Source organism: Strix aluco, chromosome 4, assembly GCF_031877795.1.
Source record: "Strix aluco isolate bStrAlu1 chromosome 4, bStrAlu1.hap1, whole genome shotgun sequence".
Classification (NCBI taxonomy): domain Eukaryota; kingdom Metazoa; phylum Chordata; class Aves; order Strigiformes; family Strigidae; genus Strix; species Strix aluco.
The window spans coordinates 112,366,121-112,639,173 of record NC_133934.1 but is presented as its reverse complement, the minus strand read 5'-3'; the positions used below and the strand labels follow the sequence as shown (position 1 = coordinate 112,639,173).

Below are 273,053 nucleotides of genomic sequence, written 5' to 3'. Positions count from 1 at the left end.
GGAAGTAAGCATAAATATTTAGCTTTTTTTAAAAAAAAAAATTGAATGGAGATACAACAGATCTTTAACGTGTACATCATTGTTGTGGTTTGAGCGCAGAGGGTAACTGAGCACCATGCAGTCACTCACTCCCCTGTTACCAAAAACCCCACCACACACACAAACCCAGGACAGTCATAGACCTCAGTCTTGCAGGCTGAAAATTCTGTGTATTCAAACCTTCAGCTGACTTTTAGAGAGGAATTTGGATATATATACTTTATCAAGAGCAGAGAATTTCCCAAGAGTTGAGGGGAAGTGTAAGGTAGAATCTGTCATTGTCTACAAAGCTATCTTCCCTTCTCTCTCTCTTATCCAGTAACTGGGAGATGTTCTTGCCTGCTGTAACTTATATAAAACCAACCCAGCTGTGCTATAGTGAGATAAATCTTTCTTATTCAATTTATTTTATCTGTGATCACTCACTTCCTACTGCTTTTGTGTGTTCATATTAATAGTAACAGATAATAGAGATTTCATTATGGGCACTGTCTCAGATCATATGGTCCACTCTACTGCTTCATCTCTGCTTACCTGCCAGTTGTTAAATTGCTTGAATTAGAGATTTCTTTTTAAACTCTCCAGAAGCAATCCCCTCCTCAAGTGAGCCCACAGACTGTAGCATATACTTAATACAGCTGTAAATAAATAGCAAATAACAAATAATAATGATCAGTAAGAGGAAGAGAGTATCAATTCTACTCTTAAGTCAAGAGAGTGTCCAATTTCTTTCAAATTTTAGTGAGGCATTCCAGAGTACAATTTACAGATGGAGTATTTATAAAATTATGTCTATATTTTCTGTTCCCATTACATGTATGTATTTCACTAGGTACAGGCAAAGTGAAACCTTTCTTTTTTTTCATTCCGAGGCAGATAATATATAAATAATGGGAGGAAGTTGGAGACACTGAATATATCAGCAGATATATCTGATTCTATATATAAGAACCAGATATCCACTAGATGAAATGAGCTGTAAGTCGTATAGAATGCTTGATGTGCTAATCAGTGGAAGTGAACTGGTGTTACCTTTGAAAGACTTGCTAATATATTGGAGGTTTTGCCTTAGAAATGCCATTGCCCAATAGATGAATGTTTTCATAAGAGAATCATCACCATGGATGTTAATTAGCAATATGATCACAACCTCTTCTGAGATGCAGGAGATGACTGAATTATTATCCCACAGGGATAGTCGCCACAGGTCTAGACACATTCATGGAAAAATGTATGATGGTTTGCTGTGATATCACTTACATTGTATTTTTTTGGTCAGTAGACTTCAGTTTTTACGGTGCCCAAACCCTGTACCCTTCCTAAACACTGAATCCATGCAGTATTATTTTACTATGATACACTATTTTATTATTATATTTTATTTTACTTATTGAAAAATAATTATTTGGTTCATAAGGAGCAGTTAAAAAGTCTATGGCCTCTTGTTTATATTTCTAGTCCAGCTGTGGTTTGTTGTCTAAATATCTGACAATATATCTGCCATATTGTACAAGTATAGTCTTCTGTTAAATATTATAACAGACAGAAAAGTCTTTGTATGCATTTCATTTTAAGAAATATATGTCTTGTATATATGGCAAGGAACTCTACAGAGAAAAGTGCTCTCTATCATCTCCTTTATTTCCATATGTTCCCAATCCTCATTTTCTCAAGAACTTGAAAACTTGCTATGAACTTGAATTACTGAGAACATAAACTCCAGGAGAGGTCAATGAAATTATTTTACCATGTTGGAATTTTTTTAAAAAAAGAACAGAACTGTATTAATGCATCATAAACATTCCTGTTTCTCCTCCCATGGGGACTGACAGAAAGAAACTGCAGATGACCACAGCTGAGTGGAACTGACTAGGCCCTGGTGACACTCTTCCTACTGAATAGTTGAATAAAAAATAATTACTAGCTAGTGCTTATCTGGGTTTTGGCTAGCAAACCACAGAAACACTTCAGCTCTCACTACAAATTGATAAAATTAGGAATGACATTTATTAGGTGGGTTAGGTGATGACCTATTCTCAGTAATGGTTTGGGAAACAATAAAAGCTATAGCTACCCAGCTATTGGATGAAAGAGGCCACATGCTCTTCATTTTTCTATGTTTTCTATTGCTGGTGTAACAGCTCAACATGAAAAGATTGTCAGAGCTAAGAGTTATGATTGGCCTTAGCTTACAAGCTGCAACTCTGACAACTCATGTCAACTGCAGAGTGACATAAAATGGGACTGTAACTCATTAGCAGGTTATGTTCTTATCTGAGATATTTCCAAGCATGTAAGGACATCACTGATATGAATGATATGAGCCCAGACAAGAAGTTTTATTTTGTTTTATGGCTACCATTTTTGGCACAGCCTGAGAACTAAGTTGTGACTGACCCTCCACCACTGAAAAAATGAGTTGCAGTAGCTGTCATAGCTCTTTAACTAATAATTATTCATGTACCCTATGGAACAGCACAGAGGTGGATCTTCAGGATTTGCTTACCAGAATGTTATTCTATCTTTTCCAAGTTTATGAGCACATTTACTCTCTTGTTACGTAGACTTCTTGTTGCTTTCTGACACCTCAGTTACTTACAAACAGGATTTCCTTGTTAGAAATGTCTGTAAAAAGAATATTTACTTTTCTCAAGATTTCAAGTGAGGAATCATCTGTTCAAATTATTTGCAAATGGATCCTTTATACACATATCTTATTGGTACTATTTTATAGCAAATACATAGATTCTATAACCTTAATACTATAAAAGTATACTTGTCTTGTTCCCCTGGGGCTTCTGTAATTCATTATAGCGGTTGACATCTAGTAATTTGTAATTTCCTTTTAAAGGATTTGGATGATTTAGACTTTTTGCCAAGGTCTGTAGTGGCAGGACAAGGGGCAGAGGTTTTAAACTGAAGGAGGGTAGATTTAGACTGGACAAGTTGCCCAGAGAAGTGGATGCCCCATCACTGGAAGTGTTCAAGGTCAGGTTGGATGGGGCTTTAAGCAACCTGACCTAGTGAAAGATGTCCCTGCCCATGGCAGGGGGGTTGCACTAGATGACCTTTAAAGGTTCCTTCCAACCCAAACCGTTCTATGATTCTATTATTTTATCAATTGAATGAGCAGTTGTTAAACTATGGTCTTTGGGCAACGTGACATTCCTAGTAGCCTGCACAGTGTAGTATACTGAAATCTGGAGGAGCTTTGACTGAAAAACTAGTCAGAAAATTAAGCCCAATAACAAGATTGTCCTCACTGAAAGATTTTGTTTACTTTTTTTCCCTGGTGTATCAGATAGTAAGTATTTCATCCATTTATTCAGTAATCAGAAGAATGAAAAAATAAATATGTGAAGTACATCATAGAATATGCAATATGTCCCTATAAGATTCCCAAAATAAAACTTAATATAAAGTTAGTACATTAGGTTTGTGGCAGTGTTACTGTGTCTTCTATCTTTAATCAGCTGGGTGGGTGGTGGCTGACAAGTCAAACCCAGTAACTAGCTGACACACAAAATGTCACAGTTCAAAGAAAAGCTTTGGCATGATTCTCATTTACTATAACATATCAGCTTTACACTTCTCTGGCAATGAAACACAGTCTTAAAATTAGGATGAATTACAGCTGCATCCCTGCTTTGATTTCTTAACATTGTTCTTTGGGAAGGCTGCCCAAATGTGAAAGAGTCAGACCTGTCCTGTTTGTATAACTTTTTGCATAGAGATTGCCAATAATAATTTGACAAAATACATTGCACCATTGTACATAAGAAACAGGAATAGCAAGTGGGGTTTTTAATCACAGTTATTTAAGGATCCATATCTGAGCCTCTTATTTGCAAGAAATAAAAAATCACTGATGAATTTTAAAAGGGCCCAGAGGTTGCACATTCATTAACATTTTGACTCAAAACATAGTGTGGTTCTGAAGCGAATCCCCTGATCTTCTCCAGTTTCCGTGTATTGGTTCAGTTTGCAGAGTCATTATGGTGCATCCAAATAAAGATTTATTTTGGAGGAAAGTAAACTAGAAAACCACTCTGGGCACTCACAAAACATGTTTCAATACCTAATGGAGACATGAGTCTCAATGATGACTAGCTCATACCACCCTGAAGTTCTCCAAGTGCTCCAGCATATATCAAGCAGTCCAGCTGATCAACAGTCACAGCCGCAAGGCACCCCACTCTTCATGTCTGGTATTTCATTTGAAAGAAAAGCCAGTGTCACTGCCATCACAGTCTCCTCCTGGATTTGTTTCCATGGCTCCACACCTTCATCAGTCCCTTCAATGGGACCTTTGGGTGTTGATCAAACTTAGAGTGGGGGCAGAGTTTGGCAACCAGCATCATGGCATCAGCCAGAAATGGGCAGGAACAGAAATAAAGCTGCTTTTCGATTTGAGACTGTAAGGACACAGGACAGTGACGTACTACTGTCTTCTGCATGAGACAGACAAAAGGATGGCATGGAGTTTCCTAGGGTGGAGGATCCTGTGGACAAGAAAGCCACAGTTCTGTGGCACAGCTTCTATTCAGACAACTTTGAACAAAATGTGTGGTGAGAACATTTCATCTAGTAACTCAGCACCAATGGCATCATAATACTAAACTACTGCTTTTGCACTGAAGTATTTGCTAATGTAGAGTTAGCCAGGGAGTCTGGTGTTTGAAATTGCTTTGATACCTGTGCTATGGTAAAAATCTCAGCCTTAGTCAGATGAAATCTCTCAGTGACACCAAGAAGGAATATTTCTATGTGCATTTAGATATACAATACTGTTAGGTTAGAGTCATTCTAATTTAAATAAATTTAATATGTAAGTTGAAAATTCTGTTTCTTTTATCACTGACTTTACTAAATACAAGAAAATGTTGAAGAATATAGATAAAGATAGCTACAAACTCACTAGGGAAAAAAAGACACCTACAATAGCACGTCTTAGGATGAGTTGCTGCATTAGAAGACCTGAGATAGATCTACTGAGAAAACCCTAGTAGTTGCAGAACAATTACTCTAGAAGGGAAATAACTTTGAAATACTTCATCTTTCCTGGAGAAGAAATCTGTGATAGATGTTAAATAATTGTGAAATATTCAGTGACATATTGAGATGTAACAGATGCTATGGAATCATGTCATAGTCAAACATACTAATTTTGTAAGTGTCATATATTTGTTAGCATTCCTATTCCTGGCTAAGGACAATCTTGAGAGATATTAATATGAAATTCCAGTGATAAAAGAGTACAAATAACAAGTCATTTGAAGTTCTACTTACCCACTCTGACGGGGAAGCAGCACACAGACACACTGTCTCACAAGGCATCAGAAAATGAATTACATGAAATTCTGACTTTTGACAGCATTGTTTTGGAAGAGGGAAGCCCTGTTCTAGAACTGATATGCTATGCCCAAAGAGAGCAGTCCCAAATATCCTAGATTTTCAGTCTCCACTTGGAAGATAGGATTTCTTCAAAAGAAAGATGAAAAGCAGAGTACTGAAACTTAAGGTAAATGCCAAAAAATTGTAACTGTGTACAGGACAGACCTAAGATCCACCTCTTCCTATGTCCAGTCTCTGACAGTTGACAGTAGTGATGATTAACCCTATGGCAGTAGGGATGTAGGAGAGTGGTGCTTCCCTAGCACGCTCTGTGTTTCCAGCAGTCAGAGGTTTACAACTCCCTCCTGTTATGTTCCATACTATAGAAGTGGTCCTGTCTCGAATCACACTTGCTCCTTTCTCTGTTTTTTCCAGTCCTACTATGGTCTTTTTGAGATGATCAGAACTGTGCTCACTGCTGAAGTTGTGGAAATAACCGTGGCTTTATACAGCAGAGTAATAATGTTTCCCATTTTATATTCTATAGCTTTCATAATAATAATTTGAAGATTCAGTAGTGAAATGGTTGTACAGTTAATTCAGAAATGATGTTAGGAAGCATTTAGATTTCTCTTTAGTTTTGCCATGATCTTCATTCATATGTTATATAACCTTACTATCATAAATAAAAATACATATGTATATCATAAATAAGAAAAAAAAAAGAAGTCCGATTATTTGCAATATTTAAGCACCTAAATAAATAGGTAGATGGTTCCTGTAATCTGCAAAACAGTTGAGGCAGCTAAATTCTAGCTTCTACTGGAATCTAATAGTTCATGCACTAACTACTTACATAGCTTTAAAAATCCTGCAGGAATCAGCCTGCATTTTTAGGTGTTTAAAATTAAACACTTCATATGAATAAATAAGAAGAATTTTTAAAATTGGACACATATAATAGACAGTCTCACTCCCGCAGTTCACTAACATGAGGTAGATCTTCAGACTGGTACTTGACCACTGGTGTATTTATACACTGCAGGGCAATGTCATGCAAAATGCTGCCTAGAAGCAAGGTTTGGGTCCTCTACTCTGCTGTGCTGACACGGCTGTGCTGCTCCGAATGGTGGAGCAGTCCCCCTCAGCTTCTGCTGAGAACCTTCTGCAATGCTCTCCTGTGCTTGATCTGCCTTATTAGGCAAGTAGCATTCAGATCTTTATGCAGTGCCACAACCTGGGTGTATTATGATCAGACAGAGATTACTTCATAGAGAGATTTTCTCTGTTCACAGTGATCCATGAGAACAGCTGCAGATTTCTAAACTTAGCAAATCACCTAAATTTACTGAAGCTTAAGAAAAGTGAGTCATCCAGTTTTATTAAAAAATCATTTAATACTGGAACTTATTAGATGGCTTTGACAAAGACTGGTCAGAAACTATGTTTACAATGTTTTCATGATCATAATATTTTGTTCCTAACTGTGAAAACTCACAATCTACAAGTTGGTATGATGTATTAATATCTAGATCAGGAAAAGACCAATTCGTAGACATACAGAACTGAGGACGGTAAGTTAAGGGTGAGAAATCATGTCAGATCTCTAGTTGAGAGCTGGTCATGGCAAAAAGAACAGTAGGATCATAAAGAACATATTTGTAGCTCTCTGATTTGTACCAGCTCTCTATTGCTGTGATTCATCATTGCAATTCTCTATGGCAGTTCTCTAACTATAGTATGGAACAAAAAAATTTAGAAATGGTGTACATAGGCCAAGGGACATAAAGAAGTTCAAACACCTTTGTCCTACTGAAATCATAAAAACTTTAGAAATGCCCTAAGGGGTCAGGTCTGTGGTCCATCTAGTTCAATAGCCTGTCTCCAGCTGTGCCCATGGGAAACACTACTTAGAAAGAGCACACAGGCCTGGACACTACCTGCGGTTTAGTCCCCTCATACTGCCCCATCATCCACAGTCACCGGATTAAGAAAGTTGGAAGGCACACTGCTAGTCTTAAAGTCTTATGAGGGAAAAAAAACCCATTTATTTTACAAAAACTGCTAAACACAGGCTAAGCTAAACTTGAAATGGCTTGAACCCTTCCAAGCATCGTTGAAAAAACAAAACCTAGACTCTGTCACAAGAAAATGTAAACAGTCAAAGGCTTTCAAAGTATATTTATGATCCTTTATAGAGATATGTCATTCACTGTTCTTTTACACATGCTCCATTTTTCTAGGAAGCATACAAATGAGATTAGGTTTTAACTGCTAATTAATAGCGTTCCACAGCCTTCTGACAACAGAGGAAATTCTTCAGTGACAGCTTTGCTCTGCCTTACACCTATTTTCTTTTAAATGACTTTTATCGTGCTTTCAGCAAAACTATAGCTCTTAACAGGGACCTTGGTATCAAAGATGGAAAGATCCAAAGATGGACTTGAACACAGAAGAAGAGGCAGAAAATCCTTCAGTTATACTTTACTTGAAAACCTCTACTTATTTGGGCTGAAAAGAAGAAAATTATTTTTTCTCGATGACATATCCCTGTATTTCACAAAGATGTGCCCAATGTGGTTTGTGTACTGCATCAAGAGTTTAAATGTTGTAAAAAATTACCTGTCCACTTCATTATTTGCAAGTCTTCATTAATATACAAACTAACACAATCTTTAAAGAATAACTTATTAATAAATAACGATTACAAAATGAGTCTTCCAGAAAACAATTCAGAAAAGATTCCTCATAAACTCATAAGTGAGGGTATTTTTAGTCACTTGAATCTCTTTAGTGTATGCTGTGTTGCTTTTATACAGTAATTTCAAAATCCAAATGTTGATAAATACTGACTCAAATACCTCACAGAGGCTGTCATATCAGAAAAACATTAATATAGTAGACTTGTAATTTTATAGGAAAATCATATCAAGTTTTTTTAACAAGATCTGATTTTCAGAAATGTGTTGATTGACATTTAGTACCATCCTGTGATTTCTTATTGACTGGGTATTGTATTACCAACTCATGCATTGTCTGCAATTCTTATTTATATTTAGGCCATTTTATGTCATTCTCACACTGCAAAGGGATGTTAGAATGAGTGTCAATGTAGTTTGTACTCTTTTGAACATCCATTTAGAATGAACAAATGAAGAACAGAAGCATGTTTATTTTTAAGTAACTTTGTATGTGTTTAAAGTTGTGGGCTTCTCTGAGAGCTTGTACAGAGTATCTCAGATGCCAGGAAATATTACATCTTCCCAAGTGAAAGGCAATAATTGAAGTACCTATCTTCCATCTCTCACTTTAGAGGTTTTCTTCACTCTTTCTGCTACACAATGGTTATGGACGTGACATCCTGTTATTACATGAAAAAGTAGAGATTTCCCGGAGATAAAATCTCAGTTAATGCAAAGACCTTTTGAGCATATATCCCTGGGAAGTCTACCTAAAAATTCTTCTGAAGGAGAATCTGAAGCCAAGACACGTTAAACAGATTGTATTTCGGTGTTTTCCAGAGGTAGCCTGAATCTTCATATTCTAACATGAATGACTTCAAATTCCTTTCTACTTTCTTTTCTATTTACTTTTCAACAGCATGAATTTGGTTTACACTAGTTTAAGCAAAATTCAGACTTCTGTTGATTGAGTTGTTATACACAAAGAGAAGCTTAAATATGTTACTGTCTTTAAACAGTTCTGCTGATTGTGTAGCAGAAATGCTGAAAGAGACTTGTTAAGGACTCTCTTTTGAAGAATAGAACTGAAAAGGGTCCAGAAACAGACTAGACCAAGCCTGTCAGTGTCACATCAGGCTGACCAGAGCATCTCAGGAGAATTGAGAAAACCTTGGAAAATGACACTAGAAATGCACTTACAGCACTGAGGGAGACACACAAACAAATGAAAATGTGGTTTTCATACAAGAGCTGTTATATAAACATAAAACATTTTTTTTTGATATATTTTTAGTACATAGGCATGATTGTAATAGCAATATTAATTGTGTCTGCTGACTTGTAATCCATTTCACCCAATGCAAATCCAACACTGACAGGACTACATAGACAATAGTGAAGGTGAAAGTGGTTTTTTTAAAAATATCTATGAAAATTAGTGACATGCCTCACTGAAGTTACATACAGCACATTATACCTTAGGGCTTGACTCGGGACATAAAGATACACATGAGCTAATTTATATCAGTGCAAAGTAGCTGAAGCTAAGCTGCTTTCAATATCTGAGCTAGTTCATCTACTGTTAACTGTCGATGTCTCTATATTGTGCTCCACAGGGGAGAAATACCCTTGGACATTTTTCAATATCCCATCCATAGTCAGTGGGATCAGAGGTGTCAGTGAAGAATTTATTTTGTCGGCAGACTCTTGAATTCTGATGATAGTGCATGAAAACAGTAATCTAGTTACACGTCAACTTCTGTTGGAAGTTTTGTTGGAGGATTTGCAACTATGCGAAGCATCTTTTTACTTACAACTTATAGTTGATTCAAAAATCATTGCTGCCCAATAAACAAGAAACACCACAATATCATTTTATAGTCACTTTTCAGAGCATAGCAGTTAATCTAACTCTACAGTTACACTGTTACTGTATATTACAAAATATATGTGATGTACACTTACCTGCAATATAGGGCCAAGGTTATCTTAAACTTTGTATTTTTATGACATTTAAAGCCTCCATGTTGGAAACTGCATGTAATCCAGTGTAAAATATTTTACTTCCTTTAAACACACTTGATCACTATTTCAGGAATATGTACTGCAGCAGGATCTATCCTTGCACAGGATCCCAGTAGGCAAAGTACTCCACAAACACGTCTAAATGGGTCTCTGCCTCTAAGAACAGGCTACAAAGTTCATCTTTCTTCCTTCTGAGATAATGTCCTTACTCAACTGTTTTCTGACCAATTTTACTTATCTCCAGCTACGCAAATACTGCATTTTTTGCATGTTCTGCAAAACCTGTTAGTGCCCCTTCCTGAATCAACCAACAGAAAACCTAAATATTGCACCTCTGTGAAATAGTCTCTGGTATTATCATAAAAATCACACGGGCAACAGTAGGTTGGCAAGCTATGTTTGATGTTTCTCCTCCCTGTGCCACATAATATATGTGCATAATTGCTCAAGTGCCATCTGGTTGCAACTTAAGATGTGTTGCTCATTGATAATGAAAGCGCTGATTTGGTCCCACACATGAAATAGAAGTGTGTTTAATGTAAGACTGCATGATTTTGTAGTACCCTCATATAAAAAAAGAGCAATAGTTTGTCAAAATCTTTTAAGAAGTGTGCATTTAATAATAATTTTCCTAAATGAAATTAAAATAAGGCTGAAAATTACCTGATTGTTTTGTGATTGAAAAATTTGATTTTTGCTATGAGCATGGAGCGGCAGTGTGGAGCCTTCAGCCCATTTTATCACATACTACTAGGGCTTCCCTGGCACAGAGAAAATGGCAGGGAAGAGCGAGGGTCAAAGATGGCTGGGGCTCAGGCCAGTGGCTGCTGCAGAAAATGGCAAAACTCCCTTTGACACAACTGTGTATTGCATTGCCCTTGTCCCTCAAAACAGGGGAGTGGTGTCAGAGCAATTGGAAAAAATCCCAGGAAGAAGTGAAAACTGAGTAAGGACGTGGTAACATTATTCAGATGCACAAAAGACTTGCAGATATGAAAAAAAAAATTAAATAATCCTTTTCTTCATGTCCATTGACAGTACAAAAACTAATGTGATTTAACTGCAGCAAGTGAGATTTACTTTAAAGCAGGAAAAAACTATTTAATGATCAGGGAGTGACTGGCAGGGGTCTATTGCCTGGAGCAGTTGTCAAACATCCATTAAGAGAGGGGGGGTCTAAGAACAGGATGAACATATACCTGCCAAGAAAAGCTTAGGTATAGTCCATTCTGCCATGGAGCAGAGAGATGAAAGAACAACCTCTGAGATACTTCCAGCCCCTGCTGTGGTCCTCTGTATTCTGTGTGAAGACTTCTCATCTTCCATGCCTTTATACCAACATTTGTGCATAACTTGTCATTCAAAGGAGCAATGCCCTTAGCGGTTCTTCCCTTTGACCTGTATTTGAGATGAGAAAACAGTGAAACATTATATATTTTGTTTTTTAAAATCAGTTTTAAAATTTGCTTGTCAAGCTGATAATGTCCATTTTAAACACAGATTACTGTCATTTTAAATGTGCACAAAAGTGATAAGGGAGGTGACTAGAAGCTTATTATTAATTTGCTGCTTTTATCTTTGGGAAATTAACATTCTGGCAAGGAATTTAATTGGACTTTTTTGTTAATTCTCACAGTGATGCTTTGGCTTTTCCTTTTGGGACTGGAGAGAAAAACCAGCATCTGGTGTTTGAGGATGCTAGGGATTTACACCATATTATGTGTAATATCTCTACTGTAAATAAACAAAATGAATAATTAAGTGAATAATGAGGTGTCCTGAATGAAGACTTCTCTGACTGTATCTATGGAGTGTTTTTACTCCTGTCATTTGTTCTCTGCTGGGCATCTTGGTCATTGTGCTGCCCATATGGATATTAGCAATGTATTTTTTCAAGCAGAAGCCAGAAATAATATTAATGAAGTTTGTCAGATATGCAAAGGGACTTTTGCTCCTCAGTACTGTGTCTGTCTGTATGAGACGGTAAAACGTAAGAATAATAGAATTTGTGTCATGGTCCTGAGGACGCTGACAGGCCTGACTGCCCCTGCCCGGCTTTCCCCAGGGCCTCCCCCACCCTGCCCACAGCCCGGGACCCCATGTCAGCCACCCCCGGGGAAGTCAGCCCCTGCAGCAGGGCGGGTCTCCATCTCCCCACAGCCCTGCCCTGCCTGACCCTGGGCCCTGCAAAGTTGGGGTCACCTGCAGGCCCATGCCCCAGCCCAGTCTCGGCTGGTCCTTGTCCCCAGGGAGGTGCCTGATGCCCATGGCCAGGGCTGCCCCCAGTGCCCCCCAGCCTACCTGGCCGCCCTGGGATGGGCCTCAGCTGCTAGGCCCTGCCCTGCTGCCCCAGGGAGCCACCAGACCGTGCTGCCTCAACAGGTTGTGAGGTGGTTTCTTTTGAGTTCAGAAGAAATGTAGAAGAGCTACATTGGAACTGTTGTACGATCTGTCCTGATACAAACCTGAGTTCTGTGAATTGTTGGGGTATTTTTGCTTTCTTGCCATGGGGACAGACCCAAGGGTTTGTTCACCTCCTGGATGCAGACAGTCTCCTGCACCAGGTCACCATGTGCAGTGCTGGGCGGTCACACAGCCCTGCTGTGCCACCTGAAACCATGCCAGGCCTCCTCTCGGGCAGAGAAATTCAAGTCCCCATCTTCACATTCTTAGGACTCCTGAGGTAATGCTGCCATACCCTCATCAGCTCCTCCCAAAACACCAAGACTTGGCAGCACGTTGGACATAGATGCTGTCTTCTGTACATAACAATTTTGCGATGGATAGTGGTAGGAAATATTCAAATTGTTGCTATGTTGGTGGCATGAAGGGCAGCTCTTCCCACAGTCCGTGCATCAACTAAGGACAGAGTGAGAGGCAGGAGGCGCTTGGTTCAGACACAAACCTGCCTCAGCCATTGCCAAACAATTGCTTATTTTATCTATTCCTTGCATTTTTTAAAAAATAAATTGGAGGTAATCCGATTTGCTGATTTCACTTTCTTCTGTAAAAGGTGACAACACGAGTGACTACTCAGTACCGCTGTAAATGTGTGACATTAAACAAAGTGAAGGCATGATTATTTTTTTCCTTTGAGCACTTTATTAACATGCTTGTGATTAGCACTGAACAAGCTGAGATCTGGATTTCTGCTGCTGTGCTGAAGCAACAGGAGACACTTTCCTCAGCCATATTTCAAGTGAACTTTCTGAAATCTACAATGGTGCAAAAGCCACAGGAGTCCACAGAAAAACATCCCCATCTCCTGACCGTTCTTCTTTAGGTAAATTACTGGGAACGCCTGACACTCGGGCAACTGGAAGGTGTGGCTGGAATTAATATTATCTCAATTTCAGCTTTCCACCTTGAACGTAGCTGCATATAAGTAGAATGCAAAGTGATTTTTATGTATATGTGATATGATAATTAAACTTAGCACTTTCTCAGTATTTGCTATTTAGAACTGTAAAGGAAAGCTAAATGAATTGCCAAGGAGACAGAGTGAAAATTAATGATGGGGATAGGACTCAGAAGGGCTGTTGACATCTGGGCTCAGTGCTCTGCTGAACACCCCATCATTGTTTAAAATCTGTTAATATCACCTTAGGTGAGCATCCTCAGCTTTTTCTTGACAACTCTATTGGCTGCTAGCTATGCTTTTGTGCCTTCATTTCCAGCCCAGTGCCAGACGTGCTCTTCTCCTCTCAGGGAGAAGGCTGAGCCAAATTGTCAGATGACTGTTGCAGATGTTCCACCTCCTTGATCTGTCCCCAGGAGCCTGTGCCCACTGCCAGTGGCCAAGGTACCTGGTTACAGGTGTGCAGTCCCCCAACTTCCTATCAGCTGCTTAGGGAGGATAAACTTTAACACCTATGCCAGAAAACATCCGAAGTTGTAACAAATAATGTCACTGTCAGCGACAGAAAAATGCATAAATCTCACTCTGAACCACAACTGTACAAAAACAAGTCAAAAAGCGCTGGTGCTCTGCCACATCATCACTAAGATTTGATGAAATGACAGTTCTTGAAAAAAAAAAAATTCTTATGTCTGCCTTAAAACACTCATAACAACTCATATTCCCAGTAACATGGTATGAAACCCTTAGACATCACAACTACACAAAGTATGGTTTGTCCGATGTTAAACCACCAGCAAGGACAAACTATTTTTAGAGCTGTCATATATTATTGCACCTGAGCTTTATCTGTCTTCTGATTAAAAGAGGTTTTCCTTCAGAGAAGTTCACCTGAATTTTATACTCATTTGCTAAGTCTTACATTCCTATTCAATTTATTTTAAAGCAGATTCTTTGGGGAAAATTATAAAGCTAATTTGAATTGATTCTTTGGAGATTCAGGCTTAAATGAAGTGCCATAAAATTGGCAGTCAAAGTTAAAAAATAGAATTGAATTTTATACTTGTATTACTCAATGGACACAGGCACCTTGCACTTTACTGCTGCTGAGTGTTTTGATGTAGTATATTTCAGACGATTTGAACACACCTAAGCATTAAACTTCACTGAAGTTTTGGTTACTAAGTAACCACAGAGTTTTCCTTGTTCAAATATATTTTATCAGAGTATAAATTTATGACTGGCAGGTTCACAAAGTTAGACATTCTCTCCGGTTTTTTAAAACTAATTCTATAAAGTTCTAGTAGTATTAATCCTAATTTTGGGTAAGTAAAATCAAGTCCTGTATCTGTAGGACATCTGGAAGATGGTACTTTAGCATCTAGTTGTGGACTTGTCAGAGTAATGTTCCCCTTTCTCCATTTCCAAGTCCACCTGCTAACATTTGAGTAAAAATACTGAGCTGGTTTCGGTGTTCAGCAGTTTGGGCTTCCAAATTAAAACATTTAGTAAAAGGTCTGACGTTTGGGTGGCAGATGTGTGGCTTTTTTCTGAAACCAGCATATTCTTTCAGATTTTAGGATCCCATATTACAGGCTATCTAAAATCATTAACATTTTCAGACAACTTAGGCCACTATGGTAATGCATTATCAAATGAGTAAACATTTGGTCTTACAGGTTTTCTGTCACCAGGTTAATTCTGAGGGTTTTTTCCCATAAAGCCTGTAGACATACCTAGAAAAATGAGACATTTTGCTTAACAGAATTTATGTTTTTCTGTTACTGTTTGATGCATTTACAGCTTGGGAAATTCACACAAATAATGGCCGAAGAGCTGGTTGTTCAATTTCCTGTCACATAAATTACTGGGTAGATGTTCATTACTCCATCCCAGCACTGTGCTTCCAACATAATCGGAAGCAGAAGTGAGGATATGAAAAGGCATGCTGGAGAAAACTCCAGTCTGCTCTATTATTTGCTCCACACACATGGTCCTATATTAGAAATGGCTGTTATTTTGTATGAGTAAATAGATCAAGAAATACTTAAAAAAAGAAAAAAAATACTGCTTTGTTTCAGTAATCTTTAAGTGAAAACAATTTTAGTGACAGAAGCCTTCATTCCCAGGATTATTACCTGAAGTGTTTTGCTTTCCAAAAAGTATTAGTCAGGAACAGACATGCTTATTTACTTTGGCTCCCATTGTAAGTGTTGGACACCTGAAGTTAGACACCAAAGTTGATATTTAAATATGGAAATTAAAAACTCCCAATCTTTCACACATGCTAAGGTGCTACAACCCTCAACAATCTCAGTGGGAGCTGTGGATGCTCAGCATTTTGAAAATTTTGCTGTTTAAAGTGAGGTGCTAAGTGAAGGAGATGGATATCTGACTGCCTTGATAGCGCTCGAATGCTCCCTGGAACTGGATGGAAGTGAGGGGGATGCGATGCTGCTCTTGTTTGCTGTGATGCTGAGCTGACGGAAACCCACGGACTGCTGCCCCCTGTGCCTCCGGCTTTCTGAAAGCAGAGCTTGGCACCTGCTATCCAGAAAACTTTCTTCTACCCCCTTTTTGCTTAAGACATTGAGCAGAATTTGCCAAGATGCTGCCAGTTACAAGCATATCTAGTTGTTGGGCTCTGGGAAGTGGCACGTGGTGCGTTACCTCATTTGTAGGGCAGAATTTTGATAGACTGAGCCAATCTCTGGATCAGTGGAAATCCTTTACCATCTGTAATGATTACAAAAAGAATAATGCTTGCCCAAAGACAGATACCTGTCCTCAGTTTATATGAATGGCTGAGAATCTGAAATTTTCCTTTATTAAAAATAGGATTGTTTCTGAGTGCTGCATGCGTTAAGAATGTAACAATGTGAAGGATAAAGAAAAAAATAAGAAAAGTAAATTTTATCCAGTTGTCTTTGCATTGCATTTCTGTTCTTACTCCACCAGAAGCCTGAGTCTCTCCTCTCCATGCAGAGCAGCGCTTTGGGAACTAGTGCTGACCCATGCTTCAACCCTGAGCCAGGCACATCCCTGTCTTTCTTTGAAGTGAGCATGTGAAAAGACACCAGCACTGTCCTGTCCTTAAAGCTTTGTCTTATTCATATGCTATAATATTAAACTAAAGCAGGACAACTTTTTTCAATAGATAAACTCAGCTTTCTGGCCCAAAATGGAGCACAGGGTTTGGAAAACAGCCTCCCTCTTACCCCTGTCTCCCTGCAAAGTACATCCTTCCCTCAAACCTGGCTTTCCATTCCATGATTTTCAGTGGCTTTTTAGGCTGAGCAAGCCCATGAAGCTCTTCCAGTTTTGTGGGGAAACCTGTTGCTCCCTGGGTCCCCACAGCTCTGGGTCTGACCCCTGCTGCCAGCACCCCGATGTCCCCAAGGGCCCTCCTTGTGGCCCCATCTTATGCCCCCAAGCTGAGGAGGCTTCCCAGCAAACTCTTCTACCAACATGTGTAAGATGTGCAATGATTTGTTAAGAATCCTTTTTGGTTCCTGTTAAATTCAGGGTAAATTACAAGTTTCCTCATTCTACCCATTGATCTCACTGACGAATTCTTTCTTTTCCTGGAGAAGGAAGATGACTGGCAGTTTTGGTTGTTACTCGGTTGTAAATAACAATGTAAACTGTTATTTACATGATACTTATCTGCTGAAGATTAATAAAGGCCTTTTAAGAACCCTCACAGGTTTAGGGGGATTATTAAAATATATGGTAAAAGGATGGATCTATACCTGATTCTAAAGGGGCAAACTGATTTCAGCTAAGGTCTATAGAAAGTATACAAAGAGAAGGAAAGACATTTCATATTTTTTAGAAATAAGTTGCATAAGAACAGGAACTCATTGTAAACAATTTAAATAGTTTAAGCTTTTTTTCTAATTAGACTTTTATAATTTCAGTGAATTGTCCCTTTTGCATAACTGTGTCTGAGTCTCCTTTCTGATCTGAACACTGTTCCTCAAACAGGGGGTCTTGTGTCTTATTTGTCTCGGGATGAAAATTCATAGTTTTCCCAGATTTATATCAGAGTTAGGTATAACCATGTCTATCTTCTAATCATTGTTTTAAAAAGTCCCAATTGTATTTGCGTATTTATTTGATCTTGTCACCAGAAATAGTAAAAACAGGTCTGTTTATTAGCTGGTGGAACTAAACCTTAGATGATATAAGCTCAAACAACAAAAGAGCTCACATATCTATTTAGCCTCATCCAGTCCTATGCTTTGTTACAGATTAAAATAGATAAGTTTTCTCTGTGAAGCAACAGCAGATGCAATTTACATTCTTTTAGCCAGCACAATCATTTTCTTCAGAAAACCTTTTGGAAATGTTCTTTTAAAAGGTTCTGACTTTTTTTGTTCTCATGTCTCTTAGGGGCAATATGAAAGAAATAAGGGAGGAAATTTAAGTGCAGGAGGAGAAAAAGGAAGAAACTCAGGAGAAACAGAAAAATGGAAATGGAAAAAATCTAACAAACCTTTTCATAGGAACCTGAGCAAGTACACATTGTTTACTTCAAAACTACCTATAGAAATAGTAGCATAAATGAAAATATTTGCCATCATTACCAGTTCCGCTTAGGCAGTCTTACCGTAATTATTTTACGCCATGTATAATGCTGAGGTATCACATCATAGAGATAAGTACTTTAGATATGCCAATAGATAGATAGGCTTTTGATACTAAATCACAGAGTATTCAAGGTGAGAAACAGTACAATGGAAAGGGAATTGCCTTTATTTGAGGACTGGGAGCACGTCTCTATAGCAGAGCTGAGGGCAAAGCAGTGCATGCATTGCACAGCGCTGTGTTCTTGCTGCCCACGCTGCCCGTGAGCAAAGCGGAGAGACTGGGTGCTGCTGGCACCAGTGTGCTACCCAGCAGCTGCGGTGTCCCACACCTTTGCAAGAGCATTGGCAGCTCATACTCTGTGCAGACAGGGCACTTTTGCTCTCTGATGCTTTCCAGGTATAATTACAATGGGACATCAATATCCAGTTCCAGCCACAGCTACCTTCTCTCTTTTTTAATTATCTGGTGACCTTGATGACTCCAGTTATTTTATTATTTTGTGTAGCTATCAAACAGAAAAGTAAAATCTGACAAATACATCTGAAGAACCAGAAAATGTAGACAAAAGCCACATTTGTAAAATCACTACAGATAATTATCTATCACAGCATTTACAAAACAAGACTTAAAAGCAAGGAAATTAATACTTAAAGACTGTGCAAGCCTCAGAGTAAATCTTGTAGGTCAATATACATAACAAACATAAAAGCACTGTCATGTCAAGTAACAAATTCCCTTTTTCTCATCACATAGCAAGACCTCTGACTTGAGCTGCCCTCCAAAATAGTCTGACTTGTTCTTTGGTTGTTGACCACATTAAATCCAGCACATCGGTTTTGACTTTTAGAATTAGTTTGACATTTTATTACTAATGATAGTAAGCAGAAAACATTATCAATGGACTTCAACTTAAGTTACTTAACTTATATTGTCCTACCTGACAATGAAGACATGCATCTTTAAATAGCCAAGTGTATTCCAAGATGCAGAACATTTTTAGTTCCAGAAGTCTGTTCCCTTTCTTAGGGCTAGTACAAGTAGCTGAACAAACTGATCTCCAAGGAAGCCTGAGTCACTTCAATGGTTTTACAGTAAAGATAAGTTACAGCTGCTTCTAATCTGATACATCCTCTGAAAAGCTGAGGAGATGAAAGACATGATCCACTAGACTAAGGTAAGTGCTCCAAGGAATGTGAAAGTAAAAAAAATTATGTTTCTGTGACAAAATGCTACACACGTCATATTTGCTTAATTAGCAATAATAGCTTAAAGATTAGATTGATTTTATTAGATATAATTATTAGATACAAAACTAGAACGATAAAGAAATATCAGCATGTTTAATATGCTTCATTCACAGAACTAAGTGTAAGCCATGTTTGGGCATGTTTGAAAACTTGCCCTGCCTTCTGTATTTATAATATATGGAGGATCCAGGGTGCCATCACTAATACAGGTGCCATCCCCCTTAAATTGCCTGGTCACTGCACCATGTAATAGAGGGCAGAAATGGACCGTGATCTGTCTGCTCGTATATGTCAGCAAGGAATTATCTATAATGATCCTTTGCCTGTTTATCATTTTGTAGAAGATTTTGCATTACTTTCTTCAACTCTTATGCATGCCCACTCCACAGTCACGTTTGCCCTGTGTTTAGTTGGCATGTGTTGAAAACAGTCATTAGCACACACTGAAGACTATCAAACGGGATGTTTGCAGCTGTCATTTCACAGGATTATCTTTTGCTGTTACCTCCCATTAGGCCTAATTATGTCTGTTGTCACCCGGCAGTTGGAGGATTGTGTAGCAGGGGCCAAATGCAAGACTCTCTTCACCAGACAGTATTTAGGGGTAGGAAACTCAAGGGAAATTAATGCAGAGGACATGAAAAGAGCAAAGAAGCACAGAGAAGGAATAACAGAGTTTTGTTCATAGCTGAGTGATGTTTGATAACCCCAGCATAATTTGGCTTTTTGATGAAGCTAATGCTTCATTCAATTCAATTTCATTTTAAAATTATCTACAAATTCAAAATGATCTGACTACATCATCTGGTCTGACTCCTACATGGCAAATATGGCTACGAGCAACTCCACGTGGCTATGGCACTGCAGCCTGCAGCTGGGGAAGCCTGAGGCATTTCCTCAAATTCCCACTGAGGTGGCCAGGAGGTTTCCCTGAATGAGGGAAATGAAGTGCCTGTGATCAGACTATGCTCTCCAAAGCACGGGGATGTGCTGGAAGAAATACCCTGTATCTGAAGGCTTGTCAAAAATACAACCCACAGCACATGCTGTATTTCACAGCTGAGAGCCAGATGGATGCTGGATACCCTTCACCCAGTCCCCTTTCTCCACCTTTGTTTTGTCTCCGATGTTTAAGGCAGAGAGAAAAGAGTGAGTAAATAACCATACGTAGGCTGGGAGAAGTGTAGGATATTACACTTAAGGAGTAAAAATGCTCACAGGCACTTGATGACTTGCTGCACTGAGAACTACTCACAAGTTGCTGCTCCTAAAGTCCAGCCATATGTGTTAGGAAAGCTAGTGTGAAGTTGTAATGCGCAAGTAGATAGTTAGACAGGCACATTAATATTTCATGGAAAATTGTTAGACTCAGATAAATATGAAAGAGCCTTTTATTCAGATCTAAATTTGCCTTTTCTCAGGCATTGAATTCAGTAGATGAGGGGTTCAATATTTGATGCTTGAGTGTAGGTATCCATATGAATTGATGCTTCTCAGTTAGATAGTGGGTATTGCTTTAAAATAAGTCCTCAATCTAATGAAGTCAGTGTCACACAGGACATGCCGCAGGTAGGAGAGCGATAAGACAAGTATGGCTCTGCATAACATATACTTTTTTGTATTGTACTCTTCAGCTCTTCAGATTTTGTCTGCAAGAGAAGTTTGGGGCAATCGGTCACTTACAGGACAGTTCTTACAGGAAGACAGAAATTTGTTGACACTAATAATCCTCCTTAAGACAGAGCTTTGTACCACTGCTCCCTCGTCTCCCCCTCCTCATCTGCCAAAATGGCAGCGAGCATCAGTGTAGGTTCCTGCAGGGAGCTGTTTTGGCTGGAGCCTGGCAGCACAGATGGAAGACAAGCTGCAGCCCCCAGTCATCCTTGGCTGAACAACCATGCTGGGTCATCTAACGGAACCTCAGCAGCCAGCAAGAGCACCAGTTTGCTCTGAACCATGGCTCCCCCAGTTTCCTTGGGCTCACAACAACAGGCACATTACACCCTCTCAGACAAATTCTCTGCTGCCCATTTCAGGCTTGTGGCAAGTCTCATGGCTTTCTTCTCCTCTTTTTCCTCCCACACATTGAGCCATGAAAAAGCCTCTCCCCCTTGCACCCACCACTCAGCTTCCAGGTACTGGCCCTCTATACAAAGCATGGGTCATTAAGCTAATGTCCTGGGACTCCAGCTGATGATAGTGCCTGCTCCTAAGAAGCCTGTGGTCATAACTGTCAGGGCAGGCCCATGGCATAGTCACAGCAGGTGCCCAGGCACTGCAGATGCCACCAGCCCACCGACATCTCCCCCTTAATGCACATGGTTAGGTGAAGGCAGCTGGAAAGGAAAAGCCATGGGAGAAGGGGCAGCAACAGGAAAGGCAGGGCTGCTGTAGAATAAGGGGGGATGAGGGGAATGTGGGCACTGTGGGAAGGCTTTTAATATGGGAAGCTTGTGACAAGGAGGGGACCAGCTGGAGAGAAGAGCAGCAAGGACAGGGAGAAGAAAGTCTGTTCAGAATAGGGGACATTTGAGTGCAGGGAAGGCCTCTGCCGCAGCGGCTGCATTTCTTTCTTCCCCTATAGGGTTTTTTCTCCCCTCCTCTCTGTTTTGTACATCTCTCCCCACCATATCCAGCCCTGCAGTCTCCTTGCCCGTGCTAGAAAAAGGAGGAATCTGTGATAATAATACAAGAGTGTCTTGTGACTATGACGCAATGGTAGATGGCTCTGACAGCAAAATTATGTTGAAGACAGTGGAATTGAGCCTTTTTTATCCCACAGCTGAGAATCTGACTCCTATTTTCAAAAGATTAATTCTTTTCAGGTTTACAGAAGTCAGCCAATGTCTACTTCTTGCTGTTGCTTTTTCTTGTCAAAGCACTTTACATTTCTGCACTTACAACAATCTTTTTATTGGGAACAGTGAAAGAGTTTTATAAGAATAATGGTCTTGTGTGTGATGCTCAATCAATCTAATTTGCAAGCCTCTTCAAAGTTTGCCAAGCTCTACAGCTTAAAAATCGACACTTCAGCTTCTCACAGCAAGTGTGAGATGCTGCCTAAATTTCTGGGCAGTTGGAGCATTTGCTGTCCTCAGGCAACGTCAATTTGTCCATTACCACAATGAGCCCAAATTGCTCTCTGTGGTTTGATTCAGTTCCAGGGGCAAATTATAAGATTTAGGCACAACTGAGAAAATATAGGTGGGAATTTCAGAAGTTCCTCCAGCACATACAAGCTCAGCTCCCCTTAAAACTCACTAGCACTTGTGCTCCAGGTCAGTCAGTAACAATGTCTGCTCACATAACACTTTATTATACCTCTACTAAGGTGTGTTAGGAGAGCCCAGCAGGCATACTTCTTATTTCTGAATTGACTGCAAGTTAGTGAATAGATGTGATTCCCTCTACTCTCCTGAAAAGCCATGCAGGTAATTTCACCTGCAGACATGCAGATGAATATTTACATGGTGCAGTCAAACTACTTACATCTGCTACATTATTTCTTTTGGTTATTTTTCTGACATTGTCAGAAAGGCCTTTACATTTATTGACCAAAGCACCTCAAACAATAATTCTGTGGATAAAATGAATATGGACAATGAGCTTGAGTGATTTGTGACCATGTTCCCAGTCAGACTAATGAGAGTGCACATTCCTGCCATATGGCCATTGCTCATGCAGGTATATATTCTTCAGAGGTACTACAATGTGGTTTTTGCATCAAAAAAACCCCCCAACATTTTGTCATAAAACACATTAAGAGGAGCAATTCCTTAAAGTTTATGCAATGAAAAAAGAATTTTTAAAATGGTATTAAACCAAAAAGAAAAGTATGTATTAAAAAAAGACAAAATATGGTTTGCTACTGTGGAGCAGAGGGCTGGAGTACTGAATTTCAACCTAATGAATTCTAAAATAGAGGCTTCTCTGTATTTCTGTGCTATGAGAAATAATCATATCAGACAACACATTTTAGAGCTTCTGTTCTCTTTTTCTTGTGACACTGCAGCTTAGAAAACAGATCAGGTCTTAATCCCCTTTTACTTAGCCAGTTTGTTTACTCTTTTACATTTTTGCATTTAGTAACATTGCACTTCTGTTTGTATCTGTTTTCTGTCAATGTTACTTCTAGGCTTTGATGTATCAATACAATAATATTTCCCTGTTCAATTAGAAAATACTGTCAGGACATACTTATTTGTGTTTAAACACATATCAGTAGAAAGAATTAAAAAAGAAAGCCGTTAAAACATGGCTGTTGATCTCTGATGATGCGAAACATCTTTTAGCTCAATTGTATCTCAGATTTGTCCCTTTAACATTGCTTTTACAAGAACAGGAAAGAATACTATTCAAAATGCATTAAAGAATAGGGAAACAGCTGATATATTCTCTTATTATTCAAAAGATGTCTCAAGTATAAAACAAAAGATGAAGAATGAGTGAATATTTGAAAAGCACAGAAACACAGAATCTATCTTTTTATTTAAAATGGTCCCATATGTTGAGGTGCAGTGGGAGTCCCAGATACTGTCCACTTATGAAAATCAGACCAGACCAGTTTAACCTAAATACCCAGAAGTGGATTTGGTACTTTCACACCTTTGAAAGCTCAGCAGTAAAGTTCAACCAGTGCCCCAGAAGGTGCCATAGGGGAGCAGCACTAATTAAGGCTTTAGCATCCTGTGTTTTCGCTTTTCCTTGTTCTTGTCTTTGGGGGTAAGACTGAGATTTAGTGCATTGATCACATTTCATCCCTTGGCTAGAGCACCACATGTTGCATGCCAACATCTGCGGGTCCCTGCTCTGTGGGGGGATGGGAAATGAAGCTGTAGGTAGCCATGTAATAAGCACTGAGCTGCAGAACATGCCGCATAGCCTGGGATCCCCAAGAAAGCTCCCCAACACTCCTTGCCCCAGGAAGGCTTGCCATGAACTCCTCTTTCTAATCCCACTCATGGATGTGCACTGTAGGGAAAGGTGTGGGGAAGACACACCCCAAGGCAGAGCCTGACAGTGATGGCAGTGATGCTGAGCATATGAAGAGTGACCTGGATGCCCTGCAGAAGCTGTGCCCATGTTTTTAGGGCTGAAAAGATTGAAACAGCTGTGGAGTCCTGTCTTGTAGTACCCATGCACTGGCCCTCAATGGATGATGCTAAAGCAAACATGCTCCTGTCGGTCCATTACTCACCTGTAAAGCAGCTTCCTTTTTTATTTAGTTCCCTGGGCAAACTGATCTCTTCTGCTCTGATATGGTCCAAAATATTATGTATAGGTAAACACAAGCCTGAACTCCCTTCTGTGATGGGATCACTCACCTTTGCGTTCCTCTGCTCTGTGAAACAGGGTCAGTAACACCTTCCCTCCCTAGACACTGTGCTAGTGTTTCTGAAGTGCCTCACACACAGGTGATTTTGTAAGGAAAGGTTTTAGAGTGACCATGGAACATGTCTGTTAAGGAGTGTAGATCAGGTTTTGCATATCAAATACCAGTCTATGCAATCATGCATTGAACTGTTTCTGTTCAACTCTTTATGGTGTTTCTGCAGCTCTAGAAATAGCCTGAGTCAAGACGCCAGCACCTTGTATACCCCGTGCTCCCAAGGCTGTTCTGCTGAACTACAGCTGTATCTGCTCTGAGGTCCATGTGAGCCCCACATGCAGATACAAGCTGCAGATCCAACACTTCCTCCTCCTTCACATATTTCTTTCCATGCAAAGAAAACTGGGCATGTAGGAGGCCAGAGTGGGTTGTGGAAAACCACTGCAGTAACCCAGAGACCAGATGGCAGGGCTCACTGCAAAGTATTCATGCCCACAGAACAGAGGCTACCTTGGCACTGAAGTGTCCTTAAGAGCCAATATTTAGAAAGCGAGTTTTTTGCTTAGTTTCTGTATAAACAGTGAGCTTCTCACACCATTACTGCACTTTGTGCAATGACACTTGCACTAAGGGAATTTAGTAATAACTCCCCATCTCTAAGGGAGGAGCTCTAGTCATTCCCCTCCTTGAACACCATCTAACCCTCTTTTTCCTTCCTTGAACCCTCATCCCAGTTTAATTTCTTTGTCAAAATTAGAAGAGTTATTTTTGTGCAATATTCTTCCATGCTACTTCTTCAAGTAAAGGGCCTAGCCCTGGGTTCACGGGGAAGTTCATGTGTGTCAGGCTTAACAGCCTGGGGCTGTGGCTGTGGCACATGGCCCAAACACCTTGAGCAGGTTGCTATAACTAGATTTTTTCATGTGACCAAGATACCCAGGTTTGGAAAATAACCACTGGAGCATGCAAAGTAGGTCATTCCATACACTTTGTGTATGCAGCGATGAGCACATGCTAACTGTAGTAAAAGAGATCTTCATACACTATTACTAAACCCAGCAGGAATTTATGAACCAAATGCTTTGTCTTCAAAAGGCTAAGCGGATGAGTGCTCTCTCTGGCTACCTTTACACTTTCTTATCAGCTTGGAGTTGAACACACCCTTTCCCCACAGCCCACTTGCATTTGCCATTTCTGCATGTTTGGTTTTTCATTGCAGTATGTTTGTAAGCATCTAAACCTGTGCTGGTGTGGAGAACCTGGCTAGTGCACAAGTCCCAGCCCTAAGCATGATACAGGTGCCAGCAACACCCAGCTGGCTTGACCCAGCTCATCCACACCTTCCAAATCTGCTTTCAGAGGCAACTAGAAACACCTACCCTGTTTGTGAGTTGTTGGATGCGTAAGGGCTCCTGCTGATATACTGCCTCCTTAGTAGGGCACTCAGGGCTGAGCTTTGGTTAAGGTGGCTGTGAGCACCTCTGGTGTGAGAAGCTGGGCAGTCTGGTACTCTGATTCTCTTCATGATACTACCTGCAGCAAGAACAGCTGCTGGCTTGTGGCAAAGAGGCCAGAAGGTACTGCCATGCAATGTCTTGGCTGTATTAGAGTATGTGAAGTACCCTGGATGTTCCCCAGGTCCTTTGAACTGAGGCAAAGCAGTATATATTTTATTTTCTTTTTTGTACATACATAGCACTAGGCTCCTCTGGGCAGACTGTAACAGGTTACTGATACACGTATGATGCTGCTAACATAGTTTGCAAAGTTATATTAAGTGAAAGCACCATGTGTTTGACAATTGTAAACACTGGGTGGAATGGTGTTGTCACGTCCCGCTCAGATGAGGGAGACAAGTGACTCAGTGTTGCAGACTTGCAAATGCATCTTTTGCAATTGTGGTGGGTTTCTTCTCTCTATGCCGGGTTTTGCCAATTTGAAGGTAGTTGTGTTGCCTAGGGCAATAGCAGAGTCCTGACACGGGAATGGCTTGTACTTTGAACCTTATTCAGAAAAATTGCTCTGAGCTGACCTCTCAGTTGGGCACCTCTGTGCTACAGGGTACCTGCTTATAAGGAAAGGGCCATCTCTGTACTGAGAGGCTAAAGTGGACAGGGCATTTGTCAGACACCATGCTGGAAATTTGGGGCATGACACATGCCAGCTGCATGTCTCTGTGTGCAGAGACAAGAGGTATGGGAGATGGGAGCCAGCCTGACAAAATACTGCATGCACCAGCTGCCAGAGTGTGTGGCATTGATGGGCTTGGGCCCCGTGGTCCAGTGAACCTGAGTCTGAACTTCGACCATTTTTATAGCCAGGAAAGATGTAACCTGTGGTGTTCCTGGGCAGAGCTATTTGCAGATTAAAATTGGTAATCTTGGATTCTAATAATGCAGTACCTTTAAGGTTAATGTAGCAAATCTAAGCAGTGAAGATCTTTCAGGTGACACTTGCATAATGATTCCTCTTTAAAAATAAAGTATGGATTAGAAAGAACATATTAGTTCAAACATTTTGCAGCTATTTAGGACTTGACATCATAATTCTCCTGAATTAATGAGGGTTGTCTGTAATATTCTGGCAAACCCTTCCTTCCCTGTTCCTTGTTTCTCAGCTCCATTGTACCTTGTCATGTTTTTAGTCTATGCTAAGAGGCTAATCGAAAGCCAGATAAAATAGACTGAAAGATCTCTGCTGATTTCAGAGGTCTCTGGAGCAGACTGTAATACTATTAATCTCTTAGAATAGGGACCCAATTTTGAAGGCATTTATACTGATGGAATAACTGCTTGCTTCAGGAAGTTATTCTGCATTTCCATCATTTAAACTCTTCCCCTTTTATTCACCTGTGCATCACCAGGCAACATGACCGTGCTTTATAAATAAGAGCAAGTAACAGACAGTGATTGTATCCTCATGCCCTCTTACAAGGATTTTATTTTCTATTAAGTTCTAAGCAGTTCTGGATGGGTAAAAGCTTTATGCTTCAGATTTACTTTTTATTTGTGTTACTTAAATTTTTCATCTATACAAAGTCATTGTCCCTCTACAGTCCTTCCCAATCCCCTCTTGCCCCTAGCTGCTCCTCGGCATTTTAGTCAATAGGAGCTTCATTGGTGCAAGCACATAAAGAATTATCCCAAGAGCAAGTGTGTTATGAGAAAGGAAATAATAGGAAATAAGAGAAGATAAAAACAAAGGAAGGAACCAAGTATACACGGAGCAAAACAAGGACAACAGATAAGTACCGGCGCGAGGAGGGAAGATCTGTTAAACTTACATTCAACTCAGTGAAAAGAGAATGGGGCCAAGACATGTACTCTGTCTGCAATTAGCATATAGTGCTTTGGGACAGTGATTTCCAGTCTTCTCTTTCCCATTTTGTTTAATTTTTAATTCAAATTGTGTACTAAAAATAGGAAGTATTTTGGAGCTGAAAAGATGTGAATAGCATAGGGATAAAAAACAGAAACTGCAAGAGGAATGCTGCTGCTGTTCTGCTGGGATTTCTAGCTTTGCGTCTCAGTCAGTTATAGTTACAAAATGCAGATTTGCCTTATCTGGGTCATTTTGGCTGAGAGAACACATGGTAGTCCCTTTGTGAAATAAATAATAAGCCAGAGTGAGTGGTCGTCTGTCTAACTGTTTCTGTAGCTACTGCTGTTCCCTTTTTTTGTGAAGATGTTTGTATAGCTTATTATTAATAGCAAAAAGCTTTTAATTTTGTGGAAGTTTTATAAAAAATGCTGGAGTCTCCAGTTTTCAATTAGTATCACTACAGCATGGCTTGTTTGTCCAGAACTGGAAGGTCAAGAGACTTTTATCTCGATAAAATGATGAAACCTTATGCTTATGCATTAGCCTCCTCTCCAGAGAAGACTGGAGAATTTTTTGCCTGAAGTCGCAGTTCAGCCACTGCTCTGAAGAGATCCCTTAAAAAAGCAGAGATAACTCTTCCCTAGGCTAAGCAAGAAAATCAGCTGAAAAATCTGAAAGCAGCCTCATCTAATTCTTAAATAGTTGTGCTTCACAAGACTTAGAAGTCCTCCAGCATGAGTATATGTATGTGGTGTAGGAAGCGCTTTTTCTAACAGCCATTTGAGGTGATGCTGCCACCTCTGGCTTTGGGTGTGTCATCTGTTGAGACTAGCAGCTTCTGCTTTCCGTAAAACAGCAGATTTGGGGTGATAAAGACACAAACCAGGAAACTGTCAGAACTTCAGCCTTTTTTTTAGGTCCAAGTTACCCAACATTTTGTGAATTATAATATTTGTAACACCATCTCACATCTTTGCCTAAATTTCTGTGGACTTCTGTTTTGCATGATGAAATGCATTTGTCTATGTCACATATTAAATCTTATATCCAGGGAGGCTGAAAAAGTATTGATTATCCTGAATTCTGCAAAGCCCCATCATTCTTTCCAGAGAATGGGAACTGTAGAGCTTTTTTAAGGTTCTCCAACCATCCTTCCATCTGGAAGGATTGTTACACCCTAACAAAGCATCTTCTCCCTTAGAAAATACTGGCTCATTTAATTAGAGAAAAGGGTATTTTAGAAAAAAATGTTCCATATGTTTCCTTTTCTGCCATTTTTAAATCTAATGATCAATTTCAGTTCAGGGTAACCAAGGAAAACTGAAGGGATCTAAGTGCTTAAAACAAGATTGGACTGTACTTTTCTGATTTACAATGACATTGGTAGAAATTGGTTACCAAGAGATACCACCAAATATACCACCTGATGCCTGCTTCTGGATCCTACTTAGCTTTGTAAAATCTGTCCCCCTGAATGTTAAGACTGAGTGGAGTACTTGAAAGCCCTCCATTGCACTGCCAGCCAAGGAATTAGCTTTCTTCTCCCAGAAAGCTTAGAAGAGGTTTGTTTGGGGTTTGGGTTGTTTTTTTTTTTCATTTTTCTTTTATCAAACTTTTCCAGTTTCTAATATGCTTTGGAGATGACAGTTGTTTTGGAGTTACAATCAACTGTAAGCATCCAGGGTCGGATGAGGATTAATTCACTTTTTAAGAGAAGGATTTCAGGTCAGAGGTGAGCCAGGTTATATTCCAGAAGCAGTGAATTACGCCCAGTCCCAGTGCGATGGACCGGTGGCATCTGAGCTGCAGTTTCTACATTACAAACATTTTGTGATTATATGTGTATAGAAAGGGGTACTACAGATAGGTAACCTTATCTTACTCTGAAATTTATATATGTCTTTATACGTGAATTGATTTCCAAACCTGAGAGTCTCTCTTGTTTTCTGTCACTGTTGGACCAGAGATACTGGGAACAACTGAAAGCAAAATACTGGTGTGTTACGTATGGCTGGAACTGAGCAGTCAGGCACAAACCGAGCTTCAAAGCTGTTCCAATTGCATCCTGATTCCCCAGAAACCGCTCCATGGAGGTGTATGTTTTGACCAATACAGCATGTTGTCATTGCGGAAGAGGAAGGCAGGGCTAGGTGTGCTGCATCTGCTCTTCTTGGCATCCTGGCAGCATGATTTCTCCTTCAGTAAAGTGTGTTGGAAAGCTGAAATAAACCTTTCAGGAGCATGGCTCATGACACAGTGTTGGGGCAGTGGGGACATGGCCCATATAAGTGAGGGAAGCCTGGGATGAAGAGAAGACTCTTGAAATAATTCCTCAATCAAGTTTTAAGTTTAGCCCAAGTGGGGAAAAAATAACTTGCTGTGTAGGATCACCTGAAGTGACTGTGCCTTGCAAAGCAAGAAGTAACTCCCTGATATCCTGGTGACACATCAGGACAACAATCCTTTAACATTTACAGAGTGTTTTTTATCTTCAAAGCTTCACGAACATTAGCTAATTAATCCTCACAAAGCCTGAGGGAGTTACGTATGTATTGTTACAAGCTATGGGCCAACAAAGGACTTCACAGTTGTCACCATGCCTCACGCTGTGGCTACTGCTGGCATCAGTCAGGGCAGAAATTAAGATCTTCTTACTAAAAAGCACTCTTCTTTCCTCCCTTAGCAAGTGGCAGTTCAATGAGACTCTCCACAGTGATGTAGAAACTGTGATTCAAAAGGAAGCTGGGCAACTCCTATCCACCACAGTGTAATATAGCCAGTCGCAGCTATTGCCTTTTACCTAGCAGGCTGTGAGCTACAGCCCAGGGAGCTGAGGCGTAGAGCCTCCAGGGGTGTTGCACAGTCAAAATTCCAGCAAGATAGTACCAGATTTTACACTGCTGGAGCCAGGCTACAGCCCTGAAGTTTCATCTTTGCACCTCAGGGAAATGCAGAGGTAGATCCATGCTAGAGACGCACAGAGAAACTGAGCAGTGTCGTGGTAGCTCTGTAGAAACTGCAGCTCTGTCTGGCCTCTCTTGCTGGTTCTTCTAGAGCCATGGTACCAGGGGTGAAGCAACAGCCTTGGAGCATCTTGCTGCCACGATAGAAAGAAAACATGCTCCTCCTTAGCATAGATAAGGGCCATCTGTGCATGGCTGAAGTGAGATAATGTTTAGGTGCCTCCCAGGATACTAAAGACTGCTCTTTCTTTGATGTCTTGTGCTGTTCAAGCTCATGGCAGTGCTTCCCTTGAACTTGCTGTGTTTTATAGCCCTCCCCACCTGCATGAACTGAAATAGAATGCAATGGTTTGTATAAATAATGCGGCTCAGGGAGGGCGCATGTAACAGTATACAAGCTGATATGAGCCAGTTGATGCTTGGACATTACAGGTGTCTGTGCAGTGTACCAGGAGGTTTGACATCTATGTTGCTACATCTGTCAGTCAACAAACCCTATGCTGCTCACCTTTAGAGAGTGAGTTACATGTGGAGAACTGTTCTCTCTGTAGTCACCGGGACTGAGACAGAGCACTGGGATTGTAGAGACCTGCATGGGAACTGCTGTGGTAGACATGGCTTATGGAACAGAGCTAGATGTGGCTGCAAGGCATCAGTTTTCCACTTGACTGAAAGTCAGACTATGCACCCTGAAAGATGTTTGTTTTAGCCTGTTGTTAAAGACTTTCAGCGGTGACTCCACTGCTGCCTCAGTGAATCTCTTCCAGTGCATCTCTATCCTGTTTATGGTTTTCCTAATATCTAACCTAAATCTCTCAAATTGTCACTGTTGCAATTGCATTCTTGTCTGTTACTTCTCTGCAATTACTTCCTGTCCAATCCATCATGGGCATGGAAATTACTTTATTTTCTTTCTCTGTGCAGCAGCCTGGTTGCACTTAAAGGGTGCTGTTGTGTCCCAGCTCAGACTTCCCTTTAGCTTAAACAACTCCAGTTCATCCAGCTTGTACTTGCAGACTGTGATTTCTAGACAGCTGATCTCTTTTGATCCTGCCATCTGTTATGTCCCTGGTTGTTCTGGGTCCTCCTTGGGACATACTGGAGATGTGACCTCAGCAGTGCTGAACCAATAAGCAGGAATTACCTCATGTGGTTTTAAGGTTACCCAGTGAGAGATCTCTGCTTTCTGGGTGTGTCAGTGTTTACTGGGTGCCTGGGATGGGGACAGACCCATGTGTCAAGGAAGGACAGCATTTCCCAGTGATCCAGAAAATATTTCAATGATATATTTCCATCCTATTTTCTCTTCTTCCCTTTATCATTATATCAAGGGCAGTAGTAACGGAAACTTGCCTCTGTTAAGAAATCTCTTCTCTTGTATCTTCCTAGTTTAGGATTGCTAAAATACAGCAGCACTAGTGATGATATCATAGCTGTATTAGAAAATTCATTCCAAAATTAACATACTCAAGACTCCACCAAGTGAAGCAAACTTACTGTGAGTCATGATAAACTGTAGAAAAAAAGGGAGTTCAGGATATTTAGCAGAAAGACCAAAGGTCACATGAGAAAGGCGCAAAGGTCAGTATGAGAATAATTATAACATCTTAACTTTTGCTCCCGCAGAAAGTAAATAATATAATTCTAATTGAAAGTTAAATACAGGTATCCTTTTGGAGAAAGACAAAACAAATCAAATAGCAAGACACAGGTACACAGAAGTATGTAATTTGTTACCAATATCCTGAACCTGACCAAGAATTATTACACTGATAAGTGGCTGCAGCTTGATCAAGTAAAATCAAAGGCATATTTTGACTGGGAAATGTAGAAAGGGGGAAATAAACATCACTGTAAGAGATAGGTGATGGTGTTTTATCAAAAGCGAGGTGTTTTTTGGTGACCAGAAAATGTGGTACTTTGGAAAAAGTAAAGGGAATCTGAACAATAGGGCAGTGACCTCCAAGTTTCAGGTACTTCTGCCGCTTTCCCGATGCTTGCCAAAGAGGCTGATGACCACTCCTCCCTACATCTGTCACTATGTGTTGCAGGAAATGAACGTAACAAAACTCACTGTAAGACCTTATGAAAAGGGAGGGTGATTTTATTTTAAACAAATCTATTTCCAGTCCCTCACACTCATGCTCTCAGATTGCTCATGTATGCACACACATGCATTTCTCACATGTGTTCACACCCACTCAAGAGCTGTCTTCTGTCTGTGCCCAGGGAGGCAGGGAAAAGGGATGCTGAGCCTTGAGCCCTCACCATGTCTCTTGGCTTTCTCTTTTCTGGCAATGATGAACTCCCTTTTGCATAGTACTTGTATACTTTCTAGGAGTTGAGAAATTACTGTGATGTAATACATCGGCCTCAGATCTTGCTCAGTCCTTGTTCCAAGGATGTAAATTAAGGTTGCTGCCCTTTGTTTCCCCATTTTAAGATTATAATCCTCTTTCCTGTTGAGACAAAAGGAGGACAAAGGCAAAAGAGTTGTGGTATATCCTTGCTCCCATCGTGTTGTTACCAAAGCACAAGACATCTGCTGGTGAATCATCTCTGATGGGGCCTTATTGCAGAATAGCCAACTGGTCTTAATGGGATCACACTCCCCAGCATTTACAGCTCAATTTTTGCCAACCACATCCTTGGTAATCAACATGAGATATTCCTTTAAACCTTGCTCTTGTTTCTTATGGTGCTTTGGCACACGGGCATTTCTATTCATATGTCAGCTAGATTAATCTTAATATATACATCACAAATGTCCACATAGTTGATAGCCTGCAGCCAGGACCTTGCAACTTGAGAGATGTTTCTCCAGACTCCCAGAAGCTCCTAACCCAGCAGAGGCTGCCAGATGGAGAGAGCAGCCTGATACAGCCCAAACACACCTCGCATCCCAGTGAGGAGGGGAATCATTGCTGCCACAGCACTTGCTGTTGGTCTCATAACTGGATAAGATTGGATAAGAAAAGCATATGTTTATTTTATTTAGGTAAAGCAAGGGCCAAAAATGTAGGCTGGCAACAGTGAAAGCTGTTACTAAAGAAAAGAGCTGTAAGAAAGAAAAAAGCAATTCTGCATTATCAGTTAAGATCTTCCTAAATTGTTTCACCATTTCCTAGCCCAGGAGATCTGCCTCCTCACCATCCCACCCAGCCCCAGGACGGGTGCTTCCCCCAGCTTTCTTAGGGCCACAGCTTTCCCCTCCCTGCTGCTGAGGACACCTCTCCCCAGGAGGGCAGATGAAGAGCCATCCTTCTTTTCTCTTCCTCTGAGTCAGGCTATTTTGTGCCTTTTCTCCTGGCTGCCAGGCTTCTCATGTTAAGAATACAGTGGTAAAACTTTATAAATTGCAGCCCTTGGAAAAAAAAGACATTTTACAATTACTTTATTAGAGTTATCTATCCATCCTACACTGAGCTTTTCTTACAGATCAGAAATGATGTGGCTGTTTGCTAGATTAAGCATCCATCTCTGTGTACCTATACAGTTAGTTTTAGGGTGACACTCTTAGTCAGGTCCATCAGGAGGAAAAGGATAATACACTATTAAAGTTGCAATTACTGTATTAGGTCCAAAATATAAATCCATATACCAGCTGTTATAACCTAGCTAAAGAGGGGGTAGGAATCTGGCAAATTATTTTTTGTGAAGTTTTATATAGCTACTCATAACAGTGAAATTAAATGAATGCGTGTGTATGTGTGTACAGCTAGATTTATAGACTCTCCTTAAAATGTAAGTATTTCAGGTCCTGATGAAGTAGCACAGAAACAGAAGCCAGGATTGTTTCACCGGCATAGCTGGCTTCAGCTCTCATGTATTCGGATATGCCTCACGCAGCCATTTCTTGGGGCAGTTGTGAAAATTTGGGGATTTGAGCCTTGGAGCACCATGAAGCAGGAAGGAAGCTAACACTGTAAAAAGCATTTCCTTTGGCAAGTACTACCCCCTTCCCCATGCCAGGACTCCTCAGTGAACCAGAGCCTTCAGGGCACCAGTGCTAGCTACAACACAAAGCCCTGCTTAATATCTGGGTTTTTTTCATGTATTTTTTCTCCTCCATTAGATTTCTTTGGCTAGATCTCTAGCCAGGGCAAGGTAATATAGCTTTGCTGGTTTGGAGTACCTGAGGATGTAACCCTCAGTCAACAGAATTGAAGTGCCTTGTTCAGCTGCCAGTATGTTATTCAAGCTACTGGACAATGTATACCTGGAATTATGCACAATAAGCAAAATAAATTATAAATACACCAAGCTTCATTATTTGGGGTGGTGGAGAGGGAAAGGAGAGATTTCAGCCAGTGTCCAGTCTGGCCAGGCTCCACAGCAGGGCAGGTGCTGCAGAGAATCCAGCCTGGGCTCTGCAGGGCTTGTGAGCTCTGGCTCAGGCACCACTGCCTCTGTGCCTCATCCAGCCTCCCAGAGTCATTGTATCTGCACCGACACCCTCTCCGAGGGGACCGCTGCCCTGCAATGGCCCTGCACAACCACCCTGCAGGTCTTGAGGTCTGCTTGGGCTCGGCAAGACCAGCAGCAGCGAGTCCCATTCTGAAGGACTTTTCCTTGCTCCTATCATGTGGCCCTGCTGAGTCTGGATGGCTTCACCTCCAGCATTGCCCCGTGCACGACTGCTTTACTTTAATATAAGGAGTTCTCCTTCATATTTCACTTTTTTACTGTTTTCAATCCTCCCAGCTTTGCCTTTCTCTGAGCAGAGCAGCCCCCACTCCTCCAGACTCCCTGTGCAGGACAGGCAGACCTTTGGGCCTGGCTGGAGTCCTTCCCCATCTGTTCAAGTCTGAATTCCTCTTCATGTGTCACCTGCTACCTGAACAGTATGGACATCTACAGGGGACCCTCCTCAGTGTCTGCAATGGCACAGACACTTCTCTGAGGATGAGAAATAATATTTCTGAGTCCATTTACAAAAGTCTAGGAGTGCATATAATCATCTTCTAGAAGTACTCACCCTGCAACTGAGTACCCTGTGATTTTATCTTCTTTAATTAATTTTCAGCTTTCCACCTTACCACAACAGTTTTGTCACCAGCCTTTACTTTTTCAGACAAATTCAGCCTATTTCTCTTTTTCAAAGTCATCTAGGTATTTCTGCATGATATTCTGACCCTTTGCTGCACTGGCAACACTTCCTAAATTTGTAACATCAAAACATTTTCTTAATAGAAATATATATTCAAATACATATTAATTTAACTTCCTTTTTTGTAAGTGCCTCTGACAAAGTTATGTACAAGAGCAGTCCATGAACATTACTTTCAGTGCTTCCCTGTGCAGAAACCTCTGTCAGCATGGTCCTTCCTTCTTCAGTAAAACCTGTGGCCCTGTTGCACTGACCAGATCATTGCCTGCTCCATGATTGTGCTGTGCATTGCACATGCTGATTTAAATGGTAATTTCCCACATAACGCTATTGCAAATGCTTAGCCAAAGTCCAGATAGTTATAATTTTTTTTTTTCTTTCTCCAGAAGAATATATTTTTCGGTAAGCTCAGGTTACATTTTATCCCATCTATTCTCATGTCCTCAACTTTTACTTTATTCAGAAATTGACCTAACAAGTTGCACAGAACTGGTCTCAGGCAAAGGGACATGTGATTGTCCAGATTGCTTTTGATTTTCTTTCTGTAGGTGCTACCAGTGCTGTTATCCAGGGAGCCAGTGCCCCTTGACAGCATCATTTGGTGTCCTGGTTACTGTGCTGCATCGCTCAGAATCAGGGAGGGACATCACCTACTCTCTTTCTCTCTTTCCCTGCCTGAACACACTACCTTACACTTCCAGGTAAGGACCTTCTTGCCTGTTGTCCATCCAGCTTTCTGCCATTAAATTCAGTATTGCTGTCATTACAGAAAAACAAAGCAAAGTATTCATTTAAATTTGGAACCATACTTGAAATACCTTTAATCTTCATATCATTCCCATTTCAGAGCAGTTCCCTTTTTCCTTGTTCTCCTTTTACTTATATAGCTGAGGAGCCAGGTGTTACTTTAATTTCCTTTGCAATGCTTCACTTTCAACATTTTCCACTGTATTTCTACACTTTCTGACCTCCAAGTCAGTTTTCACTGCTGATCTGTCTCTTTTTTCATTTCTTGTAAGTGCTTTGATTACTTAGACTTTGAGTAATTAACTTTGCTTTGTTTTAAAAGGGACATGGGGTCTTGTGGCAAGAGGTACATCCCTTGTGTTGGGGTGTGTGACCTGGTGAGGGGCTGAAGTAGTCCTTGTCTTTCTGTTGTGTTGGCCTTGGGAATGGGTTTGTTCTCACTGCCTGGAGCGGACACAGGGAAAATTCAGAGTGTCTCAGAGATTTTTGCCAGGATATATATATAGGATAATTTATATATTTCAGGACAGCTCTGGCAATCTGGGATGTCTGATCTCCCTATGAGTAACAGCCATTTTGAAGTGATTATTCATCCTGTTAGATCTGAAGCATTTCACTAGAAGTTGTTTTTTCCCCCAACTTACTTGAAGGTTTCTTTGATTTAAATGTCAAGCCCTTCCTAAATTGAAGTCCTTGAGTTATTTGGTCAACTTATTTCCACTAGTTGTTTCCTGGTAGTTAGTTCAATAAATAGTAACAGGTCTATTTTTGTTTATTCTTTGATTTAATTTTAACTGAGCCAGCCCATGCCCGCTCACTGCAAAATTCTTGTCTATGATTAGCTCTTGTGTGATGCATTCCCTGCTGACCAAAACCAGCTCTTAACTGCCGCTCTGCATATTGATTCAGTGGCTCTTTGATGAAGAAATCTCAGTGTCCTGATCCACAAGTATTTACACCGTAATATTGCTGGCAGTGTTTGTTCTGCAATTGAGGCAAGGGACATGATATTTCTGTGAGAGCATTACACAGAATGATAACATTTTCTGATGCTGTTCCTGGGGGCCATTAGAGATGCAGTAGAACCGGCCTTTACTGTCCTTCCTCACATTATTTTAGCCTGAACAGATTGCCTTCTATCCATGTTGCCTTTTCTCTTTCCTTTATGAACTACCGCATCATGGCACTACAACGTTAATCTGCCATGATTATCTCTATTTCCACCTTTCCTGAACAGCATGTACCTTCCAAGGATTTGTGAAACACAAGCAAATCGAGTCATTTTTAGGACAGCGTTTTCCTTAGGCCTTTCAAATCTTTTAATTTGCACTAGTAAAGACTAAGTAGCACTTTCTCTAACTTTTCTTAACCTTATCTTCTGCCTTAGGCCAACAGGGAATAGAGGCACATACTTCCACCTGTGCACTGAATCATGCAGATTTTCAGTTACACTCTTTCTTTTGATTCTTGCACTGAAGCTTACTGTGAGATCCCAATAAAAATAACAATATGTTAACCATTTTTTCTCTTTCTTGCTCTCTCTCTCTTTTTTTAAAGCTTGGTTTCTAGATTAAAAAAAAAAAAAAAAAAAAAGGCAGTAAAATCTTCTCTTGGAAACCTGTTTGCCCTGTATGAGGAACAGGTATTTCAGGGTCTTTACTGGGAATACCTGAGCTGAACAGATACTACGCTAATGTTCACCGCCCTTCTGGAGGAAAGGAGTGCTCTTAGCACGTTTACCACATATCATCCCTGCCTGAGGCATGCCAGAGACACCAGCCTCCTTGGTTTTTCCTCATCCTTTATTGTGTACTACGCTATCCATCCATATGAGTCACTCATAAACCTAACCTAATCATGACAAATATGTGAAGAACTAATTTGCAGTTCATAAGATGAACTGAAGTGGATTGAATAACGAAGGCACTGATGCCACTAACTTGTTTTGATTTGTATGTGTTTAGACACATTTTGAAGTCAACAGGGAAGTATATACAACTTGCTGAGCTCAAATATTTCCTGGTTTATTATCTTCCCCTTTCTAATAATCAAATTCATTTGCAAGTAACCACAAGCAAGAAACCCAATAACAAAAGATTTATACCACATTGGCAGATGAAACGGTCATTTGATTTCCAATGGGTGTCTGTTGCCAGGTAGATCCTCAACAGTGTTTCTCATTTTCAGATCTACCTATTTATGCAATCTTTATGATTTACCATGTCACAGAGAAGAATCCATTACAGTTCCTGCAAGTAAGCTAGATGCTACATTAGATAACCAAGTTTCCTAGAGCTATTAGCCATATACATTCCAGATAAATTGTTTTCCTTGTGTTATGAAATCAAAGTAAACCTGCTAAAACAATAACACTATATATCAATATCCTAAATTTCCTATTAAGTTCCATTTTCCTGCAGCTCCTCCAGCTGGAGGAAGACTGGGTTGAACCGCTCAAGAAAGTAACATTTCTAACATCCTAATGCAAAATAGTGCAGGGCCATAGTGTGAAAGTGAAGTTCGTGTGTCATGAAGAAAGTAATGTTTTATTGAATCAAGAACTTGATGTAAATTGTGCTTTTCAGTTGTGGAAGCCTGTTAGTTATTGCAGCAGCACATTTTGTGTAAGTTCCTTCCTGATTTATGATGATTCACATTGATAGACTTCTAGTCTATGACACTGCCATCACAAATGATAATTTATAACAGCTTCAGCTCTGCTCTTTCAGTGCTGGTTTTCAAGGACTAGAACCAAGATCTATTCACCAGAAGTAAATCTGGAAGGAAGTTCACTTACTATGAATATTAATTAATGTTTATATACTATGGTTTATTTTGTTAAGCACTGATTTAATTCAGAACATTCAAAATAGTGCTGTATGGGTGAAAGGAATCAGCAGCCATGTGCTCAATTCATTTCAGAGATAAACCTGGTTCCATTCATTTTCTTTTATAGTGAAACCTGAAAACAAGCTTTAGTAAATGTGGCAGAATGGAGAGTGCATAAGCCAGTGACAAGTGGTGCTTCTCTGTTCTCTATAATTATGCAATAAAGAGACGATGTTCAGCTTCACCTTGAAGTCCTTCTCCTGCATTGCTCTTCCTACACAATGGAGTGAACCTCTTCACTTTGCTACTTTCCTTTTATTCAGACTAATCATCTCTTTGTGGAGATAGTAGTGGAAATGATTGAGACTAAGGGGTATAGTATCATCTTGATGATGAAGAGCATTCATGGAAGCTGAGTGCATGACTCCCCAGAAGAAAGAGAGAAGAATACATAGCAGAACAATATTTTTCTTTGTCTGTAAGAAAAACAGCAATGGCCAAGTCATTACGGATCACTAGCATGCTTGTATTTTTCATGTTGTAGCATATAAAGGTAATCTCTTGTTTTACATTTTGTTAATACAAAGCCTGCAGTCTTGTGATCCCTGAAAAACTTCTGGTTTATGAGGTTATGCACTCTAAAGCACTCACATCAGTTCATGTTATGAGTAACAACCCCACTGGTGGAGTGGTAGCCCCAACAAGTCTCTTCTGGTACCAGCTCTTCTCTCCCTGGAAGTATAACCGCAAAGGCCAGTACTCCTCATTGAAGTGGGATGAGTGCGAGTGGGTGATGCTGCTACTCCCCTGCACCAGCTGACTGTGTCGCCTTTGTGGCCAGGTTGCACTCCCCAAACAATGTAGCTGCTGCTTTCCGAGCATTCACTATGGAGTGGTGTGGCAATGCTGCTTTATAGCCTCCCTCTCTGCTCCTCGTCCCCCATCTACCAGCAGGCACGACTGGCTCTCCCTCTCCTCAGGCTGCTCCACAGAGCCACCTCCGTTCTGGATCAGCACAAAAATTCTGCACTCACACAACACAAACAGGCTTTCAGTCTAGCCATGGTCCTCCTTCACAAGCCAACCCCAAGTACAGCTGTCTGTTCAGCACCAGACAGGGGTTCCCAAGGCATGCCAGTTAGCAGAGCCTGGTGGGTCTTCTTCATAAGAGGGTGAAGCAGCTGCAGTCCCCGATAGCTGGTGGCCACTGTGCTGGGATGCCTCTCTTCCCACCAGCCCACATGCAGAGCACAGCCCCTCCTCCGACACCCCTTTGCAACTGGTTTTTCAAAGGGCCTCCTGCTTGCTGCTGCTCTGTGAAGCTGGTGTTGCTGGCTGCCCTCACCCAGCAGGCACACCAGCCTAGCGAGACCTTTCCTTGCAATTTCCATGCATGGTACATGTTAGATAAGCCTTAAATAGATTGCACCTACTTCAGTAAGTAGCTCGAAAGTGTAGCATACCACAGCAAAGAAGAAAACCCCTTATTCCACTAAATTAGGTGATAGGCATAATATGAGCTTCATTCCTCCTTCATCTACACCCAGATTTCCTCACTGAAGTCAATTGGAGCTGCACTTTTAGGATTAAGAAAATAATTTGACCCAGTTAGGTGTCACAGAACAGACTTCAGTGCATCGCACAGACTGAAGAGAGAGCAGAATGTTGCCCATTGTATTTACTATCATGTTTGTTTTGGGAGCTAAATTATTCCTCCTAATTCTGCTAGCAGTGTAATACGCTGTCTCAGTAATGGAAAGCACATGAAAGCAAGCAGATGGTGAAAGCAGAAAAAAACCCCAGCATGTCCTGATAATGTAGTAAGCAAGTTCATTTTTTTGGCATTAGGCTTTCATAACCAAGGCATGGTGATAACAAGTACAGACACATTTTTAGAGCGCAGTTCATCAAAAAATATAGCCAGTTTCACTGCAGGGCAATGGAAGATTACTTTTTGAGACTTCTATATAGATAAAAGCTAGATGCGAATGTTGTTGAATTAGATCCATCATTTATTATTGCCAGAAGATGAGTGACAGAACAGATACTGGTCAGAGTGATTCCATCACAGCTCCTGTGATCTCTCATATCATTACAAATGTAGAGTCTTTCACCCATTGATTTGCAAATATGCAGCCATACTGCATTCCAGAAATTCCACAGACACTTTGATATAGGTTGTTATCACAGTAGGCGATATTGGAAATTCCAAATATTTTATTTTGCTTTATAAGTATTTTGAAGTTCAAGGTTGTTGCTTCTTGGATATTTGTGTGTGTTTGTGTCTCTGCATTACATGAAGCTCCCAGCCAGTGTCTCCTTGTTTATCCTATTCATATGCCCCATCCTTCAAGAGCGGAAAGCAGAACAGCCTTAGTGGGAAACTCTCCCATTTGTTTAGCAAGTCTGAGAAAACAGAGACAACCTTGAATCACTGGCTGAACAAAAGGATCTGAAATGTGGTTTCTGGGGAGGACACTATCCAGCCTGGTGATTTCCAAACTACAATTTTAAGTCTCTCAGGACAAAACATGGGCAGAAACGAGGCCAGATTCACTGCTTATCATTTTAAGATTCTTCAAAGAAGGGATAAATTAATTTTTGTTATAATTTTCATTTGAAGCAATGAAGCCATATCTTCATGTAGCTGCAACACAGACCTTCCTTCATCTTCCAGGAGTTTCAGTTTCAGACTGAACAAGGGAGGAGGAGCCATGAAAGGCTGCAGTCCTGAGAGCAAATGCCAGTGTACAACTGAGGGAATACACTCAGATCTGAACACACCAATCTCTTCTGTAGGGAAAAGGAGTGAGAAGAGACAGCCCCATTTCCCATTAAAGCATATAATTGCTTACAATGCTCTTTTTTCACCATGCAGTAATGCAGCATGCTAAGTAATGCAAGGGTTTGGGTTTTTTGTAACATTTCATATGCATCTGATTCATTCCTGACTTGAAGAAACAAAAGCAAAAGAGTGTTTTTGATTGCTTGATCCCTCTGTGGACCCTGTGCTTGCTGCTTCCTGAGGAAAGTTGTCTCCCTTTATCTTTTTCAGTAATGGCTTGCTGATTTAATGTCCCAGGAGATAGTTTTTTTCTCTCGGATTGCTTTTAGTATCTCTGGGAGGTGGTGGGTGGCATCATTCAGATTTCTTGACATCCCTGTGCCCTTTGTTTCATTACCTGGGCAGGACTTGTAGCAGGAAGGAAATAGGATCAACATCACATCCCCAGGTCCCAGCTGTTTTCCCACTCCTCTGCCTGTGCCACCGTCTTTTCCTGATGCCACCTATCTTTGCAGCTCTTGGGGACATGGTACAGCAGCCAGGTTACCTGGGGCCCCCTTTGCTGCCGGGTCCACACAGCTCTGGCAGCCTGAGCTGGGGTGAAGCCTAAGCCTTTCTCCCAGCAGAGCCTCAGGCAGAGACTGACCTGGGGACAGGCCCCAAAATGGCCAGATCAGCCCCAAAAGCCAGGCTGGGAGTGGGGCAGTGAGAGGCTCGGCTAAGCTGCTGGCTGAAGCGACTGGCAGGTCACTGGCAGTGGGTTGTATCGGTGTATCGATTTCATCTGCTGCTCGGCCTTTCTGTAACCCGTGAATCTCTTTTAGGACAAGAGTCTGAGGTCCCTCCTGCAGTGAAATAAGACCTTGATCCCAAAGTGCTTAGACTGAGGTCAGCAAGTCTGTTTCCAAAGCAAAGCCCTGCTCTCGTGAGTAAATCTTCCTCTTAATTTTTGCTTCACAATCCCGCAGCAAATGGTTTTAAATGCAGTGTCTGTATGTAACTGCTCTTTTTGGTGCGTTTCCCGTAATGAGCCATAACATATGTGTTGTGTCTTTACACACCTCGGAACAATGCTGTGCAAGCATTAGGAAATTTTTCTAGCAACTAGCAAATGTGCTGCTTTTCACAGCTCACCCAAGCACTTGTGGCTGATAAGCCTGGCCACCGAGGCACCGTTATCTGTATTTCTAGGATCAGAGGAAAAGCGAAAAAAGGTGGGAGGCATATCTGAGTATTTTAAACAGCTAATTCTGATGGAAACAAGTTGTGCAGAGGACAATTCTTGGACAGGGAGGCCTGAGGAGGTGTGTTTGAGGAGCCATAACACTGTCCAGAAAAGAAAGTTCAGTAAGAAGTGCAGAGCCCCAAACTCTGCTCCTTCCCAACTCTGTGCTTCCTTGAGTGATTTGTTCAGTTTCTTCCTCTGGCAAACACAATGCCAGTATGTCCGTAGTAATGCTCAGACATTCTAATTCACAGTAAGTGAATTAAATCCACAGTAGCACCATGTGTACCTCACATGTGTGTATAACAGTGCAGGAGCAATATTTGTCCCAGTGATGTCTTGTCTTCATTAAGGGAGTGAAGTGCAGTATGCACATGGTGAAGAGCCGTTACACACCACAGCATGAGCAGCACCTCCAGAGCTGGGCAGCTGGCGTTCTCTCCCTAAGTCTGACTGCCCACACGCTCCTGAACTACCCCTGCTAGAAATGACCTAGCCCTGGGGCTCAGAAAAATCTTTCTGAAGAATAAGATTTTTGCTGTGTTTCTGATTTTTACCTGAAGCAACCCAGCCTACACTAGCTAACAGGCATTTTTCAGAAGGAACTTTAGGCCGAGTCCCTCATATTTTGGTAACAGAGCTGCACTGTTATTCAACGCATTGCATTTTCCAGAAATAGACATTTCCAGGAAAATATAGCTGTATGGTTTTGCCCAGTGGTGCTTCTCAGATCTTTGGTTACAAGCAAAAGATCTTTCTGTAGTCCATGCTCCCAGTGAGGATGAGTCCCTGAGACATGGTGTTCCTTCAGGAGAAGCAAGAGGGGAAACCATGCCTGGTGGTGGAGGACTGCCTGGCCGGAAAGCATGCTTGCTGGGCAAAATATCATGTGCATCTTTGTTGGAAGATCATCTAAGTCCAATTCCAGCTTTGGCAGGCACACAGCATGGTCATGAATTACACCAAACCCCCAACCATGCCTGGTGCTAGCACCAACTCCACAGCCCTGCTCCGCTCCCAGCTGGACCATGTCACCCTGTGCAGAGATTTTTGTCTGGACCAAAGTCAGGAAATTCCCAGTTATAGTTCCCACACAACCATAAAACCAGGTATTCAGAACAAATACTATAAATTAAAACTCTGAAGTTAGCTCCACAAGTGTTTCTCAGCAGGCACACAAGGGCCCCCATGGTCTGGTGGGTTGGGAGGTGCTGCCTTCAACCTCCACGCCTGCCCCTGCAAAACCCAAGCACAGTTGATGGAGGGGTTTGGGGGTAAAACCTTTCAGTGGCTGATGCAAGGCATCAGATGTTCTGGGGTAGTTGTGGAGTTTCTGGTGATCTGAGGCTATAATCCTGGTATTGAAGAAGATGGTGACCCATGCTGTATGTCAGAGCTGGTGAGCAGCAGTTGTTTGCTGAACTTTGCAGTGCCAGGGGCTAACTGGTATCCTCACACAATGCTGTATCTTCTGCTCTATTTACCGCACTTAAGTGGCCTTCATCACTTTGGTAGCTGAGGGCTTCACACTTGTTAACATGTTTATCTGTGCAGTAGGGGAGAACTGTTATCCCCATTTCACAGGGAGGGACTGAACCAGCAAGAGGCCAAACATACACCCCAAGGTCTCAGAGAGTCTGCAGCAGAGTCCAGACATCCCATGTCTGAGAGTCATAACATCATTTTCCTGTAGAGACAGAATAGGATACAGAACCAAAATTTAATGGGTTAATAAGTGCCAGCACCTGCTGGCTGATATCCACAGTCTGTGACTTCCCATCTCCCTCAGCATTGGTATTTTCCTCTGTTATTTCAAATATTTTATCATAGCATTATCTTGTCTAGACTAAACAATGGTCCCACTTGCTCTTGAGAGTTGTACTCTGCAAGGGAAAATGTTGACAGATGTTATTATTCCCAGTGTTTGGACCCAGACACAAAGGGGTGGATGCACAGAGTCAGGACCCCTCCACCCCACTGCCAGCCCCAGCCTGCATTCTGTGTGCAGCCTCAAAGTGCGAGAGCCACCAACCAGCCACAGAGACCCTTCCCACCCGTGTTGGAGCTGTGCTCCTTCCCCCAGCACAAGGACACCGCTATCTTTGTAGTGTGGAGGAGCTGTGTGGCCTTGGTGGCATCACTCCAGATAGATGTTAATCGAAGATAAGAAAGAAAACTGGCCCCCATGTTCCAAGATGATCCACTGTAGAGAAAGAATGAAGCTGTGATGCTCCTGGATATGCCATCTCTTAAAACAGGCAGTGGTTCGGATCTCCGGCTCCATTTCAGTCCTGTCCCTTTATAAAAATGCAGGTGCTACTGAAAGAACTATCCATGTCTGCTTTGGGATGTGAAGAATGTGTCACTTGCCTCATTGCCTTAAAAGCAATAAATCTCTCTTTATCTTGATGGTCACTTAGTAATGAAAACCAGTGGCCACATCAGTCATCTGAAAGAGGCTAAATGACAACCTGCTCCACACTCTATACAAATCAGGCAGATAGCTCCAAAGCCCTTATCGGTTCCACGTGGCTGGATATATACAGAGTGGCCAAAACAGGCCAGAATACAGCGCTTTGTCATCCTGGCACCTCCTACCCCTCCTGCTGCCAGCCAAACAAGGACACATGGGGATTTCTGAGTTTCCACTGTGATTAGACACAGCGCCCTGTAACAGTTTATGGACAAACAGCAACTGTATTTAATCATTCCTTAAAATTTGGTAAATGTCCCACCCAGCTATCTCAAAGCATTTCACAAGCCTGGTCCTTCTCTTGATTCGGGTATTCATTGCATTGGGTAAGACCCTTTCACAGGGATTTGCTTGTGTTTCCATTTTCCACCTGCAAATTGGGAAGAAGGCTATTCAGCCACCTTTGCAAAGGGCTTTGGGAACTCTGCAGGGAGAATGCTATTTAGGTACCAGATATCTGTAGCAGCGTGTCACATCGAATTCAGCTGAGGAATGGCTGGCTCTGTTGTTGCAACACTTACTTGTTGAGGATTCAACTCCCAGATGTATTAAGACTCCATGTGTGACTTAGTCTTTTTGCACCTTCATGCCTCACCTGTAAAATGGAAACAGTAATGTTTCTTTGATTGCATGAACGTTGGGAAGTAGTACATTAACGGTACTGAGACCATCACCACACAAATACCTGCCATGGATAATTCTGCAATAGCTGCAGACACAGCATGCATTTGCATTTTTATTCAATGAACTATCAGAGGAACCAGACTATTAACACCCCAATTCTAGGAGGAAATGCCTGGAGACCCAGACATCCAAGTGTCACTGAACTTCATGGGGTGCGATGTCCAAACCTGGGTTTGAATGTAGATTGCACAGCTAATCCCTACTTAATTTGTAATAGCCCACACCTCAACATGAACTCCAGCCACTGACTTACTAGAAATCTGAATCTGGATTCAGCTGCCCATTTTGTAGCTTGGGTCTATGTCTCGAAATTACCCCATTGTCTGCTTCAATCTACTCTGAAGCTGAAGATTTATTTCTACAGGAGGGAGGAAAACATAGTATGTTGCCAAACTACTTCCAGTCTTTTCCAGAATTACAAGTCAGGGGATGGTGGGTAAGTCTTGTGATTTCCATCCTACAATCTAAACCAGATGGGCTACCCTTGCAGCAGAAACATTTAAGCAAGGAAAGCTAAAAATTGGCAAAAAAAGTTCTGTTTTCCGATTAACTGCATTATTATGACTTACACTATTTAATGAGATGCACATAAAGCTAGTTTACAAGATAACTTGATCATTGACTTTTATTCATCCCAATAAAATGTGGAGGTTTTGTTTTCTCAGGGACAAGGAGGTGACCATAGAACAGTATAGTGGTTGTGCTTATTAGAAACAGAAAGCTCTCAGCCTGCAGAAGGAAAGACTCTCTCACTAAAGCTCATGTTATATTAAGCCAAATACATGAACAATTAAACGTGATCCAGCAAAGCCATGTTACTAATATCAGCCCAGGTGAGATTAATAGAACAGAGCACAAACTTTGGAAAGGGTTTTTTAAAATGCCTAAGAAGTATCGAACGTGTAGCTGGCATATTGGATGAATAGGATGGTAGTAAAAATCTCTTTCCTGTCCATTTATTCTTTACACACAGAAAAGACAAGACAGTATTAGAAGCAGAGAAAAAAAAAAAAAGAGACCCAATGAATCAGATGCCATTCATCTCAGAACTTGAAAGCTAGTGAAATAATCAAGATGCTGGAAAAAAAATCTGCCATAATTAAAATGGCTGACTGGTGAGTGCCCTGATGAAGGCCAGTGTATAATCTGTCAGGAGCCTTGCTAAAAACATTGCTGGAAGGAGCCAGATCTACATAACTGGGAAATGCAAAGCCTGAAGATGTTACAGGGGAATTTCAAAATGCAGGCTTGCAGGACGAACGATTAGCCTCAGCAGCACACAGCAAGTTAGCACACCACCAGAGCAGACCTGAAGCTGCTCCTCCACAGCCCTGGGCACTGGTAGAGCTAAAATTGCCATCACCCACCCAAGCCAAGTCTTGGGAAACTGCCAGACACAGCCATCACTCCAGGTGCAGCCCCAAGTTTTGACAAATCCCGAAGTAATGGAGATTAAGAGATTAATGGTCTGATTTTCACTCTTTTGGCTTTATGCATGTCCCACTCTATCCAGGTCTGAGGCACTGTGGTAGCCCAAAGCCTCTGTGACGGATTTGGGGATGGGGCAGACAGATTTGCAGAGCTGGCAAAGAACTCTGGGAGGTCTGTTGGGGCAGCTGCAGAAACCACTTGCAGAAGCATGGTAACACTTTCTGTCTGCTCCTCAACCACAAAGAAATGGGATGATCTATATTTTTAATCCATTTCCATGCTAAATAAAGTTGATTTGCTTGAACCACCTGAAAAACTGACCTGGACTTTTTGCTCTGCTGTCACACAAGGTGTGATGGTGGCTCAGCAGTGTCACTTCAGAGGGGGAGCAGAGCTACACCAAGGAGCAAAATCCTTAAAATTCCTAAGTGAGATGCAGGAAAGTGCATCTGCCAGTGCTCAGCAGCACGGTGGGAGAGCAGCACGGAGGGGCAACCTGAGAAGGGCAGGAAGAAGTGGGAGAATAGGGAGAGGGGGAAAAGGCCTGGGGAGCAGATGCTGATGCGAATGAGGAGGCAGAGTGAGCATCCCTTTGCCCTAGACTAGACCTAGAACAGCCAGAAAAACTGAGTGAATCTTACCGGCATGCTTGCAACCAAAGTAACACCTGTAACTACTGTGTAAATTCCAGGTTGTTTAATCAAAGAATTGAAAAGAAAAGGAAAACTAGTTTTACTAAACTTCGCAGACTACCATGCTTCCAAGTGATCCTCTCAGACAGACAGGTAGGACTAAGTTTGGCAGTACCAGAACAGCTTCATAAATGTTTTCTGGTAGTTTTACATTATTCTAAAATCTGCCTCTGAATAGTCATCAATCTTTTTTCCAGTGGCAATAAAACAGATGCTGTCTTGGATCCTAGTTGCATGAGGTTAACACAAAACCTTATTTTTTGCTTTCAGTCTTTCAGCATTTCTGCCACTGAAGATCCTTTTCTACAGCTTCATGTTGAAAAATCTTTGCAGCAGATTTGGCATTGCCTGTAATAATTTATGAATGTGATGTGTTGACATGTTTATTGTGTGCATACATTGAGCTACTTCAATAGCTGAATTGTCAAGACGTGTACCCAGGAGAGAGAAGATGGATCCAGGCATACATTTTTGAGGAAACACTTGGGAAACAAAGTGAGCGCCCTTCACTGTGATGTTCTGGCTGGGCCCCTCCTAGGCTCGCTGGAGAGATGTCCCTGGGAGGAATGTGGGCGCCTGGAAAACAAGACATGAAAGACCCCAGAGAATTTAGAGGACCATTTAAACAGAGGTTTTTGAGAGCAAGACTCCAGAAGGGGTCAAAAGTGCTCAGATCTGTAGATGTTTAATTTAGTAGATGTTGGCAAGACTACAAGATAAAGTGGACGTGAAATATTTTTTTAACCAACATGCTTTATTTCAATGGTTAAATGGCTCTTCTGTTTTAAAAGCATTGTTTGGGTCATGCAGGAAGGCTGAAGGTCTCTGTCTTTGCATATGTGTGTGAGCTTGGAGAATGCATGGGGTACATAAGCTGGAGCTTGCTGTGATCGCGTGAGAATCAGATTATCCCATCCATGGAAAGGTAAAAGCTCAAGGCCTGGCATAAGCAGAGGGTAAGTCAGAAAGACCACTGACAGCCAGAGATAGAGCAGTAACCATAACAACACCATCATCTTTCTTATAAGTCCTCGCACGTAATTCTACTAATGACTTTTATTAAACATTTAAGCCTTAGCATTCAAGTGATTCATATTTGTTACAAAAAACCGTCCCATTAACACAAAGTACAAGCTGAAACAAAGTTAATGAGCCTTAATACTTGCAGGATAATTCAAAGTTTAAGGGTGATATTAGCAAAAATAAAATAAGGAAGAGTAGAAAAAATCCGTTTTCATTGTCCACCAGAGAACCCGAGTTTTATCCTTTTGGTTCATAAAATCAAATCTATTGCTCAAGTGACTCTTACACTGTTATTAAAGTAGTACAAGAACACATATATGTGCATAATTAAGTACCCCTCTGTGACCATAAAAGGTCTGTCTGGCTGTCCATGGGGAATGCGAGTGGGCCTTGATTCATAAGCATGAAAGAGGGAATGTCATTACCGTAATCCCCCTGTATTTCACTACTTTGTCTGGGGCTCAGCCTTACATGGTAGGGTGGTCGGGTGTACAGCACTGGAAACAAGAGTGTTTCAGTGCAGGGTCTGGGCTGTATTCCCTGTACATCTAAGAGGCAATAGTAAATTGACCTGGAACTGCATAGGTTAGTATTTGTCCTATGAAAATTTTAAGTATAACTCAAGTCAGGCACGTAAAACACTGAGGCACCAGGTATATCTGAAAAGTGAGATGAATATTTTTTTATTTGCCTTCTGGTTTTGCACTGTCAGGTACAAATGGCAAATGGGTAAGTGGAAGAAAGTCACTGACATCTTCCTGCCCTTGAAAACATGTGATCTGGCTTAAAGCACTGGCATTTTAATCTTTGTGTTCAAATGAAGAGACTAAACATGTTCAAGAAACAAAAAGGGTAAAGAGCACAGCTCTGAAATGCCATTTTGGAAGTGATGAGAGAGAAGCTGTATGGTGACCACTTTCATATTCACGTAGCTCCCATTACACACAATACCTGGCCTGGGAACTCCCCAGCCATCCCATCCTCGAGAAACAATTTGGGGAGTGAAAAAAGGGAATGGGTAACAACATAACACAATGGAGTTGCGGAGCAGGGCACGCAGGGGAGCATTGTGCAAATCTCCTGCAACACCTCCTAACTCTGCTCCCTCATAAATAATCACATGGGGCTACAGCAAGTCCTTGAAGAGACATGAGGGGTTTTACAGCAGGACCTACAGCTACTTTGTAGATGCAGTCACGCTCCTTTTGAGCTGCCTTGCCCATGGGACTGGAGCCGTTCCCAAGAGGGATCCCTGTGGCAAAGTGCTTCACATCTGCCTGTCCCCAGAGCAAGCACCACGTTGTGTCGGCAGCAGAGAGGAGGCAGCAGGGACATTTTTTCTTGAGATAGGAGAAGAGCCACCCCAGGGCTGCTCTGGGGCTGTAAGGTCTTGGGCCAAGGGGCCAGAAATAACCCCGGAGCTTGACAGCTGGAGAGCCCATATTTACAGACTCTCCAAGAAAACAAGGCTTAATGAAGAACTCAAAGGAGCCTAGACAAAATGGGCTGACATGGACATACGAAAATGTTCTACAGGATAAATCATAAATCCTCCCCCATTTGGAGAGGTAAGAATTTCAACTCCATTAATTTCATCTGGCAGATACAGATAACAAAGCAGCCCTCTAGATGGGAGAGTTAACAGTGCTAAGATTGATATGGAGATTTGAGATGCACTTGTAGACATAGGAAAAATGCATCTCTGAGAAAGTTTCCACTATTAATATTTTTCCCTTGTAAATGTGGGTCTTCTAAAACACTCTTTTCTTTAGGAAGGATCTAAATGAAAAGGAGGTGGGAAGTAGAGCTACAAAGCATGTAAGAAAGCCTCAAATACATGAGTGGGAGGAAGGAGGAAGAAATGAAAGAATAATGAAGCTTGCATCACTGGGAGCAAACAACAGAAAAAGGGAAATGCACGCACTTGTGGCTAAATTTTCCAGGAACTTAGGCTGAGGTTTAAAACTGCTGTGGTTAGCATAGATACAGGCACAGAGTAATTCAGATGACCTGATCAAAGGACAAAGAAACACTACTATGGATTTCATTAGGAAAATTACCTGGCTTAGAGTTAACGGGTAAGCACAGGAAAATCTGCCTTCTTCATAGTGTTGATACAGAGTAGCCCTGCAATGAGTAATCAACACAGGTAGTGCCTATGATGATTATGCGATTTGGGGATTCCCTCAATGAGGCCGGGATTTTGCCCTTCATGGAGACTCCTGTTGGCATCTGTGGGATTTCCCTATGTGGTGATGTTGCAAACAGGTTTTTATATTTTAAAAATTAATAGATGTTTTGTTATTAACATGGTGCTCGGGGTCCCCAGCTCTAGCTGCATCGATAGTTGAGCCCAAATGCTCAGCTACTCTTGGGGTGTTTACATTGAAACTACATCAGGTGTTTCTACTTCAAGAGCATCTCTAGTGGCTTCCACGCCAATGGCTACCCATCTGAACTAGGAAACAAGCCTGGAAAAGGATCCCGGGGTTGGATTTATTCCATGCCTTCTGATTTTTTGTCAGTGCTTTGCTGTAAGAGCACTTACAGCGAGCAGGGCTGATCTCCTGCTGCAGTCTCAGGCATGTTGCAGAGCAGTCAGTAGAAAACTTTCAACTGAACAGAACGAGGGACCTGTGTGTCTTACGTGGGATGGGAACGCCTCCATCTCCATGTCACCAAAACCAACTATAAAAGGAAAACTGTAACTTTGCTCAGGAAACCCCAGGGTTTTATATTCACTTTAGAATAAACTGAGCCTGTCCATCCATTGAAGATGCGAGCATCAGGGAATCAACAGGAGGTTATGGCCATCTGCACAGGACGAGCAGTGCCCAGGGATATAGCTAGGACCAAGGTGGGGGCAGGGAGAAGTTTCATGCCAGCAATTTTACAAATGAAAGGACAGAGCACCTACTTCAACCTATGCTGGCTTTTCAAAATCCATCCTGAGACAGCAAGAAAAAAGGGCAGAGGAATGACATTTCTATTCCCTTCAACCAGTAAAACTGTATTTGATACAGAAAAACATTACTTCTTTTTTTTCAAATCTTATAATCAAAATTCAGAGTTGCTATATTGTTGACCTCTGAAGGCTGCAAATTACTGGTGCAGAATCTGGGTTTCTTTGCGTCACTCCCACACCAAAATGCATTGGGTCTGGTGTTGGGAGCCCTGTACAGTTGAGCAGTGGAGTTTGGGTAGGCAGGGAAAAGGGTTGGCAGGACACAGCTCTCGTTCTGCCCTCTGTCCAGCCTCAGTGTCAAGGAAAGGATGTATCCCTCAGGGGAAGAAAAATCTCATCCCATCCCAAACCAGTCATTCCCACATTATGGCAAAAAAAATATAAAGGGACAAATCTAGGCTTTTCCTATAATCACTACAGCAGTCACACATACCTTGAATTGTCACTCTATAGGGTTGGCTGGAGAAAGGTAAATTTACAATGAATAATTAAATGCCCTTTACAGGCTTGACAGTTCCCCGGGCATGCGGCAGTGCTGGTGGCGCCAGCTCCGTGACCCTGCCAGCCTTTGCGCTCACAGGCAGGTCCCAGTTCAGCCCAAAGCTCCCTCTTCCCTGCTTTTATGGGAGCAAGGCGGGAGAGGCAGCGGGAGGAGGCTGGGATGAGGGTTGCAAAGGGGTAGAGGAGTGAGGAGGAGGCAGGGTGCACCCCTGGTACTGCAAGGACTCCTGGCAAGGGGGAGTTTTCTCTGTTTTCAACTGTAAAGAATCCAGTATAACGACGTGCCAGGCCTCGGTTGGAGCTCCCGGCTGGTGAGACGGTAACGAAAATAACAGTTCCGCGGGTCTCAGTTTTCAACACGTGGAAGCCCGGCTGCAGGGGCACGAAGGTCGCTCACAGCTGCAACGGGAAGGCCACGGAAGGCAGCCGAGGCGTGCGGGCACGCACCGGCGGGTCGTGCCGCTCTCGGGCGGCGGGAGGGGCGGGCAGGGCGGGCGCCCCCGTGGGACAGCGGGCCCGAGCGGGGTTTCCCCAGCGCGGAGAAGAGCAGAAAGCGCGGGAGCGGCCACCCGCGCCTGCCCCCAGCCCCGGGGCAGCTGCGTCCCCACGCACCCGCAGGAAAACACCCCTCGGGGAGCAGCACCCCCGGCCCGCCCTCCGCGCTCCCCCCCGCTCCCGAAGTTTCCTTCGGGGAGGCCCAGCCCGGGCGCCCGCCGCCGGCTCCGGGGGGCGGCCCGGCGGGGCGGGGCGGGGCGGGCGGGCGGCGCTAGGGCCCGGCGGGGCGCGGCGCCGCCGCCGGGGGGGGTGGGTGGGGTGGGGGGCGGCAGGCGGCGGCGCGGGCAGCGGCTGCTCCCGCCGCGGGGCGCGGAGCGGGGCCGGCCGCGGGGAGCACCCACCCCCGCGGCGGCGGCGGCGGCGGCGGCGGGAGCCCAGGGCCGCGGCGAGGAGGTAACAGCGGCGGCGATGGCGTTTCGCGGTGTCATTGGGAGCGTGTGCGTGGGTGCGGGTGGTGGGTAGGTGGGTGCCAGCCAGCCAGCCCCCGCCCCGGCAGCCGCCGCGCCCCGTCCCTCCCGGGGCAGGGAGCCCCGGCCAAACTTTTGGGGCCGCTGGGCCGTCGGCTGCCGCGGGCGGGCGGGCGGGCGGGCGGCGGCGCCCCGGGGAGTTAGTCGGGGCTGCCCCGCACCGCCCGCCCCCGTCCCGCCGCCGTGCAGCCCCGCCGGGCGCGCAGCCCCGCCGCGCTGGGGACGCGGAGGGCGGCGCGGAGGCGGCAGCCCGGCGGCGGCAGCCCGGCGGCGGGGCAGGGCCGCATCCCGGGCGGGCTGTGCCCCGGGAGCGCCGGCCCCGGGTCCGCGGGGGCGCCCGGCCGCGGCGGGAGGCGGGGAGGGAGGCGGCTGGAGCCCCGGCCGGGCCCCCGCGGGCGCTGGCGGGGCAGCCCCCCGCCGTCTCCCTTTTGTGCCTGCGTGCCGCCGGTTGTTCGATCCGCGCCCGGGAAGGAGCCGCTCCGCACCTCAGGGCTCCGGCTGTGTCTGCACACACGCCTGAAGGGCATCCTCTGGTAGGGCTGCTCTGCCGGAGCCGCCGGGAAACGTGGTTTCTTAATTTTCACACCAGCTCCTCTTTGCTTGCTGTTCCTCAGTGCTGACTCTTAACTTATCTGGAGTTACGGTGAATTAATTTCTTCACGATATATGCGTGTGTCCCTGCGCCCTGCAGAAGGGTTTCCTTATTAACCTGCCGACTACGCTGCGGTCGGTTGTTATTTATATTATCAAAAGCGTCTGTGAAAATCTGTTTGCACGGCTACGGCACGACTGCGCTTACAACCCAGTTTACTGAAACTTTAATTGCAGCAGGCGATGTTTTACTGTGGAGCCATTTACGTCAGAGCAGACCGGTGCTCCGGTGGGATAACGGCGTCTCTTAGACGATCGTTTTTCACGCAGGGAGGGCTCGTGCTGTTTCATGGGATGAATCAGAAACCAAAATGAGCAAACAATGAAAATGAGTTTGTGTGGTATTGAAAAACCCAAAGTGGTATAAAGTCTGTTATGGGCACGGTAAATCAGGCAGCAAACCCCCAGTTTTCTCCAGCGTAGCCCACGTATCACCCGGTAAACAACATAAACTGATCACTTTGCAGCTGAAAATATAAGGCCTTGGAGCCCTGGCTGCCTAAGCGTTACGTGTCATTAAAGTAGCTCTCGTGGAGGAGAGGGACTGTCCCAGGAGCTGTAAAATCTATAAACACTTTTCTGATTGGTTTAAAAATTTAGACACAGGAAGCGGATGGTATCTAATAACAGACAAGTGGAGACACTGTTGTCATGGAAACTGAGAAGACTACCCCCCCTCCCATTTATTTGAAAAAAAAAAAAGAAAAAGAAAAAAGTCTGCATATCATCAGAAATGCCTGCATACCGCCTTGGCTGCTGTTGCCTTTCCCACAGCATCTGTTGAAACCTGAGAATGTGCCTGTCAAATCAAGGTCATTTTACAATAAAACCTTATTCCGCTGTCTTCCCTTTTCCCTCTCTGGACGTTATCCCGCACTTTCCACCCAAGGAGGAGTTTGGGCGACGGAGCCCGCCTGCCCGTGCCTAGGGGCTGCCCTCCATATGGTGGGTGTCCTGCCCCAGCCAGGCCTGCAGCTGGGCAGCGGCTGCTGCTGGGGGGCACGAGGAAAGGCTCCAAGCAGGGAGATCGCGGGGGTTAAAACCCAAAAGTAGTGAGGGATTACTTTTTTTTTTTAATCAAATGACCAGGCCATGTTCCTTTTTGTGGGAGTCTGTGAACCTGGTAGAGAAAGCTGGGATTGATTAGATCTCCCTCTGTTCCTCCTTATTTCAAAGTTATATTGTAATGTAATGATTTTGACTTGAATATTAAGGCCATTTCACAACTCTGCCTCACCTGCAAAAAAAAAAAAAAAGAGGCAAATAGCTATGGGAAACCCTGTGCAATTGCTTTTAATAAAAAAAAAAATCACCATTTGGTTATAGCGTGCTATTTGAGGACAAAAGCAGAGATATGAGAATAAAATATACTTCATTACTGATGAATGCAGCATGAGAAAAATCAGACTATTATTGTGGTAAATTGAAGTTTTACTTTGCTGGACTATTGGAAGTTTATTGTGTGTGAAGGGAGAGAGCTATTTTGCTTTTGGAGCAGGAGAGAAGTATTTCATAGTAAACTCAAGAAAGGTTTTAGTGTGTTTGCTTATTTTCTTGGGCAGCAGTCACTGATTTCAGAAGTTTGTGATGGAGAGATGTCTTTGAGTATTCACTGCATTTTCTTGGAAACATTTCATTTTGTTGCTCCCTTTAATCTTCATTTTGCAGTGGCCAAGCTGAGAAAAAGCACTTGAATGCTTCACCCACTGTATAAATCATCACTTTGAAACCTTAAATGACTGGTTTGACCTCTGTGCCTCTTTTCTTGTGTATTTTACTTTTTGCATTATTATTTCTTAAGAAAACCGGAGGCTAGTGAGCAGGTCTTGTGGATCAGAAGGTAAATCCTGTAGGGTGCTGAGGTGAAGGTGCTCAGTGCCATTTCCATCCACACCTTTGGATCTTGCCATCTGAAAAAACCAGGGCCTGGCTTTAAAATCTGGCTCTGGGCAGAGCAGCCTAAAGGGATGGTAGAGCCAGAGGGAGCAGCGCCTGCTCCTGCTCGAGGAGGCCCCGGTGGCTGCTGGGCTGGGACCACAGCGGGGTGCAGGAGCTGGGACCCCCTCCCTGTGGTGGGGAAAGGCTTAGGGAGTCGGGCAGATGTGTGTTTAATCCAGCTGACATCTGATTAGCTATATGCTGCTTTTAATTGGTGTGGAGTTCAAATGGAGAAAGTTTGGCTCGGTAGCGAAAGCGTGCTTGCTTCTAGAAGTGAATTTCCTGTTGTCAGGAGCACCCTTATCTGCAGGAAGGTTTGCCGGCAGGAAGTGTGTCAGTTACTTGTTTTTACATAGTGAAGGAAATGAGCTGCATTAGGTACTTTCTAGATTTACCCTTCATCGTCCTCCGTGTCTGTGCTACTCTATTTCTCTCTAATAGTTTTAGTTTGAGGAAGTTTTATGATGTAAGTCATTCCCAAGGGAAATGCAAGAAGTTAAATGCTTGTGTTGTCCAGCCATTTTTTTGCTATTATAAAAAAACACCCCACCAACCTCTCAGGGCCACTTTTTCAAAAGTATCCAATTTGCAATTTATACCTTTTGAGCCTCATTAATGATACTCAGATAGGCTTTTTTTTTCTTCCCCCGCCTTAGAATGAAAGATCAAAAAATGCACCAGTTATTTTACTAATAGGAGCAGTCCTTACACTTCTGAACTGCCTTTCATCATGGATCATAAATCACTTTACAGAAATTAATTTTTTAATATCCACAGAAGTTGTATGAGCATAGGAAGCCCAAACGTAGCATTTCACATGGACAGCCCAAAGTTGCAAGGCAAATTAGGAGCAGAGCTTGGAGTCAAATTAATTGCCCCTTAATTAGCAATTGCTAATGCATTAAAACTTTGAAAATGTGTCTGCCTTTCCAGAGTGCGCTCATGCTAATGCGCAGTGCAGCGTGTATGTACTTGGGATGTGGGGTTGGGGGAGAGAATATAAGCAGTGGTTCCAGAAAATACCAGTCATTTACTGGTCCCTGTCCAGCCTGGTGTGGCTGGGATGCCAGGTTGAAGGCTTGTAGGATTAGGCATGGCTTTGGACGAAGGTCCAGACTAAAGCTGAGGTCTGGGGTTTAGATCTTTGTGTTCTAGTAAGCAGGGAGGTTCAGGGAAATAAACATTATTTCTCTGATGTCGGCTCACAACGGAGTACTTATGGTGTTAAGCTGAACTTTCACAGAGCGTTTTGAGGGGGAGACATGGAAAAGTTACATAAACTTGTAAGAAGCTGCCTGGCACGCTGAGCAGCTTCAAGTAGTGATTTTTGGCATAGGAGATGTCTTGGTGTTAAGAGCTGTTCCTGGCAGAAGAGGCTGCCAGGGCTGTCCAGAAGCCTAAGCTCGGCTGGAATGGGACCATCCTGGCTGATGCTGGAATTTGCCAGTTCATGACTTCAGATGTAACAGTGCAGCACAACTTTGGCCACAATTTTGAAATATTTCTAATGAAACTGCATTTGGCTTGTTACCTGCTCTCATGGCCAATCCAAAGTAAAACTGTAACAAAATAAAGAAGGAAGGGAAAAAAAAAAAAAGGTCTCCAACAAAACGGCATTTCATTTAAATGTAAAACTTATGGCCTGTGTTTTTTCAGAAGCGATCAGCTGGTTCTGGGAAACCAGCCTGAAGCTCTGGAAGGCAAGGTAGTTTTTGGGAACTGACTCTCTCCTAGGCACTGGAAATCCTGCTCCATTTAAAGTGGCTGAAGTTGAACTGCCAAGCATCAGGGCAACTCAAACCCTCTTTAACTTCACTGTAACAGTTGAGGTGCCTTTAGGAGCCTTGGGACTTATAATTGATCTGGACTGAAGCTGGTTGTCTAGCCTAAAGTTTGCACCTTGGCTGCCTGCATAGCCAATGAAGGAGTGAGGCTCCCTGCGCCGCTTGAGGCTGGGCACAAAGCATTGGGATAGCCCTGCTCTGGAGGTGGGTGGTGAGAGGGGCCTGGGGAATGGCTAAAACTTGCCACAGCTGGACACATGACTTTCAGGTGGTTCAGGTCATGTAGGGCCACCCTCACATTAGCCCAGGTGCTGGTGGTCACTTGCTTGTCGGGGGTCAGTTTTCCCCCACCTCTCTTGGGGAGGAACAGAAGTGACATGTTACGCTCTTTCAAAATTCTCCCAAAAGCTCATCTATTCAGTAATGTCTGCAAAAATTGGACATGCTAAGTCTGCTGGAGGTGAAACCTCCGTTTATTATGCTGGACAGTATCTTGTCGCTCTTTCCTTTTATTTCTCCGTCTGTAGTCTGAGTCTCTTTGCAGGAGATGGTCCTTCTCTGTGACAGCACTGACTGCAAGACAGACAGATGGCAAGCCTGTGACCTGTGGTCAGGGTTGGTAGGTGCCACTGAATGGAAAGATCTTCCTAGCTGTGTGACACTTGTAAATTCCTGCTAATGTAGGAAAAAACCATCAATGCTAGCCAATACAATAAAATTCCCAACACTGGATGTTTTTATCTTTTACTGAAAATAGGTTAAAAACAAATAAAGATAGGTATTATTTAAAGACTGGGATGGTTTTGGCCCACACTGACTTCTTCCTCTGCCCACCTCCCATGTGCTGGGTTGTGGTGGGACCCTGTATGTGAATTCTGTTTGCTCCGGCTGAGTGCAAGGTTCCCTGGCAGGAGCCTAATTGCAAACTGCTTACCTGCCACCTATTTGCTGAAATGGCCCACTCACAATGTCTGGGCGTACTTACTTTTGTTGCAAGGAAAACACACCAGACTTCCTAACAGACGGGGTTTTACGTACAAGGCAATCCAAGCTAGATTCTGGAAAGCATTTCACAGAATGCCAGCTTTATTGGAAATTGCTTCTTAATACTGTACAGCAAAGCTGTTGCTCTTTTTAGTGTAGTTCTTTGCAAGACCTGCACCCACCCCGCTGAACCGAGCAGCAGCCTCATGTCTCCTGTGACCCTGCCTCCTGTCTTGCTCGTCAGGCTCCCCTCTCCAAGCCCTGGCAGCTCTGTGGCTTCCCAGTACAGAGCTTCTTTTTGTTTTTTCTCTTGGGCTTTGTAGAGAGGCCAACCTTTTCCCTGGATAAAGTCGGCTTCTGGCACAGCAAGCAGATGTGAACTCCCCAGCCCGACCCATCCTTGCAGAGCTGCTCTTGGTGTTACTCCCCTCAGTAAGATCTTCTCATTGCCAATTTAATTGCTGGCTGTGCTTGCCGTGGAAAGCAGCAGAGGCATTAGAGGGGTTATGAGAGGTTATTAGAGATGGGAGGAAGCTGAAGGTCTGACCCATCCAGATTTAACTAGATTAAATTTCATTTTACCCCCAACTCCAACTTGTTTTGATCTGGATTTTACAGTAGATAATTTGTAGAAGCTACTCAATTAATATGTTAATTTTAACACCAGATTTTGTAAAGCTTTTTTGTTGGAGGTGGAGAAGGGATCCAAATGTTTTGATCCTATTTTTATCATTTTCTTCACTGAGTTTTTCTCACTCTGTGCTTTGCAGAGAGGAGCGAAATTTTAATAATTCACTAATATACTTTCACTTCATTAACATTTTATCATTCTGGCATTGTGCATATGGTGAACTTCTTAGTGCTCTCATTAAGGGCCTGATCTTGTCCCCATACTCTCACATCCCTCCAGGTGTGGAAAACCCTAAATGTAGGCACTGTTCTGCATTTTGGAAAGAGCTTTTCTCTTTTTCCAATAGATATAAACTGAACAAAGCATGCAGGTTTTTTTGGGGGGGATTGTTTGTTTGGTGTTTTTTTTAATTACAAAATGGAAACATTTATACAAAGATAGCAGCAATGGAACCACTAAGCGCCAAGCCTCCAGCCATTACAAAACTTAACGGTGTGGTCTAGAGAGCGTGAAGACACCAGATGTTGGGGTATCTTTTGCATCATTTTACACTGTGGTATGTTTGGTTTAAGCAGAGGTTTATACTGGTATTAAAATGGTTATGAAACTTTCAGGTGCCTTACCTGGGTTAGCACAGTGCTTGGTATTAGCACTGTGCTAATGGCACAAATAACATGTAACACTTCATGTAATCTTGGTGATTAAGTACATAAATTTGCAGGTCTGTGCCCACACTGTGTTAAACAGGTGCTTTTTAATTGTGTCCTAATCTGAAATTGGGTGTTGAACTTCCCTGGAGACTCTCCTTCTTTTTTTTTTTTTTTTTAACATAAAATAAACCTCTTGAATTAGTACATGATTTGTTTCTGCTAATTAATACTGTTAGCACACCAAATTACTTCAGGTGTATTCAGATGACATAAGAAGCTAATCATGGCTGAGAAGTGGACAGTGGGTAGGTACAGGAGGCTTGAGAGTGGAAGGGAAACTTCTGGGTTGTGAGCAGTGGAGAACTAAGGGCCAGGTAAGAATTTTGGAAGGTTATGTGTATTGAAAAGAGTGTGGCTATTGGGAGATTGAAGGACAAAAGATCACAGTAGTAAATACAGGAGATGTTGAGGGACCTGACTGAGGGTTTTTACTTGTCATATAGAATATATTTGCTTTTAGAGTCACCAGGACAGAAACTCATCTCTTGTAAATTGGTGTCCTGGTTTCAGCTGGGATAGAGCTAATTTTTTCTTATTAGTAGCTAGAATAGTGCTGTGTTTTGGATTCAACATGGGATTTGGTATGAGAAGAATGTTGATAATACACTGATGTTTTCAGTTGTTGCTAAGAAATCAAGGAGTTTTCAACTTCCCATGTCCTGCCCATGCGCAGGTGGACAAGAAGCCAGGAGGGAGCATAGCCAGAGCAACAGACCCAAACTGGCCAATGGAATATTCCATATCATACAGCATCATGCTCAGTATATAGAGGAGGGTTGGTTGGGAAGCTCTTGCTCTCTCTTCCAGGATTGTGGTTTTGGGATTTTCTGCCCTCTGGGATCACTAGCAGGAAAGGGGCTGGGCATCGGTCAGTGGCTGGTGAGCAATCACATAGTGCATTACTTGTTTGTAGATTCTGTTATTACTATTATTTTTTTTATCATTATTATTTTAATTTTATTTCAATCATTAAACTGTTTTTATTTCAACCTACAAGTCTCCTTACCTTTACCCCTCCAATTATGTCTCCCATTCACCGGGGCGGTGGAAGGTGAGCGAGTGGCTGCGTGGTGTTCGGCTGCCAGCCGTGTTTAAACCATGATAGTTGGTATAATGCCATTGGAGTTAGTGGAATTACACTGACTTACACCAGCTGATGGTCTGTCTGGTGGTATTACAAGAACAATGAAGATATGAAGGATGTGGGAACTGGAAGAGGTTATAGGCTTGAGCAACAGGGAGAGTGAAAGTTTATTCTGAAGTGATAGAGAGGCTGGGCAAGTAAAGAAAGATCAGAAGGTCCATTGCAGCTATATTGGGTTTGATTTGATGACAAGACACCCAGCCAAGAGATGTCAGCAAGGCAGGCTGAGAGATGGGCTTGGCTGGAGAGGAGAATTGGTGACAGAAAGTACGTTTCTCATTGGCACGGTAGTGATTGGTGTGTGAGTGAATAAGATCACGCACGGGGTGCGGGGCGGGGAGCAGACCAAAGCCAAGGCCACAGCAGGAGCTAGGGAGGAGGGTGTGGAGATACAGAGCAGTTGTTAGACAAGGAGGGCCAGAACATAGTGTCTCACAAATCCAAGGCGGGACAGAAGTCCTTCAGTCTGGAAAGAGGAATAGAAAAAACAAACATTATTTAGGGTTGGGAAGAGAAAGGGAATGACATTGACTTTAGAGACTTGAGCTGTAAATAATCTCTACTACAATTAGTAAACTTTGAAAAGCTGGGCTATAAATGATCTATGTCTTAACTGGTGCGTCTAATTTTTTTCCCCCTGCCTTCTGTTGGTGCAAAGTAGTCTCAAGTAATGGTGCAGCAGACCTTAATGTTCTGGGGATGGTTACGGCAGGATCGTTAATTGACGCTGTGCTGTACGGTGCTGCTGTGGCTGCTCTGTGCAGAGCTTTGCACCTCCCTATTCCGGGGGGTGAAGTGGCCGTGTCAGCCTTGGTTTACCCTGGGGGCCTCCAGCTGGGTGCAGTTGGGGTCCCAGGGGAGATGTTGCAGTTAGGTTATTGCTTAGGAAATTCAAACAGGTGCCGGGAAGTCACTGGGTTTTGCTTAAATATACCGGCATTGTAGCTGCGGTTACCATACCCCAGTTACTAGGCCCCATGTGGGGGAGCGGAAGAGTGTTGAACCACCCATGGGCATGGGAGGAGCAGGGGGGAGGCGGCAGATGGGTTCCCCTCTGGTCTGTGATGTCTGGTAGGAGCAGGGCTGGGGTGTGATGAAGAAGGTCTGAGGAAAAAATTGCAGCTTCAGCTTGTTTTGTGACCAAGCAGCAGATCTCACTCTGGACCTACTTTGCCATGCAGTAACTTTGTGCAAGGAGAAAGAGAACACAGATGGGAAAAAATGAGGTAAAATGTAGGAAAAATGAGGAAAAATGTAGAAATTAGGCATGTGTGTTAGGATGGTCACCCTTGTTCACAAGCAGGTCTCATTACAGGAGCAGCTGCAACCTGTTTACAGTCCTGGGGGCCCACTGCAATGACTGCAAACAGCTTGACTAGAAATAAGACTGGCTTAATTGTACCAAGACAAGAAAATTTTAAAAAACCCAGCATCCAAAGTGGAAAGGAAAATGCATTTTAAAAATCCTTTTTCGTTTTGTAAGCCAGGGTGCCATTTCTGATGGGTGGGGACATTCCCATTCCCTGTTCATGACTCTGGTGATCTCCCTGTCCGGCACCTCAGAGGCAGCCAGCCTGAGTTGAAAAGTCAGTGTCTTTAGAAACAGAAAACATTTTGGCTTTCAAGTGGAATGATTTTTTTCTTTTATAGTTGTATCGAAAGCATGTGATGCTGCTGTTGCAGCAGTTTGAGGAAAAAAAGCCAAGCATCTGGAAGCTAAAATAGTTGTGAGATGACTCCTGGGGAAAGCAAGGAAAGATGTAGAGGGCTCAGAGGCACAGTGATGGGATGCGAAGCCTGTCACCACAGGTCGCTCAGGTGGGTTATCTCCAGAAAGCAGTAGTTACCCTTGGCAATGGCTGTTGGTGGTTGCAGAGCAAAGGGGTTCGCACCCGCTCCTGGTCCTGTGCAGCTGCTGGGGTGTTGAGGGCTTGTGTGAGCTCAGGTGACGGCCTTGCTCTGGTTCTGCATGTGCTGGCAGTGAGGCTGTGCACTCTCAGAAATCACCCACGCTGATTAAAGACCGTGGCTGTAGGATCAGGGGTTTGTGCCTGTACTGTCAGACTGAAGAGTTGTACAGAAGTGTTGAAGAGATACAACAGATGGGGGAAGGGCCAGGCACAAGTATATAGCCCTCGAGCCCCTTATTGAGGGGATAATTTCACAGTGCTAGTAGCAAAGGCTTTTTTACTGGAAAAGCTGTGTTATCTTTTATCAGGGGGCTGCATGAAAGAACCTTTGCTATGCTGATGATACTAATAGTATCGGTCTTGCCCACTTGCCCTTTCTTCCTGAGAGGGATATGTCCCAAGCTGGTGGACTCTGCCCACTCCCCATGTGGGCTGCGCTTGGTTTATTCAAGCCAGGCTTCCTCCCTTCTTGCTTTTTTGTGTGAAATGCTTTCTGCTCAAATGAGGATGCCTGTTTACGGTGTGATGTGGGCAATTCAGGAATTGCTTTGAAATCTGGAGCAGGATTTTTTTTTTTCTCATAGTAAATTTCATTCTGAGTTTGTGTTCAGTCTTGCTTACTACTATTAGCTACTGCTAACTGTGTGGGGGTAAAAGCTGGGACCACAGAGAAGCAGGGATCCCAAGCACCCTGCTCTGTCATAGACATAGCATGGAAATAAGGTTTTCTTTCTGACCCCAAAAACCTGCAGCCTAAGTAAGTTATTTGGAGCAAAAAATACTCCAATATAGTAGTCTTTACACCAATATAATTATTTGTCCTGCTTTCATATTTCACATGCTTTGTTTAAGTTCCTGTCACCTGCTAATAACATATGAACATTGGGGAAATTTGGAGGGTATGGACAGTATTATTGGCATTTCTTGAGTGGCTGCTACTGGCCTGCTTATGTTCAGTAGATTTCTTACTGTCAAAAACACTTCCAGCATGTGAATGAATGGGCAGGAAACCACCTAAATATTGCCTAGTACAGACAGAAACTGCCTTCCCACCTCTTGCTCATTCAGAACAACAACGACAGTCAAGCAGCAGGATTCAGCTCAGGGACTGTTGGGAAGAGCTTGTTTTATTTCAGAATTTGTTTTGATGGAGACTCTCAGGTACTAGTGCTAGGAATGAAACTTCTGTTTCCAAACGCAAGGGACAAGAGGTTCGGCCTGGGTGCAACATCTTGTAGGTGAGGAAGCACCTTGACTTCTACAAGTGTTGAAGCAAGCAGCATGACACTTTGGAAAATTTAGCCAGTCGTCCTTTCTGATGCCAACATGAGCATGAATGCTGGCAAAAATTGAAGCTGGTCTCTTTCATGCCAAAATCTATTGACTCTGATTGTCTTAGCTGATTTCAGTGAAGATTTTGCCTGAACAAATAGCTCCGTATTTAATCATATAGGTGGTTGATGTCTGAAGTCCACCTTCGTGTATTCATGGGAAGCCCCCATGGGATGCAGTGACAGTTGTGTCTGATTTTATGGATGGAAAATTTGATGCTCCTTTGCCATCATTGACATAATGATGGTGATAATGGTTTATTAATTTGTATTCCAGTGGTAGATAAAGAGTGTTAATATTTGGCTCTTCCCCAGACATCCTTGCTCTCTCAAGTGTGTCCTCCATTGTTACCAAAAGTGATTTATGTGAGTATTCCCACTCTGGCAGTGAGAGTTATGCACATACAGCTCTTTGGAACCAGCAGATGAGAAGACCTCTTTATACACAGATATGCTGCAACATAGATTTATATTGCTGTAATGGTGAAATCTATATCTTGTTATGAGCAACACGCAATCCATTACTTGCTTGTGCAAAATTCAACATTTTACCAGCCAGTGAAGTGAGGAGCAGAGGGCCAACCCCAGCCTCCTGGGTGCAATGTCTTGGCCTTTACTGACTTGCAGACCCTTAAGCCCATAGACTGATCTCAAAGTCTTGTGACTATGGGAGCAAGTGAAGATGGGTTGTCAACACATTTGTCTTGTGGTGATAAACTCTGACGTCTAATGACTGAACCCAGGTAGAAGCTTTTCCCTGAGTTAGCATACTCATCAGGTCTCTGTCTTGGCCACTGTGCTTTACAGAACTGCAAGAAGCTAGTTGTCTTTAAATTTAATTGGCTAAACCTGTTAAGGAGGAGACAGACAGGCAGACAGATGTGGACACCAAGATGATTGAAGCCTTTCCTAATAGCCAACAAAGCTAGCCTTCTTCCCCTAAAATGCCTAAGTAACAGCCTAAAGAGCTGTTTTGTGAGCTGCAGAAGGAGGAAACAAATGCATGTAATGAGTTTATTACAATGCGTTAATTAGCACTGCCAATAGTTATCCTTCATTATTAAAGCAACTTCCTTTAAGATAAAATAATGAACCATACATTTTCATGTATCTTTGTCAGTCAGAAGCTCAAGAAGAGACTCCTGTTCCACTTCTGTCTTGTGGTATGAAGTAACGCAACTCCACTGAAGTCAGAGGTAGATAGCTGGGGAGAAGGCAGCTTCCTTTTTTACTAGAGAGCTTTAATGCAACATTGTTTTATTTCTGCACATTAAAGTTAATAATACAGCAAGTGTATTTTGAAGTTAAGTCTTTCTAGGATCTCGATATGTTAAATAACTGCGAACAAACTTTATAGTCACTCTGTAGGCCCTCATGATATATCATTTTGAGCTGCCTTCTATCTATTACGTTTTATCTGCCTGCAAAATCCATTTCTAATTCTGGCCATATCTCCTTTGCGATCACTTGCCAGAAATCTATTCCCAGGATTCTCCTTATTTTAGTGAAATATCTCTGCTTCAGCACCTTTCCCAAGGTGGCTGATCTAATCACGGCACTATCAGTTATCACTTCTCATTTCCTTTGCTAGCTCTGTCAAATGCAATGCACAGCCTAACAAAGTGACATTCAAATACTCTCAGTGACCAAGGCTATTTCCCTCTCTTTTCCTCTGCAAAACTGAAATTGTATGGGGCTTCTTAAACATATGCCCTTCGCTCTAGGAATGTGACTTGTAAAGCGCACTGTGAGAAGAGTTAATATTAAGCAGATGAAATAGCTGCCTCTTTATTTATCACAGATAGGTTCCATTTATAGTGACCATCTGGATATTAAACCCCACATCCATGACCTCTTCTTTTCAGGTAGAGGAGAGCAGTGCTTCATTCCTGCCACCTGGCAAGAGAGCCCTACCTTGCCATCAGAGAAATAAAATTTGTCATCTCCCTGTTCCTAACCTCCATTCTTGTCTGTTTATATATACATGTTTCTCTTTTAAATATGAGTGTGACTGTATGAAAAGGTCAGCATATACCAAACAGGGTGCTTGTGTTTCTCAAGTAAGGAGTCACCTGCATAGCGGAATCCTCTGTTAGGGTTAAATGTGGTTTCTATGGACACAGGTTCAGCAATAGCATCTTTTTTTTGGCCTCCATTTTTTTTTTTCCTTGGGTGACAAACCTCTTAGTGTTATCTTAGATTGCTATCACAGACTAATACTTGTTTTAATAAGTGTGTGGCTGACTACTCCATCCGCTCTGGAAGATAAAGTTATCCACGTGTGTCCTCACAGCCCTTTCTGCTTTGCACCATTTAACACATGCTGTCATGAGCCCTGCTTTGCTGCAGTCTCATTTCTCCATTGGTTTTTGCGAGGGCTGAAGCCTAAATCTATCTTTTTCAGAGAAAGCAGGGAGCAGGCTTTCACCCGACTGGCTAGGAGTGTTGGGAGAGCCCTCTCCATGCACCTGTCCCAGCTCCAGACACGAAGTGCAACCTTGCATGGTGCTGGGAGTTGACCCTGAGCAGCACGGCTCTGGATTTCTTCTGAAATCGTACAACCTGTTTTTTGTTTTTGCCCCTTCCCTCCCCCTGCCTGCTGCCCACCGCCTGAATCAAATAAACCTGTCTTGCAGTCTGCACAGCAGATCAACATGCATATTTTCCCTGTAGCCTGTTACGGGTTGCAGAGTTGAGTTTATTTGTTTCAGAGTGAGGGGGAAAAATTAGGAAAACAAGTTTTAAGCTGACAAAAAGAACCAGTCTGATTTGTTGTTTATGGCCCAAGGTACAACCAAACCAGGTGCTGTGCATTTCAGTTCTTTGGCACATATTTTGATGAGCTGTGTCACAGCCTGGCAGCTTCCGGGGCAAGGTGTTTGCAGTCCCTCCTGGCTGTCCCTTGGATGCTGTCCCTCTGGTTGGCTGCAGAGGTGCAAACCGGGGAGTATCTGCCCTTACAGGGGATGGCAGAGAAAGCTTCTGTGTGTCCTTAAATGGTAATTTCCAATATGGCTAAATAACAAGGATGGTGTCTAATGGCTTAAAAAGCTGCTCGTTGCTGCATTTTTTCCTAGCTATTTCTTCACTGTAGGAAGGTAGAGAAATCTGTGTTAAAATAATAATTAAATGCTGACAGTACTAAATTTCTACCCAGCGTGAGTTGGCAGCAGTTGCAAACCAAAACATTAGGTCATTAAAGAAAAAAAAAACCTGATTAAATACCTCTGTATGTTTTTCTGATTAGCTATTCTTAAAAAGAGCATGTGGCTGTAATAGAAGGGTGTACTTGACAGCAGCAATTGCTTTTTTGGGGAAAGGTAAAATACTCAAGTTTTAATATGTATATATGTGTGTTTGAAAGGATTTCTTGCTGATCTTAGCTATGGGGATTTATATCTTACTAATCATCCATTTTAAAAAGCCACCATGAAATCTCCCTGCTAGGAAATATGTGAAATCCCCTCAATATTATGTTTCTGGAAAGAACAGTTAACAGTGACTAATGCGCTCGGGGTTTTGTTTTGGTCTCTTTTTTCCTCTTCTCTGTCTAGACGGAGCTGATTTCGCACTTGAGAGTTGAACAGCGGTGGTGGACCTTACTGTAGCATTGATGGTATTGAAGCACTACGAGACTTGGGCTGGCTGCAGTGCGCATCCTGCAGACACGCAGATAAAAGGGTTTCTGCCCCAAAGAGCTTGCTGTGATGGGGAGGTATGTGAAGTCAGGTGAGGATTTGGAAGGTGGAAAGGGAGTGGTGTTGGGAACAGAAACCCCCATTTACCCCATGCCATGCTTGTGGCCAGAAGTCCACTGCTCTCAGAGGCAGGCTGAAGCTGGCTCTCTTTACTATATTTTATTAAAGCACTGTTGACTGAGGAGACTGTAACGTAAAAATTGTCAAAAGGTGCATTTATAGCCTGCTACTTTTTACCACCAGTTTCTTCCTTCGATGCACTCTACTATATATTTGCTCCAGTGTGCTCCATAGCAATGTTCTAGGGCTGATACCTACAGTACACATATGTCTGGAGCTCCTTCCAGGTCCTCTTTTAAGGGATGTTGCCGGAGCTAGTGAGGAGGTGAAGATCTGGTGCTGGTGGGGACTTGTGCCACTGCAGGAGAGTTGTGGCTGCCATCGACCCTGTGGGAAGCCCTGGAGCTTGAGAGTGGTCGGTGGGCTGCTGAGCATCCCCTCTCCGAGTGTCATGAGCATCTCTGAAAGCTGTATGACCTCTGTGGCCAAAACACACTTCCCAAGCGCATGCTGGGTGTGGCCGCTGTGGCTCCTGCTCCCTTTGTATCAGAGCAACTCATGGTCTGTGGTGTGCGTATTATGGTGCCAGCCCTGCGAGGCACAGCAGGGTCATCCTTCCTCCTCCCCTTCTTGTGGCCCTTCTTTCCACACTTACATTTGAGAAACTGAGGAACAGAGCGGTTGAGAGGGATTTTGTAAATTATTTCAAACTATTTGTTGTTTGAAGATGTGGTGTAGGGTAATAAAACATTTTGTTGTAGTAATATATTCCTGTCTGCACCCCAAAGTTGCATATGAACAGTGGTCTCACAAACATAATTTCTGCTACCTGAAAGACAGGGAAAAGGTTTGTCTGAAGGAGTTTGAAGGAGGCTCAGCATCATGTGCTTAGAGATTTACTCAGCACTTTTAGTGGACTCTTTTAAGGGCAACTGGGATATTCATTTTTCCCCTAGGAGCTGTATAAGTTACATACAGGTTTTTTTCTTCACTATGCATTCCAGAAAGCAATTTCTGAGGAAGATAAGTTCAAGTTTAATCTCCAGATTATCTGTTGTTTCTTTTTCCCCCAAGATAAAGCATCTGAATAATCAGCTAACCCTAATTCAGGCAGAGCTGGGAACTATGTATGGGCATATGTGTAAAGATCCAGATTTGAGGAGCACTGCTTTAGGTTGCTGTATAGCCTGAGTGTTCCAGTGAGCCTGGCCACTGCTCAGGAGTTGGGTCCTAAGCCCTCTGGAATCACCCCGCATTTGAAAAGCAAAGCAAAAGGCATATTTCTGCGAATGTTAGAGTGGTGATTTTTTTGCAATTAAATGCAGTGACCAAGAGCAAGAGAAAATTTTGGCCTTTATTTCTCTCTTGTACGAGGATGTGCCAAGCAAAGAACAGATGGGGTCAGGGGGCTGCCTGCATTTGAGTCTTGGGCTGTCTCCATCCTGGCCCTGGCCAGAGACAGAGTGGCCTGCTCTCACTTACGTTGAAGCTCCCGCCTCAGTCATGGTCCTGCAGGGTGGCATGTGCGACATGCCCTGGCTGAGAGATCCCTCTGCAGTGTGCTGTGGGGCAGCTAAAGTCCCTCTGCATGGGGACCCTTCCTCATGAGAACTGGCCACCACTATACCTTGGTGGCAGAAAGTGACTCTGAGAACCTGGCCCTCATAACTCCGAGTTCATTGGGTCCTTGTAGTACTAGCACTGGGTTGAGACAAACTGTTTCTCTGCTGACATTAATGTACTTGACCCTGTAGAGTGCAAGGTAGCCAAGCAGTTACAGGCCATTAATCTCCAGTTGCTCTTGTTGGGTGTTATATTCATTAATCCAGGGCCAAACAGTGGTTTAGTTGTCAGCATAGACCATGATAAGATTTTTTTTAGCTCCTGGTTAGTGCCAAGTTAGTATCTAGTTAGTAGTTTTTGCAACTGTGTGGACAGGTGCCCTTGAATTTCACTGGTTGCTACACCAATGCTAGGGCTCAGCACTGATTCATCCACTAAATGTGCTTTCAGAACCAGCCCCTTTTCCTGTGCTTGGATGGCTGGTTAAGTGAAAGCTGGCTGCTGCTCAGGTACCTGTAATAGGGGCTGCCCGCTTTCAGGTCTCCTATGTAGTCCACCACATAGCCCAAGATACCCAAGAGGCAGCCCACAGAATGGCTGGGCTGCTTTTTCACCCTGTGACCTCTTTGGGCACAAATAGGATAGGGAAGGTTGTGTTATTTCACTACACATTCACACACTGATTTTATTGCCTCGTTTTGCAGAGGAGGAGCGCTCCTGGTACCCTGTGGCAGAAATTCCCCTTATTCTTGGAAACCTCTCAAGGGTTACTCATCAGAACAATAACTGCTAAAAAATAACAGTGCTGAGCACCAAGACTTATGGAGTGCTTTGGTATGCCAGGCTGTGATGATTGTGTATAGAGGAGTGTCCTTTTGTAGGTTGAATTGCTATAAAAGGCTTCAATAGCCTTTCTCTGGCAAACTGCTGGTACCCATAGTCAGGAATTTGTCTGAGCAAGTTTTGCAAGCTCAGTGCTCTGTACACATATTGATCTGCAGCTGCTCCTGAGGTGAAAACTGTTTATGTATTAATACATTAAGTTTTGCTTGCACCCTTCTGTATGGAAGTCTTGTTTTGAAAGTAGAAGAAAACCAAGAAGAAAGAATATTGAGATGTTTTAACACAGCAAAAAGCATTTCCTTCCTACACAGTGCCATTTCAGAGAGGGAACAGCCTCTCCTCCAGTTCTGTTTTGGTCTTGGTCTCTCTCTTCTGAGATTTAAACATATGCTTATATCAGTTCCTCAGCTGGTGTGTATCTGTTGACATAATGCACTTTCTGTGTTTACACCTGATGTTTTTGGTGTGGGTCTTTAAACTTAGTAGATTCCTCAGGTTTTAAACATGTTCCTTAACAAAGCTGTGACATGGGGGCTTTAGGTTTTTTTGTTTTCATGAGAAGAACATTGACATAATTACCAACAGGAAAAGAAAAAAGACTAGGAAGTTGCTTTTTATCCTGATGTCTGTAGAATTTCTTAATGTCCCATGAAGCAACTGCTCTTATTCAGCAGATGGGGACCGTGATGCTCCAGGTGGCTGGATATCACCTAGCAGCTTGTGGCACACCTGGAGCAAAATCCAGATGTGCTGGGTGTCTGTAAATTGTTGTCACTGCAAGGTTTACCTTTCTCTCAGGAAGCTGTCGCAGCTGGAGACAGGTCCACACTGGTGAGGCACACAGCATGCTCTGGCTTTGCAGCTGGTGCCGCTTCAGATCTGGCGCAAAGCAGGGATTTCCCAAAGTGCATAGGTAAAGCTGGAGCACAAATCCATTGAAAATCCATGTGTGTCCAGGTAAGCCACTGAGATCACTCGCAAACTGTCACTCTCCTCAGCAGAAACAGAATGGAGCATGTTTGGGAACTGTTGGGGCTGCTGTGCCTGACTGTAGGAGGCTTTGCTTTCAGATTTTATTTGTTCGTGGGATGTTGTCCTAGCTGAAATAGCATTGAAGGAGATAGAGTAACAACTTTAACCTCTGTTCAGGCCATCTGCAGAAAAGTTGTTAATTATCGGAGACTGAGATAAAATCTTGGTCCTAATGAAGGATCTCAATGACTTTTGAGGATCTTGACCTCATCACCTCTGTTAGATACTCTGAAAGAGACTGGCAGGCCACAGGAACATAGTTCTCTAATTTTTGTTCTCTTGATTGCTCCTGTTGTCCTGATTTTGTTTTTTGTTTTCCCCTAAATCTAAGCATTATTGTGTTTTTCATCCTGTGTCACGCGCATACATTCTTCCACTAATGAAGGAAAGGAAATGGTCATGCTCAGATTTCGGTCTTCAAAAAACAAGAGCATCTTGATTTTGTTTGTTTTTGAACAGACCACAAGGGATAAAGTTGAACTTGTCTGAGCATAAATGGATACTATCATACTGGAAGTTTACTAAGTTGAAGTGATTTAAAAATAAGTGGGTTTTTTCCTATAAAAATTAAAAGCATCAAATAAGCTGAAGTGATTTTTCATGCAGTGCTTGGGATTTTTTTTTTCCCAGTTCTTCAGTTCTGTGTTACAGAAGAGCCGGTTTTTGAAACTATGTTGAATGGAAATAAGGAGTGCCTAAATTGTGTAGTTTCGGTATAAGACTTTAAGTAAGTTCAGCTGTTACTAGGACCACTCTTAAATAAGTCCTTTAGGCTGATGTAGGTGACTTCCTGCCATAAATACCATGCAGTTTCTATTTTATGTGGTTTGATTTGATTACAAACTTTCCACTCATTCATCTGCCTTACTGTGATTTCTTTGTGTGTTGTTTAAAGGAACATCCATCGCAGTTTTTTTGCAGGCCAATACAATATTAACTTGGTGGTTGAGACCTGCCCTCATGCCACAGTTGTTCCGCTCTTAGGGTAAGGCAATCATGGAGGATTCCCATCCCAAGGGTGTGTCTTCTGCTACTGCAACTTGGGGACTGCAGTCAAACAGGGTGATTTCACCTGGCTGGGTCCATGGGGGTGCACTGACTTTGGTTACAGTACTGGGGACTCTGCGATTGGCAGTTGTGGTAATGAGAATAAGTTCTAGGTGTTTTGTCAAAGCTGACAGTGAGTTGCCTGCTGCTTGCTTTTTGTTTGGCAATTCATTGTAAAGCCGTAGCTACAAGTTTCACTTTCCACAGTCATGTTCCTTTTTTTTGCCTCTCCCAGGCAAGATAAGCAGAAATCGTTGGAGCCTGCTCCTATCTGTGGCTCATATCTATCATCATGCTGTAGACAGACATCCTCTCCTCTTTGAAAATATGCAAGATTTCCAGTTAATTGTGTGGAAAGAGGGGAGGGGGCGGGATTTTTTCCTACCGTCATCTTGTTACTCTCTCATGTACAGCTCCTCATTGTTTTGCATTAACTGTTCATACCTGAAGATTTCTGAGAAGAGGATTGATACTGTGAACCCTTAAAGAACAAGATTAGACAAGGTGGAACTGGCTTTGATTGCTGCTTTGGTCTATGATGCTGTACTCTTTTCACTGCAGCACAGATGAAAGTGTATGTTTATTCCTAAAATAAATGATAATCTGATGCTCACCTGAGTTTAGCTATTTACCTGGAGGAAAAAAGTTTCCTTAGAAATGAGAAGACTATTCAAAAATCTGTGTTGGGCATTTTAATTGCAGCATGCAATGAATCCTTTGAAGTTTTATTACCTATTATATCCTTGATTCAGAAGTTGCCTTTTGCAGTAGCTTAAGGTTTTTTATTTGCCTGAGAATATTAACATTTCTGTTTCAAGCTTTGAAAGAACAAACTTTTTGAGCATGGTTATGAACATTAGGTTAATGCATAATCCCCACTCAGAGGTTCTCCTAGATTTCCATGTGCTTGTTTAGAGGCTGTTCAAAGGTGCTTAGCTTTAATTGCCATTATGTGAGCACATAGAAATAAGGACCCAAGAGTCTTATCAATTATTCTGTTCACAAATTCATTTTTAGATCGTCTCAGAGTTGTTCTAAGTTGAATTTACACTGAAGTTACTGGGAGGTGTAAAGGTTTTCATAGAAATGGGGAAAAGGTTCTTTTGTCTCCTTATTTAAATGCTCAGCGGTTATACCTTTTTTGGTCTTAATGTAATTGCTGAGGATTAGTTTTGTTTTCTGTGACATTGTTTTTTGCAGGTATTTTACCTGCCTTGCATATGCATGTGCAAACTTTTAGCTGCCCACATAGAAATAATAATACAGGTCTGTTTGGAAATGGCATGAATGACCAAGTTTCTGTGGCTTTCAATCAGCTATAAGATCTTAAATACTTGAGCTGGAATGGAAAAAGGACCTTGCCTCTTAACAGCCTTTGAAAATGCTACTTGGAGGGCCAGAACTGGGGCAACAGAACTGAAAGGTGGCTGGACCTGCATTTTCCACCATTCAAGAGAAGCCTTTCTGTAGTCACAGTTCCCATTTCATCATCTTATCTAAAGAACGGTGAAGTCCACAAGGGAATTTAGAGTGAGTCATTGTCGAGTGAGAAACTGGAAGTGTGTTTCTAGAATGCAGGAAAGGACTGGTGTGTGGGGAAGAAGAGCTATTTGGTGCAGCCTGCCCAGTACCAGAAGGTCACAATATGACTGAGGAGAAGAAAAATCAACCGTCTTGTGAATTACACTGCAAAACAGAGTAGAAAAAATATTTTTACATGGTTGTATTACAGAATCAAGAATTGACTTCTAGAGATCATACAGAAATACCCTTTACTTAATGCTGTGGGTTACCCAAATTATGAACAGCTTTCTGGCACTGAAGATACTAACACCAGCATCAATAGCAATAAAACACAACAGGCTAAAATCTGTTGCATTAGAACAGTTCAAGTGGTCTCTGACCATGCTTGTCCCACCCATGTGCATCAGCTGTACATGGGGTACTCCAGAAGTCGGGCTACACGGATCTGCGGTCGCTTAGCTAACGAGAGCCAATAGTCCCCTTATATGTATATTGAAATAAATAATGTGTGCTGGCGAGGAGTACAGAAACACTGTTCTGAGCCCTGCCACAACCAGATGTTAAGAGCACGAGAAATGCCCCAGTCAATTAAAATGAGTTTGTTGAGCCCAGTGCACTGCCATCAGCTGGGTGGTGGGAGGTGCCGCCCGGGATCCTGCAGCCCTGTCCCCACTGGTGACCCCAGCCCTGGTGGTGGGTGTTCATGGTCCCCCCCAGCCCAGTACCAGCAGTAGCGTCCCTGCTGCTGCCTGGGGCCACTTGCACTGCACCTGATGCCAATCTTGGAGAAATAAATAATGCACGTGTGGTGTGGTTATCCTCATCAGGTTCCTTGGCCTTCCTTGCAGGCCTGAGTTTCTTGTCCTTGAAGTTACCAGGTTCTGCCCAGCTCCTTATTTGTACCTGCCTAAAGCCTTGTCCGTTACTGTATCCTCGGCATGGCATTCACCCTGCTGGCACAGTCTGCTGCCTTAATCTCCAATTCCGATTCGGCTCTTAGGTAGTTTTCCATTTTGCCTTTTCATCTTTTTTTTTTTTTTTAAGAACTTTTTTAAACTCAGGGATAACTAACCATTTTATGTTTCTTTTTTTTACATTCAATATTTTTGGTTTAGTTAAAATTCTCCCCCTTCCTGACAAAACACCCTGTGCGTCTTCTTTGGAAGAAGGTTGGTCAGTTTTTCAATAAAAAATTTCAGTTAGAATAAAGCTTTTCATTTGCAAAAAACCTTAAGGTTCTGTTTTTTGGTTTGCAAGCCTGGTACACGTTTCCAGGGTATCATAAAAAGAGTCACCACCAGATTTTCAGAGTTCTCCAGGAAAAGCAGGTGCAGTTTGTCATGAATCCTAGTTAATTTATTCCCCATTCCATGAATGTTATCCCCTACCAGTCCAAAGGCTGTCATTACACTGCTGTCATCAACCATCTGTTTAGCATGTAAAACTCCTCGGGGCAGGGATCATATCTTTGCTTTGTACTGTGTAAAGCTGAGCCCATAGCTGACACTTGAGAAACAATTAATGATAATGCAGCTCAGTAGGGTACTTGGATACCAAGCTAATAAGAGTGGTATAAATGCCTGGCTGGATGGGATTAGAGGGAACTTCTGTGTCCCAGTGGTGAGTCTCCAGCAGGTGAAGGGAAATAGTCTTAAAACATCATCTGACAAGGAACAGTGGAAAAAATAGATGGCATTTCTGAAGGATGTGAAAGAGTCAGGGATGCAAGAGAATCACAATTTGGGCATGTATCTGTGCTTTGCTTTATTATTATATTATGAGGTTTTACCAACTAAATATTTTTCTCCACTATAGCATAGGGGATCACTTCAGAGGATTAATCTTATTAGTGCCTGCATTTTCCTTTGCACGGTCTTCTGCACGCATTATAAGTCGATGCTTTATCGTATTTTCCTTTGTATCTTAATGATCCCTGTGTGTCGGGGGGAGAGGGAGAGAGAGGGAAGCGCAGTAGATTTTCATCTTATGTTAATCCATCAAAATCAAGTTAGTTGCGAGTGATGGAGGAGGCGCGTGTGTGCGTGCAGACGTCAGCGCCCAGCCGAAAGCTTGCCAGTTGCCCAGCAACCTTCCTGGAGGAAGATGGATGTCCTGCCACCCGCTCCGCTTTTAGCTGAGCCGCAATATATTCCTGGTACCTCATCCTCCGCACACACAGGGGATGGGCGCGCGGGTTCAGCTGGTGGGGGACGTCGAGTCTCTCAATAGTTGGCTCTCGGGGCAGGGCTGGATAAAATGTGTCTCATGCTATCCTTGTTAAAACTGTTAATTCGGTTGACTACATCACGTCGGTTTGGGAGCAGGTGCTGCGAGCTTGTTCACATCGCTGGCGTTGCTCTTCCCCTCCCTCAGGCTCTTAAAGCCATATTGCCAGCATCATTTCTCCCTCCTTTTTAGAAAGGCCCTTATCTCTAATAACAAGTAAAAACACGGGCTGTAGGAGCTCAGCAAATGTGGTGTGTGGCACTGACCTCTTGCTCTTTGGTAGTTTCTTTAGTTCCTGAATCGGTGGCAGCTGGGGCAGGGTGAGGTCTGACCTCCACTTCGGCTGTGCTTCCCTGTTCTGTGGTTGTCTGGCATTAGGACTCCCGGCCATGCATGCAGTGGGACAGGCACTGTTGGGATGCAGCCTGAGAAACCTCTGGAGAAATCAAAGGGCTCTTTCTGTTGGACAGTGTTGTGTAATGCCAATGTTTTGAAGCCAAATAAGACCTGATGATGTCTCTTTAATTTTATGGAATATTTAATTATTATAGGATGCATTTATTCACTGTTTGGATTTCTTTAGAAGATGTACCAATCTTGCAATCTAGGATGAATTTTAAATTCTTGCACATTTACAACAGTTGGAGCTAAATCATACTGAAAAGCTCACACAAAATCCTACCTGTGTAATCACAGATATCTTTCATGGTCTGGCTCTGGTGCCTTTATTTATGTTGACAAGCTCTTTACTTAGGGCTTGATTCAGGAAAGCAGTTATGAATCTACTTGACTTTAAATCTTTTAATAGTCCCGTTGAAGCTAATGAACCTCTTGACTGGTTTAAACTCGAACATGTGCTTTGCTGAATCTGGACCTGTGTGAGCAGTGTCAGTGAGCCAGCAGGACCTGGGAGCCCAGGGAAGACAGTAAGGGCTGTGTTGACTTGGGTGCCATTGGACAGGTTCTTTAACCACTGCAAATTAGGTTATAGAAACGCGAAAGGTGTTTCAGGGAAAGCACCAGCTGCCCTAAGGAGAAAAAAAATTTGCAGCTACATGATGCAGCCAGCCCCTTAAACTGACATAAATCTGCTCCAGCCCAAGAAACATTGCTCCGGTTTCCCCTGTGTTTCTCCCTCCATCGCCCCACCAGGAGCAGCTGTTTGTGGTCACGCAGCTGCTTTGAGGCTCTTCCTTGCACCCCTGTCCTGGGGGTGAGGCAGTCCATGTGCCCGTGACCTTAGGGGAGCAGGCACTGCCTCTGAGAGATGGTATTTGTACTAGCAGGCAGGGAAAACGTGCAGCAGCAGTGAGCTGCATGTGGAACGTTCAGCATGCCTCTTGCTTACTCTGTGCTTATATATGTGGCAATTACATGCCGTTTCGAATGCACTTTCTGGTGGCAAGCTATTTATCAACTGACTATTGAACTTGTTATTTCCTAAAGCATATGGTGTGTGGCTCCTGATTGAAAAGCTGCTGTTCTGTCTCCTCGTTCTTCCACCTTACATGGATTCTTTCCTATTCGTTTTGTTAAAGTCCTTCAACTCTAGATTGATAACTTCCATCACCTGGATAGTGGAGCTTTGTTCAATGACAGTGCTGTTGTTTTTGTCTGTGCTCTTTCTAAAATGGCTGTACACAGGGTGGCAGAGAGAAGTACCTGGAAGCAGAGCATCAGATGTCTGAAATTCAAAAGGAGGAATGTTTTCAGAATGCTGATGTGCTTATTTGTTGGGAAATGAATAAGGACCATGAAAAACTAACATTGTGTATACCAGATGGGAGCCTGGATGGGAGCGAAAGGCTACATACTAAGGTTTTAATTGAATGTATCATGGGTTGTTGGTGAGAAACATTTCTTACAATAGAAAGTGTGATCAGTGAACAAGTGGTCTTGCTCCTGTCCCAGTCCAAGCAAAGCTGTTGCCGTATTCACTCTTAATTATGAGAGATTGCTGTCTTTCTGGTCCTCTCTTTAGCTGAGTCCAGCAGGGATGAGTCCCACTCCTTTTGACAGAGGTAGTGGTTTGATGCTCATGGGTTCCCATTTCAGGGAAAGGTCAAAGAAAGACTTTCCTTCTCATGGTTAGATCAACTTTTTTTTTTCCCCCCCTCACTGAGGAGTCAGATGGGAATGTGCTGTAAGCTGCATACTGGGGAGAGTGTCGGTCGGGGTCTGTGCAGGGGAGTCTGCTCATCCTTAACAGTGCTGATAGTAATGAGTACATCATTCATTTGAATTGTAAAGATTCCTGATGAGCCTGGTTCTGACCTGTGATCCTGCCATTACTCAGTGCTGTGTTCACACAAACCGAAAAGGACCATTTTCCACCTTAAAATATTTACAGTGTAAGAAACTACTGTGTAGTACGAGCAGCTATAGATTAGAGCCTTTATTACAGATGGAGGAAGAGTCTCAGCCGTGCTTTTTGTCCTGTGCAGTGGGACTCACCTGGCAGGTGTGGTGTTGATGCCCTACATGCTGCAAGCAGCCACCCCTCTGTAGTCCACAGATAGAAACAAGCTCTTGGGGTGCAAATCAGCTAGCGGAATGAGTGCTTCTGACCAGGTGATTGCCTCCATGAATGCTGCTCTGCCTCTCTTCTGGAGCTGAGGCGACCAGTGCAGCTGTAGGCAGAGGTCAGCACTTTGCAGCATCCTAGATTACCTGATACGGATCACAGATGTAACACCAAAACAGGCCCACAGCGTCATTTCACTTAACTGGGGTATGTGCAGAGCTTGATTCTGCTTGATGCTGGGCATTTCTACTTTACCTTAGGACAAGGAGGAATTGAGGTCACCCTCTGCCATCCAGTGTGGTGTCCTAGGGAAGCATGGAGGAAGGGTAGAGAAGCTAGGTAGCTGATCACAAAGAGCTACTAAAGCAGCGACAAGAATATCTTCTCTTATTTGAGACCATTTAATCTTTCTGAGTGAGTAATATAATATTTATAATATTATAGTAGCTGTAATAACTTACTTAAAAATTAAAAATATTTAATGGGTGAAGTGGAATAAGTGTGTTTAATGCTTCTCACTGAACTGCTGCTGTACCTCCTGCTAGAAGAGTTTTATCTAAATGCATAATTTTCTCCCATTTTAACAACACTGACTAGAGCAAACACACTGGCTCTGTATTCCCTTCTGGATGCACATCAGGCTGATGGTATTTATAAAGCTCCCTGTCTGGTATGTGTCCTAGCTATCTGGAGCACCACCTCCTGCTGCCAGCTGAATTATCCCAAGGCAGAGGAGGGCATTTCAGCAAAATGCATTGATCTGTCAGGTCCCTTTTTGGGATGCAATATTAGGTCTTTTGTGATAGGTGAATTTTGTGTAGTATTTCATGTATTATTAGATAAGATTTCCTTAATTCCTAGGGGGTTAGCACCAGACAGCCCGGCTCTCAGGAAAGTTCTGTTTCCTGCACTGCTTTCCCAACGCAATAGAAAGTTCGGCTGTGCTTGAAGATCCAAACTGCTGACCACAGCCCTCAGTTGGGCACTGTTGGAGATACTGTAGACAGCTTGGACCCATTCTGCAGCGGAGTTGGTAAACAGGAGAAGGCAGTGATCTGGATTTGATATAGTTGGGTGGTACAAAGCTTACAGGACACACATCTTGTGTTGCTGAAGAGGTGCGCCAAGGCATTTTGTACAAGTAGTGGCAGTCTTCATAGCACTGAAGGCTTTATGCCTGGGTAGGTTGCATGGCTATTGCTAATTGAGAGCTTATAAAACACAAAAAACTGCAGCAAGGTCATCATCTGCTAGAATGGGGTGGAGATTCCTACCCAAAGTTGATAGAAGTATTTATTGCTCATAAAGATTGCTGTGGGATAGTTGTCTTGGTGTGAAATGTAGGCCTGGCTACAGACTGGTTTGACTGAGGGGGATGTGTTGCAGAGCAAGGGAGAGCCTTCCTTAAAATGAAGGGACCTGTTTAGTGTGAGCAAACTCTTGAGAGCGCTGTCCTCCCACCAAACTCATCTTTGCCTTCTCAAATCTTTGTCTGGTCGGTCTTAGCGAATCAACCCAGCTGTGCATGTGTCGCATTTAAGGTGATGAATTGATTTGGTAAGAGATGAATCCCCTTGCGTTCTAGCCGGTTCTCAGAGATTAGAGGGGCTAGGGGTGGCTGGACTTATCCCTTAATAGGTATGCCAGTTGGGGCCATAACTATAGGTCTGACCCAGACGCCCGAACAGCCTGTATGCTGTAGGTCCGGTGGCATTCAAGAGAAGCAGTCAGGTTCACGAATAGTATGTTTTATTCTTATGCAACACCTACAGATTCTTTTAGATTGCCTATGATAAATGCCCAAACTGCAGGTTGACTGTATAGCACTACAGACAAAAAAGACTGCAATCACACACTTAATTCCTGGGTAATCACTCAGCATAGCTGAGGGCACTAATCTTACTAAAAGGCATCCCTTGTGGGGGGAACGGCAAGAAGTGCAAACCCATCGATCTGTCCCTCCAATTTGATACCAGATTCTCATCCTTCCAAGTTAGGTAAGTACTACCCAAGTTTGTATCTAAGTGTGTATGTGTGAGTGGGTGGGGCTGTGGTCAAGCCACTGTTTCTTGAGTAATGACACAGCACATTCCTTGGTGCAATGTGTGCGCAGTTGTTGTGGGAAAAGAGGAAGAACGGGAGATAATGTCCACAGAGTTGTGCAAAACATTCCTTGAGAAAAGCGGAAGAGCAGGAGATAAGTCTGTATAGTTGTGTCAAATATTCCTTGAGAAGAGTGGAAGAACAGGACCACGCGGCCTCCACCTCGGTTCGCATTCCTCCTTGGTGCCATGGCAACACAAATCACCGGATCTTCACCCCGTCCTGTGTTTGTTCTGGGCACCATGTGTTAAGGAAATGTGTGTTTTGCAGTTTTTTTGCTATTTTGCATTTCCCACACTTCCAACACTTCCACCCCGTGACTACAGTCCCACCCACTCACGCATACACACTTAGATAAATACTACCCTAGGTTTGTATCTAACTTGAAAGGATGAGAATCCAGTACCAAATCGGAGAGACAGATCGATGGGTTTGTGCTCCTCACCCCCTCCCTCCCCAGAAGGGACACCTTTTGGTAAGATCTGTGCCCTCGGGTATGCTGAGTGATTACCCAGGAGTTAAGTGTGTGATTGCAGTCTTTTTCGTCTGTAGTGCTATACAGCCAACCTCCAGTTTGGGCATTTATCGCAGACAATTCAAAGAATCTGTAGACGTTGCATAAGAATAAACCGTACTGCTCATGAATCTGACTGCTTCTCTTGAATGCCACCGGACCTACAGCACATGGGCTTTTCGTGCATCTGGTGTCAAGCCTATAGTCACAGCCATAATTGATATACCTATTCAGAGATAAGTACAGCCGCCCCTAGGACCAGCAAGAATGCAAGGGGATTCATCTCTTACCAAATTAATTTGTCACCTTAAATGCAACGTTAAAGCGTGGTGAAGGCTAGATAGAGCTATGTGTCGTATTCACAGCATGGGCAGTGCAGTTTGTACAACATGGTGAAGTGAGATAGAGTTTAAACGTTATCTGGTGACTGGGGCTGGATAACTTGTAATCAAAAATCCTAAAAGAAGTTGATGCAGAAGGTCCTTGGTCTGCTTCTGTTAATTTCTTACACCTCTTGGAAATTCACGACGAGTGAATGTGCGCAAGAGGAAGATCCTGAGTAACTGCAGGCAGCTTAGCCTGACATCAATCCCAGGCAAAAGAATAGAAGAACTGATAGAGGATTTAGAGAATTAAAGGTAGGGAATATAATTAATGCCATTCAACATTCTTTATTGGAGAATATGTCTTGTCAAACAAACCTGATTTATCTGATGAGATTGCAAGTTTGGGGGATAAGATAACTGTGTAGATATAATATACTTAAACTTCTCTAAGGCGTTTGATTTTATTCCACATGACATTATGATTAAAATATTAGTACTATATACTTTCACTGAAGCACATGTTAAATGTATTAAGAACCTGGTAACTGACAGAGCTCAAAAAGTAGTTGTCAATAGGGAATCATCACTGAATGGGAACATTTTTAATGCAACTCTGCAGGGATCAGTCAGAGCCCCCATGCTATTCATCATTTTTGGCAGTGATCTGGAAGTAAATATAAAATTATTTCTGATAAAAGTTGTGGGTGACACAAAGATTGATGAAGTGAGAACTAGGGCAGTAGGATACAGTGCTCTTTGTCGCTTGGTTAATTGTTCCTATTGAAACAAAATTACAAAATTCCTTTAATTAAATGAGAAAGTTTTCGTGCATCTGGAGAGGAGTGCAGCACAGAGCTGTTGCCTAGCCTGGAAAGCAGAAGGTTTATGAGAACCCTTTCAGTCTGCTGGCCTCTCTGGAGAAATGGAGCATCCCTAGGGAAGAGGCTGTTTGCCTGCAGGATTCCTCAGCCTCTGTGTGACAGTGGTGGTGGTCCATAGCTCAGCAGTGCTGCTGTTTAAGGAGCCTCCCTGAGGATGATGCTGATAAGAAACAGCTCTTCATCCATGGTGCTGTGGAAGGCCTAAGAAAAATCAAGTTTGGGACTGGTTGAACTTCTGTGTTCAGCTGTGTATGTGTGAGATCTTGAGTACATTTACTCATTAACCTTTGTCCACTGGAGGTATTTGAAGACACCCCTGTGCCTGTATCACAGAAACACAGGAACCAGACTTATCAGTAGATAGTCTGAATATGGGGCAGAGTCCATCCTGGTGGGACTGGCTTGTAATTCTCTGTTAGCACGTCCAGACTTAAACTAGACAACAGCATCAAAGGGCATACATACAGCAGTGAAATGAAAACATAGAGGTATTGCACGCCTGTATCATGGCTATAGTACGTTAGTGGTTTAGCGTGTAACAGAGGCTCTTCTTAAAGTGCATAAGCTCCTTGCATCCACGGTTACTTGCCCTCCACAGGTGCACATGTGTGCATGCTATGACATGCCAAGGCTTTTCCACTTGGTGAGACCGAGAGAGAAGTTGTGAACCTGGGTGCTGTGCAGTGCACCCCATAGGGGTGTAAGGTACCACATTATGAAGACAGCCATACCAGTGGCAAGGGCCTTCAGCAGGGCCAGAGATAAATGCACAAGAATAAGATTCTGGAAACGTCTTCAGGTTTGTTACATTAGAGATTTGAAAAGGCAGAGGAAGTAACAACTCTTCTGCTACACCTTTTGACTTTGGCTGAGACAGATCTGCTTGTGCATGTAGCGCCGGGACCTCCCTTATTTTCAAAACCTGAATATAACATTGCAGAATTACAGAGTCATAATTTAGACTGGAAGGGAGTTCTGGTGGTGATCTGGTCCAACAGCCTGCTCAGGGCCAACAAGAGCCCGTTGCTTCCAGGTGGAGATTTCACAGCTTCTCTGGGTGGTCTGCTCAAACACTTGACTACCCTTTTTTGTATTTTTTTTTTTTTTCATGATCCAACTGGAATTTTCTATGTTCAGCTTGTTTCTGTTGTCTTGCCCTGTTCCTTTAGACCTCCAAGGGAAATCCGGCTCAGCCTCTTACACCCTCCCATTAGGTAGTTGTAGACGGTCATAAGCTCTCCCCAGAGCCTTGTCTTGTGTAGGCTGAAGAAGCCCTGCTTTGTCAGCCTCTCCATGTTTGTCCTGTCCTCCAGCACTCTGACCTTCTTAGTGCCCCTCCACAGGAGGCTCCAGTATGTTGCTGTTTCTGCACCCAGTGGTCTAAGGTGGTCTCACAGGTGCTGAGCAGAAGCAAATGGTCATTTTTGTCAACCTGCTGTTATGCTTTAAGAGGAGAGAAATGAAGGAAAAAAATTGACTTTATTGCTGTAAAGCTTAGCTTTTCTCAGCAGGATCCCAGCATGTGGCTGTTTTAAAACAGAAGGAAAGTGAGGTTCAGTCAAACCAGAACAGAGTGAACCTTGGGGCTAACAAACCAGCAGCGAAGTGCCCCCTGGCGAGGTCCACCTCAGAGTCAGCTGTGGCTCAGCCAGGCCTCTGGGATCCTCAGGTGCATAATTACTTTGCACCAGAGGTACAGTGAAGATAGAAATGCCTGTGATGATAGGAACTTCAGGTCCAAGTAACAAAGTGCATCAGGTCATGGTCTGTCCTTCTCTGTACTGCACCGCTGCTTAATGTCTGATGCACGCAGTTTCTCCATCACCATTTGAAGAACTGGGAGCCATTCATAAACAGACCAAATTTTAGTGTAGCTTTCCAGCCACAAGTTTCCCTAAGCTAAAAGTAAACAGTGTATCTTGCTAAATAAATGATTAGACGTCAATGATTTTCTGCCTTCTAGAGCAGAGTTATTTGGAAGCATGAAAGGAAATTGCTGCAGCAGTATAAAACCACTGCCCTTTGCACTTGCATCTTTCCCACAGAGTAATCCTTCATTCATTGTTTACTTAATGAGAAAAGAAAGAGGTTAATTTATAAAACCAAATAAAAAACAGACAGAAGACTTTATTTGTGGAACAAAAAACTGAATTAAATGAATAGTCTGTCCATTAATGCTGCTAATTGTGCCCTGTTCCACTGAGGAAAATACAGAGGTCTGCTAGTATTTTGCTCTTGCTGGTGGAATCCACAGGCCCTCTCCAGTGAGGGTCCAAGCCAGCACTCTGGGGCAAGAGTTTCCTAAAAACTTTTCTTGCTTGGTGAATTAATTTCAGCTCCCAGTCTGTGACAGGCTCAACTTCTCAGGGGTTTCTTAAATTTAATGGATAGGTGTAGGAATAATTGGCAGAGCTGATCTTGCTGGTGAAATACTGCTGTCTGAATCATTTGCAAATTCTCGTGAACATCCGCAGAGAGCTGCTGCAAGGAAGAGAAAGAGGGACTCCTTAATTCATTTTCCCTGCTCCTGAGAAGTCTGTTATACCCATGTTATAATTTAGCAGTTTCTAGGGTATTTCTGTTGACTAAAGGAAGTTGCAGAGGTTGGAATGAAACCCAAGTGGGGGACAAGTTTTGCATTTCACCCGAGTCTCCCATGGTAGCCGTTTGTCTTTGCTAGTTGGTGCAAGTCTGAAATCTCCACCACTGTGATTGGGTAGAGAAAGTTAATGGGGAGGGGAGCAGGGTAGCTGTGTCATGATCTAGGTGGGGGTGGGTTATATCTGCATGGATGATGGCTACTTGATGTTGAGGCCAGCTGGAGGCTAAATCTTCCTCTCTTTCCTGAGTAAGCCTGCAGAGGAGCCAGGGGGGCAGGGGAGACCTGGGCAAGGGTGGGTCTGTAATGGCTTGGAAAGTTCATGAAGGATGTCTAGGAGTAGTTCATGAAGACACCTAGGAATAACATTTGATTCCCATTGGGAAGCTGGGGATTACTGTGAAGTGTAGATGAGGAAAAACACATCTGGAAAAAAAAAATTAAAGTTGTTTTGCTGGAATTCTCTATGATGGTTTAGATTTTGTGTTGGAAAAGGCACTTTCCTCTGGACTGTGACTAAAACTAAAGGAAATACATAAAGAAGGTTAATCTGTTTACTGAACTTTACCAGCTACCCTGTGAATATTGAGGCTTCATGGTCTGTTTTTACCTGATGGGGCATGAGGGCTTGTAAATCCCAGCCGCTGACCTGCTGAAAGGATCCTGGGAGAGTTTGTTGTTCACTAACTTCTCATCGCTTTTGTCAGCCAGTCCTAAACCTTGATTTTCAGATTGTGATAGCAAGAGTAAAATGCTAATTGTGAAAACAGTAAAAATTTAAACCAAACTGGTACCACAGAGCATGTGCAGATTTTAATGCAAATTCCTTCCTGTCAGGCAGATTCATCACTCTTGAATTTAATCTACAATTTGTTTTATTTCTGAATTGATAAAATTCTACTTCTTAACTTTGAACAAGACTTGTTTCTATATATATGTATTTTATGTGCATATATAATATATATGTATAAAGTATATGTGTTTATAAAATGAATCTGTATGTATTATGAGTATATATATGAAAAAATATGTAGTTGTTGCTCTGACATAGTTTACTGGCACACAGAATTATATGCAGTCTTTGGAAAGTAGATTTTTTGAAATGCAGCCGTCTCTTTGTTAAGTATTCAAAGAACATTGTAATTATTGCTGTGAATATCTTTTAAATGCTCAGTGGAAAAAGTTGCAAACACTTTCGTTAGAACATGTATTTGTTTGTAACCTGTTCAATACATCACCTGTTCTATGCCAGCTGGCTTCCTTTCAAAAATGTACTATTGAGAAGATTTTTTTTTTTTATCATTGTGATATATTTTTACGCTATTGTCACACTTTAATGAAGAACCGACCCCTCCATAGTATCTTCTTGAAATATTTGAGAAACATAAGACTGTGCTTTTTCTGGATATATTGGCAAAATTGTTCTTGGCTTCAGTTTGGGCATGCAAGTGATTTTTTTCCTCCCAAATCAAAGTAACGTAGTCGTGCTTGCCAATGGTTACATTAACACGACAGTGTTGTTCATTTTGTCTAGAAGGTACGTAAGCTGTAATGTCTTCATGTCTGAAACATGTAATGTCTTTAATGGCTTTAAACTCCAACGGGGGAGGTTTAGACTGGACATTAGGAAAACATTTTTCACAGAAAGAGTGGTTAGACAGTGGAATAGGCTGCCCAGGGAGGTGGTAGAGTCACCATCCCTGGATGTGTTTAAGGGTCGTTTAGATGAGATGCTGGGGGATATGGTGTAGGGGAGAACTTTGTAGAGTAGGGCTGATGGTTGGACTCGATGATCCCAAGGGTCTTTTCCAACCTGAATGATTCTATGATTCTATGAAACTGTGGCTCTGGAATGGGTTTGGGTCCTGGGTATGGACTGCTGGGCAGGTGTTGTCTGTGGCTGATGACAGCTCACAGAGTGAGCTTTGGGTTGAAGAGATGCCTCCAAGCACTGTGTGCTTGCTGACTTCTCTTTGTCTTCCCATGGAGCAACCTGTGGTTGTGGTTCTTCATTTGATGACGCTGCAAGCTGCTTGTGCCGCACTTGAGGTTTTGAACATTTCAGGACACTTGTCATTTTCAATGTTCGTGTTTAAACACAAGGCTGCAAGTTGGGAGGGAAGAGTCATTTTACAGTATAACCACCTTCTGTATGTGAACATCATTTCGAAAAAAGGTCAAGGGTTGTGTTGGTAAAGCTGAACGCTCTCCTGGTCAGCAGTAGCCTCAGCTTCTGCAGCCTGCCCCCCTGCCTGCCTAGCCCCTTCCTGCTGAGACATGGGCCACCACGTGGGGTGACTGGGCGAGACCTTATTCTAGTGAAGCCCAAATCAAAGTTAGGATCTGTAAGAAATCTCCACTGGTTCCCCAGCCTGTGGGCTGGGGCAGTCAGCTGCTTTGTCCACTCAGTTTTGGTTCTTAGCTTTTATGGTTCATTTCTGAGAGCAAGGACAATGCATTTTTTAGTGGAAGCTGAGATTCTTCTCTGTATTGTCCTTCCTGCAGAAGCCCTCCAGGGCTGGAGGCTCTCCAGCGCCAGAGGTTGTTTGACTGGTAGCTCTTCCCCTTTTTCTGGTTTTCCCTGCTCACTTAAAAAGTGAAGCTGGCCCCTCTTGGAAAATGACCTTTTCCGTGTTAAAAAGACATAGCTGTGCTTTCATGCTTGTGTCCTTCATGGTTGTTCAGAGCAACCTCTGAACAGGGACGAGGAACACACCTCTGTGGGGGGCTCAGGCACGTCCCTTCTCCTGAGCTCTCCCTGGACTGTGTTGTAGTCTCGAGAGGGAGGCCATGGTGTTTTACAGATGCATTTAAAAATGGCTCAATTTTTTTGTAGGCTATTCTGCTTATATTTGGGAGAAAACCGTAGTAGATCAAAGTAGCTAAAATTGCCTGCCTGTAGTTAGCGTGGCAGGGGCTGTGGGCAGGATATCCTCGGCCCCCGCTGGCCGGGCTGCGTCATCCTGCCACAGCGAGCAGCCGGAGTGAGAAGAGAAACCCGAGATACACAACATGTAAATACTCCATAAATACTAGGAATTTGGCAAGGAGGCAGCAGCGGCTTCCTCTCTCCCTGAAGATACTGCCATATGCCCAGAGATGAATCCGGTTATTTCAGCAGCGTTGGCAAAACTTAATTTTGACTTCCTGCTGCTCCTAGGCTGGCATGAGCACCGACCCTGTCTTTGCAGGGCCGGCGGACTGCAGGGTAAGGGAGGACCAGAGAGAGCAGGGAAAAGCACTGCTGTGGGAGTGCCAGGACTCTGGTGATGGTAGCCAGGGTGTGGGGCAGGCAAGGTGGTGCATAAAGCAGCAGGCTTGAGTGAAGGGTAGTGCATCCTCACACACGCTGCTCCCCCGACCAGGTTTTGGGGTGCAGGGTCGGGGCTGATGGCGGGGAGGTGAGCGAGTGCTGGCGGCGGGATGTGTGCCCAGGCGCCTCCTGCTCTCATCCTGCGCCGCCTCCTTTGGGTTTTGAGATCTGATGGGATCATGGCATGAGATGGAATAGCCGCAGGCAAATCATTGTTATGACAGATATATTACTGCAATAAAATTATAAATTTATGGCAGTCAGAGATCTAGGCATGTGCCCATAACTTTTCCTCACTTCTGTGTGTTGTCCCAGTCAGGTGGTATGTAAACTAAACTGAGCCGTAGAAGAAGGAGGTGATATTGGGTTCACTGCGCCCTCCTGCTTAGCGCCTTGGGCCCTGGCACTGAGCCCCGGAGCGTGGCACTGCGAAGGGCTGCTGGAGCGCCGAAACACAATGGGGGCTTTTGTGTGGGTTTGGATAGTGGGAAACAAGCTACTTCTACAAGCACCTCTTCTGAAAGACGTTATTTATTGGCCCGTGGCAAACCTCAGGCTCATGCTCTTCAATGGCAGCACTTTTCTAGCCCCACGTTACTGCTACAAATGTAAGGTGCAAGCCATGGGTTTTGTTTTGGGGCTTTTTTGTGGTTTTTAAATTTTTTTTTTATTTTCTCCTTCATGAGGGGAGGAGCTATTTCAAAGGGTGGAAATGTCAGGGGTAAAAAATTCATCCAGCTCCTGGCTCCACTCTTCTGTACATAGCCCTTCTCTCTCCACACCATCTGTCTGTTGAAATTAATGCTTTCATAACCTCTGCAGGGTATCGCTGCTATTTATTTATTCCAATGTTTAAGTTTCTTTTTGACTTCTGGGATTAAGCTGGAGTGCCCAGATGTCCTTGTGGACTATGAAAATCCCCAAGCTGGAGCGTCACAGGCTCTTGAAAAGGAGGAGAATGTGGGAGATGGTGGTTTCTCCTGTGTTTTACTTGGCTTGCCTTCCTAGCTACAGCTCCCAGGGCAGGGGAGGGGATCGAGGCCCTAGTCCCTGTGGTGTCACCCAAAGCAGAGGCAATACACAGTCTGTGATGCCCTGGGTTCCTGATGGATCCCACCTTGTTGCTCTTCTGCTCTTGGCAGCCCTTCTCTGCCTGCTGCTTTCTGGAGTTCAAGCACAGTCTCCCTGGAGTAACCCTGGAGCTGCAAGTCTTCTGATTTACATGTTTGGGTTTTTTTTCTTCAGAGGTAACCAGAGCCTGAGACCACTCCACAACAGTACATCTTTAACAGCAGAAGAATTAAAAGTATCATAACCCAAATATCAACAGGCCCTGCATTTCTCATCTTGCTCTGCAACTGGGAGCATCTCCTGTGTTGGGCTCGGGGTTGTCTGGATCCCGCCTGCATCTGCAGTGCGTCCCAGGAAACCTCTTCCTTTCTACTTTCCATAGTTTGTTGTATCCTGTTTTCTATCTGGGGGCGGGGGGGTTGTTTGGGCTTTTTGGCTCCAGTCTAGTACATGACACAGCACTGCTGCCTGTTTTGTTCTGCTTCTGGTCTCTGCATCTCGGAAACCTTGTGGCACTTCCAGCTGATACCACCAAAGTGTCTCACTCTAAATCCATGGCTGCGATCTTCCTACAAACCACCACCCTCCTTTGCCTTCTAAGGTCTTCCCTCGGCCATGCCAGCCCATGGTGGATACCACGTTTGTCTACAGACCTGTGTGCTCGTTAGCCAGTGATTGTCACACTAATCACTTTGTGATAACTACAAGGTATCCAGCGGGGTTCACACAGACAGATTCCTCTGCTTATCCCACACCTTTGTCTGTCCTGGCATCCTCTGGATGTCCACTCGGCTGCCGGGGAGCTTACCTCCTACCGTCGGTTTACATACTTGGAAATGGTGCTTTCGTTCCCATGTGTGTGGATAGAGTATGTCCTTTTTATTTTGCATCCTGGAGCCTTTAATTACTCTCAACAAGTCCCTTTCACACTTTGAAAATCCTGTAGCAATTTCAGTTTGAATTGCTTTCTCTGAGGTTTCTGTTTAGATGAGTGCACCTGCTCTGGGGTCCCACTGGTGATTGGGCTGTAATAGTTATGATCCTTTAAATGCACTTAAGGTACCATGAGCTTTAAGAATTGATAACGATGCAATCTGGCATCTCAGCACCAGTTTCATCTTGTCTCCGAGCTGAGCATTTGGTTTTAATTGTATTGTTTTGACATTCGTGAAGATTACAAATATTCGCACATTGTAGAACTTGGACGTATTTAATTAAATGCTGCCCTGCGCTCACGTACCCATCCCACAGTCTGAATCCTGGGCTGCTCCTCAGTTCCTGCTCTGCCAAACCCCTGCTGAGCTCAATGGGAGTTTTGCCAGAACAAGGCCCTAAAAAAGAAGTGTGGCTCATCTGAGCAGTTGTGCTCATTTGTGCACCAGCCTAGGCTAATGTTAAAAGGGTATTAAATAAAAAATACTAAAGAACCTACTTGTCTTGTCCTTGCCCAGAGCAAACCTTTATCCTGGGACTGGTCCAGCAGGTTAAAGATGGAGTTTCCTCTGGTTCATGTATTACCTAGGATTTTGTATTGTGGATACCATGAATAGATCAAAGCTTTTAAAGTTCTCTGCTGCCTTAATTCCCCTCTAAGGAGAGGGGAAAAAAAAAAAAAAGATAAAGACATCTCTCTCAGGCATGTCTCAATACAGTAGCAAGAGGTGTGTAGCCTGTAGCCTGCTGCTGCACAGAGAATATAAAATTTCCAAAATTACAAGTTGCAAGTGTGATAATGAACTGAAAGTAAATATGGTTCAGTTTGCTATGAATCATTCTTTGGGAGTTTAATTGGACTCAGATGAGCTGGCATTGTTGCGGAGCAAGTTGTTTCAGAATTAGACAGGCATCGTTACTCAGCAGACCAGAGCTGCAGCATCTGAGTGGCACTAGGGAAACCTTGCCCTCAGAGAGGCTTCCCAGGACGGATCAAGGAAGGTCTCCAGGCGGGGAAGGAGCCAGCAGCTCCCGCCAGCCCCTGAGATCCAGGAATTCGCCTGCTGGTACCAGAGGCTATCTCAGCTCTTTGTATTGCTATTAGATGAACACTGTGAGTTAAGGTTGTTGCCGTGAGATGGAAGGCTTTATTTCACCCTAAAAGCCCTCTGAACTCTTCTGTCAGTGAAAAGGGGGCATGAAATGATAGTAATTGGAACCGCTATGATGGGACATTACAGCAAATGAAAATAAGCATTTTGTGCTCTTCCTTCCGGCAGGAATTTAAGATCCCAATGCAGAACCATCAATAGCTCAGACAATGTGTTGCGTCTGGGTGGGGTCAATACTTTCCTTAGGAAAACATATGCAGTTTGGCTCCATGAGAAAGAGAGAGAGCTGGGATGGTACCCTAACTTGGTGTTTGACTACCGTAGCTTGACTACACTGGGGATGTACAGAGAACTTGAACATAGGAACTGTCCTGTAATGGGGAGAGATAGAAATTGTGTATTGCCCTCTTTAAAGCCATGATCATGATTGTGGGATGAGGTTCTTAACCTGCTGCAAGGAGATTTATAGAAGCGATTCTCATTAATGCCAGTGGGAATTACTCAGAACACTTGTATAGACAAGTGCATCACAATAAGAAATGTGCCTCGGCAGTTCACTGTTAGTATTTGAAGACAGTACAGACAAAGTCTCCTCTGAGTCAATTAGGCAAAAACTAGTTATAAATTTGGGGAAGAAAAACCAAAACCCCTTATTTTAGTCTTCTGAGAGCTTATAGGAAGGTGAACCATTCATACTTACAGGTCCTCAAAAATAGGGAATTTCTTATATATGTGGCATGTTAACTATTTCCATGATTATAACTGGAGATGCTTAACTACTGTCTGCTGGTTACTGATGGGCAACAGCCCAGCTTTGTTTTTAGGCGCCGCTGACCATCTCTGATGACCCACTCAGTCCCAGGTCTTCGGTCCCGTCTGTTGCTCGCCATGGGACAGGAAATGTTGGTCCCATTCTGCTTGCAGTTACATCCTGTGATAAAAAAGGATGGGGAGACTGCAGGCAGCAGAAGAAAGGCATAAGCAAAATCAGAATTTGTGATTTTAGTCTAGTGAAATATCTCAAAGAGCTTACTTCTTTTGAAGTGGCCATTGAAGTAGGTAGAAAGCACTGTGTATTTATGTGAGGTACAGAGAGAGGCAGACATTGACCTCTACTTGATGTTTCCGAGTTAGTCATTATTCCTCTGTTCGGTTTGTATCAGTAACAAGCTTTCAAGTTCGTTTCTTCAAATTTAGGCTTTCTGGTTTTTTGGCTAAAGGTAGCATGAAGTTTGAATCTTAAAATCTGAGTTCCAGCAGCAAGTGCTATTTTAGGTATGGGTCCTGTCCTGCATTGTACCAAGTATGGCTCCACAGCCTTCACCTCTGGTTCACCTACCTCCCGTGGACAGCAGGGCCTGGGCTGTATCTCTTAGCAGCGTGTTGCTGCAGTGCTTGTCCAGTCCCCCTAAGACCTGCAGCTAATTGCTGCCATGATGTTTCAGCTGATTTTCTTCATTATTCTTAGCATTATTTACATAATTTTTCATGAAAGCCCATTTCACTTAAATGAAAGAAAGTAAAATTTACTATTCCTGACTGATGTCAACAGCTTTGGAACAATGCAGGACATGGTGATTGCGTCCCAGCAACGTCACTGGCTTGCAAGAAGGTTCATCAAAGCAGTTGAATCTTGCCTCTTGCCCTACAGATGATAAATGCCAAAGCTAACCTTTATAACAGCACATTGCAGGTGATGGTCCACCCTGAAGCCCAGGGTTCCCTGCTGAGAATGTCCTTGCTCATGGCTGCACAAGTTGAATGTAATCAGTTTTCATATTCCCAGCAAATAACTGGTGAGGTAGAAGTTGGTGTTATGGATGGTGCAAACCTTCTTCAGGATTATTTTGAAAAGTTGAGGGTCTTGGAGATCATCAGCTGCTAGATTAGTAACACCGAGGATGGCGGTATATGCCCTCAGGGTATACTTCAAGTCATAAGGGGAGCGTGGAGCTAGAGGACAGCTACAGAGAAAGTGCATTTCAGTTTTTCAGCTGAGTGGTGGCCAAATCCTGGCCCAGTATGTATACATCTTACCACCCCTGTATGGGGCAGGTACCGTGATAGAGGGTTTGGCATTACAATGGTATGTGCTGTTTTAATACTTCAAGAGAGACAGCAGAATACCTAAATAAACCCTGTCTGATGCTTAGATAAGGATTTCATCCTGCTATGTCTGTAGGCAGATACCAGAGTTTATAATTCACTGTCCAAGGAACTGATCGTTTCTTTCACTCTTTCGCATTCCAACTTACAGTATTTTAACTGCATAGAAATTACTGGAAGGAAATAAAGAACATAGTCACATAATAGTTGCACAGAATGAAGTCAGCAGATAATAAGGCATTGGGAACCATGGACCTAGGAAGGTCTAGTTACTTGCTTAACCTAAATTTTGTATTGGACATTAAAAAGCAGAAATTCTTGAGTGTTCACTGCTTTCCCATCGTTAAAAAATAATCAAACGTGAGTCCAAGTGAAGGTACGTGTCTCCCCTGCCCTGCTATGTGACAACAGTTATGGGGTGTTTTACAAAAAATTCCCAGAAGACCCTACCACTGTTATAATCTCTGCTGTTTGACAACTGTTAGCACCAGCCAGGCCCAGCCAGGAGCACTGGGCTCCTAAGGTCAGGGCAACTTTTAGACTACTGTGCTAGGTAAACCTGACTGAAGCTGAGCCTAACTGCGGGATGGGTATGGCCTCAGGAGCGTAGCTGAAGTGTGGTTTCCTCCCGAATGCAGGCGTGGGTTGGTGGTGGCAGCTGGGGACAGCTGTAAGCACCAGGAAGGGAACTCAGGCGAGGGCAGCTGGGTTGTTCGAAAGGGAAAAAGATATTTTTATTCCAGCAGCTAAAACCCTTTTGCATTTTGGTTTCTCTTAGCAGCTATTTATCCAAAACATTTGGGAGAGAAGCTGTCTCTTTATTAAATATTTAACACCCTTGCCTTCAGCTGTGGGCTGAGAAAGCTCCCAATCCACATGTGAGTCACCAAGAACTCCTCCGACAAAACCAGAGGAAGTCCAGATTGGAGATCGCTACAGGAAAAAAAAATGTTTGCTGATTTGGAAAAATCCCAGAATGTTTCACATCTTTCATATATCATAAAATGAGCACAGCAGTCACTGTCATTACATGGATGAGGACTTGCAGAGTCCCAGATTTTAAGTGGAGAAGATCTCAATATGCTAGATAGATTCACACCCTGTACAGCACAGACAAGTATTGCACCCAACGACTGGTCTTTTGTTAAACGCTGTTTGGATTCATGTACTGACATGTTGGAGATGACAAGACATAGATCACTTTCCCTTAGTAGTTTGTTCCATTGCTAATTTATTGCTATTTTTAATCTCAGTCTACTTAGTTTTCATCTCCAGCCATCAGTTGACATGCATCTCTCTGCAAAGCAAGTAGATCCATGTTTTGAAGGTGCCCTGCTCTCTCAAGATGACAGCATGGGACTTGTCTCAGAGAGCAGGAATGCAGGCTCCTGCAAAAACAGTGTATGGTAACAAATTGTGATAAAGTGAATAACAAAAAAGGTTACTGCTAAAGTTTAAGCTATCCTAACACTACTGGTGGTGAGTAGTATTGCGCACTGTGCTTACATGCGCTATGGCATGTTTCTCCCTTTGGCCAAATTACTTTTTCAACATCCAAATGAATTATTTGCTGTAGAGATAGGTGGCAATCTGTCCCTTAGCCAGTTACAGAGACATGTCTAGAAGGGGTTTTACACTTCTTTCCACTGTGGACCACTTAAAAATTTTTCCTGGTGATGGGGGTTCCTTGTATAGCAAACATATACCTACTGATAAGAGGTTTACTCCTCCTCATTACTACTTGCACATACCTTAAATGGGGTTCACAATATTTTTGCTGATAGAAAATCGTTAGTCTGTGACACAGGTAGTTTCTGTGCACTCTGAGATCAATTCTACAGGGAAGACATAGATGTAAACCACTTTTTTAGGCTATATGCTCTGAGTACTTTTAAAAACAACTGGTGGGCCTGATTCTGATTTCAAAGTAGTGTTTATATGTCAACTTGTGGTAAGGTTATTCCTGATTTAAGACTATGAAAGTAAGATCCTTTTTTTCCCAGATGTTGAGCTTAGAAATACAAGCCTTACAGCCTTCTCTGCCTGCTCCAGCATGGTGCTTATTGGAAGCTGAGAAGTAACATCAGTAATGTCTATTAATGACACATCACCAGGTTAGCAGCACTAACTGGCCAACGTATTATGCTACAAGTCACTTGGCCCCTTTGCTCCTTTGATCTGCCCTGCCTTGTGCAGGTCGGACCTGAACAACTGTGTTTTGTATGTGCCTGGCTTTGGGTAGCCAAGGTTAATGGATATGACTCTTTTTTCCGTAGTTGGCCCGTGCTGTCCCCCACTTTGTGGGAGGCAAGAATGAGATTGCTGAAAGTCAGTTTGAACATTAAGTACTGAAAGCAGTCAGATACCCCTTTGATGGGCATTCTGCAAATACCTGGAGACAAGACAGCCTGGGGACAGTTTGTACCACCATTATGGAAAATGTTAAGACCCTTTTTAAAACTTGTTGCTCAGATGTGCTGCAACACGTACCTGGATGAACACGTGCATAAGGGCTCCTCACCAGGAAGAGGTGGCATGGCTATCCACCTGCGCATGAGCTGGCTGATACAGCTGCCAACCTTATTCCCTACCCATTGCTCAAATTGCCTAATATTCCAATTGCCAGCATCTTTGATGAAAGGCAGGTTCATATATCAGGTTGTTGAGCATTAGGGATTAGATTTGCAGTGTAATCTTCCAGTAACATTCCTCTTGATCCAGAGACCGTGCTTTATAAAAGAGCTGTTTTCTCTCTGACATTGTGATGGCCTGCTAAGGGATGACTATCTTCTACCTTCATTTGGAGATAGTAAGGCTGCGACTGACCTGATGTTCATGAAGGTCACAGCTGCACCGGGCAAAATTAGTTCTGTGCAGGACAGTTAAGTAGATTAGATTTTCTCAGTTGTAGCTGATTTGCTTTCATCTGGGTTCCTCTTGCAAAGCCATTTAAAGTCCATTTCTCTCTGCCCCCCACTGCCTGTCTCTGGGAAAAGACTGAAAGGGGGAGATTTCTGCCTGGGCTTCGATTCTGCTTCAAGCCCTGTTCTCACATCTTTCCAGGAAGGTGTCTGGACAGAGGCTGGGCTGGACTTGGTAGTTGTTCTGAAGCCTCAGACTGTATTTCATCTTGTCACAAAAGTTGTAGGGCCAGTAGGGGTGGTCTTCCCCTGTGCCAGTTGACTGTAGCTTTGCAGTGTCTGCTTTGGATCCAGGACCCCGTGGGGACCCTTTGGCAGATTCCTGGTCATGTCACTGCAGCTGTGGCTGAGCCCCTTTCCAGTCCAGATTTTTTCTTCTTGTGGCTGAATGTCCCTCCAGATTTTGGAGCCTGATGGAGCCAGTTAATTTGGGTCAAGAGACAGGCAAAGCCTGTGACTTCTAATCAGGGAAAAAGCTTATGCTGAAGTCATTTGAGCACCAGATTTGGCTGGTTAAGTCTGGTCACTAGGAAATGTGTAAGATAGCTGTCTGTATGGGCAAAACATAGCATATGGCTGTGCACGAGGAGGCCGTTCATTGTGAGCATGGTGAGACACAAGAGGGAGAGTGATTTCCACCCAGGTGCATTTCACTTCAGTGACTTTGCCAGCAGGATGTTAATGATGGTGAAGCTTTGCCTGTTGCCCTGGGTTGCAAAGCAACCGCTGATGGAAAAAGCCTCTCATTTTCCAGGCGTCCTCCTGGCTTCACTCTCTTTCATTGTATGTTGTGGTGAAACCTGAAGTCTGCAGCAATTGCTGCCTGATGAGTTTGGGAAGTGATACTGGAGGTTGTGGCAGACAACTGATGGAGAGAGGTCTATGTGATAACTGGTGATGGACTCTGTGATCCCAGTTCAGCTCTGCAGTGTGAATGGGGAAGATTCATAGGGAGATTTGCTCAAGGGCCTGAACAGGGGTGTATGGCCTGTGAAGGCCGCCTTCCCAAAGTCACCTTCGGCTTGTATCAAAAATCTATGCTGCCTGGGACTATGAAAAGGGCATATGGCTATAACTGAAGTAAAAGAGAGCTGCTGTATGATATGTTCCCTCCTCCCCAAAACTGTAGCTGATGCAGAGTTAAAAGCAGATGAGCCTTAGCTGCTCCCAAAGCTCTGTGTCTCTCCTCTCTGGATAGCAGAGCTGCCCTGGAGCAGCGCTGGCACCACCGCTGGGTCCTGCGCAGCAGGGTCTGGCACACCCGGGGGAGCCAGGATGGCCACAGAGAGCAGGTCTGTGTCCCTGTCCCCGGGCCCCTGCGTGTTGTGGTCTCCCCATGCCAGGCAGGTCCCCTTGCCTTGGTCGTGCTGGTCAGCTGGAACGCAGAGTCTGTCTGACTCCAGGATCATGGCATGCTGCAGACCATCCCATAACTGATGCTGCGATGTCCTGGGGTAGAAACTGTTACAAAGGAGAAGCACCAGATCACTTGATTATAAGTGCAGCCAAATCAAGATTTTTGGGTTCCATTTTCTTTTCTAAAAGCTTTGGTAACTATCATTTTCCCGTACTGCACTGAAAACATGCAATGACCCTGGTTTGTCTTTGGCATTTTCTATTACATCTTATTGACATCTCCCTTTATATTGTGACAGTATATCCTGTACTGGCTTACAGGTATAAATGTTGCTTCGGGGTTTGGGCTTTTTAGTCAACACACATTTGGGAAAGGTGCTAGCGACTGTCAAGGGGTCAGTGTGCAGCATGTGAACGTGCAGTCATTGGAAACATCAGCATCCTTTGAGTCTGTGTTTCAGAACAGGTCTGAGGTGTGAGGATTTTGGGTTTTCCACCCAGACAGCATTACATTAGGGGTATGAAGTATTTGACAGTTTTTACCTTTACTCTTAATGTCAAAATGTGTCACATCTGGTATTAATTGCTGGAAAATTATGGCTCTAATTTACCAATTTGATTGTCTGGGAAAATTGAAAAGAGTGTAACATAATAAATGAATGCCTATTAATCTTTTAAATTTGTCTGTTTACCACCAACTACTATCTGCTAAAATGGCTTGTTATGCAGTGCTGTAAACAGCTTTTCTGAAATACTGGTATTCACAGAGAGGAATTACTACCTGGGAGGGCCGTGGCTGATGCATTCCAGACTCGCTAAGGTGAGGATGGGGCCCAGAGAAGTCCTGGGACCAGTGGTGGCTGAGATCCACCTGAGGCAGGGTCTCCTCCAGGCTGTCCTCTCCTCTGGGGGAGGAAGGAGGCTGCTATTCGATAATAACCCTGGGGGTGTGACGGCATGGAGTCCCCATTCCCGCATGCATGCTGGTCCCATCCCCTGCTGTCCTGGGTGCAGGGACGGAGGAGCAGCCCGTGGGGGACATGGCCTTTGCTTTTCTCCTTCCCTCACCTGGGGCTGTCTTCTGTGTGTGGGTTTCTTAGTCCAGGGCACAGGCTGTCATATTGTTGATGCACATCACAAATAAGCTTATTTGCCCACTGTAATTGTTTTAATAATTATTAATGAACATTCATTATTTCCAACCAGAGCACTCCAAAGGCCGTAATTTTTTCAGACTTGCAACAGAGAAGCATAGGCAAAAGAAGTTGGGTTGTTCTTCCTGGGGTTGCAAATGAAAAAGTTTGTCTCTCAGGCAACATGTGGATCAAACCCAAACCGCTGATAAACTTCGGCAAGGCACTGTCACTGTCCTGACAACCCCAGCTCTAATGAGACGTGTCGCCGCTGCCTTTCCAACTGAAATGTGGACAAAGCAAAGGAAGCCGGTGGCCGTGCACTGTTATTTGGGTAGCGTGTGTGAATGGTGACAAGCCTGGTAGCTTTTCTATCAAAAGACACCTGTGTGTTTGTGAAAATACATTTTTGGAGGATCAAATACCAGGTGCTTATTTTAGTATCAGAAAGCCCTGAAACATGCCAACTCTGGAATAAGCTGATTCTGAAAACTGACATATTCTGTATGATTATTCCAGTACATGCCATCTGTCAGTAGCATATCCAAATATTTATGTATTTTGATTATTCTAACTGTTATGAGGAAACTGAAGCTCATAAACAATTGCATTTTCAGCCATCATTTTATTACTTTTCCATGGTTTGATAATAACGTTTTGGATGTGCCTGTTCAGGCTCTGACACAGGGGACAGAGTGACAGTGTGGCTATGCAGGTGACACCCTTCACACAAAAAGCCTGTGGCCGGGGGACGCCTGAGCCCATGTCCCCTCCAGGTCTGCACCAGCTCTCACTCACTTCATCCCCTTGGGCTTCAGACCGCGCTGTGCTTTCATTCAACTGCATCCTGCCTTGTCAAGTGACTATGCTTAGATTGGCAAATGATATAATATGACTAATTATGTTTAATGCAGATAATGTCTTATAATCAAAATAAAGAGTGGATTGCAAACAGATCCTTAAAGGGCACCAGGCACAGAATTGACACCGTATTTATTACCAATAACATCGCTGAAGTGCTAACAGCTGCTCGGCTCCAGCAAGTGCAGCCCCTTTGCAGAGTTTTCCAGAAGAAGGGCTAAGTGCATCGGAAGCACGTTATTGCTGATAATAGTAATTAGTTCAGTAGAGCTTGAAATGTTTTGTAAAATACTATTATCCTGATTTTGCAACTCTGCAAACCCCAGCACGGAGAAACAGCCTCCTGGGCTCAAAGGAGTTGCTGCTGGCTGTGGGGATGGCCCTGGCCCTGGGTGCAGGGCTGCTGCCCCTCTCCTTGGACCACGTTGCTCTCTCCAGCTGACTCCAGAAGTAGAAGGGGTGTCCCCTCCGTACGTCCACCTTCATTTTCGCAAGCGTTAGCAAAGAGACTTCAGTAGATGGAGAAATGCACTGATGTGAAAGCAGATTTGGGTGTTACATTTTTGAAAAGCCATTGTTAAGCTAAAAAAGGAAACCGCAAGCTGTAAAGGTTGACGAAGCTCCTCTGTAAGGGACTCTTATTTTGCTGTGTACATTTGTTTTCTCTTGCTTACTAAAGGGATAAAGTGCAATCTAGGTTTCAGAGAGAGATGGCTGATTAATCTGTCTGCCAGGTACATATGGAAATAAATTAGCAAATGGTGCATCTGGGATTAAACTACTGCAGAGATGATAAATTATTGCCATCTTCCATGGCTGTATTACTGAAGCTTCACTGGGTTCCCAGTACTCAGTTACTTGCTATTCACACGGTATCACCGTGGCTGTGGAATGGAAAGCCTCTACATTTGAAGCAATTTTCTATGATATGCTAGTTTGAGAACAGATCTGGCCAGACCTATAAGGATATGCAGTATACTTAGATTAAGTATAAGTGAAGAGATTTGATTCGGTCCTTCTGCTCTGCATGAAATTCTGCTGGTTTCTGAGGGCACGAGTGCTCAGGAAGGGGAAAGGCAAGATGTGCAAGAGGTTTTTCCACTATCTGCAGTCACGTCCCACCCTTTATCCCAAATAGCAGAGAGTTATCTATGATAGCACAAAGTTGTGAGAGCCTGGAGGTAAGCATCCTCTGGCCTGAACCTCTCCCACACCCTCGGTTTGACTCAGATGTAGCTCCAGATTGCACAACTCCAGCTTATCTCTGAGATCAAGACTGAGATGAAACACCACAGGGGCAGACAGTATTTGCATTGAATCCTGATACAGGCTTCTCAGCTGTGTCTCTGCTTCTGCTGCATTTTTCATGCCCATTTAAACTGATGTATAGCTGATGGGCTGGCAGCTGAGTCATGCTGGTGATGCCTACAACACGACATGCAAGTGGAGTAAGTGTAACAGCAGGCACATGGTATGCCACATTTCTGGAGGAAGAAAGGGTCATGCAGATGTTCTCATCAAGGCTTCTGCATTATAATACTTAGCAAGATTATGACTGTGTCCGCAGTGCTTGTTGGGAGCTCTCTGTGGATCATCTATCATTTTCTTTCCCATCCATGTACCTGGGTTTCATTTCAAAAGAAACAGGGACAACTGCAGAGATGGTACAAAAAACAGCAGCAGTACTTGTTCAGCCAGGAGAGGTGGTTCCTTACCTACACAAAGAGAATCTATGATAGCAGTGCAGAGTAACAAAAGTTCTTGTTCTGGTTTCCTTAATTCCTGAGGCCTTCACTTGGGTGCTTAACATTTGCTCTGGGGTCGCTCTTCCCTAGAAGGGAGTTGAGGGAATAAAGCAACTCTGCAAATGGTCACAAAGAAGTTGAGGAGGAGGCAGGTGGGAACAGTGTTGGACACAGAGATAAATCAAAGATGAGTTTTGCTTAATGTGCCTTGGGTTTAAATGCTTGTATTTTAGTTTGAGAGCATATCAAAAGAGTAGCTCGGCTTGTCCTAGGGCAGGTCTGCATTGTGTAGCAGCTGTGGTGCGGAGGGGCTGGATCCTGTGGCACGCTGGTGAGCTGTGGGAGTGGGGGCAATGTTGCTGGAAAAACTGCAGCCAGGCTTTCGCAGGGAGTCTGCAGCCTGGCATGGAGAGCTGGTGTCTCCACATCGACCTCCCTGGTCCTGCATGGGCCTGCCAGGTCTCCTGAAATCAGTCGCTGCGCAGGGAACTCTGCTGAGGATGAATGCTGCCGACTGACCCAGGGGTGCTGGGTGGAGGTGTGCGGGATGGAACGCTTGCAGAACTGGGAACTGCCAGGCACTGATGGCCCGTCAGCTCCCGTCGGTGGCGATGGCGATGGCGAGCGGACGCGAGCCTGTTAAAGGGCACGGACAGCCATGCGACGGGTCCACTGTGTCTTCAGGCTTGGCAGTCGGCAAGAGCTGGGCTTGGGGGACAGTTATTGGGTGACTGTGCCCTCTGGTTTTATTCTCTGAGTCACTTGTCATAGTCCGTGAGTCAAGCACAATTGGGATATATGAGTTCATAATTGAATAATACTAATGAGAACAACGCATTGAGTTACAAGATGCATGGGTAGATGCTAGGCTGTAAATTTCAGCTAGCAAGGACTAGCTCTGTTCAATTAATCCAAACACAGACATATTTACTAGAAATAAATATATCTTCCAATGACTTTATTTGCAAATTTTGGTTAACAACAACAGTTTGCTGGTAATATAATCATGTCAAGCAGCAAGTGGGACTTACTGTCGTTCTTGGCCTTTCCCTTGAAGTGTTTGGAGCAGAATGCGGAGTGAGTCAAAGGAAGCACCAGCTGATGGATGAACAGATTGCGGCACAGTCATCTATTCAACTGCGCACTTCCAGGGAAACCCCTGCAAATTAGATGTGTGGTTTTTAAATGTACAGAGAAAACTAAAGAAATTACATTATGAATGAAAAATTAGATGGAAATGTCTATTCCTGTCTCATAAACAGTTCAGGAATAACTCCCTCTAAAATATTCTGCTTTAAGCACACATTTAATTTGTGCTCTGGGAGCAAAATAAAGTTGCTAAGATAAAACATTCTAATAATGATTTATGTAAATTTATTTGAACAAAGCAATGATGTAGTTGCCTGTAGCAAATTGTTTGGAATGTGAAATGGTATTTACGAGCTGCTTCTCTCTATATGAATACAATAGATGATAGGAGATGCTACATAAAGAAAACATAATTGTATGTTCAAAATGGACTCTGATGCCATGTTTAGTAAGCAGGAAAGCCAGTTGAACAGATTGCTGAGTGTCTGATAAAATAATCTCCAGCTTGATTCTTCCTAGGCTATTTATAGCATGTGTTTAATTTAAAATTTAGATATGTGCCACAGATGACCGTAACAATCATACCAGGGCCAGGTATGATAATACAAGTTGTTTGCCTCATGTTGCACATATACAAAAACCTCAAGTTGCTTTGTAAGCAAAAAATCAGGCTCCATATCCTCAAAATATGGATGCAAAGAGGAAAACAATTGTAGTCCCCAGCTGCTACAGGCATATGGGGCCAAATTTATCCTGTCTGTTGAAGGTTATGGAGTTCCGCCAGGGATGACTTTGATCCCGTATGTCTAGCAAAGTGGAACCAATATGTCAATATAAGACATCCTGCTACTTCTGATGTTCTCCCAATAAAACAACATCATTCAAAGTGGCTTGAATTTCCCAAGTGCCTGAGTCACAAATGTGATCAAGGAGGATATTTCAAAAGCATTCTGATTCTTGCTATGTTGATGTTAAAGCAGTGAACAGCAAATTGTCTTTTTTGTCAATGAAGGCTTAAGCCTAGGAGTTGCTGGTATAAGTGAGTGTCCATCAGCCCTAGGCAGAGAAGACCAAGGGCCATTTGAAGCACTTTAACCAAATACTTCAGGATAGAGTGCTGTTTCTGCATTCAGGTAACACAAAGCACGTTTCACTTGAAAAGCTTTTTTCAAATCAGGAATGAGAATGCCATGTAGAAATAATAGGGTTATTTACTGTATTTGCTTTGTGGCATACTAAGTCATCTCTAGATACCTGGTGATGGGCTGAACCACAGAGTTTGCATTCAGCTCCAGCCATTTACAAGTTTAAGAGACATTTGAATCCCTTGCTTTGAGCAGGACTGGTTTCCTAGTCCCCAGCAGCTACTCTCTTGGGGACATAAGGTGCTTGTAAAGTAAATTCAGGTGATCACCATGTGAAGATACGCACAGCTGGCCATTGTACAAGAGTTGAAATGTCTGTGTGCAAAATTGTGCCTGTGGGAATCCTAGAGGGATTCAAGTAAATAGTGCTCTGTCATCTGGTTAGGGTTCAGGCAACATTTTTGCAGAGTTAAGTTCTTCCGGGTTTATTCTGGACTAGCACTAAGTGCCCAGTGTAAGAATGCTATGGCTGCTGCTCAGGACTTCACTGGTGTCGATAGAAGGGTCTGTCCAGCACCAGACTGGCATATTAAAGGCAATAATGAACAGAAAGTAACTCTCTTTGGTTCCATGCTTACAGCTGTTCTTTTGGGCCCTGCATGTGTGTCTGAGTGAGGCTAGGAAAATCATATAAACGCTGGCGTGACGAGCCTGCAAGTGAGAATCTCTGACCAAGCTGGTGTTTATTTCCAGCGATGCTACATTGGGCTGTATGAAAGGCAGATCTTGGTAAACACAGTTCCTTAGCATAACTGACAAAATTTTACATAAAATGATCCTGGGAGTCGATTGTAGAGTTTAAAATTTAGCTGCTGACATTTGTAATCAAATTACTTTGTGCCCATTCAGTATATAGTGCCTTGTCAAGAGGATTTTGAATGGCTGTGGACAGAGACACTCCAGTCTCTGTTTATAAAGCACGTAGGCGCTGTTACCCCAGAGTGAAGAGGTATAAAGGTACAGTAGACTCGCCACCCAAGCAGCAACTGGAAGATATCTATTTTGCTCTATTTATTCCTTTTTGACCACTCTCCTCTGCCTTGGGCTTTCTCATCTGCACACTCTGCATTACTTATGGACTGCCAGGCCAAATTGCCAAAGACATCTGAGAAAGCCTGACAGGTTCACTCTCGAATCTTGATCAGCGCTGGTGTGATCTCCAAATCAGAATTAACTGCGCAGTCCGTAGCCTGTGGAAATTGGGGTGAAGCCATATGCGCCTTTCTTTTTGCTCTTTGGGAAGCCATTCCTTTACCACAGGAGCTCAAAACCAGGGAGATCACCAAGTCACTTACTGAGATGGCACATCTTCCTTCAGAAATGTGTAGGACTCGGTTAATTTTAATAGCTCGCCTGTTTAATGTGCTGGGTTATAGCTAACACTGTCTATTACATGTAATGAACTAAATTGGGACATCTCTGTCGCTTGAGGGTGCTACAACTGCAAGGAGGGTTTTAGAAAAAGCTCTTCATCTGTCAGTGGCGACCACAGCTCAGGCGTTTTCAGCTGAGATAAAAGCTTTGTTTGGTTAACAGGATTGAATTTTCCTCAAAGAAATAATTGAAACAATAGGAGAATCACCCAAACCTGTGCTGAGCATTAGCAGATGAGCTGTTTTGAAATCGATCCATTTGGAAAGGAAATAATGTGCAGATTGGTCAAGGTAATGATGGTATTGGATGATAAAGTAGATGCAGGGGTGGAGAAAGCTTGTAAGGGATATAGTGTCACCTAAAAGCTTTGCAGAAGTGCTTTTATTACCCTGAATCAGCTTGGCTTTGCACTGACACTTAGCTGTTTGCAAAAGAATTATACCTGCTTCTGAGATAAATACATCTGACAGTGAACTCTTAACCCCTCTTTTGCAGGCCCCTTCTGGGTAGTAGCCGTGGAGAACTAGATGCCTTCAATTTTTTTGAATACAGAGTTAGACAAAATGGGGTGCAAAACTATGGTACATAATTTTCTAGTGAGCAGAACGCTTCAGGAAAATTACAGTCATTATTGAATGTAATGAAACCTGACAAATTAGAGTTTCATAGGCCCTCCTTGAGATTAGCGTGATCCATTAAACATGCTCTCTGACTGCTAAATGGCATTGTCCTATTTCACCATAAGAACTTGAGAAATCCTGAGGTAGCTCTGGCTAACAGCTGATTGAAAGCACCCAATCAAGAGCTCCTTAAAGTAAGAGGAGAAATTATCCTGATTATTTCCAAGAAGGTACTCTCTGAGTAGGCTGTAAATTGTGTTAGAAGCATTTGGGTATTGCAGGGAAGACCAAATTTGACACTGAAGTGGCCACAAAGTAATGTACGAAGTGGAGTGATCAAGGGAAGAACATTTTGTTGATTGTGGTGGGAAAATTGAGTTACTCTCAGTTGTATAGCTATTCAGAATATGTACATTAAAGTGAATGATACTTAGTTTAAAAGAAGAGCAAGCAAATATGAAGAGCAGAAAAAGCCCCTTTCCCAAATCCTTCTTGCCTCATGATTTATATTTTAAGAATGTTTTCACAGGGAATAGCATGTCACGCTGGTCATGAATACGTTATCCATTATGCTAAGACATCGCAGTGATGCAAACTAAATCAATACAATAGTATTCCTTAAAATGATTGCTTTTTCCTTGACTGATTGTGCATTAAAAGCAACCTTTAAATGATGGCCATTAGCACCTGAGACCTGGCCACTGGTGCTGACTGAGCTGACATGAGATAAATTGCAAAGGATCTATGTGATAGTTAGAGTTGCTATAACCCTTCTGAATTTCACAATGGAGCCTTCAAACTGGGAGTCAGTGAGAGCACGTGTAAGTCGCCAGTACGGGATAGAGGGTCTTTATCCTGTGGAAGAGGTAGCACATGGATATATGCTAGTGCCCAGTCCTTCAGGGCACTAAGACCACCTTAGTTTTTATAGGTATAGCCACAGACTGTAGGTGAGCATGGTAGCATTCCAGCAACAGATTAACCTTTCCCTCAGTAAACTGTCTAAAAATCCAACTCCCGTTTCTAAAAACAGTGTATAGCATATGTGCACTGGAGTGATAGAACTGCAATTTAGTTTTGTTTGTTCCGTCTCTTGGTCTCACCCATCAGCTGTCCACGTCCCAGTTTGGGAGGTGCTGCACACTACTAGGCACAGTCTGCAGTATCTTTCTGAAGCTTCCAGTGCAATGATGCATGACACTGAAATGCAATAAAAATTAAAATCTGGAATAATGGCAGGCATTAACAGATATTTCTGTAGTTCTGAGGCAAAGATTTAAATGAAATTCTAAATGTCAAATTAAAAGAGCCACCTGACTACAATTTAATGCTAGGAGCTGTCTAGTCTGGTAATGTCATCTCATTTCATGACATCCTCAATGCTGATCCAGAAGATTGATTATTGGTATTTTTCCAGGATCACTTATTAAAAATGGCTCAGTAAGTGGTGCTTTGGGTGGTGTTTCAGCCAGAGCAATGGGCACTGGTATAGTGGTAGAGTGCCATCATGGCATATAAAGAAGAGTTGAAGCAAGAAGCATTGAAAGGTTGGAAAGGAAAACAAGCACTTGAAATACAAGTAAGATTCCCATAATCTTACCTCTCCTAGAAGAAGAAGTCTGTCAGCGTGGCTGATGTGGTGCAGAGCAGAACGTGATGAACATGAACGCAATCCCAGAGAAGTTGTTTATTTCCCCCTAATCTAACTGCTTATAAGCATTTACGGTGCCCATCCTTGTAATATCTGAGCTATATTTGACATTGTTGTTCAGGACTGGCAGCTCATGTCTGCTATCTGGAGCAGATCTTTAAGGAAGATCTCTTTTGGCTATGATGTAGCTTATACATAAAAATATTTACGGTAGCTGCTTACATCTGTCCTCTTCTGAAAGATAGAGCACTTGAGTGCACACTGTATGCCTGCTACCTTCTTATCTCCCTGACATTCATTATAAACTGAGAAGCTAAGTTTTTTAAAAGCTATTTAGATATTTTGTGCTGTAACTTTCTCTAATAGATATATTCCTATTGATTGCAATGAAACACACAAAGTAGAACAGAACGGATCAATTGAAAAGTAAAGTTAAGACAGCAAGTACACTTCTTTTCCACTTACCTTAATGGAAACAGTTACGGCTGGATCTATCCCAGGTGTAATGTTGCTGAAGTCAATGGAGTTGTATCAGCGATGAATTTGGCTCCTAGTGTTTTGTTTTGACCTTTTCAGAAGGTTGCTCTGCAGGAGTGAAACTATTAAACACAGCCAGCAATACCTTAAGTCGAAATATAGAAAAGGCAAAGCTAGAGTGCATAGCACCTTTTTCATTAAGGAAGAGGCCTGACTTTTATAGAGTGAGGGCGAAAGAATTGATTCCAGATAAGTGCTAAACTTAGTTTCAGGTTTCCTTGGTGAATAACAATCCCAAGTTGGCCTCAGAGTTGGACATCTCCACATTCACACTTGGCTCTCTGGAAGGGACTGCATGGTCTTTCTGTACATCTGTGCATCAGGATGGTTTTGAGTTAGATGTCAGTTCCTACAGATACACTATTCATCCAGTCGCCTAAGATCCCTGTAAACCAACTGAACATACTAACAGTTCTAGTGTCCTGAAACTGCCTGGCAGTGCTCTGTGTGATGATCTTTATTTAGCAAGTATTTTTGGATTTCATTAGTCAACACAGATCCTTCTCATGCTGCAATTGTCTCAGGAAGGCAGAGAATAGCGCCGTGACTTGGGAGTATTTTCAGCCTCAAGCCATTCTGGTTTACACCTTTGGGTGCACTAATCCAGGCTAAGAGACAGCAGCGAGTTGTATGGCAACTGACAGGCAGCAGTGCAACTGAGCATGGGCCCTCAGTATTGGCACCATCTCAATCCCGCAGCAATGCCCTTTCGTTCTCCACAGAAATTTCCAACGATCTCTGAAAGCAGTAACAGTGAGCCATCCACGACGGGGGCAGAGGCTTTGCTGACAAGGAGGGAGACAGTCAGAAAAGCTCCGTTTCTTCCTCAGATAGCTGAATTTGGAAGGATAGCAGAAGTCCAGAGAGGTATATCAGAGGTGTGCCCCGGGAGGTCCCCTGGCCTGCAGCAGGGCTCAGGGCATATGGTGCTCCCCACCTGTGTTTAAGATATTGTTGGCACCAACCTGACGTTTGCAGACTGCCAGTCTGCTCATGCAGGGTGCTGCTGTCCTCAGCCCTAAGGTGGACTGTGGGCTTTTGGGGGCAATGTCTGATCTCGCCTGGCTCAAACAGACCAATGCCTCCCCTTCCCCTTAGTTACCTGTATAGTAAATAAACTGTAACAACTCCTGATTTTCCTGGTGGGAGAGGGAGGAGGGGTAGGTCTAAAGATTCCTTGAGTCACTTGCACCTACTTACCATCCTGCACATGTAGGTAAGGTGAGAGGATTTCAATGCTGACAACTTAGAATAAGGCTGTTCATGTTAATGGGAAGTTTTATTTATGATATTGCTCACTGTTTTCCATGCTAAATTTTGTTGTTTTTTTTAAAAGTCAAAACAACCTCAGATTCCTCATTTGCCCTAATCCTTGCACCTTGTAATTCCTTGAGGCTTGAGTCCCTGTCGCAGCAGAGGTTTCAGAGCAGGAGGCCACAGAGCAGTCTCCCACAGCAAGGGCTTTCTTACTTTTGTAGAGTCTGCTGCACTATGTTTACTAGTTTCTTCTGAAGTGTTATCATAAATAATTAAAGCTAAATTGTGCTTGTTAAATAAGTGAGGAACGCACATGTTCAGATGCATTATCTATGCTTTAATTGCACTCATTTGTTGAGGCCTTCCTCCTGCAAGGAGGCAGGAGCCTTCTGCCTGAGCAGAGGGCTGCGGCAGCTGCAGGATCTGGGCTGAAGTACTGGGCCTTTGCTTGTTTGCCCAAGAATTTTTAAAACACATTTTTAGCATAGTGTTGAACGTCATCAGTTGTGGCGAGATGATGTTCCTGGAGGCAGGTGATGTCCTTTTGCTATGGGCTTCAAAAATGTGGAGAAACTATTTCATGAGGTGAAATCTCTACAGAGGGAGTTTCTTCCATCCAGGCTGCCGTTCAGCATGTACAGGACAGCAGGGGAATCCAGCGTCTCTCGCATTTACAGCCACACAGGTTCGTGCTGAGCGCTTTGCAGTGCACGCTGCCCATGCCTGCCCCTATTAGCCTCCCTGGGGCTGGGCTGCAGGGCTCCCCGATGCATTTCCCATGCCACTTCCTGCACATGGGTCTCTGGTTGGTTTAATTTCTCCTTAAATCTTCTCGGGTGCTTTTAGTCCGTCTGTGCTTACATAACACATACACGCCAATGCACATGCTGCATATGACCTAATAGGTCCCCGTAAGTTGCCACTGCACAGCTGTAGGCTGTAGCATCCCTTGCACAAAGCAGTCCAACTAATTGCTGCATGGAGTCTCACAGCCATCCTGATTAGTGATTTAGAACTTCTGGATTCAGTAACTCTATCTTCATTAGGAAGATCTGTTTTTATAATAATTGTCTCTAAAGAGGACCTGAGGGATTATTAAGAGATGGCATTCATTATCAGTAAAAGTACTATGAAGAAATTTCCTAGACGAATGTTGATGTTCCGAACAATGTTAATTTTTTTCCACAAGAAAACAGAATTTTATTTAAAAAGCATAATTATCTTAATAACTATCTTGAATGCTAAATTGGATTTTAAGGCTTAGTCTGTGATTTAAGGCTTGGTCAGTGATTTCTAGTTGGTTGACACCTGCAGAGCTGAGCAGCTGGGAGAGGCTAAGGCTGGTTATTTGGGGAAAAATACCAAACAAAAACCAACAGAAAAAAAGGGTGAGGAGGAAGAGAAGTAGTAGTGTCATTGGCAAAGAAAGGCTTTGGTAAGATCTGATATTTAGGAAGTAGGCTGAGGTGGAGAGAAGTGAACTCAGGCAGCAGAAACCAACTTTGGAGCTTGAGGGCTGAATGCTGGGAGAACATAGCAGATGGAGAACAAAGGGTTTTTTGGGATTTTTTAAATTTTTTTTTTTAACTAGGAGGGTTACAAGGGAGGCTAGTAGCTAGAAGATCTGCTAGAAGACCATGTGATGACTCAGCAATTAGCAAGAGAACTAGCTGGTAGCAGGAGTGAGGCTGGTAGGTGGAGGTGCAGTAAGGCTGTCCTGGCTTAGGAAGAGATGGGCAGACCAAGATGATGAGCAGAAGGAATGGTGGGTGCTGAATTTCTGTAGGTTTTCTGACTTTACAGAAACCAGATTTGGTGCAGATCAAAAGCAAGAGCTATACTGATAGAAGGCAGCTGTAAGATCAGAGTCAGATGTCCGTCTCTACAGTCACCAAAGGAACATAGGTATTGCTTAGATACTTCTTACAGCATCTAAAATGTTTTTTATTGAAAGACTTTTGTCTTTATAGAGGACATGGGTATAGAGCAAGAGGGAATGAATAGATTTGCTTTTTTTCCTATACCTCAACTTTGCCTTCTTGATGTTTACTTTGGCTATTGTGGCTTCTGTGGCTTTTAAAATTAGTGTTTATTTCTTAAACAGAGTGCCAGTGAATGGTCCAGAATCTCATGTCCGAGGCTTCAGAAAATAATGTTTTAGTGAAAAGGAGTAGGAAAGTGAATTGACATAAGTTTTTGAATGATTGTTTGTATCTGCATCTACAAGAAAGGAAATTAATATTTCTTATGGCAGCTGAGAGATGGTCATGAGGAAAAGGAAGCCATTATTAATTAATCATCAATTATTATTTTAATATTTATGTAACACTGTGTGACTGGTGCCCCACAGGGAAAGAGGATCATCTCTCTGCTTGAGGAGCCTACATTCTAAATTTAACCATGGTGAGGGCTGCTCATGGCAGATGATGTGTTTTCATCATTCCCTGCTCTGCTTCAGCTCTTCAGTTGAATCCCATTTTAATTCCCCGTCCCCAACAGAGCCTGAGCTAAGCAGGAATGGCGAGATCAGAGTCTAAAAGAGCACAATCAATGCAGTAAACAGAGAGGCAAGATTAGAGGTCTGATCTCAGAGTTACATCTTGCAATCCTTACCCAGAATTGCAATAATGTAAATAAAACCTTTCCAAGAATAAAGAATGCAGGATTTGGTGCCAGTTTGGAAAGACCTGCCCTTCCTCGGCCCTCAGACTGACATCCAAGTAAAGTTTTCTGTTTTTTTGTCAGAGTCTTTAAATTGACACACTTAATGGTGAGATCTGGCCTGCATGGGACTGGTGACAGCAATACGGGGATGTTTCTCTTATGGATGTTTGCCCTGACCTTACCTCTTGCTGAAGTCCCATTCTTATTTCTGTGCTTTGAAGCAATTGTTTCTAGATGCTGTGCCTGTACCTGACTATGCTCATCTGGAAGCAGTCAGCAGGGTGATGAACTCTGATAGATGTATTCTGATAAAACCCATATATTTAGTTCCTAGTAATTAGCTGATAAATCACAAGGGTTGTATTGTAAGGAGGTAGTTCTGCGAAGTGTCAAACTGAACCTTTTGATTCAAAGAATATGTATATGTTGCAGCCCACTTGAAGTGGATTTGAAAGGGCAACTGAAAATATGTAATACTGAGAGAAACCAACGTTTATGTAAAGTATCTATGATTGTCAAAGCATGGTGTAGTGGCTACAACAGAAAATGGGAGTCAGTCTAAGGTCTATTTTTGGCTCCAGCATATCTTTACTGAAGTCAAATTAATTGAAGCTAAATACAGAGATCTCTCCTTATATAGGATTTTTGATCCACTTTCAGAATTCTGTAACAGGGTTGTGCTATTTTGTTTTTCTAGAAGATGATCTAAAATCATGGAAGGAAGTAGCTATATTTTGTATTAATGCAATATGCAAGATTTTTCCCTAGCATCTGAGTTAGCATCAGACATATGACTTCTGTGCTGTGAGGGATGAGTCTGTGGAAATCTATAGCTATTGCCAGATGCCAGTCTTGATCAGAAATCTGTTGGCTTTACTGAAACTTGCACAGATATTTTCCCATCAGGTGGCCTATTTAAATAGAAGAAATACTGTATAACAGTCTTACAGAGGTTTCTGGGCAGAGAATCCTTCTTTTGCAGTGTAGAAACCCAGAACAAAAAGACAACTTTTCATTTATTAGTACATTTTCCTTTCTTTAAATAAAAATTAATATTTTGAATGTGACTTATGCTTGTTAAGAAAGATTCTTTAAAAAACCAAACCAAAACAATCTGTTGTCTCCAGGGGCATGCCTGTCTAGTGCTCTGTAAAGGTACCTGAGTGCTGTCTGAAGGTATCCCAGTGAACGCCAGAGGAGGTCTCTCGAAGAAGTTCAGCCACCTGGACTGTGAGTTTATCTTGATTCTAGCATGGGGGCATTGTTTACAGGACATGCTGTAGTTTGACTGTCCCTACACCATACTGCGCAGGGGGTAACAGATATATCCTTAGAGATTGCCACATAAGAAGACATTGTGATTCCCCTTTGTTTCAACTAGCTTCCAAATCTAGATGATTGCTCATATGTGCTCCCAAGAGTGGAGGCTTGCTAATAGTTGTGGAGAAGAGACAGTCTAAGCGTACAGGAAATGTACTCTGCAGAGACATGATTTGGCAGTGGTTTCATCCTCTGGACTGGCTCAGGTCTCCATCACACTGAGCGTGCTCTCTCTCAGTCCACACAGAGCTGGGCCCGTCCCTTTTAGGGATCAGTACCTCCTAGGAGTAGGACCTAAACCAGTACTTGCAATGAACAGTCCTGAAATAATTCAGAGAAGAAACTGCATAACAGGGTGTGTTACCATCTCATCTATCTGAATTAGAAATTAAAAGTAGAAGAGAGGAGGAGGAGGGAAATAAAAATCAGAGGAGAGGGAGACACCAGTTCGGTTGTCTGCATTGCTGTCTCCTGCCAGCTGTGGAACAGGACAGGTGCAAGACTTAGCAGCCACAGGCAGTTTGGCCATACTGTTTTTTGTAATGTCTGAGAGCCAAATATACCCAGGATCACACTCATTTCTGTGCAGGATGTTGCCCTTGGGCAAGGCAAGCATCTTGTAAGATGAATATCCCGCTATATCTGCCCTCTCCTCTCAGAGGCACACTGTTTCGGTGGGGAGAGACAGGCAAACCTTTAGGCAGGATTTTAAGATGAAAGTACCTGAAGGCTGTAGCAATACTAACTTCACTGAAAGTCAATTAAAAGTCAGTGAGACTTGGGCTTCTAAATCTTTCCAGCACTCTTCTTACAAGTTACCATCAGTACTTGAAAATCTAATCTGTTGGCTATGCCTCCATTGCACCATCCATCTGAAGATCTCTAATCAAAGCTGTAAATATCTATAAATCTCTAATACTGTATGAATTCTCTATATTGACTTGAGTTTTGGGATGTTTACTGTATGAGTATATTGATTTAGATTAATAGGAAAAATAACCCAGTCAGTAATAAAAGCTGATGATAAATCACTTTTCCAGGAGTGCAGTTTGGGTGGGTGACAGGCTGTGTGAGGATGGAAGGATCCTGCAGGCAAAGGCCAGCAAGTTGGTGTGAGCGGCTTGTGTGGCCAGTCTTTCACTCACTGTGGCAAGGGAGAGTCCAAGGGAGACTTGCTTAGGGGAGAGCAGAGTCTCCTCAGGAGTTTGTGAATGAGTTGGATATAGCCATGTTACCATCGGGTGACACAAGATACACCTGCCTGCTCTTCTTTATCTGGCTGTTAAGTAACAGCTTGGATTTAAAGGGACTGTTGTTACCGCTGTCACAAGCCTCTGACAGAAGTCCAGCGGAGTCCTCGCAGTTTGTTAGATAAGCAGGGTTCGTGCTCAGGGTGCTGCTTCTCAGGGCTGCCTCTCACGGTGGGAGCACCTGCAGGATTGTGCCCTGGGAAAGAGGGTGATGCCTCACATCCGAGGAAGGTGCAATCAGAACAGCAGATGTATCTCTAACTGCAGCACGCTTCACCGATATCCCATGCTCATGGAGGAAAACACCTGTAGGTTATCCCATCCAGCAGCTGGTATGGATCTGTACCATTTTGCCTGAAGCCATTCTGTAGACTGCAGGGAAAAATATTAGTGATCTGCGGGAAAAGCCAGGCTGTCTGACGTGGATGTATCGTTAGGCTTAGCCACAAGACTGGGAGCAGTAGAATTTGTAACCAGAGTATGTTTTTTCTGGTCAAGCTCCTTAGGATATTAACTCACATTGTTCTAACTCAGTCTCTTGTCCTTGTGGTTTATAAAGCAAAAGAGCTTTTTTTTCCCTGTTAATTTCCTGAAGCACAGTGTATTGCTTTCTTGTTTTAAATAAAGCTCCTGCTCTATTTTTGAATAACATAATGAGTGAAAAATGACTTTATCCATCCTGGTGGCAGGACAGCAATTTGTTATGCTGCCAGCTGGAGGACCTGGATCAGAAACAAATTTGGGTTCCCAGGCTCTGGGCCAGAAGAGCTGAGACATATTTTTGAGGTGATGTACTTGGACTCTAGGGGGAGATTGTTGACTGAACTGAGCTGCTTTCAAAAACATCCTGCCAGCTGAGCTGCAAAACACTGCTTGTCTTTGCCTCAAAATGGACAGGTCTCCTGCCCCACACTGTGCGTGGTGGTTAGGAAGTGCTCCCAGTAGCTGGAAGAGCAGGTGAAGAATTCAGCATACTTTGAGTGGAAAATAAGTTTCTGCATGTATGTTCACTCTTGGTTATTATTATTGCATCGATCCAAGCACAAGGAGGTAATGTATAATGATGAGTGCAGGTTGTTGGAGGGTGTGTTGCCCTTCTCACATGGGGCCAGAGCTGAAACTTGAGTACAAGATGATGCAAGGCCATTGCTTCCTATATTACCACCTTGGACTCGACCTAGCCCCATGCCACTCTTTGAAAGTACTCTGTCCCTTCCCTATAGCCCTTCTCACCACACTCCATGGTCCTTCCTCATCTCCCAGGTCATTTCCACCTTGGCCGTGCTCCTGCTGTCTTAGGCAGGTGCCAGGTGTAAGCCAGAGGCTGTGACTTGCACTGGAGCCCCCCTGAGAAGTTTGGTAACTCTGAAGCTGCAGCTTTTTTAGAGGACTGAACCTGCATGGAGCCTGATTCATTACAGCTTGTTTCTGTGTGAGGCAGCATCTTCCAGCTGTTGTCCTCTCCATGGATAAAGATATCGTCAGCTGGAATGATCTGCTTCCACATTTTGTATGGACATACTAAGTGCTTGGAAAAGCTCCAGGTACTTCAAGTGAGACTATAAAGGGAAAACCACAGAGTGAGACAACAAGGGAGAGCATGTGGTAAGGACCATTTTATTGAAAAAAATACCCTTTTCTCCTATCTGGGTAGACACAATATAATTATGACTGTATGATTAGATGGTCATTGATAGGTATGTTTATGTATTATGTTTTATTGTTTATGTATACCTGTAGTCACTTCAATGAATGAAATAGAATTAAGTGTACTAGTAGCACTGCCTGAGCAGTAAAAAGGCACTATAAAATCAAGAGAAGTCTACATAGACATGAGCCCATGTCCTAGATATACAATAATTATCATAATGTGAGAAATGGGGGTTTCAGTAAAGCTACCAGGTGACAGGTTTAAAGCAAAGGAAGAACTTTTTTCACAGTAATTAAAACATGGAACTCCTTGCTACAGGCTGTTGTTGATACTGAAGCTTACATGAACTTTTTTTAGACAAGTCAATAGAAGAAAAGTATCTTGGGCTCATAGCATAACACAGCATCTAATTGCATCTTGAGCTGAAGCTTTTAAGCAGCAGGACTCTGTAAACAGAAGAATACTGTAGGGCATCACTGTGCGTTTGCCCTGCCCTTCCTTAGGATATGGCTGGAACCAGGATGTGGGCAAGAGGAGCTTTGGTCTGACTGTCTTCTTCAGCTCTTACAGTAAAGGCTAAATGGAGTAATGTGACAGGGGCATAAAAGGAGTCATAAAGGTAGAGGGTTGGATGCTTATTTAGTTAGCACTGGCGTAAATCTGCGGGTGCCATCAAATAGTGCATGAGAGCCACAGTGCACAGGGGTACCTGAGAGCAGCTTCAGCCCACCTCCCTAAGACTCTGTAGGCACTGGTATTGCACTTCCCACTCCATAAGGCAAGCACAGGCATAAATTTGTCTCGCCACTTTCAAGATCTTGTTCCATTTGCCTGACCTATGAAAGAAAAAACACTGCTCAAGTAGAACTTGTTCACTTTGGAAAGGACACCCTCTGGGTACTTGACAACTAAAATCCCAGTCTTGAAGAGACTTGTGCACATACTTGCCATGGCGTGCATGCACACACACACCTCCCTGCACACACGTGCTTGCTCACTCACGCAGATCAGCTGCTTAACCGGGGCTGTTCTGCAAGTCCGGAGGGGTTTGTAGATGCCAAGTCAAAGTGTATATGTGTGTTAGGAGAGCCATCAACAAAATCCAGTAAAAGTACACAGTCCTTGTCCAAATTCAGTGTTGCACACCTAAGTGGCTAAATTTGCCTTATTGTCCTCTAGTTTTCCTGTTGTCTCTTGAAAACTTTGCTGATAAGCATTTGAGGTGAGTTGACCCTGGCTGGACACCAGGTCCCCACCAAAGCTGCTCTATCACTCCCTTCCTCAGCTGGACAGGGAAGAGAAAGTATAACGAAAGGCTCATGGGTTGAGATAAGGACAGGGAGATCACTCAACAATTACCATCACGGGCAAAACAGACTCAACTCGGGGAAATTAATTTAATTTATTACCAATCAAATCAGAGTAGGATAATGAGAAATAAAAAACAAATCCTAAAACAACTTCCTTCCACCTCTCCCTTCTTTCTAGGATCAACTTTACTTCTGATTTTCTCTACCTCCTCCCCCCAGTGGCACAGGGGGGCAGGGGATAGGGGTTGTGGTCAGTTCGTCACACACCTCCAGCGTGGGTCCCCCATGGAGTCGCAAGTCCTGCCAGCAAACCTGCTCCAGCATGGGCTTCTCTCTCCACAGGTCCAGCCAGGAGCCTGCTCCAGCATGGGCTTTCCACAGGTTCACAGCTTCCTTCGGGCATCCCCCTGCTCCATTGTGGGGTCCTCCCCAGGCTGCAGGTAGAGATCTGCTCCACTGTGGACCTCCATGAGCTGCAGGAGATAGCCTGCCTCACCATGGGCTTCACCATGGGCTGCAGGGGAATCTCTGCTCTGTCACCTGGAGCACCTCCTCCCCCTCCTCCTTCACTGACCTCGGTGTTTACAGAGTTGTTTCTCTCACATATTCTCACTCCTCTCTACCGGCTACTGTTCCCCAACAGTTTTTTTCTTTCTTCTTAAATATGTTATCACAGAGGCCCTACCACTGTCACTGGTTGGCTCAGCCTTGGCCAGTGGCACTATTGGACATAGAGGAAGCTTCTAGCAGCTTCTCACAGAAGCCACCCCTGTAGCCTCCCTACTACTAAAGTCTTGCCACGCAAACCCAATACAGCATTTTGATGCAGAGACAGTTGCTCTTTCTTTGCTTGCTCAGTACCTTATACCACAGGCCCTTGGTAAATATCTAGGGGGCATGTGCTGGGATTACTTTCCCAGAGCAGCTCATGTGCCAGGGACCCCTTCCCACGCTGGATTTGTGGGGAGTCTCCAGACAGAGAGTGTCTTTAGGCCCAGTTGCAGTCCCATGTTTTACGTGTGAGTGCAGCATGTCTCTGTCTCCCTAAATCTGATGGGTGTATATGAGAATCCAGAGTCAACCATGGCTGTGTACAAGGATTGTGCAACACCAGCACAGAAGAGCAAGTAGTAAGTTACTGATGGCACTGCTTGTTCAAGCCCATCTGTTTTGCCTTCTCCACTACTGCAGTAGTTGTGACAATAGAGAGAAATAAGTAAAAGTAAGGGTAATAAATGTATTATTCTCTGGCCTTATCTGGCCAGCGCTTAGGGACCTTCTCATTCTGTGAAGCTGCACTCTCCCACTGACTACCCTGTAGCTACTGGAGTGTGTAAGTGTTAGCTTTCTTTGGATTAGGACCTGCGTGTGGTCGTAGATGAATAGAGAAGCCTTTGAGTTGAGTATAGGAGTTTTTTGCTTTGCGAACATCTGAATTTGCTGTTTTCTGGTAAGAAATAGCAACACTTTGTTGCAATGATTACCAAAGCGCAGAGGAGCCCAACCTTCCTGACAGATGCATACATACTGGGGTCTCGAGAGCCATGAGATTATGGGGTTTGGAGAGCTGAGGGGGAGGAGGAGTTGCAGAAGCAGTTTTCCAGTAGAGGTAACAGCTGTGCATGGCTGTGGATTGGACTGAGTTTGCCCTGGTACCCAGCATGATCCAGCTGCCTTCATTTTAGCAACATCAGCTGGCCCCAGGGTGGTGGTGAGGATTACCCTGTTGACAGGCGCTGGCTGTGTGCCCTACCCATGGCATAGAGTCTTGCGTGAATTTGCTGAAACCGGTGTCTCAGGAGCGCCCCGGTGACTGCTTAGGTCAGAGCCATGCATGGCACCCTCAACAAGTGTAGTGGCATTCACCAGTCAAGAGATTCATTGGCAGTTGTAGCCAAGTGTTGGCTTTGCTGCACAGAGTTAAAAGCTGTACCGTCAGTTTGTTTGCTCATCCTCCCCCAGATCTGGCATTCCTCTGATTTTGCAGCCAACTGTAGGTTGTTTTTATTTGGACCAAATCATGCCTGGGGCAAAACTGACATCACTGCTGGGCCTCATTAGGGAAATGAGGAGCAGAGTGTGGGGAGTCGGCTGCAGGAAGCGCCTCTGTTTCCCACCACTGAACTGGGAGGTGAACTCCGCTTGCCAGACAGGTTAGTGGGGTCCAGCATGTGATGGGGTTTCAAAGCAGCCCTTTGCCAACACCCTTCAGCTATGAGAGGCTCAGGAATCTTGTCAGGTGGAGAGCTTTTGATAAGTTAAGACTTGCATGCTATGTGGTGTAGGCTGCTCCGTTGCTGTCTTGGTGTTTGTCAGGGCATTTGGATTTTTTTTTAATCATCATTTTAAAGAGCAGTACTAGCAGGGCAACAGGGTTTCTGTGAGTCTCTGGTAAATTCAGAATTGTGGATGTAAATAAATGAAGACTAGCCACATGGTTGTTGGTAGGTGGTAAAGTACTTTTCTTCAAGCAGTGCAGAAGTTCTTACTCTGCTTAGCTACAGTGTTTCCAGCTTGGAAGAAACAGAGTGATTACTGAAAATTGCAATGATTATTTCATTTGTGAATTTCCTTTGCTAGCGCCTTTTTTCCTTTGTGTTTAGATATCACTGTGATGTTGCCTTACATCTCCCACACTTTACCTTGTTTCATATCTTACACAGTGACTGGACTTCAGCAATGTAATTCCTGGATTTCCCTTTTATCTAGTTGTTTCTGACCTTTGGAGTTGAGTTGCGTAACTAAAGGTGTGAGTAATGTTTTTCCACTGAAGATCAGACACATGTCATATAAGACTGTGTCTTTAATGTCACTTTGTAGTTGCTGGTTCAACATGCCACAAGTTACTAAACTTAACTTGTAAATATTGTGAGCAATTTATCTTCCAAAGAAAAGTACCATTTGAAGAAAGCCAGTGCCTGTTCCAGCCACCAACCACCCCAGCAGCAAACAGCACTGCTCACGCTGCAAACATTGAACTGTAACCTGGCTCCTATTTCATGCTAAATAGGATAACAAAAGTCTCCTTAGAAATAGGATGTTTCTAAACATATGTCCTGGTTTTGGCTGGGATAGAGTTAATTTTCTTCCTAGTAGCTGTTACAGTGCTGTGCTTTGGATTTAGTATGAGAATAATGTTGATAACACACTGATGTTTTAGTTGTTGCTAAGTAGAGTTTATCCTAAGTCAAGGACTTTTCAATTTCCCATGCTCTGCCAGCCAGGAGGTGCACAAGAAGCTGGGAGAGAGCATGGCCAGGACAGCTGACCTGAATTAGCCAAAGAAATAGCCCATACCATAGGATATGCTCAGTATATAAACTGGGCAGTCAGTTGGGAGGGACAGATTGCTGCTCGGGGATTGTCTGGGCACCACTCTGCAGGTGGTGAGCAATTACATTGTGCATCACTTGTCTTTCTTGGGTTTTATTTCTCTCTCATTATATCCCTTTTCATTACTATTATTATTTTTATTTTTTTAATTTTTATTTTAGTTAGTATATGTTCTCATCTCAACCGATGAGTTTTACTTTTTTTTAAATTCTCCTTCCCATCCCACCAGGGGTTGGGGGATGGAGGAGTGAGCGAGTGGCTGCTTGGTGCTTAGCTGCCGGCTGGGGTTAAACTGTGATGACATATCAAAAGCTTGTTTGATCCAGCACCTAAAAAAATGTGTGTTTTTTAAAGTCGTCTGTTTTTATTTTGGCACAAAATCGTTGATGTTCATAGAAGTATCTATAAGCACAGGCTCTGGAGATGGGCTGCTTCTCATTAAACATGCATGTGCTGTGGTCTTCTTACTTCTTTAGACCTGGCCTTCATTTTGAGGTCAGACTTTAATTTCTGAAGAATATAATTTAAAGCTATTTATAGCACTTTGTGATTACCTGCAACTACTAATGAAAAAGACTTGGCAACAGAGAAATAAATATGTAGCAGCTGCTTTAACTCCACGAGAGGTAGTAAAAAAGAAGGCCTGAACAGCGGAGCGAGTTTAACAAGGGGCAGAAGCAAGTGAAGTGTCTGATTGCAAAAAGTTTTACAGACAGAAGCCCACCACACAGGAGGCTCCTGATCCCTGTATTTAAAGTTTGCTTTGCTGTTTGTCTTGAGTGGGGTCAGTGTTGTAGTGAATAATTTATAGGCAGCATGAATGAGCTCATTAGTCACCTTTTCAGAGCTTAAATGAGTTTTGCAGTTGTCATTACATGGGCCTTCTGTTCAACAGCATGGCAAAAGGATGGCTCCTCGGCTGCTGGCTGGCTTGTGGCAGGACAGCCTGTCTCCTTCCAGCCTTGACTGGCCTTTGTCTTCTACTGAAGCCCCCACTCTGCTGCCCAGTGCTGGTCTAATCTGCAGGGGTTTCTCCAGTGGTAGTTTGGGTTGGGGGTTTTTTGTTATATATGACGTTTGGTTTGATATTGGGTTGATTTCATGTTGTATTTCTTTTTTCCATTATGGAAAAAAATACTGAAGGTTATGTGACAAGTGATGTGGAATAAGTAAAACCCTCTACCTGCATACAAGCAGTAAAAGTGACTTTTCTCCTCAAACATGCTTCAAAATTTTGTTATAGGCATAGCATTTTTTTGTCCTTGAAATGCTTATGGAAGTGCTAAACTCTGCTGGAACTACCTGAACCTTAGAGGGAGGCATAACTATCAGTGTTTACAGGACTGCAGATTTAAAGAAAAAAAATTGCCAAGATTGTTTCCTAGTGTTTTGGCTGCCAAGGCCCACTCCATTCTTGTGGCATCCCTGTGAGAAACCTGTGGAATGACAAATTTGCCTGCAAAAAATCTGTGAGGTGTCAGATGCACCGTACCTCCCAGATGACCGCAGCTGTTAACTGAAGTTACCTGTTGCCCAAAAGACTGGAGCAGTGCCAAAAGTCCCAGCATAAATTAATGCCCCAGTGGATGAGTCAGCCATAATCATAATGAACTTCTGTCACCATGGAGAAGCCAAAAGCTACTTGCAGGGAAACCCACCTCACAGGACATGAATGTGGCAGCCAGAGGGTGGTTCTCTGGCCATAGCTGGCAACAGAAGTTGCTGCTGGGTTGCAGGTAATTTAGTTGTGCTTTTTTTTTTCCTGTGCCAGCTTTCCTCCTTCCTTCCCAAATCTTGTTTATCTGTTCTGTCTGGCGGCTACTCTCTGGTTCAGCCTTGGAGCCTGCCCTGCCTGTGGCTGTGGAGGGGGGCACAGGACAGCGCAGAAGCCTTCTGCAGGTGCTACTGAGTCGTTTTAGTCCTTCCACTGCGGTTTTTCATTGCTTTACATTTCTTGCTCCCTGATGTGTTTGGTAGGCTGATAGGTAGTACTAAAACCACACCAAGGATAGAAGTCTGCTTAATCATTTTATGACACTTTGTTTGTTTCCCAAAACCTGCATCCTCTCAGCATGCCTTTGCAGACACAACTGTAGGGTCAGCCTTGCTTGTGCTTCATCACTACATCACCTCAGACAGGCTCTCGTAGCTGTCTCTGCATTGCCGCAATCTGGGAATCTGGACCCGCATCTTACAGGATTTCCTCTGGGAACAGTGTTCAAGAAATGTATGGAAGAGTAGCACCGAGTGGTGAGTAGAGGAAAGCACCCTGGAATATCCTGTGCTACAAAGAGCTGGAAATCAAGCTGGGACCCAGTACCATTGTGGCTAGGAAACCCACCTGAGGCAAACAAACGGTCAGAGGAGAATAATCGCCTACTAGCTTACAGCTCTAGTGATACCAAATTGTGTTTAGTGTCAGGTCCTGAGGTCCTCAGCTGATGAGATGTGAACACAGACTTCACTACCTGTGAGGCCCTGTTGCAACTTAATTTTTTGTGCGTAGATACACAAATAAAGAACAGACTCCTGAAGTCTGTGACGAAATGAATAGCTTACATTCAGGAAAGCTGAGGCAGGACTTGAGATGTTGTCCTGAAAGAATTTTGTCTTAGTTTTAGAAATACAATTTGGCAATACCGTTTGGGAACTTTATAAAAAGAACTTGGTTCTCCATTGTAGTTTTCCCCCAAACTTCTGATCTTTACTTCTGTGTAGTGTTGGCTGCTGCTTTTCCTCCACCTTGCTTTTAAGAACAAAAATTCAGTTGATTTCTGGTTCTGCTGATTACTTGTATGTTTGACTTCAGCTGCCAAATGGTGAATACTAATGTTGAGATAATTCAGGCCACATTTTGCAGCATTACACCTGTACTACAGATAGCAAGGTCTGGGCACCAAACCCCAGAAAACAGTTCTTTCTTTTTTCAGCCTCTTCAAACGCTGCAACAGTACCAGAAATACTGGCTTGTATTGAAATGAATGTACCAGCTGTGTTAGGTTAGGTGTGATTTCAGACCAATATAGCCATTATAGCTAAAGACTCCAGTAAAGATATGTTTATCCCAGCAACGTTTTGCTTCCCACTGGCTGGGCTACTAAAATAAGCTGCACTGGCAGAAGCTTCCGTTTACCACTACAAGCCTCGTTTGTGCTTGGGGTGCTAGTATGTTGGTGTAATTACAGTGGAAAAGCATCTCTCATATGGACTTCTGTCCTGGCTTCGGCTGGGATAAAGTTATTTTTTTTTTTAGTAGCTGGTACAGTGCTGTGTTTTGGATTTAGTGTGAGAATAATGCTGATAACACACTGATGTTTCAGTTGTTGCTAAGTAGTGCTTATCCTAAATGGAGGATTTTTTCAGTTTTCCATGATCTGCTAGCAAGGAGGTGTACAAGAAGCTGGGAGGGAGCATGGCCAGGACAGCTGACCCAACCTAGTCAAAGAGATATTCTATACCATAGAACATCATGCTCAGCATATAAACTGGGGGCACTTGGCTGGGAGGGATGGATTGCTGCTCGGGGTCTGTCTGGGCATTGGTCAGCAGGTGGTGAGCAACTGCATTGTGCATCGCTTTTTTTTCCTCCTTTGGTTTTATTTCTCTTTTTGTTATATGCCTTTTCATTACTATTCTTACTATTAGTTATTATATTTCATTTTATTTTAGTTACTAAACTGCCCTTATCTCAACCCATGAGTTTTACTTCTTTTTCTGATTTACCTCCCCATCCCACTGGGGGGGCGGAGGAGTGAGCAAGTGGCTGCATGGTGCTTGGTTGCCGGCTGGGCCTAAACCACGACAACCTGTTTTAACAAATGTATGTAGGACAAACTAGCATGCATGATACTCTCCTCCCACTGCACTCATGTACAGAAACACACTTGTCAGCTGTATATAATTTTAGCGCTAAGTATACTCATTTGCTTAGAAGCTGCAAGTAAGTGTTACTACAAGAACATCGTAAATGTGCATACATTATTTTATAAAGGAATTATTTCATTAAAACTCTGGATTTTTATTGTAAGAAATTCATTACATTTTAGCCTGTAAAACAGAAATGCTGTAGACACTTTTGTTTGCTTGCACTTCTGACAAAGCTTCATGGTGCTTCTTTTCTCACCTATTCAGTTCTGTTTCTGTTGGGTTTTGCCAGCTGGGGCAAATGAGAACTTGAAGAATAATTAAATGAAAGGTTGGAAAAATGCTTTGTAAATCTGATTCCATGGTCCCAAGTGAATAAGCAAAAGATAGAGATCTCTCATCTGTAAGCTGGGCCTTCATTGCGTGTGCAGCTTATATCTTTAGCTAGTGCGTGGGGTGGGAGAAGAAAGGGGGAGCGCATGCTTGTAGAAGACATGGGGCAGGAAGGCAGGATACAACTGCGCTCAGAGCAGCTGCAAGGCAAGAGCTGCTCTTTTTTTATGGGAGCAAGGCACTGTTTGTCAGCAGGTTAGGTGTGTAACCTCTGGCCGCGGCAGAGACTCTGGCTGTTCAGGTGGGAATTCAGATACGGCTGTTTCTCTGCCCCAAAACTGGGCATAGTGCAAACAACAACGGCAGGTTGCTCTGCCGTGGTTAAAAATAAAGAAGTGTTGATACTGCTGGTTCTGTATGAGGGACTGGAGAAGAATGCTGGGAACGGGAGTTGTGAAAGAGGAAATGAGCAAACACATACTATATTCATGATTTAGTTCTTAGTAGTACCCGAAGGTGGTCCACGTGCTTCTGCTTTGTACAAGATTAAATCCATTGCCTCAGAGAAAACAGAAGTTTAGAAATGGCAAGATTGATTGGGGGACACTGGTCATTCTGCGTGGGGGAAGAACGGGAACAAAGCAAGATGGCCAGTGTAAAGTGTTAGAGCCTGGGATGCATCGCACTGGGGAGATCTGATCACTGATCACAAGGGGCAGCAGCCCTGTCCGCTTCAGTCTATGAAAGGTACCTTGCACCCTTTCAGAATTGGGAGGGTTTTGTGTACAGCTGCATGTCAAATTATAAATTCTAATGAGCAAGCTTAGTTGGCAAACTTGCAGCAGACTTCAGGGAAGAAATTTGACTCTGATGTAGAAAGAATAAACGTTGATAAGGATGCCAGTCAATGAGAACATGACAATTGGACATCAGGTTAGGAATGGGGTCTTAAAAGTGAGGATAAGAAGTGCAGGTCTATTGAATGGTGAGACTGGTGAGGTCAGAGGGCAGAAAGCAGAAATATTAGCAAGGTTATGTGCCATGGTCGTAATACTAGCAAAGGAAGATGTTTCTAGCAGAGATGGAGATGGAGGGGGGAAGATGAGCTTTGGAGGATTGGTAAAGAGCCTGTGACCCTTGCTGTGCTCATGTGCTCGATGGCTTGTGGGAGGTTATCAGGGATTCCAGTCTAGAGGAGGATAAGAGATAAAGGAGTATAGGGAGATGGCTGGAAATCCTCATTAGATACTGCAACATCTGCAGCTGGTATTCTGAAATTTGAGTGGAAAGATTAGACTGTTGTATATTAGCCCACAAGGCTAAAGTGCAGCTCTACAATGTTGGTACTTCTAATCAGCCTTCGGTACGGCAAATACTTTGGTCTTGATGTACAAACAGTTTTCATCTGTCAGTGTTGCAAATCTTTTCCTAAATGAGTTAGTATTATTGCTGTCTTAGAAATGGGGAAATCAACAGCCTAATAAATTTGGTGGCTTGCCTAAGATTACAGTGAGTTACTTGATGGCTGTATGTCAGATGTTCTGACGCTGCTGTAGTCTCTAAGCCAGCAGTTAATGATCTTTCAGTGGTGCTGTATGAGACTGTATTCTCCTTTCTTAGTCATATTAAGTATTCCAGCAAAGAGTCAGAAGAAGCTGGGGGACAGTCTTCCCAAGAGGGAAGATACCGGTGTTTACCTTGCTGCTGGTATTTTACTGCTCTGCAAGTCAGCAGCTGCAGTTGCTGTTGAGCTCAGGGGTGAGTGGGAGCCAGCGAGAGGCCGCTGCCCCTCAGGGGGTGCTTCAGTAGGGAGCACCGTGCCAGCCCTCTGACCCGGCCTGTGGTCTGTCCCCCTGCTCTCCTAGGCTTCTGCGTCACCCGCTGCTGGCTCCTGTGCTTGATCATGCTGGCTTTTCTGCCTACATGGCAAATGTCTCGCAGTGGTCCTTCACTGTAAACCTTAGTGTGCACTCTGGGGAAATTCCTGCCCACCATGGAAAAGATATAAAACTCTGGAACTGGTCTTATTCCACCAGTATTGACGGGGAACTGATTTTGAACAGAGCTGAGCAGTGTACCTGAACAGGATGTGTACATAAGATATTCAAGGTGTAATATTCTTTGCATGCTACCCTCCATCTCCAGAGGCATCCCCCTTCTGACTTCAGAAATACTTCTCATTAGCTGAATTCTTCTTGGTAGTCTGTTCTAAGACACTTGACTTTTACAAGTGATGATAAATGCAATAAATCTTGCTTGCTGATAAAGACACATGTTGATTCACTCAGAAAAACGTCTAAAGCATTTGGAGTAAGTTCAGGTGGGTGGAGTTATGACTTGGTAATTTAGTTTGGCTTTGAAACCAAACGGCCATGAGATAAGAACTGTGTAAACTAATGGTCTGCTGACTGTTGGAGTGTTCGCGCTGGTGGAGTCACAGGGCTGGGTTACCAGTGGGTAGGGGTGATACTCTGCTGCCTGATAGGTATTCTACCCATTCTTCAATCCAGCTGCTGGCATGTCTTCTTGAAAATATGCAAGAATGTGAAAAAGGAGTTCACTGGGTAGGAGAGGGAAAGCTATGGGCAAAAGAAGGTCTTAGCAAGTTATGACAGGAATTTCTAGTCTGAGAGAATCAACGAAGCGCTTTTCAGCCCTGCACTTTGAGAATGAGGTAGATGCCACTCTTGTCTAAAAACATGAATTTCGCAAGTGTCAGAGAGATTAAAAGAGGTAACCTATGCCTTGAGAAATGACTTAAGTACAGACACAGATACGCAGGAGGATACAGTGGTGATCCTGGTTAAGCAGGGTAATATTAACTGTGTGGGCCAGCACAGAATTCCTGCAAGGTCTTGAGACAGCTGTCCTAACTTTTCTAAATAAAATGGCTAAAATGCTTTTTTTCTTGGCTTAGGGATAATTTCTGTGTCCAGAGCTGCATTGGAAACAATTTACCAATATACCTGTATTTCTAACTGGTGTTGTTTATACATTTCTGCAGTAGATCTTTTCTGTACTGAAAGGAAAATTAATTTTGAAGTACGCTAAATCTGCAAGCCTTGTTTACCCAGAGCAGAAAATCCTTGATTTTTGTGGATCAGCTACAAAACAATTTCATGTACTTGTTTTGCGAGTGAACAGCCATACCTTAATTCTGTGCTGCGAATCACTGAAGCTGCTTGAGATCAAGCACGTTGCATATGAGAGACTGCACGGCTAACTAGTGCTGTCTAGACTGGGCAACTTCTTTTTAATTTTTAAATCAAGTTAGTTCCCTCCAATTAATTTAACTGATGGTAAGCTTTTTTTACTCAAGTTAATACTAGTTGTGTCAAGGTATGGTAGCAGAGGAGAAAATGCACCATTCTTCCTTATTAAACCAGGCCTTATTTTAAAGCAAATTTCCTTAGATTGAAGAAATAAACGGGGTTTTTTTTCCTTAGCAGTTACTGCAGATTTCTGTAACGCGGTTCTATCCAGCCCAAGTGAAGGCAGACCCTCGGCGGAGGCCCCAGTTCCGCGGTGCAGCGGGCGGGCAGCGGAGGCCCCTGGCATTGTCCCGCTGGCGGCCGCCCGCGGGCGCGCTGCCCCGGCCCTGCCGCCTCCCTGGCGGGTCCGGCTCCTCACACCGCAGCAGGGCAGCGGTGCTGGAGACCGGCTGGCGGACGCTCCCGGTACCGGAGGCTCGAGTCGTGTGTCGGTGGTGGGCGTGCAGGCTTTCCCCTCCCCGGCAGGGATTCATCGCCTGCTGGGAGGCGTGCGGGACCGAGCCTGTGGTTCGGTGTTGAAAGATGTCTCCCCTGCCCCTGCTGAGGGCGGAGGCAGAAGCAAGGCTCCGGTGTGTTCATCTTGGGACTTCTGGTGCTTGGCGGTGCCTTCAGCGGCCACCGCGCAGCCAACTGCGGTTCAGCCGGGCTCGGTCGGGCCGGGCCGCCCGTCACGCCGCGGGCAGGGGGGAGAGACTCGTACAAGTGGGAGCGCCGCTGCCACCGGCGGGGACCGGCCGCGCTGTCGCTTCTCTCCGCCGCGGGGACTTCTCCCCGGGCGCTTCCCGCCGCCCTCCCCACCCGGGGAACCCGCCCGCCCCCGGCACACGCCGCCGGCCCGGCGCGACCCCGGCGCCGCTAGGCCCGCGGCGCCCGCCTCGGAGGCGACCCCGCGCCGCGCCGCCGGGCGGGGGCTGCCGGGCCGGGCCGGGGCGGGGCGGGCGCCCCCGCGGGAGGACCCGTCCGAGCAGCTGGCGGCGGCGGGCGCCCCGCGGGGGTGGCGGCGGGCCGGGGTCCCCGCGGCCTGCCGTGAGGAGCGCCGCCCGCGCCGCCGCCCTCCCCCACCGCCGGCGGCCCTCCCTTCCGCGGCTTCTCCTGTCTCGGCTGGCCCAGCCCACGTTTTCCCTCTCTCCCCTCCCTCCCTGGTCATGTGTCGCCTTTTTTGTTTGCAGTGGAAACAATTTCTCGCTCTTCGGCTCGCACCGAGGCGGACCGCTGCCCGTCGGGAGCGCGGGGCGGGCGGGGGGCGGGCGGCGGCCGGGCCCCATGCTGGCGGCGGGGCCCCCAGCGCCGGGACCCCCGCGGCACCCTCGGCGCTCGGGCTGAGGCGGGGGGCGCGCGATGCCCGGCTCCGTCAGATGAAAGTTTGCGCCACAGCCATGGAGGGACCGCGGTGAAACCACCGCCCCCCCCCCCCGCCAGGTAAGTTGTTGTTGCTGTTGTTGTTGGCGGGGATTGCGCAAGGCGCCGGCGGGCCCGCCTGGGGGGCGGCGCGGTCCCGCCCGGCCCGGCCCGGCTCGGCCCGGCCCGGCCCCGCGGCCGTTCCGCGCCACAACTTGGCCAGGAGTTGGTGCGCGGCCGCGGCGTGCGCGCCGCCGAACCCGGCCGGCCGCGCCGCGGGGCCGAGCCGCGGGGCCGCCTCCGGCCCGAGGTGGTCCCGCCGGGGGCTTCCGGGAGCCGCTTGGGCAAGGACTTTTGAATACGCGCACACAGCCGCGCGCACACAGCCGCGCGGGTGTATCAGAAAGAGGCGGAAGGAAGCGCCGCGCGGTGCGCAGGGCGGGCGGCCGGCCGGCGGCGGGGCGGGCGCGGGGCGAAGTTGCCCTCCCGGCGCGGCGGGGCCGGCGAGGGCCGGTGACATCTGGCCGGCATTGGAGGTATGCGCGCCGCCGGCCGCCCGCCCGCGCCCGCCCAGCCGGAGCAGTCCCAGTCTCCTAGCAACGGCATTGATTGGCTGCGGCGGCGGCCAATGGGCGCCCGTCCCCCGCCTTCTCCCCCCCCCCCCCCCCCCCCCCCCCCCCGGCGCGACAAGTACGGTGGGAGCGCTGCGCGGGGGGGCCGCCCGGTGTGCCCCCTCCCCCCGCCGGGGCCGCCGCTCCCGCCGGGCGGCGGGTGAGGCGGGCGGGCGCGGGGGCCCCGTCGGGCGGGCGGCTGGCTGTGCGGATATCTGGTGGGGCACCCGCAATTGGCAGCGGATTAAAAATGTTCGCCCAACTGCGGGCTCTCATGTGACCGGCGCTCCTTTGTCTGGCGACGGGGCGCCGCGGCAGCCGCCACGGGCCTCGTTAACACCGCCTCACCCCCCGGGCGCAGCCACAGCCGGGCCCCGCCGCCGGGGGGGCAGCTCCGGGCACCCCTCCCGCCCGCCCGCGGCGGCCCCGCTGGGACCCGCGCTCCGCCGGGCCTCCCCGCAGGCGGCGGTGGCCGGCCCGAGGGGGCTCCGCGGGGGCCGCGGCCGCCCCGTTACCCGCGGCATCCGTGAGGACCGCTTCCTGGAGAGGGGGAAAAAGAAAGAAAGAAAGAAAGAAAGAAAAAGGGATAGTATGATATGGCCCTCTGGGAGGATACTGGCAAATAAGCAAATTAAACAGAAAGAGAGCAGCATGTTGTCATAGCAACAGTGCAATTAAATTACTTTACTGTCAGCCATCAGATAATTTTCCTGTTTAGAAGCTCATGGGACATAACTTCCATTTGGAGTCAAAGTTGAGTGTGTGGTGTAGGTAGGCGATGCCGGTGCCCCTGGACGCTGGTGATACTCATATTTACCTTCAGGCTGTGCTGGACGCTGTTTTGAAAGCTAGGAAGTGGGACCTACGTAAGTTTGGCCTCCCGGTGTTTATATCTGCCTCGGTATTTTTTCCTCTTCCAGATTCTTGTGTAAAACCACACATGTTCGCTGAGCCTGTTGGGTGATGGTGTGTGTTAACGGGCTTCTGTGCATAAAAGTTCTGTATGTTCCTTTTTTAGCAATGGCTGCTTTGGTATAAAGTGTTTATAGGAAGACTGAGGAACTCTCCTCTTTCATTTTTGCCCTTTTGTAACAGCTAAAATAAAGTCCATTATTTCTCTTTCCCAAAATATGACTATCTTGCTCTTTTTTCCCTGTAGATCGGCGATACGTTTTGTTGTTACCTGTAGTTTTTTTGCCCTTCATTTACAGTGTCAACTGTGTGACTGCATGACTTCAGGGAACTGCTGAAGATATGTTTTAGATACAGTGAATCATTTTGCTCCTGTTCAATGTTTGTGCAAGAAGTTTCATCATTTTTAAATCCATTATTAACTCTTTCCAATTTTTATTTCACTTCTGTTCACATCTCCAGACCTAAATCCTGGCTGGCAGTTTTACTGTGTGGAGAAGCGAAGGGAGCCTGTCTCCTGCTTCTGAAGTAGAATTGTTGGGCTCCTGTCTGCTTCTCTTGAGTTGGGCCGGTGCCCAACTTCACCTAGCTTCTGAAAGTCTCAGGTCCTCCCAAATATTACTGCTCGCAGCTGTCCCTCCAGGGCCTGCTGGTGCAGTACCCTCGGCAGCTCATCCCCCCTCTCCCAGGCCACTGTTGAGCATCACAGCAGTCTTTCTGACTCTGTTTTCTACCATGTTTGAAATACGGTTCAGCTTATGTTAAAATCTTCTCTGTTTACATACATTCTTAAAGTGCTCTATTCCTCTGGTGCTTGTTTCCCTGTGTCTTGGCCCTGGTCCCAAAACTACCGTGCATTGCTTTCCCTCCTCCCTTCTCCCTCCCTTGCTGGTTTTGAAGTTCTGCTGTCATTTCTGAGTTTTGTTGCAACTGCCACTGTAGTCAGATTGGATCCTTGTCTGCCTTAGCCTTTAACCAGAGTGACTTTAATCACGGTGCTGTTGTATTGTCCTCAAAAGTGAAACAGCTGAACTTAATCTGAAGCAACTGGCCTTAAGCCCCTTTATTTTTTTATTTTGTAATTTTTTTTTTAGTTCACATGCTTATTAAAGTGATGCAATGGAAGTATTCAATGATTTGATACACATATTCATCGTTAAAGGGACATGTCTTTAGGATTTCCTGTATGGGGCTTCATGTACAAGCAAAATTGAGGTGTATTGAGATTATCATCTTATTCCATCGACTGAAATTTCTTCCCTTGTCCTGACTTTAGATTATTTTATTCAACAGTTGTGGATGAGTGTTTATGTGAGTCTGTCATTTTTAATGCAGATGGCAAAAGGCCGAGTGACCAGTTAGGGAAAAGCTGTCAAAATGCTATGCGGTATCTTTTTATGAGCTAACTTTTCTCTCTGTTTCTTTCTCCCCTTCCTTTGGATTTGCTCTCCCAGCAGTTGCTGTCTAAATGGGTCCAGTCATGCCTCCCAGTAAGAAGCCAGAGGGCTCAGGAGTTAGCGTTCCCAGCGGATTGAGCCAACGTTACCAAGATAGTGATTTATCAAAGGCACTTCATGATGATGAGGACCTAGATTTCTCTTTGCCTGCCATCAGATTAGATAAAGGGGCCATGGAAGATGAAGAACTAACTAATTTGAACTGGTTACACGAGAGCAAGAACTTGCTGAAAAGCTTTGGGGACTCGGTGTTAAGGAGCGTTAGCCCTGTTCAGGACATTGGTGATGACACGCCGCCGTCTCCTGCCCACTCTGACATGCCCTATGATGCCAAGCAGAACCCCAACTGCAAACCTCCTTATTCCTTTAGCTGCCTCATATTTATGGCCATTGAGGACTCGCCAACCAAAAGACTGCCTGTAAAGGATATATACAACTGGATCTTGGAACACTTCCCGTATTTTGCAAATGCACCCACTGGATGGAAAAATTCTGTGAGACATAATCTATCCTTGAATAAGTGTTTTAAGAAAGTGGACAAAGACAGAAGTCAGGTAAGTTTGGAACTATGGAAACCTATCTGGCTCTGAAAATACTCACCTGCTAATCCCGGAAAGTGTCAGTAACAGTGAAATGCAGAATATGCAATGCTGTCCCTGGTAACGTAATTCATTAAATTCAGAGAGCCAACATTTCTTTAGCGTGGCTCATTCTGATTTTATTAAATTCATTGTCTAGACATCTGTAAAAAAGTACTCAGGGTATCTGTGTATGTGTGTGTTTTTTCTTTTCCCCCCAGCTGGTGTCTTCATGCATAGTGGTTAAATATTGTTTTTAGTTATCATGCTGTGGTAATGGTTTCCAGCTATACTAGATGAATGTAATCATGTTATAAATAGGCTCCTTGCTGTTCTTGGCTTATACAAATGTATAGTGAAAGGGTATGCCTTATGTAAGAGTCCATCGCTTTTCCCCTGGTCTGTGTTGTAATCTGAAAAAACTTTTCTTTCTCTTAAACAGACAGAAGTAGTTCTGAATTTTGGTGATGAAGCTTTGTTCCATTTCAAGCAGGTTTTAGAGAAACTGTTCGAAGAGAGGAGATAGGTTTGACATCAAAGGTGGAAGTTACTGTTCACCGAAATTTCAATCGTTCTCTCCCAGGGCTCATGTAGCTTCTGCAACTGGTGCGGTGGTGGAAGCCTGGGGAGCACATTTTTGCTTTCAGATCTCTGTTATTGTCGCCTGGTTTCATTGCTGAATCCTCAGCGGCGTCTGCAGGAAGAGGCTGTGTGCGAGGGAATAGGGAAGCGAGCCGAGTGGTGGAGGCAGTTCTTTGCATAGCCTTCTACTGCGTCAGTCTGCCTGGGAGCAGGTATCAGTTTCTGAAGGGGACCGTCTCAAGAAACGGTGGTCTGGATGAATCTTTGGCAAAGTATGAGTATACTGATAAAAATATCAGCTTGCAGATTAATTTCACAAGCCTTCTCACAGGTTAGTGAAATAAATAGCGGGTAAAATCACATCACTGACCGTCTGTCTCTAAAATTGGCTGAAGATCAGAAAGCAGACACTTTCTCCTAGCAGAAACAATAGATGCACTCAACTTTTGTATTTCAGTGAGGTAAATGCCGTGATTGTCTTGTAACTGGTTACCCTGAAACTAGACTTCTGTTGGTGGTGCTGTTCTCTCTATTTTGTGTGCAATTTAACTTTAAATGCTGTGGAATAGGAGCTCGAGTAACTCTAGAGGAAGACTCATACATGATCCTAAACTAGCAATTTTTCATTTTAGGTTAATTAACTTCCTTTTCTCTGGAGCTTTCCTTTTTAAAATGATTGACACTTTTTTTTTCTTTCTTTTTTAAAATGTTCCCTAGAATCTGCTGTCCACATATTGCTGATCACACACTGTATGTTGGTATTTTTATAAATTAGTTGCTGTGAAAGATTGTGTGTGAGATTAAAAAACCTGTTCCTGAACTGGATCTTGTTTTGTGTAAACCAGAGTCTTAAATTCTTGTTTGGAAGTGAGACTGTAATAACAAGTGCCACACCAGACTTTTATGATCCTGTCCCAGACCATAAGAAACCTTCACACAATACACATAAAAAACCCCAAAATATTGTAACTGGCAAGGCATGTGTTTAACATTGCCATTTGTGTTTTGTTCTATACCTCTTGCTCTGTTTACAAGTTGGCTATTTAGATTACAGCTTCCTTCCTATGAGGAACTTGTCTTCATGTCAGTCTGTTAAATATCTGACAGTCTGCTGAGCTCGTATGAACAATGCCACGACGTGCTGCTTCTCCACAGGGAAGTGGCAGAGCACAACGCATGACTAGTCACCTACGTCTCGAATTTGTGATTAGAGCCATGGTTACATAGCTAGACAACAAGGTGTGGTGGGAGGCCTTGCTTGTATGAATAACGAGGTGGGGTTTTATTCATTCCTGGAAAATCCCAGGTTATGAGAAAGAATTTCTTCCATCTCCTGGAGATGCTAATAACTGCAGGTAGCCAGCATCAAGGTGCATGAGATTAGAATCTCAAACGTAAAATGCATCAAAGCAGGTCCTCTAAAACCCCTGCTGGGTTTTTCTCCCGTCCTGGCCAAGGGACAGGACGTGGCAGACAGAGTCCTGAGCGCAGAATTGGCACTTGGTCAGAGTTGCTGAATCAGGTGCTTGACAGCTAATTGTGGACTTGGAAAGCAGTAAACGTCAACTGCTGGCTTTGAAAATACCTCCGTGTGCGTGCGCACGCACACTTGGGCTTGATTCAGGTACCTTGCAGCAAGCATCTCTGCTGTTCAGAAGGAAGGTGTCCATCTAAGGGGTTCTCTGGTTTTGGGCTGGGGAAGTGGGGACTCTCCTCTTTAAGGAATCATTTCATGGTAGTTCTTCCCCTTTGCAGCCAGATTCAGCACACTGCAGGTTTGGAGTCTGCCTGTCTTACTGTTTTTATGTGGAAAAAAAAGCACTTAGCAAATGGCATGTTATAAAATGCTAACAAGATAAGCTCTGAAACATGTACAGTGTGGAGGGAAGGAGTTAATCAGTGCTGGGAATTGCAGGCATTTGCCAGTTGATGTGCGTTGACACATTGTGAAAAGCTAGAAGCTTTTCCTCTCATAGTTGTGCTTTCCAGTGTTTGTTTGTGTAGCCTTTCAGTAATCGTTTTTCTAAAAAAAGTTCTGCTGAACACTTAATTCTTTTTTGAATTCCCTTTGCATAGTAGTTTTCTCAATCTTGGGTTCCACTAATTTATATTCATGGGGCTAAGTATGTATTTAATAGTATGCAGCTTTTTCTGCCTGCATGTGAATGCTTGCATTTCCTGGTGCGAGATTGTTGTAGCGAGGGAAGGGGGGGGGGGGGGGGGGAAGACTTACAGGCTGCATCACTTAGTTTTTGACTTGCCCTGTCCTGGTGCTTTGAGGTCTGGTGTGGAATGCCAGGAAAAGACGTTTTTCTCCTCGAATTTGTTTATGCACTGCTGCTATTCCTTTTCAGCTGCAATGCCATCAAGCTTACCTGGCAAGGCTACAGAGTGACTATTCATGTAACTTTGCGATGAGGCTGATCTCCTGGATCGAGTCAGAGAGCCGGGCTGAAGAAGGGAAAATGCTGAGCCCTTGATTGTACAAACCTCTTTGCATTGAGCTCAGCAGTTTAATAATAGTTGGCGAGAGTATGAAGGATCACATGATGGGGAGTAGATGAGGAGTTCCCTGGCTTTGTTTATACTGCTGGACCTGTGAATTCAGTCATTCAGATTAATCCTATTGTGAACATACAGATCTAAATGTCCTCTAGTGTGTGTCCCATTTAGTACAGCTAGCCCATGACTTCCCTGACTTCCCTACCATCTGGTCCTTGGCTATAGAGAGGAATTTTTCTTGTATATGTGTCTCCATAGCAACGAGTTTGCAGTTGATATGGAAAGTAAGCAGTTGCCCTAGCAACGGAGTTACTGATGTGGCAGCTTCTCTGCTTGCAGGGAAAGGGCTAAGCTAGTTCAGACGCATTATGTAGGTTTGCTGTAATTATAGCTGCGCCCACTAGTGCTGCTCTAGCTAAGGATCTGTTGAAAAATTTTGTTACAAGCCCTATTTTTTTCCCTCTTGAATATTTGTTTTATTTGTGTAGGGATTCCTGCTTTGAACAAAGGCTAGTAGGATTGTATTTTCAGGGCATGTGATATGTCTGTGCCTTTTATGAATGCAAACTTTCTCGATCATTATTATCAAATGAGTGGATGAGGGGAAAGGATATTTGACCTCGCTGGCTTCTCTGCATTTTCTTTTTGTCTCAGTGAGCAGCCCATGGTTATAGAAGCTGAGGCTCTCATTCCATGCTCCTTTCTGCTATTCTGCTGTTTTTTCCCAGGTCTGTGTTTCTTTGGGCATCCATTCTGTCAAGAGGGTTCCTCTTTGTGTCTGCTCTGTGTTGTCTGAGATAGGGAAATGCACACATGCTCCTGACTGTGTGCATGTTGAAGAAATTCAAGTCTCTTAAAGGTTTGTTTGACACTCGTGCTGAGGGGACGTCTTAATAAAAATGTAATGAGGGTAAAGGATATGTTTATGGAGACGGGAGAAAATTCTCCTCACTTGATGTGGAAGTTATTCTTAGAAGTACATGGTCCATAACTGGGTCATGGAGATCCAGCCAGGCTCCTCCTCCGTCTGGAGCAGGCTCTGAGATCTGAGGACTCCTGAGTGGTCCTTGGGCTCTGTAAGAGCTGACGTCCAACTTGTCCTCATCTAATGCACTGCCTCTCATGAGTGCTCTGCCAGGGCACCTGACGAGAGCCGTGGGGGACTCTTTGGGCACAGAAGATTTTTCAGGAGTCCCTCCTGCCAGCGTCTTTCCTCTGATGTGATAATGTCTGGGCTTTTGACAGGTAAAACCCTGCAGAAATATAAGTGCTAGCTGGCGTGAGAGGAAAAGGAGCCTGCTTGTTCTTAGTTAGAATCTCCTAATCCAACCTGCATATACACAAAGGTGAGAGACCAGGGACTCTGTCCTCCCTCTTTTAAAGTTATTATTTGAGAAGATCTGTGAAAGCTCGGTGATGCTCTGGGGATAGAAATGATCTCCTCTGTTTTTGATATTGTTATTGCCTAGACTGACCCAAATAACACAAGCATCAGAATTTCACTGCATTCATAACATCTGGTGGAGCTAAAGTGTAAAAAAAAAAAAACAAAAACACACAACAAAAAACCCCCAAACCAACAATAAAACAACCCCTCAGATTCCTGTTAAAGACTTTGGGTGATGTTGACTCCATTAATAATGTCCTAAATAAGCTGGTCCAACTGTTAATTTCCCAAATTGTTAAAAGGAGATGTTGTGGTTTTAAGCTGGAATTCATGTAGTTTAACTTGAAATCCATTTTCATATACCCCAGTCTGTCATACTAAAAAGCTAACTAGTGTCAGAAATTTTCTCCTCAAAGAGAAATGAGGGTCATCTCATTCCAGAGCAATCATAAAAGTCTCTAGAACCATACTGTAATATGGGTTTCCAGATATTAGATGATTTATGGAGAGCTTTTCTTGAACCCTTTCAGTTTTGTATTTGAAGTGCAAACCCAAGAAATTATACAGAATATTTAGATAATAGATTTCCTAAAGCTGTGCGTGGAAATAGCACACTTATATTTCACTGGCTTCCAGCTGGTTGATGTTACATGAGAGCTTACTCTTTGCAGTAGAGTCTGCCTGTATTAACTGGTTTAGAGCTGTACAAAGCATAATCAGTTCTTTTTCAAGTAATGATGAAGAGCTGGCAATATCCAGGGAGGTCTCTGAACCCTGTATCTAAGGTATTACATTATCTTGCTCTTGGTTAAGATGGCCTATGGGCAGGTGCCCTGCTGGGTAACTGGGGTATTAGCTGCACATTGACAGACTGTTGACCTGCCAGAGGGGATTGGCTACCTAGGTTAACTAAACTGGAGTAACTGGCCATGTCTGTGCTCCTAACTCGTAGCAAAGATGGTATGAAGTGTTAAGCAGCGCTGAAGGAGCCCAGACAGAAAAGCAAGAGCGAGTTGCTCTTTACCTGTTGGGCTGGGGCTGTGGTGGGGTTGATGAGTCCGTTTTTCAGCCATGGTCACACCTCCCTTGCTCCTGGCGGTTTGCACACCTTCCTGGCATGGGAACTTTTGTGTTTCTGTGACAAACCGTGGATCTCATCAGAGATCTGATCTGGCTGGATTTTTGTCTTACCCTCTTTCTTTTTAATTCTTGAATTGCTTTTCAGCTTAATTCCCCAATTCAGGTCAGAGTGCAGTCCAACAAACAGTTGTGCTGACACAATGGAGGGAGTAGAGATGGTGGGGAGGCTGGGGAACACCTCTGGTTGGGATTGCTAAGGAGGCAAGCCATTCCTGACAAAAGAGAGGAGGCTGGCAGCTGTAGGGAGAGTCGGTGCACAACTGCTTAGTGGGGTAATGGATGTTGTCCCTACCACAAAGTAAACACTAAGGTGGAATGAGAAAAGAAGTTTAAATACAATGGGGGGCTTTCTTCTGCTGGCAGTGTTTCTTTTGGTTTTCCCCTAGGATCAGGACTGTGCTGTTTGTTGTTCAAGTGGTCTGTGTTAGTGGCTCTTTGAGGTGTTTTAAAGCTGATTTAAAGTGATCAAAGTCTGGGCTGCCACCATCAGACGTGGTCCCTGCCCACCCTGGCTGCCTGTTCCCTTTGCTGGGGGATTGAACTGATGCGGGGCTGTACTGCCCAATCCCGCTTGAGCTCATACCGGCATGTGTGTCATCACGCAATGAGCGGCCTGAAAACTATTTGTGTTTATTTTCGTTTGGGTTATTTTTCAGTGGACGAATTTAGTTGGATTAATTTTCAACTCCCTGCTTAGCTCATGGTCAGTGTGGTCAGAGGAGCACCAGTGTCAGCACAGGCCGTGGGCTCAGCTCTGTTTAATCTGGCATGAAACCATGCCTGTGGCTTTCAGCCAGCACAGACTTGACCTGGCGGCGGCAGCAGAAGACAGGGAGGGAAAGGGGAAGGGGAAGGGGGGGATGCTTTTACCTTTGAAAGCACAGGCTGCACTGAAATCACTGAGGCTGCTTGTACAGTCAGATACGTGTTTGGTGCTGGATTGAGCCAGTATGACATGGGTGAACTGGTCCTAAGAAAACTGTGTGAGGGTGTGTGTGTGCACACACATATGTGTTCTCATCTTCGTGAGGTTTGTTTCTTTCTGTCTCCCGAAAGTCTTAATATTGGCAGTAGAGGTGGTTCTGAGTGGAGCTGTGCTGTGGATCCTCTGAAAAGCTATTATGGAAGAGGGAAGGATGTCCATAAAATCAATTCTCAGGCTTTTCTGTGCAGTTGTCTTTACGTCCCCGTGACCACCTAGGTTTCTTCCTAATTCTCGGAGACCTAATGAACTGCCGTTGTCACTGCCAGCAAATGAAGCATGGATCCTGGGGCCGGGCTCTGGTTTGAGTGCAGGAGGCCTTGCTGATGATGGGATTGGAGTACGTACATACACAGGAGCACTTTACGTGTCTGTTAACCAACACTGGCCCGTGGGGGATCACTGTGAAACCCCTGTGGTGGTAGGCAAAACGTGCCCCTGAGCAGGCCCACGATGGCAGCTGTGCTACCTCCAGTTGTAGCTGAACATCAGAGATGAACTGGGCTTGCTGGTCTGGCCAAGCATGCGCTCTTCTGTCTTGCACTTAAGTTCTTCAACAAAACATCTAAGAATCCACTTTAATTACAAAATATGTGTCCCTTAGACTTCCTCCTTCCTTCCCTAAAAGGGAAGTGGCGTGTTTTATGTTGGCTGAAAGGGCACAGTAAATTGTGCTGTGTGGCTTCTTTTCCTGGGTGAAGACCTCATGAAATAGCATTTAAAAGACTTGATCATGACTGAGCAGTTGAAAATAATTGAGTAGTTGAAAATACTCTTCAGGAAGCCTGAAGTAGCCTTTGAGTTGCCAGAGAAGCTGCCTTTCCTTGCTCTGCTTTCAGGCAGTTGCTGTGTCCCATTTGCTGACCCAGGCAGCTGAAACCTTGGCTCCTTCCTGCGGCAGCTCCACATTTCTGGTAAGTCATTTGAATGACTGGCCCGGTGGGGTCTGAAAAGCAGTCTCCAAGCTGCTCATACCTGCTCCTTCTGTATTATTTTCAGCTAATTGGTGTATCTTCATCATTAATCTGCTTAAAACGAATGGTCCAGGGTAACACAAGCCAGAATCCTTATGGAAAAGCGACCCCGTATGACTCTCTCTTTAATTTAGTTTCTTGGTATTTGTATGTTGGTCAGTGGTGGTTTAGCATATAGAAGTAATTGACTTCTGTCATTTCAAGACCAGGCAGACCATTGCTAGATGAGGTTGTGGTGCAAGCACAGTATCTAGCTATAACAAAGCAATATGTTATGATGCAGTTAATCTTGTGAACACAGATTTGCTTAAACACCCCCCCCACCCCACCCCCACCAATGTGGCTGCCTCTGCTTAAGCTTTGCTCAGTAAGCATCTAGGAAAAGACTGTGCTGCATGCTTATATGTATTTTTTAAGCTAATAAAGATTTCTGTCTCTTAAGTAGTCACTTTTGATTCACGATCTGGTATTTTGAACCAGTATAAGTCAAGTCTCATGTCTTCTAGGTAAAGGAAGATATTGAAGAAAGTTTGCTTTAATGAGATGCCTGTGAATCTTGCTAGTTTTCTGGTACTTCTGGTTTAAGTCAGTCTGATATTAAGTAGTTTAGAATCGTAGAATGGTTTGGGTTGGAAGGGATCTTAAAGATCATGTAGTTCCAACCCCCCTGCCATGGGCAGGGACACCTTCCACTAGACCAGGGTGCTCAAAGCCCCGTCCAACCTGGCCTGGAACACTGCCAGGGAGGGGACAGCCACAACTTCTCTGGGCAGCCTGTTCGGTGCCTCATTGTTTAAGAACAATGAGATTTTGCTTTCTTCAGTAGTAGCAACTGTTTTCTTATGATTCAGTATTTAAGTTCTGGTGTCAAGGAAAAAAACTGTTTAATTTTGCTTCCTAACATCTGTCATTCAGTCTAATTCCCACTTAGTTTCAGTCCCTCTCCCAACTGTTCCCTACCTGCTCCCGTGTCTCAGAGCTGGCCAAAAGCAGGGTACCCCCTCAGCTTCAGAGCCAGGAAATTGTTACAGGTAGGCTGAGAGAGAGAGGAGGTGCCAAAATTGATTGTCTGGCAGTGCTTAATTGACAAGCAGCAGAGAAATGCAGGCAGTCCTTTCAGGTGCGCATATGAGTCTCTGTCCTTGATGGTTGTGCTCTGATGTCTTTAAAGGTAAAGTGGATCTTCTACATCTGCTTGAACGTTTATCAGATCACTCTTGTATCTTACTTAGTTCTTCTGACTTAATTCCTGTGTGTGTTTTCTCTGGTTTGGAAGAATTTAGGCACAATGGTAGTACTGTACATTTTCTTTAATTGTGGAGACAAAGGTGGCTCTTTTGAAGGAGCAGAAATGTTGCTGTTGGACAGTGGCCCTGTGGATGGATGCTGGGACACTTGCCGTTCAGCAGAGTCTGGCTGGCCTGGGACTAACTGGCCTCATATATGGGGGAAAGGAGCACCTTCTTCAGCAGTGCTGCTTTTAGTGAGCTTCCTAAGATGTTTTCTCTTTAGGCAAAATTAATGTTCCAGGACTGAAGTTCATAGCAATTCTCACTTTTAATTACACAAGGGAGTGCAGAATGCTTCATTCCTGCCATGCCATGGTGTCTGTGATTCCTCTTAGCCTGCCTTCAGATCTTACTGGTCAAGTGGCTGGAGCTGCTGAGATGCCTGATAGTTGAGATACTGCTCCCACACGATGCTCATCATCGCTGCCGTGTCTGGTCATTTAGTGCAGATTATTGCAATGGCAATAAGACTGTGGTTATCTTTTCTGGACAATAAGCACATTTATAACAGTCTGGATGCTGACAGGACTTATCTACTTGCTGGCAACTCTAAACTGGCTTCTAAAAGGTTGTAAATTTCTTGTAGCTGTAAGTGGTGTCAGACTCATTGTAAGATAAGCAGCAGTGAGGAGGAAGAAGTTGAGTGACCTTCCTACTCTGACATAAACTTTTTTCCTCCTGAATTTTTGGGAGGTCACTATTGGCCCTTCTTAGCCTGAAATGTTACTTGATCTCCCACCAGTTTGGACTCCTGACTTCAGAGGGACTGCTTTTGATTTACTCTTGGGTAAAAAACAGCAGAATTGTGACTGAGGGCTGTGGAAAGTAGGAGATGTGGCCATAAGTGATGACTCTGGATCTTACTCAGTTACCCATAATAGTAATTTTGGAGACAGTACGTTTTAATTCATTAGTTATGTTCTTTAAATTCTGTTCTGGGTGTTACAGAAACTTTGTCCTGGGCGCTGATGTAGGAATTTGCGTGAGGACTCATTCCAAGGATCGTGAATGTGAGTGGGTTTTTCCTTGCTACAGTAGAAAAGAAACCAAATTGCTGCCCTTAGCCAGTGACTTAAGATACCAAAACACTATCTACGGCGTGCTGAATTGCTATATTTTGTTGCAGCTGTGAACGGTAGCAATTTACCACTACCTGAGTACTATCAGGTTTTTGAAACGCCGGTGTAACTTGGTGAAAGACGACTGTTGGTAAGCAGAGGAATGAACGGGCTTCTGTATGGGGAAGTCTCAATGGCATGGAAAAGTGTCTGTGGCAGTGCATGGAGCAGAAACTTATTGATGGGATTTTGCATAAGAGAATTTAGTTGAATGCTGAATTCACACTCATTCAAGCTATGAGCAGAGAATTAGGCTCTGCTCCAGAGCTACATTTATGAGATCCCATGGCTGCCTACTGTGGGAGGGTACTCATTGAGATGAGGCAACTATTGTAAATGTTTTTCTGAGTTTACAGTTGAAAAAAATTGCCTACAGAGCAACTTACAGAGGCTGCAGGGGTTAATGCAAGACTAGGGTTAGGTACTCATACCTTATCTCAAACTTTCATTTACATGTTTTTATCTCTTTTCCTCACCCTTTAGGGTGGAGAGTGGGAACACACCTCTCCTTAGGTTATGTGTGTTCCAGTAAAAATGGGGAAAAAGTTTGTGAAAGGCTCTGTTTTAAGATTAGGGGGAAGGGTGCAAACATCACTGTTAAGGGTAATCGAAACAGAACATTATAAACGTAGCAGTTTTGCGGTTAGATCTGTTTTCTTTAAATCACTGGGGAGAGCTAAATAGTTCTTGCATGGTTCATCTTTAGGAGTTCCTTGCTATGCAGGAAAAACTGTATTTGTAAGATTCTCCTCAGTACCACTGCCTTGCACTGGCAGTCTGCATGCAGCTTTCTTCCAGCCCTCGAATAACACAGAAGCACTGCACTTCAAGAGATGCTCCTGGGAGCACTTGGAAGGCTTTTGGAGAGGAATGTTTGACGGCTTTAAGAACTGCATGCTGCTGGCTCAGATGGAGCTACAATTACACGTAGACTTTGAGAGAAAATGGTACAGAGCTCTTAGGTCAAAAGGTGTTTAGTTCTGCAGGAATTCCCTTCAGAGATTATATTTATTTATAAATATAACTGGAAATAATGATATGATTCTTACATAATTCCACCCTTCCTGAAGTACTTTAGGACTAAGGAGCTGTAGATGAATAGTGTAAGTAGTTTGTTGGCTTGCCCACATAGCTAAGGTAGGAAGAAATGCATGGTGTGCACGGGAAATGCAGGTTTTCAGTCTTTAGCTGAGAGGGATGGGAAGTTGGAGAGTCAGGATGTGGCTGAGGTGGTTTGGAATCAGACAGATGCTGGTGCTTTTAGCATTGTATGGTTTGTTTTGAAGCAGTTGGATGAACTTGTCCAAAATGTTTTTTTCCTGTTTTGGCAATTAACGTCACGCATTTATTGTTACACGATTACCTTGTTGCACTAATTTATTTGGATTTTCTCTCTCTTACCCCCTTTCTCTAAAGATGTTTTCCTCCTCAGTGCTCAGGGTTAAATATACAAACTTTGCTGTTGTAAAAGATGGTAGATTTGTTTTGTACAATTTATATCAAGTTCTAATACCTTCTATGTTTGGCTGCATGGCAGAGAAAGAGGAAAGAAGCTGTCATAGAGACAAATTGCACAGAAGACACAGTACGGTGCTAGCTCCCAGCTATTGAGACAAATGGGATTTTATTGTTCAGGCTGTACCTCCTTTTCTGCTTAAATTAATTTATTTTTGTATTTTGCTATCTGTGTGTGCGTGTGTACACAAATATATTTCATATATAAAAAGCGTTACATAGTCATATTGGTTTTTAGATCATCCAAACACTTTTAAGGTAAAATGGGAGTAAAAAGTAGGATGGATTTGGGTTGTCACACAAAGCTTTCTGTCTACTTGCATCTCTGCACTAGGAAAAGATGCTGTCATTGTGGTACATCTCTGCAAAATTTCTTTAGGATAGACGTGTATGTTACCACACCTGGCTACCAATTAGTCTTAAACAGGTCACTAAATTAAGAGTCTAACTAACCTGAACAGTCTCTCTCGTTTTTCCCAAAACAAACTAGCACTTAAAATTTAGTAAAACACTTCCACTTTGATTAATTTTTTGTTCTTTCAGGTTTTGTTGAAACACCTGTAAGACATCACTGCCTTTTGGGCAACACTGCTTTTGTTCAGAGGAATAAAGTTCCCTGTTCTTGGCTTAGCAAGTCCACTTTGATGTGTCATTTGCTGTTGGCTTTTAGAGCTAAGTAATTTTGAATTTGGAAAAGCAGAAATGTAATTACGACCCTTTCCATTAAGAGACAAGCTTTTCTGTCATACTTGTTTGAGAAGAAACATAAAATTTTCATTTAGAAAGCTTGGATTTTAATTTGTAGTACTGAAATTGTAGGAAAGATCTTGCTTTCTCATCCTGTTTTTCTGCTTACTAGGAAAAAAAATAGGAAAATGTCCTCCCCCCCAGCTATAATACTTGCATTATTTTAGTTTCAAAGTAAACATGCTTATGATCTAACCACTTTTGCTAATTACCATCTGCTCCTTCACCAGCACTTGAGTCCCACTCACCCTCCACTGTCTAGGATGCCAAAAATGCGTTTGCCTGGGCTTGAGCTGATGGGACAAGAGTCCGTGTCTTAATTGTGGTAGAATTATCCACTTGTGTGCCACATCAACTTCGATTTATTTCCCTCATAATTTATAAAACAGGGTTCACAAACTTGTTGGATTTGCACTCTGAATCTTTAATTTAGAAATGCATTAAAAAGAGAAGGAATTTTCTTCATCAGTAAACTCTTGGGTTTTTTTCCCTGTTTTGACTGTCGGTCTATTCCTGTTGTTGGCATCAGGCTAAACCATAAAATGGTTCCAGAACTGGTTTAAGTGGCTTTTCAGTCCACGCCATCTGTAGTCTTGGTCTTGCACTGTGTACAGAGACATGCTTTTGTTTGGAAATGGAGGGAATTCTGTAATTGCCCAAGTAAATTCTCTGTGTTTGTGTTGCATGGCTTTTAAGTTAGACCAAGTAATGTTAGTGTCTAGGGGCGGGTGTGTGTGTGTGTGTGTAATAATACAGATGGATATGATAAGGATGGTGTGTGGGGCTATTTATATAGAGATTTGGGCCTTAGGAATTAATAAATTGGCTTAAAAATCCTATTGTTATTTAAAATAATGGGGGAGGGGATGTGCGCCTTATTTTACAACCTTTAAGATCTTTTGCTGGCTCTTTTACAGAAGTGAAGACAGCTGGAAACATTTTGATTTGGTGGTGCGCCCCCCCCCCCCCCCCCCCCAATTTTGCACCATCTCATGACTTTCTAATAGAAACACCTAGAACACCAAATATGCTAAAAATGTTATGAATCAGCAATATTAAATTCAGATTCTGGAGGTTACAATAAAGCTGTAATCTGTCAAATTTCTTTCAAACTCTTTTGGTGGTGGTGTGTTTAGTATTGCCCAGGAGAGTCGTCTGCAAGAGAAACATAGCAGTTACAGAAATCCTCTTCTGTACAGTGCAGATGTCAGCATTTGTGGTCACTGGGTACAACTGTGAAGAGAAGAAGGACCCTTTGGAGGATGCCAGCCTTCTTCCATGGGCTGGTGCTTTGGAACTGGTATATCTGGCTTTCTTTTGTGAGGCAAGCGATGGTGGATTTTCACACCACCAGCATGCTCAAGGACTTGTTACTGTTTTTCAGCAGGACTTCGTACATTATGCAGCTTTGAAAGATAAGATTGCTGCTGTCAAAGTTTTTCATCACCAGTAGGATGAATGGAGTCAATTATAAGGTGTCCCTTTTTGCTCAGTCTTTGGATAGGGCCTTTAGCAGTTTGGATCTCATTTTCTAGCTACGCATTTTTCTCCATAAGGGAGTTTGTACGTTATTTTTGGTTGCTTTTCACATTCAGGTATTCATTTCCGATTGCTATTTTTGTGGTTTTTTCCCTTCTTAGTTCTCTCTTTTCTTACTTGCATCATCTAGAAATTGAACTGTTCGTAAACATCTGAGGAACGTGTGGCAGGGGCAAGTGCTTTAAATCATTGTTGCACTGTGCTTGAAAGTGCATTTGCATTTCGGAAGAGAAAAAAGTTGCAACCTTTTTTGAAGCAAGATTTTAATTTGTAAACCATCTGCTATTTTTGGTGTGTCAAATATGAAGGCTTCCTGTGTGAAACTGATAGAGAAAAAGATCACAGGAGATCTGGAACAGTGACTCAGGTCACAGCAGGCCTGTTTGCATGACACCTGTGTCATCAAAATAGCCTTGCTTTGGCGTCCTTAAATGAGATTTTCTTTTCCTTTAGATGGTAGATCTGTTCAAAGGCATATTTGATCATGAATAATTTGGAGGAAAACAATTTTCCGTCCTTCTGAGAATATCATACATTTTCTCCTCCTTGTTACTTCTGAACTCTTCACAACATCAACATCTGATGTTGGGCAAGTTGTCAATTTTCAGTGCTGGTGTCTGCTCAGAAATTGTTTCTCCCCGTTTCCTTCAACTTCAGGCATGTTAAATCAGATAAATTCATACACAGATGTTTAATCACTGGGCACTAATCACCCTTGTGCAGTATTGATCAGCAGCCTTTTTGTAGACGATGATCAGAATGAGTAATAGCTTGCTAGTAAATGCCAAGGAGTGAAGATGGTGAGTTGGTCCAATGTAGAAGTTGATACAGCTTTTTGCATTTCCAGATGTTTCTAGACTCCATCAAACAGTGTTGTCTTCTCTTTTTCCCCTCCCCTGCTCCGAACTCCGTTTTTCTTCTTGTTTTCATGTTCAAGTCAAGCAGTAATCCATCCTTTCTGTTGATGGTGTGTCTTTTGACAAGTGCCCTGGTCCCTCTTCTCAGGGCTGCTGGCGCTACTGAGGTTGTCCACAGTCTCATTTTCCTGAGGAGCCTGTCATTTCCCTTCCTCGTCCTCCCAGTACACTCAAAGCATGTACAGGCTTCCTGTGCAGCTCTATTTTATGGGGGCTGCCTGTGAACACTGCACTTGAAAGCCACTGCTTGCGAGATAATTCAGTTAAAAAGAGACCGGGGAAAACCCAAGTAGGCAGACCTGTGGTGTGTGGGTTGAAAGCTTTATTTTTTTTCTCCCCCTTCCTCCTACTCTTTCCTTACTGGGTAAAAGACCTGGTCTGTGCCTGAACTTGCTATTCTGAATAACCTCTTCTCTGCACACAGTGACTGATGCTCACATCCTGTTTCCTACCAGTTTAGCTGAAAGAGCGCCCTGAAGAGTGACATTTCTATTTCTGTTGGGTTTGTTTCAGTGAGTTTGCAGGCTGGCTCTCTGCTGCTGCCTCTGTCACGTGCCTTTCGATTCTCTTCTGTGAATTTGAGGAAACCTGCTTTTCCTTTGCTTTTTGTATGAAATAGCAAAATCACTGTGGGATTTGGAGTCGCATCTCAAAAAATGAAGTGGACTTTAAACAGAGGAAGAATATATTTTGAGTCAGGATCCTTAAGTATTTAGAGTTTGATTAATGCTCTGCTAATGCAGAACTAGTCTGCCTGGGAAATAACGTGAATAAACCTGTGAATCCTCTTCTTGCCAAACTGTGGGTTTTGATCAGGGACTTTCTAGCTTCCTTGGAAAAAATGTAGATTTAAATATTCATTTTTTTGCTTTAAATCCATGCACACCAGTGAGTCTATGTCTTATTTCTCTAATGTAATCACTTTGCCATGCTTAATAAACTATCTGCACACTTTCAAATCTGTTTTACTGGTGGAGGTACTCAGGGAAGCTGAAATGCAGTATTAATTATCTGCTCTAAAATATGCTTGATTGAGTGGCTCATGCTGCAGAAGTTCCTCATGCCAAGCTTTGTTGCATCTGCTGCTTTTAGTGTTTTACTAGTTGCAACCCATGCAGCCATGCTTGTAAAAATACAGGTACCTAAAAAACACAAGGGAACAAAAAACCTAAAATTGTCAAATTTATTTTTGAGATGCTGCATGGAGAAAAATAATAAAAAGAGTCTTCTTACAGATTTAATGAATCTTATTGTGAATAAAACTTTGAAGGCTAAGCAAGTTCATCTTACTGTTTTTACAAGCCTGTGCTTCTGCAGCAGACTTAAAGTAAAAATGGGAGGAAATGTAAGCACATCGGAATTAATTGCTGCCACAAGGATAAGTTCCTGTGTTCTTCCTTTTAACTTAACTTCACCTTGAGGATGACTTGGATGAGACCCTGCCACATAGCTTTCTTTCTCCCCCTGCCACCATACCCTTCTGCTGAAAAGAGCAGTTTCTCACCTGCTTCTCCCTCCCGGACTGTCCTGGTAGGATGCTCATCCCCTGGGCGGGTTGCAGACTCCCCAGCTATGGCACAGTGGGGGCCGGTGCTGTAGAGGACACGTTGTGCTTAACCCACACACCACGGTGTCTCCTGTTGCGCTTGTGGTGACCGTAGCCCTGGCTGGCAGTCTCCTGCGCTGGTGGGCTGGGGCATCTTGATAGCTGGTGCAGGAAGAGCCTTTGTGCACTTCTCCACGCAGGTGGGCAGCAGGGCAGCTGCCAGAGGAGACCAAAGTTACAGCTAGGATCTGGAGAGGGTGCTTTTTAGGGACCTGCAACGTGGTAGTGGGTGGGGCCAGGCAGGCAGCTTAGCAGCCTGCTCCCCATCTCTGCCTGGGTATCTAATTCCCTTACAGTCTTGAGGTCAGAGCCTCGCCGGAAGGCTTTAATGCAGTGGAGATGTGTTTCTGCCTCTCCCGGGAAGGGTCCTATGGCCGGCTCTCCAGGAGGTATGGGAAGAGGTTGGGGCCGAAGGTGGTGGTGCTCTTTCTCCACAGCTGGGCCTGGTGGGGGCTTGCTTGCTCCCTGGGCTGTCTGTGTGTCAATGGTGTGGCTCTCAGGTGTGATTGTATTACAATAAAAACAAGATACCAAATCCCACCAGGTGAGGGAAGTCCCTCTCCTGCAAGCACTGCTGTTCTAGTCCCACCAGGGTTCCCGGTGCCTAAGAGGGAGTGTTCTTGCTGGGGCAGCTGGGTTTTGACATCATTGCAGGAGGCCAGCTTGCTCCTGGAGTTAAACTGGTCTTGCCCTGGTTCACCTTCATTGGCTGAGCCATTGATTTACTGACTAATTTAGGAGGTGTTTCTCCAGAGCCTTGTGACAGTACCTGGTGTTTGGGAGGAAGGAGGATTGGTGTAGGCTGCTTGCAAAGGTACTAAGTCATGGTGAAGTCCCAGGTTTTTCAGAGTCTGTGAGGTTTGGACTTGTGACATTTGGGCTGTTGAGGCTCCTGAAGCCAGGCCCTGCCCTGGTGAGTTTGTGCTGATTTGCGCTGTGTGAGCAAGGTGAAGGCTTCAAATGCAGTCAAGAAGTTGCCTCATTTTGGAGGATGTTTGCGGCATTGGGGGATGTTTTGTTTTGCTTTCTGGGGTTTCATTCAGCTGTGAGAAAGAGGAGATGGAAAGAGAAATGATAGTAAAAAGTAACTATCTCTGAACTTAGTGTAGAAATGGGACACAGGCAGAGTAGATCTTCAAGGTCCCTTCCGACCTAGATGATTCTGTGATTCTGTGTATGTACATGGCAGAAATAATTTGTGGTTGATAGATGTGCAGTAACACTGAGGTCTCTGTTGCAGGAGGACATTTTTTCTTAAGCACGCGCCTGCTGCAGGTGATGGGGGATCTGTTGAGGCTGCTGAGCAGGGCTCAGGACAGAGCGCAGCTTTGTCTCCCTAAAGAGCCCAGGGACAATTGGAAACCCTACATCCAGGCAGCCTCTCAAACCATTTATCAAAGTGCCTGTTTTTCCCCCCCAGTTCATCGTGTGAACCAATATTAAATACTAAGCAAGAAAAAACCCTACCTTAAATAAACAGTTATGGGCAAAGTGGTGCAAATCCATTAGCTTTTGTCAGGTCTTCCTTATTTCTGTTTTTATTTGTCACTGCTAATGGACTAATGGATTTAGTGCAACCTACTCCTACCCATCTCTACTAGCTGTTAACCCCTTCCCCTGGAAATTCACTCACTGGCTTATTTCATCATTAAGACACTAGTAGGCAAAAAATGACCCACAAACCTTTAGCACAGATATAAGTGTTGAATAATTTTTATAGTATCTGTTGTGTGAAGGGTTGTGTTTTAAAATTGTCACTAGGTTTTCATATATACAAATATGACTATATATTTGTAAGAAAAGGGAGTTTGTGTCTTTTCCCATTGTATAATCTAGATAACATGAAAAGTATTGGATGACCAGTGGGTATTTAAATAAGTGCCCCTCTGACACGAAATTAGCACACCCCACTAAATGGGATATTGGTCTGGAGTCTCAGGGATTTTTTTTCTCTTTTCTTTTGCCTTTGACTTTATAGGTGACCTTGAGCACTTCTTTTTTTTTTTCTTTTGTTTCTGTGTCTCCTCAATTTTCTTTTCAATAGAGTAGGGATAATTACACTTTCCGTGTATACACAGAAATTCTATAGGCTGAAACAGCATTATTAATGCTACTTGCTACCTAATCTCCTTCAAGTATGCCATGTGATGGCTTGTCATGCTGACAGGCTTGTCTTCTGGGCTCTCCTGCCTTCCCAGCCCAGTCTCCCTGTGTTTGATCTTGCACTTTGTTCCTCCCTAGCAGTGTCACAGCCTGTTGTCTTCAGCACCTGGACTTTGTCTAGCCTGGGGTGGCTTTGGGGAATGTCTGGGGTTGCTAGGCACTAGCATGAAACAACATACTACTTTATGTAGGAGCCAAGCATTGTTTAAGGGCAGTTAACAACACAGCTTTCTTCAGTTGCTTGCAGGATTTCCATATGGCAGCCTAATAGCTTTATAGGATGGTTTGTATATAAACTCAACAAGGAGATATTTAACAGGCTAAATACGACTCTTGAAGTTGGGTGACAGAATGCAACACCTCCTGAGCCTGTTGGAGGAATCATTTTATGATGAGAGCAGTGGGAAACTAATGTGGTGTGGCAGATCCACTGCCGGCTGTAAGCAATAGTGCGAGCTTACCTGTGCTAATGGACTTAGACGTGCTGGTGTGCTGGAGGAGCTAGAGGAGGAGCAGTGGACCAGCTGTGCCTGTGGTATTGTCTGGCAGTGGGTCACCGTGATTGAAGTAATGATAGAGAACTGTTCCAGACCTGGTGTTGAAGTGCCCCTTGTGGGATCAGGAGCCTGGACTCTGGGGACATGGCTTGGGTTGGTAGTCTATGGCAGCAGCTCAGGCTTGGTGGGTGTCTAGGTCATGCACTAGAAGACGTTTCTGACTTCTCTGTACTTGTGAGGGGGATTGCAGAGGTTAAAAATTGCTTAAAAGCCTGTGAACGCCTTCATTTGTGTAAAACCCGAACTGTCCATGCAGTAACTTGGGTGCTGTCTCACAGCCGTTGCCATGAGATGTTACCACCGTTTCTTTGCTCTACTGTGGCAGGTAGGCAGGGCTATAGGACCTATGCCTGTAGCTCTACTTATGGGGTGCTCTGGGGGTTTGTGTGGGGGCCAGCTTCTATAGGCACCGGTGAAGGGAGTAGGGCCCTTCACTCTGATAGCACATACAAGTCCGAAGGTATAAAGAAAACTTCTAATATGTCTTGTGCTGGTGAGACTTGAACTCCTTTAGCACTGGAAGATGACTGGACAGTGTGCGTTTCAGTAGCATTTTCTTGTGTTGCAGGATCTTGCGCTGCATCTTGCCTGTGAAATAGGTTGGGTTTCTTGACTCTACCACAGCCTTTCCTCTTCTCCAGCTGTTACTTGATGTCGCTGGTCTGGCCTCTATTCCTGTAGCATTGTTTATTTGCGTGGTTGACTTCCCATTTGGTTTGGGGGATTTAGTTCTATTTCATTTTAAAGCTAAGTAGTCCTTTTCCACTATAGCCATACTTCTCATTCTCAATGAAGTTACTTATCCACTCAGCCTCTCCAGTCAGAAGAGTAACTGCCCGTCTTGTAACTGGAAGGACACCAGAGGCATGGCAATGGTTAATGCCCGTGCACCACTTGGGGCAGAATCAGGCCACTTCCCTAAAGGCAAACCAGGGATTTAAAAGATTGATGGCTCTGATGGTGTCTGGGGTAGCTCACTGAGCAAGTGAGCTAAAATATTGAGAGATGAGCATGAAAGCAGTGACTTGGACTTGTGTGATTTCAGCTAATGGATGTTTTTACTTGAAGCAAAATAAGATTTAAAAAGCCCCAATCTTTTGTTTTCTTGACGAAAGCCAGTGATTTCTTGATGCAACTGATTTACTTAGGTTGAACGGTATACTCCAGCAAGCTTCCTGTCAAACCTTTAATTTTATGCATTAAATGAGCATGTATTTATGGTCATGTAGTTGTGTTTTAGCTAGTCAGAGCTCTTTTTCAGCTTTGCGCCTGAGCTGAGCTGTGACAGCTAGCTTACTGAAAAAAGAGTTAACACGCAGAAGAAGCTGGTGTGAGGGTTTTGTTATGTTGCATGCCAGTATAATTTATCTTTCTCTTGGTGTCAAGCTGTCACGTAACATTGCCAAACTTTCCTCTGAAGAGCAGGGGACGTTTCTGACTCTTTCGAGTTCATAGGTAGGGGGGATTTTGTGTGAGGGTTTCTGAAAATTGAATGTCTATCATGTAGTTGTTACTGTCGTTAAAATTTCTGTTAAGGTCTATAGTACAATTCTTTAAAACTAGCCATATAGAATCTCACTGATCTGTGCTAGAAATATTGGAAGAGAATGAAGAAAATCTACCCTTAAACTGCACAAACAGTGATTTGTAATTTTTATGTGAGATTACAGTGGATCTAAGGACCGTGTTTTATAATAATAGCAATCGTTGGCAGTGGCTTTGTTTTTCTTTATTTAAGAATTCCTTAGCAGTTGTATTTCTTTCTTTTTTTTTTTCTTAAACTAGCTGACCTCAGATGATTCAAATGCTCTATTTGTGTCTTTCAGCGAATTACTTCATTTGTTTAAAAAAGGAGTAACTAGAGAACCCACCAGTCTCACCTGTAAGGTACATACCTGTTAAAGGGGTTAAAGGTTTCCTGTTATCTGTGACCACTCATAAAAACTATTAAAAACTGGAAAACCTATGTAGGTGAGCAGAGCAAGCATTATGTCTGTCTTGGTAACTTGAAATATGAATGAGTGAAGATAACCACAGAGTTTTAAACAGACCAGCAGTCCAACTTCGGCATCTTAATCTTAAATCTTCCTATTTGCCAGCTAAATAGTTTAAAATTTGTTATATACTATCTTTGCCCATTTTCGATACTAGGCTAATTCTGCCTGATGTGAGTGAAGGAACTACAATTCTGAGTTAGTCCTATTTTAGCAGTGATGCTCTTCATTTAGAGGAGCACGATACTAACGTGCAGGATGGGCAGCTGAACTAAAAAAGTAAGGTGCACTCTTCTCGGCATTGCTGTCTACAAGTGAATAGCACAGAGCTGGCCTTTGAGTAGTGTTCCTGGTTGCACAAGTTCTTTTTGGATATTGAAAAGCCTCTCTGCCGTTGCTGTTGCAGTGCTGATTCAACACAGCATCAGTAGTTGTAGTAGGCTTTCGTTTTCTGGTCTCTGTGAATTTTGTAATTGTGAGCCACTTTTTTCCCATAGTTCCTGCCCAATGTTTTCAAACCTACAAGAGTAGCGGCATATTTGGTGAAGGGTGTGTAATCTATGTTGTATTGCGGGATGGTTTTTAAGTCACTTGGCAGGTGTCTCTGTGTAGTGCAAGAAAGTTATTTAAGGATGTCATTCTTTTCTGAGGTGTATTTTGGAGTAATTATTGTGTTCCTCTTTGTGTGTTTCAGAGTTGAAGGCAGGGTGTCATGAGGTGCCACTCAGAAAGTATTTTACTTCCCTTTCTCCTGCCTCTCCATCTCCTCACAAAAATCCCTCACTTTTCTTATGAAATAGATTTTTTCATAAGGTGAGAAGAGGGTCTTTAGGAGGAATTCTTGATGTTAGGTTGCTGTCCCTGGGAACCAACCAGAAACCTGTTTTGGTCGAGGTTTCCAGCATCGCTCTGTGTTTTGGGTGACTGCAGTGTTGGGTGGTGAGTGAAATACCCTGCTTTCTTCATGGGTAGATGTTTCCATGGTGCCAGTTCTCGTGGGAGCTTGTACAGGTCCTTGCTGCCTGACAGCCCTGGGTGTGCTCTTGCCATCCCAGAGGGTTCATACGCAGAGGTGAGCAGTCAGCAGTTGTTCCAGAGACACGACCTCTGTGAAGAGGAGGCTGATGACTTTGTGCTGCCACATTAAATGTGATGCAGACGTAGAATTTGAGAAATGTTCTTGCTTGTACCTTATGCACAGAAATCTATTTGTGGTCTAAAACAATTACTTTTTCAGATTCTGGTCCTGGCTGTAGTTACTGAAATGGTTGGTTTGAATTCCGTGGTGACATCATGGGTATTTGTATCATCCAATTCTTTTTGATCCTATAGCAACACTTCTGTGCTTGCATGGCTTACTTGGACACCTGTACAAGCTGTATGGCATTCCCATGGATAAACTTGGTGGCAAATCTGTGTGAAGGGTTTGTGTCAAGCCTACTGTTGCAGGGTAACTGGGCACAATGAGTTCAGGATAAATATTTTTTTAGAGTAAGAACCTTTGATACCCAGTAATCTCTCCGCTATTACTTGCAAAGAGGTCATTTGCTGTAACAATAGTAGATTTCATCCATGAGAGCAAACCCTTAGATCAGTGATGGTGAATACTGACACAAAAAGATGTCCTTGGCGTTACTCGCAGATTGTGTTAATGACTGCAACAGTTTACACTGAGCTAGGCAGGGACTGATAAGTCACAGTGGTGTGATTTCAAGATTTGATAGCTTGGGACTGCAGATGCTAGTTGGAAATGCCCTTTTTTGAGTAATAGGAAATTTCTGTTTTTTCTGTTGGCTTTTACAGTTCCTGAAGCACCCCTGTAACCTGCGTGGCATATTTCTCAAAGACTGTGTACATCTACACCACTTCAGCCTGGGTAGCTGCCATATGCCTAATTCATATTGCTGACAGTTTTGGTTCAGGAGAGTCTAGCCATGGCCACTCATCTCCTCCCAGTTTGGTAGTGGAGAAGAAAAAGGACAGATCAACTCAGTGGGGAACTGTTGGCTTGGTTTTGGTTTTGTTCACTTGTTTGAAGTAGTAAGGTTCTTAACTCAAAGAGTTCAGTTTAATAATTCTCAGCTTGCTGGTGTAGCCTGGGCACCTGTGCAGAGCTGTGGGGTCACTCATGCACTCGTGGGTCTCTTGTTTTTGTTCCTCTCCCCCCAGTCTCCGAGCCTACACCTGTGTCAGTGCACAGCATCTCAGTGTGTCTGGTCTTGGCTGCACACTCTCCTGGTCTTTCCCTCAGGGCCGTGTCTGCCAGCCTTGCTGCTCAGCTCACCCCAGCTCTCCCATGTACTGCTGATCTGTCACAGTGGTTTCCCCATTCCTCTTCCCAGCTGCTTTGTATCGAGCCAGAGTCCTGGTTTTCCTGTCTTGGTGTGCTGTTCTAAGAGATGCATCAGGGTGTCACCATGGCTTCTGCTGCAGAAGGGGAGAGCTCCCGTTCCTCTCCCTGGCTCCCCACATCCATCCATCCCCTGCTTTGCAGCAGCATTGAGTGCTCATCAGATCCTTCATGTGAGCCAGCTTAATGAGTTTAAATGACATAAAATTGTGCCAGCGAAATGGTTTTCTTAAGGAAAATGACTGAAATGGGCTTGTGGAAGAAGAGCTGGGCACAGGCAAGACAGGAGAACAGTGCAGCAAGGACCAGGAAAGAAGCAGCTCAGATACCTCCATCCCTCTCCGTGGTGGTGCTGCTGCGAGGGATGTGGGTGCCTGGAGCTGCTCGTCCCTGGTTTCAGCACACTCCCGTGTGCATTCAAAGTGAACATGTAACTGAAGCTTCAGAAGGTACAATTTGAAATTGGCCAGCGTCCCTCTGAGCCCGCGTGTTTTGCGGTGCCTCTATCTGCTCTCTTCGCAAAGCTTTATTTTGGGCAGACTGTACAGCAATGAAAAGAACAACCCTGGAAAGAAGTTGCATTCCTAACACATTTCAAATCTATGCTAAAATAACCAGGGAACAAAATTCCTCAAATAAAGATTTTTCTGGATTTTTTATATAGACAGGGTATGTATTTTTTCCCAGCCATTGGTCTTGGAAAGAGCTCATTGTACAATTTCTTTTATTGAACTTTGGGCAGACAATTGGTGATATGTAAGGCCAGGCAGTTAATTGTGAGGTATATGGAAGCAAAATCTTTATAATGAAGAGTTTTAATAGCGGATAATGCTGTTATCCCCACCTATAACAACTGAAAGAGCCGACAAGCAGCATTTTAATGATTTTATTTTTAAATTTCAAACTTTTTTCCAATTCTACTAAAAGACGACCAGACGTTTTTGTTTGGATTCTAACAGGTTGTGTAAAGTAGGATTTTAAAGCTTTTATATGCAGTCCATTGGGAGAAAAAGCAATTGGATGCTGACTGTATCATGTACCTTTTTATGGCAGTCGACTGCTTTTACTTCTTGGGGGTGGTGGTGGGGATCAGATTTGTGTGTTTGAGATATGGGAAAAAGCAAATGAATTAATAAGTCGGGTTTTAGTACACAATATCCTGATAGATTCTACATATATATTAAGTGATAGAAAAAGGCGCAACAATTTCTTAATAGAAAAGATAATCAGGATTTTTTTTAAAGAAGAGATATTCAGTCATAAACTTTTACAGGGTAACTCTGTGTGTTGCTTTCTCTCCCCACTAGTACCTCTGAAATACCTTACCTGCAACTATACTTTGGACAAGGTGAAGGGGACTCGTAGTAACGCTCCCCTTGTTTTTAATAACCGTAAACATGAATGCAGAAGCAGAGTAACCTGTGATCCGCAGGAGTGGGGGAGGGAGGTGGCTGTGCCTGGCCCTGGGAGGAGACGGCATGTGGGGAGGTCTGAAAGCACTCCAGTGCCGAGATGATCAGGGGGCTGTTATCCACTCCTCAGTCACTTGTTGCCTGGGAGACAAATGTAATCCAGGGATTTTTTTTTCCCTTCCTTGCTGATCTTTGATTGGAGCCACTATTGACTTTTGGCTTGGAGGAGGTAGTGAAGCAGCACGCCAAGTGTCATAAGATGGAAATTAATCACTAACCCGTGGGTCTGAGTTCCAATGATTTCTTTTCCCGTGATTGCTCTGTATATGGTAAAACTAATGGCACATCTAAACAGACAGTTAACGAAGCTCTTCACACCTCTGACAGTCAAGAAGGACTCTTAACCAGATGACACTTCAGTTTTCTTTTTATTTCTTCTCCCTTGTGTGATTGTGGAAAAACAAAAGTAACTATCTTAAAAAAAGGAACTTTGCATGGTTGGAGAGCTTTGCCTTAAATTGCATTTGTTTTTGCCACTAAATTATAAGTCAGCCTAGTTGCAGTGAAAATATAGCAAATCTGCCTTCCCAGTGTTTCTTTTAACAAGGAGTATACTTCTCAATACTTTTTGTGTGAGAGAGTTTCTGTTTTTCAGTGAGATTATTTTTGGCTTTTGCAAGAATATGGGCAAGCCAAACAAATTTAGCTTAACAGTAATGAAAGGTTTTGAAGTTACTCTTCAGTAGTGACTTCATCTTGTAAGGCCCTCAGTTTGAACTAACGCTGATAGGTTTGGGGGAGTAATCTCTTCCAGGTAGATGAAAAGTCTGTCTTGGAAGTAAATGAAAAAACAGAGAAGTTTGGAAACAATATGTTGTGTTCCAGTCAGTACAAATAAGGTAGATGGTATTTAAGTGTAACTTTTTTTTTTTAAGTTTATCCCATGCTGTAAGGAGTAAGGAATCCAGCAAAGGTTTTCTCCTGAAAAAACGTTCCTAGTTTTGCCCATTGCTTGCTTAAAAGGAAATTTTATGTTCTTCTTGCCCTGGTTCTTGGATGGAGCATGGAAGTGGAATTTGAGATGTTTGGATTCTATTTTTGACTCTGTCCTTTGCCTAAAAAGTCACTGACTAGGCTTATCATGTCAAGTCTCTGGCTCATTGTCCCATGTTTAAGAGGGCTAAACATAGCAACTTCCTTTTTGCAAACTGGTTGGAGATGTGTGGTGCACAGCTTCCACCACTGACAACAGTGGTGGATCTTTCAGTCATCTGCTGTAGTGCTTTACTGAGATGAAAGCTCAAGAATCTTGCTTGTTCTCTCTCTCTCTAGCCCCTTGAATCATGGGCTTTTTGGCCATGCAAGGGCCCTGCTTCATCTCAAGGGCTGGAATATGTCTCCCCTTAGACTGTTCGGTGGCCTTCTGGTAGGGCACCTTTGGGAAGCAAGGGCGGAGATGGGCTTGAACCGTGCCGTCCTGAAGAGGCTTGACCCCATGTTTCTGGTTCCACCAGAGCAGCATGCAGAAGATGGTTTCTTCTTCATCCCCTCCAGCAGATGTGCTTGTTTCTGACAGAAAGAGGTCACGGCTCCTGCAGGTTGTGCCAGCCCCTCTCTGTTTCTTTCAAGCCAAGTCTCATGTGGTGCTGTGAACTTGCTAGATGCTCTCACACAGCCATCCACTGATGTTGGGCAAGACTTTTCCCTTTTTCTATTTTTTGCGGGGAGAATGTAGTGCAGATTTGCTGTCTGTAAGCTTGGAAGGAGGTCTGTAAGTGCTTTGCATGTGCATTGTGTATCCTAAAGCCATCAGTGAGACAGAGGAGCGCTTAGGATTTGGTAGGGCTCCACAAAGATGACAAGTTTTTGAAAAGAAGCAAGTGTCTGCTTTTGGTCTTCCTTGTGGCTTTAGAAAATAATATCCCTCTTCTGGTGTGATTTTTGTGTGTGTGTGTGTTTCTGTTCTTCAACACATGAAACAGAGAGCCTTGCTCCACTGATAGAAGTTGGAGCTGAGAAAAAGGATGGCCCTGGGTTGAAAAGCAGCTAGAGCCTGCCCTGCCGGTTCCAGAAAACGTCAACATTTACCATAAACCTTATCATAATGCCTTGAAAGCTTGCCAGTGGAGTTCAGTCAATAATTAGGATTGGTGTTTGTTTTTACATATGCTCAAGCAGACCAAGGCTGCTCCTGGGGTACCATTTTGTATGCTTTCATAGTGGAGGTGAGGGAAAGTTGTTTTTCTGTCTGAGAACTCACACAAAACAATTCAGAATATCTGCACCCTGACCTCTGATGGGATTGAGACAACTGAAATTGCACTGCTTGTAACTTCAGAATAATTACTTAATTTTAGTATAGTCTTCACATTACAGATTGACTGCTTGAGTTGCTCTGTGTGTCCAGAAAGGGTAATTACAGTAACTGTTGTTTTAACTGATCACAATTTCACAACACCCTTAAATGGTTTAAACTCTGATTATACTGTGGACGCTTTTTTGTTTGTTTGCTTGGGGGTTTTGGGGTATTTTTTTCCCCTTAGGGGAGAAAAGATGATTAATTTCCTCTTGTAGTATAATGGCACTGATGTCATGTGGGTTGAAGGATTAAGTCCTTTTATTTTTAAAACAGTTGCTAGGGTGTTTAAACCCCTCCTTTCTAGCCCTGTTTCTTGTTAGCGTAACAGCAAAAGGAAATCACTTTCAAAAATAATCTATTTTTCTTCAAAGTTTCCAGTTAACAGTAACTGTAGCTTCTTATTTTTCCAATATGGGGTACCAGGGAAATTGCCAGATATTATTAAATCATATTAAGTAGTAACAAGGGAGGGGGGAAGAGCAACCAAACGTTCATCCTTACTTCCCCGCCCCCCCCCCCCCCCCCCCGAAGTGTGATTTAAATCATACAGTTGCAATACGTTATTAATGGAGCAGTAATCTCTGGCAAGCAAACTGTGTTCACTTCTGTCAGACAAAAACCCCACACCCACTGCTTTTCCTGACAAATACTGCTAAATAAATAAGGCTATGCCATTAGATTAAATATTTGATTTTTTTTTAATTCTTTTTTCTTTGCAGAGTATTGGAAAGGGGTCCTTGTGGTGTATAGACCCAGAATATAGACAAAATCTTATTCAGGCTTTGAAAAAGACACCCTATCACCCATATTCGCATGTGTTCAATACACCTCCCACATCTCCTCAGGCATATCAAAGGTAAGAACTAGACGCATTTTACAACTCTAAATGCTTTCATCCAGTGTTGCTTGTCAATCTTGGGTAAGACGTTAAATGTAATTAAGCGATGCAGTCTGGAGACATGCTAGCGAAGAAAGCCCGGGGGGGTGGGCGGCAGCGGCCTGGCCTGGCTGAGCACACCCCTGGGACGCCTTACCGGGATGCCTCCCTGCGCGACACCCCCCCCCCACCCCACCCCACCCCGAGCAGAGCTGCGGTCCTGCTCCTCTGCGAGCCAAAGAGCCTTTTAGTGAAAGAACGCCTGAAACTAAAATGCATGTAAGCAAACGGAGCGCTCTGAAGTGCCCGCGTATCCCCTCTGCAGTAGGTGAAGGCACGGTGCCCTCGCTTGGAGGAGGTGGGCTGGCTTTTTCCTCCCCAAGTGAGCTGCAGGGCCCGTGTTGCTGGTGCAGCAGCAGTCGGGTTTCCACGCCAGCCCAGCGCCCCGTGACTTGAACAGCCTTTGTTGTAGCTGCGCACCCTGCACGGGTGCCTGCCCTCGGTTATCCCACAGGGGCGCGGGGAGAGCAAGAGCCGTTTTTCTGCCTTTCTTCAGTGAAATAGGCGTGAGGCAGGTTTTTTTCATTTGCTTTGCATTTGGTTTTGATCTGGCTGTTGCTTATGTCTAACACTAGTGAAGGAAGAGAGGTAATCTACCACAGCCATCCGCCAAGCGGGGAAGCAAACACCGGGTTTTGACACAACTGCTTCCTCCTCGCTGCTAATACAGAAACTGTTTTCTTCACTTTTTCCAAATGTTGGCAGCGCATCACGGCCGGGGCAGCAATGCCGGTGGTGGCCAGCGCTGTACCGCACCCCACGAAATCAGGAGGGTGACTTGAACCAGCCGTGGCAGGGGCCAGCAGCGTCACCAGGACCAAGAAGGGACTGTGGTGGCTCTCGCGGGGTTTGGGGTATTTTTTCGCATTATGTTTTCTCCCCGGAGCCGTTTCAGCGTTAGCGGGGAGGCGGGCGGGGCGCAGGGGCCGGGCCGAGGCCGCGGGGCTGGCGCGGGAGAGGCCGCCGCCGCCCGCCCTCGCCGCCCGACGAGCGTGATGGTCGCCATAGCAACGCGGGCGTCTCCCTGGCAACGCGTAGCCCAGACAGGTGCCGTTGCGTCACGGGGCCGCGCGGCGCTGCCTGGCGAGAGGACCGGCCGTTGGGGCTCAGCCGCGCCGTTGCCGTGGTAACGGGTAATCCTGCGCAGCGGCGGCAGCCGCGCCGAAACTTTTTTGGCGATCGGGCTCCTGTACCGGGTTTTGTGTTCCGATCGGGAGAATCGCGGGCGCCGGGGGTTCTTGGGGGGTTTCCCTCCTGTTTTGAAATGAGTGGCTGACTTGGGGTCCGCCAGCAGCGAGGGGAGGCAGGAGTTCGGGGTTTCCTGAATCAGCACAACACCAGCGGGTCATTCTGTCTTGTGGTTCATGTGGAGCTCTAGAAAAATATTTCTGTAGTACCACCTTTAGAAGGGATTTTTTCACTTTTACTTTTCCCCTGCTCCCAGCAATCCCACCACTACTACTGTGCTTTGCAGAAGGACAGATAAATCATTTGATTAATAGCATTAAAATTGTAATCTGCATGTTTGAACGGGGCTTGTTTCCAGAGCCTGGCTTTATCATTTCTGTTGCCTTTTTAAGAGTATTTTAATTATGCCCATACAGATTTATTCAGAGATTCTCATATTGAGTAAAAGCGTAACGCACATCTGACATAGAAATAGAGGGATTTTGATCCCTTCTAATCCCTGCAAACAAAAAAATCCAGTGCACACATGCAGTTGAAAGCAGGAGGCTCTCTGATATTTTTTTTTTTTTTTTTTTTAAATGCATGAAGTGACTGTTGACTTAATGGGTCAGGTTTTCCAGAACTGCTGTGCAGTTTGCTGGTGGACATTGCCTGCAGGAGCTCACAGGGAGCTTTTCCAGGTTAGGCTGAAGGAAGCGGTGGAGCAGCACTGGCACGAGCAATCCTGGCAGGGATGAGCCCATCAAGATGCCGTGGCTGGGCGCTGGTGTCCGGGAGCCTGCCTGGGGCAGCTGCCCTGCATCCTGCACAGCTGTGTGCCCGCTGCGCTCCCCTCCTCCATGCTTGTGGCAGAGGATCCCTGTGGAGCCGCAGACCTTGGGCAAAAGTCGTGCTGACCTCTTCTAATAGGGTGGGTGGTCAGAGCCTCATAGCCCCTTTTCTCATGTGTGGGGGAGGAGAGGTGTACTGGCACGTGCCAAACAGCATGGGATTTAAGAAAGCGTTTTGAAAAACTGCCTGCTTTCGCCAGTGCCCAGATGTAGCTGGGCAATTGACAAAGCTGTCTTCTGAGCAAGAGAGAACCCCGAAACACCCACAAACGAGTCACAAAACTAAAAAGGAAACTTCCTCTCCTTGGAAACCATGGGATGTCAGAGCTGCTGCTACACTGCTTGTGCTGCCAAGTGCTTTCAAGTCTTCCTTGTAATGACTGTATCATAAAACAAAGGGCTTGCATGGCTGCAGGAGCAACTGCCTCGCAAAGAGAAGCCCACAGGAGGCTGGGTTTAGTATGAAGAAATTGTGGTCTCACTGCTATTTTTAGCTGGATGTCTTTCAGCATTCCGCTGTCAAATAAAAATCTTCCTATGGTCTTCTAAAATATTTATTTATTCATCTACTAATGACTGGCGAAACATCAACACGAGGCTGGTCTAGGGCACTAGTGACTGCTGCATTAATTTAATTATACATTAACAGTTACATAGCAAAATCATTTTTTCAAATATATTTCTGATATATTCACAAGGACTTGAACATTCCCTGTGCATTTGGAAAAACAGTAATCCAGCAGTAATCCCATATGTACGTGATTGCTTTCTCATATGTACAGAGACTTCGGTAACGGGTAGAAAATGTAAATCCACTCTGCCGTGGTTGGATCTCCAGAGCAATACATCGTCATAGTAACAAATTCCAAGGGAAATTTTTCTGATGAAGATAATATGTCTAGAAAAAATCCTTGGGTGGCAGAGATTTTGCTGTCTATGTCTTATATAACTGAAGCCCACAACTAAGAGAAACTATGTCACCTGATATTAATGAAATATGTCTGGAACTACATGATTCACCAATATTACTCCTGCCTCTAGGAATGGGATTAATCGGAGGAATTACAAGGTTTATAGGGATCAGTTGGTGCGATTCCACAGGGGCAAATTGACCTATTGCTTGTCTTTATCAAATGTTTTAAAAGAATAAGGATACACAAATGAATCACATGTTCTATTTAGAAATATCCCAAGCAAGATGATCACTGAACAGACAAATTCTGATTTTCTGAGAAGAGTTAATTACATCAGATAATTTAGCTTTACAACTTCACTAGAGCATCCTGAATAAATGTAAGAGGCAGGACCTTTTATGAAGGAGTTTTATGATGTGAACCCATATGTTTGGATGGCTCAGTCAGTGTTACGCTAGTATCATTTGAGACTAGACATATGACTCAAACCAGGAAGTTTGGATTAAACTGGGCTGCATGTATAGAAGACCATAGTTTCTGAGAAAAGAGCAGTCTTGCAAGTGTTTACATAAGAAGGAACTTCAGACTACAGTTGTCTGAATTGCTACAGCAGTTCAGCTTGAAGATTATCTGTAAGATGTAAGAAGAAAAATAATATAGTAATGTGGATTACTTAATTTTAATTGGATTGGATGTGTATTCTTAAAAAACAATACTCATGCCAAACAAAAAAACCACCATGGTTTTTTATCTGATTCTTCTAATTGAAGTATATATTGTGTCATTTACAATGAATTTCAAGGGTGAGCTAACACTGATACACAGTGTTGTAAAGAAAAAATGCTCTCCTTGGTGTGGAAAAATTGTGCTTTAGTTTAATGTGTTTCTTTTTAAATATTTACAATTGTGTTGGCAATAGCAACCTTGAAATATATAGACACAAACTTGGCTAAGTAACTACGTAAGTCAGTGCCCTGGTATTTCATCTGTATGTTTTATTTCCAGTTTTTTGACTCTTAACTGAAGGTGGGGTTTTCTCTTCTAGTAGAGCTTCAAGAAGATCTTGGAATAGATTTTTCTTTTCTCTATATGTTTTACACGGGGCTAGTTCTCAATTCTATTTCTCCTTCTGCTGAAAACTATCAGGAAATGTAAAATAACAGAAATTATTAGTTTCACAGATGGATAAAAAATACTTGAGGATTTGGGTGACCACCTCGGAGTATTGGCTAGATCCCTTTACAGACTTGTGGAGCGTTATTGCACTGCTTTTCATTTTTCCAGTGTGTTTTGCTATTGTAGTTTGTTAAACGAGTCACAAACATTGACGCATCTGTCCTAAGTTGTTGTGTAAGTGATGAAATTGCAAATGTGCCCAAATAGAAACTGAAGAGTGGTTTCTTTCTTGGGTTGTCCCAGCCTGCCTGTTCATAAAGGCTTCATTGGGTTCCTTGCTGGTTTGCTCCTTCCCATTGGAACAGCTCCTTGGGTGAGCTTGGTTGATACGTTCTGCTTCAGGAAGGATTGAGACCTCAGTTTAGTTCTGAACTAGATTTGTGCTCGGCTTTGGACATGGAGTCCACCTGTGCACATCAAAGCACTTTTATCAGAAAAATACCTCCTCTGGTATATACATCGCTGCATTTCAGCTGAGCTCCCCTCTGTGGAGAGGGCTTGAGCCGTGCAGGGCTGGAACAAACAGGAAGACTCAACTGCAGTGTGATTTCAGTTGTTGGAGAGCAGAGTCGATCCGCAGTCGGTGAACGTGGTGTCTGCTGGTAGTTGGCAGAGTGGGTGCTGCAGAGCTGCCCGCTGCGCTGCCGGGCTCCCGGCTGGTGGTGCCGCCGCCTCGGCGGCTGGGGGGACCAGGCCCTGCAAGGAGTCAGCAGAAAACCACCTCTACTTCTTGTGGTAGAGTCACTTTCCAGAACAGTATTTCATTTAAATTAAATTAAATCACATGGCTTCATGATCTGGTTTTCCTTTCCCCTTCCCTTGTTGAAGTGTACGGTACAGGTGCAGGCCAGTGGATCACAGAGGGCCTGCAGGTATGTGAGTGACCAAACTGTTTAGGAAACTTAACTGGCCTGGGATTTGAAAAGTTTGGAGTGGCTTCTGATTTATGGAATTCAGTGTCTCTTGCCACTGTTTCCTGCTGCTGCTGGCTTTCCTAAATATGCTATTAGCTCCTTAAACGTTCATCACTTCTCCAGTGTCTATTCTTTTGATACCTGTTTCAGATCAAAATATATTTCCTTGTTCTTTATCCTGAGTTAGAGATTAAGAAAAGGGGCCTTTTTGATTATGAACCCCTGTCTAACTTTTGCAATTCATTAACAGAGACACAATGAAAAATTCACGAAACTTGGATTTTTAGGAAAAAAGCTTTAGCTGCCAGGACCTGCCATCGCTGCAAGCCCTGTGGTGAATGGCAAGGGAGGTGGTCTGGGCACACTTACATTTGGATATGAACTAAAAAAGGTTGCATTTACTTATTTTGAGACTGAAAACACACGGTCTTACCACTCTTAGTCCTAGTTTTCTGCTTCCACCTCACTAGTACAAGTCCTCCCCCCGTGCAGCGAGGAGGGTGAGGGGCGGCTGTGCGGCGGCAGCTCCCGGGGCAGTGCCTGTGCCTCCGCGCGCTGCTGCAGCAAAAACTCCTCGAGCAGCCACTGCTGCGTGCGCCCGGGATGCAGTTTGCGTACAACCCGCTCAGGATGGGGAACTTCGAAGCTCTTACACGGATGCGAAACAGCCAAGTGTTCCCCACCCAAGACGGCTGTTGTTGATCGACTGCTTAGGAAACTGCTGTTACTGGAACAACTCCTTCAAATATTTGCCGATTTTGGCTTTACTGTCACGAGCTTCACCCTTCTGCAGTTGTTTATTGAAGCTAAACCTGCATCAAAGTCTATGTTGTAGGTTGTCTTTTTGGACAATGTATAAGCACTTCTCTTACCCGTACACTATAAGTTAAGATCAGAAATGTTCTTCTGTGGCCGTTTGGTGAAGCTGGTGAAACAACCTTTTCCCATTCACTGAAAACTTTGAAGCACTGAAAGATGCTGCAGGGTGTCTCCCTGCAAGAAGGGACTTAGAAAATAAATTAATCGGTTGTTTTTTGCAGTCTGGAAACACGGATTTAATTCTGTGTTATTGGTTTTGCTTTCAGTAGGAAATGAAGCTGACTATAGAGCAGTCTAATATTAATTTCTGTGCATGTTACAACCCCTTTATCAAGATCAATCTAGATATTTTACTTCCTGGATAGAGTCAGAATGAGTTTTCTTCTCTTGGTGTGGTGATAAGGCAGAGCCTTTGGGGAATTGTGTTTCACTGTTTTTGTAGTTGAGAGATCAGAGAACACAAGTTCTTCCAAATTGTGCCCTCTGACATCATAACATGTCTTGATTTGAAGAGCATCTCTACTCTGGGATTATGCTGCTTTATTTCTGTTTTCTGGCAAGTTAGAGAACATCTGTTCCGCTTGATGCCAGGTAGGAATAGCAAAGAAAAAAGAACTTTTGCTTGAGTGGATGTCTGTAATGCTATCAGTGTATAAATATTTGAGGATTTGCCCGTCCAGGACTTGTTTTCTAACATCTCTTTTCAGCTGTCTAGCCAGTAGACTTCTGTGGTCTGGGAAGTATCCCACTGAACATAGTTTCAGAAAACAAAACAGATCAGCTCTTACCTCTTAAAAGGAATTTTCTTGTACATTATAGTATGAGAGAGGCAGAGGGGAGGGAGATGAATTGGGAAAGGTGGCAGCATATACTGGACAGAAAAAGAAGAGCAGAAAGTCTAAGTCTGCCCTCTTTCACACAGCAGTTTCGTGCATGCTTTCTGCAGCACCCTGGTGCTCAGCAGGAACAGCTGGTGGAAATACAAATAACCCTCTAATCATGTCTTCATTCCTCTCAAAATTAGATGAATGCTTCTGAGTCTTCTCAGCTGAGATGTTTTCAATTCCTTCTCATCCATACCCCCAAAATAGTACAAACGTCTTGTTTCCCATTTGCCAAATACATAAAGATTTGGCTGAGTCTTTGTTTTGGCTGCATGTTTACAGACCTTTGGTAAAGAACTGTAAAGCAGCATCCTTAGCCTGTCGAGTGTCTCTAGATACCGGGCAAACACCAGCTCCTTGCTTTACGTTGTTATTATTCATAGTCCTGCTTGTTGAACAGTCTTCCCAGTTCCTTGGCTTTTTCATTTTGTTTGGGTTGTGGGTTTTTTTTTTTTGTCCCCTCCTCTGTGCCTTCTGTAGATAAATATAACCTTATTCCAAAGATAGCTTGGAATGGTACCATAGATGTTTCCACTTCGGTTCATGGGAAAAGGAAAGTCTAGGGATGTGTTTTGAAATTTTTGTTTGTTTGTAAATCCCTCTCTAGCCCTGGGTATTTCCCTATGAATATTGTTAGAGTAGCCTCATTGACAGAGCTGTGAATTGCTGACGGCAGAAACTTGGAAGCAGGTGGGTACTGTGCTTCTGAAATTGTCTTCTGCAACTCCCCATCCTTCTTTGCTGTCCCCAGGGTGTGTTCTTGTGCAGTTAGGCCATGTGTTGTGCGGTACAGGAGCCATATGGTATAGCAAAAAGCAGAGAGCGTGGGGCACACCTCTCTTTCAGTTACTTGGTAGTGTTCAGTCCATCTCTCATTCTTCATCCTATTAATGGCCATTGCATCACTATTGCAACTGCAGCAGTTGAGTGGATGGGGAAACCTGTGTAACGCAATTCAGTAACAGTTCACTGAAATTGTAGTAGTTGAAAATTAGGAACAAGTGTTTGTGTGATGCACAGTGGCTGACATGAGCATCACGTTTGTTAATCATACAGTATTATAGCAGTGGAAATCAACTGACTTCTGCATTTGAAAACAGACTCATGAAGCTTGGGAAGCCGCAGATAGCATCATAGTGTGTCACATCTTACTGCTGTTAGATTTAGAAAAGTTTCTTTTATTTACAGAATTATTTTTTTTTCCATTTTAGATTTTCTTCACTTTTCTATTAGTTATTGGACTTCTTTCCTTTGGTGCCTGTAGTAAGAAACATTTACAGGGGAAGTCACCTTATTTTCAGTTCTGCTTTAAGACTGGCATTCTTAGAACAGTTTCTAATGTCATATTAAACCTTCTATGGATAAAAAAACCCGTAATTTCAGAATTTCAAACAGTAGGGAAGGGATGGCTTTTCTGTAATAGATACTCTCGTGATTTTAAGGCATTTTGCAGTTTAACTCTTCATTATTTATTTAATATTTGTTTAGTCTCAAAGTAGCATGCATTGAATATTTCCAAGAATTGCAGGTCTGTCTTAAAAACCTGCATGGACCTTTCACCCCTTTACCTAACACCTGAGTGTACCTTGGGGAATAGAAAACATGTTTAAAGTGTGAGGGAGCTGTTGCAGTTTATGGGAAACTTCCAATATTTGTGTACCCAGTTTGTTCCATGTGTAATATCCTTCTGAGAATGTCAGTTCTGCACACAGATTCAGTGGCCTTGGCTAAGGGAAGGGGCCAAGCATACTTGCTTTCAACCCCTCATCATCTTGGTACAGTCAACCTGAGTCCAAGAGCTGAAGGAATTGGCTGCAAGTGACCCAGCTTCTCCGCAGGTCATAACAGAATGTGACAACTGTACCATAAAAACACTGGTTGTCCATAGAGAAGCATCCTAGGAGATGAGCATGGCCAGTGGGAATCAATTCCTTTTTTATCTGCACAACGTTAGTGAGAAGCAGAACATAAGAGGGTCCCATTTCGTTGCTGCTCACGGTGTGACTGTGGAAAATCCTAACAAGGTGGGGTCCAGGTGATCAAGGTGGCCCATCCGGTCTTGGGTTACCCATCAGAGGTAAGAAACTGAACTAGATGGTGGACCTAAGGGTCTGGGCTCTGGGACGGCTGGCAGTGGATTGGGAGATCTTGAGCTTCAGGGGAAGCTGGACTGACTTTCAGACCTCACAAACCAGCTAGTCTTTGTCCTGAACAAAATCCTCTCTTGTTTCCTTATCTCCAGTCATAGAGGCCACTTGTGTACTAAGCCAGGCTTGTTGCAGTAGTGTTTCCAATTATTTTATACATCTAGTTAAAAGAAAAGTGCAGTTGCTTTTCATACCTGTCTTAGGTGTCCGCATAATCCCTGCCTGTGTATCTGACCCAGTATTTCTCAAAGCATCAGGCTTTCTGCAAATGATTTTTGAAAAGCACGGGTGTCCTCAAGTTCTAGAGCTTTTCCACTGCCATATTGCAATGCTGATCTTGAAGTGAAAGCAACTGGGTTTTGTACAAATAACACTATTTTGCTAGAGTTGTTTCCTTTCACAGGAACTTCCATGGCTCGGAGGAATAAAAACTGAAAGGGCTTAAATGATATTAAAATATCTTATTCTGAAGTTTTGGAACAAAAAGCATAGTCTTTTTTTGTACTGAAACTTTTTTACACTTCGGTTTTGAATTTTGACTTGGAAAAATCAAGCTGCTTGTTTCATCAGAATGAAGTACTTATATAAAAACTGTTGTTTAGAGGAGGTGGGGGGGAGTCCTTAGTAGAGAAATTTCCATCCTCAGCAAAGCCCTGTATGGCTGGGAAGGGGGACTGTGTACCTCACATGTTCACCTGTTTGTCCCAGAGTAAAAAGACAGGAGGTGAGAGCTATGGCTCTTTGTCTGTCTAATGTGTTTTATGCTACAGTGGCCTAATAAAATGTTCTTTCCCCTTGCAAAACAGAATTGCTCAGCACTTGCACTTCTTGTTCTTTTTCAGTAAAGCCATGGTGAAACTCTGAAGGTTGTACTTGATGATCTATATTGTATTTTTTCACAGATGTCTTAATTTTGGGAACCCCACAGTTGTTTAAAGAAAATCTGTAAAGCAATTTTGCGACATTTAAACATAAATGAGAACTAAGGGGCTGTGTTTTAGATAGATTTCAAGAAACTCTTGTTGGGTTTCTTTCTATTCCAGGTGGCCCCAAAGGCAGTGTGTATGCGTGGGGTGCTCATCAGTGGCATTTGTTCTGTTTCTAAATTATCAAACTGTTTGTAAAATGCAGCGTTTGCCTTTTTGTTTTGTTTTTTTGGTTTTTTTTTTTTTGTTTTTTGCTACTGGTTAAAAAAGGGGGGGTGGGAGAGTTAGGCAGTGTATAAATTAGTTAGTGGAACTTGCTACCACAGGAAAATCCTGAGGCTGAAGACCAAGCCACAGTCCCCCAAAAGGTGGAGTTTTGTTTAACTACCATGTTCAAAGCTAATACAAATGCATCTGGAAGAGGATACTAGACCTCGTGGGATTTTTAGGTGTACATCAGTCTCTCTGCTATTTTAAGTCTTAGTGGGTTGTAGTAGCAAGCACAGATTTACTGTGCTATGCTGCTCTTCCACTTTCTGTGAACCTTTCATCTCTGGCACTGGGTCATAGAAACTCTGGACCAAACAGGCTGTTGGTTTCATCCAGTTTGGTGGTTTTCATGTTGTTACACTTTTGATAAGATTCCTTGTTTTGCATCTGAGGCTTTTTTTCCCTATGACTGCACATGGTTTTAGTGATAAATGTGCAAACCTCTGGGGGTTTCAGTGCACAGGTATGTATGTATACAGTGTACTTTTTATGTCAAAAGGCAGTCTGGCTGCCAGGGAAGCTGCTCTTTTTTACACTCAGAAACAAAATGTACTGTTTTAGTGCAGGTGACCTATTTTCATTACAATAGAGTAAATACAGCAAATGGTGATACGAGAATTGCTTGAGACAACTAGTCTGAAGTGGGTTTGTGTAAGCAGTTTGGCTAGCAAACACATCAGAGAAGTTCATGTTGATGAATAACTTGTGGATACCAGAAGAGGAGCACTGGTAAGGTGCAGCCAGCCTCTGCTGCTCAGGGTGAAGTTGGTTGGGTTTTCATGTACACTGGTGTATCTGTTTACAAAGGAGCATGGTTTCCGCCTCCATGTTTTAAGATTGTTTTTTCCTTTGTGAAAGGGGAATGACTGAGAGATTGGCCAGCTTAGATACGAGTGTGGATCAGAGTTTTATAAAAGATCTTTCTTTTCTTTTCATCCTGATTCGTTTCTGCTTTGTTGGCAGTCTCCTCCTGTTAATTGCCAGAACTTGCTCTGCGGGCTCATGTGTATGCTTCAGTTATGTATGGTAATTTTTCATTGCTCTGCTGTTAAAGCATCCAGGATTGCACAGCCAATGGGTCTTGCTAATACAAATGTAAATGTATTTCTTTCTTGGCTTGCTGCAGCATGCGTGCACTTGTTAAATTTTCTTTTCATTAGCTTGTATGACATATTTTTGGTATTAGAATCAGTACTACATGGACTTTATTTGTGAAAGTGGAATAACTGTAGTTTATTATTCTGCCCTTTTCAAAGGTAGTAGTCAGTGTCCAACTTCGTAAAGCTGGTGGTTTTTTGCATTTGTTGCTTATGACCCCTTATACCTGACTGCTGTTGCCAGTGGTTCTCTGTGCTGCAGTTTTTAACCTCACTGATGGGTTCTCTATGTTGTCTGCCTGGATAATATACATATAAGCCCCTCACTGCTCTTTTCTGTAACTGTTTTTATCAGGATTCCATTATATATCCTTCCAAAATAAATTCTGTTCAACCAGTGGTTACAGGCTTAATGAAAAACTTCCTAAGATTAGTTTGAAAAACTAAGATGCTTGGAACAGACTCTTTTTTTGACACTTTCACTTCAGTGTTTAGAAGCATATACAATTCTGCGTTTTAGTCTTGTGTGAGTGTGGTGATGGGGTTTTTTAAAACAGAATGTGTGAAACTGGGAAAAATTAATTGCATAGTAATGCAGATACTGAAGATTGAGTTATTAAAAAAGTAGTGATGCTTTAAAATGTCCATGCAGTGCTGGGAATTCATAACTGATGGCAGTGCAGGATGCAGGTTCCACTAAAAGTATATGAAAAAGAGATGTAAATTTAGAAAATTCGGCTTCATTTGGGTTTCATTAATTTTTATGTTTAATCTGGATTAGCAGATGAAAAATGTAAACAAAAAGGAATTGGGTTACTTTTAATTATGTATAACTTTCCTGGAAAGACTTTTTTCCAGGCAGCTGTCTGATCAATGGCAAAATTCATAACAGCTCCCCAAGTATTTAAGATCTCTATTAATTGGACTTCCTTCTCTGTATGAAAAATTGTTCTCTCATTAGCTGTTTTGCATATGAAAGATGAAGACGACCATTTTTCTCATGATATTAAAATAAATAAATAAAACAATTAATTAGAATGAAATAATTTTCTAAACTTAAGGGAATTAATAACAAACAAAGCTTCTGGAGCAGCCAGCTTTTATTTTGGAACTTGCAAGTATAACTGTGTAAAAGGAAGACTTTATACAAACACATTTATTCCATGATAGTTTAAGAGCCATAATCAGCTATATTGCTAAAGCAATGTAGATCTTCTGGTTATTAAGTATATTTTGCTGCTTTTGCCTTCAGATGTAGAAATAGCTTAGATTTAGGGGAAAAAGAGAATGGAAATCTGTACTGGAAGTGCTAGAGCTGGTCTTTTTCTGTCTCCCTGGGGATATTACCATCAAAACCCTGCTTTGAAAATAAGGGGAAAGTTATATTGATGAGCTCTGCATTTTGTGATGATATGGAGCAAGAGCTTTAGGAGTTCAGTTTGTGTTGAGTGGCACTGCCTGCCCCCCCCCGCCCCAAGTTCATTTTTGCCTATTTCTGTGCCCATGTGCCGTTCTTGGTTTGCTATGGTGGGTATGAGATGCCCCTGAGAAGAGTGGCTAGCACTGTGGGTGGTACTCTCAGGCACTACAGTTAAAAACCCCACTAACATTTGCCATCTGATCAGTTAAACCCCCCTCGAACGAACAGAGAAACTTCACTAGCTGTTTGGATTTGCCACTGAGTTTGCCCTTTGGCTAGTCTAAGACAACAAAAGCATACTTGAGCTTTAACCATACCACATGTGACAGTGGCATGCAGCAGTCTCCAGACTAGCTCTCAAACAGCTGCCTGCAGACCCTGAGAGCAGTATCTTCTGATTGCTCAGCAGAGGCTTGGGTTTGGGTTTTTCTGTGGGCTTTTTTTCCCCTTGTTTTTGTGTTTTCTTCTTTTTCCTTTTCAAAGTCATTTTAAGATGCTGTTGCTGCCCTTGTACAATAGCAAACTCTCCTCTCAGTTGTGCTGGTGAAGACGCTTGTGTAGTTGCACTGTGAATGGGATGCTAGTGGTTTTTTTTTTAAAAGGGTTTGGGGCTTTTCATGGAGAGGTAAGGGCTTTCTTAAAGCATTCATACCAGAGAGTATTTCATTGAACCGTAATCTCACTGAGGCCACTTAGATGGCACAGCGCTCCGCTCGTAAAGTTATGCTCGCCTGGCTCCCAGAGCAGAGTTTCTGCACAGAAGAGCATGGAGGAGGTGAGGCATCATCATGCTTAGTGTTGACTCGGGTGTATTCTGGCAGGTGAGTGCTACAAACCTGCCTTAAAGGTTTCTTGACTTGCAGACCTGTGTTCTCAAGTTGCTCACGTGCCATAGAAAAGTTTTCCAGTGCCAGGTAAAGCAACAGGTGGGGAAAGAGGTGCTGCGCCTCAACTTCATGATTCTTCAGTCTTCACAAGCTTGGTGAGAGGGTAGTTCACGTGGCACAGTTCAGCAATCTGCTGCATCTCTCAGCCTGTGACCTAATGCAATAGCAGTAGAGCACCTGGGCTGGCACAGGAGTTTAGACTGCACCGAAGTGGGCAAACACTACCCAGGGACTCTGACCTGGGGAGAGGGGACTGGCAACAGGAACTGATCTTCACTTGCTGTCTTCTGATTTTCAGTTTTCAAACTGCAAGGTAGAAAAGGGAGATTGCTTTCATGCTAGAGGCAAGTTAACAGTATCCATCTGTGAATGTAGGTGCTCGATTTTTACGGGGGTGTCTCTCTGGCTCCGTTCTATTGCTGTCGTGAACGGACTTTGACACTTGGATGGAAAACTTGCCATTTTAATAGCGTGTGAGGAGTAGACAAGTACACAGACTCTGGCTTATCTTTCGTTGGTCACTGACCAGATGCAAATAATGAACTTACTAGACTGTATTAATCACTGTATTAATCTCTTTAAGAAAGTGGTCTGAAATCCATCTGGTAGAGTGCTGAAAAGCAGACTCAATAAAATCCTAGAAAATTGACTGTAGGAAGGAGTTTTCTGTTGGCAGAAAGCTGAATTGGATGACCTGAGGAGAGTCCTCTGTCTGAAATTTCTGACGCAAAGGTAAACAGAAATAAGAGATAGATCCTGAGCACAAGGTTTGCAGACTGCATTTTCAAGAGATGGAGAATTTAAAGGCACTTGTTCCAGCTGATCTTCTGTAACATGGTTCTCTGAGAGAGGTGTCATGCAGTAGGTGGCTTTAGTGTGGTGGGGAACCCTAACATTCAGAGGGTGGTAATATGCACAGAGCTAAGCATACTTATTAGCCATCTTAATTCGAAAGCCATGACACACCACCTCGTGTCAGCCTATGGTGCAAATGAAGAAGAATCATCGGTAATCTCGGCTCAAACCACTATCTCAGTTCAAACCCACTATCGATTTCTGTGACTGGAGATAAATGACAAGTTCTTACTGTGCAGCTGTACCATTTCAAGAGGGTACCTGCAGTAGCAGACTGTGCTTTTGTCTCCAGTGATAGTCAGGTGCTGGTTGAGCGTGCCAGAGAGCATGCCTGTTTACACAAAAACCTTTGGTGTTGCCTCTTTGCACTAGCAGTAGTAGCTTCCCTAAATCTAGTGAGACCTTGTGTCTTGTGTGCTGGCTTCTGCAGGAGTCTTGGCACCTGACAGCCCATCTCTTATTCATGCTCCACAAGAAGAGTTGATCTCTTAAGAGAGTGAGGTGAGTTGTGTCTTTCTCTTCTTTTAATGCTGAGGTATTCTTCATAGCATACCTGCTTGCAGATGCCTGAAGGCGTGCAGTAGTGAATGAAGGTGTGGATGTGGTGGCATTTGAGTTTAAACTCCAGAGCACTCCTTGGGGGTAACATGGAAGCTGTGTATATCTCAGATGGAGATTCTTGTGTTGTTCTTCAGCTTCAAGAGAGTAGAAGACAGGGTCAAAACTTTATGTGAACTCTTGGTGATGCGGTCCTACCAGCTTGAAAAACTTTTGAAGCTTTTGGCTTATTTTTCCTGAATCGAAGCTCAAGGTTAGCCTTAGGTTTGCTGGAACTGAATGTCCATTGGAAATAGCTTTTTTGTGGTTTTGTTTTAATGCACTTGCTAGATTGAAGTTTCCAATTACAGAAAAACTAATGTTGCTTCTAAGTCTGGCTGGGAAATGGTCAACACTGATAGTCCCTTAGTAAGAGAAGTCATTGTTCCTTTTTGGCACTACCTGCAAATACAGTCATTAACTGAAAAGTAGCAGGCTTTCTTAAATCTCCTCTTTGCTCATATTCTTCAGGGAATTGTATTCTGGAATATTTCTTAAACAAAGGCTGTCCTTTCACCACACTGACTTGGTCCCGTCACGTCGACACATTCCTTGGCGGCAGCAGTGCCGGAGGTGCGCTCTGCTGGGTGCTCCCTCGCTTCCCTCCTCCTGCCCGCTGCCGCTGGGGAAGCGCCGGCGCTGCCGGTGCCGCCCTGCCCGCTGCCGCTGGGGTTCGGGAAGCGCCGGCGCTGCCGGTGCCGCCCTGCCCGCTGCCGCTGGGGCTTCCTGAGCCAGCTGTGTGCGCGGCTGGCGGGGCTCGGCCCGGCCCGGCGCCCTGCGCGCTGCCCATCTCTCCGGCCTGCACATCGCCTGTGGTGCTCCTTGAGCAACAGTGAAGTAATTCTTTGGCTCTTCAAAATCTTGCTGCTCATGCTGTGCAATTTAAAGGCAAAATACTTCCTGCTAATTATTAACAGTTACTCTGTGGGAACAGACTCATTATAGGGGCACTGAACCCTGGCCCGCCGTCCTTTTCAGCACCTGAACAATGCGAGAGGGAGGGGGAAGAAACGGCGAGAGAAACTGGAGTGCTGGCACCAATTAGTCCCGAGATTAGTCCTGAAAGAGGATTGCAATTTCAAGGCCAAAAAAAGTAGGGAGTGGGTAAAAGGATTTGAAATGAGATTATAGGACCTAAAAGCGCCTTTCTTTTGTTAGGGAAATAATTCCGCAGTTTTGCTCGAGCCAGTGAGACAATCCAGTTTAGTGGCTGAAGTAGGAGATGTGTGTCCTGTTGCTTTTTAAGGTTCTTTAACTAAGTTGATCCCCGGTTGCATTTGTTAGTGCTTCCTGCAAAATCAAAGTGTTTTCAACAAACAAACAAAAACACCAAGGAAAGCTATTGCCTCATCAAAAGGCCCGTTGTTTATCAGGAAGCTTATTTGTATTCTTTAAAAGGGGAGCCAAGGAAAGGAGGCAAATTGAACTCCCTTTTTTTCTTTGGGGAAACTTTTTTCCTGGTGGTTACTATGAGACTGGCACCGGAGTCACCCTTTCACCACCCATCCTACAGATGAGTTTCAGTGCCCGTTTTTGTTCGCTGGCCTGCTCAGAGATGCAAATCAGGCAGTTCCTACTTTAATTAAAAGCACCATCTCCTGTCAGTGCCATAGTGGTGTACATCCTTCTTTTCCTCTGGGAGGGAAGTGGACACTAAGCCTTGTTGCCCTATTGAAGAGACCATGGTATGCACTCATGTAACTAAGCGTCTGGAGCTGAAGACTGAGCTTGCTTGGAGACAGCAGAAAGAGGTCTTCCCCCTCCTTCTCCCTCCAGAAGGAGAATTACAAAAGAGAGAACTACCGAAGAGAATTAGAGACATTGTGGATTTAATAGGAAATGTTTTGGTTTAGTCTATTCATGCAAGACTGGATGAAATGATGACTCTTTTTCTGCCCTTTCTGCCCTTCCCAAGAGAGAAGCTGTTTCTCTTGGCGTGGCTTGAATTCAGAAGGTATAGAGGGATCACGAAGGTTTCTATTATCAGATTAGTTTCTTCCGTTCTTTCTTCCGTTCTTTCTTCCGTTCTTTCTTCCGTTCTTTCTTCCGTTCTTTCTTCCGTTCTTTCTTCCGTTCTTTCTTCCTTCCTTTCTTCCTTCCTTTCTTCCTTCCTTTCTTCCTTCCTTTCTTCCTTCCTTTCTTCCTTCCTTTCTTCCTTCCTTTCTTCCTTCCTTTCTTCCTTCCTTTCTTCCTTCCTTTCTTCCTTCCTTTCTTCCTTCCTTTCTTCCTTCCTTTCTTCCTTCCTTTCTTCCTTCCTTTCTTCCTTCCTTTCTTCCTTCCTTTCTTCCTTCCTTTCTTCCTTCCTTTCTTCCTTCCTTTCTTCCTTCCTTTCTTCCTTCCTTTCTTCCTTCCTTTCTTCCTTCCTTTCTTCCTTCCTTTCTTCCTTCCTTTCTTCCTTCCTTTCTTCCTTCCTTTCTTCCTTCCTTTCTTCCTTCCTTTCTTCCTTCCTTTCTTCCTTCCTTTCTTCCTTCCTTTCTTCCTTCCTTTCTTCCTTCCTTTCTTTCTTTCTTTCTTTCTTTCTTTCTTTCTTTCTTTCTTTCTTTCTTTCTTTCTTTCTTTCTTTCTTTCTTTCTTTCTTTCTTCCTTTCTTCCTTTCTTCCTTTCTTCCTTTCTTCCTTTCTTCCTTTCTTCCTTTCTTCCTTTCTTCCTTTCTTCCTTTCTTCCTTTCTTCCTTTCTTCCTTTCTTCCTTTCTTCCTTCCTTTCTTCCTTCCTTTCTTTCTTTCTTTCTTTCTTTCTTTCTTTCTTTCTTTCTTTCTTTCTTTCTTTCTTTCTTTCTTTCTTTCTTTCTTTCTTTCTTTCTTCCTTTCTTTCTTCCTTTCTTTCTTCCTTTCTTTCTTCCTTTCTTTCTTCCTTTCTTTCTTCCTTTCTTTCTTCCTTTCTTTCTTCCTTTCTTTCTTCCTTTCTTTCTTCCTTTCTCCCCTCCCCTCCCCTCTCCTCTCCTCTCCTCTCCTTTTTTGTTTTTCAGTGGAAACACCTATGTAGGCAGGCTTGAAAGCCTTGCTTTCAGTTTGCCCACAAGTTTAGGGGAGTTTCTCGGCCTGAAGGAGTAGTGAGTTCTGCCATGCTCTTGATTTCCCTTACTGCTGCCTTTCTCACAAGCCCTTGTTAAACCTGCTTTCACAGGCAAGTGCTTAAAGCTGTCTTCCAGTGTGGCACTGAGAGGTTAGCAGGCATCATCTTGCCACTTAGGCTAGTGTAGCCTGAGTAATGGGCAAGATTGGGTCGTATGGGAAATACACTGAGAAAAACCTCTCTATTATAGAGGGTACCCTTTTCCTCTAGACAAAACCATTAGAATAGGGCATTCTGCATATTGTTCTTGGAGTTGAGTTGTTCTCTTTGGACTTGTTTATAAACAAGTGTTTTAATTCCCATCCAGAGCACTTGTTAAATGCTAGAATTTGTTCACTTTTGTTTTTATTCCATTACACTGGACCAAGAGATGAACCCGCATCAGCAGAGTTTCCATGCAAATTGGTGAAGAAACACAAACTCTTGTCCTGTCTGTGGGGCTTGTGTAAATTGCTTTAATAAGGCTTCAGTTGTGAGGTTGTCCCATGCTGAGATGCTAAAGGCTCTCCAAAATAGCCATAAAGTTTCTGAAATAGAATAAAGATCATAAAACCCAAAAGGGATTCAACAGAGGAGCTGATATGGAGGAGGAGACAGTTTAAGCAGGAGTTGGCAATGACAACGGAATGGCAAGTCATTTTAGGAGTAGGACAGAAAACTGGTTTGAAAAGGGTAAAGAGTGCAATGGCAACAGTTTCTACTGATGGCATCCAAGTCCTGTTTTACTTCAAGTCATGTTTCTCTGTCATCTAAAATTTAGGTGCAGGGATTTCTAAAAAAAAGTTATTGGTTGAGCATGTTCTAGTTGAGTTAAGAACCACAGGTGGTATTTGCTGCACCTAGCAGAGGCAGCTGTCTGGATGGATTAGTGCTGCAAATAGCTGGACTTGCTGCTTTCCAATTTACGCATATTTACTTTCAGTCCTTTGTGTGTTGGCTGGAAAATTCAATGATGCACTGTACACGACATTGAAAAAAGAGACTTGACTATCAATGAAACCACCAACATGAAAATTAACTGGAGTGGTTTGGCAAAGTCGTTTGTTCCATTTTTTTTTCCCCCCATGATTTGTCAGAAGCTACATTAACACGTGAAGAAAATATTTCTGCTTAATTGGTTGTAGTAAACGGATGCGCTATAAATTAATTGCCTCTTTAATGTTTAAAAGGTTAGGTCCCGTTCATTTTATGACTGATTAGTATCATTTCACTAGAATGAGCAAGCTTGAGGTCATCTGGTGTTTGAAAAGCATAGTTTGTTACTTTCTGTGATTTGCTGCTTTAGAGGGCTCAAATGCTATCTGGGGATGTCACAGTGTCAGTGTCTCTTTCTAAACACCAGTGAACCATAATTAATTGTTTCCTGTAATCTAACTCATTGATTTTCTATATTTGAGGTGATCCAAGGAACAGCTTTACTCCAGGGATTAATTACAGAGAGAGAGTGAGAGTGTACATACACTCATGAACATATTTTTGCTAGTTAATACTAATGACAATTTTCTGCAACTGCATGGCAGATACTGATTCAACTGGAAGGAGAGTTACACATTAGCTGACAGATAACCATGCACATCCTTAGCAGCTCCTTTTGGTGCCCACAAAGATTATGCTCTTCGTTAGTGAAATACCTCAATTTTTGGCGTTGCCCACCAGCAGGTGGATCTCCCGGAACCTCTTGGTTAGTCGAGGAAAAAGCTTGTGGTCTCCTCCACTGGCTGTTAAACCAGAGCTGTTCAGCAAGGGGCACAGAGGATTGCTGAATTGTCATATTTGGTTTTATTCTTTAAGTTTCTTGAGCTTTATCAAGAGAGAGTGAATGGTGTAGACTCTCTCTACGCTTCTGTGTTTTGGCACGAGGTTGTTACCAAACTGCTGTTTAGATATATCATGTGAAAACAGTAAACTTGGATATTTGCAACTTTTTGTGACCTTTTTTTCATGTTCATAACGATTTTTTTCAACCTTCCTCACATGAAGTTGCAGCAGATAAAGCAGAGGTGTAGAAACGAGTATCTCATCACAAAAGCAATTGCCCACCTTCATCTTTCTTCATACAGCCTTTATTTCTACACCTCTGCTTTCTGCTGCAAATCCCAAAGTGAAGAGCAGAGTGTTTAAGCCCTGTCTTCCTGAGTCATGTCCAATTTCTGCACAAACAGATGAGGAGAAGCAGCAAACAGAGGGGAATTTAGACCATATCACAGATTCCACCAGGGAAGCTGAGGTTTTTTTAAAAAACAATGCTGTAAGACAGTTTCTGGAAGAGTAGTCTCCTTCTTGGTAGAGATACAACTTAATCAGTCATATGAGGAATTGCCAGCTTAAAGGTAGAAGGGTGACTTCTTGCTATAAATTATGTGAAGGTCAGCTTTTCCTTAGTGAGTTCCTTCATTCATGCAGGTAATATTGTAACGAGAGAATTATTAGAATTTTATTAAGTGCAATGTTAGTATTCTCAACAGGCTGAACAGCTGTTTGGAGAGGTAAGGATTACGGATAAAGATGCACACTGAATTTTATTTCCCATTACAGGTGGGAGGTTTATTTTTCTGCTAAGATGAAAGTGGCTAAAGGTAATTTTAAAATGAGTCAAAATGAAGTCCTCCGAGTATTTGTTTATAGTTAAATTTGCAGAACGTCTGAAATTCATTATTTGATAGCTCTGCTTTGAAAATGTTAAGTCGAAGATACCAGGAGTTGGGTGCTGTGGTTATTGGTACTGTAAAAATAACTAGGAGTGCTCTCGTTCTGGAGACCAGAGAAGTACAGATCACATACAGTTCCCAACCACAGTTCAGTGAGGCTTCTTCGTATTGGCAGAGGCTGTAAAGAGGGAAGAGACTTCTTCAGTGTAAATATCTGTGAGGTCTCATCTGCCCTGCCCCTTGAATTAGAGGCTTTGTAGTTGAAGACTTTTCTGGAATAAATGAAAAATGCCCATCTTCTCCTGACTGGATGGGTTTGATAGGATGGAATTTAGTCAAACTTCTGTTGTTTGCTTTAAGTTTACTGTACAGTGGAAGACATATTATAATTTTGTTCTTAATTTCCTCTGCATCCAACCTGAGACATTTAGGAGAAACGCTGAACTCTTGTAGGTGCAACTAATGTCAGTTAGTGATGAGAAGCCCTAATATGATAGCAGGGTGTGTTGTCAACAGGGGCCTGGAACTGAGAGGTGGGGTGTCTGGGGGGCTGGTCCTGCTCTGCCACAGTTTACTGAGTCTTCTGGAGGGATGTTGTTATCTCTGTATGTTTTCCTTTCTGTGAATGGAAATGGTATCTCTATAGCTCTGTGGGTGGGAGGATTGATCTAGGTGATGTCTCTACAATGCTTCTGAATGCAAAAAATACTATATTCTCTTCCTTCTTTTGTTACCTCTGTAGACCCAGACTGCAAGGTGAAACAGCCAGGTGTTAGGTGCTGTAGTTTCATGTGTGTGTTGGTCTGTCTATCCCCCATCCCTAAAATACAGCTCTTGAGTGTTTCAAACTGAGTAATCACAGGAATGTGAATGAGTGAAAACTGATAAATTTTGATACTAAATTTTTTATGCCATAGCAGTTTATTTCTAAAAATGTATCTCTAAGGATAACTTGATATTTATGCGTTAAACTTTTGTGTTGATGAAAGAAGCACCCACAAACTGCCTATCATTCATCTTTTGAGCGCCTTGCGTGCTGTGCAGTATGATCCTCGGGCACTGATCTTCTGGGGGATAAGAATGTGACCATTCAGTGCAGGACTCATGTAGCAGATATGCATGAAGAGGTAGCATTTTGATAATCAAAATATTTAATTGGGACTTTGCAAATACGTGAGTACTTGACTTCTGTTTTGTTGTTACTATCATCATGTTTTCTTCTTTTATGTAACTTCCTGACATGCAGCACTTTGGTGTGTGGCCCAGTGACTGCAAATCTCTGCACGCTGCTCTGCATCAGTGCTGCAGAGCCTATAAGCACATTAAGCTTCCCAGGGAAAAATACCCTCGGCGTCTGGGAGAGGTTAAATGTTCCAGGGGAGAGGTTAAACATTCGTTTTGTCCTCTGCTGCTGTAATTCCAGAAGCCAGATTAGTTCTGAATCATCTAAACCACATTCATTCAAGATTAATGAGAAAGACTCAAGTATGGAAAATTTCAGCTGGTAAGCGCCTTGGCTTTGAGCAAGTGATGGAGGGGGAGCTCATACTGGCAGCAGCCTGTGGGTCATGCTTAGTTTTGAGTTTCTGTAGTACTTAAATTGGTGAAATGGGGAATCGCACCATACCGGATAAACAAGATTTTCAGCAAGCAACATGAAGCATTTGTGGGGGGACTTAAAGGCCTCCCCTTCCTTTTTCCCATCTATTTCTGTTTCATTGGAGATCAGATTTGCCCTTTAGCATATGCATGTTTATAACTTTGTGCGTGTTCAAGGTACATTGGTGTCTTTAAAATTAACAAGAGGCGTATTCTCACTAATGGGTGACAGGCCATTCTAGCAGAGATGTGTGTATTGTTAATCTCAAGTCCAGTTGACTGACAGGCCATGGTTAAACTGTGGTTAGAAATGTGAGTGGGAGCCTCATGTAGAAAGTATTTATGAAATACAGGCAGGTCTGCTAGCAAAGCTGATTGAAGTTTTGCAAAAATAATAAACGGAAGATTCAGGACTACAGTAACAGAAGTCAATTGGGTGACCTTGAGCTTTTTAAAAATTTAATCACTTTCAATTTGGAAGAAATGCGTCTTTTAGTAGAGCTTTACAGTGTTGTGCCTGGGTGGCAGCTCTGCAGTTTCACTGCGATTCAGTTGCTCAGTTGTCAGTGTGAAAGTTCTCCAGGCCCTTGTCAGTGCTGTAGCATTAACTATTAGAGCAGACTCTTTACATCAAGTTGAAAAGAAGGTAAGCCTAGATATAGGCAATTGTTAGAACTCATTTATTTTCTGTAATCTGAGATTAAAGGCATTTTTCCTTCCAGCACAATTCTAATCAAGTAAAACCAAAACAGAAATGAACCTCTTCTTTCACTTGTTTTGCAGCAAACAGAGGCTTTTGTCAGAAAACTGGAGGGCTCCATTTCTGATTTTGTGGAATAGCAAAGAACCAAACTTCTCCCCACTGGCCAGGTCAGCATTTGATGTTGCTATGGCCCAAAACAGCCCACAGTCCTCTGTGGTCTCAGAGGCCAATGGCTGTCCATAAACAGGATTTTATTATTCGTCTGGGCTTCAGGGAGAAGCTGTCACAGGCACGCTTCATAGCACATGAGCAAGTTTAAATAACTGAAGTTACCCCAGCCTGATGACCACCAGTTTTTCATCCAGTGATAATCTAGGAACCATTTAATAGCAGTTGTGAAATAAAGAGAAACACAGCACTACAGCATGTGAAGTAACCTGCAGTGTTTTACCTTACTTCAAAATAAGGAAAGCAGGAACAAATAACAGTCCATGCTGTAGAAGTGAGCTGTGTTGTTCCTCCTTTAGCTATACGCACTTCAAAAGACTATTCTTTATTCCTCCCAGAGATATGTAGACTATGTCAGTAAGAACTTTTTTCTGTTTGTAACACAAAAGTAGAAGAGTAAAACTGAGACAGAAAGGATGAAATGACTTGCCTGAAGTCACTGTGTGATTCAGTGGTAGAGGCAGGATTAGAACTGGAGGCTGATAGCTGGCATCTCCCAATTCCCAAAGGAGACAAATCTTTTTTAATTAAAAGTAACATGGGACAGTTGTCTCACCATGAATTTTCAGATATATCTGGACTTCTTCCTATTTCAGTATTCCGCCTAGAATTACAGTGTGTTCACAATAAATGTGTTAAAATATTTAAACACAGATTAATGAGAAATTTGCATTTGCACTATGTCTGGCATACCTCAAATAGCCATCTCTCAAAACAATAACTCTAGAAATTATGATCTTTTTATTTATTTAAAGAACAAATCCTCTGTTGTTGTCCATAAATATATCTTCAGCTCTTGGCAAAGACCAGAATTCTGGCTGAAGGGCTACAGAGTCTCACCAAGGGGACAAGAAGGCTTCGTATATCATGTCAGCAGTGAGAGGGGTCTTTTGAACACCACAGAGGAGTCGTTGATGGGCTCCAAAAGACACATGACCGTGTTTTTCTTGAAAGTAGGAATTACCGGTTTTATCCCTAATTTGAGAAGCTTTTTTAATTCTAATTTTGTTTTTCTCTCCCTCTCTGTTGTCTTGCTTAATTACTTATTTAAGTGGAGGCTATGGTAGGAGAATGGCTTTGGCTGTTTGGAGAATGTAGAGATTTGGCCAACTTTCCACCCCATCCTTCAAAAAGTAACATTAAATTTTTATTTTCAGGCATTTCATTCATGAATAGCTTTCCTGAGCAATTTTTCTTTTGTCTTTAATAAAAATTTAGGTGTAATCCCTCTGGCAGTTTTGTCATATAGAAAACTCATTTAGAGTGCGCAAAAGATCAAAATTTTATTATTCACTTGAAAATGTGTTAGACACCCTAGAGAAACCAGGAAAGACTCCATCTAGGAGCTTAAAGTCTCGATCCCACATGTTGCAGTAAGTGAGAGATACCAAGAGACAATAAAAGAGGGAATTGCAGAGGAAAGAGAAGCATTACCAGAATATTAGATCAGCCTTCATAAATTAAAAATTACTATTGTGAGTTCATAAATCTCTTTAAGAATAATGTTTTGTCAGTTATGGAAAATTCAAGAAAATGGAGTAATGGGTTTATATATTTAAAATCTCTAAAGTAATCAGTTTTCATTAAAATCAGGAAATACCTTAACACGTACCTTCCAGATATTTTCCTATGTATTGTCATTAGCCCAGGTTAGTAGAGGTTTTTTCCCTTTGATTGGAGAGGAAGCTTGCTTGCCTGTTGCTAGGTGATCGCTAATTGTGATATTAACTGCCAGCAAACTGCTGGCAGGCATTATAAATTTTTTTTCCTTGTTAACAAAACGCATGTGTTAGAGGTGCAGCGGTATCTAAATGCTTCTATATTGCTCAAAATTTATAATGGGAGTGATAAATTCTTTAATACAACTATGGTTATGTACCCAGGTATAGAGCATTAACCCCTCTTTGCAGTGCAGTAGTCTTGTTAGCCCCCATCCACTAATGACATTAAAGTTGAGTATAGAAAACAGAGCTGATAAGGCCATAGATCAGAGCTCTCCAGCGCAAGCAGTGTAGAGCTGACAAGCATTAGAGGAGTCCTCAGCCAGAATGAGATGCCGTGTGTCCCGTGTTCACGCTGGAAGCTTGTGGCAGTGCAGTTCGGACCAATGCCATCCAAGAGCCACTCTGCAGACCACATTTGTGCAGTGTGGGAGCCAAGAAGGCTGCTTGTTGCCATAATCATGAATATTTCTCATGCCTTACACAAGGTCACTGCCTTAAGGAAGTAGTATTCATCTTCCAGCATCAAGGGATGCTCTATTCCCACAGAAGTATACTTCTTAAGCTTGTTTTCTCAGTTACCACCCCATCCTAAATTTACTTCTCAAGGAATGGTAAAAATTATAATCTTCCATCTTAGCTAGATATGCATACCTATTCCTTATGGTAGCAGTCTGAGTCCAGCTTGCATCGGGAGCTGAATGTACTTATCAAGAGCATCATTCCCTGCTGCCACTAGGTACAGTTTCATGGGCTTCAGCCTGATAAAGGCACCTACAGCTATTGTAATCTCAGCAACTTGAACATAGGAGTAGTTGTGGTTTAGTTGCTTTTCAGAAACTTTCAGAGGTGAGTTGCTACCTGCAAGATGTTCTGTTGGTTACTCTGACAGAATGGTTTGTTGTTTCTACGTTTGGTGTCCTTGACATTTCCTTCAGTTCACTATTTGTTGGAGGTGTTGCTGAGACTAGCAGTGAAGTATTTTGCGCTGTGGGGTCGATAATGGAGTACTTACAGCAAGGGTACAGCAGTGCCTTCATTCCCTTCTGGCAGCTGCAGCTTCTGCTCCTGGGTATTTTCAATTATATTGCTGATAACTGCTGTCAACCCAGGGCAAAGGGTGGTGATTGCAGCGAATTGGGTGCTCTCCCATCCACTTGTTCTGCATTACTGTGCTTGTCAGGAGGAGAGGAGTTGTATTTCTTCCTGCCACACCTTTTCGCAAGATCTGTGGGCTGAGCTGTATGTAGAGGCACTTCAGTCAGTCATCTTTGTGCCCATCATTTTTGCCACTGGTAAGGGCTGGAGAAGGGATCCTCTGTGTCACTGCAGCCTGTTTGTGGTCTAGCAGCTGTTTGCTTACCACAGTCTCTGTGTTGGGTATATTGTGTGCAACAGCTTGTTAGCTTACAGCTGACATGGTTCATCTTTCTACCCCTTACTGAACTGTCTTGCCCTATACTCCAAGCTTTCCTGAGAGCCAGGGCGTGCTTTGGCACCAGCTGTGCCCCAGCAGCTGAGCCCACCGCCTCTTGGCCTTGGTGGACTGAGGTGTGTGTGGAGCATCTTCCCTGCCTCCCTGCTGAGCCTTCCTTCTTTGGGCTAATAGCTCTCAGCTTTGGGGGGCTTTGAAGTGTGTGGTTGGGGGGTGGTGGTGGGGGAGGTGTTGGCTTGTTTGTTTATTTTCCCCCCTTTCTGTGTCCTCCAGCTTACCATCACCCTCTGGACATGTTTGGTAACACAATCACTGGCCTATATTTATTGCCTTTCTTCTGTGTTTTCATCATCTATTAATTGTGGTGTGTAGCCCCACACAATTGAATTTGTTTTGAATTTTTAGTTGTTTGGGTTTTTAAAATCTATTAATCAGGCCTCTCTGACAAAGAGGCCTGTGAGAGTTTTTGGCATAGTTGTGAAATACTGCAACTGCAAGAGAGAATTCATACCCTGTCTTTTTTTTAGTGCTTGGCTTTAAGAACTGCAGTCTCCTTCCTCTAATGTGAATTCCAGAAAACAAAGGATTTGTATTTCCTATTTTAAGTCTCTTGAAGCCTATGCACCTTTTAAAGATTTTTATAAATGCGTGGCATACGTTTTGGTAGGAATAATTAATCGGGGAGGCTCACATGCATTATTGCTCTGTGTGCCCTGAGAGCTCCTGGTTGTGCTGGCTAGCTGCCACAAACCCTTGCTGGCTGGCCAGCCAGCCCTCACGTTGGCCTGGTTTCCAGCACAAGTGGTGTCCAAATCAACACATTCCCATGGAATGTTTTAGATTTCAGCAAAGCAGCATTTTCCTATGGAAAAGCTTTCCCTCAGAAAAATCCCTGCTAGCCCTCAGTCAGGTGGCTTCCCGTGCCCAGGGCCCTGCGGCATGATGAAGTTTCCTACTGGTTGTGTCATCAGAGGAAAAACAGTTCATCACATGCCTTGACCGGAAATCGAGTCCCACTCATCAATCAAAAATCAATAGTGAATCCCCAGGAAAGATTGTGTTTGATCAAGGGTGGCTCCGAGTTCCAGGTATCTTATTTCACATGAGCAGATGCTCGTGGGTTAAACAGTCAGTTCTCTCAGCTGCTGGTTTTCAGCAGGCATGTGAATACTTCATTTGCTCTTGTGGTGGTGCATGGATGCTGCAGTGACAATGACTGTGCTTCAGTGAGAGGTGGGTCCTGCACTGGACAGACATGATCTTGCACCCCCAGATCCTGTTTTATGCGTTTGCTACAAATACTGTTGCAACCTGGATATCCCTTTGGCTGAGGGTATGCTTGAACCAATAGTATTTTCTGCAGACCAAACTAACAGTCCTTGACAGGTAACTGTTGGTGTTTCACATGTCACCTTAGCCATAAACTATACGAATTTGTGTTCTTTCAAGATGTTCATTTGAAATCTCAGCTCTTTATGATTGATCCAAGTCCATCTCCCCACCACCCCCAAGTGCCCTGTGCTCATCTGCTGGGAGTTAATTCAGTCCAAACCTGTGCATAACAAATATATTAGGCCACAAGTTTCTTCACACTGATGTAAGAGTTCAAACTAGTTACGACTTTTCTTCTATTCTAGTAGCTGTGTGGGGATTTATTAGAAATGAAATATTACTTTAGTCAGTGTGTCCAGTTGGTAAGTTTGGGGAAGAACTCTGCCATCAATAATGCTAACTGCATAAATACTAATCTTACAGCAGATATTGATTACAAAAGGAAATGCTAAAACCAGATTCTGCATTTTTATTTTGCCAGAAGACAGAATATGTTGTTACTTCTATAGGAGAACCAGCCACTCCTCTCCACCGGCTTACAGATTACACTGAAGAAACAATTCATTTGAAAAAACACCTGGGATGGACCAAATGTTTTTTTATTATAGGTGGTCTTTAGAAGAATGAACTTCTTCAAATGGTTTCTTAATGTGGAACAGGGAGGAAGCAGCTTTTGAACACTTTAAGTTGAGAGACAGTTTAACCCTGTCATTTCTCAACTTGAAATATGTTTTAATAATTAATACCATCTGAGACTTCGCATGCAAAAGTTTGGGAACAGAAAGAGAATTTATCCAACACAGACCAGACATAGCTAAACTTCAGCAGAGCCCTGCAAACACAGAAGTTTGTTGTTGGAAAGGCTTGACCGTTCACTGCGGTACATTATTTACATGCTTGAATTCTTTAGCTTCCTTCCCTGGGAAGGCACAGTTAATTTTTTCAGTTCATGTGGGTTTGTGCTGAATCAGATGGAGTTTTTTATGAGAGCCTTGGGCCTTTTTTCAAGTTGGAAAATAAGATAAATCACTATGGCTTTGTTTCTCTAGTGGAGACATTTTGTCTATTCAAATATATACACTTTTCCCTCATCTTTCTTTAACCCTCTTCGACCCACATACAAGCATACGCCAGCCTGGAAGTAAATTTTTTCTATGGCTTAATTTCAGAATTTCACCCTTTTTTTCTTGGCCTTTTGAAGGGCATATAGTTGCCATGTGATTTCTGTGGCAGATTTGTACAGTATGAAGACTACGCTGTGGCTTTCCACTTGTAGCTTGATGGGTCCTGTCCCAGAGATTATTCTGGACTTGGATGAGCTATAAAACTGTGAGCCTATCCTACAGGAGTGTGAATGCCCTCAACAGCTCTTGACCTTCATGTGAGTTGAGGAGCCACACTTGAAGAGCTGGCGCTTACTATAAGGAATGCAAACAATCGGTTACATTAAGCCCTATGAAGTGAGCGTGTGTATTCAGACGAGTGCATGCCCCAGCGCACTCCAGCACTTGTGAATGTAGACCTGCTTAACTTCTTTTTGGTCATTTTGCGCGTGCTCTCTCTCAACTCTGCTTTTTGTTCATGGGTATTGAAGGCTTTTATTACTCATGTAATTGCTTTGGATCCTTTTACAGTCCGTATTTTAACACAGTGAAGTTTTTATACATTAGCACAAGGGTCTCTGCAGAATAATTGTGAAAGCAGTGTGGTTTTTTTATATATGGCATTTTATCAGAACTTTGCTAATGCTGTCAATGTAATAGACAACATCTGTTTTCCATTTCATTGCATTTTGTGTAGTGGTAGTCAGCTCAAGAAGAGACAAAAGTAACTTTGAACAGAAATGGTGTGTGGGGCTCGGTTCACAGTTTGCATCCAAAGAGGAAGGTGGATTACCTTAAAAAGGCAGAGTGCATTACAGTAATCTTACTGAAGGATACTTAGTCCCTTGCCTTTAATTTGTGCTCAAATTTGGGTATAGGGCAATTACTTATATATTGATAACATAGTTTCATGATACTAATTCCAATAAAGGCATAGTATATTAAAATACCTGATTGTCTTCAAACTTTAGAGGACTTTGAGACCTGTTTCATGACTACAGGAATGACCCCCTGGCAATCTGTCACTTTCACCTGTCTTGACAGTTCTGCAACAAATCTTTTCCATGTTTTCAGTTATTTCTCCTAGGTACTGTGCATTTAAAAAACACTTGCTGTGCCCGAGCCCTAGGATGCGATCAGTGAACTCCTGGAGGTAGTGTCTCTCCCGCCAAGGGCTCCCCACAGCACGAGTGGCACACAGCGGCGGTGGCACTCTTGCTCTGGGCAGCACCGCCTGGGGATTTGCCTGGGCAGGGTGAGCTGTGCGGTACTGGAAGGAGGGGTGCGCTTGGCCCGCAGTCATCTGCGCTGCTAAGAAAAGAGCAAGGTTACCTTTTATGTCCAGGAAGTTCGGTCCTTCTGCTGACAGACACAGCTGTGGGCAGCTGCCATAGGAAGGAGAGCTGTTCTGGTGTGGTGGTGCCCAGGCAGCGGTGCTCCCCTGCCTTTGCAGGAGAAGAGGGGTGTGGGCAGCCATGAGGCACTTCCTCACAGCCTCCTCTCCTCTGACTGGCCAGCACTGCAGGTTGTTGGAGTGGGTGCTCCACAGCCCTATTGCCCACAGCACCGTGGGGCTGCTCTGGGGCACCGAAGGAAACAAGGTTTAGAGGATCATACCCATATTTCCTCCTCTTCCCTTTCCTGCATTTGGACCTGTTCTTCGCCTTCAGCCACACTTGTCACAGGAGAGGCCTCTCAGGGGCCATTTCCGTCAGGCAGCCTCTGTGCGAGCAGGAGGCGGTGGCCCCAAGTTTGGGGAAGGGATTCAAGGCCAGCGGGTGCTTGCACATGGCAGGTGCCCCAGGGTCTGCTGTGGCCACCACCCGGCCGGGAGTCTCACGCAAACCATCATGGTCACAAAGCACGTGTACATGGCAGAGGCCAAGCTTCATTAGTGCTGGTGCTCATGGGAGAGCTCGTTGACTGTGTGTTTGCTGATGCGGCAAGGTGACCTCTGCATATGAGGGGGTTTGGTGGGTGAAGTGCTCTGGTGGAAGCACAGAAACTGCCCAGTGTCTGGCCAAGGCTTTTCCAGGTTGATGTGTTAGCTGGGGTAGCGTGTTGTTATGGCTGAGTAAAAGCCATAAAGCATTTGGTGTTTTAGCAGATGGCTTTGGAGAAAGGCGTATATGTTACTGTACTGAGAATTCAGTGAATATTTTTGACATTGATTTGGTTTTTTTTTTAATTATTTATTCCAAATTGCTTTTTTCTCTCTTCCTCTGAGTGTGGGTGTGTGCTTTGCAGAGGAGGTTTTTCCTTGTGAAGAGAATGTGAATCTTGAATCAAATTAACCTATTTTTAATGGGAAATTTTAGACCCTTGCTTGAAGGCAAAAATGCCGTGATGTTACATCAGCTTTTAAAAACAAAATGGAATTAATGCAAATGGTAACTTATAATTGTTTAATGTAAATGAGATTTTCTTTACACTTATTTCTTATTGCCTTTAGCACATCAGGTCCACCCATTTGGCCAGGAAGCACCTTCTTCAAAAGAAATGGAGCCCTTCTACAAGGTAGGTGGTCAATACTACATCTTGGTGTAACTGTTCTACTTAACAAATACCCCTTGCAAATTGCACAGCTTTTGTAGTTTTCACTGGGCAAGAAGTAACCAAATGTTTTTTGTTTCCTTTAACCTGTCTCCTTTATTGCTCATCTGATGCCTTGAAAATGACGATTTACTACATACAGTGAGTGTAGTCTATGAAAGTTGCTGCCTTTTTTCTTTCCTCAGATTATTAATTTGCTTACTGTAAAATAGGGCAAAGGGTGGGTTGTTGTTTTTTTTCCTTTGTGTGAATAAAGAGTGCCCAGAAGGAAATGTTCAAGGAACACTGCTTTTAGCTCTGCGGATGAAGCAAGGTGGTTGTTTGAGAGAGATCCTTTCTTTTACTTCCTAATTGTGCTAATAGCAAAATGTACCCAAAGGTAGGTAGTGGTGCTGTAGTAGGGAAAACAGTGGCAGAGTATTTGTCTCAAGGAGCCTACCGTGTTAATGGTTCATAGAGGAATGTGAAACATCTTACTTCCATTGGATGGACGATATAAACAGAAGGTATATGACTGCAGTTCTGATAGGTGGAGATTTTCAGTCTGTCTTACCAGACTTTTTAAAATCATTATTCACTGCTAACTATGTTTATATTTCTGCCATTGAGTGCATAGAACTACCATTGCCCTTAATGGCAGGGTCTTGGTTACACAGAAGGCTGTTTCCCCAGACTGCATGCGTTTGTCTATGGTGCAAAAGTAACTTACACCATGTAGAATGATTTTATGGTCTTTGCAAGTATTTGCCTGTGAAGTGTCTCAGTTTTGTCTTCATTTTCATGGTGCCAAGAGTCTTCTGACCTTCTTTCTGGCAGAAAATGCTGTATAATGTTTACCGGAACATTTATCCAAATCACCTGGGATGGAGCCTTACTCACAACTAGGCTCACGAGCCAGTACTGCTCACCTTCCACACACCAAAGTAATCCAGCATCTGTAGTTTACCCAGTAATATTTTTCAACTGATTCCTTGCACATATGTAAGAATTTGCATCATTCTGTTATCTAATATCTATGCTGAGATTTGTTCAAACAAATTTTAAATACATTAAAACATTCAGATTATTTCTTAACACTAGAAGATGGTATAAATTGTAGAGTTTGGCAGCTTTTGGCTTTAGTCTTGATAGGATAGATCTACTACCTTTGCAGTCCTTCCTAATGAAAAGAACTAGATTTTAAATTATTTTTTTTTAAGGAAAAAAAGAAACTATTGTGAATGGATATGCTTCATTCATTTTCAGTTGCTCAACAATTCCAGTTTTAAATGTGTACCTGCACATATACAGTCTTCGCGATTTGAGTTCGTAAAATGTAAACTACTCTGTCAAGTCTGTGTGGCACAAATGTTTTACCTCTGCTTATGATACAAGATATCTAGGAATTAAGAACAACTATTTTGTAGTCCTTCCTATCTCAGTTGTTGCTTAAAGCTTTTCCCAATAGAGTATGCTGTTCTCCACCCTCTTCTCCTCTGCCTTCTTCTGCCTTACAAATTGGTGAAAAAAAATCATAAAAGCCCAAAACATTTCAGCATATTAAAGGAATAGAGAAAAAGAGTGAGATGACTGCCTTTTCAAGCAACAAAGCCTAACAGACCTTTAACAGAGTTGGCATTCTGCATTGCCATTTCAAGTGGAAAACCCAGCCAATTTGAACTCTAATATGCATGATACAACTGAGGTTGGAAGGATGAGAGAGTGTAGAGAAAAACCTCACTAAAGTAATCTTTTAACACTTTCTGGTTTTAATTCTAAAACAAGAAGATAACTCAACCAGGCCTTTCTTTTTTCTGTCTTTCATTTTTCCCTACAATGAGCTCTTTTCACAGACAGGCTTCAGTAGGTTGTATGGAAACAGTGCATCCACCTCTTTGCTGCTTCTGACTGTCTTTTTTCAGAAGACCCATGTAGAGGAATGTTAGCAGGTTCAGGGAGGTGTGAGATGAGGGGGTGGAGAGGTTGGTTGAGTCCTAGCTTACATGACCATCTTTAGTCTCTTTTTCCAGTGCTTATATCCAGTTTAATGCAAACAGGAGAATGAAGAATTGGCTCAATTATCGGTTTCAAGTTATAGTACTGCCTTTTGATTGGCAGAAGTTTAGATAACAAAGGGATCTTAAATTATTTTTACTTGATAAACGTTTTGCTACATTTGAAAAGAATGTTCAGCATGTGTTATAGACAATAATACAGAATAATTCTGAAATTTTAGTAAATGTGATATTCATGCACACTTGTCACACCTCATTTCTTCTGAGTTGTTAAGGAAAATGTTCTTTTTCTGGTCTGGGGAATGAAGAGAAAAAAATTCCACAATGCAAGTAGTACTTTTTTTAGCCAAGAAAGACTTGTAGACGCCCCTGCTTTCCATTCATTTTATACCTGAACTATTTGGCAGAGTAATCTTAACCATTGTAAAGCATTTAACATATCTGTCCAGAGAAAGTGACTGAGAAACCAGTTATCTGTGTACCGCAAAATAGCAAAGGAAGAGAAAGGGAAGCTAAAATTCATTATAGCTATTCTGTGTCCTTAATGTCTTTGACATGAACAGCTTTAATTCTCTGTTCCTTTCTGTCTGTCTATGCTTGTACTTTGTTGAAGAATTTTGAACAAAATGTTTATATGCCATTTTCCTTTTGCCTATGATTTCATTAGATAGGAGATGGCTACAGCAGTTTCATCTTTTGAGGATCATGGTACTGTTGTTCCTAGCATTCTCTCTAATCAAAACAAATGAACAATAACTTTACTTTTTGTGTGAAGTCACCTGCTCAGGTGCTTTTTGAAATGTTGAGCACCTTCTACTAGGTGAGGATTGCTCCTTATATCCTTGCGGTCTTTGGTCTTCTCATGAAGTCCCATGCAGAGCTTAATATAGGTAGGACCTTCAGCCTTACCAGACTCTGATACCTTCTCTCAAAACTTGATTGTATGTCCATGGAGATTCCCAGATAAAACAGGTTTTTGCTCTTACTGCTTTGCTTTTTCTACTGGTTTTTGTAACTTGTTATTGTACATGCTGTGTTTTTGTTTCCAATCATGGCTTAATTTTTTAAACCTGCTGTATGGAAAGCCTTTGTTACCACTATTTTTTCTGTTCTCAGCTGTCATAACACGTCCATTTTTATTTAATAAAATGTATGACAGGAAAAAGTCTTTACAGTGGAAAAGATTTAGACATATTGAAACTCTTCAGGAACTTGTGCTGGGTGAGATAGGTGGGGACATAATCACATTAACTTCAAAATCTTGAAACTGATGCCTTGTATTCAGATAAGGTCAGTTTTGTTCCTTCTGCTCTGGTCTTGGGTATTAAGCTCATGTTATAGACTTGAGGATGCAGCTGCTCACAAATCAGTGGTAATAATAAGACTTCTTGCTCTCAGTATATCTAACGTCCTCCCTGAATAAATTAAAAATACACCTTCAAATTAACTTTAGCAGCAGTCATGTAAATTCCAACTGCTGAGTGCCACCTGTAAGATGTAACTGGACTGTGGAGGGGTTTGGTTTTGTTTCTTAAAGATATTTTGAGGAAAAAAAATTACTGAGCTTACCACTCTGTCTTATTTGCCCTCACACTTCAATAAACTAAATACAACATATTACCATGTCTTCTTGTATGGAATTTGTTCTGTCCTGAGTTGCAAGGAAGTTTATGTAGAAGGTGCTTGTGGGTATAATTACAGCTGGCACAGAAACAGTATGCCATACAGTGAAAACAGTGATCTGTATCTGCTGTTGCTGCTGCAGTGAGGATTGAAATGAGTTCAAGAGCTGCAGGAGTTGCCCCAGAAGATGCGAGAGCCCCGTGACTGGGCAGCAGCTGACATAAAAGCAAAGCCTCCCCTCTGGTTTACAGCAAGTACACATCTGCCAGGCTTAATGCCATTCTTGGGTAAGCTTCATGCGTTTCTAGTCAAAACCTGGCAGAAGCAGGCCCTCGTGGTAGCACAGTTAGTGATTCTTCATCATCCAGGGAAGGAAGGTGAACCTGAGTCATCCAGTCCCTATTGCTGTTGGAGCTGAAGACAGAGACGGCTCTCATCACTGTGACTAGATGGTCCATCTTGGATTGCTGCTTCCAGCAGTTCCTGACCAACTGGAGGTACAGCCATGATCCCTGCCATGCTGTCCTGCTTTCTTGTGTGAGCAAGGTCCTCCGCTTCCTCTTCTGACGATCAGTGCCAGACCCAGACTTATACCTGCAAACAGGACTGCAGCAGTCAGTTAACTGAATTCAGACTGCATGGCTTTCCTTTGAAGCCACGATTTTCTTCTAATTAGGATAGCAAAAAAGATTGGTAAAAATCCCTTCCCATTTGCAGAACACAGGAGGGGAGAAGTGAGGAGTTGCATGTGGCCTCTGGTCCCTCTTGGCTGAGGGAACCTGAGAAAAAAGGGATTGTCTTCTCCAGACCTCACAAGTTGCTTTCTTCTATCTCTGCCATTGGCTGCAGGGAACAGGCATGCTTATGTTCCAGAACAGAGCAAGTGATAGGATGCTTACATGGGGATGGCTTGGCCTCTTCTCCTCTGGGAAAGCACTGTATGAGACACCTTAATCTCTGACTGATACTTCCAGCAGCCCATGTGTTATCTGCCTCGGCCTAGCTGCCATGGCTGTAGCTGGCACTGCCTGTGAGGAGCTGTGGCAGGGAAGAGTTGGAAGACACTGTCTTCACACGGTCAGGTATCACCAAAACCAGCATGAGACAGTGACTCTGCAGTTTGTTGCAGAGTGGAAATGGAAACTCTTGAGTACTGCTGCTGCATTAACCCTTGATGTCCTCAATCTAAGATGGTGTCTTCCAGATTTTAGTGCACTGAAATCTGATATCTGACCATAACGTGAAACTTTCAGAAGATTGCCAAAGCACACGGATCACTTTATTCTTGGTTGAGAATGTTGATTTACTTGAGAGAGCAAGAAAATCGCATCCCTAATTCAGAAAGTTTATTTTGTACGAAATGTGGACAGACCAGACCTGAGAAGTCCTACATAAAAAGATGGGGAACCAGCTAATTTATGAACACATGCACACATTTGTACAGAGATCTTTTTCATCTCTAATAAGCTTGAGAATCCTTGAAATGATCAAACAGGCTGCTTAATCCATTGTCCATTGAGTAGCTGTAAGAAATGAGAACGCAGATTTGAGACTTCACATTTCCAAGTGTTAGCTATTAATAGAAGCACTTGCTGAGGTGGAAATAAGCCAGCTGGGAGGAGACAGAAAGGGTGCAACTGTTTTGCTGGTTTCCCTTGAGAAGGCTAAATTAGAACCATTAGCTCTTATAAATGAAGACGTCCAGCCTGTGTTTTTATGTTAATAGTGACATTAGGATAAAAATATAACAACAGCAGGGACCGGTTTCTTTGGACAGGTATTGCCCATACCAGCTACTCAGTCTTTTCTCTGGAGAGGTTTGGGAGGAGTTGTTCTCGTTACCTTCAAGATGGAAGTTGACAAGAAATTCACAAAGATAAGATGCCTGTGTGCATGCAGCCACACACATTTTCTCTCTGATAATGTAAAAAATTGGGATGCATTTGTCAGCACCTGCCAGCAAATACTGAGCGCCCCTGCAGGCACAGTGGGCTGCTTCTGGTGGAAATTCAGTTCATCTGCTCTTTCCACTGCACGAGAAGAACAGGTGCAAGTCCTGATTGTGTGGGGGAGAGATGCAGCCCATCCTGGAACACAAGGTATCCGTACCTGCTGGTGGTAGGGGGGTGAGGTAACGGGGATGAGGAAAGGAGGAGCAGGGGAGAGCTGAAAGATAAGAGGATTCGGTAAGTTTTGCGTGCATTTAACTTAGAGACATGCTCTGTTTTCTTCTACTACCTGCAGGTGCAAACAAAGCCCAACATGGCAAGGTAGCATATATATTACAGATATTTTAATATTATGTAGTACTTAAATGTAGTGATGACCATAAGAAGAAAGGCCAAAAGGGAGGCAGACAGTCCAGCCTTAGGATGGGTAGACTTAGGTGCTGTGATCTATAGCACAACCTTGGGCAAGACCCTTATGCCCAAATCCAACTAAACATTAGTTGCCTAGTGCGTATTTGACATCTCACATTCCCCAAGAATCTAAATACTGTTTTTGCTTTGGGATTATAATTCCTTGGGTTTTTGCTCTGTGAAATGAGTATAATAATAGTTCTTCTCTCTGCCCAGGTCTACAAAATATTGGCCCTGTATCATATTCTAGTAGTCCACTAATGGGAGAACCTTAAACAGGGGGAACCTAACTGTACAAAGCAACGGTGCTGTTCATTAGATTTTGCAGGAGATTGTGTTTCAGGTTTTGGGGTTTTTTTTCCCATTTAAGTTTTGATTAAGCTACTTACTTTGAAAGATACACTTGGAAATTGACTGTTTAACTCCATAAATGACTGTTTTGTGTGGAGAACTGGGGTTTTGAGTGTCCAATTTTGTTCCTATTTAGTTGCCTTCATCAGAAGAGCACCAAACCTTTTGACTTCACCATGTTTTCTCTTCAAATTTTGCTTCTCTGAGCTCCCGTTCCACCCTTTTTGAAACTGTGGTAACAGTTATGCTCTGTGTTTGCTGGTGACTTGTCTTTGGTCAACCTAGTGAATTAACAGCAAAGCTGCTATCGCTCCTTGTTATAATAAATCACTTTTCATTCACCTGGCATTATTATTTAAATCAGCTTTTTTCCCCCCCCCCCCCCCCCCCGCCCATGAAGGGTACCTGACAGTCTCTTCGGGAGTTTCTTTTCAGGAAGATGATTCATGTGGTGCTTCCGTAGAGACTGAATATTTGAATAATTTATTTATTGTTAGCATTCAGTGTGTTTGTGGTGGTATTATTGAAGAAGTAAAATTAAGTCAGAGGGGCTGTGCAGTGTGTCCCTAAGGGAGTAATTTGAACAACAGAGCTTGCCTTTGTTTGGGAAAGTGGTTAAAACCCTAGTGGGGCTGCTGGGGTCCTGAGGGTGCTGGTAAGGGCTCATGTTTGTGAGAGGATTTTAAAATGGCCTTAACACCATGCATTCAATAAAAAATCCCAGTGAGAGACAGCATTTTGCAGTGATTCATACAGAAATGGTCACTCTGGTGTGACATCTTTAGCACTGTGTTCTGTGTAGGACATTTGTATATAGGGTGCTATGCATTAGCTGTGCAGTATGTATATAGTGGTTTTATTCCTATTTTTCTAGTTCAGTGTGTAAGACAGTGGCAAAATCTGTAATTTATTAAATGCCTGAAGTGTGGTCCTGTTGATGTTAGAGCCAGTAGTAAGGAAATGTGACTGCTGGCTGTTATAGTCCCTGTGGCCAAAAAGTCTGAGCTACCTTTGGCCTCTAAAGTTGAGAAGGAAGAAAACTGAATTGTGGTAGAGAGGTTTCACTAATGGTAGATCACATTGCAAAGTACACAAAGATAAGTTAAATTCCTACCATGTTTAAACTCAGTGACTTAGATCTGCATAGGTGTCTTTGGTATCTTTACTGATAACTTTGCTTGCTTTGTTTAACAGATAACTTTGCTTGCTTGCTTTGTTTACTTTCCTTGACAACTGGAGAGTGTGGGTGAGTGCTGCAAGGCAAGTCCTACTGTGGTGCTAACCTTGGGCAGAGGAGAGGATACATCTGTCTGTAGCTGCCTGTTTTACCTTCAGTGTCAGCTGCTGTGTGAGCCATGGCAGTGAAACAGCACTTTGCAATACACACTGAAGAGAGGAATAACTGCTTCTGCTGCAAGTCCCTGCGGTGTTGGCCTGGCTACCTCGGTAACTGGTGTAGAGCAGGAAAGAACAGGGAGGCTACCCAATGCATGGAGCAGGTGAGGAGTTGGATGGTCCTTGCCCAGACAGTTCAGTGCTGAGGTAATCTGCAGGTAGTGTTGCTCTAAGGATGCTGCTTAAATGGCTTCAGATATGTTCTTAGCTTCTTTTCAGGTTGGTCCTGCAGGTGATGTGGCTGTGACTTTGTGGTTTGAACACTGGAATCTACTTACTTTAAATTGTCCATATCTGATCTCAGCTTTTTTAGGAAAAGCATTTTCTGTGACTGGCCGTTCTGTAGGTATCAGCACAGGTGCTTTTGTCCAGATATGTGTCCCTTTCCCCTCCACAAACACACATATGGGACCAACTTAGAAATGGAAAACTGTCTGTGCTGCCCTGGGGTTTCAGTTGGGTGAAGGAAAACGTAGACTAGATACAGCAACAGAAATGGCAAGTTCTGGTTCAGTGGCTTTCTTCTTTACAGGAGTGCTGTACATCTAGGATTCCTCCAGTGTTTTCCTTTCCCCACCAGGAGCTATAGTCTGCTCAGAGCATGGGGGTTGTTTGCCTCTGTCCGGGGTTTCTGGATGCTTGGTGGCACAGTGAGACCATCTTGTAAGGGCCTATCATGTAGCTGGGAAGACCTAGACATGATCATTGCAGATTCAGAGACAAGTCTGGCAGCAGTCAGTGTCAAACCTTTTCTGTGGGTGGAATTTGGGGCCAGACCACCTCTGGCTAGGCTGGGACTTAGACTAGGAAATTTCAGTGGCCTATGACTGGGATGTAGCATACCACCAGTTAGATCTCATTTTACAACAGCAGTTCTCTGAACAAGTTACGGTTAGAAAGTAGTGATAACATTTGTATGGTAACTTGGAAAATGGTAGAGTATTGTCGTGGTTTGAGTTCAGAGGGCAACTGAGCACCACGCAGCCGCTCGCTCACCCCTTCCCCCTCAGGACTGGGAAGGTGAAAATAAAGCAAAAGGCTCAAGGACAAGGAGGGATGACTCACCCATTACAATCAAGGGCAAAAGACAGACTTGTTAGGGGAAGAAAAAGAACATCAATTTAATTCAGACACTAACAACAACACTTAACAGACGGAGTAGGACAGTGAGAAGCATTACCGCATCTTAAAAACACCTTTCCTCCTCCCTCCCTTCTTCTCCAGCTCAGCTTTGCTCCAGATTTCTCTACCATCTCCCCTGAAGGGGGCAGGGAATGGGGGTTGGGATCAGTCCTGCTGCTCCTTCTTCTTCAGGGCGAGGACTCCTCTCATTCTTCCCCTGCTCACAGGAGACAGACCTCCATGAATTTTTCTCCAACATGAGTCCTCCCCATGGGCCTCAGCCCTTCCTGAGCTACTCTGGCATGGGTCACTCCCACGTGTTGCAATCCTCCCAGCACTGAACTACAACAGTGGGGGCTTCTTTCCACAGAGTCCTGTCTTTCTTCGGGTGCAGATGCCTGCTCCAGCATGGGGTCCTCCACAGGCTGCAGATGGATATCTGCTCCACCAGTGACCTCTGTGGGCTGCAAGGGCTCAGCCTACCCTCTCACCACGGGCTGCAGGGGAGCTCTGCACTGCACATTCCCTCCCCTTCCTCTTCCTTTTTTTCAGTGACCTCGATGTTGACACAGACGTTCTTCTTGCAACTCCTTCTCACAACTCCCACTACTCCTCCCAGATTCCCCTTCTTAAATACATTATTGCAGGGGCATGGCCACCATCACTAACTGGCCTGGCCTTGGCTAGAGGCAGGTCCAACTTGGAGCTGGGGGAGCTTCAAGAAGCTTCTCACAGGGGCCACTGCTATAGCCCCCGCCACTGCTACCAAAAACCCCCACCACACACAGAAACCCAGCACAAGTATGTAGATTTATTTTCTGTAACTGTGGAATTACTGTGATTATTGCCATCAAAATCTCTGGGCTGATGAGCTGGAGCATATGCTCCGTGCTGAGAGCCTGTGAATGTTTGGCATTCCTAAAATGTGAAGGTGGCTGATATTAGAAGTAATCTTGTCTTTCATAATTCTAGAGTCTGAGAACACAACTATGAGAGAGGCGTAAGCCTGTACTTTACATGGAGATTACTAAAATAAGACTAATATTGCAGTTGTGTTGCTATGAGCCCTTTTGGTGATGTGCAGATTGCTATGAGCAAGACTAAGCTGTTGTCAAGTTGGGCTGTTCCTTGACTACATGTTATGTTTCTTGAGACAGACCTATATTGAGAGAATTAAAACAGAAGCTCTAGGAATTTTTAGGATGCTCTCTTGCTATGACCTGCTTGTGTGATGGGCATTTACATGGTTTTGGATCCCTGGGAAAGCCAAAGCTTCATAACTAGTAAACAGAAGAAAATGATGGGAAAAGCAGTAATGGTGATTGAGTCCAAGCAGTGTTTGTGTCTTGTGGAGTTTTTTGTTGTCTGTGTTGATGTTGTTCGTGGTTAACATTGGCAATAGTTTTTCCTCTCTAACATGCTAAGAATTTCTCCCTGTTGGTCAGAGCAGATCTCTGTGCTGATCATTAAAGATTGGTAAGTTCTTGTTTGTATAAAAGGCATTTCTTAAAACATCTAGAAGAAATGGCCAAATTAATGGAAATGGCATATTACTAAGAGAGCTTCATTTTACTTGAACAGTTGAAAAAAAAAAGAGGCTGTCTTAAATTGGAAGGGTGATCAGTGGCTTGCACATTTCACTGCTGTGCATTATTTAAGTTGGTTTCAGATATTGGAATAAATCTTACCACTAGAACGTCTTCATTTGTACACTTCAGAGTATGCAGAGCTCTGGGATGGCCACGTTTGTTCTTACAACTGTGAATGCATCACTTGATTTTCCTGCAATTTATAACAGACTCAAAAGTGAATTGGGATTTGAAGAGGGAAGGAGGCAGGATTTTTTTTCTTTATCAGTAGAAGTACCATGTGTTCAGAAACCCCCAAACCAAAGCTAGGTCTCCTTTTGAGGTAAGTAGTGCTTCATGCTACTGGTTTCAAGCTACTTGAAGTACACCTGCCAAGGCAGTAGACCGTGACTATGAACCTACTGTATACAGCACTTCTTCCTCGCATCCCTCCCCCTTTGCAAAGGAAAGATAAGTTGCATCCGGATCCTGAAGGATGAACTTTTACAAAACAGTCCTCTCTAATCAGCAGAATGGAATAAACTGTCTCATTTTCTTACAAAGGTAATCTTTGGGAAGAGTCCATAAGACTTCTAGACTGGTAAAAGAATTTATCCTCTCTTTAACGCATTTAATATCAACCACAAATTAGCAAAGAAAACATGACTTTTCTTTAAATTATTTTAGGACAACCTCTGTCAATTTGGAAATACCATTATGGGATTCTTAGCTTCATCTTACATGTTATTTCTCTTAGTTTCCTTTCTCTTTATAGGTCAAAGTCTCACAGTGCTTGCAATTGCATACAGTAAAGGTAATAAATTCTCTTTCTCTCTGACAATATGTATTTCTATGTCTAGCCTGTCATACTGCTCTCTAGTGCACGAGAAGGTGAAATTGAAATTCAAATTGTTCATATAGTGATGGGAAATTCCATTCCTGATTTTTACATATATGCACAATTCGAACTAAGATACTAAGAACACTTCCTGCGTAGCTTTCATTTTCATATTTCTACAGTACAACCCTGCTTTGACGCTTTTAAACATAGTTTATTTTGTGTGAATACATATGTTTTTCTTTATAATAAAATAGGATATGCTGCTTTGTGAACCACATGCTGAGTTTCAGCACTCACTGTCTGATACTAATATATTAAGTTGTTTCTACTGAGAAACAAGAACAATAAGTTGTTTCTTCTGGAGATGAAAAATAAAATAGCTATGGCCAAACCACCTGATCAGCTGTATGTGTACAAGTATGTCTGTGCCTGTGTATATATTTAAATAAATGTATTTAAATATAAATATGTATGGTTATCTAATATATTGAACATGTACAAAGAAATACACAGTTATGTAGAAAAATATCCCTTTTTGTGCTAGAGACTTGATGCATCTGCCCTGTTCTCATAAACTCTGAAACCCATCCTTGGAGGAGAAATTACCTGTAAATATGTTCCAATGTTTTTCTGGGAAATCCAGGTATTTCCATTCTTGTTTGGAAATATTTTCTGTGTCTTCCAAATGCCAGGCTTGAGATAACAGTACAGCATAACAAAAATTTTACTATTTTTTTGGAACAAATATTGTCCTTCCCACTACCATGTGTTCTATGTCTCCACTTTTTTGCAATTTTTTCTCTATAAACATTTTCTTCTCTCTGGTATTTTGTGTTTCTGTCAGTCCTCCTTTTCAGTCCTTTGGAGCAAATCTGAAGTTGTTCCCTTAATGATTATTCCTCTCTCCCCTTCAATCAGTTCCAGTTTTGGTCACTGCAGTTGACATTGCTAATGCTTAAGGCAACTTGCAGTTAAAAAAGTCAGGAGTATTGTAAAATTGTTGGGGTTTGGATTTCTTTAAAATAAATTAGTTTAATCTTACACTACCATCAGTTTGTGTTGACTTTTTCCCCACTAATTCCCCTGGATGTCAGTATATCAGTAACAACTTACTCAATTACCAAAGATAGATTTCCATATGTGTCTTAGCAAATAAGGTGTCTTCTACCTGTATGTTGTCTAGAGAGGTCAAAGGTATGCTTCTGGATCTGAACAGTGCTTTAGTGGCTGGTGAGAGAGGAGATTTTTTTGTTTGTTTTTAATAATATCACAACTTGCCTGATAAACCACAAGAATAACTAAGTCTAAGTTTTCAAACTTGTAGAAATGTTAGTGACTTAAAAGCATAAAATAACAAATGCTGACCAAGTTGCATGATCGATTAAGAAATTAGAGAACTTTATTGGGTTGTAGTCAGTCTCTGAGGTGTTCTGTGTATTTGGTTTTGCTTTTCAGCTTTTCTAGGTGATTCCTTTTACTGTGTCTGTAACTTAACTGCTTCTTTAAATGGGTTACAGTATCTTGCACAAATACAGCTGTTTCTACCCTTCCTTTACAAATGAAGTCGGTAAGAAGATGAAGCCTGGAACATGTGAACTGGTGTCTGAGTAAGGGTTTGACACGGCTGGTATGGAGTACAGCACTGATGTTTGTTCTTAGTGCTTTGGGGACAGTATTAATCACTGACGAGGCAACCTGTGTACGACAGGAGTGCTCAGAGTGCACTTTCATACAGAAAGTCAAGAGAAGCAGCTTGGTACAGTCTACTCAAATTGACACTAGCAAACCCTTAATTTCCCCATACCATCTGTTGAACAGCTTAATGCTTGGAGGCAGAAATGAGACAGGGCAGAACTGGATGGGGACAGAACCTAGTGAGCACACGGTACGGCAAGGTCACGACTCCCTGGCTTTTCTGTTCAGTCACGATGGGGCTACTAGAGCTCCAATTACTTCTGAAGAACAGGATCCAGATTTACTGGAAGATTTCTGAAATGAATCCTTCTGAAATTTTGTTACTAGGATCAGCAGTCACTCTCCTGCCAGGCTTGCAAATGCATATAGGTCAGTGGCATCATGATTTATTTTGTAAACATTTCATGATTTCACTGCTATATTTAGAGATGCCCCCTCTGTCTACATGTAGATGTTTTTGTTGAAGAGCAACACACATTAAACTCTTCCAGGTAGCCCTTAGTTTCCACTCTTGGGAGGACAGTGAACAAAGATTATAAAACAAACATTGCTGAGTTTTTCACTGATATTTTACTTTCTCTGTGATTAACTGCAGCAACAAATCTTAAATATTTATTTTGCAAGAGGACGGAAATGAAATGTAAAGGTCCAGAATGAGATTTGCTAGTACATGAGCCTGCTGAACAGCTGTTTAGCAATCCACAGATCGAATAAAATAGCTTAAGATGATGATAGTGAACTACGAGTCTAACTATAGTCACCTCTCATTTTTTTTGAGTTTATCTGAACAAATAGAGATGTTGTGGCAGTACTTTGAGTGGAATAATAATCTTTTCCACTGAAGATTAGTTTAAAATAATAATAAGGAAAAAATGTACCTTAGATCTGTTATGTGAAAACAGATCTGAACGTATACAATTCCTCTAGATGTTTTATTCAGCTGGTAAACCTGGTTTATAAGCTGAAATTCTTTTCCAGATAATATCCTAGGGGAGTGCGGTCTGTAAGCCTGGCAGGAGGAGGAACAGTTTTATAGACCTGAGACAATACGCGAAGAATCTTAAAACTGCTTCTTGGAACAGCCGGTAACCTGCAATTTGGGGCACACCCAAGTGTTGCAGTGGCTGGCCCGGAGAGAGGAGAGGAGCTGTGAGCTTCAGCAGTTCGTGCTGCCTGTCTGCTGCCTTGGAAAACTGGTTTGAAAGAGACTAGCTGTGGTTTCATTTTGAACTCTTAACTCATGTGAGCAACGTGTCTGTAAATGTGTAATCCCTCTGCTATACCTTGCACACATTTGAGGTTATTTTACATATATTACTTCACCAATAATTTGATAAAAAATGGAATATTCTTATCAAAGGACATGAATTGCATGAATCACTGTGTGGCAACTGCAGTTAGCATTGTGAACCTCCACTTGTATGTCTATGCTAGTTAAAATAGCCATCTGCACTGCTGTTTGGGACTGCCTGATGTGTGCACCCAATACGCTTGAGGCATTGTCTAATTACAGGTACCTTTTTCAGCACCTCAGCTTTCCTGGGTTCTTCATTTAGGTTGCTTCTTCAGTATTTATTAACCAAAAATCAGGAAGTGAAATACTGTTGAATTTACATAGGAAGCCAACAAGCTGAAGCCTGTAGAAGTTCTTCCTTGCGGGCACGACGTTTGGTCATTCAGAAGCAAAAAAAGCCTGTTTGATAAGTAGGTCCAGGTATGCAAACAGCATGCAAAACAATAAACGAGGGTTTTCCGTTGTCATCACTCATTGGAAAGTGGCAGTTGCCTTTGGCCAGGAGACCGGCCGCTTAGGGTTACGCAGTAGGGAGCTGTGGTCAGCCCTCCCTGGGGAAGGTGGTGATCCTCAGCCCCTGCAAAGGGCAGAGCAAGATAGCCTCTGTAAAAGGAAACAGTCTCAGTTTGGTCCCACAGTTTGTGTGAGCAGCTAGTGTTTTGAAAAGAGGCAGTTTGAAAAGCAATGCTGAGAGCCATGAAAGGGGAAACCAGGTGATGAGGACTAATTGGGGTAAACTATGGTTAGTATTAAAGGTGTCTTTAGAAATGCCCCATTGCATCCAACTCACCTGTCTGAGAATTTGGATGTATGTTTTTCTGTGCTTGGATTCCCTGAGCTGGCACGGGATGGTTTGACATTGAGTACTAAGTTTCCTAAATGACTTGGGATTTAAATAATTCTCATGAATTCAGGACAAATGCTGAAGTTTGGGAAGATTTTGACATGCTGTTCTTGTTATACCAACACAAAGATTTGTCCCAGCTTTCACTGCACTGCTTTGTGGTGGTGGTTTCACAAGTCGTATTTCTTCTACACTAGCTGAACCCCATCAGGCTGCTGTTCTGCCATAATGTATTCTACTGACAAAGCTGTCAGTCACGTTAATTAGCTATTGGTAGCGATTTGTCTACTACAAGTAGAGTATAGGCTGGGGGAAAAAAAAAACTTATATCTTTCCATGCAATTTTAATTCAGCTCTCCTGTTATGTGTACTTTAGGATACAGATCCTCTTATTATGTAATTGCTTAATCTTTTTTTTTCCATTAGTCTCCTGCTTTATTCAGTGCATTAACTGTGGAAACTGAGATTTGGGGGGCTACTGCAAATCTACTGAAGCACAGCATTTCCTAGCTTTTAGGTGCTTCATCTTTTGGTGGGTGCAGTTGGGTTTGGGGTTTTTGGTTCTGACACCTTCATGCTTTTCATTTAGGTTAGTTATTTGTATATGTAAGAAAATCTAGACTACTGGTTCTGCCATGCTTTTGCATGCTGCATGTCAATTCTGTATGACATGGAATGAGTTTGGCTATTGTATTATAAGAGGTGCTCAAAAAATAATAAAAAAGGAACTTTTGAACACCCATTCTAAAAGTTTGAATGTACTTGAGAAGAGACTGAGGGTATCCATTTAACAGAACTGCTTATTCTGTTACTTAGTTCTTTAGTCAGGGGTTTGTTCCCCTTGCCTCTGCCCATTACACCTACTGGTGTCATCATTTATTATTTCCTTCACTACAACTGAAACTCTGGGTCAGTTGCTGTTATCAAGGAAAAACATTTGCATTTTTTAAGGCTTCATAATCTGGTCACTCTTAATAGAAGTATAGTATATGATGCCTAAGTTTATTCAGGCAGTACTTTTCTGTAGGTGGCATGGCACTTTGCAGAAAATCAAAATGATAGGCCTTTGCCCTGCAGTATTTAGCATCTAAATGTAGTCTAAAAAGGACCCCTTAAATATTTTTTTTGTCTTGAAAAATTATGAATATTTTCAAGAACAGTAAATTCTTGGATCATGATAATAACTGAGCGGTTGCCACATATAGCACTTCTCATCTTCAAAATACTTTAAAGTATTATCTAAATAAATCACACAGCACCCTTTTTAGTGGGTTTGGGTGAGCACCAGTATCCCTGGTTTAAATGGAGAGTTTGAGCAACTTCCTCAGGGCAAGCCTGTGCCCATCAGGTGTGGCAGGAGCCACAGGACCCCTGATCTCTCCTTGGTTCCTGCATACTTTTTTAAAATCCACTGTTAAGTATCTGCCTGTGTGTTTTGGACACGGAGTTTTGGAGGCCTATATGAATAATTGCATGGTCTCTCAGTTTGGTAGGAAATTTGCTATAGGTTTTCTTTGTTGGTGATGGAGATATACTGCGAGATTGCTTCACAGAAACCAGAGATAGGCCAGTGGTAAAGGGGATGAAAGACCTTCTGCACTTGGCCAAGTGAGAAAGTGCACATCGTGACCAAGGAGTGGGGAAAGGAACCGGGCAATAACAGATTATCTGTGTGAAGTGGTTGTAAATCCCATTAGTATTTCCATGGCTAGAGAGAGTATCTTTTTATCCCAATAATCTGTACGACTCCTCACTACAGGCATGGCTGCTGTGTAAGATCTGGACTAGCTTCCGTGTGACAAACCTCAGTGCCATCTTCTGCTGTGGGTTCCTGAACTTTCGCATATGACCTCTCTGAAATTTCAGCCAGGACACTAAGGAGATTTCTCAGGTGTCATTGCTCGGGTGTCTGTACTGGCAGCTGGGGCTGCACATAGGCGTGCAGCTCACTCTGTCTGTACAGCTGTTGGAGCCGTCACATAAGCAAGTATGAGGTCTGTCATTTCCTGCAGTATTTTCTCGTATTTAAAGTACTTGAATTGCAGAGCATGCAAATTAAGCAGTTCATGCACTTTGGAATTAAAGAGACTGCCTTGGAGAAACTCTCCTAACTGCAGCTGAATTAATGCTAGCCAGGGCCTGAGGATTGGTAGAAATACGAGCATATGAGGGGCTGAGGAACCTGGCAGAGTTTCAGAATGCAGGGGTGGGGTGGCTGGGGAGCATTATCTTATCTAAATGGTAATTTCTATTCTGTATGTTAATTAAAACACATAGTGTACAAACGAGCGTCAAACGAGCGTTTAGGAAATCTTTTGGAGGATCTTTTCCTAAGGGGATGTTTGGAAGTATATTGTGAGTTGTGCATGCCTGCTCAGTGCTCTTAAGAACTGTAGTGAAGTGCAGTCCAAATTATATGTCCTCTTTAAGCAACAGAGGTTTATGTATATTGATAGTTTGGGTGGAAATGTTTTTATTTTGCTCTTAATAATTCTTTTGGATGTCCTTATTCTCTCAGAGAAGGAACAAAATCACGTTTGTCAAATCAGTAGAGATGAACAGTGTGAGATGGAGGAATCTGGTTCAAGAATGCAGAAAAGAGTCATCCGTTTTAAAAGAAAATTTTCAATTAGCAGTTAAGAAGTTTTACTTACTTATTAATGATTCTTCTTCATGAAGACTACTTGAACAAACTTACCCAGGAACCTGTTTGGATAAGTTAAACCTGTTATAGGTGGGTCTGATTGTGTATTTCTGATAAGTGTAGAAACAAAGTTTCCATTTAGTAATCAGAAAATGTTTATTTCAGAGGCATGGGTTTTGTTATCTTGTCAGTTTTGCTTTCTTTGCTGTCTTATTCTGCATTCATGACTCTGATTTGTATGCACCTTTGCTTCTGCATAACATCCCATATTCTGCGTCTCGTGTGGAATGATCTCGTGCACTGGCAGAGGTGGGTACTGCTGATACTTTATTTGCTACTTTGCCTTTTTATGGAACACAAGCACATACTGCCTCAAAAAAACAACAAACCAATCCCCCTGCAAAATATTTCTCACTTGAAAAATTGTAGAATTTCTCCAGTTCTTAGTAATTGCAATGACCTCAGGTGTAGCAAATGAGTAACAATGAAAGCCAAATAACAGACTTTTGCTGGGTTTAGAGGCAGGGATTTTGTTTTTTAAACTTTTGCAGAGGGACAAATATTTCCTATTACGGGAAAAAGAAGTTACAAATGCCTGTGGGGAATTAAAAGGGATTTGGAAATTAAATGAGACCCTGTGCCCCAAATATGAAATTGCATGTGGTTTGCCTGAGCATTTCAGTAAATCCACTGTCTAATCTAATCCAAATAATTAGATTTTGGATTAAGGTAGGCTATAATCATCAAAACCAGAACAGGTAGAGATAATTTTTGTCCAGTCTGGACCCTCTTTTATTATGCCTAGGTTATTTCTCCCCTTTATAAACCTCTGTATCTTTCCCTTCAATGATTAATCTACAGGCAGAGTGCAAAAGTTATTAAGGCTAGAAACAGACAAAAAGATAAATGCTGACCTTTCTAATTGGCTCTTGAAACCTGAAATATTTACTGCTGAGAGGATTAATAATGTTTGTGGAATGATTTGTCATCCAAACTAAGTATTTCTTGCTTCTTCATGAAGCCATGCTAACCTCAGATAAATAAATATCTGCTGGTGCCTACATGTAATGGATTTTTCGACATCATCGTAGAAAGAAATCTTACTTCCAAGCAATTCACAATCAACTTCAGTAGCCAAGCATACTTTACTGTTGGTTCCTTTGCTTGCTTTGCTAAGTGCGATCATGGCTGGAAATGAATGGTTTGCTTCTTTATCTGAAGTCTTTGGCACCAGGAATCAAGACTTAATCATTCTCTGCATTGATGGGTAGCAGAGCATAACGGCTCTCTCAAAGCTGACAGGGTGGTATTTTGTTCTTTGCTCATGTTCTCTGGAGTTAGTGGAAAGGGCTATAAAACCTGTGATTCTTTGCTCCACTATGGATTAGGGCTTTTCAAGCATAACTCAGAGATTTTTTTCTCCTGTTAGTACTGAAGCTGAGATGTCTGGTAGTTCCCTAGAAAGCATAACGGTTGCCACCAAGAACGTGCTTGTTTTTACTGAGTTCTGCAAGCTGCGTAGGATTAACTATTTGCATTGCACTGTATTACAGCAAGTTTTATTAGCAGAGGATAATAACTTCAGCATTTCACTGGCAAATCTATAGTCTCTCCTCACAATAAGGACTCAGTAAATGTGATGAAACAGATTGCCTTTGTTGGAGTGTTGGTCTATTAAAAGTGACTGTGAAAAGAAGAGAATGCCAGAAAATACTATACTGTTACAAAGGGGGGAAAAAAAGGCAAACATAAAAAACCGAAAAGGCCTGTCCTGTGGCTTTGTTGCTGTGATAAATGCGGTGGGTTCCAGGGGCTTCTGAAAGTGAGTCTTTAAAACTGGCCTGACACACGAAAGTGCAAACACTGAGCTAATCTTGAAGAGCAAGTAAAATCACATTGTATTTTACTTTAAAAGGAATGGTAAACTCTATCCTGCTGGGCCCCTGATGGATAAATGAACATTGATGTTTCAGAACCAAAGTAGCCCATGTAAATTCAGTCTTACATGTTATGTAACAGCTGAGGATTTTAGGAGAATTATGACGTAAAAGCCTGATGCTTATTTAATAAACTGTTCATTAATTACAGTTCACAATTTACTTCTGGAGTGAAATGAAGAGTAGCTTTGCAGCTCTTTTCATTTTAATTGCAGCATCTGTTGCAAGCCTAAGTTTCTCTTCCCTGGCAGAGTATTTTGCTGCGTTGATGCTGTGTGCATATTATTGGCAGCGTTTTAGCATAGCTTGGTGGTTTATTTTGGGGGGGTGATATGTGCCTACTCCATGGGATGCTGACCAGTTTGCTCAGGACAAACAATAGGAGCAAATTGGTGATCCACTCTAGCTGTTTTTGATCATGGTTTCCTAGCTGGGTTTTTCCTTTTTTTCCTCCTCTCTCTTCTACTACGTCCAATTGAATGATGTAATTGTAGAGGAGGGGAGATATCATTGTACCAGCATTATAAAAAGATGATTTTAGTAGTAATTTTTGACTAAATTTGCTCAGAAGCTCTGCTGTGGCTGGTGGAGGAATCTGTCAGTAGCTAGCAAGATCTCCAATTAAAAGCCTCAAATAAGGTGCCAACTACTTAAATTTTGGGACCACCTATCAATTGCACATCTGAATCTGCCATGTACTGCGGCAGCCACTTCAACTTTGAAGTTGTTGCTCTGAGGTGAGAAGTAGGCTTGCACTCTCAAAATGTTTGAACTTTTGAATTGCCTCCATTTCTGCAGCAGCCACTGACTGAATCAAAAAAGAAGAATGGGTTTTTCATGTTTACAGTTTCCAAGGCATGGATGTCCTGTCCGAGAAGAGAGATTGTGGAAACAGCTGCAAGTGTTGTAGAGAAGGAGGAGTTAGTTCCTGAGCTGCTAGGTAAAAATTAAAAAATCAGCAATGACCCGAAACACTACATGGGAGGTCAATTAAAAAAGAAAGAAAGTCAGTGTTATCCGTTCGAACTAAAACCAGAACATCTTATAACGTCAGTGCTTCCTGAATCTTTATTTACCAAGAATAATTAACCCCAAACTTTGCAGCAAAGAACTGAGTTTCTTGTTGTCCAGATGTGTAAATAAAGATTACATTTCCGGAGAGCGTAAACAAAATCAAGATAATGATGCTCCAGGTTTGATGATAATTCCTGCAGTCATTTTCTCCTGTGGCCATTGGCAGAATAAAGGCAAACAGGTTCCTCTTACTTGAGCCTGTGGTATAAGGCAGTGTTCACAGCAAGCAGTCCTGGGTGTTGGCAAGAGTAGTCTTGGGAAAATTTTTAGGTGGAAAATCTGATACTTTCTCCCCTAACCGTTTGACAGTGTTGATTTTTTAGTTTTTGGTGAAGTCCTGATTTCACACAGACACATTAATTAAGAAAAAAAGTTTGCACAGGATTTGCACTGTACATATTTACTAGTGTTGATGCAGAGAACAGTGTTCCAGTGTTGCCTTGTCTAAATACAGGTTTTAATTGTTTTCCTTCTTTCATACGGGAGCAGTGTATCAGCTATACAGCAGAATAAAAGCTTTCACGTACACAGTTTATGAAAACTAGTACTAAAGCCACTTCTTTGTTGCCCATGCGTGGAGTCCTGGTATCAACCTGTGCGTCCAGTACACACAGTGCAGTGTGATCGCCCACCGGTGGGCTAATCTGTAGATGAGGGAAACACCAGCAGTGACGTTCAGCTATGTCACATGAAGAACCAGTTGTTTGGCCCCTGGAAGTCTGTTGAGTTACAGGAGCTTTCACCAAAGGATTTCAGACTGCTCGTGTTTTCAGTGAAGGAAATGTAAAGAAAACTTTCCCATAAAGGCTGAGAGTTTGCTGTGGGAGTTAGTGGTGACAAGTCCCTTTCATGTAGCCATAGTTTGAACAGGCAAAAAAGAGCTTGTAGCATAAATTGGGGGCTTTAGGCTTAATTAGGGCATGTTGTAAAATGAATTGCAGGGGGGAAAAAGTTTCCACCTTATTTTTAATTATATTTGTACAACTTTTTATACAGTAATTATGTGTTTTACTCTGAGCATCAAGTTATATTGGGAAGTAAATGGTATAGGCTGAGTCTGAATTTTAAGCGTGAGCAATGTTTAAAAAGCAATTAGCGCAGAGAGGTGTACTGAGTGATAAATGGGGGAGGAGGCAAGCAATTGAAAGTGAAATGATCTTGCTATAACAGTTTAATGTTCAAGAGATGCAGTAGGGAAGTGACTCATGCATCGCCTGAATTTCTGCTGGGCTTTTGCACAAGGCAAATCCTGTGGCAGCACAACATTTGTATGCGAGGCTTGAGCTGGCAGCTTTGACTTTCCCAGTGGCTTTACTTTGCCCACAGTATTGACAAGTGTTTAATTACATAAACATCACTTACTGAGTATAATATAACTTTAATTATAAAAAGTTTAGGTTTATTGTGGTTTTGGAAGATGTTAAGTGAGATTTCTATCTAAGTTTTCCCCTGTGCAGCACTGATAGTTGTACAATTTACAGCTGGGGCACGTGTTCAAGAGTAAACAGACCGAAACTCTGAAGGGGTTGCAGCAGTACTACCCTGTTATCTAAGGGGCCTTTTGACTACTAGTCAACTTAAAATTTGTCTTTGTATGCAGTTCTCTCATCCATGCTGGTGTGTCTGACTGCCAGTCACATTACTGGAGGCAACACATGTACAGTAGGAGGAGAACAGCCCCCCGTGGCTTTTATTTAGTTGGATCATTCAAGCAAGCATTTCCCTTCCTCCCAGAAACGACAGACAGAACCTGAGTTAATAGAATGTGCGAAGTAAATTTAGGGACATGCAATGTGTGTTGAGTCATTACTTCGGTTTAGTTTCTGTATTTTAAAATGTATTAGTTTGTAACCTAAAACTCTTCCCAAATGTTGGGCCAGTTTTAATCCTTTCCTGTGTTCAGGGAAGAGAGTGATTTACCAAAGTTAGGAAGGGTAAGTTATGGTATGATTCAATTTGCCAAAAGAAATAAAGAAAAATAAGTTTCTGTACAGTTTTGAAAACTCATTTCTTTAAATACCTTCCAGATCTTTAAACTTCTCTTACAAGTGTAGTGCAGTAGAAATGATTTAATGTGCAAAGCAGCAATATTTTGAAATATGAGTAACTTTTAAAAGCGTCATTGCAATTACTATATTTAAAATAATTCAGAGCACTTTTTCTTACTTGATGGGTTGTGCTATTTTTTGTTCTATAAGAAATGCACAACTGTCGCTATACCTCCTGAGCACTAGGCTTGAGCACATTTTGTGTTGGTGAGGGTTTGTTAATGTGGTTTTGTAGGTAAATTCTCCTTGCAAGAACACTGTGTACCACCAATAAGCATTTTTGGTGGCACAGTTGCATTTACTAGCTAGAGTATATCTTCAGAGGCATCACCAAATACAGATTGTCACGCGGTGACTTCTGTGTTACACTGAAGCAGGGCTCCCTCATCAAGCCTGGGTACCTGCTGAGAACTGACTGCAGTCCAGTTCCTCAGGAGTGTGAGACGGTGCATACCAGGATCATACCCTGGCCCTGCTGCACTCTGCTCACCCCTGGTTTCATCCAGAGGTAATGTGGATGTTCCCTGGCTGGTGGTGGGGCAGGATCCTGCTGCACTGGGACATGCAGCAGTAGGTGAGCACTGCCCTGGAGGACCCCACCAGCATATGTCAACTATACCTGGGCAAGAAGTTGGAATTCACGAGTGTGTTAGTGTATTATTTATCCTTATTAAAACTGGACAATTTCTTAGCATTATTATGGCTGACCAGATTCATGGTTTTGAGGATAAGACTGCCTTTCGGGGAAGAATTGCCACTGTTAAAGCATTTGAGAGCACAGTGATAGTATCAGCAATAAGCAAAACTCCATAGCTACAGATTAGATCACACCTGTGATGGAAAGATTTTACTGGGAAGGACTGTTTCTTCTGGCACAGTGCTGCACATCTTGCCTGTGTGTGTGTGGTTTGTTGGCGCTCTGCTGTCTCACAACAAAAACTAATGCAGACCACTGTTGCTATTGTTGAAAATGGAGCACAAGTCTGAAACCAAAAGGCTTTCTGTATTTCAAGTTCCAGCAGTCACTGAGGAGGGCAGAAAATCAATGCCGCCAGTGGCAAAGCACCAAATGAGCAGGAGGAATAAATCCAACTCTAAGGCTCAGAAAAGGAGGTTATGAGGATTTCCTATGCCATTAGTTATGGTGGGTTTTATTTAGGAACAAAGACTCCATGTACATTTGTAACCAGTTGCTTATACTGTAGGCCACTTCTATTTTCAGTAATACTCAGAAATACCTTGTAAGTTGGCATTTCTTTCCTGTAATTAGTTTAAAATACAGGCATAAAGGAATAGGTTTTGAGGGTTTTTTTTTTTCAAGTCTTTGTTTCTTAAAAAGTTGCTTATATCAAATATGTTTAAAAATGTTTTGGTTTATATTGCCAGTTTGAAATGCAGATCAAGTCAGCACTGCAGCCACCACCGTGTATAGATGTATGAAGCACATCTTTTTGTAAATATCAGTCGATACATCTTTGAGTGTTTTATGGAACATAACATAAAAGGCACATTCCTTGCCAAAACTTCCTTTGTGCTGGGTTTCTCTCTAATGTAATTTCCATCAGTTAAAGAATAAAGAGAGCATGTTTTTGGGCCCGTTTTGCTTGGCAGTGCACAAAGAAAAAGAAGGGGGGGGGGGGGGGAGTGAGAGTATTATTTCTCAGCTACTTCACACAAAGAAATACTGTACTGCTTTCAGAAATCTCTTAGTACAGATGCCTCCTGTCACAGGCAATCAGTGTTACACCATTTTGACACAGCTGTACGGGATAGTGCAGCGTGTTATAAAATTGTTGTCCTGGACTCAGTACAGGAGGGCTGAAACTGGGCAAGAGCCATAGGTCTGGTTTTCCATACTCATGTGGGTGCTACTTGCGGACCGAGAATCATTTCAGCGGGTAGCTGTTCAGAAATGGCGTTGCCTAACGCACTGCACTTAAAGGGTGAGGCTCACCTAGTGCAGAGCTGCTTGGAGAGAGGCTGGCTTGGAAGGGCTGAGGGTGTCTGTGCCTGTCTTTGGGTCTGTGCAGTCATGCGTACCGTCTTAGAGGAATGGGTAGGAGACATCCTCCATCACTTGCGCAGCACTCATGTTGACTTGGCCTTCTGATTTTGTCAGTACATCTCTATCACAGCCCTGATCGTTTAAAATTGGATTGGTTATTCTTTCCCTAGTTCGAACTTAAACACAACAACTTGGTTGAATGCTCCATCTTAAAAGGGGTCCAAACAATGTGGAAGGGCTGGATGTTTTGGGGACTTCCTATGTCAAGCCTTTGTATCCATAGCAGTAGTTGTCCTACCAGTGCGTTATCCCAACCGGAAGAGTTTGACCATAGAACACAGAATGCGTGGCTCTGTCTTCTGCTGGTAGAAGTGTTTTCTGCCAGTTCATTGTACCAGGAGCCAAGGTTTGACTGGGAAAGAGAGCTGAACCCTCGCTTCAGAGGGGTGGGGAGGGAAGAAGCCAGAGAGCTGCAAACTCTGCCTAGAGTGGGCAGCACTGCTGCCCAAGAGGGAATGGCCCTGGCAGCCAGCAGTTAGCCTGGTTCAGCAGCTGCCTAAAGATGTCGGGAGGAGAGACTCTGTGCTGCGTGCTTGGCATGCACTGGAGTTGTTCCGCTGTCATAGCCCCGCACAGGGAAAAGGCAGAAGGTAAAGAGCTGAAGTTCCCCATGGTTGTTAGCATAAACATATGCAAACGGACGTGCTTCATGCTTGTTAAACTTAAACCCCTGTTGCCCTCTTTCAAATGATCTGTGTAATACTGAAAATGAGATAACAGTAAATAAAATGTTCAGCCTACTTTGCAACTGTCAATAAACAAATGTCTCCATTTTATGTTGTGTGCACACATTTGGTTATCAGATGTTTCCTGCAGTCCTGCTGCTTGATGCTCTTTGTATGTCTCTCCTTTTGGGACTAGCATATGAATTTTGTCTCCTAATTACAATCTTGCACTGCTTAAACTAGTTTAGTAATGACGAGAGTGGCCATTACTTCATTAATGTGTAAGAAGAAAGTAACATTCAACTCCCTTGACTTCTGCTGGTCATGAGTACTTTGAAGGTAGGTGACTTTATTCCCACACTTAAAATTTGAATATACTATCTTTTTTATGCTTGAAACATCAGACTTCCTCATTAGTAGACTTACTGTGAGAACATTCTCTAGATCTAGATCTTTGACTTAAAACAGAAACTGAAAATTTTATTGGACTTTTTTGTGTTATGCTGAATTCCTTCAGATTTTCTTGGTGTCCTTACATTTTTCAATTTTCATGAAAGTGGTTCGTTTAAAATTCAGTTTTAAGAGGTAGTTTCTTGATGTTGGTTCAGTATTGCAGCCTGTTCTGTTGTAGCGTGTCTCCTGTACATGTCCCAATACAGAATGGTGTCATACTGGGGAAGGGGATGATGTGTGGAGATTGGAGAGGAAGCAAAGGCCTGTCTGTATGTTTTCATGTTTGTTTGGGCTTTTTTGTTCAGTTCTAATTAATTGCTTTTTAATAAGTGTGAGCCATTCAACTTTCAATGCTAGGTTTCTTTTTCTGTTCCTGAAGTTGAGGAAACACATCAGTATTTGTGATTGTAACACATTTTGAAACAGAGTTGGCGTATTTTTTTACTAGTATATTCTAGCAAAATTGCATAAGCATTTCACAATGAAAACAACTAATTTTGCCTCTGGGTACCATTTTATTTACAGTGAGAAGGGGAATCCTGATGTGCAAGTGAAGGGCACTCTGTATTTGTGTGTTCTGCTGATCAAGGATGCCAATTAAACTCAGACACCAGAGTGAAAAGAGTAGGCTTATTTTACTGTTAATAATTAAAGGGTATAACCAAGTAATACAGAAAATAAGCAATAAGAAAAATACAGAGTAGTACCCTTAACTATTACTGCATACAGTTAATTATAGAAAATAAGAATAAGCAAGGTAATTCACCTAATCATTGTTACACGATGGGGAGAATAGTGGTTAAGAAAGATACATCACCATGTGCATACGTTACCATCATCCACATCCACAGACACTGGGGAGCCCTGGTTACAGTGAGGATTTGGAGAGCCTTTCCCTGCAAGTGGGAAGTCCTACGTGATGTGTCCGTCCGTAGGTGAGGCATCCAGAGTCGCTGCAAGAGGGTCCAGCCTTATATACCAAAAACCAGCAAGCCAGAATGACTTGCACTTTTCTTTGAGCAGAAACATCTGGTTTCATCCTCCTGTTGGATTCCACCCAAAGCCTGGCCAGGGCTTGACGGGGAGAACCAAGGGATTTTCTAACAAGGCTAAACACTTGGGTTCTCAGCCTCGAACACTGCTAAACAAGGAAAGTTGGATACACATTCTCACAACATTTCATCCTCGCTACTGCTTACATTTTGCCTAAGCTACATCTTTCACTAGTGAGCATACATATTTCGTTAATGATTAGATACTAATTAATAAACGCTAATGGTAATACAGGTTTTATTGATTAGCAGATACCAGTAATGGATAATATTTGGTTGTGAGGTTCCTCTAGAGGTCAACTTTGGTTTGGGGCCTATTATTCAGGCCCTAGCACTACAATGCGTAAACTGTTTTCTTTTTTGGTCTTTCAGTCTGGTGTTTCCCTGCTATTTTGTTATTTCAGACATCTGTACGTGGTCAGTTTAATAGTTTCTGAGGTTTTCCAGGTTCTTTTGGGTGCCTACTCTTGTATTTCCCTTCAAAAGAATCTTGGTTCCTCTATAGATAATTTTGCAGCTTTGCTCAAACTGCAAGGTCACAAGTTCTGTACCTTCAAGTGAACTGTAACTTTGTGTTTAGCATGGGTCAGGTTTTAACTTTGTTTGCCTTTAAACATGGTTTCATGCTTTGCTTTCACAGTAAAGGTGCCCTCGCAGTTCCAGTACGTGGTGTTCCTTTATATTTGCTGTTGGTGTGGATGTAGTCTACTACCAACAGAGTAAGAAGTAACATTTTTATCGATATTTATATAAGGTGTGTGGTTTATTTTCCCCGTTGGATGTGTTGTTAAATACCTGGTAAGTTTGTAAAACTACACACATCACTTGAAGGACGAGGGTTTTTTTTTTTTTTCCCTAAACTGTTGCATGGAGAGTACTGTTCAGCATATAATGTGTTAGCGACAACAAAAAATGTGTTCTCAGGGTGGAAAGAGAGGGATGTATAACACTCTGGTGACATGTATATAATTAGTTCTGGGGAAGTGAAAGAGAGTTACGGTTTGTGGACATCTATGTATTAAAATAGGTTTGTGTTATTTCGTTAAACAGATATAGAAAGCTTTAACCAAACTGAAGTAGTCCTGGCAGTGCATTTTTTCTTGACTGGGGTGGAGGCAGCCTGCACTCTGAGAGCAGAAAGGGATGGATGCAAGTTACCTTATCATAGCACAGTAAACAATTATTTGTGCCTGCATATTATGTAGCTTTGTTTTTGGTCTGCCTTATACTTGGCTGAGATGTGGGGGGCTTTCTGCTTCCTGAGACAGTCAGCTTCTCTGCGCTGGGTCTCACTTTGCCGCCAGCTGGAAGCTCTGTGAGAGGAGAGACAGGTATTTCCAAGATGGGTGGTGACTGCTTAAAAGTAGAGGTAAATGGTTAAAAAACAAAGGCAGCCTCCCGTGTGGCTGACTGAAATGAGGCCAGCTGGGTACTTCAGTCAAACAAAACACCTCTCTCAGAGTGATTTAAAGCACAGTCTGCAGCCGAGCTGCAGGGCGAGGGAGAGGTTTGTGGTGAGCAGCTCATTTCATCCAGCATCTGGGAGAGTCGGGGTCTCTTGCACTCTTCCGTGTTGTTTTGTCTTCAAGGGAGATGGCTTTTAAGTATGTCACAGCATTTCCTGTCCTGCTGGGGTGATTCGATGCAGTCCTCTGTGGTGTGTGGACCACTGCTGGTTGCCATGGCAATAGAAAGCCTCCCCAGCCAAGGACCAAAATGCTCCATCTTGATGTCTTCCCTGGGAAATGGCTACAGTGGCAGAGACATCTCATCCTGTTGGAGAGCGGAGCTGCCTTTGAGTATCTCATCGGTGATTGAAATTTACTGACCCTACCTGATGCGATTGGGGATCATAGGATGAGGGTGTTTTATTTTTAGACTGAAAGGGTATCACGGCATATTGAGATACATCTGTGCTCTCCTGTGAAAAACCAGACATTTCTGGTGTACTCTGTTCCTTCTGCCTAGCAGGGGTGCTTTCCCCTCACTTGTTCCCACGCGAGAGCACGAGTACCACATCAGACTTTCTTAGCCAGATCAATCAAATCCTGTACTTAGTCGTCTTTCTCTTGCTTGGTAAGTTACATTTCAGTATACCGTGAGCAAGTATAAAGACAATTCTTATATAAGCCATTTTAATTGAGTTTGTTGACTTTAATATCACATTCTAATCTCATTTGCTGCTCTTCAACTTCACTGGCTTCAGCAGAATCATTTCTGATGCACAGGATTATAAGAGAGGTTCACATCTGAAACACCCAAGTGCTACAGTGAGGGGAGGCAGCCAGGAGCACTCCCTTGCATGTTGCTGTTTTCATGATATGGCCTTTCCGTCGGAGAATAATCCTTGTCTTCACATGATGCAAATATCCATTGGTTAGATGGGAAACTGATAGCTGTTTCTGTCTACAGACAAATATGTTCTGAGTTTCAAAGCTGTTGTATTCCCTCACTCTCTTTGCACACATAGGAATTTCATATAATTAAGTTCATAGACCATGGCCTGTATTTTTATAACTCTTTTTTTACCTCATCTAGCCTGCTCTGGGTTCTGCCACAATAAAAAAAGCAAGCAATGAAGGGAATCTTCAGTAGGGTGTGTTTGAAAAGCTTTTATAATAGTTTATTTTAAAACCTTGCCACTATGTGGGTAAAATGTAATTAAAGCAAGAGCTGCATTGCAAATGATGCTAATTCTGAAAATACATTAAGTATATATCATCAAAGTTTTTATTTCTGAAAGCTCTAATTTTGTAAAAATACTGGAAAGCAATGGAAATAGAAGCCCAGTTGCATTGTAAATAGTGCAAAAGTATTTTAGTAACTGTAGTACTAATGAGCAGAACTTTTTTTTTTTTCCCCTTTAATTTTTTTAAATGGCATTAGTATTCCAAACAGCAAAATCCCTGGCTGGAGAATTGCAGAAATGATGATTGCTCATTAGCAAATAGAATACAGATGTTCTGTTCATTTTGCCTGAGTGCTTCACATAAACACCTTGGGGAGTGACTGGCACAGAGTACAAAACTTGATAGCATAACAGTGTGCTAAACACTTTGGGGCTGGCAACAGAAGCAGAAGCATACCGTGTAATTTTGTAAAATTTCATGTAATTTTTAATCATTTGTAGTGTTTATGTAATGCGAGAAGCTTCGTGTGGGAAGTGGGGGGAGGGGTGTGCGTCTCTACAGGGCTGTAATCAACACCAGAAACTAGAGTTGGGTCAACTTTGTGGAGGTCTGTTCATGTCGTTTTGGTTGACTTTCTACCTTCAGCTTACAAAGGAGCAAACTTCTGTCCCATTCCAGGTTCATGAATCTTGTATCGGTTGTACGTTTTTGTATTTGCCTGACCAGTTGCCCAGAATTTCTTGGGCCTCTGAGGCGGCATCTTTTTGGTCCTTTTCTCATACGTCTTCAGGTGGTGTTACCAGGTAAGAAATTTGTTGTTCCTCCTCTCCCCTTATTCCATTCCTCCATCATCCCTCTTGCCCCTGACAATAATCCCAATTACTTTTTTTAAAAAAAAAAAAATTAATCATATGGGTGCCATGACTGTTTTCAAGCACATATTAAATAAGGACTGGAGTAGTAAGGCACTGTTAGGGACTTTCTGATAGTTGTGTGTTAGTGGCTATGGGGTTTTACATCCCAGCATGATGTTGCTGAATTCACAGTTCTCTGCCAATGCCTGCAGTGCTTATGGAATATCTGAAAGGGGATATGCCCCTACTCTGATAGAGGAGCCAAGTGAGTTAAGCTTCTTTGTGTCCCTTGCTCTTGGACTCTGCCTCTTGCAGAATTTTGTAAGAGGGAGAGTTCCCTTTCAGTGAAGATGCAGGAATTGTTTGGTTTTTAAAACTCATGTAAGAAATGCTAAATCTCTTTCGTGCAATTGGGTGGACTTTTAAAGAAAGGGGATTCCTAGCTGTGATATTACTCTGGCCTCTTTCCATGGTGTGTGTTGTATTTGTTTAGTTGCCAGGGCCTGGGAAGAAGCTGAATGAGCTCTGAAGGTTTCAAAATGCATTTATTTTATTGAAGAATATGTTAATTCCAGTGGGTTCTTTGTGTTTGGGGTGGTTTTTTTGGTTTTTTTTACATTGGGTAAGAAGTCTTCAAATTACTGCCATAAAGTCATGGAGCAGTAAAGTTGTGCTTCAGAGGAGTACCTCTTTCAAACTGTAGCTGAACTACCATATGCCAGACCTGATTACCTGCTGCAGCTACTCTGCAAAATTATTATGCAACAGTACATCCTTGGCAAGAAATTATTAAAAAAATGCTTTTGTGGGGTTTTTTTTTAACCATTTAAAGGAGCTTTTCTTTTCCAATTTAGTGGAAAAGTCTTAAAAGTATTAAACAGTGTCAGCACTGGGAATTGGTCAGATGATACAAATAAGAAGATGGCATTGGGCACCCAGAAAGCTGTTTATAACTTCAGGGTTTGTTGGTTGTGAGCTTCCACCCCCTTTTTAAGTAAATACTCAAAACTGAATGGAACTTATTAACATTAGTTTGTCCTGCTGAGTTGAAAACAATCTGTCTAAATGTAAAAACCATAGTAGGTATCAAAGTTAAACCACTTCTGGAGGCAGAATCAAATTAAAGTGAATTGAAACAAGTTGGATCAGCATGAAGTGACTCTGTTTGTAAAGAGTACTTTGCATTTCTATATCTTTTCACAGCCATAATTGAGAGAAGAATATCGGCAACTTCACTTACAAAGCTGCTGTTTGCTTCCTCCTTTTGCCCTAAAGCAAACAAAATAGGCAGGCTCCCAATTTGGAATCTATTGAATGAACCCAAATCACTTATGTTCTGTTTAGTTGTCGTGGCAGCAAGGCAAATAGATGTGAAAAGATTAACCAAACAAAAAGGCAAAAACCTTGGCCCTGTTGTAAGGATTTGGAAACCCAGTTAGTAGTTCATCAGTTGTTGAGGCTGAGGGATAAAGGCATGTAGGAAAAAGCAAGCTGAAAGTAAAATGCCTCATCTGTGAGAAGTGTAGGAATGGAGGGATTCTTGGGATAAAGTTTTAAGTTTTACTGTCATCTCGTCCTTTCTCTTCCTGTTTCTGTTTCACTGCAGCATCAATATGTATTGAAAATCACATTAACAAATAGCAAGGGTGTGAAGGAAAGCATATGAAAGAAGAAAATTGGTGATTATATTGCCTTAATGATTGAGACACTGCCCTGTTTTGCAAAGAAGATGTATCTGAGAAAGGTGTTAGTGAGGACATTAGGTTTATTATTCAATTACTTTAAAAAAATCTGAGACACTGTAGACTTCAGGACAACTACAGCAGTTATTGTCAACTGAGACACATGTAGTAAGAGACTGTCTTTGCCTCAAAAAGCTTGCAGAGTGAGTACACCAGCCAGGCAGCCCATGCAAAGAAGAAAAATCAAACTTCATCCATTTAGAAGGGATGATGAAACACATTACCTGCAACCACAGTGTCTGCATGGAAATAGGATGTGAATTTGAGGCCATGCTTCTCCCAAGGTTTTGTGGCATAGGTTTGTTGGATGTAGGTATAGATGAAGGACTGTTCCTGTATGCCCTACTGTGGAGTCCATCCTTGAATATGAGCCCAGGGCTTAACACAGAGAGTCCAGATGGATTGAGCCTTCCATCTCCCATCACTGCCTCGAGGTCTGATGTACTTTACTTTGAAATTGATAAATGGACTGGTAGAGAATTGTTGCTGTGATATGAATTATTCCCACTGTTATTAAATAATAAACATGACCACAGCGACCTACTCACTCTCTAGACTGGATTCCTTCTGTGGCTTAATCTTGGTAATGGCTTCATATTTGAACTACATAATGTCACGGGTGAGCTGTGGGCTGCCGAAGAAAGGGGCAGCAGAAGGAAGTTGGTAGATTGATACCATATCATGTGTGTCATAAAGTAAGGTAGTAAAAAGCCTCAGGAAATTATATTTCTTAAGTAATGCAATCAGAATTGCACTTAGACAGAGAAGATTGCATTGTATTTACTAGCTGTGTTTACTGCTTTTTCTGATGTGCCTAAATAGGAAAAACAGGTATTTGGAAACTTCAGGGAGTGGAAAATGGAGTTCTAGACCCGAATCTGTACGGTTACTTTTGGGAATAACAGAGCAAAATGAGTGAGCTTGATTTGCTGCACAGCAGATGCCAGGATTATATGATGTGGAAGGAATTTTTTACTTTTAAACCCTTTCAGTGTGATGAAATGCTGGGGAGAGGAAGGAGGGGCTGACATAAGTGCCCTTTTTTTTTTTTAACCTCTTCTGTGCTCTGAATCCAGAGATACCAGTTGATTCATGCAAGCACAGCCAGTCTGCGTAGGTGGACTCTACCAAAACAGTAATTAAATGTAGTGTATGTTTCTGGACTAGATCTAAAAGGGAACAGAAAACAATACTATTTATTCTGTGGTTTAAAGCTGTGCTGCTATAAACAGAAAATGCAACAGAGAACTGAGTTCACATGAAAATTGATGAAGAGTACAGTGTGTCTTTTTTGGTATTTATGCATTATTTAAAACAAGTTTAGCAGACTATAAAGCTTTTGCTTATAGTCAGCTTGTAAGTGTTATGCTACGTTGTGCAGCATCTCAAAATAAAATGGACCAGCAGTTGTTTACAAAAGCGAAAGGCTTTCAGGACCAGCTCATGGGAGGACCAGATGGTGTCTGGGCATTGTGTTGTGGTCTTGCAGTCCATGCAATGCCATGTTGCGCCAATTCATGGATATCCATTTGCAGAGGCATCATCGTGAGCTGCTTCATTGAGAAGAAATGTTTGAATTAACTTTCTTGTCTTTTGCACTGTATTTAGTAAATGCCATTGACTACTGTTATATTTAAAGAAAATAACAAGAGTATATCAGAGCCTTTATTAAACCAGTGTCCTTTGCAAGCAATGATCCTTCCATTCAGGAGAGCTTTTTGTATCACCTGTGAAGAAACCATGTGGGTAAGGTTCAGCGCCAGGTTTTTATGGTGGGATCACGCAGGACTGTGTCAGTCGCCTGTGGTGGGCCTGTCGAGCAGGCAGCCCCAGCGTGCTGCTGCTGCACGAAGGCCCAGCGCGTTCCCTCAGCACGTTTTGCTCCAATGTCTGCTGCTTTGTGCAACTGAAACCTCATGCAAACCGAGAAGTGTTCCTGCACCCCTGCAGGCAGGGTGCTGCCCCCACCTCCCCTTCCCACGGGTACCTGCATGCAGCCCGGCTTCAGGCAGCAGAGGCTTAAACGTCTCAGTTGGACAGGAGGGAAGTGTTTTTCTCAACTAACTTAAAGAGAGTCAAAATACTTCCTTGCCAAAGGGAGAGAAAGGGAGGGAGGGAGCTGCAGTGAGGCAGGGACAGCAGTGAAACAGCAGGTGACAAGGTCTTTGCAGTGTTTCCCTTTTAGGCACTAATAAAGCTCGGAGTGACTTAATATTCAAAACCTGTTGAACCTGTTGGCAAGAACAGAGCCCTAGATCCTTCTTGTAGACGGTTTGTTTGTTGCTACCAACTGCATTTCAATTGCCTAGTGATAGTGTTTGTTTTCTTGGAATTTGCTTTCTGGTGCAAGGTTTCAGCGTTGCTCCTGACCACAGCCCTGCAAAGGCGGAGTTGCTGTGGACCAAGGCACAGCGGGGCTGCAGGCACCCCACGGCAGAGGAGGAGTGTCATGGCTTCGAAGGTGGTGAATGTGGGAAACGGGGGGAAAACTGCAGTCGCTTCCTACTCCTGCTGGCAGGCACGGTTGGCGTTAAAACCGTTGCTTTTATAGGAACAAGCTGACCTACTTATTAACACATTGTATTTCAGCGTTCAGCTATGGCTGTCTGCCCCAGAGGGGTTGTGTTTCCAACCCTGCCAAAAGTTGCTGTCCCAGCCTTTCTGAAGGTCTTGGGCAGGACATGTTGGTGTGTTGAGGAGCTCTGGTACCATGGCGATGGGGCGATGGGCACCATGCACTTACCCATGTGGATAAAGGCAAAAAGTTTGATGGAAGGACTGACACGTGCCAAAGAGGAACAGGAAAAGAGAAAGACAGGAAAACTGGAGGGGAATGATGTATTATGAAAGGTTTTGACCAGAAACATGTTTTCAACTGCTTTCTCTGGGGTAAAGAGGGGCAAGCCACTGATGGCAATAGCTGTGGGTACGCTTAGGGTATCTGAAAGGAAAACTGTTTGTTTTGCCAGCTTGTGAAATTCAGAGGTGACTGTAGTCAGCTGCTCTTCCCCTAGCCACATTCATGAAACAAGGTTAAGGCTGGTTTGATAAGAACATGTGCAAACGAGCGAATTTTAAGACTAAACATCTCTTTGGGGTCAGTGAGGAGCTTCCTCTAGATTTGGTCAGCTGGTGGCACTGTGGTGGTGTAAGATTTGTGCATCTCATCTCATGGAGGTGATGGCATCAGCCAACATGGGAGGCAATCCTGCAGCTCGTTCCAGCCAGGGCTTTGATCTGTTTTAGCAAATCCAGATTTCTGTGAGCAAATGACAAAAGCATGGTGGTGGAGAAGATGGGACAGCACTAGGAAATGTCCTTTCTGTGGCAGACCGTTGCTTCTGCCTCTGCTCTGGGGGCCTTTCAGTTTTTCAGAGCTACTGGATGACTGTTTTGCTAGGCCAGTGAGAAATACCTGCTCCATCCACCAGTAACAGTGGACTTAGACCCTCTCTGTTGGTCTGCATGGAGTATATACCCTTATATGACTTTCCAGTAAAAATGGATTTGCTGCTCTGACAGAATCCTTCAGCTGATTTAAAAGAAAATTTGCTGCTGTGTTATATAGAGGTTCTTAGGAACGTTATCTGTTTAGTTTCCAGCCTGGAAAACCAACTTAGTTGTCCAGATAGTCAAAGGTTTCCAAGAGATCTCCTCCAGTTTTGCCCCCTGAAAAGCTGTGACCTCCTTTGGTAATTACATTGCAGTATAGGCTTAGCTTTGAGGTCCGTGGAAGGTGGAGTTCATGTAGGATATACTCTCAGCCAGGGTGTTACTACAGGTTTCACTGCAAAATTCATGTTTCTACTTCTGGTGCTTTTTCTCCAGTACCTTGTACACATGTGCATGTCTCTTTTTCTCTAATGTACAAATATACCCTTAGTCAAACTATTTAATCTAAACGTTTTGAAAGAGAGAATTTCTGTGTTTAAATTCTTGAGAGGCACTCAGCTACCATAATGATGGAGCTGTAGGACTACCCAGAGATACAAAATGACAGACATCATAGTTAATACTCATCAGCATCCTTTCTAGCAATCTCAAAGCAGTCCTATCAGTAAAAAGCCTAAGCAAGCTGTGCTGCATTATCATGATTGAGGGCCAGATCAGATTTGATGTTGCTGGCTGACATGAGAGGAGTAGAAAAGAAAGTTTTCCCACTTCTAAAACCAACTTTATAAATAACCTCTCTGTAACATTGCAAATACATCCTCACACTTCTGTTAAAATACCCAATAATGAGATGAAGACCAACCTCAAGCATGTTTCCAGATACTTTGCCTTGAAAGTAAATGGAAGGGAGCTGCTTACATTCATCCCTGATAAAGGGGTAAAGGGAATGTAGCTTAGTGCTTTCCCAGCATTAAGAGTTTGGTGGTATATGAATTTCACACCCTTCCCAGCCAACATCAAGTCTAGCAACATCGATTTTTAATCATGCATAATTACCACTGTTAGTCTCCTCTGAAACAAGTGATACCTCCAGCCATTTTAAGGCTTTACACTGTTTTCCATATCTGTCTTATCATTATATTATCTGGCACTTGTTTTTCTGCACTAAGGAGTGTTGTAAGTACCAGGTCTCTAACTTTACTGGAATTTCACTGACAATTTTGCATAAAATAGAAATATTTTCATTGGTGTGTTCCCAGTGGAAGAATACTTGTGGCTTTTATAACAAAGGCTCTACAAAGACACTAATACAGACCATTAGCATGTTTGTTGCACCGGGTGAAATGTTGCACCAGATTTATGAATAATTCTTTCTAAATTGGGGCATCAGGTCTATGTTAGGGGTGGGGCAAGGATCCCGGTAAGGTTTTCAGTTCTGTTCCTGACTCTGTGGAAGACAGCTGTTCACCTATAAACAATGGTATTAAAATGAAAAATAAATAGGAGCTTTTTTCTTTTTGCATTTTGCTTTTCTGGAGGTCTGCCACCATATATGCTTCGAGATTTTTCTACTCCCTGCTGGAGACAGGAAGGAGCAGGGTGGGTGCTTAGAAACTCTCCATCTTCTGGCTGTGATGGTGGTGAGATGAGTCGGGAGGGCCTCTGCACTGCGGTGGGCAGCTGTCCGTTTGACTCGCCCATGAGAGGGCAGGCGATCATTAATGATCAGTGCGCAGAGAGACAGAGATGGGGAGGGGGGGCAAAATGAATGTGTTCTCTCTGTTTGGTTTTGTTGTAATCGATCTGATTACCAAACATTATTAAGGTTTGTTTCCCCAGACAGCCAGTGCTTTGCTCTCACAGACACACAGATCTGACGCACAGATCATGCTAGTAAATTGAATTTGAGCTGGCAGAGTTAGTATGAACTGTTTGCTGTACGTACATGAAGCAGAACTCTAAAAGGCCAGAGAGATGCTTGTGTGCTGCACTGACAAGGATTACAGAAACTCGTGCTTAAAAATCAGTAAACCAGCTCTCACTAGAGTTTGTTGAAATTTTGGAGTACAAAAAGAAATGTGGGGTATTTTTTCTATTTGGTTGTAAACACAAAATTGACAAAAAGACTTCATACTTACCAAAAGAAAGCCCTCTCTTTCTTCGTGGCAGCTTTTGTCATGCTGCCAGCTTGGCTGGAGCGGCGGCCGTTCCTCCCCAGCAGGGACACAGCCGCCTGGGATGGAGAGCTACGTTGGGGAGCTGCAGGGGAAACGCAATCTAGCACCATTTAAAAGGTGGTTTCCTCTCCAGCCTTGCTGTATGCCTGTGAGAATGGCGCAAAATACACTTGTGATTCTTGTTAATGAAAGCACTAATTTTTTCCAAAACTGTACTGAGTTATAGTTGAGCTGCCCAGCTGTTCCAGTCTGGGGCTCAGCCCTGCAGGATGCTGGTACTCTGATCCTCTTCCATGGGCACTACTCATTCTCTGGCTTGCATACACATGTAAGTGCTTTCCTGGATTACAGCCACAGCTCTCACTACTATCTGGATAAAGCTTCATTTCATTTTCTTAAATGTCCAGGAACTTCCTTTAGGCACAGCCTGTGCATGTGGTCAGTTTGAGTCCCTGTTCACTGCATAAAGAGGATGGGACAAGAGCCCCTTAGCTTACCCACTCTGTTTTGTGAAGTAAATATAATTTACACCTTTCAGCTGAGGATCTGAAAGAGTTTGCAGAGGAATTCTAGTTATATCCTGCCCATTCCTTTCTCCTTCGATAACCTTGCCTGTCAGCTAGTGGCGATTCAGAGTCCAGGGAGTTTGAACAGAATCATTCATAGCAAATCAGAGGTAGACAGAAGTGGAATCCTGTGTCTCCCCTTCTTCTTTTTAATTAAAATTTAGCGGATAATACCATTTTGGATAGAAAGGAGCTACGTGGTAGCAGTTTGGCACATTAGAAGCATCCAAGGGACCTGTAAATGCGACTTAGCTGCAAAGCCTTGCCTTAGTGCTCGCTCTCTAGAGACTCCCTCACTACATTTCAGTTCATGGCATTTCATATTTCCTCTGTTTTTGAAATGTTTAAGTAAAAAATTCCAGTGAAGCCAATATTTAACTTACACGTTTGCTACTATATAGCCCAGATGGTACTAAATCTTTGCATTAACAGAGTGTTTAGTGGAAGATCTGAGATGCATATTCAACTGAATTCAAGAAAAATGTAAGCAAAAGCAAGTTTGGTAGTTTTTTTCAGGTTTGCAACATATTTTCTATAAAATCTCTTCTATGAAGTCTTGAAGTAAGAAACAAAAAACCCCTTAATTACTAGGATGTAATGTTTAGTCTAAATAAACTGTGTTGCAGTTGTTTTAAATAAATCCTATTATTATGTATGCTATATAAGCTCAGTGAAAGCCCCAACCTAAGACTGACTAATTTCACTCGCTAACATCAGGCAGCTGATGTTCACTGTGTTGTTTTCAGCAGGAGCTTTCACTAAAAAAAGCCAATATAGTCTCAGAATATCTACTGTTGTAGTTAGAAAGTAATTCCACTACTCCATTGGTTATCTTGTATACGTCTGCAGTGGGATTGCCATGATCTTCAAAGGCTTTCTTTGTTTTCATATTTCCTGGTAATAATCCTTCAAAAATGACATTAGTTCCTTCACTGCCTTACCACTCACTGGCCTGCGTCTCATCCTTCAGCCCACTTGAGAAGCTCTCCAGCAAAAAAAGTCAAAAGGCCCTAAACACCAGATTCCTGCTCTTCTGTCGTTTTCTTTATTTGAAAATTAAAGAAGTTTAGAAGGAGTAATGCAGGAAGAGTGGAAGCAGTTTTGTCAGATAATGGCAGTGTTGCTGGGGCTGTCTTCCTTCCTCCATTGATTTCCTTTTGAGAAGCAGAAGAGCAGCTTGTTCCAGCCGTGTTGAACATCACTCCCTGTGGAAAGTGCTCAGCCGTCATCCACAGACCTGGGCAAGTCTCTAGCGTCTCCATGAACAGGCTGGGGCTGGCTCACAGCAATGCAAAATAGCGATTGTCAAGTGCTCTGATGGAAAATACGCTTTAGTCTGCTTCCCTTTGGTTGGGTAAGTTTATGTCTAGTCCTCTTGGTCTTCAGTGGGGATACACTTGCAAAAGGTTGGCAAGGGAGAAACAGTTGCTCCAGCAGGGTTTTCCAATGTGTTTAATAGTAGGTTTTCAAAACTAGTAATTTGATTTATTTGTTTATTGATTGATTCATACTAGTGACTGTTAATTGGTCTCAAGCTTAGGAAGAAGTAAATGGTAGACTTTGAATTTTTTTTTTATTTATAATATGCCTGCCTGTCTTGGACATAACTTTACAAACAAAAAGTGATTTGTTCTCTCAGGTGTAACTTCACTCAAGAATTAGCACTAACACACCTCCGTTTATCCACTGTCCCTCCTGGGGAGGGAACACCTAATCTGTAACTGGAGAGCAAGCCTGGTCTGGCTGTCATGGCTGTATGGTGGGCACTTGAGCCCCAACAGACTGCATGCCTGCCTGTCTGTGTACCTGCTAGTTGATCATACTTATACTGGGTTATTTTAACATACTTCTGGTGGCAATTCTAGCTGTCCCTGCCTTGAAAGCCAGGATTGCACAGTGTACATCAGAGTGGGAATTGTTGGGCTTGCAGCCACTTTTCCTAGCCTTTCCTAGGCTCACGAAGAAGCCCCTGTGCACAGACCTGCCTGAGCTGTGGGCCACCATTCTTCCCCTGCACTCCTCCCAGTCCCCCAAGTACGAGGCTCTGCCTGCTGGCACCTCTCTGCACCTTCCTCCCTGGACCTGCTCCACTGTCCTGCAGAGGAAAGCAGAGAGAAGGCAGGAGTCCGAACAAAAGTTTATATGCAGGCATGGGAGTGCAGTGGGGGAGGTGAGACCAATTGCAAGCCAGGTCTCACATAGCTTGTTCACTGGCTTTTTTTCATAGTGCCATGGTTCAAGTGCTACTGGAATAGCCTCTGGCCAACTCCTCTTCATTATACCAGGAGTCTTGCTTACATGTTTAAGGCTGCTGCCACAGAGCTCAGGCCAGCTGCTGTGACAGCAGTGGTCTCACATCACTGGTCTGCACTGCGTTGACTGTCAGGTATGAGGCTCCAGTTCTGCACTGCACTCCTCCAAGTGCAGATAGCTACCAAGCTTTAGGCATCCTGCCTGAGTTCAGCAGCTCAGGGTACATCACATGCCTGAAGCTGATAGGCATTGGGTCATGTGCATCTGTAGCACTGCCCATAAGCTTTTTGTAGGTCAGCTTTGTCATGAAGTGGTGTGAGGTCTGGTGCTGGAGTGTCAGACATCATCCTGGTGCTTCTGCAGGTTTATGTAGATGAGCCTCTGTGCAAACAGGCTTACACTGACATAGTTTCTTCCTGACTGTGTCTTTGTGTTCTTTACCTCTCTGTCATAGAGTTTTGCAGAGGACTTACCTGCCCTAGAGAAGCACGGTTTAGAAGGCAGTTTCTGGAGAGTCCCTTTCCCTGGGACACATTGTGAGCAGCAACACTGCATAAATACTTCTGAAAACTCACATTCAACCTTTTTACTTTGTTCCAGCTCTTGCTAGAAGGGTTCTCCCAAAATACCATTGCTCTGTTGTCTAGAAATGTTCTGGTTACCAGTCTGTCTTCAGCCAATGTTGCTTTACTGAAACTGTCTTTCAACTTAATAGTTCTATTCCTTGCTTTTCCCCTCTGTGTCCCATGGTCACTTCATTGTGTTGATAGTCTTACTTCTTTTCTGCCTTTGTTTTGTTTAACTGAGCAAACCAAGCTCTGTTTTCTCTCCTAAAGTCAGTTTCCATGTCGGTTCAGCTGTCCAGCTTGGGTTTTTAGCCTTTTAGTTATTTTTTTCAAAAAATGAATTGTTCCTGCTTTTCTCAGGATACAGGTTGGAGCGAGCTCTTCATGCAGTGACTTGCAGAAACTGCAGCCTTCCCCAGGCTGAGGTCTAGAGTTCCTCAGCCCAGTCTATTTCCCAGAGGGTCCACAGGAACCATTTAGTTCATCAAAACTTGCTCTTTGGAAATCATAGATCTTAAATAAAATTAGGCTTGCTGTTATCCTTCCCACTTAATCTAAACTGAATCACTTTGTGGTCCCCTGTTCCAAAGTCATCGTCATTATTTAAGATAGAGCAGAAAAGAATCTATTCTTGTTCACGCAGCAACATGGATAAAGAAACTTGTCAGCTGTCACATCCAGGAATAACTGGCCTTACTATGGTTAATAGCGTTTGCTCTCCAATCTGTACTGTGAAGTTAGTCTCCTCTGTTGACATAATTCCCATTTCTTTAATGATGCAGAGCTCTATCCAGATCCTTATTTTATCTCGTGCAAGAAGTCAAGAGCAGACCCAGCGTCTCTCTTAGAAGTCTTCTCTGACCATCTTTTGACAACATTTCCAAACATTTTCTGTTTTCTTCTGTTTCCAAAGTCTGCTGTTTCATTATTGCATGACAGTGTCCTACCACATAAAACCCGTATTTCTTTTCCTTGAAAAGCACAGACCTTTTGACACCTGTTTCAATAATAATTGCCGTTTCACCCTGTTTGTGAATTTTCCTGTAATAACACTAGTGCCTTGAGTTCCTCTTTTATTATGTCAGTCTGCCTGTGTTATTAGCACACAGCTATTTTAGCTGCTGGGTTTTTCATTCACCTTTTCTGCTCTTGTTTTTGGTTTTAGGCTGCATTTGGCTCCCTAGTTAGACTGTATACAGTCCTTTCACTGTCAGTGTCACATGCCTGACCCCTTTTCTCATCATTAGTAGCATTTTTTCCTTCAAATCACTGAAATACCTTTCTCATTGTTGTTTTCATGTTTATCTGATGTTTTCCCCTTTGCTTTCTGGATCCTGAAAAGGGTGTGGAATTCATGTTCGTCTCCCCAGGCCTTCCCTGTCTGTGTTCATGCTGTGGGTTGTGCCATGGTGGTTCCAATAGTTGAGATGTTTGCCTGAAGCCCTCCTGAAGACTCATCTTGCAGTGAAAGTACCCAAAAATCACCTTTTCCTGCAGAACCAGTGGCTGAGAGAAGGAGGGACTGTAAACATTTCCCCAGGGGTCACTCGGGCTATGTGAGATGCATCGGTTCTTTTCTGGTCGGCATGTCCTGTGCTTGCTGGACTGAAAGACATACTCGGTTCTCAAGGTCTGGTGGACACAAATGTATTTTGAAATAGCATGAGAAGGAAATGAGTGCTTACAATGAACACTTGTATGGGACAATAAGGTATGGTTTATTTAGTCTCAAATGGTCAGAGTTTTGTAGAGGGCTTCCTCCTGGCAGGCATCCTCACACTTTGCTGAAAGAAAAACCTGTTGTTAGCAGCAGAGACATTATGAAGGCTTGAGCAATAATGACCTTGATGTCCCAGTTAGAGATAACACATATCTTCATAACTGGGGTCAAAGAGCATGTGTGTTTGTGTGTATGTGTATCCTTTGGTCAAAAAAAAAAAAAACGTGCAACCTCTTAAGACTGCAAGGAGTTACAGCCCTCATAATCCCATCTTCCACTGTAGAAGCTGAGGCTGCAGCAATCAGTTAAGAAGATGGTTGAAATTCCTGATCACAGATTAGGTAAGTACCTGACGGAACAGCAAGTTGTTTCTCTCTTTCTGTGCTAGGGTTACCAGGTAGTGCTTTCTTCAGGTGATGTTTTCTGTTCAGTAATACAAGCTGCACATGCTGGATGGAGTCAAAAAGGACTTTACTGTTGCCTTTGTGATGGGTAAATTTTCTTTTCACATCCTTCAGCACTGAAAATTAAGCTTGCCAGTGATATATACCAAAATTTAAAAATATTTTAAAAAATAAAGAAACAAAAACAAAGCAAAGATCTCCACCCTGTTTTTAAGCAGACAATGTATTATAATACGCCGGTTTTATGTATGTCTATCTCATCTCTCTTTAGTCAGCTGTCTCTTAAAAGATTTTTATGTTGCACTGGTAAAATATGTATCAGTGTTGTGAGTCTTCAAACAGTTAATTGGTCTTAATCTTTACTACTGAGATGAAAAATTAGGATGATATGTTTTGGTTTCATACAGCTTTCCAAATGACAGATGAACCTCTCTGAGTTTGTGCATGTGCAAGACCTTCTGTAACTCTTTCTCCTACTGTTCTTTTTATTAAAGCTAATATTTTTAACAAAAATATATGTTGTAACTGTTTATACAGTTTTTCAGCTGATAAAATGGTATTGTTCAGGAATGGAAATTGTATGTGTTAGCTTCATGACAATACAAATTAACAAAATAGAGGAGCAGGAAGAAGGTTTCTGTTACAAATTCTGTATTTTTTAAAATTAGACTTCTCAGAATAATTTGTACTGTAGCTTACTTGGCAGTGCCGGAAATTAGCTTAAAAAACAGGAAAATTATTGGTTCATTTAGACCCGTACCTTTCTTCTTCTGTGTCTCATACTAGATCCTTTCAAAGGAGTGGGGGAACCACTGTGACTGCCAGACCACTTTTGTATTGCTAGTGAAATTGCTTCCTCCTGGCCTCTATTATATAGCTTCCAGAATTCTCATTCTTGGTCTTTCATGCACTGTTGTTGAGGTATGAATATAATTTCTTGTTTCTTCCCAAGATCTTGGTTCTGAATCGTATCGGTTTACCATATGCTTCCACAAGTATTCTGTTCATTTTAAGAGCTCTTCTCAACCTTATTTAAATATTTCAGAAGTGGACACAGTGGCATCCTACACCAAGGAGTTTGACAGAGTTACAGTACTTACAGTTTTCTTCAGGTATTTTTTCCTATCTTGCACACTGCAATTTTATTTTAACATCTAGGTTCTTATTCTGTCATCAGGCAAAATAAATTAAAAAATAGAAAAAAGGGGAAAAAAGCCTTCACTCTACTATTCTCTATGTCTTTGACCTAACCTGACTCATACCAAGGTTACCCATCACGATGTGGGAAGGGAAAAGGCACATCTATTACCAGACAAGTTAAATAGGGGCAAGCTGCTATTTGCTCTGTTGCAGTTTAATAAGCCCAAAGGTAAAAGGTGGAAGACAGAGTGTTGCTTTTGCAACATTTTCCAGCTGCCAAAAATTTAAAATATCAAAGAATCAAATCACAAAAAATGTGTAGGAATGGGCTATGCTAGGAATTGAGGCAGGGAGTAAAAAGACTGATCTTATAAGAAAAGAATAAACTGGACTTATATCTTCTGAGTACAGTGACAGTAAGTTTTATGCATTCCAGCTACAGTAGAGCATTTGAATGGAAAAAAGTAGTGGAGGATGCTGAGGTAAAAAAGTTAGAAGGGGCTGAAAACTAGCATACTGAACGGTGAAGTGAAATTCTTTACAAAAATAGTTCTATTTTATATGTAGTAACTTCAAATTAAAAGAAGATCTTATAAATTCCTTCCTGATGAGATAACATGGCAATGGTTGTAGTGTACAGATGGTGCAGTTTATTTACTAACTGTATTCTTTACGTCGGTTGGCAGTAACATTTTAGTAGTACCTAAATATGCATCTTAAGTGCCTCTCTCTAGGCATCTGTGCTGGAAAATTCGGCCGTGGTTGCTTTGAACTGCTTCAACTGCTATTTTCTTTAAAACCTTATAGTACGGCTGTAAAAATAAATACCCTCTAGCAAAATCAAGAGCGACTCTGTTACCCTAATTTTTATTACAATTTAGTTGGAAGGGGATGAATTTGAAGCATTCAGTGAAATCAGATGAAAGTTTTAAATAAAAACATCAAAATAATATTATTATAGAACACTTCCTCTCTCTATGAAATTAACTCAGATCAGAGATCACAACATAATAAAAGGACAGCTGTCACATCCAGATTTCTCAGGTACCTGTTTGGTTTTAGTTATTTTTTGTCAATTCTAGAATAAACAGTCTGTCACCTGAGGGTTATCCTCTGCTTTGCTGCATGTATGTATGTAATCTCATGCTAAAATATTTCATGCCTACTATTTCTCCACTTCACATGTCTGTGCAGGACAGATTCTGATCTATACAGGTAATGTGCAGTGTGAAGTCTGGCTCAAAGCACGTCTTGACAATATACACTAGATCATAATTCCACAGAGTGATAAATTGTAGGTTAGTTCCTCAGTGAAAGAACTAGATGCTGTTTACTGATTTGGTGTTCACTTTTGAACACTTCGCTGAGTAAGGACTTGAATCTAAAATGCAGCAAACAGACCTGCCACGAGGTTTGTGAGTTATCCTTTGTTGGTATCATCTTAATCAAAAGAAGTTTTCTCTTCGAAAGCAATGCTGGCAAAAATAACAGCAGGCTCCCACTGCAACGGGAGGTACTGCAGCTGTGGTGGAGTTCCTGCCCCTTGTTGGCTTTGAACTACGTTGGGATGTATGCTTTCATGCCTTACGAGTTTGTGTAAGTGCTTAAGGTTTCTTCCAGATCCTTTCTGATACCCTGTGAAGGACACTTGGTGGATGAGGGACCAAGCACTGAAACTTCAGATTGTAGCATGAAGCACTGAGTGTATAGACCACAGTCATCTGTTAGGGAGAGCTGTGGCTGCTGGCAATTTTTTGTCACAATTTTTGTCACTCTCTGATGTTTCCTGTTTGAGACTTTGATGTACCCTTCCTTCTTCATACAACATCCACAGTCCTTCCTTTTCTTTGTTGTTCCTTACTTTCTTCTTTCACTGGGAAAGTTGGGCATCTTCTATATTCCACTAGCAAAAAATGAACATAGAGTTTGTGTATGCAGTCAATTCACCACTTTAATTAACAAAAAGAAACCAGAATGCATTAATTTAAATACCTAATTTTCTAAATTCCAAAACTTTGTATGTAGCTATTTTTAACCTGGTTTCCTAGGGAAAGATGTTCCTGCAATCATTTTTCACTAACCACCCACTGTTAATAACTTCAGGAGCCTTTGTGTTGATCACAGACTTCAGGTAGGGCAGAGATCTGTTATGAAATCCACAGCTTCATGAACACAGACAGGCAGGTAGAAGGGAGAGGATCCAGTTACCAGGCTGGTCGGGCTGCCACGCAAGGTCATCCCTTACTGCTGGAAGTGAGAGGATCTGCATGGAAGAGACTTCACGAAGATGTCAGCTGTGGGGAAAGGGCCATCAGCATGGGGGCACTGGTGGGTACCAGGAGTCTAAGCGGGAAATGCCAGTCCAAGCAAAGGTGCCCTTCATGCATCTGCCTTCAGTGCTACTCCTTATGACTACTACCTGGCTCTTCTTGACTGATGTCCTTCTCAGGAGACTATCTCCAAATCATGAGCGTAAATGCTGCGCAGGAATGAGCTGGCCTTTCAGTTTGCCCTCGGACATTGCTTCGGCACCTCTTTGTGTGGTCTCTGACTGCTGGTCCTCAGCCCTTGTCTTCCTTGTGTACCCAGTCCCTCCTTTTTCTTTTCTCTCTGCAGAAGGACAACGCAAAGCACATTATCCTGGATCTTACTGACACCACCCTGGGTGCGTGTCTCCAAGCCCTCTTACCTCTGCCAAGGCATTAATGGAGTAACTGTCTGGTTTCTTCAAGAACATACCAGTAGAAACAGAGCTAGACACCATAGCAGGTGTGGATGGACTTGAACCATGGTTGTGCTGTGGAAAACAGCTGCTGTGGATGCAGTCGTATGTTGTAAACAGCTTGTGTTACAGTCGTGAAGTCATCACAGAAATGTGGTGGTAGCATTAGTGGTCCGAAGGCTAAGAATGAACCTTTCAAGATAAACCAGTTACAACAATTTTATCTCAAAGCACAGAGTTTGTTACACAAAACATGCAGTCAGCAGGAAATGTGTTTTCTCTGGCTGTGTCCTTTTATTCTTTCAACAGCAAAATTAACGTTATGCTAATGTTACTCAGTGGTGGGACCTTGTTTAAAGTAAAACAAGAAAACAAAATTTAGGAACAGCCGATAAAGAAGTGCTGAAGTTGGCTGTATGAATTGTGATACAGTAAATTCAACTTCTAACAGTCTTCTGATTTTATGGTATGAAAGAGGTGGAAGAATTCTGGTTTGATTTAGCTTTATTTCTCAGGCTTCTTTGCTTTTTGTCTTGCTTTTTAATGTTAGATTATCCCTCTTCAGTTTGACTAAAGGGAGACTGGCTGTGTGGGCTGTGTGGTGTGTGGACCCAGTCCTGCAACATGGCGCGTGTTCGGGAGTGAAGCTGTTTGGAAATGGCACTTTCAGCATAGACACTTGCAGCAGGAATACTGCTTTTGATGTATCTTCAGACTTGAAGATGAACATAAGTTGGTGAAGCTGGTTTTCTCAGTAGTCTGTTGGTGACTTTTGGAAAAGGGTATGCTGACCTGTCCAGGAGACAGACAGGCACCTGCTTTCCAGTACGTGGGCACCTTTTATACTAATTTAGTCTGCTGCTGCTTCAACTTTAGTTTTACACCTGCTACACTGTTGCTCTGTTTACTGTTTCAGCAATTAAATAATGGAGTAGCCATTGGAAGTGTTTCCAGCTATTCACAGAAAAGTAGTACATACTTAAACTAATAAAAAAATGCCTTTTTTTTTCTTAAACGGTCAAGTGAATTTCTGTTTCGCTTAAGCAGATACTGAAATCCTCTCTACGTCATTTGTATTGTTAATAAATTGTAGGGCTTTATACCACATCACATTACTGGAAATAGATTTGAAATATATAAAGGTACAATATACATCTATTTTTAACAGTGAAAAGTAATTGTCTGACATAATAGCCAAAATAAAGTGCCATGAAGCTATTAGTAGTAAATTGAATTTTTTGGTATGTAATTTAGTATAAATACTGACAAGCTGAAAAAAACCCAAAACCCAAACAACTAACACATTCTCATTAGTCATTCAGTTTAGCAGCACAGAGGCAGCAGTCGGCCAGGGCGTGCGTTTTTATGTCTGCTTCAATTGCACACTTCATTTATTTGGACATGGCATAGGCGGCTTTCTCTGTCACACGGCATCGCTGCACGATTAGCAAGTTGCGCCCCAGGGCAGCTGGGACGCTTTGCTGGGGCAGATGTTCTTTTCAGCTTATTCAGTGGCCGTTGTGGGGTTGTTTACTGTTGTCATAGCTACCTACATTTCCATAGCAGCCGAGCTGCTGTGTGTGAAGCAAGTGAATGTAGTTATAAAAGGATCATATTTTGTTCTGTCTCTATAACTTACCATCTGTCAACTGTTCGTGATGGATTCAGAAACCAATTTAAGAATAACAGCAGCCAGCCGATGATTTTTGCTTATATTAAAGTGACAATGGATGAGGATGCAAATAAGTTGGTGCTTCAGTGAAATGCTAGGGTTTTTTTCCCTTAACTGTAGCAGTTTGGCTTCCAACACTTTCTCAAACATCGCTGAAATCCTTATCAACAAATAGAAATGACCAAGTGTCATCTTCTGTGCTTGCTCAGGTGTAGGTGTTCCTTATGCTTTCCCACTCTACTGTCAGCTCATCCCTGTGTGTTGCTTCCAAATTGTGATGTTGCATCTGCTTTCATAGATCCTTTGTAATGAAATCTAAATACTCTCCATAGAATTAAACAGCAAATTCATGAGGCTAACAGCAAAGGTATCATGCACACATGAGTATGGTTTGGTGACATTCATTCACTGCGCTCTACTTAATAGTAGCAATGGGATCACATGCAAGTTTGGGGGGAAATTCAATGTGTGATCAACGAGCCCTCCAAATAATGAACTCATACCTTTTCACTGCAGAGATTTGGTTGAACCTGTAGTTTAGCAACGGGGGCAAGAAGATTAGCCCAGTTGTAAATAATGTATTTATTGGTTGATTTTTCCAGATCCTGACATTGATGCTGCCACTGCCATGATGCTTTTGAATACTCCCCCTGAGATACAAGCAGGTTGTGAGTAGATATTTCTATAGCATATAGCAACATAGACATGTAAAGTTAATATTCTCTTTTATAAGTATGCAGCGTACCAGATAAAAAGGAAGATTTAATGAAGAAATATAACTTCCCTTGTAGACCCTTACACTTCCTTGACCCTTACATGAGTATAATTTTGTGATTCATATTACATTCTTTGTTACATGAATAATAGTAATCCATGATCTCTAATTGAAAAGAGGGGTTATTGTTATTCATGACATACACATAATTGAGTAACATACTATTATCTGTACTGATAGAAAGACCTGGGGCAACAGCCAGGAGAAAGGCAGGAAGAGAAAGAGAGCAAGAGAGCGAAGGGTACATGGCATATGGTTTTGTTTTCATTTTGTTTTGATTTGACTCCCATCGTGTGAGTTACCACAGCCATCTGGATACTTCCCATTCACTTGGGCACTGTTTCAACTCCTTCCTTGCACACATCCTGCCCAATTTGCTTTTTTACTCTGTCTGATGCAAGGCAGTAGGCAGGCGCCTGGGAGCGAGGAAAGGTCTCATTTCCTGCCAATACTGTCCGTGTTCTGTGAGCAGACCCGAGGTTTTGATGCTGTGTATTATCAGAGCACTGAAGGGGCCTTGGCCCCCACTGTTCTGGGCTGTGCAAATAGTGCAGGAATCATCCTGCCGCACAGAGCTTGCAGTGAAGGTATTAGAGGAATCCGTAGAGGAATACAGCTGCACAAAAGCAGGGAGTACAAGAAAACAAACATATCGCTGGTCAGCAAGCATGGTAGTAATGCCAAGTGACAGGCAGCTCTAAAAAATAAAGGCAGAAGTTAAAATAGAAACCATTATCAAGCCTGCCTGGCATCACTGCTATTGTTCTAGCTCGGGCAACCAAATCCAAATTCCAGGGGAAGCCTTGATTCGCACTTTGATACTCTGCCTGGGGAAGAGAGTCAATTACCATCAAAGCATTTCCTGTGCAGCGGAGGAAAGCTATTGTCAGCCTGCTTTGTGACCCTGCCAGAGAAATGCCTCTTGAGAAGCTCCTCTCCGGGGAGAGCACGATGTACCAAGAAACTCTTCCGGGAAGATAGAAGAGTGGTCCTTGTCCTCCTCTCTTAAACAGCCTTCAGGGGTTGTGCGCAGTAAAAGGGTGAGCAATCCCAGCTACATGTAGGTAGGAAAAACGAAAGATTTTATCGGGGCAAGGAGGTTATTGTTGGGCTTCAGGGGAAAGAATAAAATGAGAGATCTTCAAAGGATCAGAAATTTAAAGAAGCTAAATTTGTGGGGTGGAGAAAAGGGGAAAAGAAGTTGGTGTAGAATGAGAATGCAGGGGTAAAAGGGCATGTGAAAGAGGGAGGGAGACATAAAGCAGTATGTGCACAGGAAAGGAATGGGAAAACACAGAATAATCTGAGCTTCCAGAGGAACTGGAGAGCAGGAGAAGATTGCAGACAAGAAAGGGAGGAGATCCATAGTAAGCTGCATGTACTAAACATGCTGCAGATTTTTATCACGTGTGCAAGTTTGCCAGCATTGCAGGTGTTTGCGTGGAAGTGATTTGGAGACTTGGGGACTGTCATTTCATAGAGATCATAGCTTGCAGGTTGGCAAATGGCTTATTGCTATTTTAGTTTGTAGAAGGCTAGAATTTCCTTCCTCAGAGCGACCTCTACGAGTTTGGCATATCTCTCCCTCCACGTCACCTTCTCAGTGGGCTGTTGTTGCAGGACACCAAAAGTGAGAGTGAGATGAAAGCAGAAAGGTGGCTTCTCATTCACATTGCTCCCTCCTTGATGTCTGCAAGTAATGAGGCCTTCCTCTGTGCCTTTAAACTGACATGTAGGGTCTGCTCAGAAGTTCATGCATCCCTCCAAATGTTGGCTAGAATTGGCTGGTGCCAGGAGAAAAGAGCAGAAGTTTTTATCGTAACCTCAGAGGCCCTCTAGATTACAAAGGAGAAATATTTGTGTGTGTATGCGAATGGATACCTGAGGAAGTAAATCAGCCTGTCCTATGAATTGCAGTTGGGTCTCACCTACCATGTTAGGAAAATCTTAGGCAACTTAAAGCAAATTAATTACTACTGCACATTAAGGAACAATGGCATAAAAAATCACATTTAAAATTAGTTTTCAAATAAAAGGCAATTGGGCTATAAGAATTTCATTGCAATGCTGAGCATCATCTAGAAGCTCACAGTTCATTCTCTGTTCTGTCAGTGAGTACAGTGGTCTGTAAATCAAGCTGTGAATGATCAGGGCAATAAGCATGCTGGTACTGTTTGATCCCTTGAAGATTTAGAGTTCTGTTTGTCATATTAGACTGTGGTGTCAAGCATGTGCTCAAGCCATCAGGGCTGCAGAATGCCCCATCTTCTGAAGACAGGCTTGCCTGAAAGTGATTTGAAGAGAGGGAGACATAGTTTACAGTTTGGCCAAAGGTGTTAATAACCTGACTGAAAACACCCTTTTGGTCTGAGAGTCTGACTCCAAGTTTGCCAGTTACTTCCACAACAAAGACAGTCAGATGGAGGCAGAACCTGGGTGTCATTGCACAGTACAACAACTTGACAAGTCAGAAAGTTTAAAACTCCGGTCCCTTAAGGCCTTTGCCCATCCTACAAACATTTAACCATTGTTGTGAAACATGGATACCTCCAAAGCAGATTGTGACAGAGTTTGAATTCATGTTTGTGTGGATGGTTAGTGGGCTTTTGACTTTGAAGGCATCTTCTTGGATTAAAAGCTGTCTTTCCAGCAGGATAAAAACCCATGCTTATCTAGGCAACGTGGATGCTAAAAGCATCTTTAGGATGAAGATAGCAACAGCCTTATACAAAGTCTTATTACAATTTATTCTTTTAATATAGTCTGTCAGAAAGGAATCCCATCTCAGTGGCTTTAGAAAATCCGGAGTAAACTATTCCTGCATTGTAACAGATTGATTAATTAGCTTTACAGTTTTAAATGAACATTTAAAATTCCATACCCATGTGTGAAACACTACTAACAACCACATACAAATTTTAAAATCAGTTTTTGCTTTTATATGAAATCCTGAAATGATGTCTGAGCTGGCATGAACACTGCTTACTATTTACCCCAATCACATCGTGCTTTGGTTTTCATGGAAAAAAAAAAGGCAGAATAAAAGAGTAAAACACTGTTGTTAGGATTATTTTGTGTTTGTGGGGATTTTACTTTATAGCTTCATGAAATTGATTGTTCACATTGTCACTAAAGGTTGGAAATAATGCAATTATAGTTGGGATGTTGACATCAGAAATCAATTTCTAAAATATTAACACTTGCAGTATTTTCACAGACTAAATATTTCTAGATAGTAACTAAAGACAGAAGTTCAAAGTAACCAGCTCTGTGCGAAAGTCTACTGAAACATACAGTCCAGCTGACACCAAGAATAAAGCATGAAAGCTTTATTCTAGCATGTGATATGCTAGGAAAGGGTATGTAGGAACACAGTTTCAGTACTTTTTTGCTTCAGTTTGTAGAAGTCCTTGTATTTCATCACATTTTGTATGGTTTAATTATGTTTAAAAAGAAACAGCAGCTGAAACACCTACTTTCTTCAATAGCAGCTATCGCAGGTTACAAATACTTTGGATTCTATTAGCAGCTGGTACATGAATATTAATTCCAAAATACATGACTTGCATTGAAAACTGTATTTTGACCTGCAGGGAACTGGGTACTGGCTGGGCCACCTTTGGCAAGTTGCGTCAGATTTCTGGGCCTGTTTTCCTTGATAGGAATCTAATTCACAGAGAGAACAGAGGAAAAGGAGATTGGTGAAGCTCAGTTTAGAATTCATGGCTACTAACTCAGTAAAGCCCATGAGTTAGTTTTGTACAATTGTTAAGATTTTCAGTACTCCATAATGTTTTGAAAGTGTATGTTACCATCTGTCATTCCAGTGTAGCATTCCCAACTCTTAAAGAGTGTAGTGTCCTGGGCATGTCTTTTAGTCTTGCCAAACCATTATGTTTTGCCATGAATAAAATGGAGATGATTTTGGTGGTTTTGCAGTTTATTTGAATTTCCTGAGATTCGAGTCACTGTAAGCATTTTAAGTAGCAACTGGTGAGGTCATTCTGAACTTAGAATCATTTGCTCTTCAGGAAGGACCAGGAAGCAGGGAGTGTGTGTAGTGTGTTGCTACTGCTAGTGAAACGATGCTGCAGTCAAAGGGATTATGCTGGAAATCTTGACTGAATTCAAGAAGCTCCTGACTCAGCAATATTACACATAGCTTCGAATTCATGAGTAGTCCTTTGCCTGTTGCTATATAATTTGGGAGTTGCACGCAAATGTAAGTACATTGCTCAGGCTGAAGTTTAATACTGCAGACACTATAAACAGTGCTTGCAGAAAGGGTTTGGGTAGAAACCAGGAAACTGAGAGTCCTCTCAGCTCTGAACATCCATCTTCTTTTTTCCATATTGCTCACCACTACTCACCCAGGTTAGCTGGAAAGTAGTGGCCTTCAGGAGACTTTGCAGCACTGGTTTTGTGAGTGGTTCCTCAGAGGAGATCTGAAGTGCTGTGGTAAAGATGTTTGAGAAGATACGATCATGGAGTTTTGCTGGGCGCTCCTTAAAAAGCAGGCTTTCCAAGGGTGAGATCAACGTCTGTCTGGTTTGGAAATCTTTATGAATCTTTGTCTCAAAGCATATGGAACCCAGAATAGATACATTTATTTTAAATTTGTTGGGAGAAGAAGTAATTGCCTAAAGAGATTTACTAATACTGTACCTCTATACTTTTAAAATTGTACCCCAATGAAGTTTGCTTTTTAAGTTAATGCAAGTGGATAGTATACGTGAAAGATATATTTAGAGGAATCAAGAGAAAAAATTGATATCAAACTGTCTTAATAACAGACAGAAATCCTCCCAATAGGATCAACTAGAACATGCTGTTTTCTTGGGACATTTTTATTTTATATGAAACTTGATAACTGTAATGTTCTGTTTGTACTGCTTGTGGACAAGTCACTTACTGTAACTTGACAGCTTCCAGCCTAACTTTTTATATCAGAAAATGATAAATCATTGACAGTAAAATGTTTCTTAATGGTATTTTTGCTGACAGTTCTGTATCAAAGTGAAAATTGGGAAAAGATATTTTCATAGGGTTGAAACTTCCCATTCTAGTTGCTGGGATTTTTTGGGGAATGGCATCCTCAACTTCTATTAAAGAGGAATTTTTTTTTTTACTTTAGTGTTTCAACACTAAATCATTAAAGTGAGGAAATAGAACTGGAAATAAAACTTACTTTTATGAAATACTTTCTACTTCTTTCTCCTTACTCCTCATATTTTGATTTAGCATCATGGTTTAGTTTGTTGTTGAGCAGTTCCAGCATGACCAAAGTGAAGAATCACTAACTGTGTTTTTTTACTTATACAAAAAATAACCCAGAAGATTGAATTATTTTTATTAAATGTCCTTAGACAAGGTATGAGTGTGATAGGATTATCAGGATACACTTCTCTCCCTCCACCTCAAAGTTTTGTTTAGAATAAATTGCTTGTTGGATGCATCCTTGATTTGCAGTTTGTTAGGACTACAGACTATGGAATTTAAGAGCTGTAAAATTGTCCTTGGGCAGTAAAATAGAAGGAAGTTTAGGCAGATGGCATCAAATTTATGCCTGGGATAAGACAGTTGAAGTGAATAAAGTTACACGTTTGGCAGATAGCATTTGCTTTTGGCAGCTTCTGATGTCCCATCAATTATACATTATTAGCAATTTCCTATTTTCAGTTCTTATAGCCTGAGATAAAGTATTCTGGTAAACACTGTCCTGGAAGAGAGATTGGCAGAAAAAAGCTGAAGCTGACAGATATTAGCAGAAACTCAGTATCTCTTGTCTATAATGATTTCTTCTGTGCTACAAGAGATGGGTCAGGGAAGAGAGCCCTGAGATAAATCCATCTGCCACATGATGACAGAAGAGGCAGAGAACCAGTCTGTCCCTACAGGATACCTTCATACTCTAATATTCCACTTTTTTAAAGTCTGTTTTCAAGAAATACTGTTCAGTCTTCCTCACTAGTCTGAATATTGGCTACTTGAGCTAGACAGTTTAATGAAGTGTATGCTTGTTTCCCACATGACATAAAGAACATGTTTGTTACCCCTTTCTTTTTCATTTCCTTGATTTACAACAAATCACTCTCAGTGCTGATATTTCATTTAACTTCCACGTGCCAACATTTAACCAAGAAGTTGGTTTCCTTATTTAGTGCACTGTTGGGGTGTCAGTGTGTCTGATGGCTCTATCCATTGAGTATTTTCTCCTTCTTTTGTATTTCAGTTTTGCCAAATTGCTATATTGTGTGTTAGACAACCAAATCTTCAGGGAAGGACCCAGTCTGACATGGTTTTGATTGTTGTGAAGGTCTTGGATGAGGTTGTTACCTCATCTGGATGGGGGAAGTTTGCTTCACCAGCATGTGCACTTGCGGGTGAGAGATTATGGATCCAGTGTCTCGAGGGATGTGATGAAAGAAGTCCATAGTTTGCGATATTCTTTATACTCATCTGATGTGCACCCAAGACCATGCACTGAATTAAAATGGTCCTGCACTGGCTGTTGAGTGATTCTTACTTACTTTCCACCTCCAGAGGCTGAGTACGGGCTACAAAACAACATTAGATTTTTCAGGGCTTCTGTTGGATCAGTTTAACACTATCTGAATGTAGTGTTTTGATGGATCAAATTATGGTATGTTCTCCTACATGGCATTCACTTCATTGTCTGTTAAACTGGTTTGTGAAAGTTTGCTACAAAAGACAGATTATTTTCCCCCTTGGAGAATTTCAGAGATGCAGTCTTGATTTTTGACATTGGATACATTGCTTCTCTCTGCAGTTAGCCAGTGGAGACTTGAAATGTCGACAGATCCTACTCAGGTTGTGGAATTCCACCAGAACACCGTAGGATCCAAAAATCATTTCCTCGTTCATGTAGCAGGTTAGGGGCAGATTCTCTGTACATGGCTTAACTACTCCACTGGAGGTATTTCCTGGGTTTAAGCTTCCTGAGAGCAGAATGAGATCCAGTGCCTCCTTGAAAACCTAGCAGTGATGAAAGCTGAAAGGTGAATAATGATTTTGGTGTTTCAGACTCTTCTGCATTTCACTAGGAACATTTTGTGAAAGAGGAAACCTTTATCAAAGAGATGCACAGATCTTTTTGCATTGTTTTCTTGAGCTGAGTTTCTCAGACATAAATATCTTTTGGCACTTGCACAGAAAAGGTGTAAATTACATTTCACACTTCTGGCTAGGAATTGGGAACCATGTAACCTGCCTGTACTGTTGGTTAAAGAAGCATTAGAAGAGAGGAGTCTGGACTCTAAGGTGTTAGTTCAGACTGGCACTGATTGATGATATGGCTTACAGTAAATTATCTTACCTCCACACCTTGAATCTTCAATCTAAAATATAAATACCTCACCTCAAAGTATGGTTTTGAAATGTAATTAAAGCTTGTAAGGCATAAATGTATCTTTGGAATAAAAGGACCATGTATTTTCCAGTAAATAATCCACAACCCTTCAAAATTACCAACATGTGGAAATAATTCTATGGGTAATGAGTAGCCATCTTCATACAGCCTGCACAAAGGCAGGGAGAGTGTCTGTGTACGAGGGACAATGTATTAGCAGTTTATATACATAGATTTTTAAAAAATAAATTACTGTCATTTTGGGAAGGATGAGTATTGATGCTTTAAATGCTATAAGTAGAGATACATGAGCAATAGAGGTAGTCTTACAGTGGCACACTGGTTATGGGGATAGCTAAAAATTAAAACCTTCTACCATTGAATTATTTTGATCCTGCTTTTCATTTTAGGTTTAGAATGCTACAGAAACAAATTTATCAGCAAGTTGTGGGGTTTTGGGTTTTTTTGTTATGGTTCCAGATGTTTACTGAAAGGATACGCTGCATCATCCAGTGTCCTCCTTCAGTTGATCCCTTGCATAGAACCTTTCTGTTTGTCTGTCTGCATAACTTAACTAGTTGATGTAGTGGTACTGCTGCATCATAATTCAGAGAGTTTTGGGAAGCAAAAATAAAAACCAGTAGCAATAACACTGCTGTTGCAAGCTGAAATAGTTATTGAATTCTGCATAGTGATTTCAATATACAGAGCTGTGGTGTACTTCAGAGAAAAGTTAGAATCAGAGAATCATACTTAAGGCTCTTCTGTCCTGAATAGTCCTATTGAAGCCTTTCAGTGAGTGGTGGCAATTGAAGTGAATTTCATAGGCACCACATTTCGTAGGTACCAAGTTGTCTCTTTGGTGATATTTTCAGAGGACAGCAAACTTCTACCTTTTCTTTTTTTTAAAACAGTTGTTAATTCCTGAAGGGAAGATGGGGGGGGGGGAGTGTGTCTGTGTATGTTTTTAAATGTGACGCTTTCAAAGAGAGTGTTCCTGAATAGCACACCATGACTTACAAATCTGCAAAGGGTCGAGGAAGATGGAGGATTTGTTCGAGTGGGAATGTCAACATACAGAAAGTCTAAGCTATGAGACTTGGCAGTGTATTTTCTATATATAGGAGTGCAGGAAAAAAGGAAACTCAGAGAAGGTAAACAAGGAAAGACGTCGGACAGTATGTTTAGAGAAGTGATGGGTTAGTGAACAGGATTTTTTAAAGAAGCAGTGGGAGTTGTCAGTAAGGCAGAAAGGGCAGGAGAGGAGAAAGGATAAGCATCACCTAACTCTGCAACAGACCAGGATAATGAGGTAGCCATGGAAAGAAGACTTTGAGCATCAAGGAGCCTGTTGCTCTCTTTTTGCAGTAGAACTTTCGGTGTGTTTGCTTTCAAGTTTTACATGTGTATGTGTATTTAGGCAACATCCACTGGCATGTTGCTCTGTATGTATACATAAATGTTTCATTTCAATATAAAACTTCATGGTTTGTATCAGAGTAAAGAGAAAATTCACAGATCTTTCTTGGTCAAAACTTCTGGTTCATTTATTTTTAATGGGATTTTGTAAACGTAGAAAAAACTGTACTGTGTAGCGAGTACAAAATTTGTCCCTTGTGAAAGCCTGTTGGAAAAACCATGCCCATTGGGAATGGTGTGTTTCGTCGATCTTTTGATATTTAGCAGGTTTATCTGTTGCTTTGAATTTACCTGTTATCTGTGCATTTTAGGTTAGCCATATCCTTGAGCAGACTGCTTTTCTTTCATGACATTGGTATTTTGGCCATCTTAAGGTCATGCTGTTGAAACAAATATAATAAGAAATTCAGATTTTGGAGTTTTTAGCAAGATAACATTCCTCTACAGTATCTACAAACTCAAACATTGGAGCATTGAAAGCCTGATAGTGTCCCCTGAGTGAAACAGATCTGATCGATTTCTCATAATCTAGTGCTGGAGGAAAAAGTGCACAAAGTAGTGAAGTATAAATAGCAAAAAGCAATTTTTAAATTATTTTGGTCATTGAAAGCTGACCCTAGTTGTTATAAAGTAGATTCTGTAATTTTAGCCATTTGAGGCTGTACTTAAGCACCTAAATAGAAATGACCTGTTCTTCAGAGGTACTCAAAAGCAAGAGTGGGTATAACGCAGTGACAAGATTTGATTAGGGTGGTGATGTGCTGTCACCAGCAGGAGAAAGAAGATTATTTTCCCAGAACTAATCTGTGTGGTCTGGAGTGAAGTAAGGTGAGCATCAGGATAGCAGGAAGGGAGGTGCGGATCTGGCTTGGTGTTGATAGGAAGTTGAAATGCACCTCAGCAACTTAGAAATAATGTACTTCTGAGCCTGTGTTTTTCTGCCTCGGAATACACTAATCTTTTCGGGTGTGAGCATTTGAAATTGGGCATGTAAAGTGTTATGTGTTGATTCTTAGGCTGAATGATTTTTCTACTCTCCCTGTAATTTGTTTAAAAATAAAATTCTGTAGATGTATATAAAGTGATATGGTTTACATTTATCTTACATGTGTTTATATAATATCTGTATGTTTAAAAAGAATACATCCAGAGTAATAATACATCCAGAGTAATGATCAGCATTATCTTTTTGGGCATTCACCATCAGGGGAAGTTACGGTATGAATGATGACTTACAGTAAAGTAAAACTGAGCGAACTGGCTAGCTGTGGATGTTAAAGAAGCAGGTTCATGTTGAGGCTGTAGAAGGTTACTGTTCCAACCTGAAGGGACATAATACCTGTGCAAACAAATGGCATTACACATAAGTCCCTGGTAAGTGCCTAGGATAAGAACTGTGTTCAGTAGGCCTGCATCCCACAGTGGAGGAGGAAAATGCTGAGGACCTGGAAAGGACAGACTCTTCCTTTGGTGGTGCCTTGGTAGTGCTTCCTCTGCTGTTCCTTCAGCTGAGGGGGTGGCTGCCCTAGGCTGAGCCTGGATAGAAACATGCCTGGATAGAAAAGAAGTACTTGGTTGTAGGTTAAAATCTTGTTGGCCAGAGCTGCAGTTTTCAATATACAGCCAAGTTAAAAGGCCCAGTGAAATCTTTCATCTGTAGTGGCCAGTACCTGGGCAGTTCAGTGTCAGTGGCATCAGTGCGCCGTGTTGAATGGGGGATGCTCGGCTGTGACCCAGCCATGTGCTGAAGGCGCATGACTGCTGTCAGGTTGGGTGACAGAGGTCATCGGTGGCAAAAGAGAGGGGCTAATTAGTGGTATGGAGCTAACGCCTTTTTAGCCTCTTCTCTTTCACTTGCTGGTAAATCCACATTTGTAGATAATATTTTATTTTGCAGGAGACAGAGGCCAAGAGATTGCTGCTCAGAAAGTAAGCTGGGATGATAAAAAGCTATGACCTGTGTTCTTGCAGTGAAGTGCTTATATTCTGTTTATCTGTAAAGGGTCATTGTTTTCTTACTGTAGACAAAGTAGTTATATCTGTGCTCGTAGCTGCTTTTGACTCTTAAGCACATGCATTCCCAGCAGAATGGTGATTGCAAAACAAAAGTGATTCTGTTGTACGAGGAATGATCTGCAGCAACTAGGTCAGGCAGTGGCTTCCACAAGCCATGTTATCATTGGTTGCTGTTAAATTTTTTGCCATGAAAATAGCATCAGAAATAGCATGGCATTCACAAAAGTTGAGGCTGAGATATTCAAGGTAAGCAGTGTGTACTACACAATCCTCTCGAATGTTTTCTCATTTGCTCCTACATTTTTCTAACTTTTCCTTTAAAAGAAAAAATGTTGGGTTTTTTGTTTGTTTTTTTCTTTTAGTTCCTCCGGGAGTGATACAAAATGGAGCTCGAGTTCTGAGTAGAGGAATATTTCCTGGAGCCAGGCCATTGCCAATCAACCCTATAGGAAGCATGGCTGTTGCAGTAAGGTAAGAGTAGCTCATTGCGGGATCTTTATGAAATAAATCAGTATTTTGCAGGGAATGTAAAAGTATATGTAAGCTCTGGTCAACAGATACTTTGCTGCTTGCTAATACTTGTGAGGTTCTAAATGAATAAAACTCTGCCACCTAAAATTCTTGGGTTATCATTCTTCACGAGATAGTCATGACATATCTGTCTGTTGCACACTGGTTTGTAAAAAGCAGTTTTATTTTCACTAGCAAATTGCAGGCAGTTTGTGGTGAGAACCTCCTACAGTGACCTGTTTTTCTAATGCTTCTTCCTGCTCCTCCCTCCCTCCCTCTCTCTCTCTCTTTGTCTCCCTCCCTCCCTCCCTCCCTTTTCTTAAAGACCTTTTCCTGGATTAAATACCAATGAGAAGAGTATCAATAATATTAAAGCAAATTCTGAAAGATATCTAAACATATAGCTGTTGTTATTAACATAGGTCTTTGTGAGGCAGTTCCTTTCACTAGAGTTTCTATTTCAAGGTTTCACCGAAACATTCAAGGATAAAAAGTTATTTGAAGATACTCAACTTTTTCAGAAAGCAGGGCAGTAAGAGACATCTAGTGATAGCAATAAGAACTGTGGTTCAGTGGTTTGCTTTACTTAAAGCAGTGACGGTTTGTTGGTGGAAGAACAGTTTGCCTCAGGTGTAGCTCCATTTTCAGTCAGTCACAACAGAGATTAATTTGGTCAAGTGTGCTGCCAGTGCCCTTCTGTTTCAGAACTGTCAGTATCTGGAAAAGCTATTTCAGCTCAGGCCCCTGGGTATTCTGGGTGGGGTTTCATAATTAGCGCTGACCCTGCTTTGCTGGGCTGTTCCAATTAGACCCTCTGATCTCAGTAAATGGCTGCAAGGCAGTGAAATAAACTATGTCAATAGCTACTTACTCCGTTATTATTTACTTGGGATTTTTTTCCCGTTTGCTCTTTTTTTATTCCTTTTCAGAATCAGCGTCTAGCTCTTTCAGTACACTATTTCCATCCAGTAAATGGAGAGAGAGAGAGAGAGAGAGAACCTATGACATTCATATACTCTTGATGCTTAAAATGCGTAGAGGGGAAGACACTAATTGGAATAAAATCGATATTTTTGATGGGTAACTGTTCCAGCTGTTTTTCACATTTGCTACACTGAAGGGATGCCACCCTGAGGGTCATCCTCCAGAAGTCTGCAGAGTTCCTCTCCATCTCGCTTTACCACAGTCTGGCTTTGCTAGCAGTGGAGGTCAACCGTCTTCAGTAGCTTTGATGCTAGCTTTAGCCAGGGCTTGTATTCTGCTGCAGTGGGGATTGCAGAGCTGTGGGACTACTGGATCGTTAATTACATACAGTTTTTATGAGGTGTCTGAGCTAAACAGAGGACACAGTGGTCTGAGTATTCTCTCTTATCTGCACTTTCTGCTTAGACCCCGTTTCATAATCAGAGTTGACTCAAGGAGGAGATAGAATTGGTTTTCCTTTCAGGCCTCTTGAAAACTTCTTTCTGTGTAGACATCCTCAAATTACTATGCTGTAAGGCTGCATATAGTTACATTTTATGCATTTTCTGAGCACTACTTCTCTGTTTTTTTCCTATCAGGTAGAACAGGATCTTTACCAGCTACCTGCTAATGTAGATTTGGGAAATTAAGGACTTTACCCCTCTCCTGCTTATGTTCTTTTTGCTCGTCTCAGAGAAAAGCATTTATAATTAGTTAATGCAGACATTTCTAATTCTTTTTGTTCTCTTCTCCAGCCTTAGGCAGTATGAGAAATAGCTTACTATGATTATATTCCTGGTCTGCATGATGTCTGCTCATATTTAAGGTCTCCTGCAATATCCCCTTTTCTAATTCTTGAAAAGGGGGTAGAGGGTGGGGAGAAGAGGCCTTGAAAGCTTTTGAGAAGTTAGGGGACTCTGCAATAGAGCAAGTTCAGCAAGCAGTTTTGACTTGTTTTTCTCAGGGATAAGATCCAGAATTTCTCTAAGAATAAGGTCAGTCTGAATACGCTGCCTCTTAGAACATCATCTGGTCCTCTCAAAACTGGATACTTCTGTTATCAGTTACTATAAAAATGACGCCCTGTTTCTTGGTGCTTACGCCTCTCTTCAGATACACAGGGCTAAATAGGACCTGTGATGTCGAGCTTTTCATGGCATCTCATGAGAATAACTTTGCTTATCATGTGTAGCAGGCGGAATTTACCACAGCATCCGTGCAGCCACCTTCTGTTGCAGTTAAGAGTAGGAGCACAGCTCACATGGAGCTGTCACTCCTGCATAGGGGGAGATGCTCCAGTCAGGCTGGCACGGAATTTTTTTAGACCTGTTCAGGTGCAGGAAGGTTGATTTCCTCTTCCAGCTTTCACCAGGAGGGAGGTCTGCTGGGAAGCCACAGGAGGTGGTGCAGTCTCCTGTTGGTTATCTGCAGAAATTTTGTGCCTCTGCCTATATATTGAGAAGCCAGACAGCTTCTTTCCAAGTTTTTACATGGATCTTTATTTTCTTGAGAAGAGTTTCTTTGGTGCTCTAAGTAAAAGACCTAAAACCACCTTAAACAGGTCACCTTAAAAAGGTGGTTTTCATTGTGAATATAGGGGACCTCTAGTATTTTCTTGGTAGTGGATCCTTGCATAATAAATTAAACCTCTTAACTGGTTTTCTTTAGTTACCATATGTAGGAGTTAAGGGTTCTTCTGTAAGGTGATGTCCTGTTGGAATTTCCTTGCTTGTCTGAACTGTTTATTTAATTTCATATTTATTTCCTCAATATCTTAATGGTCTTCGGTTTTGTTGTCCCCCAAACTGCATGCAAGTAACTTACAGTATGTTGTTCTGTTAGTGTCAAAACTGAGTAAGAAAAAGTTTGGTCTTGGGTTAAATTTGCACTAGGTGGAGTGTTTTGACTAATCTGTTATTCAGAAAGGAGACCAAAATCATAGCACTGGACTAAGATGCTGCTATCTGTGATTTCTGATGTATTAGCTCCCATCAGTTGGAAAGTTTATTCTGCTATTCTTCAACAGTGTGACAGTGTATTAGCATATTTTGTTCCTGCACAAGGTACCAATGTGTTGCTGTTCCCATGTAATTACATGTAATTATTTTTTATCTATAAAATAAAATACAATTGAATTAAGTAGTTTGGATTAAAAAACCCTACTGAAAAGTATTTAACAAACACAACAAATCTGCCACTTTCCATGAATAAAGAATAGCAGTTGAGAGAGAAAACATCATTATGTTGTAGTGCATTTGGCTTAAATTGCACAAATAGGCCTTTCGTTCCAATCTACAAATGGAAAAGGCATCCCACACTATTTTTACTTTGAAAATCATCCTCTGGTGTTAAATCTCCACAGCAGAGAGTAATTGGATGTGTTTTGACAGTAGCTTTTTATTTACTTTATTCACACCACTTTTAGCTTGTTTACCATCCATATTTTCCATGTTGTGGCTGACAAGTCTAAGACCCACCCGAAGACAGCAGGGGAGAATAACGCTTCAAAGCTGCACAGCGTGTAGCATGTCTCTAACATGAGATCCATCATATATATTTTTGGCAGACTATATCCCCATACAGTTCCCTGAGAGATTCTAAAAGCAAATGCAGTGATAGTCTGGATATGTAGGAAAGAAAATACTAATTTACAAAGGTATTCAATGAAAGCAGGCAAAGCCAGTAGTGCCTTACATGCAGCAAGGAGTTGGTTGTGCTTTGAAGGTGACCTCTTGCTATGTACATCCATTGGAAACTACCTTTTAAATGTTTACTTAGGAGGACTTTTGTGTCCACTTTAGTAGGCATAGTCTCTATCAAAGTGGCCGGTGCACCTGCCAACATGCATCTTGGCAAGGTGCAAGAAGCTCTATGATATATAATCTGTGTAATCTACATAATCTATATGTAATCACCTTCTACATGAGTGAGGTGTTATCAGTTACACCAACCCTTTGGAAGAGCACAAGCTTGGAAGCTGTTATAATATTAGAGCTATTTGAACTACGATTTAGTGCATTCAGCAGACAGCCTCCACCATGATGCTTGTAATTTTCTTTGGTTATCCATAGCGCATCAGTGGTTTGTGTCTGTGTCTGCATCCTGCCGCAGTGCAGTAGACATACTGAGCCTAAGCCTCACCTGCCTGATGTGGGCACATCCACTGAGGTGAGGTTGATGGAATTTCCACAGAGAATATCACCAGCTGTGTGGCATAGGCCTTGTAATTCGGTCCAGGTTATTCTGCAAAAGATGTTTTGCAAAATATCCTTGGTAATTTTTATGTATTAGGCTTTTTTCTTTTTTTTTTCCCCAAATGTTCACTGCTACCTACAGGGGCTGCTGAACAGCGTTCAGATGGGCTCCCAGGGAATCCAGGGTTCATGAAGCACTGGTCTTTAGTGCATTTTGTACTGTGTAGGCCATGCTTCCTCATTTTTTTTGGCCAGATTATGGTGCTGATAGTCGTGGCCAGTGGGGCTTAATGGCCTGTTCAGCGGTCTGTTCTGATGGGAAGGCCAAATGAAAACCACATCCTGTAACACTAGCCAGCAAATGAGTGTGAGATGGAGGTGAGAAAGAGGGAAGAAGAGTTTGCAGCCACCTTGGTGGGAAAACTTAAGAAGCAGGTAAAACCTTTAGGATTTGGGAAGAGCTAAGCAGAGCCAGTCCCAGTAAAGATGCTTTGGCTGGATTTGCCATTCTCTTTGTTTGTCGATGTGTCAGAAGTGTCGGAATGGAGGATAGTGTAGACTTCAATGCCTAACTGCCTTTTTTAGCTCATGTTTCCCCAGAATGAATCCAAGTTATTGTATTCAGCTAGCTGAAAACTTTGGGAAAACTTCTTTATATGCCACTTGTGCCTAGGTAATAGGTTAAATTCCTTTTGGTAGCGTTTGTTAGAAGTACTTTGGTTTTTTAAATTATTGCAGGTTAAAAATAAAAATTAATGGGAAATTACTTGGGGGTTTTTTCCATTTTTTTAAATTCTCCTTTCTCACCAACCACTTGTAGCTTCTCAAGGAATGTCACAACTATCTGTAAATTGCAAACACAAGCTTCCTGGAGAATTTCCCTAAGTAAAAAAAAAATTTCTGTTCAAGTTTCCGAAGCAAAATGTTCCCTCTTACTAGGGAAAGCAAGTACATCTGTACTGGCAGAGCTACTGCTCTTCCTTTATTTTGGAAAAAAAAAACCCAAACCAAAACCAAACCAAAACAAAAACCAACCAAAAACCAACAAAACACCCCAAAGTGCAACACTAACAAACCTTACCTACTTCACCATGAGTAGATTCTTCTGCTATTAATGCCACAGTTCCTTGTGCAGCTCCTGATCATTGGGGTGTGACAGGAATGCATTTTGTGCCTAATTTTATTTGAAGATGGAAGATTGTTATTTATTATTATTTTCACTTTAAATTTATAGGGCAATTACTAGATTATTTCTCAGGCCTAACTTTCATTATGGTGACTTTATTTCTGATGTTGGCTTTATTTTTGCTTATTTTTCCCCTCCCTTGAAGCAGCTATTCAAGCAATGATTAAATAAACCAAACATAAGTAACATGTACAGCGTAGATGCCAAAACATAAGTAAAATTATGTACTTAATTATCTGTGAATGATTATTTTTGCTTAGGTAAAGGTTAATTGTATATTCTTGATGTTCTTGCTTATTACTGGCATGATCAGCTTAACAAATACCAAATCATGCTTGTTGCATTGCATTCCCCTTCCCACCTGTAACAGACAGGATGAGTTATCCTTGGGAGCTGAAGGAATCCTTTAGTAACTAAAGAACAAAAATACTGGCTGACTTGATTCTTCTTTGCAAAATGCAGAGTGCTGCATTTGTCTTAACTTCAGATCTGCTGTTGAGAGTGACGAAGTGCTCTTTCTGCTGGCAGTTCATGACTCACATTTACTGTGGTTCTTTGCATACAATTATGCTGTGAAGTACCTTTGTAAGAGCTTCTATCAGTAGTGTGACTGACTTGTTGTTGACTTCTAACTCAATAACCCCTGATAGAATCTCATCATACAGCAAGTGAGCATCACTTACTTTTCATACGCTGTTCATCCTCCTGTCTGCTGGTATGTAATGGTTTTAAGGGTCAGTTCAACTACCTATAGCTAAAAGTTCTCACTGTCCTGAATTTCCCTTTGAAATTATGTTATCTATACAGTAAAAAAGAGTCTTACCTTTTTTTAACAAACCTGGAACCTGTCAAAATCCACAAACCCAAGTTACCTGTGCTGCTTTCTTCGTATCTTTTCACTGGGTGTTTCCAATTACATACCAAAACTGTCACCTATGGGTATACAATATCTGTCATCCAGAAGGATCAGAGATAGATAAGGTGATATTTAAACTCCACATAGGTTTGCTTTGTTCATCAAAGGAATATACCTGTCTCTGGTGTGGAATACAGCATTTTTCAGCAAAACTTTTTGCCATTTTTCAAACAGAATGAGATTACCTATCTTTTTTTAAAGCTAGTAGAGAAATTTAAGGGAGATATATCTACCCTTAGTAAAATGACTGAGACTTACTTTCGTCTTACCCTGAGGAAGACCCCTTTGAAAGGGAAAGGCACTAACACTTGTGCAAAAAACGTTATTTCCTTACCAGCTTAATCCAGCTGCTGGGAGTCCCATCTGGCTCCTGATGACATTAGTAGCAGAACTCATATCCATGGAGTCAGGCTTTCAAAAGTCCAGACTTACCTCTGCAATGCTTGAGGGTTGTGTCATTGTGCTACAGCCAAATTGAAGTATTTTGAGAAGAACCTGTGCGTGGTACTTTTATCTGTATAACTATGGTTAAGATCCCTCAAGCAAATAAAACAGTCCATGTCAGTAGGATGAAAAGCTCTAGAGACTGTCCCATGGACTTTACTGAAAGGGCAAGCCACTGGTTTAAAACATGAAAATACTTCAGTTTCTGGAAATTTTGAAATAACGTTTTGAACAAAGAAATGGGGAAAAAATAAGGTATTACTTGAAATAAATTTCCCCTCACTGTTACAGTAAGCACAGTATTCTTAAATACCTTTTCTTCCCCTCTGTAATTTAAAAATAACCCAAACATCAGAGCAAGCACTTGTTTTAAAAATCTATTATTGTTTCAGTAACAAACTTAGATTTACAACCAGAACTATGAGCAAAAATAGATCAGCTGGCCAAAATCTGTCCCCTGAAACCCAGGGGAGTTCTGTCCGCTGATGATCTAGATTGAACTAAGTAGATCAGAGATTCATTTCTTAGTGAGTGTGTGACTGTATAAGAGCGATATAAAGCTTCAGAATATCTTAGAAGCATGTACAGACTATGAATGGTTTAGATATTAGTTTATTCAACTCTTACTAAGTTACTAATTTACTAGTTGTAAGTAATTCTTCACATCTTACGTTTGAGCTGTTGCATATCAAGATATAAATCAGATTAATTTACTTTCAGGGTGTGTGACTTTTGATCTTGTGAGTATCCTAAAACACTCTGCCTGTATAACTCCTTCTTTCTGCAAATATCCTTTGCTAATTCTCTCCTTGACCTGCTTTCTCTTCCTTTTTTATTTCCCCAAGCAGAACTGGTTGGAAATCTTTCAAAATGTAAGTGAAAACCAAAGATTTTTCTGAGATGCAAATGCTATCCATTTCCTGACCAGTTCCACCATAGATGCCTTTCTTCTGAAGTATATTGGTATTTCCTTTCCTCCCATTTTTTTTTTAACTGATTTATTTTTTGCACCTTTCTGTGGACTTGTTTTTCTTTGTCATCATCCTATTTGCAGTCACTCCCTGTGGGATGCTAACCCATAGTAGTACACCTTCCCCTAGGACATTGCTTCTGTAATCCCAGGCCTTCCATTCTATTTTTATGCTTTTTTGAAAGGATTGAGATCTGGAGTAAGTCCCATGGGCAGAGCTTTTGAATCCAAATTATAGCCCCTTTATGTAAAAGCAAACACCAGAGACTCAAGAGCGGGGCAAATCAGGGATGTCTTTTTGGCACATGGTTGCTCTGTTCCATGGAACTGTAGCTTTCCTTTTATTGATAGTCTCTCAGTACAAACTAACAAATAGGAGTAGATCTAATAACATAAAAATGGGCATCTTGATTTAAATCCCATCTGTTAGAAGCCTTGTTCACTAATAACCTAGTCAGTAGGAATCCCATTGGAGTTCCCACCTATTCTTTCCTGTGTTTGTTTCCTTGGAGCGAGAATTTATTGCTATTTTTTAATGGAAAATTAGTAGCATGTGATTTTTATTGAGCCACATTGCTCTGACTATTAGCTGCCTAGTAAAATCAAGTAACTTTAATTTTATGCTAATTTATGATAATTTTTAACATCTTTAAATGTAAATTTACCCTAAAAATGAAGAATCTGTCACTTAAAATGCATCACATACTTCCTTGTAATGACTGATCTTAAGGAATTGGTTATAAATTCACCTTACAACTAGTTTAGTATGGATGATTTCTTCTTTTAAGCATTTGGCATCCTCTAATGACAACCCCTGCAGTGGCAAACCATCACAGAGTAAATGCAGCTGGCTTGCTGCACAATCATGAATGACATTGCATATAGTTATTAATAATTGAAGGAGCTTTGTGTATTCCTTCTGGGTTCTGTATATAATTTATGGATCATAAAGCTAGTCGAAAATCTTGGGGAAAATAATTTTGTTGAGCAAAAGAGGTTGGCAAGAGGCTTTCTTTGCTAATAACTGGGCCTTCTATTACATACATTTCTTTGAAAATACTGTAAATAAGAACATTTGGAATGACTGATAATTTGCTACCTTCTAGCATTGTCCTGCTACTGGTTCACAAAAGCCTGCTTCTTGTTTCAGCAAGCTCTACAGACAAGAGCACTTAGATGAATAGGAGCTGTGGAATTATGTATCACTCTTAAATTTTCCACCTTTCAGCCTTACCTTTCAGAAATGGACAATACTTTGCTGTTTCTTCTATAAAGAAGCCAGATGTGAGGTCCATTCCTTGAAATCTAAAGCACTTCCCATTTTTTAAGTAGAAAAGCAGTAATGCTCTGGACTTGCCACTGTGCCATTCCTCTTAAGAAATACCTATGTTCAGTGTGTGCGTTGAACAAAAGGTTTTAATCCAGCACTGCTGTGAGTGTGCAAAAGCACTCTAGTGATAGCATGAAGATGGCAAGAGTAGATTTTAAAGCAGTTTATCATACGATACTTTAAACGGTCTTGCTTGGTTGGGTTTTTTTTCACTGGTAGAGCAGTTCAAGGCTGGTGAATTGGCGGGTGGCAATGATGATGCCTTTACTCAATGATGAGCATCCTCCTTTTCAGCAGGAATTAAGCACTGTACAGGATCAGTCCCTTCTCTAACAGACTTGCAAGCATTGTAGTCTGTATTGTAGTCAGTGGCAATGTTCTAATACGTTGCAGTGCAGAAAGGAACACTGTTATTTTTTAAATATATCGTGCTGCAGTAGTTCCCACAGCACCAAATGCCATGAAACCAAAGGGGAAAATCACAACTTCTAGAGCAAAACCAGATTTTTTTTTTTTCCTACTGATTGTTTATAAACACATTGTAATATTTTGTTGGCAGCTAGTGGCTTAAGCTTCTATTGCTTTTAAGATTATTCATAAACAGATCACAATCAGAAATGTGACTGGACCTGGGTTTTATACTTAGTTGCTGCTTCTGTCAGAAGTTCTAAATGGAAGCTGTGCTACTTCCAGGTGAAACATCTCCTACCCTTGGAATGCTAGACCTGGAAAAGAGTCTTTGAGAGGAGGCAAAGAAGTACTCCAGAAAGCTAGTGTCTCTTCCCCACATTTTTGGTAGTATGATTTTCTGTGGAAAAGGAGAGAGGATATTTATGCAACTCATCAGAGTTTATTTACTATCCAGTAGATAAAATAATGGGGGTTTTTTTCTTTTTAATTTTTTTAGAAGTGTAAACTATTAGTTGAAACGTAAATCGGGAGTGTTCAGACATCATTTATTTGTAACCATCCCCTACTTGGTCCTGCCTCTTGTGCTGTCATGTGTCTTTTGGCTTGTTTCATGTGTTGAATCCAATCCACAAGCAATTTGAGTCAGGCTTTGAAGCCAGCTTGCATGGACATCACTTCGATAGTCGTAATTTTGGATTATCTGTCAGTTGGCTTTATCATCTTTTGCACTGAAGCAGGATCACATCTCTGTGGCTTCTAAGACTGCTTTGATTTGTTTTTACAGGAATGGAATAACAAACTGCCGGATGCGGACAGAAAGCGAACAGTCCTGTGGCTCTCCAGTTGTTAGCGGTGACCCAAAGGAGGATCACAACTACAGCAGTGCCAAATCTTCCAACCACAGGAGCACATCACCTGCTAGTGACTCCATTTCCTCTTCCTCTGCTGACGACCAGTATGAATTTGCAACTAAAGGTAGCCAAGACAGCAGTGAAGGAAGTGAAGTTAGCTTCCAGAGCCATGAGAGCCATAGTGAAACAGAAGAGGAGGACAAAAAGCAAAATCGGAAGGAGACCAAGGATTCTTTAGCTGACAGTGGGTATGCATCCCAGCACAAGAAAAGGCAACATTTAATGAAGGCGAAAAAAGTACCAAGTGACACACTGCCTCTTAAAAAGAGACGTACAGAAAAGCCCCCTGAGAGTGACGATGAGGAGATGAAAGAAGCAGCAGGATCGCTCCTGCATTTAGCAGGAATTCGATCCTGTTTGAACAACATCACCAATCGGACGGCAAAGGGGCAGAAAGAGCAAAAGGAAACCACAAAAAATTAGAACAAATCAATGATTTGTTTGAACTTACAAAGTTTTGTTTCAGCACGTCAGGTGAATTCTAATGATTTGTGGCAATATCAGCAATTTTTTCCTTTTTTGTTTTTCTTTCTATTTGTTTTTCGTTTGTTTCTTTCTTTTTTTTTTATTTTTTTGGACCCTTAAGATTTTTATTTTTAAAGGAGATTGAAGCCATAGAACTCATACTGACACTCAGCTAATTTACAAAAGCTTTTCATTACCTGAAGACAAAAAGTTAACAAAAAAAAAAAAGCCAAAATCGCCATTGCTTTCTCCAGCTTGTCAAAAATGCATGGTTGAATACGCAGTGACATCAACATTAATGTGATGGGAGTAAAATTGGGCTCTTGGAAATCCCTCTTATACTAGAAGAGCTGTGCATAATTTAGTAATCATTCAGGCCTGGCCCTTAAGAATTTTTTTTAATGGCCTTACGATTGGGTTAGAAGTGAATGTGAATAAAGAGATTTGGGGGAAGGAGGAGGCGCGTACTTCTCAACACCAAACCAAGAACCATCTAGTGGCACTTGGATACGTTGTGCCATAGAAGTCTTTGGACAGCCACTGGTGGCAGCTGCGCAAACCGTAATGCACTTTTAGTGCTTCACGTACTATATGTGGCTCATAATGTGAAGATTGATAACTTTAAGTTTGGGGAAATTTGAACTATGTATGCAATGGGTTTCAGTGAAATAACGAGAAGAAATGGGAGGGGGGAGGTCACTGTTAGTAGCATCGTTAATCATTGAATTCTGTCTTCTATATTAAATTAAAAGAATGTTCAAAAAGCCATAAGCCCGAAGATTGGCACTGCGTGCAAAAAATAATAGTAATAGGGAAAAACACACTATGTCTTCTAAACTGCCTGAGTGAAAAGCAATCAAGTCTAAGAATATCACAGTAGATATTAAGGAAGGAAATACATCAGAATCTTTTTCTGTGGATCAAATCCTTGATCTAACTGGGGAAACAAAGCTACAAAACCTGCCATTAGTAGTATTCTGTATTTAAAAATAAAAGGAAAGGATATTGGTGAACAGTAAAATTCAGAAGTTCAGTAACAGATCTCCTACACTGCCCTCAGAAATGAGTGTGCAGTTACTGTCAGTCAGGATTCATCTGTGCAGAAATGACAACAGATTTCCAGATTCAACCAGCGTAGCCAGCAGAAGAAATTTGATCCACATTGCATGGATTCCTTTTGGGAGGGGGGGGGAATACAAAAAGCAAACAATTTTTTTTATTCAAAGATGACAAAGTTCTTGTAAGGTAAATAATGTATTTAGCATGAAGCATGAATTATTTTCATATAAATATAGAAAATAGAGAAAAAGGCTATGCCTCTAATTTTTAAGCCCTTAGGCTTAGAGTTTGTTTTTTTGGGTTTTATTTTTTTGTTTGTTTTGTTTTGTTTTTGTTTTGGTTCTTTTTTTGTTGTTGTTGGGGTTTTTTTGAAGCAGGTGTTTAAGGTTTAACCTTCTTCAGGGACAAACACTGACTGTTGGGGAACTTACTCTGCAATATTAAAAAATAAAATCTTCATGCTCTGGTAGGGCTTGGATGGTTGAATTATACTGCCTTGTCTGCACATTCAGCCCCCCTCTCCCTACTTCTGTTTAAAAAAAGAAAAAAAAAAAAAAAAAGAAAAAAAAGTAAAAGTGTGTCCTTTCTTCGTCTGTACATGTGTAACATGACGCAATAATCTGAGGGCAAATTTAGTAGTGAGTGTGTATGACAGAATCAAGAGAATAATGGGAGGTTAATTGAGGAAAACTCTCTGATTTGATTCAGGAATAAGTAGACAAGAAAATAGCTTTGCTAATTTGCCATGAGAAAATTAAGTTAGTAAAGAGCCTTACTGAGGTGTCCAGAGAAAAAACAGTGTTACAGAGAGTGTGATTCAGGTATACTGCTACTCTCCTGGTAATGACAACTATTAGATTGGAGATCCCTACAGCAGAGGGAAGCTGTGAAATAAATAAGTCTCTCTCACCTGGATTCATGAATTTGGCATGAAAAATTCTACACTTAGAATATACTAGAGGCAAGAAGAAAACCCAGGAACCAACCACTTAACAAAATGGTCTGTTTCTTAAAAAGAATATAGGTTATATTTATCCCTAACAACTGTCTCAGGCAGAAGTTTCACCAGATGGATCTAGTTTATGAAGAGTGAGTTAGAGAAGGGTTTGACTTCCCACTCAGTGGAGTGAACTAAAAATTGCATTTGGAGATGCGCGTGATGTGTGTTCATTTCGGAAGTGGAAGGACTGAAGGGCAGGCTGGTCTGGACCTGTTTCTGTGCTCCGCAAGCATTTTGTCCTGTAAAGACAGGGCTGCGCTGGGGGCAGCATAGCAAAATGGCGCCTCTCCTCCCATCTCACCCACCTCTCCTCCCATCTCACCCAGCATGTCCTGGGATCCAGGAGCTGCCTGAGAGCTGCTGGAGCCCAGCACAACTGCCAGCGGTGCAGATAAGGAGGGAGAGAGCCAAGGGTGATGCAAGGAACAGCTCTGTGTTCCCCTCAGTTTGCTGGGGCCGATGCGTGCAGGGTTGATTCCCAGATAAGTTGGGAGTACATGGATACTAACTTTTGTTGGCTGCCTGCAGCCCTTAAGATAAAGTTGGGGAAGCCAGGAATGACCAGTCCCTTCGCTGGGTAGCACAGAGATGAACGAGCCATAGCTTTTCTCTTGTGTGACTGGACTGGGGTAATTGGCTTCATCCCAGATCCATGCTCCCTACAGCCAGAGTCGGCAGGCAGTGAACCGTGCAACCCTTGCACAAGAAAACTTGGTACTTCATCTTTTTACGGACTTTGGGGAGAGTCATTTAAAACATAAAATACTACAGTATCAATTTACCACCACCTTTGCTCATTAATGCGTAGTTGTACCAACTCGGGAGTGGTTTAATATTTATCAAAAAGCAACGTTGAAAAGTCAAATTTAGTGGCAGAAAATACACTCAAACCATGGCTCAGCCATCTCTGTCCTCCAGAGAAAGTGATGTGGTTGTGTGCCAGTGGCCAGATTCTGTCCACAGTCACGACACTAATTCCAGAGCAGCTTCACTGGTTGCAGTGTGTCAGTGCAAATGAGATCAGTTTCTGCTGAACAAGTACCATTCATTAATGTGGACTCTTGGTGGCTAAATATATAATTACCACTAGTATTACCTTAGAAAACAGTCATTTTGCATAAATATCTAATTAGGCAGGTTATCTTTATATTTTTATATATATATATATAAATATAATCTATCTAAGACTTCAAGAACTCCTTTATATACTTGCTGGTAAACCTAAAATGTTGGCAAGCATCTATTTTCATGTACAATTTGTTGCTCCTAGTCTGATCTGCTAAGGAGGTATTATTCAGTAGGAGTTTACAAAGTTATGTTCAGGAACCAGCAGTTTGGCTGACGGCTAATGCTATCAAGAGATCATTTCTGGAGTTTAAAAACAACTTGTCCTTATTGACCCTTACTCTTGACTATTGATGAGAAGAAGTACAAAAATATTTAGGAGCCACCTTTTAAACCATTTTTGTGCCTGGCTGACAATGGCAACTTTGTCAGAACTGGTTCTATTCCATCAGAGTTTTTAATAAGAATTGAGACCAACTTGTTTTCCAATCCAGTTATCTCTGCTTTGACTGAATCATGTCAAAACAGAGTGGTAATTGCACTGTATTACGAACTCTCTCACTTGCCAGACATGAAGTGGTTTGGTTTTGCTTGTTTGCTTTCCTTACTAAGCCATTTTGGGGTGAGAAGTCATCAAATCTCTAACTTTCCATTTTCCTCACTCTATCAGTATTGCCAAATTAGCCTTTCTCCAAGACAGGTGCGGGCTAGGGGAATCCCAGTAGGTCAGCAAGCATTCAGTGGCGAGTTTCACATAGGTGTGAATTGTGAGGGTCACTGGACTTCACGGCGGGTTCCTTTGGACTATGCCTTTTGCAGCAAGAAGCTCTTGCAGGTCAGAGCTATTGCCACAAGCAGATTCCACCAGCGTCTGCAGGGAGGTGAAATCTGCCGGTCATGCTTGTGTTCTGCAAGCCATTGGATGTCCTACTGCATTTTGATGCAGATTTTGCCTGCATTTAAAAATTCAAGCACAGGTCTTGAACGGCTTTAATGTATAACCCCTTAGCTGTTTCTGAAAGCAGTCTGATTCTGATCTCCCGGCAAAACCAGCAGTAGTTCTACCAAGATCACAGGGTTTTACAGCTGAAAAGCCTGGTGTAGGAGTGAGGAGGTGTGCCATGTGGGCCTAGAGAACTGTCCTGTGACTGTGTTCTCTTCTCTCTGGCAATTCAGTTGAGGACCATGTTCTGGCTCCTCTCTTACCTTAAGGGGAGAAGGGAATCCCAGGGGAGGTGCATCGGCTCCCAGTGTTCGACCGAATTACTGTCTACCTTTGGAAGAGATACAGAGAAACTGAGGGCTGCATTCTTCACTGGAGTGAGGTAGAGTTACATCAACATACTTTAGCAGAGAATAAAATCCTAAATTGTACCAGATGGCAGCAGGGATAAAATGACCAAAATAGCACTTTGTCCCGGTTTCTCGGTAGCTTTCACTGAGATTTTGGCTCCCAAATCATCTAAAGTTGTAGAAAGGAGCAATCTGAGATTTTCTAGAACCTGAAGGTGTCTGAGCTGCTTTGCAGTCAGTGGAACTATAGACACCCACGTGCTCCTGGAAATCTACCATTTCACTATTACCATTTTTCCTCAAATCTGGCCCTAGGCATTTTTTAAAACATTACTCTCCTGTGCTCCAGGATCCAAATAAAACTATTGAAGGAATGCATTTCCAATTGCAGATGTAATGCAATTTACTTCACTTCATGGAGAATGCAAACCCAGCTCCTTCGGGTATGTCACCACTGCCTGAATAGCTCATTGGCATATTTTACAGGAAATATTTTGAAACATTTTCTTGACTTTGCCACCAAAAGAGCATTTGAACCATACGTCCTCCTGATTGTAACAGAATATCAGTGTTGACCGTCTGACCAGTTAAGTTTTAGTAGTGTTCTTCACAGCCCTCCAGTAATATATCAAACACTGTTATGCACATAATGCAGCACTGTGATCTAATTTAAATAATACTTTTTTATTATTTATACTACTCTATGTAATATACATCAACACTTTGCTATATAACCTAAGTGATAACCCTCTTCTTAGTTATCTGCCAAACTTTGAATTTCTGTTTGGTTTATATTGCAGTTAGCACAGTTACCAAGTTGTAATGACGTCTCTTCCTTTGAAATGGGATGTGTAAGTCAAACTATACATTTTGTGTGTTTCTGTTTTGAGCTGGAGTTTATAAGGATTTACACACAACATTCAGTGTTCTGTATAAATCTGCATACATTTGTGAATTCATCTGTTAATCCCCTTTTATTTAGAAAGTATTAATTGATGGTGGTTTATTAGGGGTTTTTATTTTTGCATTTTTATTTTTAGTACTGGTTATTCTTGAACTAAGCAGAGACTTGTCAGCTGGGTTGCTTTATCTTTGATCTTGTACACAACCTTATAATTCTTCCACAGTTCAGCAAACAAGTACTAGCTTCACTGACCAAAAAAAAAAGTCTCAAACTAATGTGTCTATGGTGCTGTATTTTGCTGGTGTACATTTAAAACCAGAAATGATTTAAAGGTCACTTTTGAGTTGTTCTAATAAGTAGCCTTTCCTGGTTTGGGGAGTTTGGATTTTGTTTTGTTTTAGCATTGAAACAAGGTATATTTATCTGAAGCTATATAATGGTTTTTCTACTGTATCACATTTCCTTTTGCAAAGAGGGGGAAATTGACCTGATGTAACATCTTTTCACAGTCAATGGAAGGGGGTTTTGTTTCACTTTTTTATTTTCAGTGGATTTTGTTGGGCTTTGGATCAGGCCAGCAGTTATGAGAGCTCATCATCTGAGGGTTTAAGGGATAAATGACAACTTGTGCTGGCCCTCAGTGCTAGAAGGGATTTTACTGGATGCTAAAATTACGTGCTGGATTCTGGGATGGCTGATCACCTAGAATGGGAATCTTTTTCATTTGTTTACTCTGGCCTGAAATCCCAAGACTTTCTTTTTTCATTCAGATGACATTGAACTTGAGTACATTTTTAAGTTACTAGAGCATTGTACTAGTGTATGAGTATGTGTGTGGGACAACAATTGAAAGTCATACCTGTATTTGATAACCAGTTCCATGCCTGCATCATTCACACTCACTACTTAAAACTGCCATAATGTATAATGTTGGGGGGAATGATTTGTGTGTGTATGAAAAGCATTATGGACTTGTACTTTTTTTTATACTCTGATCTGTAATTTCTGAAATATTTTGTTTTACAGAAAAAAGTGATAAAGCAATCAAAAGACCAAGAGGTTTAGTATCAATGCTTAAGGGTCACAGGACCTTAACTGGCCAATAAGTTAATTTAGTACAGTGATAAGCCAATTTTTTTCCTGTACTTGGCATCTGAAACTGCCAATTTCATCAATATTAAAATACGAACTGTGATGGGGAATGAACAGTGATGTTAAGTTGTATTTGTGTTTACCTAAATGAGCAGTCCGAAGGCAAGTGCAATCAGCTGATCTTTAGGAAATATAAAAATGTTGATTTAGAGGCATACTTGCATTTTACATTTTCTTGATGTGTAATCATATTGCCAAAGACAAACTATTTCATCAATTATTATTGTAAATAACACTTTCCCAAAACCTACCATAAAGTTTCTGTGATGTATTGTCTTCCAGTTGCAATAAAAATTACTGAGTTGCATCAATTGAACAGTTGTAGTTGTGTGAATATTGGCTTCAGAATATGCCCAGATGTTAAGGAGGAACAACGGTGATTTTTTTACAAATTCCATCATTATTAAATAGTTCTAGCCTTCATGGGATGTTACCTGTATTTTCACTGAAGTAGGTACCGGCTCCTGTTAATTTGCTATCATGTGCAAATAGCTAGACATACTAAATTGGTGTTAAGTTAGGGCCTGATCTTCCTTTCTCATCAGTTTTGTAGTCTGGAAACAAAGCTGCTTTCACTGGGAATTGTATCTTCTTTTAAAAATTAGCAACAATCAAAAGAGATTCAGTAATAAGACATGTCTAACAGTATATATATAACATCCTGAAAAACATTGCTTTCTAATCTTTTCATCAACCCTCCCCAAGCTTTATTCTGGTTTCTGTAGCACCAGGACTCCTTAATTCTTTTGCCATGTTACTCCTTTACCTTGCAGCATGAAAGGACTGTTTGCAGGAGGAAATCCTGTAGAGCCAAGAGCTTCAAAGCTAGTTGCCTCAACTGACTCAATTGGTAACCACCTAGGAGGTATCCTGCTCTTCAAATACTTGGAGCCTCCCCTGGTCACCTTGGGCTGCTGCAGGAATCAGTAAC

General features: G+C 42.6%; 1 protein-coding gene across 15 annotated transcripts; it reads left to right on the top strand.

The window, feature by feature from the left end:
• Positions 1–53,654: 53,654 nt before the first annotated feature.
• FOXN3 (forkhead box N3) lies at positions 53,655–272,438 on the top strand. Of its 15 annotated transcripts, XM_074824902.1 has the most exons (9): positions 54,258–54,303; positions 69,015–69,189; positions 133,937–134,493; positions 162,370–162,506; positions 193,806–193,870; positions 243,373–243,438; positions 254,712–254,820; positions 262,411–262,434; positions 265,058–272,438. In XM_074824902.1, exons 3-9 carry the CDS (start codon positions 133,951–133,953, stop codon positions 265,605–265,607), a joined length of 1,494 nt encoding a protein of 497 aa, XP_074681003.1. In that variant the 5' UTR covers positions 54,258–54,303; positions 69,015–69,189; positions 133,937–133,950; the 3' UTR covers positions 265,608–272,438. The 15 variants fall into 15 exon arrangements, with proteins under 15 accessions (XP_074681009.1, XP_074681011.1, XP_074681001.1 ...); XM_074824908.1 differs by lacking the exons at positions 54,258–54,303; positions 69,015–69,189 and adding an exon at positions 53,655–53,674 and having other exon boundaries at positions 133,940–134,493; XM_074824910.1 differs by lacking the exon at positions 69,015–69,189 and having other exon boundaries at positions 54,198–54,303; positions 243,373–243,435.
• The last annotated feature ends 615 nt before the right edge of the window (positions 272,439–273,053 follow it).

Coding starts and splice junctions, on each gene's coding strand:
- FOXN3 (XM_074824908.1), top strand. CDS start 133,951: ATGGGTCCAGTCATGCCTCCCAGTAAGAAGCCAGAGGGCTCAGGAGTT. Junction 254,821..262,410: donor AGCATGGCTGTTGCAGTAAG/GTAAGAGTAGCT, acceptor TTCCCCAAGCAG/AACTGGTTGGAAATCTTTCA. Junction 262,435..265,057: donor GGTTGGAAATCTTTCAAAAT/GTAAGTGAAAAC, acceptor TTGTTTTTACAG/GAATGGAATAACAAACTGCC.